General features: G+C 47.1%; 9 protein-coding genes, 1 long non-coding RNA gene and 5 pseudogenes across 25 annotated transcripts in view; 9 read left to right on the plus strand and 6 right to left on the minus strand.

The window, feature by feature from the left end:
• Nucleotides 1–7,080: 7,080 nt before the first annotated feature.
• On the plus strand, nt 7,081–9,843 carry LOC123039581 (uncharacterized; annotated as a pseudogene).
• Nucleotides 9,844–10,641: 798 nt separating this feature from the next.
• LOC123042577 (protein DETOXIFICATION 29-like) lies at nt 10,642–12,648 on the plus strand (annotated as a pseudogene).
• Nucleotides 12,649–13,267: 619 nt separating this feature from the next.
• Nucleotides 13,268–18,646, plus strand: LOC123047256 (uncharacterized). 16 transcript variants are annotated; one of them, XR_006422880.1, is made up of 10 exons: nt 13,272–13,665; nt 14,207–14,283; nt 14,371–14,497; nt 14,583–14,682; nt 14,788–14,944; nt 15,037–15,091; nt 15,243–15,372; nt 15,468–15,975; nt 17,863–17,976; nt 18,168–18,641. It is a non-coding gene; the product is annotated as an uncharacterized lncRNA (long non-coding RNA). The 16 variants fall into 16 exon arrangements; XR_006422879.1 differs by having other exon boundaries at nt 15,258–15,372; XR_006422883.1 differs by lacking the exon at nt 15,037–15,091 and having other exon boundaries at nt 15,258–15,372.
• Nucleotides 18,647–26,739: 8,093 nt separating this feature from the next.
• Nucleotides 26,740–32,236, plus strand: LOC123042578 (syn-copalyl diphosphate synthase, chloroplastic-like). The gene is made up of 14 exons (XM_044465008.1): nt 26,740–26,848; nt 27,092–27,174; nt 27,298–27,607; nt 27,706–27,889; nt 29,183–29,403; nt 29,496–29,616; nt 29,973–30,085; nt 30,229–30,467; nt 30,594–30,709; nt 30,944–31,042; nt 31,138–31,311; nt 31,458–31,545; nt 31,651–31,857; nt 31,966–32,236. The coding sequence occupies exons 1-14, from the start codon at nt 26,740–26,742 to the stop codon at nt 32,182–32,184; spliced, it is 2,283 nt and encodes a 760-aa protein (XP_044320943.1). The 3' UTR covers nt 32,185–32,236.
• A 4,349-nt stretch (nt 32,237–36,585) lies between these two features.
• Nucleotides 36,586–38,684, minus strand: LOC123042579 (uncharacterized). The gene is made up of 3 exons (XM_044465009.1): nt 38,538–38,684; nt 37,222–37,293; nt 36,586–36,924 (listed from the first exon to the last, which is right to left on the minus strand). The coding sequence occupies exons 1-3, from the start codon at nt 38,682–38,684 to the stop codon at nt 36,751–36,753; spliced, it is 393 nt and encodes a 130-aa protein (XP_044320944.1). The 3' UTR covers nt 36,586–36,750.
• LOC123039582 (pentatricopeptide repeat-containing protein At2g34400-like) lies at nt 38,442–49,465 on the plus strand (annotated as a pseudogene).
• Nucleotides 49,466–58,067: 8,602 nt separating this feature from the next.
• LOC123042580 (uncharacterized) lies at nt 58,068–58,643 on the minus strand. Its single transcript, XM_044465010.1, has one exon. The coding sequence runs from the start codon at nt 58,572–58,574 to the stop codon at nt 58,332–58,334; it is 243 nt and encodes an 80-aa protein (XP_044320945.1). The 5' UTR covers nt 58,575–58,643; the 3' UTR covers nt 58,068–58,331.
• Nucleotides 58,644–73,990: 15,347 nt separating this feature from the next.
• LOC123042581 (S-locus-specific glycoprotein S13-like) lies at nt 73,991–77,227 on the plus strand. The gene is made up of 2 exons (XM_044465011.1): nt 73,991–75,289; nt 76,947–77,227. The coding sequence occupies exons 1-2, from the start codon at nt 74,023–74,025 to the stop codon at nt 77,153–77,155; spliced, it is 1,476 nt and encodes a 491-aa protein (XP_044320946.1). The 5' UTR covers nt 73,991–74,022; the 3' UTR covers nt 77,156–77,227.
• Nucleotides 77,228–87,354: 10,127 nt separating this feature from the next.
• On the plus strand, nt 87,355–89,909 carry LOC123042582 (cysteine-rich receptor-like protein kinase 10). The gene is made up of 6 exons (XM_044465012.1): nt 87,355–87,400; nt 87,560–87,747; nt 87,847–88,057; nt 88,169–88,406; nt 89,207–89,360; nt 89,481–89,909. Exons 1-6 carry the CDS (start codon nt 87,385–87,387, stop codon nt 89,781–89,783), a joined length of 1,110 nt encoding a protein of 369 aa, XP_044320947.1. The 5' UTR covers nt 87,355–87,384; the 3' UTR covers nt 89,784–89,909.
• A 2,379-nt stretch (nt 89,910–92,288) lies between these two features.
• LOC123039583 (uncharacterized) lies at nt 92,289–96,255 on the minus strand. The gene is made up of 5 exons (XM_044462689.1): nt 96,229–96,255; nt 95,804–95,875; nt 93,278–93,349; nt 92,984–93,049; nt 92,289–92,405 (listed from the first exon to the last, which is right to left on the minus strand). Exons 1-5 carry the CDS (start codon nt 96,253–96,255, stop codon nt 92,289–92,291), a joined length of 354 nt encoding a protein of 117 aa, XP_044318624.1.
• A 57-nt stretch (nt 96,256–96,312) lies between these two features.
• On the plus strand, nt 96,313–206,804 carry LOC123039584 (pentatricopeptide repeat-containing protein At2g34400-like; annotated as a pseudogene).
• On the plus strand, nt 186,545–204,179 carry LOC123042583 (syn-copalyl diphosphate synthase, chloroplastic-like; annotated as a pseudogene).
• A 2,487-nt stretch (nt 206,805–209,291) lies between the features above and the next one.
• LOC123042584 (uncharacterized) lies at nt 209,292–209,814 on the minus strand. The gene has a single exon (XM_044465013.1). The coding sequence runs from the start codon at nt 209,727–209,729 to the stop codon at nt 209,478–209,480; it is 252 nt and encodes an 83-aa protein (XP_044320948.1). The 5' UTR covers nt 209,730–209,814; the 3' UTR covers nt 209,292–209,477.
• Nucleotides 209,815–248,404: 38,590 nt separating this feature from the next.
• Nucleotides 248,405–248,942, minus strand: LOC123042585 (uncharacterized). The gene has a single exon (XM_044465015.1). It carries the CDS (start codon nt 248,817–248,819, stop codon nt 248,577–248,579), a length of 243 nt encoding a protein of 80 aa, XP_044320950.1. The 5' UTR covers nt 248,820–248,942; the 3' UTR covers nt 248,405–248,576.
• A 34,559-nt stretch (nt 248,943–283,501) lies between these two features.
• LOC123042586 (cytochrome P450 709B2-like) overlaps nt 283,502–288,358 on the minus strand; it is a 10,267-nt gene continuing 5,410 nt past the window's right edge. The window contains exons 2-5 of the mRNA XM_044465016.1: nt 286,452–286,675; nt 284,715–284,965; nt 284,206–284,578; nt 283,502–284,102 (exon numbers count right to left, since the gene is read on the minus strand). Coding sequence (XP_044320951.1) covers nt 283,665–284,102; nt 284,206–284,578; nt 284,715–284,965; nt 286,452–286,675 — 1,286 coding nt within the window. The 3' untranslated portion in view covers nt 283,502–283,664. The remainder of the gene's footprint in view (nt 284,103–284,205; nt 284,579–284,714; nt 284,966–286,451; nt 286,676–288,358) is intronic.

The raw sequence follows: 288,358 nt of genomic DNA on the forward strand, positions 1-288,358 counted from the left end.
CTTTAGCACGATCTCTTAGTGAAAACAGAAATAACTTCAATTTAACAATATCATTATCCGTATCTTTCTAATTTTGCATATCACACAAATCAACAAAGTTGTTTAGATGGGTAGCAGCATCTGCAGTGGGAAGGTCGGTGAATTGATCTTTCATAACAAGATTCAGCAAAGCAGTATTGATTTCACAAGACTCAACATCATTAAGAGGAGCAATAGGAGTACTAAGGAAATCATTATTATTAGTATTGGAGAAATCACACAATTTGGTATTATCTTGCGCCATGGCAACAAGTGATCCAACACACAAGCAAACAGAAAAAGGCAAGCGAAAAAGAGAGGAGAAGATTGGGAAAGAGAGGGCAAATAAAACGGCGAGGGTGAAGTCGGGAAGAGGAAAACGAGAGGCAAATGGCAAATAATGTAAATGCAAGGGAGATGAGTTTGTGATTGGTACTTGGTATGTCTTGACTTGAGCGAAGACCTCCCGGGCAACGGCGCCAGATACAGAAATCCTTCTTGCTACGTCTTGAGCTTGCGTTGGTTTTCCTTGAAGAGGAAAGGGTGATGCAACAATAGTCACTACAGGAAATAGTTAATCTGCCGTCTGTGGATTACAGACGGCAAAGACGTAAATCCAGACGGCAAAGAGTTTGCCGTCAGGAAGTAGACGGCAAAGTCAGACGGCAAAGATAAATCGGCAAAGAATACTTTGCCGTCTGCTATTTTTTTTTGCATGACGGCAAAGATTTTGCCGTCAGTCTATACTCTTTGCCGTCAACTAGACCGTCCAGATGGCAAAGAAAAGTAACCTAACAGACTAACGACCCTAACGGACAACGTCAGTGTTTTGCCGTGAGCCAGATTACTTCTTTGCCGTTAGGCAGAAACATCACAGACGGCAAACTGTATTTTTTTATTAAAAAAATTAGATCAACAGTCTCGTCACCGCATGTCCACATCATCTCGTACAAAGCTCGCCGGAGCAGAGATTCTTGCCGCCCGCACGCGCCCAACAGCCAAGCTGTTCACCATGCCAACCTCACCGGAGAAGAGATGTTGGCCACGCCCGACCTCACCGGAGAAATGCCCCGCTGCCAGAGGGAGGCCACGCTGGATGGAGGCCATGCCGGAGTGAGGAGGCGCCGGAAGGAGGAGGTCGCGCTCGCGCTGCTTGCCGGAGTGAGGAGGCACCGGAGGGAGGAGCCCGCACCGCGCGGCCCCGCTTCTCACCGGAGTGAGGAGGCCGCGCCGCTCACCGGCCCGTGCCGCGCCGCCCGCGCTGCTCGTCGGTGTGAGGAGGCGATGGAGGGAGGAACCCACGCCACTCGCGTTGCTCGCCGGAGTGAGAAAGCCACGCTGCTCGCCGGAGTGAGGAAGCCGTCGTGCCGCCCACGCTGTTCACGCAGTCTGCGCCGTGCTGCTTGCCGGAGAGAGGAGACGCTGGAGCGAGGAGACGCCAGAGAGAGGAGGTCGTGCGAGGCCTCCGGCGTGGGGCGCTGGGGAACGGGCGGCGGCGCGAGGCCTCCAGCGTGGGGCGCTGGGGAACGGGCGGCGGCGCGAGGCCTCCGGCGTGGGGCGCTGGGGAACGGGCGGCGCAGTGAGGCAGGAGGCCGGCTGCGGCTTCCATGGCGGGGATGGGGGACGGGGCCGGATCGATGGAGGAGAGCGAACGGGGCCGGCTCGACGGGGATGGGGGACGGGGCCGGCTCGAGGGAGGAGAGAGGACGGTGGCTGGGTGCAGGGTGGCCGGCGGCGACCATGGCGGGGCTACTGATGAGTTACGTGAGAGAGAGAGATGCGTGAGACAGAGAACGTGGGGATAAGGGAGAGAGAACGTGGTGGGGTCGGCTCAGGGTGAGAGAACATGGGGGAGAGAGAGAGAACGTGTTTGGGGGCGTGGGCGAGAGATGCAGCGTGGGGTGTGGATCGTGCCACCTCATCGATCCGGGGGATCGATCAACGAGGTGTGTTTCTTCTTTGCCGTCAGCAGTTTTTTTACAGATGGCAAAGTACTTTGCCGTGTGCGGTTTTTATTACAGATGCCAAAGAGTGCTCTTTGCCGTCTGTAATAAAAACCGCACACGGCAAAGTTTTCTTTGCCGTCTGTAATAGAAACTGCATACGGCAAAGTTTTCTTTGCCGTCTATAATAGAAATCACAGACGGTAAAGTTTTCTTTGCCGTCAGTCATTCTTTGCCGTCTGTAACTGACGGCAAATGTGCTCTTTGCTGTCTACCCCGATGAAAAGCTGACGGCAAAGATGCTCACTAACGGCAAACTAGATGTTTCCTGTAGTGAGTAGCGTAAGTATTTCCCTCAGTTTTTGAGAACCAAGGTATCAATCGAGTAGGAGGCTCCTCAAAAGTCCCACGCACCTACACAAACAAACAAAGAACTCGCAACCAACGCAATAAAGGGGTTGTCAATCCCTTCACGGCCACTTGCGAAAATGAGATCTGATAGAGATAGTATGATAAGATAAATATATTTTTGGTATTTTATAATATAGATTGGAAAAGTAAAGATGCAAATAAAAGTAGATTGAAAGCTTATATGATAAAAGATAGACCCGGGGGCCATAGGTTCCACTAGTGGCTTCTCTCAAGATAGCATAAGTATTATGGTGGGTGAACAAATTATTGTCGATCAATTGATAGAAAAGCGAATAATTATGAGATTATCTAAACATGATCATGTATATAGGCATCACGTCCGCAACAAGTAGACCGACTCCTGCCTGCATCTACTACTATTACTCCACACATCAACCGCTATCCAGCATGCATCTAGAGTATTAAGTTCATAAGAACAGAGTAATGCATTAAGAAAGATGACATGATGTAGAGGGATAAACTCACGCAATATGATGTAAACCCCATCTTTTTATCCTCGATGGCAACAATACAATACGTGCCTTGCAACCCCTATTGTCATTGGGTAAGGACACCAGAAGATTGAACCCAAAGCTAAGCACTTCTCCCATGGCAAGAAAGATCAATCTAGTAGGCCAAACCAAACTGATAATTCGAAGAGACTTGCAAAGATAACTCAATCATACATAAAAGAATTCAGAGGAGATTCAAATATTTGTCATAGATAAACTTGATCATAAACCCACAATTCATCGGATCTCGACAAACACACCGCAAAAAGAGTTACATCAAATAGATCTCCACAAGAGAGGGGGAGAACATGGTATTGAGATCCAAAAAGAGAGAAGAAGCCATCTAGCTAATAACTATGGACCCGAAGGTCTGTGGTAAACTACTCACAACTCATCGGAGGGGCTATGGTGTTGATGTAGAAGCCCTCCGTGGTCGATTCCCCCTCCGGCGGAGCACCGACGAAGGCTCCAAGATGGGATCTCGCGGATACCGAAGGTTACGGTGGTGGAAATTGTTTTTCATTGGCTCCCTAGATGTTTTCGGGGTACGTGGGTATATATAGGAGGAAGAAGTAGGTCGGTGGCCGCCCGAGGGGCCCACGAGACAGGGGGGGCATGCCTTGTAGGGGTGGGTGCGCCCTCCACCCTCGTGGCCGCCTCGATCGCTTCTTGACTTGCACTCCAAGTCCTCTGGATCACGTTCATTCCAAAAATCACGCTCCCGAAGGTTTCATTCCGTTTGGACTCCGTTTGATATTCCTTTTCTTCGAAATACAGAAATAGGCAAAAAAACAGCAATACGGGCTGGGCCTCCGGTTAGTAGGTTAGTCCCAAAAATGATATAAATGTGTAAAATAAAGCACATAAACATCCAAAAGGGGTAATATAATAGCATGGAACAATAAAAAATTATCGATACGTTGGAGACGTATCACTCCTCAGAAATCCGGACGGGCGGCTGCTCGCCCGCGTGGCGCGAAATGTCGGGCACCTGTATGTCCTCCACCTGGCGCTGAGCAAGCCGGTGTGCCTGCTGGCAAGCGGCAACGACACGGCGTGGCTGTGGCACTCGCGCTACGGCCACCTGAACTTCAGGGGGCTGCGCGATCTCGCGCGTCTGGAGATGGCGAACGGCGTGCCCCTCGTCGACTGCGTCGATCAATACTGCGACGGATGCGCACTAGGCAAGCAGCACCAGCTCCTGTTCCCGCAGGCCTCGGCGTACCGTATGGAGCACGCGCTCGAGCTCGTCGACACGGACCTCTGTGGCCCGATCAAGCCGGCGACGACCGGAGGTAATCGGTTTTTCTTGCTGGTCATTGATGATCACTCACGTTACATGTGGCTGGAGGTGATCAAGTCCAAAGATGATCCCTTTCAACGTTTCAAGAAGATCAAGGCCGCAGCAGAGGCAGAGTCTGGACGCCGGCTCATGGCGTTCTAGTCTGATCGGGGCGACAAGTTCAACTCCACCGAATTCCGCCCGTACTATGAGGATGGAGGGATCAAGCACTGCACCACCGCGCCATACACGTCCCAGCAAAACGGCGTGGTTGAGTGGCGGAACCAGATCATGGTGGAGATGGTGCGGTGCCTGCTCAAGAGCATGGTCATGCCCGCCATGTTCTGGGGCGACGCGGTCAAGACCGCGGTGTACCTGCTCAACCGATCTCCCACGCGCAGCGTCGACGGGAAGACGCCGTACGAAGTGTGGCACAAGAAGAAGCCGGCGGTCCACCACCTACGCACCTTTGGGTGCGTTGCTCACGTCAAGCGGATCAGCCCAGGCATCGACAAATTGGTCGATCGCTCGACGTTGATGATGTTCATTGGGTATGCTATCGGAGCAAAGGCATACAGGGTGTTTGATTCGGCCACGAACAAGGTGCCCATCACGCACGATGTCATTTTTGAGGAACGGAGGAAGTGGACTGGACGCCGGCCCCAGGTGCTGCGGCGACTCCCACGGGCGAACACTTTGTGGTCGTCTACAACGACGACAAGAGTGTCGACGTGCAGCCCTCTTCGTCAAGCTCAGACACGTTGTCCTCAGCATCCTCTTCATCGAGCTCTTTCACACCGGCGAGATCCCCAGTTACGCCGGCAACACCAGCGCGCTCTCCAGCTCCTGACGACGACGGCTGGGCTACGCGGCCCAGTGACGACTCGGAGCGGCACGACCTCGACCATGCGCCAACGCGCTACCGCAAGATGACGCATGTCCTGGTAGTGGTGGAAGTGGCAAGGCAAGACCAAGTTGGCATCTGCCTCATCACTGCTGAAGAACCCGCTGGTGTAGATGAAACACTAGAGGGGGCGTGCTGGATGCGTGCCACGGACGCCGAGCTGGTGGCGATCCGCGAGAACAAGACGTGGGAGCTTGCCACGCTCCCACCCGGGAACCAAGCCATAGGGCTCAAATGGGTCTTCAAGGTCAAGAGGGATCCTGCCGGCAAGATTGTGAAGCACAAGGCGCTTCTGGTGGCGAAGGGCTACTCGCAGCGGCAAGGCGTGGACTACGACTAGGTATTCGCGCCGGTGGCTCGCATGGAAACAGTAAGGCTATTGCTGGCTTTGGCGGCACGGCAAGGGTGACAAGTCCACCACATGGATGTCAAGTCGGGTTTTTGAACGGCGATCTGATCGAGGAGGTGTACATGCACTAGCCGCCTGGTTTCGTCATCGCCGGCAAGGAAGGGAAGGTATTGCGTCTCCGGAAGGCGTTGTACGGCCTGAAACAGGCGCCCCGAGCGTGCTACACCAAACTTGACGCGTTGCTTGCGTCGCTCGGGTTCGAGCGCAGCCCCCTCGAGCATGCAGTGTACAGGAGGAGCACCAGCGGGGGGACACTGCTGGTCGGTGTGTACGTGAACGATCCGATCATCACCGGCGGCAGCATCCTCGACATGAAGGCATTCAAGGAGCAGATGTGCAGTGTGTTTGACATAAGCAATCTCGGCCTCCTGAGCTATTACCTTGGGATCGAGGTGCGGCAAAAGGATGGAGAGAACACTCTCTGTCAGAGCGCGTACGCCATGAAGATCCTCAATGCGGCCGGGATGAGGGAGTGCAACGCCAGTGACACCCCGATGCAGAATCGACCTCAGCAGTCCGAGACTAGTGCCGGTGACGTCGTGGATGCTACACGGTACAGAAGCTTCGTCGGCAACCTGCAATACCTTTGCAGCACTCGACCCGACATCACCTACACCGTCGGCATCGTCAGCAGGTACTTGGAGGTGCCTGCAGAATCGCACTAGAGTGCGGTGAAGCAGACACTGTCGGTGTTTTGGGAACGGGGGTCCCTAGACTTGCCTGCCTGCGGCGTGGCTCAAGCAGTGGCCCAGTACGCCCCGTCTACATCAACCCAAGCTCAAGACTCTCGCGAGGGTCCAAGCCTCGCGGGGCGGACGACGCAAGGCTTCCTCAGGGGCGGCCTCACCAGGAAGGCTCGCGAGGAGGCGGAGAGATCAAGGCAAGGAGTACGTCGCGAGGTGCTCGCGACGCAAGCCATGACGATCGAGACCAAGCGGGAGCCAGCCGGTGCAGTGTCCTCGTTTCCTCTTTGGTGCAAAGGGAGCAAGCGCAGGCGCGGAGTACCGAGGCATCAAGCAAAGGTTGCCATATCGGTGCAACGAGACCAAGACCAGCAGAGCGGTAGGACGGAGGTCACCGTGGAGCCCAAGACGGCATCATCACCAGTGCCTTTGGCAGTCGAAGATCAACTTTAGTCAGGATAACTTGTACTAGTTGTCTCCCTTCAAAATGGCCGTTGTTGGCTTCCTTCCCGCTCAATATTTGGGAAGAGGACCAGGGCCTCTATAAATAGAGATAGCCACCACAGTAGAAAGCATTGAGACCTCACCTAGAGCCAACAGAGACGGAGCCATTCCTTTCCAAGCACACCACCACAAGAACACCCCTCGCGAGGCTGTTCTTCCTCTGTACTATTCATCATCAGCCCAAGAGGCAATCCACCACCACACACTAGAGTAGGATATTACACCACAACGGTGGCCCAAACTAGTATAAATCTTGTGTCCCTCGTGTTGTTCATCGTGTAGCCTAGATTCGTGGCGAGGCTTTGGGGCGTGGATCGGTAGGGAGAGGATCTTCGAGCGCACCCCAGAGTTTGAACCTTAAGGGTTTTGCCGGAACCCGATATCCGACAGATACTCCGCTATGTCAGCGGGACTATGGAGTACGGTTGCTGCTACAAGCGGGGAGGAAGTTCAACGCCGGAGGTGATTGGCTATAGCGACAGTGATCACGCCGGCAACGTTGATGATCGCCGGAGCACGACTGGCGTGGTGTTCTTCCTCGACTCCAGTGCGATCACAAGGATTTCTCAGAAGCAGAAGGTCGTCGCCATCTCGTCTTGTGAGGCTGAGTACATGGCGGCGGCATTCACAGCATGTCAAGGCGTGTGGCTGTGCAGGCTCCTTGGTGAGCTCACCGGCGACGCGACACGACGGCGAGGCTGCGCGTCGACAACAAGTCGGCGATCGAGCTCAGCAAAAACCCAGTGCATCACGAAAGGAGTAAGCACATTGACATACGATATCACTTTATTCGTGAATGCATTGAGGACGGCAAGGTAGATGTCGACCATGTTGGCACTGACGGACAGCTTGCCGATGTTCTCACCAAGGCGCGGGCAGAATCAAGTTCATTAAGCTGCGACAGAAGCTCTGCATCGTGAAGGTGATCCCTGGCACAAGGATTAGAAGGTGAATTGTTGAGCTTTGTAATCCTTTGCCCCGCTAGGAAAGCTTTGCTTTGGTTTTTTCAGTTAGCAAATAAAACGGCTCTGTTGCGTGTGCATGTACGCGCAGAGACCGAGCTCATATTCAGTTAGTAGCTAGCTAGATTAGTGCGGCCGGGGTTTGCTCATGGGATGGCATGCAGCGCTGGACTCGGCACGCGGTCACCTCACGCACGATGGGCGATGTGGGATGGCATGTCCGGTAGGCTCGGCGGCGTGGAGGGTTTTTCGCTTTCTGTCACTGACAGTGGGCCCTGTCCATGCTGGCGTGCCCTGCAAGCACCGGATACACTTGCACGCCAGCGCAAGTTTGATGACCACAATCACGCATTTGACAAGTTCGTGCACCAAACTGACCGACACATGCAAGTTCTAGGACTCCTGTTGTATTCTGTAATCTATATACCACCTGATCATTTTAAATATATTTATATACTATATCGATTTGTGGCTGTATTTGCACGCCCGCGTAAGTTTGATGACCACAATCACGTATTTTACAAGTTTGTGCACCGAGCAGACCGTCACATGCAAGTTCTGAGACTCCCGATGTATTAATTATCTCTACCGTATATACTACTTTATCATTTTAAATATATTCATATACTATATCTAAGATTTTTCTTAAAAATGACCTATATGTTTGTTGGTTACCCATGACCAGCGAGATTTGGGCGACCTGTGCGTGAGGGGTTGAATGTCAATATGAGAGGTGGGACTTGTGGAGTGGCAAGGACGTCATAAAAAGTCATGTAGATGAGTGGTTAATTGAGAAGATGCTCGATTGGAGGCCGGTCCAATGGTGGTAAACACCGAAGATAAAGATGTCGAGGGTGGTGGAACGGTGGCTTGGTAGAGAGAGAGAGAGAGCGAGAGAGAGAGAGAGAATAAAGAGAGGTTTAGCGTTGATAGCTGAGAGAGTTCAAGGAAAATGAAATAAGTCAATCTTTATCACACACGTGTAACGGTAAAAGAGGAGTGGCTAGAGTGGATTGTTTTTCTAGGCAAACTTGTCTAGCGCGATCCACACACAGAGTATGTGAACCTTGTGGTGTGACGGAGTCACTACAACACGGTAGTTATTCAAAGATGTTAAAAAACGCCTCCAAAGTTTCATAGAACGAACATATAGATAACAAGGTGTTCCTTTAGAGCATCTCCAAAAGGCGCGCCCGCGTGGTAAAATTGCATTTTAGCGTGTGCCTCCCGGTTTCGTGCGCTCCAGCGGTGACGGGAAATTACCGCGCGCGGGAAGCCTTAGCGCGCGCGCGGGAGAAACCGGCAGCTGGCGCGGTAGATTTGGCGCGCCGCTTCGCGCACGCCTATAAATCTGGCGCTCGCCACGCGCTCAGCACACTGCCACGCGCCCTCCTCCTCACCACCTCGCCGCTCTTTCTCGATGCTTCGCCGCTTTCCCCGCCAGCACCGCGCCACCATGCCGCCGAGCCGCCGGGGTTCTTCGGGCTACCGCGGCGTCCGCGAGCGCCCCTCGGACTGGTACTCCGCCGAGATCCGGTCCGGCAACGTTCGGCTCGGCCTCGGCTCGTTCCGGAGCGCGCACGAGGCGGCCCGCGCGTACGACGCGGCGACGTGGGGCTTGGACATGCCCCGGTCGCAGATGAACTTCCGCGACGTCTTCACACGTGAGCAGGCGCAACACCTCGCCCCTCCGCCTCGTCTCGTCACCGACCAGGACCGTGCGGACCACGTGCGGCAGCAGCGCCACCTCCTCATCGCTGAGGAGGACGAGCGAGCCATGGCGGAGTGACGCCGTCGCCACCCGGAGGACGTCGTCGCTGAGAACGAGTTCTGAGCAGAGAGGACGGCAAGGTGCCGCGCGGAGCGTGCCGACAGGCGTCGGCGCAAAGCACTGGCGATATCGCAGTGCGATATCGTCGAGAACGGCGGGCAGTCGATCTTCTCCCCCAACGATCTGTGTTGGGAAGACATATGGCTCGATACCTCGGACAACACCATCAAGGATGATGATGGTGATGATGATGGCGGCTGGGAGTCACCGTAGTTTGTCTTGTTGCACCGTAGTTTTTTCTATCTAGTTGTACCGTAGTTCTATCTATCTATGCTTTCGAACGATGCAAAATTTCTTTGTATCCTTTTTTATCTATGCTATGAACTATGTATCGTTTTTTATCTATGCTAGAACTATGTATCGTTTTTATCTATGAAAAGTTAATTAATAAAATGTTGTAGCATGAGCGCGCGCTGCATTTTAGCGTGCCTGCTGAAGCTGCGCGCGCGCTGCATTTTAGCGCGGCCGCTGGAGCCACCGCTGCGCGCCGCGCCAAACCTGACAAAGGGTGCGCTGTCAAGCAAAACTTAGCACGCCGCGCGTTCGGGGCCTGTTGGAGATGCTCTTAAAACGCCAGAAAACCGCGACGGTGAATGACAATCTCATGGTTATCCCGAGTCGCCTGCCTAGATCTTTTGAGGCATCTTGCAGAAAACGTCGGGAAAAATCAAATGGACAGAGCCCACCTAGAACCAGGCACCCGTTTGACTGCACGTGGCGTGGGGAGGGATCAAACTCAAGAACTTCTGTGCAGATGAGTGGTTAATTGGGAAGACAGTCGATTGGAGGCCAGACCCAGCCACCAAAGAAGAAGATGTCGAGGGTGGTGGACCGGTGGCTTGGTCAAGTGGGAGAAAGGGAGAATCAAGAGAGGTTTTGGGTTGACCGTCGACAGAGTTAGAGGGGAAATGAAATACATTAATATTTACCGCACGCCTCGACAGCAGAAGAGGAGTGACTAGAATGGATTTTTTTTTCCACGCAAACTTTGTGCATTGCCTTCCACACACAGTATGTGCACCATCTGATGTCACGATATCTCGGTGTGTTCTGGGCTTCTGGCTAAAGCCCACGACGAGTCATGGACACGTTTGAATTTCACTCTTTCCCGCGCATGCATATGTTTCAACTACAAGCCACGCGCTAGCTGATGATGCTAGGGGGTTGCATTTGCAGGTTGGCATGGGCAGCGCGTTGGAGACGCTATGCGGGCAGGCGTTGGGCGCGGGGCAGGTGGACATGCTCGGCGTCTACATCCAGCGATCCTGGATCATTTGCGGCGCCACCGACTCGTGCCGACCTATGTCTTCACGGCGCCCATCCTGCTGGCGCTCCACCAGCCCACTGCCATCTCCGTCGTTGCCGGGCGGTACACGCGGTTGGCCGTCCCGCAGTTGTTCGCCTACGCCGCCAACTTCCCGCTGCAGAAGTTCTTCCAGGCGCAGAGCAAGGTCTGGGCCATGACCTTCATTTCCGGCGCGGGGCTCGCCCTCCACATTGTGCTCAACTACGTCTTCGTCACACGCCTTGGCCACGGCCTCTTCGGCGCCGCCATGATCGGGAATGTCACCTGGTGGATCATCATCGTTGCGCAGTTCGCCTACCTAGTCTCCGGTTACTTCCCAGAGGCGTGGAAGGGGTTCTCCGTGCTCGCCTTCAATAACCTGGCTGCCTTCGTCAAGTTGTCCCTTGCCTCCACCGTCATGCTCTGGTTGGTACATGTTTCAATTCTTAGCTTGCTATACGATTATAATTCAATCACCAAGCAGATTAATTTAAATTGTGTATATGCACGATGTGTTCTTATCTAGCTTGGAGCTGTGGTACTACAGTGCAGTGCTCATCCTTGTGGGTCTCCTCAAGAATGCTCAACTCCAGGTTGACGTCATGTCCATTTGGTAAGCAGTTTTTATCTGACGAACCTGCAACCTAACTATGCGCGCACAGACAATAGAGTTTGTCTTACGAAGATTAAACGGTATTCCATGTCTGACTTTTTTTTTACATCAACCCTTATGGTGGCAATAGGCTTCAATGGAGCAGTGAGTTACATAGATAACAGTTTGTCTAATTCGCATCTAGATGTTTTTTAAGGATGCCATATATAAGCTTCCACATATATATAATGCAGCAACAAGAAACAAAAAAACTTGGACAAAAAAAATATACCACAAAGAGAGTGGACATCAGCTTAGATGCATCTAGATGTGTCCTAGAAAGACCCGATAGATAATGCACGCAACAACATAAATAGTACTCCGCACAAGACTGCAACTGTATAAAAATAGATGTACAAAATTCATCCGTATTTTTGCTAATGCGAAAGCTCTCGAGATGCAGCGTTAGGGTGTCGAACGAGCTGGGCGCAAACAGGCCTAAGGCGGCCAAGTTCTCAATGATCATAGCGGTGTCGACGTCCGCCGCCATCGGGGCGGTCTTCCTGGCCGTGTTCCTCATCTGGAGGACCGAGCTGCCGCAGTTCTTCAGCGACAATGACAAGATGGTGCGGGGAGCTGCAAAGCTTGGCTACCTTCTTGCAGCATCCATCTTCCTCAACAACATCCAGCCTGTGCTTTCAGGCACGTACCACTGCGCCAATCAGTTACCAAATTAACCAGTGATCCCAATGATAATTGGAACATGTCGCTTTGAAGGTGTGGCGATAGGAGCAGGGTGGCAGAAGCTTGTGGCGTTCATAAACATTGTGTGCTACTACTTGTTTGGCATCCCACTGGGAGTCCTCTTTGGCTTCAAGCTAAAACTTGGTGCATTGGTAAGAGCAAAACCAATTGAACTTCAAATATTTATGGATACCTAATAAATTATTAGAACGGCCAATCTGATTCTAACCTGCTCTGAATATACAACAATGTATCTCTGCAGGGGATTTGGGTGGGCATGTCAATTGGCATGCTGCTGCAGACTGCTATACTGATCACAATTTGCTTCCGAGCCAAGTGGGAGAATCAGGTGTGCAGTACTACACTAATATCACTCGATCTTAGTATTTTTTTTCTATAGATAATGACTCGATCGTAGTTGAGCATATCTTTATTTTAAGAAATGTCTGGACCTTTTACGGTGCAGACTATGTTGGCCGAAGAGAGGATAAGGAAGTGGGGAGGAAGCAGCAGTGAAACATTGCCGGTGGCCGCAACAACGGCGACAAACGATATCATAGATCAATAACCAGATGGTTCCTTTTGATTGGTTGGTGGAGACGAAGGTGGCGCGCAGGAATAAGAGATGGCAGCTAGGCGATCGATCAGCGTGCGCAGGCATATATAGCTTAGGTAGCTGGGATGTGAACTCGAGCGTGTGTTTTTTTGTTTGCCCAAACAGTCGCCGCACTCAAAAAATAATACCCAAGCCTCTATTCCAGGCTACGTTTTTGCTTCATGGTTGTTCCACTTGTGTGAAAGTGACCCTTGGTAAGTTTGAACGTGACACGTGCTATTATTTTGGTAAATGGCTGTGTACAAAGGCCTTGTGTGTTCAGAAGTTTGATTCAAATTTTTTGAACTAGTGCGCGGCTTCTCTTGGTGCATTTCCTGGGGGATCTAGCAATTTTCCAGCGATTTTGTTGCTGGTCAACCGGCCGTTCTGTCGGGCGGTGGCCTCCATCTCTTGACTCACATGCATGCAGTCCGTGGTGGTTAGCTGTTTTTTTTTTCTTTTAATAATTGGATGTGTTGCCTTGACCTCTCTACCTCTCTCTCGAAGACTCCGCCGCCCACCGCCCACCGCCCGCCGCTTACCCCGCCGCCCACCGCCCACCGCCTGCCGCTTTGCCACCGCCCTAGCCCCCCAGCGCATCGCCCTATAAGAAGGGTCCCGGCCTCGCCTCTTCCAAAGGTATCATGGGCCGCCAGGGGGCTCCGCCGAGCCGCGATGAGGGGCCTCTCCGGGGGAGGAGCTGCGTTCCTGCATCAACCTCGATGTTCGAGGGATGGGGACGGTGAGGCAACTCGAAGAGCGGCGGCACACGCAGTGCGGGGGAGGCAGAGATGACCACAGCTGGTGTGCAGGGTAGATTTCGCCGGCCTCTTCCAGCTTTCCGTTTACTCAGATGCGACCGCTATGTGCTTCTTCGTCACTGCCGTCATCCTCTGCAGAGCCGAGCCGTCGGAAGTAGAGTCAAGCAGCTGGAGAGGCAGGCAAATCAAACCCGATGCTGCCGGCAACGTTGTCTACGCTGCTCTGAAGGTTAACCCCGATGTGCTTGATTCTTGAATCCTTCTTGATCCTGATGTTGTTATAAAATATCAATATGCATCTGTTGAGTTGAACATGAGTACCTGGTCACTTCATAGGGACATGATCAAATTTGTGTTGTATTTTCTTCTTCTTTCTGAAATAGACCAGCCTTGTGGCTGAACAAAATCTGTAGAACAAACTCCCTTCTATTAATTAGAGATAATCTAATGTCCTAAAATGCATTCTTTTTCTGTTGTCTCAACCTTCAAGCTAAGTTTAAGTAGATTCTACAACGGACACAGGCAGAACAAACTGCATCTTTAATGTTTTGCTGATTTTTGGACACTGGCAGAGGCAAGATATCACCATATTGATTGTGCTCCAGCATGCCGATATCAGAGAGAGCTATTAGTAATCACTTGCACCATATAGCTTTACAAAGAACAAAAGGCATTGTCAAAAACTCTCTAGAGTTGTAATATTGTCCGATTTGATTTGAAAATATAGCATAACATGTACAGACTAAACTGAGATCCATACCTCTATGTAGATCAGCTTGGCCCTGAAGAAATTATCTGAGTATGGTGTGGTTAAGCATGAAGATCTGTTCATCGCCTCCAAGCTATGGTCAGGCTTGATTTGTCATATTCAGTTTCATGTAACGTGCAAGAAAGATATGCTTCCTTCTCCTCACAAATATTCTGAACTTTGCAGGTTCTGTGATCATGCACCTGAAGACGTGCCAGAGGCAATTGTCGCCACCCTTGAAGAGCTTTTACAGCAACTTCTGTGTTGATCTTGTTCGACCACCTCCTCCTGTACTATCTTCTCCTCAATCGTGGTGATACTATATTTGGCTTGCTCTTCTTTTGGTGATACCATTCATCTTCTTGCAACTTCTCTAATGGATTAAATTGTTCTTTCAGACTTATACTAGGAATATTTTGATAGTCGTGAATCGATTTCGAAGACTTGCACTCCTCAATAACAACCACATGATGGGAATTTACAAAGGAGCAGAATTTGGTGAGCTGATCCCGCGTACAACTGTGTTTGCCTCCCCATCCAATATTTGTTTAAAATATTTTGCATAGTCATCATAAGAGAACACCCTATGTTTTTTCTGCACAGGCTTATGATCAATGATCGTATCAGCCAACCAACATTTGTAAGTCGAGAGAGTGGAGCTGGCAAGGCAGAAAGCACTAGAAGTCGTATGCAGTATCTTGCTTTTATGGGCGGTAAACCTCAAGCTGAGGGAACGTCAGTGCAACAACAAATTCTAGAGGTGTGTTCCTCTGTGGAACTTTGCACCCTTCTTTTGTTGGTAGAAGAAACACATTTGACATGAGTTTCTAACATGCTACTTATCTGACACAGTCAAATCCTGTGATCGAGGCATTTGGCAATGCAAAGTTAGGAATAATAATTCTAGGTAATGAACCTAAATGTGATGCATCCTCCTTTACTTCTTGGATATCTATTAATTAAGTTACACAACTTCACTATGTTTACTATCTTCAAAGGACTTTTACTCTACATCGTACCTTTCTTGATTCTGCAATCATTTTGGCAAATTTGTTGAGATTCGGTTTGACCAGAACGGGAAGATTTCCATCACGACTTATCTTTCTGGAAAGGTCACGTGTTTGTCAAATATCTAACCCAGAAAGGAACCACCACTGCTTATCCATGCTGTGTGCTGCACCACCAGAAGTAAGATCATGTTCAGTATATATGGTCTTCTTTTAAAGTTTTTTGGAACCACATTATTTGTGAACTACTACATTTTGTTCGCTAATGTCGTACAGGAATTGTCTACAACACTCACTAAGTCTGAAACATACCTATTCCGGACTGTAAAAACTGAAGATATTTGCGAAAACCTCAGGGCATTCACACATAAAGAGACAACTGCTACCAGCTGAAATATATCGTGTGACTTTCCTGGATAAACTTTGCTTCTGCATTCTGTAAAATAGGCTTAAACATACTCATCTCAAGGAAGATATAGTTTCTCATGCATTTCTCGCAAGTAAATTTGTGTTTCAGAGATATTAGATTTTCAAATTAAGATGAGTAGCAACTGTAAGATATAGGCAATCTTTCTGCCAATTAAGTTGTCGTTTCTGCTGATACAATGAGTTAAGCGTTTTGCATATATGGAGACGGAGAATATAACAATGAGCATTGGGTGGCCTACTAAAAGCAAAGAGAATTGCATAATCATATATGAAGAAGAACAGCTGATGGCAGAGAATTATGCAGAATGGGCAGTGATATATATGCAGGTGTATGCATCAAGTTCTACAATTTCAGGTTCTCCTAAGAAATATATATTGCCCCAGTACTTGAAAAAATAGTTATATGTATAGAACAAGACACTCTTGCTTTTGTGCTCTAGGCCATGGTCTGATCTACTATATTTTAACATTTTCTATAGTGTATTCTATGCGATGATGACATACAAGCAGTTGTTGTAAATAACAAATTACAATATATTGCTCCAGTACTTGAAAAAATAGTTATATGTAGCAATGTTATATGTATAGAACAAGACACTCTTGCTTTTGTGCTCTCGGCCATGGTCTGAGCTACTATATTTAAACATTTTCTATAGTGTATTCTCTGTGATGATGACATACAAGCAGTTGTTATAAATAACAAATTACAATAGATTGCCAGAATTCTGTACAAAGCCCACTTTATAGTGCACTGATTGTTTCTACTATCCTTGGTGATCTAGCACTGAAAATGTGATTTTTAATTGTCAGTTCTTCATTTCTGCTTCATATGGATATGTGTGTGCAGACTTGAGCATATAGTTTGAGATAAAATATGTTGAATCCAAGGAATAATGCATGCTTTGATCCAGTAGCGCCACCAACATCGTCTACGGTGACAATATATCACTCTAAACACGCACGGAAGAATTTGCGTTTGCTATGCAAATACTTCCTTATTCCTTCTCCCACATTTAGTTCAAAAGTTGAAAGAAGTCAGGATGGCATGTGCAATTTGGTGCTGTTGAATTTTCTTGCACATTAGACCAGAAATAAAAGTGGAATGATGTAGGTCAGAAATAAATGTTCTATTGTAGAAGTTCATTCCTGTTTGCCTAAGATGGACCACATATGGTATATGGTGACAATTAATGTACTTTTTGACAATACAACCTTATCAACACAGTTCTCTTACTGTGATTGAATAGACAACAGTTCTATTTATTGCTAGAAGAAAGAAACCACTTATTAACACCATTTATCGACGTGGCGCGGCGTGTCGCCGCGCGCGCGGCCGGTGAGGAGGATGGCCACGGCGCAGAATCGCCGCGCTCCTCTTCCTCCCTCTCACGCAGAAAAGAAAAAGGAGGACACGACGAGCGCCTCTCTGTCTCTCTCGCGCGGAAACGGAGATGGGAGGGGGAAGGGGCTGCCTTGCCGGTGCCGCCTTGGCTCGCCGCGCCGGCGATGGCGCGCGCACCGGGGCCGAGCGGGCGGGCGAGAGAGGAACGGACAAGCGAGAGAAGCGCTGGGGGCGGAATGGCGTTAGGGTTTCTGATGGATCGATCGGGTCAGAGTTTTGATATGGCGAAAACAGCACCAAACCGTCGGATTGAAATGGACGGTTGGGATACTAACCCTAATGCGTTGTGGGCCGCTGGGCCGAAAGAAAATGAGGCTGGCTGCGGCGGGAGGTAGCCACGCGCGCTAGGCCAAGCCCAGCAGCTGCGGGCGCCGCCGCGCAGCTAGGCCGCGGTAGGCCGAGGCCAGCAGCTTCGCGCGCCGGGCCAGCTGCATTTTTTTTATATATTTTTTGATATTTGTCCAGTTTTTGGGCAGATTTCAAATAAGTTTTTCTATTCAATATTTTTCAACGAAATTTTGTTTTAGAAGCATCTAAATTTTGTTTGGTTCCACATATGCTGATTCCTTTTCTTGTATGAGCGATTTCCTCAATTCCAATTCTGGTTGGTATGCTTTTGATCCTTTGTTAGAAGCATCTAAATTTTGTTTGGTTCCACATATGCTAATTCCTTTTCTTGTATGAGTGATTTCCTCAATTCCAATTCTGGTTGGTATGCTTTTCATCCTTTGTTAGAAGCATCTAAATTTTGTTTGGTTCCACATATGCTGATTCCTTTTCTTGTATGAGCGATTTCCTCAATTCCAATTCTGCTTGGTATGCTTTTGATTCTTTGTGTAGTTCCGGAAGGGTCTAAAATTCTTAATTGAAGATGAGAACGGAGAATATTCGCCAATCACAAGGAACATATTCTATGAAGAAATCGTTCGTCGTTTATAGTTCCGTTCTTACATGGTTAGTTCTTTCAAATTTGGTATTGCTTACTGATTTATGCTAGGTTTATTATAGATTTTACGAATTTATTTATTGGGTTAAAATGACATAAAATGTGGAAATGTGTTAATCTTCTAGGTGCATGGTTACATACTGCACTTCCTACCTACTGATAAATTAACATGTAAACTTTTCTATTGACCAATTTACAGCTTATGGTTCCTCATGTGCACAACGAAAACCAACCTTCGGCATTCAAGGAGTGCTTCGCTGTCGTAGATTCCAGCATGACACGTCTGATGCCGTGGGAGGAACCAGTGAAGCCTACGATTGCTAATGCCATCTTGGAGAATTACGCTGAATGGTTAGAGATGTCCAAGCGGACAGACGGAGAAGGGGTGTTAACAATTTGAAGCTTGCCGAAATTAAAATCGATGATGGTGCGGCATCAAGCAAGTCCAACAAGATTGCTTAGATGTTGTCGTTGCATCGAGGAGATAAGGTCGTATTTCGTAGTTTCCCATGTGTAAAAATATCTGTCTTTGTACTTCTATGTCATGTATGTTGGCTGTGATCTACTAACTGAGGTCATGTGTGTTTCCTTTTATGTGTTTGATTTTGTATTTATTTATTTTCGATTCATTTTACTTTTTTGCCGTTGAAAAAAAACACGTGCAGCCTTTAGCTATGTACAATTTGTGAAACACCAAGTTCTAATCCACCGCATATGCAAATGATTTACTGACTATTAAACAATTATTGGTTCACCTTGGTGTGCTATCTATCGGTCATGCTCGCCAAAAAGTATATAATCAAACGATTTACTGACTATTAAACAATTACTGGTTCACCTTGGTGTGCTATCTATCGGTCATGCTTTACAAAAAGTATATAACCGCCAAGGAAAACGATAATAGATCTATATTGCATAATACCTTTAACATATGACAAGGTCAACAAGCACAAAGAAGAAAAACAATGAAACCGGCAAGATGAGACTGCCCAAAGAAGGAATAAAAATAAAAATAAATGAAGGAGAACAATATGATATCTCCTTGGTAGCGCGGGTAGAACACTACCAACCATATCTGCCTCCAGTGGCGAAAGGCCAAAAAAATTGAAGGAGAGCAATATGATATTTCCTACGTAGCTCAGATAGAGCACTACCAAGCATATTTCCGGAGAGCCACCGCTCGGGCAGAAGCGTCATGGCGATCATCTAGGATCATTGCACACAGAAGCATAGAGAAGCCAAGCAATGCTGCTAGCAGCCCTGCTATGAGAACTAGGATCAACTCTAAGATCACGTCCTCCATTGGGGGCCTCCTCTCGATCTTTTGTCACCGGAGCAAGAAAAAAAAGGTGAAAATTAGGGAGAAGGAATGAGGGATGTTGTGGGGATGGAGAAAGAGAAAAGAGTCTGTGGTTATTTTTATAGCTCGAACTCGGTGCACGATGGGCGAAGTTCACCAGCACCACTCGCCGCTCGATCGCCGGTGTTCAGGAGGCGAATCTACGAGCAGTGCCGAAAAGGTGTCAGTCCGTGAGGTGAGTGCTCACTGCACCTAGCACGTCTTGCGCTATCGCGGTACTGCTCTAGATGCTCTACGTGCTACATGCGACGAGTGGGGGACTTGTGGGGAAGTTCGCGAGAGAGAAGTAGATGAGGGCTGGTGAAAACCTGTGCTTGACCCAATTCTTTTATGAATTTTGACATGTTTAATTGTTATAGGTATGTATCTTTCTGATTTATGAGTTGATCATCGGAGGGGGCGTTCCGTAGTAATAGGTTTTCCGGTGCTCGATCATCGGTGTTCAACAGGCGAACCTATGAGAAATGCAGCCAAGACGTCTCGCGCTACCGTGGTACTGCCTTAGATGCTCTATGCGTTAGACGCCACAAGTGGGGGATCTGCCGAAAGCGTGCCACAAAGAAGAGAGACCAGACACGAGAAAGAAGAAGCGACTGACAGTAAGTCTTGGGTCCACTCTATCAGCACAAAGGAGAGCTGCTCAATGGAGCGTAGCAACCAAAGATTTAGAATCTGAAAAAAAATCGCTCTTTAGTTACCCTGTGCGATTTCTGCAACCCAAGATTGCTCTCTAATTAACATATTACAAATGAAGTGAATGCACAAAATAAATCAGGATGTACAATATAAGCTGTAGAGGGGCGCGGCGTGCCGCCGCGCGAGGTTCGCTAGTATACGTACTATAAAGCTACATCTTGTGAGGCGCCTTTCTTCTCTCGCATTAATCCTTCCAGCCAACACAAGTAGTCAAGCTATGTACGTATGTACCGCATCCATGCATCATGCTCCTCTTTGCTAGATAGCTAGCTTACCATTGTAAAGTAAGTTGTGTGCCATTGTATCTTGCTTGCCTTTTCTAATGTAATTCCAGTGATTTACTACTGTATTTCTAATGTTATTGCAGAGTTATTTCCTGCTTCTTTTATAATGTATTCCCTACTGATGTTTCACTATTATTAGACTGCTTTAGCTCCGTATTTCATCTTGTCACTATAATTTCCTTGGTTTAGCTCTATATTTCTTCTTGTAAGTCCTTGTCGTTCTTTTTGGATGTCCTAATTTATTTCCTTTTGTATTTTGCAGGGATTGTGGCTTGATCATTTTCTTTAGTTGTAATACCTAGTTTAAGTATATTTCTCTTGGTAGTTTCCTTAGGCATTGTTCGCTCTAATATTTTTTTCTCTATATACATTTGAATTTGTGTACATGTGCTTCATTTATGTGACAAAGAATTAGAAAATAATCCTAACCTGAATTGGTTATGCTAATATGATTTGGGGTATTGCTTATATGTACTGTGGTCCTATTGAATGTGTGTATTGTCCTGTTTGCTTTTTGTTAGCTCATAAGTAGTGATTTTGTGGATTCTCTGTATTTAATGATTTTCAGTCTATTTTCTAAACATTAGTTTCAGTGTGAACTTCTTTATAATTTCAATTAAACTTCGCAGTAATTCGAACTTCAAATCACATGAATTTTTCATAGTGCCAAAGTTTCTGGAATACATGTTTTGGTTTCCTAGACTTTTTGTTGGAGCACTTTCACAGTTGATTCATAGCTTCCTGAGCATGTTTTCCACCTAACTTTCCTGAGCATGTGTTGTGACTATAGTTGTGAATACAGAAACTTGCAACTACATTTTTATTCCTATGACCATAGGCTTGTTGTTCCTAAACTTTGAGCCTTTGTTTCCTGCAACTACAATTCAGAAACTTTCAACTAGATTTTACAGTCTATGTAATCCATAGAGGTCATTCGTTTCATGTAGATGTTGACAGAAAGGGAGGGATCTGTTCGCATGCTTAGTTTAGGGTGAATGCAAAGTATAGGGGTTTACATGTGAATCATGTTCTTCTTCAGCCACCCATGATTTTCTTCAGGTTTTCTGTCCCGATCATGGAGTAAAATCGGCCTCGCAAGCTGATATGCTTGGTTCTCCTTTTGGTTGCTCGTTTGTCGGGGTTGGGAAAGAGGTGGTGAGGACCCATTAGTCCTTTTGATTGATTGATTTTTGTTGTGGGTCTGTTGAAAAGCGGGATAGGTAGGAACTAACAGAGCACATGGGGGGGACAGAGGAGACTTGTCCAGTTCTAGTTTTTTTTTTTTTTTTGAAGGGAATGTCCAGTTCTAGTTGGTCAAGAAATCTTACTGAAACCCAATTGGATTTCAGCCGGAAGTCAATTAGACAGTCCCCTTTCTTAAGTCAGTTTTTTCTATATTGGATCAAATCTGTAGAAAAATCCGCAAAGATCTAAAATTACAATTATATAATATAAAAATACTTTATTATAAATTTGGTTTTATAGTTCTAATATATTTTTATGGACTCGGCAAACTTAATGAAGTTTGACTTACGACGATCTAGAACCCTCAACTATTTTGAAACTGAGAAAATACCTAATAAATACGGTGGCCAAGCGCACATGGCTTGGAGTTGGATGCCCCGGTCAATCGACAGGAACCAAGCAGCGACAAAAGAGCCAGTACGGTGATCGACGGCGAAGCCATCTCTACACAGCTGCAGGTCATGTCGTGCTCCTAGTCCTAAGGCGTACTTTTAGTGTATGTTCTTTTGTAGTTTAGTACTCCCTTCATTCCACAATGTAGTGCACATATATTTTTCTAAAAGTCAAACTTTGTCAACTTTAACCAACACTAGTAGAAAAGAGGACTTTGGTCCAGGCCGGGTTAGCCCATTAGTCCCGGTTCAATCCAGAACCAGGACTAATGGGGGCATTAGTCCCGGTTCGTGAGCCCAGGGGGCCGACCGGGCCACGTGGGCCATTTGTCCCGGTTCGTCTGGACCTTTTAGTCCCGGTTGGTGCCAGGAACCGGGACTAAAGGGTGCGATGCCCATTAGTACCGGTTCGTGGCACGAACCGGGACTAAAGGTCCCATTTTCAAACTCTACCCCCCCCCCCCCATCGCCTTTTCAATTTTCAAAAAAATAAAAAAAAAATGATGAAAATGTCAAAAAAATAAAAGAAAATAAGTTTCCCATGTGATATGTGGTCTAGTTGTTGGGAAAATTAACAAATATGAATTTCGACTTTATTTGCAAAATCTCTCTAGAATTTAGTAAAATGGGCATAACTTTTGCATACTAACTCGGATAAAAAAGTTTTTTATATGAAAAATCATCTACTCGTAAAGTTACATCCAAATTTAACTGGGGGAACCCCGTCAAACGTTTTCAAAATCCTCAAAAGCCTAACAGAAAAAAAATTACGGGGCTTTTAAGATATAGAGTGGAAAAAATCGAAAAAAATCCAAACTGTGGTCAAACTAGAATATTAGTGTTACTAAATAATTATTTCAGTTATTTTGAAAGTTGGTCAAATCTGGTCAAACTGTGGTCAAACTAATTATTCAAGAAATATTAGTGTTACTAAATAATTATTGTTTTTAAAACAATAGTTTCAAACTAAAACAGTGAAATGTGTCCCTTCATGCTCAAGCAAAATTCCTGAGGGTTAATAGGATTGACATCTTACTATTGTTAGGAAAACAACAAGTGCAGACTTGGAAACGAGGGAGAATAGAACCCGAAAGTTAAGCGTGCTCAGGCTGGGGGAGTGGGAGGATGGGTGACCGCGCGGGAAGTTAGATGATTTGGAATGATGAGGGGTGTTTAGAGATTAGAGGATAAATTGAGCAGTGATGAGGGGTGGTGATTAGAGATTAGAGGTTAAAATAATCTAGAAATTTGAAAATAAAGAAATTTCAAAAAAAAAATCATAAAATTTACTTTAGTCCCGGTTGGGTGTTACCAACCGGGACTAAAGGTGGAGCTCCACGTGGCCACGGCCTTTAGTCCCGGTTCGAGTAAGAACCGGGACTAAAGGGGAGAGGCATTAGTAACGACCCTTTAGTCCCGGTTCAAAAACCGGGACTAAAGGGCCTTACCAACCGGGACAAAAGCCCCTCTTTCTACTAGTGCAAGTTTATAGAGAAAATGGTCTACATCTACACTATCAAAGACGTACATTATGAAAATATAACTCATGATGTATCCAATGATGTGCATTTGGTATTGTAGATGTACCTATTTTTCTCTACAAATATGGTCAAAGTTTGTAATGTTTGACTTTTAGAAAAATTTATAGGCACTACATTGTGAAAGGGAGGGAGTAGAACATAATAGCGGCTGCCGTTTTGTTTCCGAACTCGTTTTGCTAACTAAGTTGTACTCCCTCCATCCAGATTTATTAGGCCACCTCACATTTTGAACCAAAAATTGACCATACATTTATGTAATAAAATATCTCCTATATGTAGAAAACATGGTACTACATATCATTGAAAACTTCATTCCAACAGGAATCCAACAATTTATTCTTATGACATGTCATTTGTATTTGGCAAATCAAACATGTGGTCAAAATTTAACCGAAAATACAAAGAATCTAATAAACCTAATAAACCTGGACGGCAGTAGTAGGTAGGAGGTTTCACGTCGGCTTAGTTAACTGTAGTGGTCGTGTCGATCGCCCGTTCAATATATGTGTGGTCCAATCCAAGGATGCCGGCCGGTGGAGGATCACAGTTTAACTTCAATTTGTCCAGCTGCCTTGATTGGTTTAGCGACTAACCGATCATGAAAGGTTGGCAGCTACTGCGAATGACAGGCATGAAATGCATGGCTGCAATAGTTGGTCCGTGCGTCGATGGTATATGTCCTTTGCGCATCTCTGGGCGATGAATCCAGAAGTTTTTTAACCGCTAGCTACCGCGAAGAATATGACGTAACATGAACCCATATCGATCAAAGAGTTGCAATCGAATTCATTCTGTGCAACTCTTTTGGATGGTTGCGTCGAATACTAATCCACGGATGGTGTCGATGTGTCTATCATAGCATAGTCGTGTAGCGACGGTGTGACAAGGAATGCAAGCGGGGCGGGTTAGGGGAAACTGGCATAGTATATAATCCTCCCTCCGTCCCAAAATAAATGACTCAACTTTATACTAATTTTAGTATAAAGTCAGTATAAAATTAAGTCATTTATTTTGAAGCGAAGAGAGTACAAGATAGTGTGTGCACGCGCGTGTTTTGGATTGATACAAAATTACAAATATAGTGGTAAACTGGTAATTCTAGGGACACACTCACACACGTCGCCTAGAGAAGAGGCAGCTGCGTGAGTTATCTGTAGCTCAAAACGCATAACCATGCTCTTAACCTTGCTCTAAGCGACGCATGTGAGTGTGTCTCGGACGATACAATGGTAACTTCTCGGCTACAAGATACAATGTGGAGCCTCCTCTTCAAAAAGAGACGGTGGAGATATCCGCTTTCTGCCGGCAATGTCGTCAGTCCATCTCTTCTTCAGTGGCCTTAGGGTCATGGGGCGCGGTGGATCTCAGTCCTTGTTAATGCGAAGGTTTTGTTTTTATATGTTTCTTCAATTTTGTTAGGGTTAGTATTATTCTTAGGAAGGTGAGACGGCGGCAGCTTCCTGAAGTTAGAGTAAGGTTCTTCCCGCCCAGTCTCTGTTGTGGTGTCACATCTAGCATCATCGATGGGCGTGTGGTCTCCAGTGGATCTATCTTTGATGGATTTTCTCAAATCTGGTCGTCACTCATCTATGTTTGTGTGTTTTCAGTTTGGATTTTCAGTTTGGATCCTTGCCTATGGGACCATAGCACGACGACTTCCTGACTGTCTACTTTAAAAAAAAATTATCCGGCTCCAGCGTGGGATGAGCGATGATGGCGGCGCGACTTCGGCTCACTCTGGTGCTTGTAGTCGTTGATAGTTGGTCTACGACTTGGTAACTTTTATTATTATTCTGGTGTTCGTTCTGCTGACATGATTGAAAATGAATAGATCGAAAGTCTTTCCCGCAAGAAAAACATTGTAGTTTGTTGTTGTCTATAGACATATGTCGTGTCATCTAAAGCCTTCATGAAAAATACGCATATAATAGGTTGTCTCTTAGATTAGCTATTAGGTTTACTCTAAGCATTTAATATTTGCATGAGCAATGTAAAGGATTGGAAGAGAATTGCATGCGTACTATTTTTTCTTGATCCATGTGCTATAGCCAGGCTATACAATCCCGCTTCACTCTCTTTTCTCTTCTCGCTACTCTAAGTAGGATTTTTATGACATGGTAAGTCTTATATATAGCCTGTTGACTCGTCCATATTAGACTTGCTATAATAACACAACCAACTGTTGGCTATAAGATATGGCCATGTCATCTATAGTCAATTTAATAGGCAATATGTATATCAGTTAACTATAAAGAAGTGTTACTTTATTAACATATGACCCACGTCATTCTCACAAAGTTTGTTAAAGACAGTGCTACAAACTAATTCTTCTACAATCGGCTTCTCTTCTCTCTCTTCCCACTCAACCAAAATAAAATATTTAAAACATTATAGTCTGCTCACATCATCTTATTACACTTGCTCTTAGGAAAACACTGATTAGGGCCTCCAAACTATATTAGCATCAGCTCCTAGCCAGTGGACATTCTCAGAGCTGGTGGAGAACCATTACCATCCCTAGCTCGTTGCGGGCAATGGTTTTGAATGTCAGTAGACCAGGTGTGGTGTCATACTCGGTCCTTGTATGGACCCCTTCCGTCAATATATCTCCAGACGAGAAGCTACATCTTTTGGCATTTTCTGGATGCCCAAAGTTTACACGTAGGGTTGTTTTTATTTAGGAAAAAACCGATATATGTCCAGACGAGTAGCTACTTCTTTTGGCATTTTCTGGATGCCCAAAGTTTACACGTAGGATTTTTTTTATTTAGGAAAAAGGACGTTAGAAACCTGCTAGTGGAAAGCTACATACATATCTGAAACACACGTATGTATATGCAGTGTCATAAAAATAACCAAAAAGTAGATGCACAAAAATGATGAACTGGAATTGGAAATTTGTACAATAAAGTATACTGTTCATCACATGTAAATTTGCAATTCTAGACTGTGCATCCAAACTAGAATAGGAAATATTGTTCCCTTTGAATTCCAAGAGCCAATTACAAGAATATCCAAACACTAGAACTAGCATTGAAGATGCTGGGATATTTGGTATTGTTGTGTGTTCAATGCCAAGGCCTGGAATGTCTACATTCAAACGGAGCCTAAGTAAAAAAAATCTTAGCCGTCGCTCTCACTATACTTGTCTATCATCAAGTGCGATTTGTCACCTAGAGCCTTCCTGTATAAATAGTTAATGATGGGGTAAGGAGCAGCTCATTACTGGGCTAACATCCAAAAGGTTCGGAGGATGCTGATCTTTACCGCCGCGGGCTGGCATGTTCCAGTGCTCCACCGGCCGACAGCCAAGCCATGGCAACGGCTTTCCATGCACCTACTCTCTCAGCGTGGTCGATCTGGTAATCACTTGATCTATCAATCTCCTGACGTGAATGCAAGCATGCCGCGTTTAAGAAATACAGTACTAACTTGAGGGCTGCCGTAACAACTGTGGTTAGTATTTTTGGCTCTTCGCTGGAAAAAAAATTGGTTTGAAGCTTTTGGTGCCTCTTGAAGTAAATTAATTCCTTTTATGAATCTTGTCTCATACTTTGAAGTGGATGTAAATTTCATATGACTTGCATGACATGCCTGATATCTAGGGCTCGTCCTAAGTAGCAAATCCCCAGCATATCCAGAAGCAGAAGAGGGTGAATGGGAAGTTGATGAATACAGAAGACACCCGGTAAGCATATGCACATGTGAATTGACTCATTTTGAGCTGAATAATCATTTCTGCGCACAAGCTGACAAATGTACACATACTATATTCAACTCTGGTCAAAACCCAATATCGATCTTCCTAAAGGATCTAACAAGCAAGAAGCAACAGATGATCAACGCCATAAGGACGGCACTTCGGTCATTGGGGGATGATGAGACGTCGACAACTGTTTCAGCTTACGACACGGCATTGGTTGCACTTGTCAGGAACCTTGACGGAGAAGATAAACCGCAATTCCCCTCGTGCATCGACTGGATTGTACAAAATCAACTACCAGATGGTTCGTGGGGTGAACCTACTTTCTTTATGGTCCAAGAACGGATGATCACCACCCTGGCATGTGTAGTGGCTCTGAAGTCTTGGAACGTTGACAGCGACAACTTGTGTGAGAGAGGTAAATCGATGTTGGGTCTTTGTTTCGATCAAACTTGGTCTCCTTAACTACATGGTTTCTTCAAGCAGCTAATGTAGAGAGAACCATTTCCGCTGTAGGTGTGTTATTTATCCAAGAAAATATGAGCAGGTTGGTAGAAGACGAACAGGACTGGATGCCATGTGGCTTCGAGATTAAATTCCCAGCAATCCTACAGAAGGCCAAGGACCTGAATTTGGACATCCCTTATAATCACCATGTTCTTGAACAGATATATACCAAGAGAAATCTAAAGCTCTCTAAGTATGCATAGATACATAAACATCGGTTTATAGATTGAACTGAATAGTCTACATATAATTAAGCATTATCTGACTCGATCGAGGTCTTTTACAGTGCAATTTACTACTCTTATTGCCTAGTAGTATTAATTCATCTTAATCGTCCAATGTATGTTATTCTGGACAGTTCACCTCTGGGTATTTTTTGTAAGGATGATTTAGGATACGATTAGAGGATAATCTCACCCATAAAAGGTATTCCTCTTTTTCTTTCGAGTGAAAAAAGAGAGGAATCTCTCGACCTTCTCCATAGACACATCGTGTTTTCTAATACGTTTAAAACACATGTTGTTTTCTGCGGGTAAAGAAAACCCCGTGAAAATCAATGTTTTCGTAGAGAATCGGTTAATTAGCAGCAATCCAGCTAATTACATAATTGGATGATAGAATTAGCTTGTGAGAAACGCGCATTACCCTACCCCATTCGTATGCCCACGCCCGGGCCGCCTGAGTTCGTACCGTGTTATTTTGTACTGTATATCAAAATAGCTAGACCCCAATAATCTACTCGCTCCGATCCAAAATGTAAGACCAAAAATGATCTTACATTTTAGGATAGAGGAAGTATTTCTCCCAACATGCAAACATGCCACTTCATCATTTAAGATGTCTTTAAAAGGACCACCTCAACATACAATCATGCGTAAGAAAAGGCTACCTCAACATGCAAACATGCATGAGAGTTTCCATCTATTTTTGATATTTATAAAACAATTAAACACTATAAATTATATATATTCAGTTTCAGTTCACATATTATTATTTCCAAAAAAAATCATACACCCAATTCTCCTTGGAATATATTGCAAAATATCCGTGCAGCAATCGTGTGGGTATCATCTAGTTCCATATAATTTTGCGGGTGTTGTTCCAGGTATCATCTAGTTCCATATAATTTTGCGGGTGTTGTTCCCAGGCGGCGGCACCAGCATTTGTCCACAACTGTCCACAAACCCATAATTAAAACTAGTAATTCACACGGCCGCTTGCATCCCTAGGTCATATGAATCATAACTTGGACCATGGAGATCGTTATTTGGGTATATTTAGATAAGCTAAGCTGGACAAATATCAATCTCAATCTACCAAGCAATCTCTTTTTGTGTTTCATCCATCAAATGTGCCCTTTGACTGAGAAATGCTACTGCTTTGATTTCCTAGTATTGATCAATCAAAACCATCTAATCTATTGGCCTGGCACGGCTGATATTTGCATGTCCCTACCATAAAATACTCTCTCTGACTCAAATTGTAGGATACCTCTGGATGTGCTACACGCCATACCAACGACCCTACTTTACAGCTTGGAAGGATTGTTAGGCTTGCAATTGGACTGGGAAAAGCTACTCAAGTTGCGGTGTCTCGACGGCTCCTTCCATTCCTCACCTGCTGCAACAGCTGCTGCGCTCAGCTACACCGGCGACAAAGAATGTCTTGCGTTCCTGGACAGGCTCGTCAAAAAGTTCGACGGGGGAGGTAATTTGTTTCTGGGTAGGATGTGAGAGTCCCTTGCATTGGTTAGTACAGTATATACTAACATTGTCATTCAAATAAATTCCCATTTTCAGTGCCCTGTATGTACTCCTTGGATATTTTTGAGCAGTTATGGGTGGTCGATCGGCTGACGCGCCTAGGGATATCAAGGCACTTCACGAGTGAAATTGAGCAGTGCCTAGATTATATTTACAGGTAACACACATTTAATTGGAAATACATGGTGTCCTAAAATACATTCAATCAAGAGCTTCAAACTTACCAACCACTCCGGCACATACAAAACAAATTAATCTGGTCAAATCGTTAAAGTATCATCATATTCCATCATATATATGAGAAGGTCTCAACCTTCTTAAACTAAGAGAGGTCCGTGTATTAGGTTCTCCATACATAAGTAAAACATCTCCAAACTACTAAACTAGTGTAGTAAGAGCATATTGCAGAGTATGTACATAAGTAAAACATCTACAGACTACTAAACTAGTGTAGTAAGAGCGTTTGTTTGACACCTGTTTGAGAGGATCTATATATATACACACTTTGAACAGGCGTTGGACTCAAATGGGACTGGCTCATAACGCACACTGCCCAATCCCAGATATTGATGACACGGCCATGGGTTTCCGTCTCCTGCGTCAACATGGCTACGCCGTCACTCCATGTAAATACATAACTATTGCCGTGCATTCTAATGTAGATCAACCATGGTTTATAAGGTCAACATGTATCCGGAGTAGGGCTTATGCATGCATGACTACTATGTTGTGCTGGATCGATTTTGTCTAACGTGCATCCACAATGCAGGCGTGTTTAAGCACTTTGAGGACAAGAATGACGGCAAGTTCTTCTGCTTCCCATTGGAGACCAACGACGCATCTGTTAACCCAATGTACAACACTTACCGTGCTTCTCAGTTCATGTTCCCAGGAGATGACGATGTCCTGGCACGGGCCGGGCGCTATTGCCGTGCATTCCTCCAAGAAAGACAGGCCTCCAACAAACTGTATGACAAGTGGATCATCACCAAGGACCTGCCGGGCGAGGTAGTATATATGTGCAAACGTATTCAAGTTAATTATATATGCGTACGTCAATCCAGCTTGTACTTCTTAATTTACAAGAGAGTAAATGATGCAGTTTATGGTTGCCTCGTACTTCCAAAAAAACAGGTCGAGTACGTACTGAACTTCCCCTGGAAAGCAAGTTTGCCACGAATCGAATCAAGGATGTATCTGGATCAGTATGGAGGCAACACAGATGTTTGGATTGCCAACGTCCTCTACAGGTAATACTGTTGAAGTGTATATGTGGATTGCCTACCAAAAGTCCGAATTGATGGAAAAGGTAATCCACATATACACTTCAACAATAACCATCCTTTGTACTAGTATTGATGTATTACTATTATTCAGCTAACATGTGAAACTAGACCAATTCTTAATTGCCTCGTTTGGAAAAACAGAAATTTCTGGTAGCCATATATTTGTCACACCTTTGGTTCTGGCACCTACCTTTTCAGAATGAATCTTGTGAGCAACGATCTGTACCTTAAAATGGCAAAAGCTGATTTTAGAGAATATCAGAGACTCTTCCGACTTGAGTGGAATGGCCTCAGAAAGTAAGTCACGTACATTTTTGCAACCTCTCTCTTCTAAGGTTCAATTAATCAGCTCCTGGCATATGGAGTAGATTCTTACTCGAGAGTATGTGTAGGTGGTACTTCAGGAACCATCTGCAGAGGTATGGTGGGACACCAAAGAGCGTGCTGACGGCTTACTTCTTAGCTTCAGCAAACATCTTCGAATCTCGCCGAGCAGCAGAGCGTCTAGCATGGGCTCGCACGTGGGTGCTTACTGAGGCGGTGACCACTCACTTCAGACATACTGGGTATGAATGCAGCCTCATAGTTCTCCCTCTCTAGAATCTGATTTTAGTGATGGTCAATGTACCCTGATTTCCATCCAGAAACCAAAAAAGTAGAGGTTCGTACATGCCAGACTGATCAAAATAACATGTGTGTGCATGCATTGCAGGGGGACAAAGGACTCAACAAAGAATCTTGAAGAGCTTATCGACCTTGTTTCATTCGACAATGACTCTTCCAGCAGTCTTCGTGATGCTGTAAAATTCATCAAACCACTCCAGTTAGATACAGCTGTCTATAAGATGCTGAATTTTGTTACCAGATATGAAACATTGAACCTCTGTTTTCTTTGGCAACTGCAGTGGAAGCAGTGGCTCATGGCATGGACTGCAAAGGAGAGCCATGGATCAATTGAAGGAGATACAGCTCTGTTGTTGGTTCGAACAGTCGAGATATGCTCAGGAAGGCATGTTTCAGCCGAGCCAAAGCTGAACCTTTGGGAGTATTCCCAGCTCGAACAGCTCACCTCTTCCATCTGCCGCAAGCTTGCCACAAGAGTTGTTGCTCAGGTGCGTATATACATGCATTTGTGTGTCCAGAATACAGGTGTGTCCGATTTGAGTTGTATGTGATCTGTCAAACCATAACCAAATATTGTTCAATGATTAAATAAACAGAATGGGGAAATTATGGAGAACACAGACGACTTGGACCGGCAAGTGGACATGGAGATGCAAGAACTATCTTGGAGAATTCATCAGGGTTGCCATGGCATCAACAGAGACACCAGGCAGACATTTCTCCACGTGGTGAAAAGCTTCTACTACTCGGCTCATTGCTCACCTGAAACAGTTGATGGCCACATCGCAAAGGTCGTCTTCCAGGATGTTATTTAGGAATAATCCGCTTATGTCCTATTTATGTTCCTGTTATTGCAAGAAATAAATTTGTGCATGTGGAAACAAACGAGGCCTACTTGGAATTTCGATCTGAATGTGCCATTTCCAGATTCTCTAGGCTGAACTTTGTTTTTTAGAGTTTGGCTTATAAGATTATTATTGTTTTGAGGGATTAAAGCCTAGCTGGCAGATCCCTCAAACCAATAATCACTAAAAAACATTTCATCCCCTCAAAAGCCGCAGCTTCTCAGTATAGTCGGCCACCCATGCATTCTTTCTCTCGGCGCGTCAGCGCCGCCGCTGCCGTAGCTCCCATCCAGACCCCTGCACTGGAACTGTTCCACGCGTCCATCCCGCAGCCCGGCCGCCCTCTCCCGCCTTCTCCTCGCTCGCCGGTGCCAAAATCGGCCTTTTCACCGCCGATGAGCCCGTCGTCCTGTAGCTCCACCTGCTGGCCGCGGAGGTCCATTTTTGCCCGGAATCGAGCCAGCTGACCTTGGAGATAGCGTAGGAAGATCCACCTCAACTCCTACATAGTCGACGGCACTGGAACCGGCGAAGAACACCAAGATCGCCACCCCGTAGCCGCCCTGACATCCTAGCCACGTTTGTCGCCTCCACGCCCGGGAATCGCCTCTGCGGACTGCTAGCCAGCGTCGTAGGTGCCCTCCAGGATCTGAAGGGGGCGTGTGATGTGTCTCATGTTAGAAGTATAAACGTGTTAGTTAGAGATAAGGATATATAGAGATATATTTGGTTCAAACTAATAATGACTTGCCTTGTACTCCTATACTCTCCCCACACTGTACTCTATATATACCCCTACAAGGGTCTGACCAATACAACACAATTCAAAAGAAATGTTTAGTCGTCCTATAATTCCACGGTGTTTTAGAGCGGTTAGTCCAACGAGGTTGATTCTAGGTTTCTCCATCACTTCCGCAGTGCGCCTATTATGACCGGCATATTAGGGGTTTAGCCCAGTGGGTTGTGGCCCAATTTATCTTATCATTATTAGGGGCTTAGCCCAATTATCTTATCGTTATTAGGATCATTTGCTTAGGAGTCAAGTAAACCTCTCTTATATATAAGGAGAGGAGATGTATCAATCTAATCAAGCAAGAAGCAATCATTATTTGCTCGGCTTCCCGAAGGGAGCCGGGAGACCTAACCCTAGCCGCATCTTGCGCCGCCATCGCCTCTTCGTCATTCCGCCACGGCGCCCCGCCGCCGGCAGCCGCGATCGCATCTCCGTCAACCCTCCCCCTTCCCGTACAACCTACGCCCTAGACCCGGTAGGATCCTAGCTCCTACCAATTTGGTATCAGGTAGCTCAGTTCCGATCATGTCTGCACCACCACCCAACCCCCCGCTGCCTGTCACCACCGCGCCTCTGCCCGTCACCACCGCGCCGCTGCCTCTCTCCACCGCGCCGCTGCCTCTCCCCACCGTGCCGCTGGACTCCACCGCCGGCGCATCCACCGGCCAGACGCCGCCGCCCTCCACCGCGCCGCCCGTCGCCATCTACTCGCCGGCGAAGATGAACGGGGTCCTCAACGACCTCGTCACCGCCGTACAGGGCATACGCCTGTACCTGGCCGGGCCCTACGGGCAGCCGCCGCCCTTCCAGCCGGCCGCTGGGACTGGGCCAGCCGCCCTGCCGTGGTACGCGGCCACCACGGCGCCGATCGGGCCTCTACACCACCACTGGCCCGGTCCGCCGCCGCCCGCCGTCGCCCCCCACTGGCCGCTGTGGCTGGCTCCGGCGATCCCCGCGCCCCCGACGCCTCCCGGGTCCGGGCAGCCGCAGCCCCAGTTGCCGGCTCCACCACCACCCACTGCCGCACCTCAATGGCCACAATGGCCGGCCCTGGCCCTCACCGCAACCCCAACGCCTCCCGGGTCCGGGCATCCGCAGCCCCAGCTGCCGGCCCCATCGCCGCCCGCTGCCGTGCCTCAATGGCCACAGTGGCCGTCCCCCGCCCTCGCTGCGCCCCCATGCCACCCGGGTCCGTACCGCCGCAGCTGCCGGCCCCGCCCCCGCCCAGCACGGGGCCCGGGTCATCCACGCAGGGAGGCGTACCGATCCAGCAAGTGCGCTTTTCCACCGTCACTGTCCCCAATACCGGCCTGGCTGACCGGATCATCGCTGCCACCCGTCTACACGTCAACTGGAGACCCGCCGACACCCACTCTGCAGTTCGGCGATCCCTCCGGCTCGGCGGGGCACCCCACGGGCCGCGGCCATGCTGACTGGGCGCCCCAATCCTTGCCGCTTCGCACCTCCAAGCGAGTCGGCCACGGCGCTCCGACTTAGACACCGCCGCGGTTTTCCAAACTGGACTTCGCCACTTATGACGACACAGAGGACCCTCTCAACTGGCTCAACCAGTGCGAGCAGTTCTTTTGCGGGCAGCGCACCCTCGCCTCGGAGCGTACCTGGCTCGCCTCTGACCACCTCTGCGGCGCGACACAGACCTGGTACTACGCCCTCGAGCAGGACGAGGGCAGCATGCCCCCTTGGGAGCGCTTCCGCGAGCTCTGTCTCCTTCGTTTTCAGCCACCGATCCGCGGGAGCCGCCTAACAGAGCTAGGCCGCCTTCCCTTCACCTCCATGGTTCAGGACTTCGCCGACCATTTTCAGGCCCTGGCATGCCACGCGTCGGGCGTGACGGCGCAGCAGCGGGCCGACCTCTTCGTCGGTGGACTTCCGGATCACATCCGCGTGGACGTGGAGCTTCGGGGACCCTAGGATCTCAAGACGGCCATGTACTACGCCCGCGCGTTCGAGCGCCGCGCGGTGGCCATCCAGCAGAAATCACCATCCCGGGCCGCTGGGTCGCTACCCTAGCCGGATGTTCCCGCGAAGGGTCGGCTTGCTCAGGCTTCCGCGGCACCCCTCGCCGCGACCGCGGCGTGCCCGTTCCGCCGGCTCACCTCGGCCGAGCTGCTCGAGCGTCGCCGCCAAGGGTTGTGCTTGAACTGCGACGAGCCCTACACGCCCGGCCACGTCTGCGCGCGACTCTTCTACCTGGAGATTGCAGACTACATTCCGGAGGACACCGTCGCCGCCGACCTGTCCGCCCCAGCTGTCGCGAAGGTGTTTGACGCTGGTTGATCACCTAGAGGAGTTCAGCAAGCGCTTCCCCACCTTACAGCTCGAGAACGAGCTGTTTGTGCAGGCGGGGAGAAGTGTTATGACCGGCATATTAATTAGGGGTTTAGCCCAGTGGGTTGTCGCCCAAGTTATCTTATCATTATTAGGGACTTAGCCCAATTATCTAATTGTTATTAGGATCGTTTGCTTAGAAGTCAAGTAAACCTCTCTTATATATATAAGGAGAGGAGATGTATCAATCTAATTAAGCAAGAAGCAATCTTTATTTGCCCGGCTTCCCGAAGGGAGCCGGGAGACCTAATCCTAGCCTCCTCTTGCGCCGCCGTCGCCTCTTCGTCATCGCGCCACGGTGCCCCATCGCCGGCAGCCGCGATCGCATCTCCGTCAACCCTCCCCCTTCTCGTATAACCTACGCCCTAGATCCGGTAGGATCCTAGCTCCTACTAGCGCCGCCCTAGAGGAGATTAATCTCTCTCCTCAGGACACGACATCTGATCGATCAAAGATTAGATCGGTTCTAGATCAAACTCCACAGGCTTCTAGGTTTTGAGTTTTCCAGATCCATCCACTAGATTGGTCCAATTAGCCACCAAATAATTTCGATTGACCCCATTGTTCGGCGATGGAAATCCAGCAAAAGTCATGCTTTGAATGGCAGCTAGACACCGACGACTTGCAGCGGACGACTTCAAGGAGCTCACACTTCAATCATCAGCATAAACAACAACTACGGAAGGGGAATACAATAGATCTGCTAAAATGCGAAAAGGGGAAGCCCTGTCCCCAAGGATCCAGATGCTCCCAAGATTGAAATGCTTGGTACTCAAAGGCTGCCCGGAGCTAAGAGCTCTCCCATGACAGCTTGGACATGAGGCAACTAGCTTGAAATCGCTCCATTTAAGAGGAGCAAGGTGCTTGAGCGTATTGGAGGGCCTCCCATTCCTCTCTCAGGTGCTTGTAGTCGCTGGATGTGACATCCCCGAGAGGGTCTCAACCTTCTTAAACTAAGAGAGCTCCGTGTATCAGGTTCTCCAAACTTAAACTTAAACTTGAAGTATGGTGAGGGGTTGCGTTTGCCGCAGCTCTGGCTGGATGCAGGACATCTCCGCCCTGTGGATACCAGGGCTTCAAGTCCAAGAGCAACACAGGGCACATCTACATGTGGCCTAGAGAGTTAGAAGACACCCACAAGGTACGAGTATTGGATAGACATTTAATTTTCTTATTTGGTCTGCGTCCTGCCTTGGTCAATCGTGCATCTAGTGCTCTGCTCTGCCTATTTTCACCATTTTCTTACATAACTAACATTTCATGTCCCTCAGGTTGTGTTAAATTTGTCTACTTTCTATTACTAGCATAAGCATGTGGACAGCCTGCCTTTGATAAAGTTGGCAGGGAACATGGACACAAGGCCAAGTGTGAGACCTTAGAGTTACACATCAGAATTAGATGGCTGCTCCATCAAGTAGACTCCAAGTAAAATCATTGTTCGCCAGCTCTATTTTGTCTGCCTTGACAACAACACTTAGTTGAAGAGGTGCAAAGCTCCGATCAGGGCCATAGAAATGAGGAAAGTAGTTACAACCATCAGCTGCCTCATAAATCAAGCCATCTGCAATCTACGATATACAAGAATAGTAAATTGTATATGGAATGTCTTTGCATCAATAGGTGGCAATTTATGCATGTGTCCTAACACCCAAATAGATAAGTACAGTAAAACATACTCCCTCCGTCCCAAAATAAGTGTTTAGTACAAAGTTGTACTAAACTTGAGACACTTATTTTGGGATAGATGGAGTAGTAAATATAGATTTAAAGATAGATAATTAAACATACAAAAATTTGGGAATTTCCTCAATAGCTACAATAACATGATGGGAGAAGAAATAAAATGGATGTTTAAAAATCATTACCTTGGCAGTGTTAACTTGTAGCAGGTATAGATCATTTTGCCTGCGGAAATAATTCTTTAGCGTCATCTTCACCTACACCAAGTCAAAGATTAAATAAACTTGGCTTTTGAGAAGGACCAACGCACATATACGCAAGAAAAAAAGGATGAATGCATGCGATTCATATTTTCTGAAAAAAGGAAAGATTCCAGATCAAGTCATACCAACGAAATAAGGGATGATATGCACAATTAAAATTTTGATATAGTCTCCTGGAACAGGCATAACACTGATTCAATTGAAGATGGTACAGTAGGAGTCAGTGCTCAAGAAACAGATATTACAACAACTGAACATGTGCGACAGTTCAAGAAAGTGAATGGGAATATAATGTATCATGTGAATAAGTAAAAAACGCCTCAAAACTAGTGTAGTAAGAGCATATTGCAGACTATGTGCATAAACATGTCTGTCCCTTTTCGCGAAAACACAGCTTAAGAACGCATCATTTTCATCATTAATTTCTCAATACAAGAAATTTGTTGAATTTGGTTTTCATTTGGTATAATATGTTGTGATATGTGCATTGATCTACATTTCGTTCCATGAATCATTCTTCAATAGCTTGCTAGTGTATTACAACTTACTCAGTAGTACCAACCTAACAAACTAACTAAAAGATTCAGTCAGAACAGCCATCTTGTATTGATTATTGGGCATCATCAGAGCAACAAAATCCATAGCCATGCGCCCATGCCTAAGTCCGAATCAAGCAATACAGGGAAGAAATCTACTGCCAAATCAGATAGAATCTACTCCCTCCGTTCCCAAATATAATTCTTTTAAGAGATCCCAACAAGTGACTACATATGGAGCAAAATGAGTGAATCTACACTCTAAAATATGTCTAGATACATGTGTATGTTGTAGTCCATTTGAAATGTGTAAGGGCATGTACAATGGTGCTATCTTAGGAGTGCCACCTAGGATAATTGATGAGGTGGAGGAGAGATAACTCATAAGAAAAGGCTTGCCTTCTCTTATTTAAGAGAAGACAAAAGATGATCTCTTAGCATAATTTGTCTCACCATGTTTTAAGGAATGACAAGTTATTGAAGATAAGGCTAAGATATAACCCATTGTAGACATACTTTTTTGTCATCTCTAAATTACATGCAAGCCATAAGATAAGACCGCCTTATCAACCATTGTACATGCCCTAAAAAGACTTATATTTAGGAATGGAGGGTGTATGCTATAATCTGACAAACCGAGAGATCTGGAGCAAGGGAGATAGGTCGGAAGAGATCGAAGAGATTGTGTTTAGTCGGGGGTACCTGACCGAGGCCGCTGAGGTGGAAGCAGCCAGTGGAGCAGTCGAGGTCGCCGCCGAGCGTCTCGCCGGTGCCCTGAAGCTCCGCCCACTCATCCCTCGTGTTGATTTGGTATACGAAAGCTGGTGGCAGCGGCGGCGGCGTTGCCATTGCGGTGGCCCCCCTAAGAACTGTGTTGTCGAAAGTGAAATGAGGAATACCAAAGGAACCTTACCAGCGATGGATTCCTCCGCGGCCGCGCCGTCGTTCTCCTCCTCCTCCGACTACGCCGTGCTCCTGCTCAACTCCCACCGCGCCGTCTTTCTCCGTCAACATCCCCCTGCGCTTCTTCGCCGCCTCCAACTCTCCCTCCTAATGCTCTGCTCCGCGCTCCGCCCCGGTGCCTACACCTACACTCTCCCTTTGCTCCTCCTAGCCGCAGCCCGGTGCCTGGCGCCCACCTTCGCCGTCTCTGCGCACGCGCTCCTGCAGAAGCTGGGGCTGCAGAGCCACGACCACACCGACCATTCCCTCATCACCATGTACTCCAACCTCGGCTGTCCCCGCGCCGATCGCAAGGTGTTCGATAGAATTCCCTAACGGGACGTTGTCTCTTGGAACTCCATCATAAAAGCATAGTATGAGCGGGCGGGGATTATTGGGGAACGTAGTAATATCAAAAAAATTCCTACGCACACGCAAGATCATGGTGATGGCATAGCAACAAGAGGGGAGAGTGTTCGTCCACGTACCCTCGTAGACCGTAAGCGGAAGCGTTTAGCACAACGCGGTTGATGTAGTCGTACGTCTTCACGATCTGACCGATCCAAGCACCGAACGTATGGGGCCTCCGAGTTCAGCACACGTTCAGCTCGATGACGATCCCCGGACTCCGATCCAGCAAAGTGTCGGGGATGAGTTCTGTCAGCACGACGGTGTGGTGACGACGATGATGCTCTACCGGCGCAGGGCTTCGCCTAAACTCCGCGACGATATGACCGAGGTGGAATATGGTGGAGGGGGGAACCGCACACGGCTAAGAAACGATCCGTAGATCAACTTGTGTGTTCTAGGGTGCCCCCCTGCCCCCATATATAAAGAAGCAAGGGAGGGGGTGGCCGGCCTAGGAGGAGGCGCACCAAGGAGGAGTCCCACTCCCACCGGGAGTAGGATTCCCCCCTTCCAAGTAGTAGGAGTAGGAGTCAAGGAAAGGGGGAAGAGAAGAGAAGGAAGGAGGGGGCGCAGCCCCTCCCCCTAGTCCAATTCGGACTAGGCCTTGGGGGGGCGCCCAACCTCTCCTCTCTCTTTCCCCTAAAGCCCAATAAGGCCCATATACTCCCCGGCGAATTCCCGTAACTCTCCGGTACTCCGAAAAATACCCGAATCACTCGGATCCTTTCCGAACTCCGAATATAGTCGTCCAATATATCGATCTTTATGTCTCGACCATTTCGAGACTCCTCGTCATGTCCCTGATCTCATCTGGGACTCCGAACTCCTTCGGTACATCAAAACTCATAAACTCATAATATAACTGTCATCGAAACCTTAAGCGTGCGGACCCTACGGGTTCGAGAACTATGTAGACATGACCTAGAACTATTCTTGGTCAATAACCAATAGCGGAACCTGGATGCCCATATTGGCTCCTACATATTATACGAAGATCTTTATCGGTCAAACCGCATAACAACATACTTTGTTCCCTTTGTCATCGGTATGTTACTTGCCCGAGATTCGATCGTCGGTATCCAATACCTAGTTCAATCTCGTTACCGGCAAGTCTCTTTACTCGTTACGTAATGCATCATTCCATAACTAACTCATTAGCTACATTGCTTGCAAGGCTTATAGTGATGTGCATTACCGAGAGGGCCCAGAGATACCTCTCCGACAATCGGAGTGACAAAACCTAATCTCGAAATACACCAACCCAACATGTACCTTCGGAGACACCTGTAGTACTCGTTTATAATCACCCAGTTATGTTGTGACGTTTGGTAGCACCCAAAGTGTTCCTCCGACGGGAGTTGCATAATCTCATAGTTACAGGAACGTGTATAAGTCATGAAGAAAGCAATAGCAATATACTAAACGATCAAGTGCTAGGATAACGGAATGGGTCATGTCAATCACATCATTCTCCTAATGATGTGATCCTGTTAATCAAATGACAACACATGTCTATGGTTAGGAAACATAACCATCTTTGATTAATGAGCTAGTCAAATAGAGGCATACTAGTGACGTTATGTTTGTCTATGTATTCACACATGTATCATGTTTCCGGTTAATACAATTCTAGCATGAATAATAAACATTTATCATGAAATAAGGAAATAAATAATAACTTTATTATTGCCTCTAGGGCATATTTCCTTCAGTCTCCCACTTGCACTAGAGTCAATAATCTAGTTCACATCGCCATGTGATTTAATACCAATATTCATATCTGTATATGATTAACACATATAGTTCACATCTTCATGTGACCAACACCCAAAGGGTTTACTAGAGTCAATAATCTAGTTCACATCGCTATGTGATTAACACCCAAAGAGTACTAAGGTATGATCATGTTTTGCTCGTGAGAGAAGTTTAGTCGAAGGGTCTGTCACATTTAGAGCCGTATGTATTTTGCAAATATTCTATGTCTACAATGCTCTGCACGGAGCTACTCGAGCTAATTGCTCCCACTTTCAATATGTATCCAGATTGAGACTTAGAGTCATCTGGATTGGTGTAAAAGCTTGCACCGATGTAACTCTTTACGACGGGCTCTTTTATCACCTTCATAATCGAGAAATAATTCCTTAGTCCTTACTAAGGATATTCTTGACCAATGTCCAATGATCTACTCCTAGATCACTATTGTATTCCCTTACCAAATACAGAACAAGGTATACAATAGGTCTGGTACATAGCATAGCATAATTTTTAGAACCTATGACTGAGGCATAGGGAATGACTTTCATTCTCTTTTCTATTTTCTGCTGTGGTCGGGATTTGAGTCTTACTCAATTTCATACCTTTGCAACACAGGCAAGAACTCTTTCTTTGACTGTTCCATTTTGAACTACTTCAAAATCTTGTCAAGGTATGTACTCATTGAAAATCTTATCAAGTGTCTTGATCTATCTCAATAGATCTTGATGCTCAATATGTAAGTAGCTTTGTCGAAGTCTTTCTTTGAAAAAACTCCTTTCAAACACTCCATTATGCTTTGTAGAATAATTCTATATTATGTCCGATCAACAATATGTCATTCACATATACTTATCAGAAATGTTGTAGTGCTCCCACTCACTTTCTTGTAAATACAGGCTTCACCGCAAGTCTGTATAAAACTATATGCTTTGATCAACTTATCAAAGCGTATATTCCAACTCTGAGATGCTTGCACCAGTCCATAGATGGATCGCTGGATCTTGCACATTTTGTTAGCACCTTTAGGATTGACAAAACCTTCTGGTTGTATCATATATAACTCTTCTTTAATAAATCCATGAAGGAATGTAGTTTTGACATCCATTTTCCAAATTTCATAAAATGTGGCAATTGCTAACATGATTCGGACAGACTTTTAAGCATCGATACGAGTGAGAAAATCTCATTGTATTCAACACCTTGAACTTTGTCAAAAACCTTTTTCGACAAGTCTAGCTTTGTAGATAGTAACACTACTATCAGCGTCCATCTTCCTCTTGAAGATCCATTTATTTTCTATGGCTTGACGATCATTGGGCAAGTCCATCAAAGTCCACACTTTGTTCTCATACATGGATCCTATCTCAGATTTCATGGCCTCCAGCCATTTTGCGGAATCTGGGCTCATCATCGCTTCCTCATAGTTCGTAGGTTTATCATGGTCTAGTAACATGACTATCAGAACAGGATTACCGTACCACTCTGGTGCGGACCGTACTCTGGAAGACCTACGAGGTTCTGTAGTAACTTGATCTGAAGTTTCATGATCATCATCATTAGCTTCCTCACTAATTGGTGTAGGAATCACTGGAACTGATTTCAGTGATGAACTATTTTCCAATTCGGGAGAAGGTACAGTTACCTCATCAAGTTCTACTTTCCTCCCACTCACTTCTTTCGAGAGAAACTCCTTCTCTAGAAAGGATCCATTTTTAGCAACGAATATCTTGCCTTCGGATCTGTGATAGAAGGTGTACCCAACAATTTCCTTTGGGTATTCTATGAAGACGCACTTCTCCGATTTGGGTTTGAGCTTATCAGGATGAAACTTTTTCACATAAGCATCGTAGCCCCAAACTTTAAGAAACGACAACTTGGGTTTCTTGCTAAACCACAGTTCATATGGTGTCGTCTCAACGGATTTAGATGGTGCCCTTTTAACGTGAATGCAGCTGTCTCTAATGCATAACCCCAAAACAATAGTGGTAAATCAGTAAGAGACATCATAGATCGCACCATATCCAATAAAGTGCGGTTACGATGTTTGGACACACCATAACGTTGTGGTGTTCCAGGTGGCGTGAGCTGTGAAACTATTCCACATAGTTTTAATTGAAGACCAAACTCGTAACTCAAATATTCGTCTCTGCGATCAGATCGCTGAAATTTTATTTTCTTGTTACGATAATTTTTCCACTTCACTCCGAAATTCTTTGAACCTTTCAACTATTTCAGACTTATGTTTCATCAAGTAGATATCCCCATATCTGCTCAATTCATCTTGTGAAGGTCAGAAAATAATGATACTTGCCACAAGCATCAACACTCATTGGATCGCATACATCGGTATGTATTATTTCCAATAAGTCAGTAGCTTGTTCCATTGTTCCGGAGAACGGAGTTTTAGTCATCTTCCCCAAAAGGCACGGTTCGCAAGCATCAAATGATTCATAACCAAGTGATTCCAAAAATCCATCTTTATGGAGTTTCTTCATGCGCTTTACACCGATATGACCCAAACGGCAGTGCCACAAATAAATTGCACTATCATTATTAACTTTGCATCTTTTGGCATCAATATTATGAATATGTGTATCACTACGATCGAGATCCAACAAACTATTTTCATTGGGTGTATAACCATCGAAGGTCTTATTCATATAAACAGAATAACAATTATTCTTTAACTTCAAATGAATAATGGTATGGCAATAAACATGATCTTATCATATTTACGCTCAACGCAAACACCAAATAACATTTATTTAGGTTTAACACTAATCTCGAAAATATAGGGAGTATGCGATGATGATAATATCAATCTTGGAACTACTTCCAACACTCATCGTCACTTCCCCTTCAACTAGTCTTAGTTTATTCTGTAACTCCTGTTTCGAGTTACTAATCTTAGCAACCGAACAAGTATCAAATACTCAGGGGATACTATAAACACTAGTAAGGCACACATCAATAACCTGTATATCAAATATACCCTTGTTCACTTTGCCATCCTTCTTATCCACCAAATATTCAGGGCATTTCCGCTTCCAGTGACCATTTCCTTTGCAGTGTAAGCACTAAGTTTCAGGCTTTCGTCCAGGTTTGGTCTTCTTCACGGGAGTGACTACTTGTTTGCCATTATACTTGAAGTTTCCCTTTCTTTCCCTTTGCCCTTTTCTTGAAACTAGTGGTCTTGTCAATCATCAACACTTGATGCTCTTTCTTGATTTCTACCTTCGTCGATTTCAACATCATGAAGAGCTCGGGAATCGTTTTCGTCATCCCTTGCATACTATAGTTCATCATGAAGTTCTAGTAAGTTAGTGATGGTGACTAGAGAATTCTGTCAATCACTATCTTATCTAGAAGATTAACTCCCACTTGATTCAAGCGATTGAAGTACCCAGACAATCTGAGCACATGCTCACTAGTTGAGCGATTCTCCTCCATCTTTTAGCTATAGAACTTGTTAGAGACTTCATATCTCTCAACTCAGGTATTTGCTGCAAATATTAACTTCAACTCCTGGAACATCTCATATGGTCCATGACGTTCAAAACGTCTTTGAAGTCCCAATTCTAAGCCGTTAAGCATGGTGCACTAAACTATCAAGTAGTCATCATATTGAGCTAGCCAAACGTTCATAACATCTGCATCTGCTCCTGCAATAGGTTTGTCACCTAGCGGTGCATCAAGGACATAATTCTTCTGCGCAGCAATGAGGATAAACCTCAGATCACGGATCCAATCCGCATCATTGCTACTAACATCTTTCAACATAGTTTTCTCTAGGAACATATCAAAATAAACATATGAAAGCAACAACGCGAGCTATTGATCTACAACATAATTTGCAAAATTCTACCAGGACTAAGTTCATGATAAATTTAAGTTCAATTAATCATATTACTTAAGAACTCCCACTTAGACAGACATCTCTCTAATCCTCTAAGTGATTACATGATCCATATCAACTAAACCATGTCCCATCATCACGTGAGATGGAGTAGTTTCAACGGTGAACATCAAGATGTTGATCATATCTACTATATGATTCACGCTCGACCTTTCGATCTCCGTGTTCCGAGGCCATATCTGTTATATGCTAGGCTCGTCAAGTTTAACCTGAGTATTCCGCGTGTGCAACTGTTTTGCACCCGTTGTATTTCAACGTAGAGCCTATCACACCCGATCATCACGTGGTGTCTCAGCACGAAGAACTTTCGCAACGGTGCATACTCAGGGAGAACACTTCTTGATAATTTTAGTGAGAGATCATCTTAAAATGCTACCGTCAATCAAAGCAAGATAGGATGCATAAAGGATAAACATCACATGCAATTAATATAAGTGATATGATATGGCCATCATCATCTTGTGCTTGTGATCTCCATCTCCGAAGCACCATCGTGATCACCATCATCACCGGCGCGATACTTTGATCTCCATCGTAGCATCGTTGTCGATTACGCCATCTATTGCTTCTACGACTATCGCTACCGCTTAGTGATAAAGTAAAGCAATTACAGGGCGTTTGTATTTCATACAATAAAGCGACAACCATATGGCTCCTGCCAGTTGCCGATAACTTCGGTTACAAAACATGATCATCTCATACAATAAAATATAGCATCACGTCTTGGCCATATCACATCACAACATGCCCTGCAAAAACAAGTTAGACGTCTTCTACTTTGTTGTTGCAAGTTTTACGTGGCTGCTACGGGCTGAGCAAGAATCGTTCTTACCTACGCATCAAAACCACAACGATAGTTTGTCAAGTTGGTGTTGTTTTAACCTTCGCAAGGACCGGGCGTAGACACACTCGATTCAGCTAAAGTGAGAGAGACAGACACCTGCCAGCCACCTTTAAGCACGAGTGCTCGTAACGGTGAAACCAGTCTCGCGTAAGCGTACGCGTAATGTCGGTCCGGGCCGCTTCATCTCACAATACCGCCGAACCAAAGTATGACATGCTGGTAAGCAGTATGACTTGTATCGTCCATAACTCACTTGTGTTCTACTCGTGCATATAACATCAACGCATAAAACCTGGCTCTGATACCACTGTTGGGGAACGTAGTAATTTCAAAAAAATTCCTACGCACACGCAAGATCATGGTGATGGCATAGCAATGAGAGGGGAGAGTGTTCGTCCACGTACCCTCGTAGACCGTAAGCGGAAGCGTTTAGCACAACGCGGTTGATGTAGTCGTACGTCTTCACGATCCGACCGATCCAAGCACCGAACTTACGGGGCCTCCGAGTTCAGCACACGTTCAGCTCGATGACGATCCCCGGACTCCGATCCAGCAAAGTGTCGGGGATGAGTTCCGTCAGCACGACGGTGTGGTGACGACGATGATGCTCTACCGGCGCAGGGCTTCACCTAAACTCCGCGACGATATGACCGAGGTGGAATATGGTGGAGGGGGGAACCGCACACGGCTAAGGAACGATCCGTAGATCAACTTGTGTGTTCTAGGGTGCCCCCCTGCCCCCGTATATAAAGGAGCAAGGGAGGGGGTGGCCGGCCTAGGAGGAGGCGCACCAAGGAGGAGTCCTACTCCCACCGGGAGTAGGATTCCCCCCTTCCAAGTAGTAGGAGTAGGAGTCAAGGAAAGGGGGAAGAGAAGAGAAGGAAGGAGGGGGCGCAGCCCCTCCCCCTAGTCCAATTCGGACTAGGCCTTGGGGGGGGGGGCGCCCAACCTCTCCTCTCTCTTTCCCCTAAAGCCCAATAAGGCCCATATACTCCCTGGCGAATTCCCGTAACTCTCCGGTACTCCGAAAAATACCCGAATCACTCGGAACCTTTCCGAACTCCGAATATAGTCGTCCAATATATCGATCTTTACGTCTCGACCATTTCGAGACTCGTCGTCATGTCCCCGATCTCATCCGGGACTCCGAACTCCTTCGGTACATCAAAACTCATAAACTCATAATATAACTGTCATCGAAACCTTAAGCGTGCGGACCCTACGGGTTCGAGAACTATGTAGACATGACCTCGAACTATTCTTGGTCAATAACCAATAGCGGAACCTGGATGCCCATATTGGCTCCTACATATTCTACGAATCTCTTTATCGGTCAAACCGCATAACAACATACTTTGTTCCCTTTGTCATCGGTATGTTACTTGCCCGAGAATCGATCGTCGGTATCCAATACCTAGTTCAATCTCGTTACCGGCAAGTCTCTTTACTCGTTAGGTAATGCATCATTCTGTAACTAACTCATTAGCTACATTGCTTGCAAGGCTTATAGTGATGTGCATTACCGAGAGGGCCCTGAGATACCTCTCCGACAATCGGAGTGACAAAACCTAATCTCGAAATATGCCAACCCAACATGTACCTTCGGAGACACCTGTAGTACTCGTTTATAATTACCCAGTTATGTTGTGACGTTTGGTAGCACCCAAAGTGTTCCTCCGGTAAACGGGAGTTGCATAATCTCATAGTTACAGGAACGTGTATAAGTCATGAAGAAAGCAATAGCAATATACTAAATGATCAAGTGCTAGGCTAACGGAATGGGTCATGTCAATCACATCATTCTCCTAATGGTGTCATCCCGTTAATCAAATGACAACACATGTCTATGGTTAAGAAACATAACTATCTTTGATTAATGAGCTAGTCAAGTAGAGGCATACTACTGACGTTATGTTTGTCTATGTATTCACACATGTATCATGTTTCCGGTTAATACAATTCTAGCATGAATAATAAACATTTATCATGAAATAAGGAAATAAATAATAACTTTATTATTGCCTCTAGGGCATATTTCCTTCAGGGATGACAGTGACGTGGCGCAGATGTTTCATGCAATGGTTGCCGAGCGTGCGGTGGCACCCAACGCGGTGCCGGTGGCGGTCATGCCTGCGGCGTGCAGGGATGCTGGAGCCTTGGTGCTTGGTAGGTGGTTGGAGGACTAGGTGAAATGTGCGGGCATTGAGGTGGGATCACTCGTCGGCTCAGCTCTCATTGGGATCTATGGGAAGTGCGGGGAGGTGGTGGAGGCTCAAAGAGTTTTCAATGGCATCGTTGAAAAGTATAGCGCTTGGAATACCATGATCACCAGGCAAGCATTGATAGATCCACTTCGATTCTCATTTCGAAATACCCTCTGATGACTGTAAGTAATCTTTCTTATCTGGCCTGATCATTTGTGTATGGTGTGTATGATGATGCAGCCATGCAGGTACGTGCAGTACGGCATGTCAAAGGAAGCCATTTCCTTGTTTGACAGCATGCGACAGGCAGTGGCGCGTCCAGATAAGATAACCCTGGTTGGGGTGCTCTCAGTCCATGCTGCAGTTGGCGCTCTGGAGCTAGGCACTGAACTCAACAGCTATGCCTCGAAAAGAGGCTTGCATATCAATGTCTACAATGGGACTGCTTTGGTGGATATGCATTCGAAGTGTGGAAATCTCACTAGAGCCATACAAGTGTTTGGGAAATTGCCGTGCAAGAATGAAGCATCATGGAACGCCTTAATTTGTGGTCTTTCCTTTAACGGGCGAGGCCCTGAAGCTAGCTATTCGGCAGTTTGAATAACTGATGAGGAATGAGGAAGGCCCCCTGACGGACGATATCACTTTCATAGGAGTGCTTTCTGCTTGTGTGCACGCAGGGTTGCTGAAAGACGACCTGCGTTGGTTCAATTCCTTGACATCTGAGTTCCAAATAGTTCCCAAGGTCGAGCACTACTCCTGCATGGTTGATTTATTGGCACGTGCCGGACATTTGGAAGAAGCATGGGATTTCACCGAGAAGATCCCTAGTAAGGCAGACGCGGTGATGTTGGGGGGCTTTCTTGCCGCTTGTCAGAAATGCAAAAATGTTGAGGTCGGTGCTAGGTTCATCAACATGATCATGCTACTGGAGCCCTCAAACTTGTGGAACTGCATGGTTTCATCCAAGATATATGCAAGCTCAAATAGATTTGACGAATCTGCATGGATGAGAGGGCTGATGAGAGAGTGGTGTCAGCAAAATTCCAGGTTGCAACTGGATTGAGGTTAGCGGCAGACTTCTTGAATTCAATGCAGGGGAGAACCACAGCACGGCACGGAGGATATGTGCCAACTCCTCGACATTCTCGTTGATGAGATGAGACTGGAGGGATATGTTCCAAATCTTGATCTGGTTTTTTCAACACAACCAGATGCAGGTCAACTTCAGTGTTGCAGTCTTACTGAAATTTGCTTTCTGGGTTGGTATTCATGTCAAGGAGACAGACATGCCTGAAAGGAAGGAGGTGGGTGACTGTTGTTTTTTCTCAGAAGAGCAGAAACATCACCTGAAATGCTGAATATAAATGCTGTGGATGTCCAAGATGGAACATTCCTTTGCATTTTTTTTGAGGACGCAAAGCTTGTAGGAGCCCGTCGAGACGAAGACGAAGGCACTTGTTCTCACAAACCAACCATGCACGCGGTCGTTGGGATGAGATCGCCGGAAGCAGCACACTAAGAGGAACAGAATTTTCAATACATGCCAAACCATCTCAGGCACAACACAAAGACATATACTCCCTCCGTTCCTAAATATTTGTCTTTCTAGATATTTCAAATGACTACTACATACAGATGTATGTAGATATATTTTAGAGTGTAGATTCATTCATTTTGCTCCGTATGTAGTCACTTGTTGAAATGCCTAGAAAGACAAGTATTTAGGAACGGAGGGAGTACATGCTATCAAATTTACACCTAACATGACATGATCATCTGTAGTCCATGACCAGCAAGACTGGGTGTCAAGGACTGATCGTCGCTGAACACGCATTGCTATCAAAAATTGCGTCAGCTTTTGCCATCTTTTTGGCACATGCATGACATGAAAGTTTTAGCCTTTGCCTCTGGTTGTAGTGCTTCTTGCTGGGAAGGATCACACCAAAACAAATACAAGTCAGTTTGAGCACAAGATCATGTAAGTATGAAGCATCCATACTTAAAATATATACTTGTGGGCAAATCGAATGAATTTGCATCAGCGATACATTGATAGCAGGAACAAATATCTGGTCAAGTTAATTATAAACCTCTGAAAAGAGACATCACAACTGGCAGCCGACAGGGCATGCAGTAGTTTGGTGGGACTGGGATCAGGTGACTTGCCCACAGGCAGTCACCACGTAACATGCGGCCACCAATCCAGCATTCATTCTACATCCAATGGACAGCATTGATTCAACGGAAAATCAGCCAACACTTGGCCGTTATTAGCGTGGAGACGCTCACATTTGTAGTTTTATTATGTACATGCAACAAGCTATGCACTAAGTGCTCTGCAAATTGCTAATACATTTAGAATAATTACTTGTAGTAATTAAGAATATATTTTAATAGCAACAACTAGACTGAACGTATGCATGCTCTATTCTTAACGAGTTTCATATGTTACATCTAAACCACATGATTTTAACAAGTTCACCCGCGCGCCGCCACGTGGCCACCACCAAGCGCCCTTCAGGGGCAGCCCCGCCGCCGTGAGGGACGCCGCCCCACGGGCAGCAGGCGCCAGCCACCGGCGGAACTCCGCCGCGCGCCACCGGCCGCCGTGAGATCGCCATCGGCCGCCGCGAGATCTGCGCAAGAACGACGAGGACGCCCCGCCGCCACCTTCCCGGGGACCACGCGGGCTTCGCCGGTGTCCCCTTCGGCGGCGGCGAAGCGGCGGGGAGGAGCGGGGAGGGGCGGCTGGCGGCAACGATAGGGTTTCCCCCGTGCGCCAGAGGCGACGCGCCTCTGTAGACATTACTAAAAGGACCAGATGCATGTTCGGACTTTTGGATTGCCTAGCCCTTTCAAATTCTGTCAACGAAGTGTATATGTGGATTGCCTAGTTCTTTCCATCGGTTCAGAATTTTGGTTGCGTTGTCTAATGCTTGAAGTTTAACATAGTCTAAGGTCTTGAGTTCAAGTCCTAGCTTTTGCAATTTATCCAAAAATTATTGTTGCCGCCTCTATGTCCACGTATAGGCCTCTTGACGAATCATACCTCCGAGTCTTTTCACACCTATTAGTGGTGGAACTGACAATGGAAAAAGACACAAGAAGATGGAAGTTCGAAGGGTTGGAAGATCTCTTAGTCTCTCACTGCTAAGGCAGCTTGTAGTGATCAAATTGGAACGAGCAGCTCCTTGTACTACTGTCTCATTGCTAACATGCAAAAAAATATCTCACATATGAATCGCATTCAGAAGATGCTGATAATATTGAGAAGATCATTCAGCATAATCTCTCAACACACCCTGGAATATCTAATTATTTTTTCTCGAATACGCACGAGTGTGCGTACTATATTATAAAGAAGGGATCGGGATAAAGAGCCCGTCCACGTTAGTGTTACAGGTTACATACGCTGAACACTAACACCACCCTCCACCTAACTCTCCTATGGCTATCTACGCTCCCCTGTCCACTCCTCCACCTCTGTAAAGAAGGCGTCTGTGTCTCCTCGTAGTATGCCCGCTTGCTTCCATACACGGCCCTCTCGGACGACTGCTTGTATGATCCTGTTTTTCGAGGGTGCAGCTCCGTCAAAGACAATCGAGTTGCGGTGCTTCCATATCTGCCATAGTCCTAGAATGATGATTGCGTTGGCATCCCGCTCGGCCGGACTTCTTCCTCCCTTGTCTTGGCACCATGCCCCGAGGCTATCACTCGCAGAGGGTATCCATTCCGGCTTGCGCAAGGGATGGCAGATCGCTGTCCATACTTCCCGCGCAACGACACACTGAAGTAGAATGTGGTTTATGCTCTCATCATCTTGGCTGCACAAAGGGCAGGACTCTTGATGATCCAGTCCACGGCTTGCTAGCCGATCGGAAGTCCAGCACCTGTTCTGGATTGCGAGCCACGTGAAGAAACGGCATGGCGCCGGTGCCCTTGATTGCCATGTGAATTCAGCCGTGGGGGCGACCTGCCTCCCCCAGAATTTGGCCGCATAGGCGCTCCGCGCTGAATAGCATCTGCTAGCCTCCCATGTCCAAGAAATGGCATCATTTTGTGCGGGATCCAGCTCGACTCGTTGAATCATCATCCACAACTGTAGGTACTCATGCAGCGATTCAACAGTGACCTCCGGGCTCACCTGGGCGATCCAGTTGTCGTTCAGAAGTGCCTGGGCGACGGTGCATGTTCCTCTAGTTTTCCTCCTGACTCGCCCATAGGTCCAAGGTGCGATCTCTTCGATCCTGTGGCCTTCAAGCCATCTATCCTCCCAAAAGAGTGCCGAATTTCCATCCCCTAGGGTCCAGCGAGCAGCCGCGTTGAAGATTTGTGTTGAGGCTTTTGGCACCCTGATGTCAAACTCTGCCCACGGCCTTGTTCCATCCGCTCGTTGCAACCATGGCCATCTTGCTTGCACCGCCTTGTTCATCCATCCTAGGTTGGGGATGCCTAGTCCACCTGCCCACTTCGGGGCGCAAACCGAGTCCCAAGCTACCGCGCATCTGCCACCAGAGGAGTTCGCCTCTGCGCACCAGAGAAAGCTGCGGCATATTCTGTTCATTACTGAGATTGTCTTCTGCGGGAGGTCGAGTGCCATCATCGCATGTAGCGGTATCGCACACAGCACGGCTTGTACAAGGAGCATTCTTCCACTCTTTGGCATCTTCGTAGCTTTCCACTTTGGCAACGCCATGGCAAGTTGATCCACAAGGCCTGATAGCTGAGCATGTGACTGCTTTCTGAGGGTGAGCGGCAATCCAAGATACTTGCACGGGAAGGTACCTCGCGGGCACCCAAGTGCCTGTTCCACATTCTCCAAAGTCTCGGCAGAGCATCGTATAGGGTAGACCGCACTTTTGGCCAAATTAACACGGAGGCCCGATGCCTCACCAAACAGAGCAAGCAGGGATGCGCAGGTGCTCAAATCCCGCTCATTTGTCTTGAGGAAGATCATGACATCGTCAGCGAACATCGAGAGGCGGTGGTGCATACCGGTTCTTGCCAAGGGAGCCAGCAAGCCCCTAGCGGTCGCGAGCTCAAACATGCGGTGTAGGGGCTCCATGATAAGGATGAAGAGCATTGGGGATAATGGTGCACCTTGCCGTAATCCCCTGGTGTTGTGGATTGGTCTACCCGGCGTACCGTTGATCATGATCCTAGTTGATGAGCTTGCCAGTAGTCCACAGATCCATGTGATCCAACGTTCCCCAAACCCTGCCTTGCACAGCACTTCCAGTAGGAAAGGCCAATGGACCGAGTCAAAGCCTTAGATATATCCAGCTTTAGCATGATGGCCGGGTCCCGCAGGGCGTGAAGCCTCCTTGTTGTGCATTGGACGAGCATAAAGTTGTCGTGGATCGAACGTCCCCGCACGAACGCGCTCTGGTGGTTTCCCACAATGGAGGGAAGGTCCACGGCCAGCCACGCGGCCAGAGTCTTGTCGAAGATTTTGATCACGCTATGAACCAAGCTCATCGGTCAAAAATCGCGGATGTCCACAGCACCATCCTTCTTGGGCAGCAGGGAAACAATTGCCTTGTTAATTACATGCAGCCCTCTCGTGTCACCTTGATGGAAAGCGTGAAGAGCTCTCATTAGATCCTCCTTGATTATATGCCAGCAAGTTGCAATGAATCGGCCCGTGAAGCCATCAGGGCCCGGCGCCTTGTCCATAGGCATGTTTTTCACGATCTTCTCCACCTCTTCCATGGTGAAAGGCAGCTCAAGGTGCGACAGATCCACGGTGGGCAAGTTTAGCGGGTCCAGATCAATGGTGTGTGCCCTTCCAAGGGTACCAGCGAATAAGTTCGCGTAGTAGTCATCCACCTCCGAAGCAATCTCCTAGTGCGTGCTGACCGTGGTGTCTCCGCTACGGATCGTCGTGATCATGTTCCTTCTTTGCCGGTGGCAAGCATGTTGATGAAAGAAGCTTGTGTTTGCATCGCCCTCCCGGAGGGAGAGGATTCTGGATCTTTGCCGCGCAATTGATCGCTCCAGAGAGCAAAGGCCGAGCAACTTCAGTTTCAGTGTTCTTCGCAAATCCCTCTCCTGCGGTGATAGATCTCTTATATCCATTGCTTTGTCCAAACGTGTAATTATTTCCATGGCGATGCCAATCTGCAGCTTGATGTTTCCTATCCAGCGGTCGCTCCACTTCTTCAGTCCTTTTGCCGTGGCGCGCAGCTTGAGATCCAGCGTGACATATGGGTTCTCCTCTCTGGGAACGGAGGTCCACAACTCCTCCACCTTTTGCATAAAACCCTCCGCTCTTGTCCAGAACGCCTCAAACTTGAACCTTTTACCCATGCGCAGGTCCGCCTCCAAGTCCAGCAAGAGGGGACAGTGGTCCGAAATTGAGGAGCCCAGGGCAGTGAGCTGACATGTCGGGTATAGGTCCTCCCAAGGAGACGTGGTGAAAACTCGGTCAATATTTTCCATTGTCGAATGCGCCCGTTCGTTGGACCAAGTGTACCTCCGGCCATTCAAGTAAACCTCCTTGAGCTCAAGATTGTTGAGCTTTACACGGAAGCGTGCCATCATCCGCCTGTTCACCAACGTGTTGTTTTTGTCCTCCGGGCTAACCAGCAAGTTGAAATCTCCCATCACAGCCCATGGCCCAGCGATCAGCTCACGTATATCCACCAATTCCTGCATGAACTCCACCTTTTCATGGTCATGTTGTGGGCCGTAGACCCCAGTCATCCACCATTGCGCCCCTCCCGCGTGCGTGACTAGCGCGGTGAGGGCGTTCATCGTGTAGTGCGGGTTGGACAGTTTAACCATGTTTGCATCCCAAGCTAAAAGGATGCCTCCCCTCGTTCCTATCGCGGGCAAGTAATAGAAGTTGTCCATTTTATTCCCAAGGCAGTGGGCCACCACCTCTGCCGATACATGTTCCATTTTAGTCTCTTGGAGACAGACAATGCTTGGTGCGACCGAGAGAACCACCTGAGATATTGCACTCTGACGTGCCGGGGTGTTAAGGCCCCTCACGTTCCACACTAGGGTCTTTAGGGATGGCGTACACATTTTGCAAGCCTACCAAGGGGACCACCAGCACCAACCCTAAAGCCGGTCCTTCACCACCAACTTCACGTCCCCAAGCGGCAGCGCCGAGGCCTCCCATCCGAACAAGGCCAGGATTGCCTTGATGTGGCCCTCCGAGAGTGGCTGGTCAAATAATTGAGCATATGCGTCGAGCGCCTCGTCGGTGATGATCTCAGCTTCGTTTGCTAGGCATAGCTTCCGGATCAGCACTCCTTGCTGTTTTGTTGCTGTCGAGCCTCGCCCAACGCCCCTGGAGATTCTGGCACTCCTCCGAGGGTTGGAGACGGGCATTCTCTGCTGCCTAGTACGCCGCTGTGAAGCTGCATGAGGCATGGCCGGTGGGGTCGACAAAACTGGCGCAACGGCCTTCCTCAACTAGGCGCAAAAAGCATCCACTTGGTTAACTGGGCTCGCTCGAAGCGACGTGCATGGGCTACCCAGCCTGCATGGCGATCCACCATCCCTGGGTGGACAGGTGGGAGCATCTCGATCGCTAGAGAGGGAGACGCAAAACATGCTCCCCACCGGTCCGCATTGTTGGGGGGCCCCACCTGAGCTAACTCCTGTGCATCCACTGCATGGTAGCGCGTCCTCGAAAGCCGCATCCACCCAATCGCCCTCTCGTGCCATTTTGTCATTGTCCGGATCCAACAAATGGTCGCTGGCCCTCTCAGAGCATGCATGCACATGCCCCACCCTCGGGTCAAATCCCGCGGTCTCGATTAAAGCGCAGTCGATGGACCCCACATGTATCTGCCTGTTGCTGCGTCTTGTAGCCATATCCGTCCCGGCCCGCCTCGGATCCCCCCTCCCCCACAAGGTCGTTGGTCAAAAGAATGGCAGGACTGTCCTTTCCTGGCTAGCGCTGGTTCCACCTGCTCAGGTAGACAGATGTCGGGGAGCCCAGGCCATCCACGGAGACGCAGCCGTCTGCCTCGGGCGCCTCCCCGTTTGAACCGCAGGACGAAGCCGCGCAGGGTGCTGGAGCACGCGCGTCCATCACACTGCGGGCCAGGGGGGCCAACTGTAAAGCCGGGCGGGTGGGAGGGGCCACCTGCAAAGCAGGGTCTTGGATGCAAGCGGCCTCGTCAGAGGGCCCACCTTTGCTGCCGGCCCCACCGACGAGCGCCCGGCTCGCAGCACCACCTCCACGCCCCTGGGCAACCCTTCTCTGCATCGGCGCCGGCTCCGGCCCCGGCGCCTTCGTGGATCCTTGCGACTCACCGGACTCTTCCTGCCCCGGCCGCGTCGCGCCGCCAAGATGGTCCTGTGCGCGGTCATCCTCGTTCGACGGCGGGGAGGGTGGCGGCGCGGGGGGGGGGGGCGCCCCCTCCACTAGGGCCGACACGCACCAGCGGCGCAAGCTTGACGATCTGAACAGGGTACCAAAGCGCCTCCGGTGCCCCATCCACCAGCACTGGTTCCGGCACGTAGAGCCTGCGGCGAGCCTGAATTCTTGAAGGATCGGTCGTCTTGAGCCAAACGTGGAACCCGGACATGTCGAACCTCCGCGCCGTGCGCTCGTCCACCTGAACAACGAAGCCGAGGCCACGCAGGACGGCCTCAGCGGCCCGGCGCGTCCATGCGTGCGCCGGCACACCCACCAGCTTGAGCGGCACCAGAAACGGCAAGCTAGCTCCTGAAGCCTGCGCCTGCCGCGTCCACGGTCGCAGGGCCAAGGAGAATCCTTGCCCCGGAGCCTGCCCACGGTCCACCATGATCTGCCAGATCATCTGATGCTTCCACAGGACAAGGAAATCCTCGGGGTGGAAGGGACGAATGGACATGTCGTTTGGCCCGATGCCGAACTCGGCGTGAAGCGCCTCGGCCGCCGTGGCCAAGTCCATGCGCGGCCTCGTACCCGTGACGGTCACCACGACCGCGCGGGAAAGCTCCGCCTCCATGCGTCGCAGATCCTCCGAGTCTTCCAGGTAACAGTCCTCCACCTGTTCCACGGGCGGCGCTACGGACGCCGAGTCCACCACAGCGCGGTCGAACGGGATGGCAAACTCCGGCCCCAGCACGCTCGCCATGGAAGACGACTGCGCCACCTCGCTCCACGGGCGCGGCAAGCGAACAGTGCCTGGGGGAGGCGGCCCCGGCGGCGGCGGCGGTGGAACTGCAACGCGGCTTGGAGCAGAAGCGGGTAAGCTTGCCTGACCCCGCGCCTGACCAGGGGGCGAAGCCTGCGCCGGCGAGCTCGACAGAACCCGCGCCTGTCCAGGAGAAGCGCCCCGCCCAGGCGGCGAGCGCCCCACCACCGGCGGGGAACGCCGGGAGGGGGTCAGGCACTCCCGCGCGATGTGCCCCTCCCCTCCACAACGGACGCATCTGGTCTTGTTCCAGCACTCCGCAGAGATATGACCCTCGTCTCCACAGTTGTAGCAGCAGCCGTGCAGCTCCGGCGGGATGTTGGATCTGGGTGGCCTCAGCGTGGGCAAGGTGAAGCCTTGGCGCCGCTGCTGCGCCGGCGGGGACGGAGGCCGGTGTGTGGGACTCCGAGGCCGCCTGCCGGTCTTGGTCTGCCACCCCAGCCTAGTCGCCACAGGGGGGCGGGAGGGGCCAGCACCCGGGGCCTGGCATATCGGACCGAAGCGCGTGCCCAGCACCTCCGGCCCGGGGACGACGGCGAGGGAGCGGATCTGCGGCCTAGGCGGCGGGGGAGCGGGCGACGGGCTCGGGGAGGAGGAAGAGCCGGCAGAGAGTGAGACCATGGACGCCATACGGGAGCGCCGGGGTGGGCGTCGGCCCCGGAGCGGAAGCCGACGAGGTTTGGTGTCCGCTGGGGCCGGAGTGGCCGCCGGCGCGCAGGGAGAGGGGGAGGCGCTCAGTGGAGAGGCGCGCAGGACTCCCTCTAATTCCGAATATCTAATTATTAATGGATCCTTTAGCCGGATGTATTCCACATGGCTTGGAAACATCCACGTGTCTTCAGTTGTATACTTGAAACACAGACTGCAATTCATGCGTGCATCTCCCACCAATCGGGCAGCTGCCCAACCTTGAGATACCTGGAAATTCACGGAGTAACAGAGCTTACCATGACCGGACCCGAATTTGTGCGGAGCTGGGATATTCTTAGTGCCAGTAGCATCTTGAATCGGTGACTATGATGTGAACAATCAATTGTTCAAAGAATGGATCAAGATAAAACTGTTCCAATCAACAAATACTTCAGGGGCAAACGAAAGAATGAAGGTATATAATATTTGGGAGTATATCCTACACAATATGTCCGTTTCCCTCTAACAATCCTGTACAAGTATTTTGTAGCAAAACGGACCAGAGACCATCTACCACTGAACGTATATCCTACAAGTATTATGGATCCCATCACTATTTTCAACCAATTCCGATTCTAAGAAAACGCTGCATCAGTTCCCGGCCTCATTCGTGCCGCCGCTCGGGGCGGACGGCGGCGTCGGGGCCCTCGGCAGCATGGCGAGCAGAAGCGGCGCGTACTTGTCGACGACGGCCTGGTCCTTCACTTCGCTGGACAGGTCACCGGCCGGCAGGAGCAGACGCCCCGCGGAGGCTTCTCGCAGGCTGACGAGCAGGAGAACCAGCACGAGGCAAGTGGCCACGCGGCTGCTTCGAGCGCTGGAAGAAGAAGACATTAATTGTTTCGCGAGCGACGACGAAGAGAGGGAACCTGGCGCTGGGTGTGAGCTGAGGCCTGAGCAACGAGAGGTCTTTTTGTGTTTCTCTGCGTTGGGTGTGGAGCTATATATATTGTGATGAGAGTTTGAGGTGAGTGTTGGGTGGAAGGGGTCAAAGGCGGAGGCTGAGGTGGAAGGGTCTGCGAATGTTCTCATCATTCTTTTTGTGTTGACTGGTTAGAAGAACAGAGGATGACTCTGCTTCTTCCGCTCCTCTAGTCAGGGGCTGCGTTCATTCCAGCCCACGCCAACGTGGAAAGATGGTTGTTTCACAGTCGGTCTATTGGTTAGAGCATCTCTAACAGACGCGCAACACGCGGCGCGTTAAAAATGAGAATACCGTGCTGGAAGAGTCAAATTTTGCACGCGGCGGTGCGCTGGCTCCAGCGGCCGCCGCAAAATAAAACGCGCCCGAGTCGCTCCAGCAGGCGCGCAATATTTCATTTTTTTTCTTGAGACGATTGCATACATAGCATACAAATATGAAGATAGTTCGGCACATAGCCTGCTTCTATGATACAAAATGCGTAAGGCTTTTTCAACGATATATAGTTCTACTTCGTCCACATAGCCTACTTCTACGATACAAAATAAAACTAAAAACTACTACTACTCGTCATTTTTCGACTGGGACTCTGCCTCGGTGATGTCCTCCTCCGACGTCTGAGCATAGGCGTCAAGAAACCGCTCGTGGCGGGAGTCCCAGGACGACGCATCTCCTAGCGCCATGTTGTATTTAGCGACCGCCTTCCGCGTTCGCTTGTCCTCGCGATAGGCGGCTTGCTCCTTCCTTCTCTCCTCCCTCTCCGCCCTTCTCTCCGCGAAGAACTGTTCCTCGTTGATGATGTCTTGCGGGAAGCGTTGCCTCCGCAGCGCCATGGCTTCCTCGTCCATCTCGGCCAGGCTAAGACGACGCTCCCGCCTCCGCAGCGCCATGGCTTCCTCGTCCATCTCGGCCAGGCTAAGACGACGCTCCCGCCTCCGCAGCGCCATGGCTTCCTCGTCCATCTCGGCCAGGCTAAGACAACGCTCCCGCCTCCGGTGTTTGCGCCGATCCTCATCAGTGTTAAGCCGCGGGAAAGGCACCAACTCCTGTGCCCGCTCCCGCGTCGACACGCCGGTGAAGTTCATGTACCAACGGGACCGCCGGAGGCGCCACGTCGCAACGTCGTACGCGCGGGCGTCATCCTGGGCGGTGTCGAAGGTTCCGAGGCCGAGGCGCACGCCGCCGCCCGACTGAATCAATGCGGAATAGGTGCCGGACGGACACACGCGGACGCAACAGTAGCCCGAACCTCGCCGGCGGCGAGGCGGCATGGTGGCGCGGTGGTGGCGTGTCGGCGGCGAGGAGAGAAAGCAGTAGAGGGAGCGAGAGAGAGCGGCAGAGAGCGATGCAATTTTATAGGCGTGCCGGACGCGGTGCGCCAAATCTAGCGCGCGAGCTGCCGCCTTTTCCCGCGCGCACGCAATCGTTTCCCGCGCGTGCTAGTTTGTCGCCAGTGCTGGAGCGCGTGAAACCGGGCCGCGCGCTAAAAAGACAATTTACCGTGCACGCATCTTTTAACGCGGCTGTTGGAGATGCTCTTAGGCATTCAACGTACGTACCTAACTTGTTTGTCTCGTGCGTAGCTAGATAGGCCTATAGGAGGCGAAAATTGCTTTTGGAGGCCGAACTCCATAGAGGCTTCCATCTGCAATGTTCAAAATTCATATTTTTACGTTTCAGAAAATTCAGAAAAAAGAACCTAGATATACACGCCGGTAAATTTTTGGATGAAATAACTGAAATGAGGGTTATGCAGAAAAAAAATTGAGGCTTTTCAGCACATGATACTATTCGTCCTTAAAGTCCTTGAATTTAATTTTTTGTACAAGACGCATTTTAAGGTGTTTCATCATAGATTTTCACACACATATACATTTCATCCTTGTATATTTGCATATATTTTTAGTTTATTTTACATCAAAAAAGTTTGAATTTTGATTTTCTAGAAAAAAATCGGCTCTATGGAGCCTGGTCACCAAAACGCCCCGCTCATCGGGAGGACGCTAGGTAGTTTAGACTCGAGCCTAATTATTGCTAGTAGGCAGCGATGGACACTACTGCAGGACTGCAGGTGCAACAGGGAAAAAATGTGGAAACAGCCGGCCAGTGGAAGCGGGTATGGGCATGGACTCGCGACCGCGACTTGAGTGTGTGCCGAGGGTCGTTGGACGCGTTCCTTCCATGCTCCTTCCGAGTGACTGAGTCTGATGGAGCTGGTGGAAAACGCGGCTCCGCTGAGCTTCCCTACGTGCAGCCCATTAAACGCACCGCGTACGTACGTACGTCGGTCAGGCGACGGTGCGAGCCAGGCGGACAAGTTCACACTCAACTGAAGCTGCATCGTATGGGACAGTGCAAGAACCGGGACGAACTCCTACCAAATGAACCCATAAAAGCAATTCAAGAGGAATTGACGGGATTCTTTGTTGAGCACGTCATATCTACAGGCGACGAATATCATCGGGATTTGCAATGCGATTTTGGTAATTAGATATTAGGGATTATAAGATATGTTATATTGTATTTATGCATGAGCGTGTACTATATGTAGTAGTGTCGGATAGATATACAAAAATTTGTTGTTCGACCAAGCAGGGAGAAAGAGATGTCATGTCTCTCTATATCATGATGATGTTGTGTAATGGTTCCTTCATTGCCATATGTAGTAGCTAGGTCGAGTTGAATGGAAAACATAAAATAAAAATGAAACCCTAAATATAAAAGAATTGAAGGATAGTTACAAAAATAAAAGGGGGAAACATAATATGAAAACACCTAAACCCTCCAAAACCCCTAAACCCCTCCTTAAAAAGACAAAAAGCAAAGCGCCTGCACCCAATGTTGAGGATATAGCTTATCGTTAGCCTCTCGGTCAGCTCGGGATTAGAGATTAATCGGGAATCAGCCGATTAATTAATTTTATCGGTCGACTATTAAGCGGCCATTTTTTGCAAATCTCAGGTTCCCAATGATGGGCGAATAAGCCGCGGCGACGGTGCCGGGCGTGTCGAGCGCGGGTATGGGCGCGCGCTGGACTCGCCGGGCGCGTCGGGTCCGGGCGGTAGGGCGTGCGTGTGTGCGTGCGTTGGGTGCACGGGCGTGTCCGTGCACCAGGGTGTGTAGGTGTGCGTCTGTTGGCGAGTCTAGATGGCCTGGTAAGGCGCGAGCCGTTGGAGCTGGCCGTGTGACGCGGGCGTCGGGCGCGGTCAGTGCGCGGAGAGCGCGGGAAAGATCAGGGGCGAGTGGAGGCGTGGGTGCGTGCCCGGTGCGCCGGCTCGGGGTATAAAGCCACCTGATGGCGTTGTAACAGATTGACACGGTCGAGTTCGTGCTCGAGGGAGTAAAAGGGGGCGTTCGTGCGCCGGAAAACCACCAGTGTCCACCGTGTTCTCTGAACCTTTCTGAACTTCTTCCTCTTCTCCAGTGAGCAGAGCAACGGCGAGGGAGAGCGAGCAGAGGGCGAGGGAGAGGAGGGCTGCGGCAAGGGAGGCGCAGCGCCAACAATTGGCATCTGAGCCAGTCTTCGATCAAGTCGCGCAGGCGATGTCCATCATACCGTACGGTGGCGGTTCGGGCGGCGCGGTGGCGCATCCAGCTCCAGTGCTCACCGGGGACAACTACGTCACCTAGGCCATCAAGGTGGAGGCCGACCTGGACGCCGCAGGTCTGTGGGAGGCGGTGGTGCCTCCAGAGGACGCGGCGTCGGCGGTGATCCACTAGTAGAAAAAGGGTCAAACGTGCAGCACATTAGTGTCGGTTTGTATTAGAGCCGGCACTAATGTATACATTAGTGCCGGTTCCAACGGCTAGCCGGGCCGCTCTCATTAGTACCGGTTCGTGGCTAACCTTTAGCACCGGTTCGTGCCACGAACCGGTACTAATGAGGATGGTGGCAGGATGTTGTCAGTCTGGGCCCCCTCCAGCACCTTTAGTACCGGTTCGTGCCACGAACCGGTATTATAGGTAGACGTACATAAACCCTTCGTCCACCCGAGTCACTCTGTTCTTCCCCTTTCCCCTCACTTCTCCTCTGTTCTTCCCCTTTCCCCTCGAGCTCCTCACAAATTTTGCCCAAAATTTGTCATGATTTGAAGGCCCCCATCCATTCAAATGATCACAAAGGTTAGCAACTTTGTCCTTTCATCTCTCATTGCTAGATTAGCTCTTGCAATGCTTTATATAGTTGCTAATTTGTGAGTTTAGTAATTTGGGAGGAAATATATATATGTGCTAGTATTTGATTTATATGCAATTTGAGGTCAAAAATAACACTTAGTTTGCATATGTAGGTGTGCTTTACTTAGTGCCTTCTAAATCTCCGTCGTAACCATCGTCGATCGCCCGCACTGTCCCGTCACCGGCACCACCTTGTGGTGAGCCTCTTGTTCATGTAATTTTATATAAAAAATTGATGTTTGTGTGATTTGGATATATAGTTAATCATGTAATAATTATCTTACCCGTACGTTGTTTGTTATACATAGTGCCATGGTTTTGATATCCGTCCCCGTCGGCCCTCGTCCTTGTTATGATTCGGATGTGGTATATTCTTTTTTAAAACTATTAGTTGCATTTTGTGTTTATGACAAATTATGCCCATCAAGTTGACATAGATATTTTTATCTAGGAGGTATGTGATCCGGAAATTCCAACCGACCCTATTATCGAGAGGTTAAATTTAGTTGAAAGAGAAAACGAGTACTTGAAAGAAAAATTGAAAAGAATTGAGGGGGAGAAGATGGAATTGGAGTTGCATGTTGCCGATGTCGTCGATGATCACAAGATCAAGATGGAGAGAATGCGCTTGAAGAATAGAAAGATTAGAAAATATGCCATCGATAGTGAGGCTTGGTATCATTATGCTGTTGGATCAATTGTTACCTTAGTTGCGATCTTGATCGCATTTGTTGTTGCATTTAAATGCTTTAGCTAGAGAGTTATTTGTTTGTTGCATTTAAGTGTTGTATGAACTTTATGTATGAACTTGTATTAATTTGGTCTATTCGGTGTTGTGTAATGAAGATGAGCCGGCAATGGATGTACGATGACCGATGCTCTCCCCAGTTCGTTGAGGGTGTGCATACTTTTCTGCTTGCGGCTGAGGCAAACAAGCGGGTGGATGGTTTTATGCCTTGTCCATGTGGTGTCTGTAAGAATGGTCATAATTACTCTACGTCAAGAACCATTCACGTCCACCTTTTTAAGTCCGGTTTCATGCCCCACTATAATGTTTGGACCAAGCACGGAGAAAGAGGGGTTATGATGGAAGACAATGAAGAAGAAGAGGACGACGACAGCTATCCTGGCCATGGGTTCCCTGAATACGATGATACAACAATGGGGGAAGAAGCTGAGCCGGTAATGCGGGAAGAAGCTGAGCCGGCAATGCGGGAAGAAGCTGAAGAAGAGGCATCAGATGAGCCCGTTGATGATCTAGGTCGGGCCATTGCCGATGCAAAGAGAAACTACGCAAGTGATTTGGAGAAGAAGAAGTTGCAGCGCATGTTAGAGGATCACAAAAAATTGTTGGCTCCGTATATGGATGAACACAAGAATTTGCTACGCTCCAAACACCCGGAGCGGTCTGATGAGTGGATTACACGTGAACAAACCAGGAGTTTCGCCAACTGGTTGCAGACACGTACCATGCATGACACCTCTATTGAAGATGACCTGTACTTGCTGTCCCAGTTACCATCTTCGAATATAATGACTTTCAAAGGGTACGAGATAAATGGTAATACATTTTACACGATTGCCCAAGATAAGAAGAGCACCAACCAAAACAGTGGTGTCCGCTTTGATGCAGAAACCAAGACGGAAAAGGAAACATATTATGGTTATATACAGGACATATGGGAACTTGACTATCGACGTGGTTTAAAGGTCCCTTTGTTTCGGTGCAAATGGGTCAATATGACACGAGGTGGGGTAACGGAAGACCCGCAGTACGGAATGACAACAGTGGATCTCAACAATCTTGCGTATGCAGACGAACCATTCGTCCTAGCCAATGATGTGGCATAGGTTTTCTATGTGAAGGACATGTCTACCAAGCCAAGAAAAAGAAAAGATAAGGAAGCGAATGCATCGTACGATGAACCAAAGCGGCACATAGTTCTTTCTGGAAAGAGAAACATCGTGGGAGTGGATGTCAAGACAGACAAGTCAGAAGATTATGAAAAGTTTGATGAAATTGCTCCATTCACAGTGAATATTGACCCAAGCATCCCGTTAAATGATGAAGATTTTCCATGGTTACGGCGCAAAGGGACACACGCGAAGAAAAAGTTTCACACCCAAAGATCTGGGATGTGACCGGCTTCACTATCATCACTTTCTTCTGTGTTTCACACCCAGGAGGGAATGTCTGTAATAGTTAGGGTAGTTATGTGTTTTGGCATTTGAAACGCGAAGAAATTTTATGTGCAAACAAATTCTTTTCATGCATTTACTGATTTTTTCCAGCTAAATGACCCTGAAATTGAAAAGCAATTCAAATGAACTCAGAAAAGGTTGAAAGTTGGCGTGGTATCATAATTTCATACAAATAGCATGTGCAAGAAAGTAGAGAGGGTTACGGCAAAAACTGGATGCACTTCGTGTACAAAATGGACAATCACATTTGAAGTATCAGGGTTTCCAACGAAAACTGAACTGTTACAAAGGCATTTCATTTTTTAAATAACCTAAGCATTACTAAATTGAATATAATGATAAAACACACTAATATTGAACATAAGAAAAAAGAATCACTGAAAAAACTTTTTTCAAAGTTAAGTTATTCACAAACTAGTGATTCACACAAATTTCAAATAATTCAAAATTTAAACTATTCAAATTTGGAATCTACCGGCACTAACAGAAAGTTTGTAATTTTTTGTACCTAAAGCAAAAATATTCACAAAGAAACTCTAAATACAGCAAAAAACAACTCAAAAATAAATAAAACAAAAAAAAATTAAGAAAAAAAAATTAAGAAAAAAAAGCCCGCCAACTGGGCCAAAGCAGCCTGCATACGACTAGCGACACAACCTTTCATCGGGCCAGGATGCAGGCCCGCAAAGGCCCAGTTGGCCCACAAGGCGAGGAGGACAGGTAGGCCCAGTAGGCCTGATTAGAGAGGAGCTCGAGAGAGCTACCGCACTGGGGCTTATAAACTAGTGCGGTAGCCCCTCGACTAGCGAGGTGGGACTAAACTTCTCCACCGCACCTGCGCCAGCGCACCCCCTTTAGTACCGGGTCGTGGCACAAACCGGTACTAAAGGGGGGGCCTTTAGTACCGGTTTGTGCCACCACCCGGTACTAAAGGGGGTCGCTTCCCGCCGCTTGGCCTGGCCAAAACAGACCTTTAGTACCGGTTGGTGGCTCCAACCGGTACTAAAGGTGCCTTCTATATAAGAAAATACTTCGAAATTTCGTCAGTTTCTCATCTCCCTCTGCTTCTTCTCCTCTGCACCGTCGCCCGCCGCCCCGGCCCGTCGCCGCCCCCGTCGCCGCCCCGGCCCCGTCGTCGCCACCCTGTCGCCGCCCCGTCCCCGTCGTCGCCGCCCCGTCGCCGCCCCCGTCGCCGCCCCTGCCCGTACGGCCCCGTCCCCGTCGTCGCCGCCCCGTCGTCGCCGCACCCGTCGCCGTCCCCGTCGCCGCGCGCCCCCCGTCGCCTCTCCCCTAGCCGGCCAGTGAGCGCGCACACACACACACATACATTTTTAGTTATAGATTTTTCTGTTTTTAAGAAATTGTTAGACATTTTTCTGTTTTTTAGAAATAGTTAGAAATGTTAGAATTGTTAGATTTGTTAGAAATGTTTGAAATTGTAGAAATTTTTCTGTTTTTTAGTTATAGAAATATATAGTTATAAAAAAGTTAGAATTGTTAGAAATTTTCTGTTTTCTAGTTATAGAAATAGTTATAAAAATGTTAGTTATATATATAGAAATGTTATAATTTTTTTCTGTTTTTTAGTTATAGAAATATTAGAAATGTTATAGAAATGTTAGTTATATATAGCATTGTTAGAAATGTTATAGAAATGTTAGTTATATAGAAATGTTAGAAATTTTAGTTATCAAAATCCAATCATTAAAAAAATGTTACTTTTTGCGGGCATATAGCTAGTATTTGTTCTCGACGATGCCCGGCCCGCATCCTCGCCGTCGATCCGTCCGCGACGACGTCCAGCCGACCCATGTCCGGGACTGGGCTCTGCCGGGCTGGCACTGGGAGGTGCTGCTTGGAGGGGCGCGCCGCTTGACGAGGAACCCGGCCGCGGGTCCAGTCGTCGACCCTGATCTCGTTTCGTGGCGTTCGCGTGGGCCAGTTTCGGTGTGGAGGGACCCGGCCCCGCCGGAGGTGGTACGTCGCCGTGTCAGGGAGGAGGACGAGCACGTCCATCGCTACATGGTTGCGTTAGAGGGCGGCAGGTTCTCCAATACGTGGCAGTATCTTCGGGGATCTCACTTCAGCTATGATCCTGTGAGGGTTCCTTCTCTTTGGGTGTCCACTGCCCGCGCCGGAGGAACCGCGAGTGTCCTAGATTCTTCTGTAGTATTCGATCTTTATTAGCTAATAGCCAGTGATGTACTATTCAATATTATATATTATTTGAGACGATGTATTCAAGATTATATCTATTATTCTGGACGATGTATTCGAGATTATATCTATTATTCGATATTTGAATACTAAATTGTTTTATATTTCTTTTGGATTAGTTAAACAAAAGCTATGGCAGACAATACCGACAGAGAGGGACAACAGACCATGTTCGATATGATACGCGGGGCAGATGATAATCAAAATGAAGAAGATTATGACGGCTCTGAATTTCTAAACAACACCGGAGAGGGTGATATGATATTCGATCACGACGAAGTCATGAATGATTATGACGATGACGAAGAACATGATCCTGAAACAACAAACACCGACGAGGTATATATATTTATATAAGCAGGCATCTGGTGATCATCACATGTTTTAAATGACTTGAAGATATATTAACGAATCGATCTTTGTTCTTTCAGCCATCCGGATCGAGCAAATCTTCAGACAAAAGGACGAAATGAGGCCCGAAAAAAAAGTTGAAGCCGGGCGTAAAGTACAATATCGAGGCATGCGGCCCTACTGGCAAACCATTAGCGCCTAAGAAGATTGCGGACAAGTTCGTTCGTCAGTGCGGAGTTCTTGTGAAGGACCAACTCCCGATCAAACTTCAAGAATGGAGAGCGCCAGCAAAGCCACGTCCAGATGTTACTTATGTCGACAAGAATCAAAAAGATCTGCTTTGGGATACTCTCATGGAACATTTCACCCTACCAGATCATTTCACAGAAGCAGATGTGCAGAAAGTCAAAGAGGCTGCTCTTAAGATGATGGCGACTGCATTCAAGAACTACAAGAATGGTGAATGGAACAAGTACGTCAACGGAGGAAGGAAGACTCCAGTATTCAAGGGAACACTGGAGAACCAACGTGATCATTGGGCCGATTTCGTGAAATTCAAGGATTCGGAATTAGCTAAGGAACGGTCGAGAATAAACAAGAAGAATGCCGAAAAAAGGATAAGTTCCATAAGCTAGGGCCAGGTGGCTATGCGGTGGCAATGCCTAAGTGGGATAAGTCTGAGAAAGAGATGGAGGATGCAGGTGTCACTCCGGCTACTAAGAGCTGGCCCCCCAGGGTCAGGACTTGGTTCTATGCGCATGGGGGGGAGTTGGACCGGGAGACAGGCAATGTTTCGACGAGGGCAAGTCTGAAGGGAGCCGACAATGCAATACTTGTTGCAATAGAAGAGGCACGAACGGGGGTGTTCCAGCCCAACAGAGAGAACGACGAGCTTACGCGTGCCCTGGGAAATCCTGAACACCCGGGAAGAACACGAGGCAAGGGCGCTCTGCCGTGGTATGAGGGGTTTTCAGACTGGAACAACGACTACAGAACCCGTGCGAGAAAGAAGATTGCGGAGGAGAAGAAGAGGAAGATGGAGGAGGAGCAGAGGAAGCGGGACTATGAACGCCTTCAAGGCCTAGAAGCAAGTCAAGCGGAATTGGCAGTCAAATTCCAGCGGCAGCAGGAGCAGATCGACTCACTTACCCATCAAAGAGGGTCTCAGCAGCTGCAGCAGCTAGCGGATGATCCAGCATTGGATAGCACCGGCCCATCCATGCCGAGAAGCAGCGTGGGTTCCGTCCCGAACGACCCAATGCTGGGTAGATACCCCGTGGATGACATCACGGAGAACACTAACTGCGAGCTACACGTCAAAATGAAGAACATATCCATGAAGGTGGCGGACGGCTGTGGTCGTGTCGTGGCAACCTTCCATTGCAACCCGATTCCAGCGGGCTATGGTCGTGTCGTGGTTGATGAGGTGGTGGACCCACCATATTCGGGGCTACAGCTTGACATTGCTGGAGGTGACGGCGAGCTCTTTCTCGGAGAGGCCAAACATCGTATCATCCTATGGAAAAAGGATTGCATCATCTTTCCAAGGCCACCGACACCGCGTCACCCGAGTCCTCGTCGAAGTCCGCCACCGAGTCAGCAGACTCCCGCTCCTCCAAGTCCGGCAAAGTGTCAGGACAATCCTCCTCCTCCAAGTCCGGCAAAGTGTCAGGACAATCCTCCTCCTCCAAGTCCGCCACAGCGTCAGACGTCCACTCCTCCTCCAAGTCCGGCACAACCTCAGGCCACTCCTCCTCGTCCAACTCAGTCCCGTCAGCCGTCTCTGCCGCCTCAGCAATCGCAGAAGAGACACCACGCAGCTCTGGTGTGTAGCCGTACGAGTCGAGGTAGTACAGGAAGTACAGGCGGAGGCAAGCGGTATAAATATGGTCCAAGCCTCAAGGCTCTTCCGCAAAGGTCTTATGACAGGTCCGAGGAGGAAATCACAGCCATATCGAAGGCCGAGGTGGAAGCCCATTTTGCACCGAAACCGCCACCGACGCCAAGGGAGAAAGTGCCTGAGGAAACGATTGACCACTTCATTCGTATGGCTCAACCACCAGCTTCCAAGCCTGTTGACACAGACTATGAGCGCCACATAAGGAAGTTAAATCGAGCACGTCTACAAAGGGAGGCGAGCACGTCTACATCGGGATCGAGCAAACAAGAAGCAGCTGCCAAAAAATGCGGGAAAACCATTCCCCAGCTGGGAGAACAGGCGGCGCAATCGATCCCCTCGCTTGTTGTGCCAACAACAGGTGACAGTACGCGCCCCCAATATTATTGTGGGCAAATAGTGCATGTTCCTGAGGTGGGCAATGTGGTAATAACGGAGGAGCATATAATGCAGGCTGAAGTTCTCAACATCACTGTTGGACAACTCCTCGACATCGAGCCCATGCCTTTGCTTAGAGATGATGAAGTAAAACGGAAATATGTCCGGGGCCAACCTTTGGTCGCGCCAGACAAGGTCAAGAACCTCCCAACGAGAATGTATGAATTGCATCAATGGTACATGAACATTACGAAGATTTCAGATCGAGTGTCCCTCATGGTGAATGTCAAGAATGACCATTACTACCATGAAAAATCTGGGTCCGTTGAGTATTTAAAACTGTTTCAGTTATACAATAAGGAAGCACTTGACAAATCTATCGTCAGTTGCTATTGTCTGTAAGTGATTTCTTTCTATAATTTAAGTCTCAAACTAGCTGTAGTGATCCTTTTGAGATCAATCATTACCTGTAATTATCCTCTCTATATTCTTTTCTGTGGTATTATGCAGGATGAAGATATATGAAATGAGAAAAGGTGGACGCTATGGCATTGGGTTCATTGACCCAAACACCGTTAATGAATTCACATGGAAGATAAGTGAACGTCTTGCAAAGGAAGTAGATGACAGCATGCTAGAGTTCTTGAAGCGCCTCAAATACAATGAAGATATACTACTTCCTTACCACTTTGGGTGAGTCACACTGTCTTGTACTACAAATTCTCTGTTTTTGCCTACTAGCTAGCTACATGTTTTTGCTAACATATGCCCGCTTAATTAAAACATGTAAACATGTGTGCATGTAGATTTCACTGGGTCTTGTGTATCATTAAAGTTGACGCCGGAACAGTTGAAGTACTGGACTCACTAGTCTCAAAAAACACTGACTTTAACATCTTGTATGGGATAGTCAACAGGTAATTTCAATCATTATTAACTATATATCTCGGCCTATTTAGTTCGTCATTTCATGATATGAACTATTTAATAACCCCTTTATTCATTTTCTTTGTCAGCGGGCAGGGCTTGGGCAAGATTCATCAGCGTCACGCCCGGCGAATGGAAACAAAAGCTTGAATGGTTTCGACCCAAGGTAAGTAATTAAGTAGTGCTAGCTAGCTAGCTAGCTGCCATCTCTTTAATTATCATGCTTGATTAATTTTTATCTGATCAAATTCCATTCTCATAAAGGCCCTGAAGCAGGCGCAGGGTACTGATCTGTGTGCATTCTGCGTTTGCGAGAACATTCGCATGATGGCGTCCGAAAGGAGCAGATCTCAAAGACAGCAATGGGTACGCTTGTCAGAACACTATTCACAATTTTTACACCATTATCGATATCTAGCTAGTCACACAACTAATACACATGCATATTGATCTCCTTCTTAACAGTTCAAAGAGGTGCGGGAGAAGCTCATAGAAACGGAGCGCGTAGAAGCACTTCAAGAGGAAATAGCGGGATTTTTGCTCGACCAGGTCATAAATCCGAATGGAGAATTCTATTACCCGCTACCGCCCCAATGAAAACCACTTTCAGTTGTCATCGTGCTCCGAAGGCACCAATTAGACTGGCTCTGAAGGCAACATTCATATGTAGGAGAAATTGTATATATCTATACATGTGTGTATGTGTGAATTAATTAATATGGTGGTTTAATTTGTGAGACATTGATGTGATATATATATGCATGATTGGTTCTACTAGAAATTTTATATATATATATATATATATATATATATATATATATATATATATGCATAACGTGTACAATGTGTAGTATCGTAAAATACCAGCAAACAAAAAAGAATTAAAATGGAAACACAAAATTAAATGAAAAAGAAATCATAAAACTAAAAACCCTCCAAACCTTATAGTACCGGTTGGTCTTACAAACCGGTACTAAAGGGCTCCAGGTCCCCGGAGCTGGCTCGTGCCACGTGGTTGCCCTTTAGCACCGGTTCGTGCTGAACCGGTACTAAAGGGGGGGCCTTTAGTGACCACTAATTAGTGCCGGTTATGTAACCGGCACTATAGGGCCTTACGAACCGGTGCTAATGCCCGGTTCTGCACTAGTGATCGCGAAGAAGGATAAGCCGGTGAGGGCTTATCTTCTCCGGGCGCTCGGCGACGACCTCCTTCTGCAGGTGGCCGCGAAGAAGACCGCGGCGGAGATCTGGAGCAGCTTGAAGGCCCGGTACGTCGGAGCGGATCGTGTGCGCGCGGCGCGGCTGGGCACGCTGCGCGGGGTGTGGGAGCTGCTGCGCATGGCGAGCGACGAGACGCTGGACGCGTTCGCCGGGAAAATCTGCGGCATGGCGACGCGTTTCACCGGGCTCGGGGCGACGCTCAACGATGCGGCGAAGGTGAAGAAGCTCCTGGACTGCGTCCCGGACCGGCTGTACGCGGCGGTCGCTGGAATGGAGCAGTTTTGCGACTTGGGCACGCTGCTCTTCGAGGACGCGCTCGGACGCCTGAAGGCGTTCGACGAGCGGCTCCGGCGACGCGGGCAGGTAAGCGGCGAACGGGCGGACGGCGAGCAGCTCATGTACACCGCGGCACAGTGGCGTGCGCGCGAACGGCGTCGGGGCGGTGCACGCGGAGAGGACGACGACGATGGCACAGGGAGCACGGCGTCGGGCGGCGGGGACAACCGTCGCGGCAAGTGCTACAAGTGCGGCGTCCGAGGGCACTTCAAGCGAGAGTGCCCCCTGCTGCGGAAGGAGCCGGCCGCGGGGCGTGCGCTGATGGTGGACGCCGACGTCGAGGACGCCGGGCTGCTCTGAGCCGCGGCTTAGGGCGTGAATGATGGGCGAATAAGCCGCGGCGACGGTGCCGGGCGTGTCGAGCGCGGGTATGGGCGCGCGCTGGACTCGCCGGGCGCGTAGGGTCCGGGCGGTAGGGCGTGCGTGTGTGCGTGCACCAGAGTGTGTAGGTGTGCGTCTGTTGGCGAGTCTAGGTGGCCTGGTAAGGCGCGAGCCGTTGGAGCTGGCCGTGTGACGCGGGCGTCGAGCGCGGTCAGTGCGCGGAGAGCGCGGGAAAGATCAAGGGCGAGTGGAGGCGTGGGTGCGTGCCCGGTGCGCCGGCTCGGGGTATAAAGCCACCTGATGGCGTTGTAACAGATTGACACGGTCGAGTTCGTGATCGAGGGTGTAAAAGGGGGCGTTCGTGCACCGGAAAACCACCAGTGTCCACCGTGTTCTCTGAACCTTTCTGAACTTTTTCCTCTTCTCCAGTGAGCAGAGCGACGGCGAGGGAGAGTGAGCAGAGGGCGAGGGAGAGGAGGGCAGCGGCAAGGGAGGCGCAGCGCCAACACCCAACAATAAAATATGTTATATTCAACACCAAAACACTATTGGACAGAAGTGTTACGTGATTCCTAGCCTTTGAATCCTCTTATAATGACAAACAAAATAGGACAATAATACATATTGCAAAACAAGGTCCACAAAACACAAATGAACATAGTTTTTGCAAACATAATGTTAGAAATAGGCCTGATTTATCGGTAGATTCCTGATAAATTGCTTGTGAGAGTGATAAATCTGCCCAAATGATAAACGGTGAAGATAAGGCATAATCTTATCGGTCACCTCATGAGTAGCGATAAATCGGACAATAAATCGCTGAATCGGAAGATTTCTTAAACAGCGCCTGCAGCTGTAGATGCGTGGCTGCCTTTTTAGTCCCGGTCAGGACTAAAGGGGCTCCTGGGCATTAGTCCCGATCGTTTAGTCCCGGTTGTTGGACCGGGACTAAAGGCCCTTTGAAACCGGGATTAATACCCTGTTTTCTATTAGTGCATAGACGGACACGTGGCCCTGCCGTTAATGCCTGGCTGCCGTCATATATAAACCGTGTGTCTCGTTGGCCCTCGGCATACATAAGTCCACCTTGAAACGGCATGTATTGCTCAGACAAGGTGGACTTCACGAACCCGTCGATGTCCGAATTGCAACTTGAGCACGGCAGAGAAACAGCGAGAGGCCGTGGTCGCTCCGCCGCGGAAGACAAACGGTGCCGTTGGGCTCACGCACATGTAATGTCAGGTGTTTGCTATAATGGGACACCATGGTCTCCTAATTGCAAATGCAAAGGGAGATCTTTTGCCACATTTCGCTCAGCCAGTAACGCAACAAGTATGACATCTCTGCCAGCCATCTTCATCCTCCTGCTCCTGGTTTGTTCCTGCAACTCCGATGACCACCTAACACCCACACAGCCACTCTCACCCGACGACGAGCTCATCTCAAGCAACGGCGTCTTCGCCCTCGGCTTCTTCTCCCTGCAAAGCTCCATCGCCAACACATATTTAGGCATATGGTACCACAACATCTCAGAGCGAACATATGTGTGGGTGGCCAATCGCGACAACCCGATCACGAGCAGTTTGTCTGGGAAGCTGGTTGTGACCAACACCTCTGACCTCGTCTTGTCAGATTCCAACGGCCGTATCCTCTGGACGACCAGGACGAAGACGGACAACATCACCACCGAGTCAGGTGACATACCCACGGCGGTGCTGCTCGACACCGGCAACTTCGTCCTCCTGTCGCCGAAGGGAACGGATATATGGCGGAGCTACGATGACCCGACCGACACCGTCCTCCCGGGCTTCAAGCTGTGGACGAACTACAAGACCCACGTAGCAGTGCGCATCGTGGCCTGGAAGAGCTCCCATGACCCGTCGACCGGGGAATTCGTCCTCAGCGGCGACCCCAGCACGGGCCTCCAGATCCTCACCTGGCGTGGGAAGAGCCTCTACTGGCGCAGCGGGGTGTGGAACGGCGCCACGGCCTCCGGCCTCACCAATTCCTTCTGGTCCCAGGTCATCGACGACGGAGAGGTGATCTACTCCACGTACAACACGGCCGACGGCTCGCCGATCAGATCGCACTGGAAGCTGGATTACACGGGCGACGTGGTGTTCAGGGTCTGGATCGATGGGTCGTCGTCGTGGAAGCCCCTGTTCAAGCGCCCGGGCAACGGGTGCCTCCACTACGGCTCGTGCGGGCCGTTCGGCTACTGCGACATCACGGGTGCCGTCTGGGAGTGCAGATGCCTCGACGGGTTCGAGCCGGCCCACGGCTTCAGCGTCAACTCCTCCAAAGGGTGCGTGAGGAAGGAGGCGCTGAGATGTGGCGGCGACGACCACTTCCTGACCTTGCCGGGGATGAAGGTGCCCGACAAGTTCGTGTACCTGAGGAACAGGAGCTTCGAGGAGTGCGCCGCCGAGTGCGGCCGCAACTGCTCGTGCACGGCATACGCCTACGCCAACTTGAGCAGTATCCTCGCGACGGGTAACCAGTCGAGGTGCTTGGTCTGGAAAGGGGAGCTTGTCGACTCGGAGAAGGCCGGCGACGATATTAGTGGTGACAACTTATACGTCCGGCTCGCCGGCTCTGCTGGTATGTGCAAGCTGTTCAAGTTCAATAGTCTCTTTCTTTCTTTCTTCCATTTTTATTTTGTTTTATTATGTGACCGACTATCCATCAATTGCCTGAAAAATGATTGGGCATCAGTCAACTCGGCCTTCTCCTTACTTTAGAGCATCTTCAACAGGCGCGCAGCGCGCTAAAAATGAAAATACCGCGCCTGGTGAGCCAGGTTTTGCGCGTGGCGGTGCGCTGGCTCCAGCGGCCGCCGCAAAATAAAGCGCGCCCGAGCTGCTCCAGCAGGCGCGCTATATTTCATTTTTTTTTTCTTTAGACGACTGCATACATAGCATACAAATAAGATAGTTCGACACATAGCCTACTTCTACGTTAGAAAATGCGTACATCTAGGCTTCTTCAACGATATATAGTTCTACTTCGTCCACATAGCCTACTTCTACGATACAAAATAAAACTAAAAACTACTACTACTCGTTCTCCGACTCGGACTCTGCCTCGGTGATGTCCTCCTCCGACGTCTGAGCATAGGCGTCAAGGAACCGCTCATCGCAGGAGTCCCAGGAAGACGCATCTCCTAGCGCTATGTTGTATTTAGCGACCGCCTTCTGCGTTCGCTTGTCCTCGCGATAGGCGGCTCGCTCCTTCCTTCCCTCCTCCCGCCCTCCTCTCGGCGAAGAACTGTTCCTCGTTTATGATGTCTTGCGGGAAGCGTTGCCTCCACAGCGTCATGGCTTCCTCGTCCATCTCGGCCAGGCTAAGACGGCGCTCCTGCCTTTGGTGTTTGCGACGATCCTCATCAGTGTTAAGCCGCGGGAAAGGCGCCAACTCCTGTGCCCGCTCCCGCATTGCCACGTCGGTGAAGTTCATGTCCCAACGGGACCGCCGAAGGAGCCACGCCGGAGCGTCGTACGCGCGGGCGCCATCCTGGGCGGTGTCGAAAGTTCCGAGGCCGAGGCGCACGCCGCCGCCCGACTGAATCGAGGCGGAATAGGTGCCGGACGGACTTAGGCGGACGCCGCGGTAGCCCGAACCTCCCCGGCGGTGAGGCGACATGGTGGCGCGGTGGTGGCATGTCGGCGGCGAGGAGAGAAAGCAGTGGAGGGAGAGAGAAAGAGCGGCAGAGCGTGCTGCAATTTTATAGGCGCGCGACAAATCTAGCGCGCGAGCTGCCGCCTTTTCCCGCGCGCGCTAGTTTGCCGCCACCGCTGGAGTGCGCGAAACCGGGCCGCGCGTGCTAAAAAGTCAATTTACCGCGCGTGCGTCTTTTAGCGCAGCTGTTGGAGATGCTCTTAGCCAACGGGTTTTCTCCTTCCTCCCGATCTGCGCGATCCAGCACCGGCCGAACCGCCTGACATGACCCGCGGCCAGCGGCGCTCCCATGTGGTTTCCGCAGATGTAGATAATCTTGTTGATTAACACCCACTTTCCATACCCTGCAATTCAGAGGCGATCACCTCTGGTCTTTCTACCAGCGACCCCGCGCCTTGTTACCGCTCGTTGCGGCACCCTCGTCCTCGCCCCGGAGCTCTGCTCCTCCCTTTCTTCTTCAACGAAAATCAACTGACGCAAGTTGCATTTTTAGGCAACTTACGTATAGCGAACACATCCTTTTATTTACCTACAGTGACATTGCACTATTGCAGTACTCCTCTCACCATTTTCTTCACAGGAGACAATTCCGAAGAAAACAACAAGAACAATAGCTTCACGGGAGACAATTCCGCAGAAAACAACAAGAACAATAGAGGTGTCCCTGTGGTATTGAAGATTGTACTCCCGGTTATATCATGCCTCACTGGTGGAAAAAAGGCCTTTGGTCGCGGTTCGCAACTGCCATTAGTCGCGGTTGCGCAACCGCGACCAAATAAGCGCGACTAAAGCCCCCCACCTTTAGTCGCGGCTGCTTAAGAACCGCGACTAACGGCCCGTCCACGTGGGCGCCAGGCGGCCGTCGGGGCGGAGGACCTTTAGTCGCGGTTCTTCTGGCCAACCGCGACTAAAGGCCACCATAGGTTTAGGGTTTTAGCCCCCCCCCTAAACCTGTTTTCTGTTTAATTTGTATTGTTTTATTTCTTTTGTGCTTTATTTTAATTTTGAAGGAGTTTCATATATTCTACGGTACTACATACATGCATATGAATGTACAATTTCAAATAAATTTGAAATTAGAACCAAAAAGAATTCAAGAGGAATATACAATATATATTCAATATCATCGGATGACCATATACAATTTTGAACAAGTTTCCATACATGATTTAATGCATATAAAGTTCTACGTCCTCGTAATAGTGTTCTCCTTTAGGATGGAGGACTTCCCTGCTGAACCATCCAGCTAGTTCCTCTTGAAGTGGTCGGAAGCGAGCTTCTGGACTAAGCATCCACCGGAGGTTATTCCTCTGAGCATTGGTATCACTCGGAACCCGCTCAGAGGTGTATCTCCGGATCATCTCACAGACATAGTATCCACATAGATTGGTCTCCGGTGGCTGAATATCCCCAGCATTCTTAGCCTTTGACCTTTTGAATTCTAGCTCTTTTTTGAATTCACCGACCTTTGTATCTACGAACCGTCTCCAAACCCTACGAGGCAAAGAAAATTAAATGAACAAGAGAGTTATTAGTTACTTGATATTAGGAAATGAACGAAATAGGCCGATCGATATAGAGCGCAAATGAATGAAAATAATTACTTCTGCAGCATTCTTCTCATGCCGCCCCAAAGCTTTGGATCCATATTCACAGAGTCGTGGACGAGACATTCTGAGGTGTTAACTTTAATTACTAGCAGAATCCAGGGAAACCTGCGGACACGATACATGCACAGTACGTCATGCATAACTCATCGATTAGCCGGCCACATACCATGCATGGAGTAAACAAAAGAGAATGTGCTCAAGACAGAAACACTCACCCAAAATGGTAAGGAAATAGAATATCACTTTTGAGTTCCTGCTTTGTAAGAAACTGCCACAGGTCTGCCTCCACGTCGGCGGGGTGACGCTCCAACACATGTCCATTAACGATGTGTGGGTCAATGAACCCAACATCATGGATGTTCCTTACTCTGCATTCCTTAATCTTCATTCTGCATGTATAATAGCGGACACAACAATATAGTTAGGACATATATATAGTGCAGGCAATATGAACGAGATGGGGTAGAAATTAATAAATCACTTACAGAACGTAGCAACTGATGATAGATTTATCGAGCTCGCGCAGATTGAAAAGCTGGAACAATTCACTCAGTTCAATTTGTACATAGTAATGTTTGAAGTGATGCTCATGTCTAACTTCCGCATAAATATATTCTTTGGCGTTTTTATTTTTTATGTAACCCTTGTACCATTTCAGCAGACCTTTCATTTGTGGAGGTAGATCCTTTTCCTGCGCAGGCTCGACGAGAGGCCCATTCTTGACATATGTAATTACTACCTCCTTCACTGGCGCCTCATCAAGGCCTAACAGTTCACGAAGAGTAATACCTAAGTTGGCCGCTTGTTCTCTGGCACTCGTTACAGTCAATCCCTGTGCTGCCGCAGCTTGTATGATCTCGGGGGCATCCGGACAGAAGGGTTCCACTATAAGCGGGGCAATCGATTGTTTACTTTGTTCCCCGAGCTGGGCAACTTGTTTCCCGCTTTTTTTACTTTCGGCCTTCTCCCGCTCTTTGTTCTCCTTGAACATGAGTGCCTGCCTGCGAAGTTCACGTGCATAGTCGTTAGGCAGATTCTTCACGGCTTGGGACGGTGTGCTCAAAAATGACTTAGCCCACTTCTTTTGCTCATCAGAAAATACTGGCTTGGGCTCGGGCTCTCTTTTCTTCTTGCAGTCCGCCTTCCATTTCTCCAAATCAGCAGCCGCGGCCGCGTCGACTTCCTCGGCACTACGTTCCCAAGGCCTTGTGGGGAGAGGCTTCAGTGATGGCTCCGGTACCTTTGTGGTCTTAGGTACATAAGGGTCCGGGTTAATAATCCAGGACTGCTTCTGCTTCTTTGCCGGAGGTGGATTGGGGGGCGGCGTCTGATCACCCGCCGGACGAGGACTGGGGGGCGGCGGCTGATCACCCGCCGGACGTTGTGGACTGGGGGGCGGCGTCGGCTGACGTGACGGAGGTGTAGGTGAACCGCCACCACCACCACCACCACCACCACCGCCACCGCCACCACCACCACCGTAGGGGGGTGGACTTGTTGTCCTTGGCGCCTCGCCTGGAAACTTGATAAACTTCTTTTGCCATAGAATGAAATGGCGCTTGACATCTCCAAGTCTTTTCTCCCCTTCAGGTGTAGCAATGTCAATCTCCAGGTCCTCAAACCCTTGGACTATGTCCTCCACCGTGACACGAGCATAGCCATCTTGAATGGGGTTGTTGTGGTGGAGTGCTCCAGGTAAACATGGTAAAGCACTGCCGATGGCTACCTTCATGGACATGTTCCCGATAGGATAATACAGATGACATTCTTTCATCTCCTTTATATCGTCCACGGGGTAGCGAGGAGGCTCCGGTGAAGTAATTTCGACCACCAGAGGCTCCGGTGCAGTAATTTCGACCACCAGAGGCTCCGGTGCAGTAATTTCGATCGTCGGTGCATCTGCACCAGCCGGTGGGGCCTCCGTGGAAGCCACGCTGCTTCTCCGCTGCTGGCTTCCGAGATCCGCTGGATGATCTTCATGCTGCACCCGAGCTGCATCTCTTTCGGCTACTAGTACACTCATGGTTTTCTTCATCACATCCATTTCCGATGCCAACCGCGCCACAACATCTGCTTCCCGATCCATCTTTCTCTTACGGCTTCTGTAACCGTACGGGTCATCGTTCTGGGGGAACCCTATTTTCCACGGAATGTGCCCCATGCCTCGTACACGTCCTCCGTGTTCAGGATTCCCGAGGGCTTTTGTCAGCGCGTCGTTCTCTCTGTTGAACTTGATCTTCCCTGTTGAGCATCCCTCATTGCGTTAATAAGGGCTTGGGTGGGTTTAATTAATTTGCCCCGGTAAACACACTCCCCTGTCTCCGGGTTCAGCGTTCCCCCATGCCCGTACCACCAGCTTTTGGCCCTTGGGTCCCATCCCTCCGTACCTGGACGGATTCCTCGCGCCCTCAGCTCGTTCTCCATCTTCTCCAACCTAGGCACCCAAATGCGATACCCTCCTGGCCCCATAACATGATTGTACTCCTCCTTAGCCGCATTTTCCTTATTTTTTTTTCGATATTTGAATGAACTGCTCCGATTTCTTTTGCTTCACAAATTCTGGCCAATCATGTTTCAGTTTCTCATATTGTCCTTTGAAATCCGGAGTCTTGTTCTGCTTGACAAAGTCATGGGCTAGATTTTGCTTGAATTTCCGGAATGCGTCGGCCATCTTATGAAGAGCGAACTGTTTGACTAGCCTCCTCCTCTCCTTGTTTTCCTCAATCTTGTTACCCTCCTCATTGAATTTGTTGTATTCCGGAGGTAGAACGAAATGTTCCATAAGCTTCTTGAAGCAATCTTTTTTTGTTCTCTTATCGACAAAAGTGAAACCATCAATTCGTGCCTTCTTTGGCTCATTCCACTCCTGGACGGTGATCGAGACGTTGTCTCTAACAATGGCTCCGCATTGGCTGACAAACTTGGTGGCGTTCTTGCGGGGCTCCAGCGGCCTGCCGGTTGCACTGTCGACAACCTCGATGGTGCATGTTTCTCCTTGTTTCATCGTCTTGGTTGCGCCACGCTTTGACGACGTACTCGATTGTTTCGACGATCCGGCCGAGGGCTAAAATAAGAAAGAGTCGCGCGCGTTAGTACACACATATTTATTCAAATCAGTTAGTTTGTATCACCAGAGGCTCAATGTATATATATACCTCGGCGCCGGAGGTGGTTGCTACTTCCATTTGAAGATCGTCGTTTATCGACGTTTGTTCGGCATCATCTTGCTGACGGCGCCCTTCATCTTCACCGTCAAGGTTCAGATAAGAAGAGATATCATCTTCTTCTTCTCCGGTCGGCACATATAGAATATCGCCGTTTATGATGCCGAACATATGTGCTTCACCGTCCGGATCATAGTTGTCCATAATCGGGTCAGCTCTATCGTCCGCCATTATGTCAGTCCTGAAAACATGTAGTAAAAACAAATTAATTAAGTGAAGAAGGGGGGCGGTGGCGGTGGCGGTGGCGAAAGGGCGGTGGCAAAAGGAGGGGGCGAGGAAGGGGTGGGAGAGGGTGTCGCGGTAGAGCGCGAGACGGGGCGGCAGACGACGGCGTCACGGAGAGGGAGGCGAGGACAACACACATGTATAACCCTCGCCGCCCCCTCTCGATCCCAAAAAAAAACACCGCGCGCATCGCCGCCCCCCTCGCCGCCCCCTCGCCGCCCCCTCCATTTTATTTTTTTGTTTTTCTTTGGCCGGTTTTCTGTTGTTTTTTGTTTTTTCACTTTATATGTATTTTTTGATTTTATTTCTCTTTCAAATTTCGTCAAATTTTCTTATAAAATTCTAAATTTTTTGAACTTCCCTTAAATTGACAAACTATTTCAAGCTGTGAACTTTTTCCGATTCCAGACACTTCTTTTTCCAAAACACGTGAACTTTTTTTCAAAATCCTGAACTTTTTTTAAAAAATCGATGTACATTTCGAAAGAAAATCAAATTTATGTCAAACTTGATGAACTTTTATTTCCAAAATTTATGATCTTTTTTCATGGCTGATCAACTTTTCAAATTTGTGAACATTTTTAAAATTGAAGAACTTTTTTTGTAATTCCTGAACCATTTTTAAAAATTGAAGAATTGTTTTTCATTCTGTGAACTTTTTTGAAAAATTGATGAACTTTTTATAATTTGGTAACTTTTCTTCAAAATTGATGAACCTTTTTCCAAAATCGTTATATTTCTTCAAATTTGTGAACCTTTTCATTCTGTGAACTTTTCCAAAATTTGTGAACTTTTTCCAAAAATTGATGAACATGCTGGGGGCGGCGAGGGAGGCCGGTCGGCGGCGTTGAGGGCGGGCGAGCGAGGCGGCAATACCGAGGCCGGCCGGCGGCGCGCGCGCGGTGGGCGAGGGCAACGGCGGGCGGCGTCGAGGGCGAGGGCGACGGCGGGCGGCGTCGAGGGCGAGGGCGACGGCGGGCGGCGTCGAGGGCGCGGCAGAGACGAGGCGAGAATCGGAGAAGACGAGAATCGGAGCCTTGTATTTATAGCCCCCCCACCTTTAGTCGCGGTTGGCGACGCGACCCGCGACTAAAGGCATCCTTTAGTCGCGGGTCGCCTGCCCAACCGCGACTAAAGGGTTTTTGGCGGGTTTTTTGCGTTCCCGCGCCCCCCCTTTAGTCGTCGCGGTTGGGGAGGCGACCCGCGACTAAAGGTAACCTTTAGTCGCGGTTGGTCTGGCCAACCGCGACTAAAGGCCGCCGCAGGTTTAGGGTTTTAGCCCCCCCCCCTCCCCAAACCTGTTTTCTGTTTAATTTGTATTGTTTTCTTTTTAATTTGTATTGTTTTCTGTTTAATTTGTATTGTTTTATTTCTTTTGTGCTTTATTTTAATTTTGAAGGAGTTTCACATATTCTACGGTACTACATACTTTGCGCCTCGAACTACCCTTGTCCACCGGGCTACCGCGTCCCCACCGGCTGGAGCCTAAGCGCCGGCGGCGTGCCGGTCCCTCCCGTCCCTCAGGGTACTGCGCGCCGGGCGGCCATCACGAACCACTACTACCTCGACCTCACGCCGGAGCAGCGGATGAATCCCCGCTGGCATATATCCCGATAACCAGCATACTTGGGACGCCTTCTTCATCAATCGGCGTGAGAGGGCGCTCGCCAGGTATGAGGAGGACGGTCTGCCTCCTGGGAACTTCCACGAGGCCGGCCGTCGGCTATGGTGGTATGGCCGGACTCTGCAGAGCGTCATGGACTACATCACGGCCGGCGATATTCCCCGCCTGCGCTACCCTCAGTTCGAGCCACGAGCGCCGCCCGACGACAGCGACGACAGCAGCGACGACAGCAGCGACGACGACGGCGGCAACTTAGAAGGCGACGACTACCAGTACAACGACAGTATGACTAAATCACTCCAAATTTCATGTATCATCAGTGGTATCTCGAATCATTCGAAAATGGACACCAAACACATCACGGGTAATATAATTCACATGATCCATTCAACAAAGTTTGGTACAATAAATTATTACACATCATTTCTTCCCTTGTGTCCCTGCTTGCTTACGATTGTGCTGTATCCATGGAGCATCCTCATCATTTAACTTAATGCTTGGGTCGGTGTTCACTTTGAAGGGCGGAATTTCAGCAAACATATTATAATCTTCTGACATGTCTGTCTTGTCCTCCACTCCCATGATGCTTCTTTTCCCTGAAAGAACAATGTGGCGCTTTGGATCATCGCATGATGTACTGATCGCTTTCTTATCTTTCCGTTTCCTCGGTTTGCTACTCATGTCCTTCACATAGAAAACCTGAGCGACATCTTTCGCTAGGACGAATGGTTCGTCAAGGTAACCAAGATTGTTGAAATCCACCATTGTCATTCCGTATTGCTGGTCCACCTTTACCCCACCTCCTGTTAGCTTGAACCATTTGCACCGGAACAAAGGGACCTTAAAGGAGGGTCCATAGTCAAGTTCCCATATCTCCTCTATGTAACCATAATATGTGACCTCTTGCCCATTCTCGGTTGCTGCATCAAAGCGGACACCACTGTTTTGGTTGGTGCTCTTTTTATCTTGGGCGATCGTGTAAAATGTATTCCCATTTATCTCGTACCCTTGGAAAGTCGTTATAGTCGAAGATGGTGTCTTGGCCAACATGTACAGCTGATCTACAACATCATTGTCATTCATTAAATGTTTTCTCAACCAACTGCCGAAAGTCTCCATGTGGGCCTTCCTAATCCAGGATTCAGGCTTCCCCGGGTTGTCAGAACGTAAAATATTCTTGTGTTTCTCAAAGTATGGAGCCACCAAGCTGGAATTGGTCAGTACAGTGTGGTGTGCTTCAGTCAGAGAATGGCCGTCCATACATATCGTTGATTTCCTTCCGATCGTGCCTTTTCCACTTAGTCTCCCCTCGTGCCGCGATCGAGGAAGACCAATCGGCTTAAGGTCAGGAACAAAGTCAACACAAAACTCAATTACCTCCTCATTTCCATAGCCCTTGGCGATGCTTCCTTCTGGCCTAGCACGGTTACGAACATATTTCTTTAATACTCCCATGTACCTCTCGAAGGGGAACATATTGTGTAGAAATACAGGACCGAGAACGAAAATCTCTTCGACTAGGTGAACCAGGAGGTGCGTCATAATATTGAAGAAGGATGGCGGGAACACCAACTCGAAACTGACAAGACATTGGATCACATCGTTCTGTAACCGTGGTAGAACTTCTGGATTGATTACCTTCTGAGAGATTGCATTGAGGAATGCACATAGCTTCACAATGGCTACTCGAACATTTTCCGGCAGGAGCCCCCTCAAAGCAATCGGAAGCAATTGCGTCATAATCACGTGGCAGTCGTGAGACTTCAGGTTTTGGAACTTTTTCTCCGCCATGTTTATTATTCCCTTTATATTGGACGAGAATCCAGACGGGACCTTCATACTGCTCAGGCATTCAAAAAAGATGACCTTCTCTTCTTTGGTCAGAGCGTAGCTGGCACGACCTTAAAACCATTCCGGATGCCGGTCATTAGGGTCTTTCAAACGTTGCTGGTCCTGCCGTGCTTCCTTTGTATCATTTGTCTTCCCATACACGCCCAAGAAGCTTAGGAGGTTCACGCAAATATTCTTCGTAACATGCATCACGTCGATTGCAGAGCGGACATCTAGGACTTTCCAATATTCTAGCTCCCAGAATATAGATTTCTTCTTCCACATGGCTGCGTGCCCGTCAGCTCCCTTCGGAACTGATTGTCCGCCAGGACCCTTTCCAAAGATGACTTTCAAATCCTTGACCATATCAAATACCTCAGCACCAGTGCGTTCCGCAGGCTTCGGCCGGTGATCTGCCTTGCCGTTGTAATGCTTACTTTTCTTTCTTACTGGATGAATTTTCGGAAGAAATCGATGATGCCCAAGGTACACGTTCTTCTTACAATTTGGCAAATGTACACTTTCAGTCTCATGTAAGCAGTGCGTGCATGCATTGTATCCCTTATTTGACAGTCCCGAAAGGTTACTAAGAGCAGGCCAATCGTTGATGGTTACGAAAAGCAACGCTCGTAGGTCAAATTCCTCTTGTTTGTGCTCATCCCACACACGGACACCACCCCACAGCTATAAAAGTTCATCAACTAATGGCCTTAGGTACACATCGATGTCGTTGCCGGGTTGCTTCGGACCTTGGATGAGCACTGGCATCATAATGAACTTCCGCTTCATGCACAACCAAGGAGGAAGGTTGTAGATGCATAGAGTCACGGGCCAGGTGCTATGGCTGGAGCTCTGCTCGCCAAAAGGATTCATGCCATCCGTACTTAGAGCAAATCTTATGTTCCTTGCGTCAGCTGCAAAATCTTTGAACCATCTGTCGATCTTTCTCCATTGCGTTCCATCTGCGGTGTGTCTCAACTCCCCGTCCGACTTACGGTCCTCTTTGTGCCATCACAACAACTTGGCATGCTCTTTGTTCCTGAACAGACGTTTCAACCGTGGTATTATAGGAGCATACCACATCACCTTGGCGGGAACCCTCTTCCTGGGTTTCTGGCCCTCAACATCGTCACCAGGGTCATCGCCTCTGATCTTATAACGCAATGCAGTGCATACCGGGCATTCATTCAAATTATCGTATTCACCGCGGTAGAGGATGCAGTCGTTGATGCATGCATGTATCTTCAGAACCTCTAAACCTAGAGGGCATACAACCTTCTTTGCTTCGTACGTACTGGCGGGCAACTCGTTATCCTTTGGAAACATATTCTTCAACATTTTCAGCAAGTTTTCAAATGCCGAGTCAGCTACACCTGCCTCTGCCTTCCATTTCAGCAAATCCAGTGTGCAGCCCAGCTTTTTCAGACCATCATCGCATCCGGGGTACAGCGCCTTTCTGTGATCCTCTAACATGCGATCCAAATTCTCCCTCTCCTTTTCAGTTTCGCAGCGTCTCCGTGCATCAGCAATGGTCCGACCAAGATCATCAACGGGATCATCACGTGCCTCTTCTTCACCTTCCCCTTCACCTTCAGCATCCTCCATGAAAGTATCACCGAAATGAGCAAGATAGCTTTCATCGATGAAATCATCCCCTTCTTCATCTTCTTCCATTATAACCCCTCTTTCTCCATGCTTGGTCCAAAAATTATAGCTTGGCATGAAACCGTGCCGAAGCAGATGCATGTGAACATCTCTTGAGGAAGAGTAACCCTTCTGATTCTTACAGATAACACATGGACAGATAACAAAACCCCCCTGCTTGTTCGCATTAGCCACTACGAGGAAATCTTTCAAACCCGTAGTGAACTCGCCGGAGAGTCGGTTACCGTACATCCATTGCCGATTCATCTGCATTATTATAATATAAAATATATAATTAACCATCATGCATTTGTTAAACTAACTAGCTACAAACAATATAAATTAAACAATGAACTACACACATGCATATTTTATCAATGACACATCAAAGGTTCATCAAGTTGCTAACCGCGATCGAGGAGTGTGGCTCCAACACTTCATGTCATGTTTGTTTCATGCTCTTGGGGCATTTCATCAAACACCTTATGTGCATAAGAGGAACCAAAAACAAACCTACACCCACTTGTGAAGAGAATGGCTCCAAATGGCTAAGTGTTGGCTGCTGGATGGGTATATATAGGGGAGGGGCTTTAGTTGCGGTTGGCCTGGCAAACCGTGACTAAAGGTGCCCGAAGGCCTTTAGTCGCGGTTGTCCTGGCCAACCGCGACTAAAGACCCTCACGTGCGCCAGCTGGCCACCGAGCGCCCTGGGCCCAGGCCTTTGGTCGCGGTTCACCTCCAGAACCGCAACTAAAGGTCCCATTAGTCGCGGTTCCTACAGCTTCGCGACTTATGGGGCTGGACGGAAGCCTGTTTTTCCACCAGTGCCTGCTGATACTCACATGCTTGTATCTTTTATGTATGTGCAAGCTACGAGGTAAATCAAGAGATAATGCCTACCTTTGATATGCTTCTCGTTGTTTTTATGTTTTTCTCAGCACCTTGTATCTGATCGGCAGTTTGGGACTTGATTAATTTAATAAAGTTGGGCATGATGCCTTACGTTTAAAAAGTTTGCACTCCTATATTTCTGTAGGCATACAACGAAACAAGGAACCCCTGCGAAGATCGGACCTGCTGCAGGTACACCTGAGCACTTCGCAAGAAGTTTGGGATCCAAGTTTGGAATTTCAGTGCATATTGTTAAAAGACATTGACACTGCAACGAATAGTTTCCATGACACCAACGTGCTTGGAAAAGGAGGTTTTGGAAAAGTTTATAAGGTTGCATATAAAACCTTTACCTTGGTAATTAATTAAGAATGGTACAACAAACCCGTATAATTTCACCTGATTAATTCAGTAATGATGAAAAACATGCAGGGAACATTGCATGATGGCAAGGAAGTTGCGGTTAAAAGGCTTAGCAAGGGATCTGAGCAGGGGGTAGAGCATTTTAGAAACGAAGTTGTTCTTATTGCCAAGTTGCAGCACAAGAATCTTGTTAGACTCCTTGGCTATTTTATTCATGAGGATGAGAAGTTGCTTATTTACGAATACATGCCCAACAAAAGTCTAGACAAATTTCTTTTTGGTACGTCCCAGACACATACTATAGAAGCTAAATTTGGATTTACCAAACAAGCCTACTTGAATGATGGCTCCCTAGATGATTTATGGTTGTATACATCTTTGCTCTTGGCAGATAATACAAGAAAATCTATGCTTGATTGGCAAAGAAGGTTCAGCATAATCAAAGGGGTAGCTAGAGGACTACTATATCTCCACCAAGATTCGAGAATGACAATAATTCACAGAGACCTCAAACCAAGCAACATTCTGCTGGACATGGAGATGAACCCGAAAATATCAGATTTTGGAATGGCAAGGATCTTTGGAGGCAGCGAGCAACAAGAAAGTACCAAACGAGTTGTTGGGACATAGTAAGCAACTTTTCAGTAGCACTTGATCTCAAAATTGTCCTTACAAAAAGTCTATTTTGAACTTGACCCAATAATTTTGTTTGGTCTGGCTTGAATCTAAACTACGGAACCATGCCACATGAAAAGTGGTTTTTGTTTTTCTGGTCTATCAAATGAATGTGAAACAATTTATTGTTTTATTTATTTATGAAATGATACATGTAAAAATGAATCCAAAAATTATGTTTTGTGCAAAGATAGCAAGGACATTCATTATCATTGTGTTTTATGGAACACAAATGATCATTTTAGTTGATGATTTTTGCTCTTACTTTATAGCATTCTCCACACATGTGATTCATTTCCATTATGGGGAACATTAAAATACAAAACTACCTATCAAATTTTAATCTGGTTATTTGGGTACTTTTGCACATTTGAAGATATCAATTTTTTGAAGCAATTTGTAACCATGTGGATTATGATCGGGAACCTGTGAAAATCCATCCAAATCTCATGTATAAAGAAACAAGAGGAATCCTTACATGTGGTAAATGATCATATTTTATGGGATTTTACAGGTTATAATATGATAGCATTTTCTTCATCTACTGATTTTGTTATAGAGTCCAACGGCATGAAAGCATTATCCAAAATCAAGTGAAACAGTTTTTAGAAAGGTTGGTGTATAACATAGATGTTGCATAATACAAGGTTTAAGTTGGATCAAGTGCCATGATGGATTTGTTTCCTGTTTAGCTATATGCTTGAAATAACCAAAACTACATATACTTTGCTGAATTGTAAAATGATTCGAGCAGTGGTTACATGTCACCTGAATATGCGATGGAGGGTATCTTTTCGGTGAAGTCCGACACCTATAGCTTTGGTATTTTGCTGCTGGAGATTGTGAGCGGATTAAAGATCAGCTCACCTCATCATCTTGTAATGGATTTCCGAAACGTCATAGCATGTGTAAGTGTTATTACTCAATACTTCAAATTCTTTTCTGATTTAAACGCTTCAAATTCTGACAACTCAAGCATCTATAATATGGTACCAGACATAAGCACAAACTTCATTGTGATGTTTCAGGCGTGGAATTTGTGGAAAGATGGAAAAGCAAGGGATTTCCTGGACTCGACGGTCACAGAAAACTATTCCCTTGATGAAGTGTCGAAATGCATCCACGTCGGACTCCTATGTGTCCAGGACGGCTCCAGTGCTAGGCCACACATGTCATCGGTCGTATCCATGCTGGACAGTGAAGCCATGCCACGTGTAATGCCGAAGCAACCTATGTATTTCGCACAGCTAAATTACGAAGTCGAGGAAGGGCGAGAAGGCTTGGAAAACTCCGTCAATGGCGCAAGCTTTACGACACTAGAAGGCCGCTGACTGACTTGTGTAGGATCTTAGTTTGATAGTTTAGCAGACGTATAATTTATTTAGATATCTAAATACATTTACCTTCTTGTAAGCTGCTCCTCCATCATAAACAACCTGAAGGAGACATTAAGCATGTCGTGAATAGTGTAATGGTAAGGATTAATTTGGAAAACATAATAGTTATGCTACTATCATGGAATTACAAAATAGTTGTGTCCAACTTAAATCACGAGCCCAGATGGAAGTTTACTTGGAACTAAGATCCGAAGTACTGTATCTTAACAACTCATAGGTGTATGAGTAACATAGTAATGTTGCACATATACAAAGCATGTCCGCTAAGATAACAGAAATATGAAATAAATACAACTCTCTTGACATGCTTACCTTCAGTATTGTTAATGTGGAAGAAAACTATGGAAAAGCATCTAATTTATACGCCTTTTAAGATAAAAAAAACTTGGTTTTTTAGAAAGAAATATCATGTCAAAAAATGAAAGCACAATTTTTTATATATATTCTAGAATACAATTGGAGAGTAATGGAGACAAGAAGTACTCCATCCTTTTGATTTTAGAAGCCCCCTCGAGAAAATCAGATATTTTGCTAATACAAGTGTCCTTTTAGGGTGTATAGATAATAAAAAGGATTGAACTATTAATGATTCTATTGATATGGGTTTTTTTATGAGGGGCATCGTGAACCCAAAAGGAGGGAGTAAAATTAAGAGCCTACTATATGAGCAATTGACTGATCCTCTTTCACACATCAATAGAGAGAGTCGACTTTGGGCGATATCATGGTCCTCCTCACCCCCGCTGCCTGTTGTAGCCTCCTCTTCCTTTGAATAAGTCTCCCCTGCTCCGTTCCCGCTCCAGTGATGCCTCTGTCGGTGTTGTCAGGGAGCGTGTGGGAATAGTAGTGGTCGGATTCCAATACCGGCGGGTCGTCATCCTCAGTCGACGGTGATGCTCTACGTTTGTGAGTTCTCCCTTGAATATATGAAAGGTTTTTTCTATTTTTGATTGGAATATATTGTAATGGGTATAAATTTCAAATGATTATATATTTGGTGCCACATACATTGAGAAAATATGCCCTTAAATAAGAGATTATATGGTTGGTGACCACATATAGTAAAAAAATGACATTTGAATAAGTGAGGCTTGATTTTATTTTTTCGGGGTGAGACATGTTGATCCTTGAGATGTGATAATTCAAATTATTTGTATCAAGTTGGAATAGTGAATTGTGCAGTTCACATCAAGTTACATCTACTACGATGACTACACCATCGACCATGACTTCATCATCATGATCGGCTACCTTTGACATCGACAATAGACATCTATAGCTACTCATCATCAACCGCTCCAGTAAACAACGTTCACGTTGTAACTAGCGCCCACGTCACTCCCGCTATGACGGCAGGAGGGAAGACAGGAGTGACACCAGAAAGGGACGACATGCACCGCCCTAGGTGACGGACCATGCATCAAATACGTGGTAAATGACGATGAAGTTAAGAATACAACATAACCAAAAGACTTCAAATTCGGTCGCAATTGTCCACTTTACTCCCATTACAATTGAGGGCAGATATTAGCAAGGTTGTCAAAATTGTGATTCTGTTGTACGATTCTACGACTTTACGATCCAAACAAACCCCTTTGATTCTATGATTTTAGTTCATAGAATCTACGTTTCGACGATCCTGATAGTTAAGATTCTATGATTTGCAATCCTAACATGGGAGCTCCGATCTGATTGAAAGTACTTCCTTAGATGTTAGAAGCATAAATATGTTAGGAAGAGATAAGGAGAGGTAGAGATAGATTTGCTGGGAGGAATGGTAAGCATCAACACCAACAACAACTATGGAAGGGGAAAATGATGGATCTTCTGAGATGAAAAAGGGGAAGCCCTGTCCCCAAAGAAAGCTTGCCCCCAGCTAAGAGCTCTCCCCATGACAGCTTGGACATGAGGCAACCATTTTGAAATCGCTCCATTTAAGCGGAGCAAGGTGCATGATGCTTGAAGGTATTGGAGGACCTCCCATTCCTCGCTTAGATGCTTGTAATCGGTCGATCTGACGTCCTCGATGAATCCTTTTCTCCAAACTTAAACTTAAACTTGAAGTTTGGTGAGGGGTTGTGTTTCCAGCAGCTCTGGCTGGATGCATGTACACATGGCCTCGAGAGTGAAAGGACACTTAATTAGATAGCAACGGAGACACAAGGTACGAACATTGGTTAGACATTTAATTTCTTATTTGGCATGTGTCCTGCATTGTTCAATGGTGCATCTAGTGCTTTGCTCCACCTATGTGCATTGTTTTCTTACATAACTACCATTTCATGGCCCTCAGGTTGAAATTAAAATTGTGTAGTTCCTATTTCTAGCATAAGCATGTGGATAGTCTGTCTTTGATAAATTTGGCAGGGAACTTACAAAACAATTATGTAAACAAGGGCCAAGAGTGAGTGAGAGCTTACAGTTACACATCAGAATTAATTAGATGGCCGCTCCAAGTAGACTGCAAGTAAAATCATTGTTTGCCAGCACTATTTTGTCTGCCTTGACAACAACACTTAGTTGATGGGGTGCAAAGATGCGACCAGGACCATAGATCTACGTTGCACGGATACTTGGATACGTATCGGATACGCGATACGGGGATATGCCCGATACGCTAATTTTCTGAAAACATGGATACGGCGATACGTTTATATGTAGATATTACATATATTAATTATTAAAAATATTGAAAACAAAATAGAGCTTCTAGGTCAAAGCATGCCTCAATAGGATTATTCCTTTTGTTTTCTTGCACTTGGTCCACTTTCATTAATTAGCAGTGGGATTTTCCCGGGTTTGTTGTTCCAATTAGTGCATCGATTCTCTCTTGCTCACCTTTCAATTGAACAAGAACATTGACAGTCATATTTTGGCATGAACTCACACCCATGTTGGGTATCTTCAAAAGGTGTGCCTTTACTATTGAGGGGATTTCACGTCAAACCAGGGGTTTCGGGTATCCAAACAGTATCGTAGAAGTATCCTAGGAGTATCAAATATTATTTTCTTTTTTTAAAATCGAAAAACCGAGGGATACTTACGGGATACGTATCGGGTTGTATCAGGGCAGTATCCGAGTATCGGAGCAGTATCCAGCTGGATACGCGCGCTTTCTGAAGTATCCGCGCAACGTAGCCATAGATATGAGGAAAGTAGTTACAACCATCAGCTGCCTCATAAATTAAGCCATCTGCAATCTAAGATACACAAGAATAGTAAATGGTACATGTAATGTCTTCGCACTAATAGGTGGCAGTATATGCATGTGCCCTAACACATGTAAAGAAGTAATACACATAACACTTAAACGTAGTACATATAGATTTAAAGATAGATAATTAGACATACAAAATTTTGGAAATTTCCACAATAGCCACAATAAACTGATGGGAGAAGAAATAAAACGAATGTTTGAAGATTAATACCTTGGAAGTGTCAGTTTGTAGCAAGTATAGATCATTTTGCGCACGGAAATAATTCTTTAGCGTCATCTTGACCTACACAAAGTCAAGGATTAAATGAACTTCGTTTTTGAGAAGGACTAACATATACACACAGACAACAGGAAAATGGATGAATGCATATGATTCATACTTTCTAAAAAAAAACAAAGAAAAGGTTCCAGATCAAGTCACACCATTGAAATAACACGGGTGATATATCATATAGTCTCCTGGAACAGCTATAACAATGGTTCTTCTGAAGCTTGTACAATAGAAGTCAGTGATCATTAGATATCATGATGCCTGAACGTGTGTCACAGTTCAAGAAAGTCAACTGGGATATCATGTGTCATGTATTAAATAAGTAAATCATCTCCAAATTAGTGTAGTAAGAGCATATTGGAGAATATCTGCATAAACATGTTTGTCCCTTTTCATAAAAGCACGGCCTAAGAACGCATCGTTTGCGCGTCGCCTCGCCTGAGGCGACCCGGGGGCAAACCCTAATCCCCTCCGCGCCTCCCCCTCCCTCTCCCCTCCCTCCGCCGCCGCCTGAGGTGCTCGCCGGCCCGGCCGCGCGGCACCCATGAAGGTGGCGGCGGGGATCTGGTGGCTTCGCCTTCGCGGAGGGCCACGGCGTCCGGGGCGGCGGCTCCGATGGGAGATGTCCGGCGTGGCCAGTGCGGCGGGCTGCGCCGGCGGGTGCTGGCGGGCTACCTCCCTGGCCGTGCGGTCGGCGGGGGGGTGGCGGGCGATGGCGAGGCGGCGCCCCCGCGTGGGTCGTCCTGCGCTCCTGGAGAAGCTCCATTCCCGCCCGTGATCTGCTCCGATCTGCGCCCTGCTCCAGCCCCTGGTGGCTTCGGTCGCTGTCTTGGGGGTCTGGACGGACGGATCTGGTGGTTGGGCGTGATTCCGGGGGAAACCCATGGCCGGCGCGGCGGCCTCACCAAAGGCGACGTCTTCGGCGTCGTGGTCCTTCCTGGAGGCTTTGGTGTGGTTCTCCCCTCCCACTTCTCCCTCGAGCACAGGTGAAAACCTGCCCTCCCCTTGCATGGTCGATGGCGGCATCCGGTGCCGTGATCCTTCTTGAAGGCGTCTTCCGGGGATTGCTCATGTGGGGTGGAGATGCTGGTGGCGTGGTGACGGTTGGCCTTCTCCATGGATCTTCGCCTTCGTCCGATGACTTGCGGTTGTGAGCCGTTTCGCTTAGCACTAATGTACTTGCCGTGGTGGAGCGGTACTTCATCTCACTCATTGATGGCGGCGAGGATCGGCGGCATGGTGCTGTGGAGGTTCGCCGTTCGATGCGCGGAGATGGACTCGCGCAGGAGGAGGTTGCTGTCTGGCGTCATGGTGACGCCGATGGCTGAGTGGCCAGACAAGGTAGAAACCTCACTATGATCTGAAGATGGACCTGCGGAAGATGGTGGCGACGACACACGAGTGCGTCTGACCGGATTGTGCCCCAGACCCGGTATGTGGCTCGGCTGGGGATTCCGAATATGTTTCGGTTTCCGGCTTTTGATGTTAGGCTTAGGTGAGTGGTTTGGGTAGTGGCCCAGCTAGCACCCCTTCATCATTTTGGGTAGGAGTAGTGGCATGTGTTGCCAAGATGGTGGATTCAGACTTATTGTTGTAATACTTTGTAAGGTCCTCGAGAATAATTAATAATATGGCCGTATGCATCTCCCGGATGCAGAGGCCGGGGGTCATCCCTCTTTTCTAAAAAAAAAAAGAACGCATCGTTTTCAAATTAAATTTCTTAATAGAAGAAATTCCGAATTTGATTTCCTTTTGGTATATTATATGCTATAATGACAATGTTCTTTTTAATAGCAATGATATAGATCTCGTTCCATAAATCATTCTTCAATAGGCATAACACTGATTAAATTGAAGCTGGTACAAATGTCAGTACTCAACAGATATTACAACACGAGAACATGTGTGATCATGTATCATGTAATTAAGTACATCCCCCCGCAAAAAATGTAATTAAGTAGACTACGAATCATTACATTTTCAGTAGCATTGATCTACATTATGAATCATTACATTTTCAGTAGCATTGATCTACATCTCGTTCCATAAATCATTCTTCAACTGCTTGATAGTGTATCCCGGATCATTACAAACTTACTCGGCAGTACCAGCGTAGTAAACTGAAAGATTCAGTCACAACAGCCATCAAGTATTGGACATAATCAGAGCAATAAGCCCCAAACCTTGACCCGGCTAAGAACCCCAAGTTCTGCCGACACCCAGGCCAGGTAATCAAGGCGCACCATCAACAGGAGAAGACGGGTTCGCAGTTCAAAATCAACAAAAGCAACGAAACCATACGGGAAATGGCCCCAAGTCCAAATCAAGCAGTACAGGAAGAAATCTACTGACAGATCGGACAGAACACCATCTACATCCGTAGCGGAGTACACATCTGACGAACCGAGAGATCTGAAGAGGAAGCGGATATATAACTATATATAAGACGGAAGGAATCCGGGGTACCTGGGCGAGGTCGCTGAGGTGGAAGCAGCCAGTAGAGCGGTCGAGGTCGCCGCCGAGGGTGCCGCCGATGCGCTGATCCGGTACACGAACACACAGGCGGCAGCGGCGGCGTTGTCATTGCGGTTGCCCGTTAAGAGCAAGTACAATAGAGCTGAGTCAGCTGGCTATAAGAAATAAACTAGTATATTCTTGCTTAGTTGGAGGAAAGAGAAGAAGAGAGAGAAGGTAAGCGGGCTTTGGTGAAGAGCCAGCTCTAGCATGTGCTCCTAGACATTTTGTGAGAGTGAAAGGTCGGTCATATAATAAAAAAGTAGTACACTCTTCTAATCAACTATTGTACATATTGGCTATAAGATGAGCTATAGATGACATGGCGATGGCTTATAGCCAGCAGTTGGCTATACTATTAACCATGCTCTAAAAACTGTGTTGTCCAAAGTGAAAATAAGCATCGTAGACAAGTGGGCCTAAAATAAGCTGAAGCCGAGGACTACCAAACGTCACCGGCGATGCCCACGGTTTCCTCCACGGCCGCGCCCGGTGCCACGCGCCTGCCTTCCCGTCTCTGCGCACGTGCCTGCCTTCAGAAGCTGGGGTTGCAGAGCCACGACCACACCGTCCATCTCCTTGATCACCATGTACTCCAACCTTAGCTGTCCTCGCGCCGACCGCAAGATGTTCGACGGAATTCCCCAACGGGAACTCAGCATAAAAGCGTAGTATGAGCAGGCGGGGATGACAGTGACGTGCCACAGATGTTCTGTGCAATGGTTGCCGAGCGTGTGGTGGCACCCAACGTGGTGACCGTGGCATCGTCCTTGCTTGCGGTATGCAGGGATGCAGGAGACTTGGTTCTTGGTTGGCGTGGTTGGAGGACCGGGTGAAATCTGTGGGCATTGAGGTGGGATCCTCGTCGGCTCATCACTTATTTGGATGTATGAGAAGTGCTGAGAGATGTCGGAGGCTCGGAGAGTGTTCGATGGCATAGTTGACAGGATACCGTCGCTTGGAATGCTATGATCACCGGGTAAGTATCTATGGATTCACTTCGGTTCACATTTCGAAATACTCTCTGATGAATGTAAGTAATCTTATTCTGCCTGATCATTTGTGTATGGTGTGTATGATGATGCAGGTACGCGCAGAATGGCGGGTCAAAGGAAGTCATTCCCTTATTTCACAGCATGCGGCAAGCTGGGACACATCCGGCACTAGTAGAAAAGGGGGCAATGGTCCAGGCCGGTCCAGCCCATTAGTCCCGGTTCAATCCAGAACCGGGACCAATGCGGGCATCGGACCCGGTTCATGAGCCCCGGGGGCCGGCCGGGTCACGTGGGCCATTGGTCCCGGTTCGTCTGGACCTTTTGGTCCCGGTTGGTGGGATGAACCGGGACCAATGGGCCTCGCTCCTGGCCCATCACCATTGGTCCCGGTTCGTGGCACGAACCGGGACCAAAGGCAACCCTTTAGTCCCGGTTCACGCGACCAACCGGGACCAATGGTGGTGCCTATATATACTCCCTCGCGCAAGAGCAGAGCACACTGCTCTGTTTTTTCTGGCCGAGGGGGAGTGAGCTTGGTGGTGCTCTAGCTCACATCATATGCACACAAGGTGTTCGATGGAATGCCCGAGCCACACTACTTAAGGTTTCTCCTCTCCAAGCTTGACCGCCAAGCTTCATTTTCCTCCATATTTGTCTAGATTTAGCGGTCCGTCACGCCCCGTCCCCGTCTTCAACGTCGTCGATCACCCGCACCGATCTCATTGCCGGCACCACCGTGGTGAGCCTCTTATTCTTATCTTCTTTCCGAAAGGAAAAATATTCTTATTTGTATGTTTAGATAGATATATACTTGTATAATTTTCTTACTTTTATTATTGCATCTTATATAGTGCGATGGTTTTGGTATCCGCCCCCGTCGGCCCTCGTCCTGTCTATGATTCGGATGTGGTATATATTATCTTTTCATAACTATTGGTTCATTTATTGTTTATGACAATTATGCCGACCAACGTGACATAGATTTTATTCATCTAGGAGGTTGTTGAACCGGAAATTCCAACCGACCCTATTGTCGAGAGGTTAAATTTAGTTGAAGAAGAAAACAATTTGTTGAAGGAAAAAAATAGAAAAATTGAGGAGGAGAAGATGATATTGGAGTTGCATGTTGCGGATGTCGTCGATGATCACAAGATCAAGATGGATGCAATACGCTTGAAGATTAGAAAGATTAGAAAATATGCCACTCATACCGAGGCTTGGTATCATTATGCCGTTGGATCAGTTGTTACATTGGTTGCGATTATGATCGCATTTGTTTTCGCATTGAAATGTTTTACATAGTTTCAGTGTATGGTTTAATTAATTTAGATGCTCTGCAGAGCTTTATGTTGTTAGATGAGAACTATGTATGTACTTTGGTTTTAATGTGATGATGAACTTCTATTAATTTGGTCACTTAATTAAGTATCTATTCATGATGTTCTCTAATGATTTTTGACACACTTAATTATATATAATGCACATAGATGAACCGGCAATGGATGTACGGTTCAAGACACACCTCCGAGTACATTAAGGGCGTGCATAATTTTCTCGAAGTGGCTGAGGCAAACAAGCAGAATGGTTTTATGTGGTGTCCATGCCCTATATGTGGGAATACGAAGTCTTACTCTGACCGGAAAATCCTCCACACCCACCTGCTTTACAAGGGTTTCATGCCACACTATAATGTTTGGACGAGGCACGGAGAAATAGGGGTTATGATGGAAGACGGCGAAGAAGAAGAGTACGATGACAACTATGTGCCCCCTGAATACGGTGATGCTCCAGAAGATCAAGAGGAACCAGACGATGTGCACGATGATGCTGCAACGGGAGAAGCTGCTGAAGATCAAGAGGAACCAGACGATGTGCCCGATGATGATGATCTCCGCCGGGTCATTGTCGATGCAAGGACGCAATGCGAAAGTCAAAAGGAGAAGCTGAAATTCGATCACATGCTAGAGGACCACAAAAAAGGGTTGTACCCCAATTGCGAAGATGGCAACACAAAGCTCAGTACCGTACTGGAATTGCTGCAGTGGAAGGCAGAGAATGTTGTGCCTGATAAAGAATTTGAGAAGCTACTTAAAATATTGAAGAAGAAGCTTCCAAAGGATAACGAATTGCCCGACAGTACATACGCAGCAAAGAAGGTCGTATGCCCTCTAGGATTGGAGGTGCAGAAGATACATGCATGCCCTAATGACTGCATCCTCTACCGCGGTGCGTACAAGGATCTGAACGCATGCCCGATATGCGGTGCATTACGGTATAAGATCAGACGAGATGACCCTGGTGATGTTGACGGCGAGCCCCCCAGGAAGAGGGTTCCTGCGAAGGTGATGTGGTATGCTCCTATAATACCACGGTTGAAACGTCTGTTCAGAAACGGAGATCATGCCAAGTTGATGCGATGGCACAGTGAGGACCGTAAGAAAGACGGGAAGTTGAGAGCACCCGCTGACGGGTCGCAGTGGAGAAAAATCGAGAGAAAGTACTGGGATGAGTTTGCAAGTGAGCCAAGGAACGTATGGTTTGCTTTAAGCGCGGATGGCATTAATCCTTTCGGGGAGCAGAGCAACAATCACAGCACCTGGCCCGTGACTCTATGTATGTATAACCTTCCTCCTTGGATGTGCATGAAGCGGAAGTTCATTATGATGCCAGTTCTCATCCAAGGCCCTAAGCAACCCGGCAATGACATTGATGTGTACCTAAGGCCATTAGTTGAAGAACTTTTACAGCTGTGGAATGGAAACGGTGTACGTACGTGGCATGAGCACAAACAGGAGGAATTTAACCTAAAGGCGTTGCTGTTCGTGACCATCAACGATTGGCCCGCTCTCAGTAACCTTTCAGGACAGACAAACAAGGGATACCACGCATGCACGCACTGTTTACTTGACACCGATAGTATATACCTGGCAAGCTGCAGGAAGAATGTGTACCTGGGCCATCGTCGATTTCTTCCGACCAACCATCAATGTCGAAAGAAAGGCAAGCATTTCAAAGGCGAGGCAGATCACCGGAAGAAGCCCGCCATGCGTACCGGTGATCACGTACTTGCTATGGTCAATGATTTACACGTAATCTTTGGAAAGGGTCCCGGCGGACTAGCTGTTCCGAGTGACGCTGAGGGACACGCACCCATGTGGAAGAAGAAATCTATATTTTGGGACCTACCCTACTGGAAAGACCTAGAGGTCCGCTCTTCGATCGACGTGATGCACGTGACGAAGAACCTAGAGTGACGAAGGACCTACCCTGCTAGGCTTCTTGGGCGTGTATGGGAAGACAAAAGATACAGCTGAGGCACGAGAGGACCTGCAACGTTTGCACGAAAAAGACGGCATGCCTCCAAAGCAGTATGAAGGTCCTGCCAGCTATGCTCTTACCAAAGAAGAGAAGGAAATCTTTTTTGAATGCCTGCTTAGTATGAAGGTCCCGACTGGCTTCTCGTCAAATATAAAAGGAATAATAAATATGGCAGAGAAAAAGTTTCAGAACCTAAAGTCTCATGACTGCCACGTGATTATGACGCAACTGCTTCCGGTTGCATTGAGGGGGCTTCTACCGAAAAACGTCCGATTAGCCATTGTGAAGCTATGTGCATTCCTCAATGCAATATCTCAGAAGGTGATCGATCCAGAAACCATACCAAGGCTAAGGAGTGATGTGGTGCAATGTCTTGTCAGTTTCGAGCTGGTGTTCCCACCATCCTTCTTCAATATCATGACGCACGTTCTAGTTCATCTAGTTGACGAGATTGTCATTCTGGGCCCCGTATTTCTACACAATATGTACCCCTTTGAGAGGTTCATGGGAGTCCTAAAGAAATATGTTCGTAACCGCGCTAGGCCAGAAGGAAGCATCTCCATGGGCCATCAAACAGAGGATGTCATCGGGTTTTGTGTTGACTTCATTCCTGGCCTTAAGAAGATAGGTCTCCCTAAATCGCGGTATGAGGGGAGACTGACTGGAAAAGGCACGCTTGGAAAGGACTCAATAATATGCAGGGACGGATATTCTTGGTCTCAAGCCCACTACACAGTTCTACAGAACTCTACCTTGGTGACCCCATATGTCGATGAACACAAGAACAGTCTGTGCTTCAAACACCCGGAGCAGTGCGACGACTGGATTACATGTGAACACATCAGGACTTTCAGCAGTTGGTTGGAAGCACGTATGAGAGGTGACAACACTGTTTGTGAGGAGCTGTACTTGTTATCCAGGGGACCATCTTTGACTGTATTGATTTGGAAAGGATACGAGATAAATGGGAATACATTTTACACGATTGACCAAGATCTCAAGAGCACCAACCAAAACAGCGGTGTCCGCTTTGATGCAACAACCGAGAGGGGAAAGGACACATATTATGGTTACATAGTGGACATATGGGAACTTGACTACGGACATGATTTTAAGGTCCCTTTGTTTAAGTGCAAATGGGTCAATCTGTCAGGAGGCGGGGTACAGGTAGACCCACAGTACGGAATGACAAAAGTGGATCTGAAAAATCTTGGGTACACTGACGAACCGTTCGTCCTAGCCAATGATGTGGCACAGGTTATCTATGTGAAGGACATGTCCGGTAGACCGAGAAAGAGAAAAGATAAGGAAGCAAATACATCATACGATGAGCCAAAGCGCCACATAGTTCTTTCAGGAAAAAGGGACATCGTGGGAGTGGAGGACAAGACAGACATGTCTGAAGATTATGAAAAGTTTCATGAAATTCCTCCCTTTAAAGTCAAGGCTGACCCCAGCATCTTGATAAACGATGAAGATTATCCATGGTTACGGCGCAATAAGCAAATGACACAAGCGAAGAAAAAGTGAAGACTTTCTCCCGCAACTATTATGATGATATATACCATGCCAACTTTGTAACTGACGAGTATGATACCATTGTTCGTTTTGTACATGCACATGCTATGTGTGGGTCAATTTATGATACCATGCCAACTTTCAACTTTTTCAGAGTTCATTTGAAATGCTTTAATGTCTTATGGTTCGGCCCTCGTAATAATTAAAAATAGCAACAATAAGTATTTTGTTGTAAGTAGAAACAAAATAAAATAAATAAAGCAAGAAAGAAAACAAAAAAAAAGTGTTTTCAAATTTGAAAAGTAATGGCACTAACAGAAAGTTTATAATTTTCCTAAAACCAAAAGCAAAAAGAATTAAAAAATAAAGCAAAAAACAAAAGAAAATAAATAATGCAGAAAACAAAACAAAAAAACAACAATAAGTATTTTTTTGTAAGTAGAAACAAAATAAAATAAATAAAGCAAGAAAGAAAAAAAAAGTGTTTTCAAATTTGAAAAGTAATGGCACTAACAGAAAGTTTATAATTTTCCTAAAACTAAAAGAAAAAAGAATTAAAAAATAAAGCAAAAAACAAAAGAAAATAAATAATGCAGAAAACAAAACAAAAAAATAACAATAAGTATTTTTTTGTAAGTAGAAACAAAATAAAATAAATAAAGCAAGAAAGAAAACAAAAAAAAAGTGTTTTCAAATTTGAAAAGTAATGGCACTAACAGAAAGTTTATAATTTTCCTAAAACTAAAAGCAAAAAGAATTAAAAAATAAAGCAAAAAACAAAAGAAAATAAATAATGCAGAAAACAAAACAAAAAACAACAATAAGTATTTTGTTGTAAGTAGAAACAAAATAAAATAAATAAAGCAAGAAAGAAAACAAAAAAAATTGTTTTCAAATTTGAAAAGTAATGGCACTAACAGAAAGTTTATAATTTTCCTAAAACTAGAAGCAAAAAGAATTAAAAAATAGAGTAAAAAACAAAAGAAAATAAATAATGCGGAAAACAAAACAAAAAAACAACAATAAGTATTTTGTTGTAAGTAGAAACAAAATAAAATAAATAAAACAATAAGTGCCACCTACTGGGCCCCCCCACAGCCTGAATACGACTTGTATCCCTAATTTGGGCCAGGATTCAGGCCCGCAGAAGGCCCAGAAGGCCCAACAGGCAAAGAAGTAGCAAGTAGGCCCATAAGCCTGCAGTAGGAAGGAGTTCAAGAGGGGACCAGCAGTGGGGCTTATAAACCACTGCGCTCCCCTCTCAACTAGCGAGGTGGGACTAAACTTTGGCCCCGATGCGGGCAGCGCAGGGGCCTTTGGTCCCGGTTGGTGGCACCAACCGGGACTAAAGGGGGGGCTTTAGTCCCGGTTGGAGCCACCAACCAGGACCAAAGGCCGCAGCTTCCCGCCCTTTGAGCTGCCGAAAAAGAGGCCTTTAGTCCCGGTTGATGGCTCCAACCGGGACTAAAGGGGGCATTAGTCCCGGTTGTTGCCACCAACCGTGACCAATGCTCCTTGTATATAAGTAGCACTTTGCAGTTTTGCAGTTCATCGCCACATTGGCCCCCCCCCAACGACGTCGAACGCATCGACGCCGCCAGGCTGCCCCGACGCCCCCACCGTCGCCGTCTCCGTCGCCGTCGCCCGCGCCCGTCTCGTCGCCGTCCTCCCCGAGCCCGCGCTCGCCGTCGTCGCCGCCAGGCTCTGCCGCGTCGCCGCCAGGCTCCGCCGCGTCGCCGCTGCCCGCGCGCCCCCGCGCCCCGCGCCCCGCGCCCTGTCGCCGTCGCCGTCGTCGTCGCCCGCCCCCGCGCGCCGCCACCGCTGTGAGCCGCCGCGCCGCACCGGCTCTTTTTTTCTTTCATTTTTATTAGTTTTATTTTTTTGTTCAATGTATATATATATATATGTGTGTGTATGTATATATGTGGCTATATATATATGCGGCTCTGTTTTTTTCATTTTTATTAGTTTAGTTTTTTTGTTTATATATATATATATATATAATGTATATGTGTATGTATGTGGCTATGTGTATGTAATGTTTAAAAATTGTTCAGATTATGTTTTTGTTGATATATGTATTTATTGTTCATATGTGTATTAATGTTTTCATATATGCAAAAGATAGATTTTTAGAAAAGTTCGGTTTTTTTTCTGTTCATAGATTTTTTTGTTGATATTAATTATTGTAGAATATGCAAATGTTTGTATATTCATATGAACAATGCATTAGGCAAAACCTTTGTTTTTTTTCGAAATTTTCTATTTGAACATTTTTTTTAAAACAAGCAATACTAAAAGAATGAGAGGAAAAAGGAAAATAAGAAGAGGAAGAAAGGAGAAAAAGAGGAGAGGAAGAAGAGGAGAAATAAATAAGAAGAGGAAAAAAGAAGAAAAAGAAGAGGAGAAGAAGAAAGGAATAGAGGAGAAAGGAGAAATTCTATTTTTTCTTCTTCTCCTCTATTCCTTTCTTCTTCTCCTCTTTTTTTTCTTCTTTTACTTCTTCTTCTTCTTCCTTCTTCCTTCTTCCTCTTTTCTTCCTTTTCCTTAATTATTTTCCTTTCTCGAGGGAGAAGAAGAAAAAGAAGAGGAGAAGAAGAAAGAAAGGAAAGGAGAAAGAAGAAACTTCAACACGAGGGGGTGGTACCGATACCCCCTCCCCGATAACATTATTTTCCCATGTATATGTATGTCGCGTCATTGTCGATATAACCCCCTCTAGATACAACTGCAGCACCCCCTCGGCCCTCTCGCTCGACCAAAACTCTCGAGGACACCCAAACCCTAGAGAGAAAACGATGTTGCAGGTCTCCTACGTACCCCCTCCCGCCGCGCTCCTACCCGACAAATTAACTCTGTCGAGGCCACCCAAATTTATCAAGTTAAAAGAGCGTTATCGTCGAGGCCACCCCAAACCCTTGAAGCTTTGTGTCGAGGCGACCCCAAACCCTAGAGAAGCAGCGTCGAGGCCACTAACATGATTCCTTATTGTGATTAGCTAGCTAGTTCTACGTTTGCCAGTATGTACCATGTTTGAATAATAATTGACATGTTGTCAATATTTGCAGAAACTATGGAGCACTCCCGAGACGAAGAAACAGAAGCGATGTTGGGGGGAAATAATCGCAAATGGAAGTGATGATGTTGCGTCATTTCTCATCGACACCGTTGGTCAGATGGATGAAGAAGAGGGCTATGATTATGATGGCTTCGACCCATTAATGCCGGTACAAGAGGAGGACTATGTTCATGATGGCTCCGGTGACACAATGGAGGTACAAGACGAAGGAGACCGTGCCGAGCCGAGTTACCGAACCGAGTCCGGCCAGGTATATATATATATTAGTTAAGCCCGTGCTGACAAGTTAATTGATGCATCCATTGTTTTGGTATATGTACACATATTAAGTACTGTCGTCTTTCTTCCTTATAATTTCTAGCCCTCCGGATCGAGCACAACTTCGGTAAGGAGACGAGGCCCGAAGAAAAATTTGAGCTCGGATGAAAAGTTTGAGATCATAGAAATCGCGCCCGACGGCGAACCGATTGAACCCATCCGGACAAACAAGGCATTTTCTGCTCAGTGCGGGGTTCTTGTTAGGGACAGGATCCCGATGAGCATCCAGCAATGGTATAAGCCTGCTAAGGATGAAGACGCTGAGGTGTCTTATGTCAATGATATGCAGAAAGAAGATCTTTGGAATGAGCTGAAGGCAAATTTCACCCTACCGCCAGAGGAGGATCCGGAGAAGCCAATTAAAGAGCAATTAATCAAGTCTTGTGCTCTTAAGAAGATGGCTGGCCTAATGAGGAGGTGGAGGAAAGAGCTGAACCAGTTTGTCAAGAAAAAAGAGACACCAGAATTCATCGGCAAATATGAGAAGATCAAAGATCACTGGCCCGCATTTGTGGCCCACAAGACATCAGAAAAGAGTAAGAAGATGTCGGAGACAAACAAGAAAAATGCTGCGAAGAAGAAACTTCACCATCGCACGGGGTCAGGTGGCTACCTCAAAGCCCGGCCTAAGTGGTCCAAGGTTGAGCATGATCTACTTGAAAAAGGGATCGAACCAGAGACAATGCGCTGGCCAGACAGTTGCCGGACTTGGTTCTTCGGGGCTGGCGGAACCTTGGACCCTGTAACAGGGCAGTGTCAGTGGACGGACGAGCAACTGCAAACACCAGTCAAGAAACTTCGACACTATATCGATGTAGTGCAGCGAGGGACGTTCCTTCCAAACAGGGAGAAGGGCGAGCTCACAATGGCCCTTGGGAATCCCGAGCACCCTGGACGGACACGAGGCACGCCAGGCTCCCTTCCGTGGAAGGTTGGTTTTCCGGACGCAGGGGGTTACAAAACCCACGAGAGGAGGAAGAAACTGGAGCAGGACCAAATGCAGGCGCTGCTTGGAAGGGTAATGGGGCTAGAGGATCGAGAAGAGGAACGAGAAGCAGCAGATCGCAACAAACGACATGCCGAAGCTTCCCCCGAAGCTACCCCGCCATCTCAGCGGAGAAGCAGTGTTGCTTCCACCGAGCTGCTTCAGCCGGAGCATGTCTTGACGGCTCCTGCCAGCTATCCCGTGGATGGTATCACGGAGTCTCAAAATTGCCACATTATGGCGCGATGCATGAATTTGAAGGTCAAGGCGGCTGTTGGCCAAGTTTTATCCTAGTGGACCCGGCACAACTTATCACTGCCAGCCGATTCCAGAAGGATTTGCTAAGGTGATGGTTGATGAAATAACGGAGGGATTTGAGGACCTCGCGCTTGAGCACCCTACCGGTGAAGGGGAGACTAGGCTGGGTTCTGCTCTGAAGACTCCATGCCTATGGCGGAAGGAGCTCATCGACCTTCTGAACTGGACGCCTCCGCCTCCTCCTCCTCCTCTGGCGATTCAGGGCACTCCGCCTCCTCCACCGCCTCCTCCTCCGGCGAGTGACGATCAGGGCACGCGTGGTGGCACTCCGCCTCCTTCTCCGGCGCGTGGCGGCACTCCGCCTCCTCCTTCTCCGCCTCGCCAGCAAGGGCGGAAGAGACCCGCGGCCGCCCCGGCTGCTCCGACGCGTCGTAGTCCTTCTCCTCCGCCTCGTAAGCAAGGACGAAAGAAGACAGACGCCGCAGCCGCTCCGTCTGCTCCGGCGTCTAGCAGCACAAGAAGAGAGAGGCAATACAGATACGGTCCACCTCTAAAGCCTCTAGAGAAGTTACCGTACGAGAGTAGCAAGGAGGAAACCGATACGATCGTGCAGACCCACGTGAAGGAGTTCTTTGAAGGGGTGAAAGCAAAGATACATCCACCTCCGGAGGAGAAGGTCGATCCGGTGAAAGCAAAGCGCACTCTCGATGCCCTGAGGAAACCACCAAAGTCTCCGCCGAGAACCAACTATGAGCGCATTACTGAACAGACATATCTCCAAGCCAAGCGGTCGGGAACTACTGTCAGTGATAAAAGGTCAAAAGAACAACGAGCAAAGGGGAAAAAAATTGCCCAGCTCGGCGAACAAGCACAGCAATCGTGCCCCCCGCTCAATGTGTCTAATCCTCCGGGGACGGTGGCCGGTTATGGCAATCTTGGAGATTACCTGCCTGACGATGCACTTCCTGATTTCATGGAGGTGGACTTATTCAGATACGAGTACGGGAAGCCTCTCGTCAAAGATGAAAAGTCTCTGACAACAATGATGCGAAGATTCCATAGATGGTACATGAAAACCTGCAGAGAGTCTGAGGGGACGAACACTTTGTATCTGAAAATTAAAGAGGAGCACGACCTCGTTTCAAATGATCTGTTGTCTATTCCATTTGAGGAGTTCATCGAGTTCTTCAATCAAAAGGCCCTCGATAAATTAATGGTCTTTTGCTACTGCCTGTAAGTACTATTTCTGTCATTAGTCTGTATATATAGCTCGGCTCTTTCATTGCATGTATTTATAATTAATTATCCTCAATATATTATGCAGATTGAAGATCATCGAGTGCAAAAAAATGAAATCTATGATATTGGGTTCATTAACACAAATATCATAGATGTTTTTCTGGTTAAAAAGCGCGCCGAAGAGGACGAGAACAACTTGCTACAATCATTGATCAAAAATCAAAACAAAGATACCATACTCTTTCCTTACCACGGCCCGTGAGTGTTACTGTCGTGTGCATATTCGGTTTTCCTTATTACTCGAGCGAGGTTAATGTAATTGATGAGTTATGCATGCGTGCAGGTTCTACTATATTCTTCTGGAGATTAAGCTTGAGCGTGGACTAGTAACCGTCTTAGACTCCAGATGGAAAGATCCCAGCAGCTATGCGGACATGACTGAAATGCTCAGCAAGTAAGTTCAATCGATCATTATCGCACCATATCGGCAACTTTTTGTTCATTTCCTAATATCTCAAGTAATAAAAAATATTTTCTTTGTCTTGCAGGGTTTGGAAACAGTTCACCGCACAAGCTCCGGGACTGCCGAAGGAGCTGCGATATACATACCCGAATGTAAGTACTACTGGCGCGCATCTCCCGTTGATTCTATAGCTATACTTTCATCAATGCCATTTATATAATGCTTCATTATCAGTTTGATTGACCTCTATTTCTCGTAAAGTGCTTGTGGCAGGAGGAAGGGAATGATTTCTGTGGATACTACGTGTGCGAGTTCATCCACAACGCGACTTTGAAAAACAAGCGGGGCTACTCTAGAAGACAATATGAAGTGCGTAAGCAATAATATTCACAATTTCATTTTATTACACCATCATTTCTGTTGAGTTTCATTCATATATATGTATTAATTAACCCCCTTCTTCAAATTAATTAGACGTGGCAGATGCGGGATGAACTCCTACCACCAGATCGCATTAAAGCAATTCAAGAGGAATTGGCGGGATTCTTTCTTGAACACGTCATCAGTAAAGCCGGAGAATACCATGTGGAACTTGAATTCAAATGCTAGTGGTTTGTAATTAAGAGATCTTATATAGATTGTACATGTATGTAGCCAGTAAAACTTGTTGTTCGACCAATCTCTCGGAGAAGGAGAGGTCGACCGATCACTTCTCTCGGTATGCATGACGAACTTCTGTACTGAATGGTTCTCTCGATCACTTATGTATATATACTACGTGGCGTCGAGTAAGCACGGACATAAGAGAGGACACTTCTCTCTATTAATTAGCTAGCTAACACAATATACGAAACACCTAAATTAACCCCCCAAAACCCCCCAACCCCCCTCCTTTCAAAAAAAAACAAAAACCCTAGCCACTGGAATGCAGACACGTGGATGCCTTTTGGTCCCGGTTGGAGCCACCAACCGGGACCAAAGGCCCCCTGACTGGGCTCGGCGCACAGGGCCACGTGGAGGCACATTGGTCCCGGTTCATGTTTGAATCGGGACTAATGGGTTGAGGTATTAGTAACGACCAATTAGTCCCGGTTCCCGAATCGGGACTAAAGGCCCTTACTAACCGGGACTGATTGGTGGTTTTCTACTAGTGCGGAGAAGATAACCTTGGTAGGGGTGCTCATGTCCTGTGCTGCAGTTGGAGCCCAGGAGCTAGGCACTGAACTTGACAGCTATGCCTGGCAAAGAGGCTTCTACAACAATATCTACGCTGGGACTGCTTTGTGGATATGTACTCAAAGTGTGGAGATCTTATCAGAGCCGTACAGGTGTTTGGGAAATTGCCATGCAAGAATGAGCTTCATGGGGCTGTTTGGTTCCTAGCCACACCTTGCCACACTTTGCCACACCTAACCTTAAGCAAGTTTGACCAAGTTAGGTAGGTCTTTGGTTCTAACCACACCTAAGGTAAGGATTTTTTTATGAGCAGTGAGCCCCACATATCATACAAAAAGTGTGACAAGATTTCCTTAGGCAAGCTAAAGTGTGGCTAACAAATTGAGCAACTCAACTAAGGCAAGTGTGGCAAGTGTGGCAAAAATCATGTGGCAAAGATAGTCACAACCCAAACAGCCCCGGAATGCATTGATTTGCGGTCTTGCCTTCAATGGCCGAGGCCGTGAAGCTATTCAGCACTTTGAACTGATGAGGTATGACGAAGGGCTCCGGCCGGACGACGTCACTTTCATAGGAGTACTTTCTGCTTGTGTGCATGCAGGGCTGCTGAAAGACGGCCAGCGTTGGTTCAATTCCTGACATCTGAACTCCAATCGTTCCAAAGATCGAGATCTACTCCTGCATGGTTGATTTGATGGCACATGCCGGACAATTAGAAGAAGCATGTGATTTCATTAAGAAGATCCCTGGCAAGGCAGAGGCGGTGAAGTTGGGGGCTTTGCTCAAACGAAAGAGTGAAGGTATAATTTTTGGGGTATATCCTACACTATATCTATACGACTTTGCTAGACGTACGAAGTTTTACAGGGGTTTTACAGGTTGCTTAACATTGATTGGCCGTGGATTGATTAAGACGTACGGGCCCACCGGTGGAAATCAGGTGGGGGAGGTGGGGAGGCAATTAGAAGAGCGCCCAGTTCTCAACCTGTATAAAAACGTACAATGTGCCTGTACGTGTAGCATTTTTGATATCTATATGCTCGTTTCCCACTCTTAACAATCCTGTGCATGTTTTGTACTGTTCTGTACATGTTTTGTACTGCTAAACTATATGTTCATTTCCCACTATCAATCCTGTACGAGTATCTTGTACTGCAAAACAATATGTCCATACCATCTACCAAGGTATGGCTAACGATTTCTAGAGATCTATAGATCAATCCTAGCGGCAAGCCCAGCGCTTGCTCAATCAGTTCCCGGCCTCATTCGTGCCACCGCTGGGGGCCGAAGCCGGCGCCGGGCCCCTCGGCGGCATGGTGAGCAGGAGCGGCGCGTACTTGTCAACGATTGCCTGGTCCTTCACATCGCCGGCCGGCCGCAGCGGACGCGTAGCAGAGGCTTCTCGCAGACTGACGACCAGGAGAATCAGCATGAGGCACGAGGCAGGCGGAGCCAGATCCAAAGCCCCCGTCGCCCTGTCCCCCGTGCCACTCCCGCGAGCGGCCCGGGCGGAATCCTAGATCGCCGCCGCCGCCGCTCCCCTTTCTCGCCTTCCTTCTCCCTCGCCGCGGGACGCCGCTAGGGAAAGCCCGCGCGTGCGTCGGCGGCGGCGGGGCTCCCTCACCCATCGCGAGGCTCCTGGGCGGGGCGGGACGGCCGGCCCTCGCGGCAGCGCTCGGCTCGGTGGCAGGTCGGGCTGCCGGCGGATCTGGGCAGGGCTCCCCTGCTTGAAGGCGGCGGCGTGGTCTGCGCGGGGCGCCGAGCGCGCGGGCTCCTCCTCATTCCAATCTGATGGCGCCGCGGTGGCGTCGGCGCTCGGGCGTGTGGCGGGGTCCGCGAGGGTGGTCGGCGCGCGTCTTCCTCCCCGATCTGATGGCTCCACGGTGGCGCCAGTGCTCGGGCGGTTGGCTTCGGCAAGCGGTGGCGGGCGCTGGGCTCTCGACGGCGCTCCGGCGTGTGCAGGCGGCGGTGGTCCCTATGCGCGGTCGGCGGCTCCACCTCTGACCCGGATGGCGCGAGGGATGGCAGCGGCCTGGCGTGGCCGGCGAACTGGATGCAGTGGTGCCGGCGGCTCGCTGATATGCCGGTACTCTAGGGTCTGCCTGGTGGTACTGGTGGTGACGGCGGCCCGGGCACGAAAGTTGGATCCCTTCGAGCTGATCTGGGTGAAAACTTGCCTTCAGCTCCTGCTTAGGCCGGGGGTGGCGGCGCTATCTGCGTCATTTTCTTCTTGAAGGCATCGCCGTGGAGAAGTTCAAGGCCACTCTCTGCTACCTCCAGGGGAAACCCCAGATCGGATGATCGGATGACGGCGGCGCTCTGGTGTCGTTCCTCTCTTGGGGGCGTCATTCTTGGAAGTACACACGTGATCGAGGGACCAGAGGACGGATTCTTTGGTGGAGCGGTGCTTCATCCTACACACTGATGGCGACGGATCTTGACGGCGTGGCGCAGTGCAGATTCAGAGTTCGCTGTGGGAGGATGGACTCGCACAGGAGGATGACGATGTCGGGCGTCGTGGTGGCGTCGATGGCAGAGAGACCTGATACGGTACATGCAATAGTACAACCCTGAAGATGGACTGGTGGCAGGTGGCTGCGGCAGCCTCATACCCGGCAGGCGTCCTGGTTGAGGACTGCGCCGGATTGGTAGGTGCCCCATACCCGGCAGGCGTCCTGGTTGGGACCTCAGGTCTTAGATGTTTAGGTTTGGATGCAATGTCTGTTTGGTATTAGGCCCAGACTATCTGCGCCCCTTCATCGATTGGATAGGTGTAGCGACAGTTGTTGCTTAGAAGGTGGCTTTAGTATTGCTGGTGTATGGCTTTGTACGGTCTTGTGAGAATAATTAAGAAAGTGACCGTATGCATCGCCCAGATGTAGAGGTCGGGAGTCATCCTCCTTTTCTAAAAAAAAGGCGACTGCTCTGGTCGCTGGGGGAAGAAGAAGCCATTGTTGGCGAGCGAGCAACGACGAGGAGAGGATCGATGCAGTGAGCTGAGGCCTGAGCAAGGAGAGATCTTTCCTGGAGAAGAAAGGGAGATGGTCTGCTTTTTGTGTTTATCTGTGTTGGGCGTGGAGAAGAAAGAAAGAGTCCAATTATTTTCATTAGTCAACATATTATTCAATAGTATTTCAGCTTCGTCGACTGTTCTTTCCCAGAAAACACAACCAACATAACTATCCAAGTAGTCCTTGGAAGCATCGGTTAGTCCATTATAAAAGATATCAAGTATTTCATTTTTCTTAAGAGGATGATCAAGCAAAGCGTTAAGTAACCGGAGAAGCCTCCCCCAAGCTTGTGGGAGACTCTCTTCTTTGATTTGCACAAAATTATATATTTCCCGCAAGGCAGCTTGTTTCTTATGAGCAGGGAAATATTTAGCAGAGAAGTAATAAATCATATCCTGGGGACTACGCACACAACCAGGAGCAAGAGAATTATACCAGGTCTTAGCATCACCCTTTAATGAGATTGGAAATATCTTAAGGATATATAAATAGCGAGACTTCTCATCATTAGTAAACAAGGTGGCTATATCATTCAATTTGGTAAGATGTGCCACAACAGTTTCAGATTCAAGGCCATAAAAAGGATCAGAATCAACTAAAATAATAATATCAGGATCAACAGAGAATTCCTAATCTTTATCAGTAACACAGATAGGTGAAGTAGCAAAAGCAGGATCGGGTTTCATTCTAGCATTAACAGACTGCTGCTTCCATTTAGCTAATAATTTCTTAAGATCATTTCTATCATTGCAAGCAAGAATTTCCATAGGAGCTGTTTCATGCATAACATAACCCTTAGGAACAACAGGTAATACATAGCCATTGGGGGGACCTTCATCATCACTATCATCAGTAATAGGATCTTCAGTAATTTCATCCCCCCTAAATCTAGCAAGTTGTTCATCTAGAAATTCACCTAATGGCGAAGTAGTATCACGCACAGAAGTAGTTTCATCATGCATAGCAGAAGTGGCATCATCAATAACATGCGACATATCAGAATTCATAGCAGTAGCAGGTTTAGGTGTCGCAAGCTTACTAATAACGGAAGGAGAATCTAGTGCAGAGCTAGATGGTAGTTCCTTACCTCCCCTCGTAGTTGAGGGCAAAATAGTAGTTCGGTCGTCTTTCAAGTTCTTCATAGTGATCAACAGATATAAATCCCAAGTGACTCAGTGAATAGAGCTATGGTCCCCGGCAACGGTGCTAGAAATTAGTCTTGATAACCCATAAGTATAGGGGATCGCAACACCTTTCGAGGGTAGATTATTCAACCCAAATTTATTGTCGACACAAGGGGAGCCAAAGAATATTCTTGAGTATTGGCAGTTGAGTTGTCAATTCGACCACAATTGGATAACTTAGTATCTGCAGCAAAGTGTTTAGTAGCAAAAGTGGTATGATAATAATGGTAACGGTAGCAAAAGTAAAGATAAATGTTTTGGGGTTTTTGTAGTAGTTGTAACAGTAGCAACGGAAAAGTAAATAAGCGAAGAACAATATGTGAAAAGCTCGTAGGAAATGGATCAATGATGGATAATTATGCCGGATGCGATTCCTCATGCAATAGTTATAACATAGGGTGATATAGGACCAGCTCCAATTCATCAATGTAATGTAGGCATGTATTCCGTAAATAGTCATACGTGCTTATGGACAAGAACTTGCATGACATCTTTTGTCCTACCCTCCCGTGTTCAGCGGGGTCCTTACGGAAACTAAGGAATATTAAGGCCTCCTTTTAATAGAGAACCGGAACAAAGCGTTAGCACATAGTGAATACATGAACTCCTCAAACTACGGTCATCACCGAGAAGTATCCCAATTATTGTCACTTTGGGGTTGTCGGATCATAACACATAATAGTTGACTATAGACTTGCAAGATAGGATCAAGAACACACATATATTCATGAAAACATAATAGGTTCGGATCTGAAATCATGGCACTCGGGCCCTAGTGACAAGCATTAAGCATAGCAAAGTCATACCAACATCAATCTCAGAACATAGTGGATACTAGGGATCAAACCCTAACAAAACTAACTTGATTACATGGTAAATCTCATCCAACCCATCACCGTCCAGGAAGCCTACGATGGAATTACTCATGCACGGCGGTGAACATCATGAAATTGGTGATGGAGGATGGTTGATGATGACGACGGCGATGAATCCCCCTCTCCGGAGCCCCGAACGGACTCCAGATCAGCCCTCCCGAGAGAGATTGGGGCTTGGTGGCGGCTTCGTGTCATGAAATGCGATGAAACTTTTTCCTTGATTTTTTCTCCCTGAGACGGTATATATGGAGTTGGAGTTGAGGTCGGGAGGTGTCCAGGGGGCCCACGAGATAGGAGGGCGCGCCCCGGGCCTGTCTCATGGACAGCCCGTGGGCCCCCTGGCCTTGATTCTTTCGCCAAAAATTCTTATTAATTCTGAAAAGTGCCTCCGTGGATTTCCAGGACATTCCGAGAACTTTTCTTTTCTACACATAAAACAACATCATGGCAGTTCTGCTGAAAACAACGTCAATCCGGGTTAGTTTCATTTCAAATCATGCAAGTTAGAGTCCAAAACAAGGGCAAAAGTATTTGGAAAAGTAGATACGTTGGAGACGTATCAACTCCCCCAAGCTTAAACCTTTGCTTGTCCTCAAGGAATTCAGTTGATAAACTGAAAGTGATAAAGAAAAACTTTTACAAACTCTGTTTGCTCTTGTTGTTGTAACATGAAAAGCCAGCATTCAAGTTTCAGCAAATATTATGAACTAACCATACTCATATTAACACATAGGTCTCATAATTACTCACATCAATAACATAATCTGCTAGCGAGCCATAATAATAAAACTCGGATGACAACACTTTCTCAAAATAATCATAACATGATATAACAAAATGGTATCTCGCTAGCCCTTTCTGAGACCGCAAAACATAAATGCAAAGCACCTTTAAAGATCAAGGACTGACTAAACATTGTAATTCATGGTAAAAGAGATCCAGTCAAGTCATACCCAATATAAAATCAATAATAATAAATGCAAATGACAGTGTGCTCTCCAGCGGGTGCTTTTAATAAGAAGGATGATGACTCAACATAAAAGTAAATAGATAGGCCCTTCACAGAGGGAAGCAGGGATTTGTAGAGGTGCCAGAGCTCGATTTTAAAATAGAGATTGAATAATATTTTGAGCGGCATACTTTTGCTGTCAACGCTACAACTATGAGATGGCTGTATCTTCCATACTACATGCATTATAGGCAGTTCCCAAACAGAATGGTAAAGGTTTATACTCCCCAAACCACCAACAAGCATCAATCCATGGCTTGCTCGAAACAACGAGTGCCTCCAACATACAACAGCCCTGGGGGAGTTTTGTTTAATTATTTTGATTTGCTTTGATCGTTTTGGATCATGGGACTGGGCATCCCGGCCGGTTACCGCCCTTTCTCGTGAATGAGGAGCGGAGTCCACTCCTCTTGAGAATAACCCACCTAGCATGGAAGATATAGGCAGCCCTAGTTGAAACATGATCTGCTCGAGCATACAAAACAGAATTTCATTTGAAGGTTTAGGGTTTGGCACATACAAATTTACTTGGAACGGCAGGTAAATACCGCATATAGGTAGGCATAGTGGACTCATATGGAACAACTTTGGGGTTTAAGGAGTTTGGATGCACAAGCAGTATTCCCGCTTAGTACAGGTGAAGGCTAGCAAAAGACTGGGAAGCGATCAACTGAGAGAGCGACAACAGTCGTAAACATGCATTAAAATTAATTCACATCAAGTACAAGCATGAGTAGGATATAATCTACCATGAACATAAATATCATGAAGGCTATGTTGATTTGATTCAACTACATGCGTGAACATGTGCCAAGTCGAGTCACTTAATACATTCAAAGGAGGATACCATCCCATCATACCACATCATAATCATTCTAATAGCATGTTGGCATGCAAGGTAAACCATTATAACTCATAGCTAATCAAGCATGGCACAAATAACTGTAATCTCTAAATGTCATTGCAAATATGTTTACTTCATAATAACTGACTCAGGAACGATGAATCATCATATTTACAAAAACAAGAGAGGTCGAGTTCATACCATCTTTTCTCATCCCAATAAGTCCATCATATATCATCATTATTGCCTTTCACTTGCACGACCGAACGATGTGTATAATAATAAGAGTGCACGTGCATTGGACTAAGCTGGAATCTGTAAGCATTCAACTCAAGAGAGAAGACAAGTAATATGGGCTCTAAGTTAAATAAACAATCATGCATATAAGAGCCACTAAGCATTTTCAATATGGTCTTCTCGACCCACAAAGGAAAGAAAAGAAAATAAAACTATTTACACGGGAAAGCTCCCAATAAGTAAAAGAAGAACGAGAAATCTTTTTGGGTTTTCATTTTTTAATTTCTACTACAAGCAAGGAAATTGAACTAACTAATTTTTTTGGTTTTTCTTAAGGTTTAACAAACACACAAAAAGAAAACTAGAAAAAGAAATTTAAACTAGCATGGATACACTAGTGCAGAACCGGGCAATAGCACCGGTTCGTAAGGCCCTTTGGTGCCATTCCATAACCAGCACTAAAGTGTGGGCACTAAAGCCCCCCCCCTTTAGTACCGGTTCAACACGAACCGGTGCTAAAGGGCAACCACGTGGCACGAGCCAGCTCCGGGGGCCTGGAGCCGTTTAGTACCGGTTGGTAAGACCAACCGGTACTATAAGGTTTGGGTTTTTTTTAGTTTTATGATTTCTTTTTCATTTAATTTTGTGTTTCCATTTTAATTCTTTTTTTTTGCTGGTATTTTACGATACTACAGATTGTACACGTTATATATATATATATATATATATATATATATATATATATATAGAATTTCTAGTGGAACCAATCATGCATATATATATCATCAATGTCTCACAAACTACCATATTAATTAATTCACACATACACACATGTATATCTATATACAATTTCTCCTACATATGCATGTTGCCTTCAGAGCCAGTGGCATTAGCCTAATTGGTGCCTTCGGAGCACGATGACAATTGGAAGTGGTTTTCATGGGGGCGGTAGCGGGTAATAGTATTCTCCCTTCGGATTTATGACCTGGTCGAGCAAAAATCCTGCTATTTCCTCTTGAAGTGCTTCTACGCGCTCCGTTTCTAGGAGCTTCTCCCGCACCTCTTTGAACTGTTAAGAAGGAGATCAATATGCATGTGTATTAGTTGTGTGACCAGATATCGATAATGGTGTAAAAATTGTGAATAGTGTTTTGACAAGCGTACACATTCCTGTCTTTGAGATCTGCTCCTTTCGGACGCCATCATGCGAATGTTCTCGCAAACGCAGAATGCACACAGATCAGTCCCCTGCGCCTGCTTCAGGGCCTTTACGAGAATGGAATTTGATTAGATAATAATTAATCAAGCATGATAATTAAAGAGATGGCAGCTAGCTAGCTAGCTAGTACTACTTAATTACTTACCTTGGGTCGAAACCATTTAAGCTTTTTTTCCCATTTGCCTTCTGTGATGCTGATGAACCTTGCCCTAGCCCTGCCCGCCAACAAAGAAAATGAATAAAGGGGTTATTAAATAGTTCATATCATGAAATGACGAACTAAATAGGCCGAGATATATAGTTAATAATGATTGAAATTACCTGTTGACTATCCCAAACAATATGTTATAGTCAGTATTTGCTTTAGGTATTGAGTCCAGTATTTCAACTGTTCCGGCGTCAACTTTAATGATACACAAGATCCAGTGAAATCTGCATGCACACACGTTTGCATGTCTTAATTAAGCGGGCATATGTAAGCAAAAACATGTAGCTAGCTAGTAGGCAAAAATAGAGAATTTGTAGTACAAGACAGTGTGACTCACTGGAAGTTGTAAGGAAGTAGTATATCTTCATTGTATTTGAGGCGCTTCAAGAACTCTAGCATGTTGTCCTCTACGTCCTTTTCATGATGTGGATTTAATAGCCATGTGTATTCATTAACGGTGTTTGGGTCAATGAACCCAATGCCAAAGCATCCACCTTTTCTCATTTCATATATCTTCATCCTGCATAATACCACAGAAAAGAATATAGTGAGGATAATTACAGGTAATGATTGATCAAAAGGATCACTACAGCTAGCTTGAGACTTAAATTACAGAAAGAAATCACTTACAGACAATAGCAACGGACGATAGATTTGTCGAGTGCGTCTTGATTGTATAACTGAAACAGTTCAGAATACTCAACGGACAGAACTTTCTCATGGAAGTAATGCTCCTCCTTGACATTCACCATGAGGGACTCTCGATTAGAAATCTTGGTAATGTTCATGTACCATTGATGCAATTCATACATTCTCGTTGGGGGGTTCTTGACCTTGTCTGGCTCGACCAAAGGTTGGCCCCAGACATATTTCCGTTTTATTTCATCCTCTGTAAGCACAGGCATGGGCTCGATCTCGAGGAGTTGTCCAACAGTGATGTTGAGAACTTCAGCCTGCATTATATGGTCCTTGGTTATTACCACATTACCCACCTCGGGAACGTAAACTGTTTGCCCACAATAATATTGGGCGCGCGTACTGTCACGTGTTGTTGGCACAACAAGCGAGGGGATCGATTGCGCCGCCTATTCTCCCAGCTGGGGAATGGTTTTCCCGCATTTTTTGACAGCTGCTTGTTGTTTGCTCGATCCCGAGCTTGCCTCCTTACGTAGACGTGCTCGATTTAACTTCCTGATGTGGTGCTCATAGTCTGTGTCAACAGGCTTGGGAGCTGGTGGTTGAGCCATATGAATGAAGTGGTCAATCGTTTCCTCAGGCACTTTCTCCCTTGGCGGCGGTGGCGGTTTCGGTGCAAAATGGGCTTCCACCTCGGCCTTCGATATGGCTGCGTTTTCCTCCTCGGACTTGTCATAAGGCCTCTGCGGAAGAGGCGTGAGGCTTGGACCATATTTATATCGCTTGCCTCCGCCAGTACTACCCCGACTCATACCGCTACGCACCATAGCTGCGGGGTGTCTCTTCTGCGATTGCTGAGGCAGCGGAGACGGCTGACGGGGCTAAGTTGGACGAGCAGGAGTGGCCTGAAGCTGTGTCGGACATGGAGGAGGAGTGGCCTGAGGTTGTGCCGGACTTGGAGGAGGAGTGGACGTCTGACGCTGTGGCGGACTTGGAGGAGGAGGAGTGGCCTAACACTTCGCCGGACTTGGAGGAGGAGTGGCCTGACACTTTGCCGGACTTGGTGGACTTGCAGGAGCGGGAGGCTGCTAACTCGGTGGCGGACTTCGACGAGGAGTCGGCTGACGCGGTGTTGGTGGCCTTCGAAAGATGATGCTATCATTTTTCCATAGGATGATACGATGTTTGGCCTCTCCGAGAAAGTGCTCGTCGTCAACTCCAGGCATGTCAAACTGTAACTCCGAATATGGTGGGTCCACCACCTCATCAACCAAGACACGAGCATAGCCCGCTGGAATCGGGTTGCAATGGAAGGTTGCCTCGGGGGAATTTGTAAAAGCAACGGTGTCCGCCACCTTCATGGATATGTTCTTCATTTTGACGTGTAGCTCGCAGTTAGTGTTCTCCGTGATGTCATCCACGGGGTATCTACCCAGCATTGCGTCGTCCGAGGCGGAACCCACGCTGCTTCTCGGCATGGATGGGGCGATGGTATCCAATGCTGGATCATCCGCTAGCTGCTGCAGCTGCTGAGACCCCCTTTGCTGGGTAAGTGAGTCGATCTGCTCCTGCTGCCGCTGGAATTTGACTGCCAATTCCGCTTGACTTGCTTCTAGGCCTTGAAGGCGTTCATAGTCCCGCTTCCTCTGTTCCTCCTCCTCTTCCTCTTCTTCTCCTCCGCAATCTTCTTTCTCGCACGGGTTCTGTAGTCAGTGTTCCAGTCTGAAAACCCCTCATACCATGGAATAGCGCCCTTGCCTCGTGTTCTTCCAGGGTGTTCAGGATTTCCCAGGGCACGCGTAAGCTCGTCGTTCTCTCTGTTGGGCTGGAACACCCCCGATCGTGCCTCTTCTATTGCAACAAGTATCGCATTGTCAGCTCCCTTCAGACTTGCCTTCGTCGAAACATTGCCTGTCTTCGGGTCCAACTCCCCCCCCCCCATGCGCATAGAACCAAGTCCTGCACCTGGGGGGCAGCTCTTAGTAACCGGATTGACACCTGCATCCTCCATCTCTTTCTCAGACTTATCCCACTTAGGCATTGCCACCGCATAGCCACCTGGCCCCAGCTTATGGAACTTATCCTTTTTTCGGCATTCTTCTTGTTTATTCTCGACCGTTCCTTAGCTAATTCCGAATACTTGAATTTCACGAAATCGTCCCAATGAGCACGTTGGTTCTCTAGTGTTCCCTCGAATACTGGAGTCTTCCTTCCTCCCTTGACGTACTTGTCCCATTCATGATTCTTGTTGTTCTTGAATGCAACCGCCATCTTCCTAAGAGCAGCGTCCTTGACTTTCTGCACATCTGCTTCTGTGAAATGATCTGGTAGGGTGAAATGTTTCATGAGAGTATCCCAAAGCAGATCTTTTTGTTTCTTGTCGACAAAGTAACATCTGGACGTGGCTTTGCTGGCTCTCTCCATTCTTGAAGTTTGATCAGGAGTTGGTCCTTCACAAGAACTCCGCACTGACGAACGAACTTTTCCGCAATCTTCTTAGGCGCTAATGGTTCGCCATTAGGTCTGACTGCCTCGATATTGTACTTTACACCCTCCTTCAACTTTTTGTTCGGGCCTCGTTTCGTCCTTTTGCCTGAAGATTTGCTCGATCCGGATGGCTGAAAGAACAAAGATCGATTCGTTAATATATCTTCAAGTCATTTAAAACATGTGATGATCACCAGATGCCTGCTTATATAAATATATATACCTCGCCGGTCTTTGTTGTTTCAGGATCAACATGTTCTTCGTCATCGTCATAATTGTAGTTCATGACTTCATCAATTCGGTCGTCGCGATCGAATATCATATCACCCTCTCCGGTGTTGTTTAGAAATTCGGAGCCGTCATAATCTTCTTCATTCTGATCATCATCTGGCCCGCGTATCATATCGAACATGGTCTATTCTCCCTCTCTATCGGTATTGTCTGCCATAGCTTTTATTTAACTAATCCAAAAGAAATATAAAACAATTTAGTATTCAAATTACATCGTCTCGAATAATAGATATAATCTCGAATACATCGTCTAGAATAATAGATATAATCTCGAATACATCGTCTCGAATAATATATAATATTGAATAGTACATCACTGGCTAGGTGGCTAATTAAAGATAGAATACTACAGAAGAATCTAGGACACTCGCGGTTCCTGCGGCGCGGGCGGTGGACACCCAAAGAGAAGGAACCCTCACAGGATCATAGCTGAAGTGAGATCCCTGAAGAAACTACCAGGTATTGGAGAACCTGCCGCCCTCTAACGCAACCATGTAGCGATGGACGTGCTCGTCCTCCTCCCTGACACGGCGACGTACCACCTCCGGCGGGGCCGGGTCCCTCCGCACCGAAACTGGCCCACGCGAACGCCACCAAACGAGATCAGGGTCAACGACGGGACCCGGGGCCGGGTTCCTCATCAAGTGGCGCGCCCCTCCAGGAAGCACCTCCCAGTGCCAGCCCGGCGGAGCCCAGTCCCGGACATGGGTCAGCCGGACGTCATCGCGGACGAGTCGATGGCGAGGATGCGGGCCGGGCATCGTCAAGAACAAATACTAGCTATATGCCTGCAAAAAGTAACATTTTTTTAATGATTGGATTTTGATAACTAAAATTTCTAACATTTCTATATAACACTAATTATGCTATCATTGCATATGTGAAAAATCTATATACTATTTCATACTAATTAAGCATCTAACACTAAAAACAGAAAACACAACTTCTATACATCCATTAAAAAACTGAAAAACAACATTATATAAAAAATTTCCATACTAATTATATCCATCTAACATGCATTCATACATATATAATAGTGAAAAAATAATAATCTAAATAATTTAAACTAATTAAACATACAAAATACGTATATACTAATATATACATGCATTAATTCATACATATGTACGTGTGTGTGTGTGTGTGTGTTCATCATGCTTGTGTGTGTGTGTATGGGCTCGGGGAGGGGCGGCGCCCATGGTGGCCGCCGGGGGCGAGGGAGAGGGGTTAGAGGGGGAGAGCTCACAGCGGGGCGACGGCAACGGCGAGGCGACGGCCGGGGCGGTGACGGGCCGGGGCGTGACGCGGGGGCGGCGACGCGGGGACGGCGCGACGGGGACGGGCCCGGGGCGGCGACGGAGATGAGGGCGGCGACGGGGACGGGGGCGGCGACGGCGACGGCGTCGATCGATCGGGGCGCACGGGCGGTGCTTCAATGGGGAAACAAAGGAAGAAACAGGGAGAGAATGAAATTTTCGTAAGTGTTGTATATATAGAAGGCACCTTTAGTACCGGTTGGAGCCACCAACCGGTACTAAAGGCCTGTTTTGGCCAGGCCAAGCGGCGGGAACCGCACCCCCTTTAGTACCGGTTGGTGGCTCCAACCGGTACTAAAGGCCCCCCTTTAGTACCGGTTGGTGCCACGACCCGGTACTAAAGGGGGTGCGCTGGCGCAGGTGCGATGCGGCAAGTTTAGTCCCACCTCGCTAGCCGAGGGGCGACCACACTGGTTTATAAACCCCCTTGCGGTCGCTCTCTCGAGCTCCTCTCCAAAGCAGGCCTACTGGGCCTACGTGTTCTTTGTGTCCCTGTGAGCCCACTTGGCCTTTCCGGGCCTGCATCCTGGCCCAATAACAGGTTGGGTTTCCAGTCGTATGCAGGCCGCTCTGGCCTAGTAGGCGGGCTTTTTTTTTGCTTTATTTATTTTGTGTTGTTTTTTTGTGTATTTAGAGTTTCTTTGTGAATATTTTTGCTTTAGGTACAAAAAATTACAAACTTTCTGTTAGTGCCCGTAGTTTTCAAATTTGAATAGTTTAAATTTTGAATTATTTGAAATTAGTGTGAATCACTAGTTTGTGAATAACTTAACTTTAAAAATCAGTAAAGGCATGAAAGAATTTGTTTGCACATAAAATTTCTTCGCGTTTCAAATGCCAAAACACATAACTACCCTAACTATTACAGAGATTCCCCTCTGGGTGTGAAACACAGAAGAAAGTGATGATAGTGAAGCCGATCACATCCCAGATCTTTGGGTGTGAAACTTTTTCTTCGCGTGTGTCCCTTTGCGCCGTAACCATGGAAAATATTCATCATTTAATGGGATGCTCGGGTCAATATTCACTGTGAATGGAGCAATTTCATCAAACTTTTCATAATCTTCTGACTTGTCTGTCTTGTCATCCACTCCCACGATGTTTCTCTTCCTAGAAAGAACTATGTGCCGCTTTAGCTCATCGTACGATACATTCGCTTCCTTATCTTTTCTTTTTCTTGGCTTGGCAGACATGTCCTTCACATAGAAAACCTGTGCCACATCATTGGCTAGGACGAATGGTTCGTCTGCATATGCAAGATTGTTGAGATCCACTGTTGTCATTCCGTACTGCGGGTCTTCCGTTACCCCGCCTCGTGTCATATTGACCCATTTGCACCGAAACAAAGGGACCTTTAAACCACATCGATAGTCAAGTTCCCATATGTCCTGTATATAACCATAATATGTTTCCTTTCCCGTCTTGGTTTCTGCATCAAAGCGGACACCACTGTTTTGGTTGGTTCTCTTCTTATCTTGGGCGATCGTGTAAAATGTATTACCATTTATCTCGTACCCTTTGAAAGTCATTATATTCGAAGATGGTAACTGGGACAGCAAGTACAGGTCATCTTCAATAGAGGTGTCATGCATGGTACGTGTCTGCAACCATCTGGCAAAACTCCTGGTTTGTTCACGTGTAATCCAGTCATCAGGCCGCTCCGGGTGTTTGGAGCGTAGCAAATTCTTATATTCATCCATATACGGAGCCACCAAGGAGGAATTCTGTAGAACTGTGTAGTGTGCTTCAGTGAGAGAATGTCCGTCCATACATATTATTTGTTCCCCTCCTAGCGTGCCTTTTCCATCCAGTCTGCCCTTATGCCGCGATTCAGGAACACCAATCGGCTTAAGGTCAGGAATAAAGTCAATACAAAACTCAATGACCTCCTCATTTCGATGGCCCTTGGAGATGCTTCCTTCTGGCCTAGCACGGTTATAAACATATTTCTTTAACACTCCCATGAACCTCTCAAAGGGGAACATATTGTGTAGAAATACAGGACCCAAAACGTTAATCTCTTCGCATAGGTGAACTAGGACGTGCGTCATGATGTTGAAGAAGGATGGTGGGAACACCAACTCGAAACTGACAAGACATTGCAACAAATCATTCTGTAACCTTGGTATGATTTCTGGATCGATTACCTTCTGAGAGATTGCATTGAGAAATGCACATAGCTTCACAATGGCTAATCGAACGTTTTCCGGTAGAAGCCCCCTCAATGCAACCGGAAGCAGTTGCGTCATAATCACGTGGCAGTCATGAGACTTTAGGTTCTGGAACTTTTTCTCTGCCATGTTTATTATTCCCTTTATATTCGACGAGAAGCCAGACGGTACCTTAATACTGAGCAGGCATTCAAAGAAGATTTCCTTCTCTTCTTTGGTAAGAGCGTAGCTAACATGACCCTGATGTATGCCGTCTTCTCCGTGCATACGTTGCTGGTCCTCCCGTGCCTCAGGTGTATCTTTTGTCCTCCCATACACGCCCAAGAAGCCAAGCAGGGTCACGCAAAGATTCTTCGTCACGTGCATCACGTCGATTGCGGAGCGGACCTCTAGGTCTTTCCAATATGGCAGGCCCCAAAATATAGATTTCTTCTTCCACATGGGTGCACGTCCGTCAGCGTCCTTCGGAACAGGTTGTCCGCCAGGACCCTTTCCAAATATCACCTTCAAATCCTTGACCATATCATGTACATCAGCACCAGTACGGTGGCGAGCCTTCGTCCGGTGATCCGCCTCACCTTTGAAATTCTTGCCTTTCTTTCTTACGGGATGCCTGCTCGGAAGAAATTGACGATGTCCATGGTACACATTCTTCTTACAACTATTCAAATACATACTGTCGGTATCATCCAAACAGTGCGTGCATCCGTGGTATCCCTTGTTTGTCTGTCCTGAAAGGTTACTGAGAGCAGGCCAATCATTGATGGTCACGAACAGCAACGCCTTTAGGTCAAATTCTTCCCCCATGTGCTCATCCCACGCACGTACACCTGTTCCATTCCACACTTGTAAGAGTTCTTCAACTAATGGCCTTAGGTACACATCAATGTCGTTGCCGGGTTGCTTAGGGCCTTGGATGAGCACTGGCATCATAATGAACTTCCGCTTCATGCACAACCAAGGAGGAAGGTTATACAAACATAGAGTCACAGGCCAGGTGCTATGGTTGCTGCTCTGCTCCCCAAAAGGATTAATGCCATCTGCGCTTAGACCAAACCATACGCTCCTTGCGTCATCTGCAAACTCCTTCCCATACTTTCTTTCGATTTTTCTCCACTGCGACCCGTCAGCGGGTACTCTCAACTTTCCGTCTTTCTTACGGTCTTCTCTGTGCCATCGCATCGCCTTGGCATGCTCTTTGTTTTGGAACAAACGTTTCAACCGTGGTATTATAGGAGAATACCACATCACCTTGGCAGGAATCTTCTTCCTGGGGCGCTCGCCCTCGACATCACCAGGCTCATCGCGGCTGATCTTATAGCGCAATGCACCACATACCGGGCAAGCGTTCAAATCCTCGTACTCACCGCGGTAGAGGATGCAATCATTAGGGCATGCATGTACCTTCTGCACCTCTAACCCTAGAGGGCAGACAGCCTTCTTTGCTTCATACGTACTCTCGGGCAATTCGTTGTCCTTTGGAAGCATATCCTTTATCATTACCAGCAACTTTCCAAATCCCTTGTCAGATACACCATTCTCTGCCTTCCATTGCAGAAATTCTAGTGTGGTGCCCAGCTTTTTCTTGTCACCTACGCAATTCGGGTACAACAATTTTTTGTGATCCTCTAACATACGCTGCAACTTCTTCTTCTCCAAATCACTTGCGCAATTTCTCTTTACATCGGCAATGGCCTGACCTAGATCATCAACGGGCTCATCTGATGCCTCTTCTTCGGCTTCTTCCCGCATTGCCGGCTCAACTTCTTCCTGCATTACCGGCTCAGCTTCTTCCCCCATTGTTGTATCATCGTATTCAGGGAACCCATGGCCAGGATAGCTGTCGTCGTCCTCTTCTTCTTCATTGTCTTCCATCATAACCCCTCTTTCTCCGTGCTTGGTCCAAACATTATAGTGGGGCGTGAAACCGGACTCAAACAGGTGGACGTGAATGGTTCTTGACGTAGAATAATTGTGACCATTCTTACAGTCAGCACATGGACAAGGCATAAAACCATCCGCCCGCTTGTTTGCCTCAGCAGCAAGTAGAAAAGTATGCACGCCCTCAACGAACCGGGGAGAGCATCGGTCATCGTACATCCATTGCCGGCTCTTCTTCATTACACAACACCGAATAGACCAAATTAATACAAGTTCATACATAAAGTTCATACAACACTTAAATGCAACAAACAAATAACTCTCTAGCTAAAGCATTTAAATGCAACAACAAATGCGATCAAGATCGCAACTAAGGTAACAATTGATCCAATAGCATAATGATACCAAGCCTCACTATCGATGGCATATTTTCTAATCTTTCTAATCTTCAAGCGCATTTTCTCCATCTTGATCTTGTGATCATCGACGACATCGGCAACATGCAACTCCAATTCCATCTTCTCCCCTCAATTCTTTTCAATTTTTCTTTCAAGTGCTCGTTTTCTCTTTCAACTAAATTTAACCTCTCGACAATAGGGTCGGTTGGAATTTCCGGTTCACATACCTCCTAGATAAAAATATCTATGTCAACTTGATGGGCATAATTTGTCATAAACACGAAATGCAACAAATAGTTTTAAAAGAGAATATACCACATCCGAATCATAACAAGGACGAGGGCCGACGGGGACGGATATCAAAACCATGGCACTGTGTATAACAAACAACATACGGGTAAGATAATTATATGAGTAACTACATATCCAAATCACACAAACATCAATTTTTTATATAAAATTTCATGAACAAGAGGCTCACCACAAGGTGGTGCCGGCGACAGGACGGTGGGGCGATCGACGGTGGTTACGACGGAGATTTAGAAGGCACTAAGTAAACCACACCTACATATGCAAACTAAGTGTTATTTTGACCTCAAATTGCATATAAATCAAATACTACCACATATAATTCCTCCCAAATTACTAAAACCCACAATTAATCACTATATAAACCAATGCAAGAGCTAATCTAGCAATGAGAGATGAAAGGACAAAGTTGCTAACCTTGGTGATCATTTGAATGGATGGGGGCCTGCAAATCTTGACAAATTTGGGGCAAATTTTGTGATGAACTTGAGAGGAAGAAGGGAAGAACAGAGGAGAGGGAGAGGGGAAAGGGGGAAGAACAGAGTGCGGGTGGACGAAGGGTTTATATAGGACAACCTTTAGTACCGGTTCGTGCCACGAACCGGTACTAAAGGTGCTGGAAGGGCCCCACTATGACAACATCCTGCCACCACTTTCTTTAGTACCGGTTCGTGGCACGAACCGGTGCTAAAGGTTCGCCACGAACCGGTACTAAAGAGCTCCTCCCGCCTAGCCGTTGGAACCGGCACTAATGGACACATTAGTGTCGGTTCTGTTACAAACCGGGACTAATGTGTCTCACATTTGACCCTTTTTCTACTAGTGATAATACAATGAAAGAGTATGAGCACCGACGACTAGTGTGTGAACATGAATGTAAAGTCGGTGAGAAATATGTACTCCCCCAAGCTTAGGCTTTTGGCCTAAGTTGGTCTAATACCAGTGACTGCCTGGCTGATATCCATAAGTGAAACTGGGGTAGTGCTGAGATGCAGAGGCGACCGCCTCCTGAACAGCACTGTGTTGGCGAGCTGCCTCCATTCCCCTCTCATATTCAGTGGCTTCTTTCCTGGTGACAACATATCTTCCTTTTGTCTGATAATCAAAAAGGTATGGAGTAGGAAGAGTAACAGGGACGACGTTGCCTCTGTTATAGGTTAGTCGATAATGGAGGAATTGTTCATTCCTCTCAAGAAAAAGATGGTCAAACATAGCTTCTTTATCCAAATAAATAGGAGGTACAATCATGCCCCCCTCTCGTGGAGCTATATTAAGAAAATTAGACACACAGGTTGCATAAATTCCTCCAAAAAAATCTCCCCTTCTATTATTATTAAGCAACCTACGTGCAACTATTGCCCCAAGTTATAACCTCTATAACATGACACAGCAATCTTGAAGACACAAAGATTAGGGGCAGACATGTGACATACTTCATCCTTACCGCTAATGTAGCACCCCGGATTCGATGCTCCAGGTGTCTGCCAGTTATTCGTCGTTGTTGCCATGTCATTTGCTTGCGTGTTGCACTTTGCCATGTCATCATCTGCATTTCATATCATGTCATCATGTGCATTTCATTTTGCATACGTGTTCGTCTCATGCATCCGAGCATTTTCCCCGTTGTCCGTTTTGCAATCCGGCACTTCTATGTCCTCCGGCGTCCCCTTTTGTCTCTCGTTGTGAGCGGGTGTTAAACTTTTTCAGAATGGACCGAGGTTTGTCAAGCGGTCTTGGTATAGCACCGGTAGACCGCCTGTCAAGTTTCGTGCCATTTGGAGGTCGTTTGATACTCCAACGGTTAACCGGGTAACCGCGAAGGCCTCTTTTGTTTGCAGCCCAACACACCCTCCAAAGTGGCCCAAAACCCAGCAAACTCCTCTCCATGTTCTCCGCCGTTCGATCACGATTGCGTGCCCGAAAACCGCACCTCATTTGGACTCTCCTAGCTCCCTCCACCTATAAAAACGTCTTCCCCTCTCCATTTTCGGATCATTTCCCCCGAAACCCTAGCCCCCCTCCTCTCCGCGCCACCGGACACGTCCGGTCCGGCCGGACACGTCCGTGCCGCCGCGCCCAGCCAACCGGAGCGCGCCACGTGAGCCCCGCGCCTCCCTCTCTCTCTCCTCCCGCCGCCGCGGCCCGCGGGGCCCGAAGCGGGCCCGTGCGAGCCTGCGCGCCGCCGCCGCCGGCCCGCCTGCCTGATCCCGCACGCCGCCCCGAGTCGCCGCCGGCGCTCGCCCGCGCCGCCCGGCCGCCTCCGGGCCCAGAGCCGCCGCCGCCGCCCTCGCGTCCCGGCCGCGCCGCCGGTCGCCGCCGCCTCCGGCCGGCGCGCTCGGCCCCGTCCCCGCGCCCGGCCCTGCCGCGGTCGCCGCGCCGCCCCGGTTGCCCTTCGGCCGCCGCTCCGCTGCAGGAGCTCGCTGGAGCGCCTCCCCGCCGCCGGCCATCGCTCCCGGCCGCCCCGCGCCTCCTCCGGCTACCCTGCGCCGCCCAGCTCCTCTTCGGCCGCCATCCCCGTCGTCTCCGGCAGTTCTCCGGCCGCCTCGAAGTCCGATCCAGATCCAGATCCATTTCGGAGGATGACTCCGATTTCCCTGTCCCGAAAATATTGCATTATCATGTCATGTTCATCGCATCACATCTCTGCATCCGTAGCTCCGTTTTGTGCATGTAATATGTCAAATTGTATGAGTAATTCATTTCATTCCATTGCATCATTTTCATTTGAGCTCATCTTGATGCCCGAAATGCTGTTGGAAGAGTGCATGTTGATGTTAATCTGCTGAAACTGTTATAACTTGCTCATTTGTCATTTTTGCCATGATTGATGTGTGCATCCTATGAGGTTGATGTCTACATGTATGTTGATCTATGCTATGCCATCTTTCCAGTGGTGACAACCATGTATTTTTGTGACTTGTGTAGTGACTGCATTGAGCTTGTTAAGTAGTGTACTTGCTGTTACTGTTTTGCTTGGCAGATTCTGTCATATTTTGTTGCTATGTAAACATGCTTCTACTAGTCATTGTGTGCATAATATGGAGATGCTCTATAAACATTTTTTGATCTACATGTCTTGATCTATCCATTCATGCCCTTTGTTGCAATTATAGCCTGCTGGAACATGTTGTTATCTTGCTCCAAAGTTGCTTGAAAATGTTGCTGTCAGCCTGTTAACATTAAGTTTAATGTTTCCATGATTGTTTCGTAGTGATCCATGCATCCTATGAACTTGTTCTTGCCATGCTTAGCTTCACAAACATGTCTTCTTACTGTTGGTTTCCTTGCCATGCCATGTATTGCTTTGTGGTGAGTGGTTCAAGCTCACGAACATGCCTACTTATTGTTGTTCCTGCCATGTTTGAATCTGTAATATAACTTGCCATGTTTACATGAGTGCCATCTTATCTTCTGATCCTTTTTGGCTCATGGTCAGTAAGGGACTTTTGATCTATGCAATTAGTAGTATCATGCCATGCCTTTGTTTGCCATGATATGTTCCTGTAACATGTCGTTTGATAGCTCTAAACATTGCAACCTGATGTTATTTCTGCTAAAGTCTGAAACTGTTATTATTTGCAATCCTCCCATGTGTTTTGGAGCATGTTCTAGTCTTTTCTGGAGATAGCTCAGTGTTCATGTTTTGTTATGCTTTACCAGTACTTCATGCCCATGCCTTTTGTTATTATGTTGGGGTGCTGTAGCTTATTGTTTTGATGCTTGCAATATGCCTAGTTGCTGTTTTGGACAGATTGTTGCTATGACTTGTATAGAGTGTATGTGTTGCACCGTTGCTCCGTTTTGAGTTTGCTCTATATGAAACTTGCTTGATTTTGCATGTAGCTTCATATTATCATGTTGCATCCTTGTTTTGAGGTGTTTGCTTGATGATTGTTTGCATTTTGCATCAATGCCATGCTTAACTTGTTTTGCTCATATCTTCTAGGCCGTAGCTCCGAATCTAATGAACTTTATATGTAACTTGACTGGAATTTCGTGTAGATCATCTTGGTGCATCTTAACTTGCTGTTTAACAACTTGAACATAAGGTTTATTCAGATCTGGACCAATTTCGAAATTTGCATATGAGGACTTACCGGAATTGTTATATGTTGTTCCCGGCCTCATTTAAACTTGCCTTGATGCGTTGTTCTTGTTTGCATCATCTTTTGCCATGAGTAGTTTCATGTAGCTTGGTCATGCATCATGCTTGTTGTGCATCATGCCTTATTCATGTGTGGTGTGTTTACCTATGTTGTGTGCTTCTTCTCGATAGTTCCCGTTTCGTTGCGATCGTGAGGATGCGTTCGTCTACATGTGGTTCGTCTTCGTGGCTTCATCTTCTTCATGGATTCGTTCTTCTTCCTTGCGGGATTTCAGGCAAGATGACCGCTACCCTGGATCTCACTACTATCATTGCTATGCTAGTTGTTTCGTTCTATTGCTATGCTGCGCTACCTATCACCTGTTTATCAAGCCTCCCAAATTGCCATGAACCTCTAACCTTTGACACCATTCCTAGCAAACCGTTGTTTGGCTATGTTACCGCTTTGCTCAGCCCCTCTTATAGCGTTGCTAGTTGCAGGTGAAGTTGAAGATTGCTCCATGGTGGACAAGGTTATGTTGGGATATCACAATATCTCTTATATTATTAATGCATCTATATATTTGGTAAAGGGTGGAAGGCTTGGCCTTATGCCTGGTGTTTTGTTCCACTCTTGCCGCCCTAGTTTCCATCATACCGGTATTATGTTCCCGGATTTTGCGTTCCTAACGCGGTCGGGTGATTTATGGGACCCCCCTGACAGTTTGCTTTGAATAAAACTTGTCCAGCAAGGCCCAACCTTGGTTTTACCATTTGCCTCACCACCACCTATACCCTTCCCTTGGGTCGGCCAACCCGAGGGTCATCTTTATTTTAGCCCCCCCGGGCCAGCTCTTGTCTAAGTGTTGGTCCGAACTGAGCTGCCTGCGGGGCCACCTCGGGGAAACTCCAAGTCTGGTTTTACTCGTAGCTAGTCTCATCCGGTGTTGCCCTGAGAACGAGATATGCGCAGCTCCTATCGGGATTGTCAGTGCATCGGGCGGCTTTGCTGGTCTTGTTTTACCATTGTCGAAATGTCTTGTAAACCGGGATTCCGAGACTGATCGGGTCTTCCCGGGAGAAGGTCTATTCCTTCATTGATCGCGAGAGCTTGTCATGGGCTAAGTTGGGACACCCCTGCAGGGTTTAAACTTTCGAGAGCCGTGCCCGCGGTTATGTGGCAGATGGGAATTTGTTAATGTCCGGTTGTAGATAACTTGACACCAGATCCGAATTAAAACGCATCAACCGCGTGTGTAGCCGTGATGGTCTCTTCTCGGCGGAGTCCGGGAAGTGAACACGGTCTTTGGGTTATGTTTGACGTAAGTAGGAGTTCAGGATCACCTCTTGATCATTGCTAGCTTCACGACCGTTCCTTTGTTTCTCTTCTCGCTCTCATTTGCGTATGTTAGCCACCATATATGCTTAGTTGCTGCTGCAACCTCACCACTTTACCCCTTCCTTTCCCATTGAGCTTTGCTAGTCTTGATACCCATGGTAATGGGATTGCTGAGTCCTCGTGGCTCACAGATTACTACAACAACAGTTGCAAGAACAGGTTATGCGATGGTCATGACGCGAGAGCGATGTTTGCTTGGTTGGAGTTCTTCTTCTGCTTCTTCTTCGATCAGGGGATAGGTTCCAGGTCGGTAGCCTGGGCTAGCAGGGTGGACATTGTTTGAGTTTCTGTTTATGATTCATCCGTAGTCGGATGTTGTTCTTGTATGTTGTATTATTGTATTCATGTGACATTGTATGTATCGGATGTATCCCCACTATTATGTAATGTTGATGTAATGATATCCACCTTGCAAAAGCATCTTCAAGATGCGCTTCTATCCTTGGTGGGACCTTCGAGTTCCTTTAGGATAGGGTCGCATCTTGGGCGTGACAAGTTGGTATCAGAGCCTCGACCGACCCTAGGAGCCCCCTTGATTGATCGTGTAGTTTGGCCGTTGTTGAGTCTAGAAGAAAACTTTTTCTGAGTCTAGTTATATCGGAGAGTAGGAATTCTTTTTACTCCTCAGCCCCTTCGTCGCTCTGGTGAGGAATCTTGACGTAGGTGTTTTGAACTATTCCTCTTCCCATTCAAATTTTTCTTTAGGTTCACGCAGTTGGTTTTCCGATCGTTGTTCCCCAGCTCTTTTATCCGGTGCATTTCTCGTCAAGTCGACTCGAGCCTCTTCATCTTTGCCAAGATCAATCCTCAGCTCTTTTCGATCGATGTTGTTTCTCTGTCCGAAGTTCTCCTTGTTTTTCTTTCCCACCCGCCCTCCTTTTTTTCTTCTCGGAGTCGGAGCCTGTAATCGAGTATCCATCATACTCGTGCGAATCCTTTGCATTCTTTCAACCGGTGTTTTCTCTTCAAGTTATTCGTCGATTCTCCCCTCTAGTTGACTTTGTTTTCCCGCCCTCCCACTCTCTTATTCCCGGAGCCTGAGTCTCTTTCGAGCATTAATTTCATTCATGCGGAACCCCTTCAGTCTTTCATCAATTGTTTCAACCGGTGAATTATCGCCTCGTTTGTCATTCTTCATCCTTTCTTTTTCCGGTGCACTTAATTCAAGTATTCGGTGTTGATCATATTCTTTCCCTCAGCTCAAATATTTCCCTTTGATCGTTTGTCTCTCGCCATTTAATCATCCCGGAGTTCGGAAGATATCTCAGGAGATTCGTCTGTGTTCCAATTAATTTGAGGGTGTCACCTCATTCAAATATTTCAATTGCTCCGGTGCGTCATCTATCTGTTCAACATCCTTTCCAACGGTGTTATCTCTTCAGTGGGCCCTAACCCACAGGTCTTTTCCCAGGATCTTACCTGACTCTTCTAATTCCCCCGGAGTCATTCATAATTCTTTCCAAGTGTGACGTAAGAATGAATTTCATCAGTCACATGCCTTTTCCAAGATCGATTTCAAATCATTTTCATTGTTGGCTCAACCTCTTTGTTTTTCATTCTCCCGGAGTACCTCAGTAATTTTGGTGCTTTTTCTCGTCGTCATTTGAAGACCAAAGAAGAAGATTTCTGTTAAATCTTGTCCGTTCTCCCGGAGATTCGCGGTGCTAGCTCGATGTTATCCTATCAAATTGTTTCAAGTCATACAAATTCTTTTCATCCATCTGGAGTATGTCAGAAGTTGTTTTCCATTTCTTTTCACCGGAGGCCATCATTCCAGTTATCGTTCTCTATTTATCCCGGTGCTTCGTTCAAGTATTCTTTAATCAGCCTGTTATCTCTTCATTCTTTTGCATCTAAATTCCCTCTAGCATATTGGTTCTTTTAATTCTTCCCGGTGATTCATACTCTTTCATCAGTCTTTTCCGAATTCTTACGGTGGTTCGTTCAAGATTCTTTTCCTTGTTTATCATTTAAATCCATTCATTCTTTTCTATCCCACCGGCGGTTCTTGTAGACCTTCTCAAGTTTGCGATATGTCATTTCTCAATCCTTTTCAAGAGGAATAAGTTGCATGCAAAAATCCATTGCTTGTCATCAATTTAATTTGATGAGGGATAAGCATACAATAAATCTTATTCTTATTTCATCCAAGTGATTAATCCTTTTTCTTCGGAGTTTGTTCTTGAGGAATAAATTCTAGTCCCAAGTGTTTCATCTTTTATTTTCTGGGTTCAATTTTTCCACGGCCATTTCGTCGGATCCTCCATCTAAATCATCGCAAGGCTCATCTAATTCTATCATCCTTCAATTTTATCTTGTCGTCCTTTTTGTACCGGAGTTCTTCAGGGTGGTTCTTCATGATTCAATTCATTTTTCAAGAGTTCATCAAGATTTTGTTGGAGAAATTCAAGTATCTTTTCTTCTCCGTTCTTTTCATTCAACTCTTTCAATTCTTTCCGGAGGTTTTGTGTCATGTCTTCATCAAGTATCATTCCATCCTCTCTAGTTCGTGTTCTATTCCTCCTTGTTTCAGTCGGAGTGCTGCCTAAATTCTTTCAGTCTTATTCGTTTCTTTTCTCATTCTAACCACTCCGGTTAGAACGAGTCGTTTCATAGTCTATCTGATTTCGTGAGCTTTCGATTCTCGCCATTCTCACCGTTCCTCTCTTCTTCTCGAATGCTCTCGATTCTTTGCTTCTTCTCTTGAATTCTTCTTTTACCTCATCCCTTTTCCCTTCCGTCTCGGTCCTAAGATCTCGGGACGAGATCTCTTGTTAGTGGAGGAGTGTTGTAACGCCCCGGATTTGATGCTCCAGGTGTCTGCCAGTTATTCGTTGTTGTTGCCATGTCATTTGCTTGCGTGTTGCACTTTGCCATGTCATCATCTGCATTTCATATCATGTCATCATGTGCATTTCATTTTGCATACGCGTTCGTCTCATGCATCCGAGCATTTTCCCCGTTGTCCATTTTGCAATCCGGCACTTCTATGTCCTCCGGCGTCCCCTTTTGTCTCTCGTTGTGAGCGGGTGTTAAACTTTCTCGGAATGGACCGAGGTTTCTCAAGCGGTCTTGGTATAGCACCGGTAGACCGCCTGTCAAGTTTCGTGCCATTTGGAGGTCGTTTGATACTCCAACGGTTAACCGGGTAACCGCGAAGGCCTCTTTTGTTTGCAGCCCAACACCCCCTCCAAAGTGGCCCAAAACCCAGCAAACTCCTCTCCATGTTCTCCGCCGTTCGATCACGATCGCGTGGCCGAAAACCGCACCTCATTTGGACTCTGCTAGCTCCCTCCACCTATAAAAACGTCTTCCCCTCTCCATTTTCGGATCATTTCCCCCGAAACCCTAGCCCCGCTCCTCTCCGCGCCGCCGGATACGTCTGGTCCGGCCGGACACGTCCGCGCCATCTACCAATAAAGAGAGAAAAGTAATGTATAGAAGGAAAATGAATGCTCCCTATGGTAGCTTGTGTTATGTCCCTAGATTCTCCCACAGTAATACTAGCAAGAAAATCTCTAACTTCAGATTTGGGAGGATCATTAATATTACCCCACTGCGGGAGTTTGCAAGCAGTTGTGAAATCCTCTAAATCCATGGTATAAGATGTACCATAAATATCAAACATAACACTAGGAGAATTACGCGAAGACATATATTCGAACCTCCGCACAAAGGAATCAGTCAATTGATAATATTGAGGACACTTATCTTGTAAGAAGTCCTCAAGCTCAGCATTACGCACATATGCGTCAAATTCCCCCTTGAAGCCTGCTTCAACCATAAAATCATCGGATGGCCACTCGCAAGCCCGTACATTTGCGTCCCTTGGCAAATTAACATCTTGTTCACGTATAGCAATTCTTGGCCCTTTCTTTGCCGAGGAACCACCTTGGTACATTCTTCTAAGCATATTTATTTTTCTAAAAATTTCTGAAATTTTAGTAACTTCAAAATAAAAGTGAATAAAATTGAACAAGATTGATAGCAACTACTCCTACAAGTGCCTAGAGCCTATATCATGCATTGGAATTGCTTGGGACCTCAAAAATTTAACATGCAAGATCAAGAACATGGTCACCTATGCAGCAAAAATTTGCAATGAATAAAGCACTAGAACAAAAAATAATTGGACCAATGGAGGAGTCACATACCAAGCAACAATCTCCCAAAGCAGTTTTGCGAATGGAGCTTTGAGCTAAGAGATCGAAAATCGCAGCAAAACGAGCTAGAACTCGGGCTTGAGCTGGATGGGGATTTTTTTGGGGTAGAAGATGAAGTGTGTGGGTGATGGCATAAGTGGAGGGGGGGCCACCAGAGGCCCACGAGACAGGGGGCGCGCCCTACAGGGGGGGCGCCCTCCTCTCTCGTGGCATGGTGCTTGCCCCTCCTGTAGTGTTTTCAGTGCCTAAAATCCTCAAATATTCCAGAAAAAATCATACTAAATTTGCAGGGCATTTGGAGCACTTTTATTTTCGGACTATTTTTTTAATGCACGGATAATTCAGAAAACAGACGGATAGTGCTATTTTTGCTTTATTTATCCTAAATAACAGAAAGCAAAAAGAGGGTATAGAAGGTTGTGCCTTCTAGTTTCATCCATCTCGTGATCATCAAAATGAACCCACTAACAAGGCTGATCAAGTCTTGTTAACAAACTCATTCCGAATAACACGGAACCGGAGAAATTTCGAATGACACTAAGTTACCTCAACGGGGATATGAAAATCCCCAACAATAAGAATATCATACTTTTACTTGACAGTAGGGAGAGGAAATTCAGAACCTCCAAAAATGATAGTTGGAACTTTTTCAATAGAATTGATACTATGGACTTGAGATTGTTTTCTCAGAAAGTGTACCGTATGCTCATTACCATTAACATGAAAACTGACATTGCCTTTGTTGCAATCAATAACAGCCCCTGCAGTATTAAGAAAAGGTCTACCAAGGATAATAGACATACTATCGTCCTCAGGAATATCAAGAATAACAAAGTCCGTTAAGATAGTGACATTTGCAACCACAACAGGCACATCCTCACAAATACTGACAGGTATAGCAGTTGATTTATCGGTCATTTGCAAATATATTTCAGTAGGTGTCAAGTTAATCAATTCAAGTCTACGATATAAAGAGAGAGGCATAACACTAACACCGGCTCCAAGATCACATAAAGCAGTTCTAACATAATTTCTTTTAATAGAGCATGATATAGTTGGTACACCCGGATCTCCAAGTTTCTTTGGTATTCCACCCTTAAAAGTGTAATTAGCAAGCATGGTGGAAATTCCAGCTTCTGGTATCTTTCTTTTATTTTTGATGATATCCTTCATATACTTAGCATAAGGATTTACTTTAAGCATATCTGTTAAGCGCATACGTAAGAAAATAGGTCTAATCATTTCAGCAAAGCGCTCAAAATCCTCATCATCCTTTGACTTGGATGGTTTAGGAGGAAAGGGCATGGGTTTTTGAACCCATGGTTCTCTTTCTTTACCGTGCTTCCTAGCAACAAAATCTCTCTTATCATAACGTTGATTCTTTGATTGTGGGTTATCAAGATCAACAGCAGGTTCAATTTCTACATCATTGTCTTTGCTAGGTTGAGCATCAACATGAACATTATCATTAACATTATCACTAGGTTCATGTTCATCACCTGATTGTGTTTCAGCATCTAAAATATAAATATCATTGGGATTCTCAGGTGTGTCTATAGTAGGTTCACTAGAAGCATGCAAAGTTCTATCGTTTTTCTTTTTCTTCTTTTTAGAAGAACTAGGTGCCTCTAAATTATTTCTCTGAGAATCTTTCTCAATTCTCTTAGGGTGGCCTTCAGGATACCAAGGTTCCCGAGTCATTCTACCAGTTCTAGTAGCCACTCTAACAGCAAAGTCATTTTTATTATTTAATTCATCAAGCAAATCATTTTGAGCTTTAAGTACTTGCTCAGCTTGAGTAGCAACCATAGAAGCATATTTGCTAACGCGGTGGAGTTCATCTTTAACTCTAGCCAGATTGTCACTTACGCGTCCTATCTCAAAAGCATTATTCTTTTACTCTCTACCAACATAAGCCTTAAAAATTTCTTGTCTAGCCATAAAGTCATCAAATTCATCTAAGCATGGGCTATGAAATTTAGTAGAGGGTACTTCAACTTTATCATATCTATAGAGAGAATTTACCTTTACTACCTGTGTCGGGTTATCAAGACAATGTGGTTCTTCAGGCGGTAAATTAAGACCATGTATTTCTTCAATAGGAGGTAAATTCTTAACATCTTCAGCTTTAATACCTTTTTCTTTCATTGATTTCTTTGCATCTTGCATATCTTCAGGACTGAGAAATAAAACATCTCTCTTCTTTGGAGTGGGTTTAGGAATAGGCTCAGGATTTGGCTCAATTGGTTCAGGAATTACTTCAGGAATTGGCTCAGGAAGAGTCCAATTATTTTCATTAGTCAACATATTATTCAATAGTATTTCAGCTTCGTCGACTGTTCTTTCCCTGAAAACACAACCAGCGCAACTATCCAAGTAGTCCTTGGAAGCATCGGTTAGTCCATTATAAAAGATATCAAGTATTTCATTTTTCTTAAGAGGATGATCAGGCAAAGCATTAAGTAACCGGAGAAGCCTCCCCCAAGCTTGTGGGAGACTCTCTTCTTTGATTTGCACAAAATTATATATTTCCCGCAAGGCAGCTTGTTTCTTATGAGCAGGGAAATATTTAGGAGAGAAGTAATAAATCATATCCTGGAGACTACGCACACAACCAGGAGAAAGAGAATTATACCAGGTCTTAGCATCACCCTTTAATGAGAACAGAAATATCTTAAGGATATATAAATAGCGAGACTTCTCATCATTAGTAAACAGGGTGGCTATATCATTCAACTTGGTAAGATGTGCAACAACAGTTTCAGATTCAAGGCCATAAAAAGGATCAGATTCAACTAAAGTAATAATATCAGGATCAACAGTGAATTCCTAATCCTTATCAGTAACACAGATAAGTGAAGTAGCAAAAGCAGGATCAGGTTTCATTCTAGCATTAAGAGACTGCTGCTTCCATTTAGCTAATAATTTCTTAAGATCATTTCTATCATTGCAAGCAAGAATTTCCATAGCAGCTGTTTCATGCATAACATAACCCTTAGGAACAACAGGTAATACATAATCATTGGGGGGACCTTCATCATCACTATCATCAGTAATAGGATCTTCAGTAATTTCATCCCCCCTAAATCTAGCAAGTTGTTCATCTAGAAATTCACCTAATGGCAAAGTAGTATCACGCACAGAAGTAGTGTCATCATGCATAGCAGAAGTGGCATCATCAATAACATGCGACATATCAGAATTCATAGCAGTAGCAGGTTTAGGTGTCGCAAGCTTACTAATAACGGAAGGAGAATCTAGTGCAGAGCTAGATGGCAGTTCCTTACCTCCCCTCGTAGTTGATGGCAAAATAGTAGTTCGGTCGTCTTTCAAGTTCTTGATAGTCATCAAAAGATATAAATCCCAAGTGACTCAGGGAATAGAGCTATGGTCCCCGGCAACGGCGCCAGAAATTAGTCTTGATAACCCACAAGTATAGGGCATCGCAACAGCTTTCGAGGGTAGAGTATTCAACCCAAATTTATTGATTCGACACAAGGGGAGCCAAAGAATATTCTTGAGTATTGGCAGTTGAGTTGTCAATTCAACCACACCTGGACAACTTAGTATCTGCAGCAAAGTGTTTAGTAGCAAAAGTGGTATGATAATAATGGTAACGGTAGCAAAAGTAAAGATAAATGTTTTTGGGTTTTTGTAGTAGCTGTAACAGTAGCAACGGAAAAGTAAATGAGCGAAGAACAATATATGAAAAGCTCGTAGGCAATGGATCAGTGATGGATAATTATGCCGGATGCGATTCCTCATGCAATAGTTATAACATAGGGTGATATAGAACTAGCTATAATTCATCAATGTAATGTAGGCATGTTTCCGTAAATAGTCATACGTGCTTATGGAAAAGAACTTGTATGACATCTTTTGTCCTACCCTCCCGTGGCAGCGGGGTCCTTACGGAAACTAAGGGATATTAAGGCCTCCTTTTAATAGAGAACCGGAACAAAGCATTATCACATAGTGAATACATGAACTCCTCAAACTACGGTCATCACCGAGAAGTATCCCGATTATTGTCACTTCAGGGCTGTCGGATCATAACACATAATAGGTGACTATAGACTTGCAGGATAGGATCAAGAACACACATATATTCATGAAAACATAATAGGTTCAGATCTGAAATTATGGCACTCGGGCCCTAGTGACAAGCATTAAGCATAGCAAAGTCATAGCAACATCAATCTCAGAACATAGTGGATACTAGGGATAGAACCCTAACAATACTAACTTGATTACATGGTAAATCTCATCCAACCCATCACCGTCCAGCAAGCCTACGATGGAATTACTCACGCACGGTAGTGAGCATCATGAAATTGGTGATGGAAGATGGTTGGTGATGACGACGGTGACGAATCCCCCTCTCCGGAGCCCCAAACGGACTCCAGATCAGCCCTCCTGAGAGAGATTAGGGCTTGGCGGCGGCTCCGTGCTGTGAAACGCGATGAAACTTTCTCCTTGATTTTTTCTCCCCGAGACGGTATATATGGAGTTGGAGTTGAGGTCGGAAGGTGTCCAGGGGGCCCACGAGATAGGAGGGCGCGCCCTAGGAGGGGCGCGCCCCCCTGTCTTGTGGACAGCCCGTGGGCCCCCTGACCTTGATTCTTTCGTCAAAAATTCTTATTAATTCTGAAAAGTGCCTCCGTGGATTTCCAGGACATTCCGAGAACTTTTCTTTTCTACACATAAAACAACATCATGGCAGTTCTACTAAAAACAGCGTCAGTCCGGGTTAGTTTCATTCAAATCATGCAAGTTCAGTCCAAAACAAGGGCAACAGTGTTTGGAAAAGTACATACGTTGGAGACATATCAGCGCCCCCGACCAGGGCGAGGGTCAAGCGCCCATCGAGCCGTTGGGCTTGATCGGGAGGAGATCAACCTAACATTCTCCCCCTTGATCTCAACTTTACTTTTAACCTTATACTTTCTATTTTATTTGTTTCATCACATATTGGTACATAGAGCATGTTTCATCGTCACAGCTCAATTGCCGATAGAATCATTCAGCTACACCATACGTTTTGTTCAGAAACAAATTCTGTTCCGTTTGGGCCTATCCAGGAATCATAAGGCTTTCCCTTAAACCCATGCCGGCTAAGTGTTCCTTGAACACATTGGGTGGTAAGCCTTTCGTTAGCGGATCCCCAAGCATATCTTTTGTCTTTATATGCTCGAGACTTGTAGTTTGATCCTGGATTTTATCTTTCACAACATAATACTTTATCTCTATTGTTTTGGCAGCATTACTCGACTTGTTGTGAGCGTAAAATACCACGGGCTGATTGTCGTAGTACATCTTTAGTGGTTTGTGAATACAATCTACCACTTTCAAGTCGGGTACAAATTTCTTTAGCCATATCGCCTGCCCCATGGCTTCGAAGCATGCTATGAATTCTGCATACATCGTGGATGATGCAACTATCGACTATTTGGAGCTTTTCCACAAAATAGCTCCCCCAGTGAGGGTGAATACGTATCCTGACGTGGATTTTCTATCATCTTTGTCCCCCGCAAAATATGTGTCTGAATACCCTTTTATCTCTAGGGAATCACTTCTTCTGTATATTAGCATGTAGCCTTCGTGCCTTGCGCATAACGCAATGCTTTCTTTACCATCTTCGAGTGCTCTATGCCTGTATTTTCTGGATATCTACCGAGTACCCCGGTGATAAAAGCTAAGTCAGGACGAGTGCACACTTGTGCATACTGTAAGCTGCCAACTGCCAAAGCATATGGTACTCCTTTCATTTGGAATTTCCCAAAACTATCGCCCTTAAGTATAGGAGCAAGTGTGGCTTTACTTGCATGCATATTATACTTTTTAAGAACTTTTCTAAATATGCTTTCTGCGATAGTCCTAAGATTCCATTGTTTCTATCTCGGTGAATTTCTATGCCCAAAACATAGGATGCTTCACCAAGATCTGTTATGTCAAAATTTGAGGATAAGAACTTCTTTTTTTCTTGTAGTAGACTAACATCACTGCTAGCAAGCATAATGTCATCCACATACAAGATTAGGAAAATATATTTCCCAATTTTAAACTTTGCATAAATGGAGTTATTCTCAATATTTTCTTTAAATCCAAAACTTTTAATCATTTGATTAAACTTTAAATACCACTGCCTAGAGGCTTGCTTTAATCCATAAATGGATTTCTTTAGGCGGCATCCCATATTTTCCTTGCCTTTCATGATAACACCCTTGGGCTGTTTCATGTAGACATTTTCCTTTAGATCTCCATTGAGAAATGTCGTCTTTACATCCATTTGATGTAACTCTAAATCAAAATTAGCAACTAATGCCATTATGATTCTGAAGGAATCCTTACATGAGACCGGAGAAAATGTCTCTTTGTAATCTATCCCTTCTCTTTGTGTAAATCCTTTTGCCACGAGTCATGCTTTATACTTTTCCACATTCCCTTTAGAGTCATACTTAATTTTGTAGACCCATTTGCAGCCTACCGTTTTGGCTCCTTTAGGAATTTCCTCTAAGTCCCAAACATCTTTGGAACTCATTGATTTCATCTCGTCTTCCATTGCCTTCATCCACATCGACGAATGAGGGCTTCTCATGGCTTCTTCATATGAGGTGGGATCTTTTTGCATATGAACCATTTCTGTGTTATAAACTTTAAAGTCAGTAGAAATAGCTGACTTCCTTGGTCTTGTAGACCTTCTAAGGGCCTCAGTTTCTGGCACATTCTATGCCTCAACTTCTGGCACTTCTTCTAAAATTTGTTGTTGAACCTCCCTTTCATGCTCAACAATGGGTTCAGTCAGCTCCTGACGGACAGGTTCCGGGTTTGCCCCCATAGTTGTCATGGGTGGAGTTGCAACTGGTAGTGAGAAAAATGGCTCCTGGATCATCAGATTAGGTGCATGCACCCTCTTCTCCTCAAGATCAATTTTCTGAGTTACCAAGCTCCCCCTCATCATTTCGTCCTGTAAGAAGACTGCATGTCTCATTTCTACAAACTTTGTGTATCTATCCGGGCAGTAGAAACGAAAACCCTTTGATCTGTCTGGATAGCCAATGAAGTGGCAACTCAGTGTTTTGGGATCTAATTTTCCAATGTTTGGATTAAACATTTTGGCCTCAGCAGGGCACCCCCACACCCTGAAGTGTTGTAGGGATGGTACCCTTCCTGTCCATAGCTCATATGGTGTTTTGGGCACCGACTTGCTTGGTACTCTATTGAGAATGTGAATGGCGGTTTTAAGCGCCTCCATCCATAATCCCAATGGCAAGTTGGAATAACTCATCATGTTGCGCACCATATCCATAAGTGTACGGTTACGCATTTCAGCTACTCCATTTTGCTGAGGCTCGCCCGGCATTGAATACTGGGCTACAATGCCAGTCTCCTGCAAGAACTTTGCAAAAGGTCCAGGGACTTGGCCATATGGAGTGTGCCGACCGTAGTACTCTCCCCCACGATCGGACCTGACTATCTTTATTCTTTTATCATGTTGATTTTCAACTTCAGCTTTGAATATTTTAAATGTATCCAATGCTTCAGATCTTTCTTTGATTGGATAAATATATCCATAGCGAGAGTAATCATCTGTGATTGTTATGAACGAGTCATATCCATCCACACTTTTCACCGCAAATGGTCCACAAATGTTAGTGTGGATGATTTCTAGTGTGCCTGTGCTATGGATTGCACCTTTTTGATTTGTTGTATATACTTTCCTTTAATGCAATCTATGCATTGTTCTAAGTTTGAGAATTCTAACGGAGGAAGAATTTCACTCTTGACTAATCCTTCTATTCTCCCCTTGGAAATATGGCCCAAGCGACAGTGCCATAATTTCGATGAGACGAATGTTCTCATTATTTCTTTTGTTCTTTATTAGACGCGGAAACATGTTATTTCACATTGCATACAGAATAAACTTTTTCATGAAGTGATAACAAATAAAGCTCATCGTGTAGTAAAGCATCACCCACATAAGCATTATTTAACCATATGGCACACTTGCCATGTCCAAAATAACATTCATAATTATCTTTGTCCAAACAAGAAACACTAATCAAGTTTATATGACATGATGGAACAAATAAAACATCTCTAAGTAGAAGATTGAATCCGCCAGCTAACCCCAAGGAGATGTCACCGATAGCTTCAACTTCTGCTTCAACTCAGTGCCACTTCAATGCGTCTTTCGCTTCTTAGCGTAGTTCGCGTCGAATGGAATCCCTGTAAAGAATTTGCAACATGAACAGTTGCTCCTGATCAATCCACCAAGTGGATTTTGAAAACTGTGTATACAAGGATTCATTTACAAATGAAACTATATTGTTACCTCTTTTTGCCATGACTGACTTCAGCCAAGCAGCACAGTCTTTCTTGTAATGCCCTTTCTGCTTGAAGTGGAGACAAGTGTCTTTGTCCACTGAGAAAGGCTGTTGCTGATGCTGATGTTGATAGGGGACTTTTCCATTCTTTGAAGGAGAACTTTTGTTGTTTTGATTGTAGTTCTTTTTCTTTTAGTCCTTCACATAGTTGAGTGAACCACCATGTGCGGCTTTGAGTCTGTCCTCTTCTTGGACACACATTGCTATTGTCTTTTCAATGTCCCATGTTCCAGGTGACATATTATAGTTTACAACAAAAGTTTCAAACTCCTTTGGCAGTGAAGCCATGACCAGGTGGACCAGGAGCTTTGGTTTGATCTCCAGATCCTCGTCCATGGGCTTTAGCTTTGCTTCCATATTGCTCATCCTCAGGATGTGCTCTATTATTCCATGACTACCACCCATGTAGCGATGTGTAACCAGTTGCTCTAACACTTGGGTGGCATATATCTTTGAAGAGCCAGTGAACTGGCTCTTTATCTTTGTAAGCAACTCCCCTGCGGAAGTGCACTCTGCAATGGAGCCCACAATGGTGCTCTCGATTGTATTCTTTATAAATGCCATGCACTTTTTGTTTGCATTGACCCACTTTTGGTTATCTATGAGGTAGGACTGCTCCAAAAGAGCATAGTCCCCCTTCTTTTTAGCCCATGCAGCATCATCATCAGTGGCCTGTCTTACTGGCTCTGTGGGTCTGACCGGCTGTGGTTTCACCACAACCCAGTCAAGATCAGCACAAACAAATGCCAGTTCAACTTTCTTCTTCCACTCAGTGTGGTTGTCACCTCTGAGTGTCGGAACTTCTTTTAGACAAATAATCAAGTGAAAGGCTCCTGAAATCACAATTTAAGTGACATCAGTATAACAATCATATGCAATAATCTACCGTTGGTCAAATTAAACATACAATTGTCTATGCAATTAAATCTATATTACCGTTGGGCAAAAGATTAGAAATAAATGCACCTTTAAATTTCAATAATAAAACATGATCATGTTATTAATAACGTTGGTCATAAAAAATAACATAATCATATCATTTCAATAATTACTTTAACATGCTCTTAAAAACATAATTCTATCTAAACTTTTATTTTCTTTTAAAGAGCACTAATAATTATTTACGCAGCGGCAAAACATGAATAAAAATTCACGAACTTTTTTAGTTCTACAGAAACTTCTACTTTGATTAAATAAAAGATTCATGAACTTTATTATTTTCTCAGTAAAATTCATGAACATTTCTTTTTCTGAAAATTTTCTATTTGGATTTTCAGAAACAATTTCTGTTTACTTTTCCATTTTCTAAACAAAAATTTTCGTTGGAAAAATAATTTGTATAGAAAGACTATTAAATCTACCTAAAGAATCTGGACAAAACTATTAAAAAACAAAAAACACGCAGCTTCAGCCGGTCTCGGCCTGGTGCGGGAGCCTGCTCCTCCGCGTGCTCGCGCGAGCTGGCCTCGCCTCGGCCTGCAGCCCAAGCGCGCGTGGGCTGCGCCCGCACCGCCGTTGTTGGCCCGTGCCACTTTTCGGCCCAAAAGCCCACAGGGGTTAGGGTTTCGATCCGAGCCGTTCGTGGAGATCCGACGGCCGACCGTGCGCATCGCTGGAATAAAACCAGTGCCGACCCGTTCCTCCCGAACCCTAGCCCCATTCTCGATCTCTCTCTGTTCCTCTTGCGCGCCGCTCGGCTTCTCCGCCTCTTGCTCCACGGCGGCGGTTTCTCTGGCGCCCGGCTCACCGGCGACGGCGGCCAGCGCCACCGCGCCGCTGTGCGCGACCCTGCCCTTTTCCCCCTCTTTTCCTTTGACAGCGAGCGCGAGAGAGAGACTCTGCCAAGCCCTCTCCCCCTTGCCGCTCGGGCGTCTCTGCGCCCGCCGGCCACGCCGGCCGCCGGCGATGGCGCGAGCTCTGCTCTGCTCCTTTGTGCGATACAACGGCGCCTCCCCCGTCCCCCTTGCCGGTGTGCGCGAGCTCCCGAAGGAGAGCACGCCGCCGTCAAGCGGTTTGGTGGTGGTGCCCTTTGCCCCTTGCGGGGTAGTGTTCTTCGTCCCGGATCCTCGGCGTGCCGATGCGATTCGGGATTGAGAGGAACGGCGCGGCCGGAGCGGCGGCACAACTTTGCTTTGAGATGTCTTTTCCCTTCTAGGGTTCTTTTGGGGAGGGACTTTTTTCTTTCTCTGTTTTCTTTTTTTTACCAAAAATCTTCTAGCCCGATCTGGCTACCTGATACCATTGATAGACCTTAGATCGGAGTAGGCTAGTAGATCCGGTAACCTACCTTCTCCTGGTGTGGATGAGCTCGATCCAGCGCCTGCCATGGTGAAGTGATGACGGCGGCGACGTGGACAGAGATGGCGGTGGTGGTGTGCTTCCCGTGAGCTCCGCGCTTACCCTAGATCGGTAGGGAGTGTTCGGTGGGGTTTGTGGCAGCGTTCAACCTCGTGAGTCGTGCCCCGACCCCCACCTTTGATATATAGCGCGGGTCACAGGGGCCCACCAACCATGGTTTGGTTGGGGGCCCCCGATCAGGGTGCGGGTCAAGGGCCCATCGAGCCATTCAGCTCGATCGGGAGGAGATCAACCTAACAATTTGGACTAGTTGAGAGCAGGTGGCTGCCTTCATTTGAGTCGGCACCAACCTGGAAAAGATCGGTTGTTCCACAGCGGGATCCATATACACCTGTACCGGTGGATGTTTGATTTTTTTATGAAAGCAACTCATCCATATTTATTTATACTGCGGTTATTTGGTGGGCCTTTCACGGTGTGATTCTTTGTTATCCGCTAATCAATCCATATTTATGTGGAATTTTTTTTACGTCAATGGTTGCATGTTCTATATTCGTGCTATAGTTTAACATGATGGCGCTTTTTCTGGGTGATGGGAGTCTGGGAGGGGTTGATGTGTTTTTATAGGCCGGTTACTACTGATTGATTTGAAAAAAATAGTTGGCCCGATCAAAATGGTAAACCAAAATTCAAAATTCAATACCTCAATCGAATGAAAAAGTTTTAAAATTAGGTAACATAGAGAATTAAAATAATTAAATGGGGGGGGGGGGCAAGTTTAAATTGAAGCCTTAGCTAATTGTGAAGATTTAAAAATTAGGAAGCTTAATGTATTATATAAAATATTGAATGAGAGAGTTTTGAGATATTGTTGACCCGGCCAAAATTTGGTGACCAAATTTCAGTTGGAGACTTCAATTGATTGTGACGCCTCTAATCCTAGAGAGCTTAGTGATACAGTATACACTACTTTATCATTTTTAATATGTTCATATGCTAATATCAAAGATTTGTTTTAAATAACCTACATGTTTGTTGGTTGCCCAGGAGCACAGGGAGTGCGTGAGGGTTGTATGTCAATATGAGAGGTTGGGTCCTGTGGGGTGGCAACAACGTCGTAAAAATTATGACGTGTAGATGAGTAGTTAATTGAGAAGATGCTCGATTGGAGGCCGATCCAATGGCGGTGGCCACCCAAGATGAAGATGTCGATGGTGGTGGACCAGTGGGGTGGTCAAGAGGAGAAAGGGAGAAGCAAGAGAGGTTTAGGGTTGACCGTCGAGAGAAATAAAAAGGAAATGAAATACAATAATCTTTACCGCACGCCTCCAACGGCCAAGTTTGTGATGCATTGCTAGTGAAAACAGTATCTTCTAGTCGTCCATGAGGGAAATACCTTGCCTTCAAGACGCGCCCGCAAAGACATTCCGGGTTAACCAAAATACGCCAAGCTTGCCGAGCCAACATTGCTTGGTTGAGTAGTCTGAAGTCCTTGAATCCCATACCCCCAGCTGACTTGGGCTTCAACAGCGAGTCCCAAGATTTCCAGTGCGTTTTTCCCTTGCCTCTATATGCGTCCCACCAAAAGCTACGGATCATCTGCCCAAGATCATCACAGGTGCTTCTAGGGAATTTAACAAGCTCATTAGAAAGGTGGGCAGGGCCTGTGTAACCGCCTTAATAAGCACCCCACGTACTGCTGGGGACATCAATTCCCCCCACTGAATAATTCTCTTGGTCATTTGGCTGCTGAAGATTGTGTAGTTTCCCTTTGGAAAAGCGGCCACTAGGCGTTGGGAAGCCAAGGTATTTTTCCTCAAAGCTCATATTCATCACGTCCAATTGATGCATGACCTCCTGTTTGTTAGCTTGTGAGCACTTGGGTCCGAACAATATATAACACTTGGCTGGATTTATGAGCTGGCCAGTAGCTCTAGCATATGTACCGAATGCTTCTTTGACTTGAGCAGCCTCCTCTCCATTAGCACGAAAGAATAGCAGGGTGTTGTCCGCGAACAGGAGGTGTGACATACCCGGGGCTTGGGCGCACACCCGGAGTGGAGTGAGGCATTTAGCCGCAATCGCCTGTTTTAGAACAGCATCAAAACCGTCAGTGACAAAAAGGAATAAGAAAGATGAAAGAGGGTCTCCCTGCCGTAGTCCACAAGACGGTGCGAATGAATCCAAGAGTGTTGCATTGACTTTCACGCTATATCTCACCGAGGTGACACACCTCATTATCCAATCCACCCATCGGTGAGAGAAACCCATCTGTTGCATCACTCGCTCCAAGAAAACCCAATCTACTCGATCATAAGCCTTGGACAGGTCCAGTTTGTAGGCGCAGAAGTTGTGCTCCGGATCCTTCTCCTGTTTGATCGCATGAAAACACTCAAAAGGACTAAAGCATTATCTGTAATTAATCTGCCCAGTACAAAGGGCTTTGCTCCGGGGATACCAGCTCATCCAGAATAGGCCTCGGTCTATTGACCAGGCATTTGGCTATCACCTTATATATGACATTACAGAGACTGATAGGCCGAAAATCAGTGAGGCGAGACGGTGAGTCAGTCTTGGGTATCAAAACAATAACTGTATTGTTAACCCCTTCTGGCATGACTCCAGAGGCAAAAAACAATGCAACCACATTAATTATGTCATCCTTCATCACCGCCCAATGCCACTGGAAGAATCTCACGAGGAACCCATCCGGCCCCGGCGCCTTCAGAGGCCCTATCTGGAACATTGCGTTAGAAATCTCCTCATTAGTAAATTCCTTGCATAAATTATTGTTCATCTCCGCGGACACCTTGGGCTGTATAAGCTATAACACATCATGCAGATCCAACGTTGGGTCAGCTTTGAACAAATTGTGAAATAATTGTTTACCATCTATAACATAGTAGCCTGGTCGGTATGCATAGCACCCGTCTCATCTGCCAGCCCTCGGATTTTATTCTTTCTCGCTCGCCAAACTGCCTTCCTATGAAACATCTTGGTGTTACGGTCCCCCTCCTTTAACCAATCAATTCATGATCTTTGAAGCCATAACATTTCTTCCCTGTATAACAACTCATTCATCTTGTCCATCTCGTCTTATTTTTTGCTCAGTCTGCATCATATTGGTTAGTTCGTCTAACCTAGTACGTACTTCTCTAGTTCTCGTGTTACATTGCCAAAAGTTTTATTACTGCAAGTGTGTAGATCAGCCATAACAGTAGCAAGGGCCTCCCTTACATCTCCCAGATTCCTCTTCGTACCTTTGCTTGACCAAGAGTTAGCGATAATGGCCTCGAGCGCCGGCGACCTCTCCCACATCAACTCGTATGGGCGGCTGCTGCGAGGCCGCATGTCCTGTTCCAACGAGAACTTGAGGAGCAGCGGGCTGTGATCCGACGCCGGCGACACAAGGTGTGCCACTGCAGCTTGCATGAACTTGTCTCTCTAGGCGTTGGACGCCATCGCTCTGTCCAGCCGAACTTGAACGTTCGCCCAGCCGCTCCGCCTATTATCATATGTGAAGGGGTGACCTGAAAAAACAAGATCAGTTAGGCCACAAGCTTCAAGTGCATCCCGAAAATTAATCATTTGGCCCGGAGGTCTCGGAGTTTCCGACTGATGCTCAAAATCCCATGTAGCCTCATTGAAATCACTGATAATCGCCCATGGCAGTGTACTCTGAGCATGTAGTCCTTTGAGCTTCAGGTCTGCATTTGTTTATGGCGAACCGAGAGTAGAGAATAGGATGCCCGCACCGTGCGGACTCTGCTGGCCTCGGGTCTCTGCCTGGCCAAATGCACACGCATGGCTAATACACGATCAGAGAGATCCACATCCACATACATTTTTTCCAGAGCTGTTGTGTTCACCAAAGCCATCACGAGCATCAACCCGGACTGGTAGCTCTCGTGTTTGCTGCTGCTGTTGGCTTCCCTTCCCTCTACGCCTCTCTCTCGGCTGTCCAAGAACTTCACAAGGAGCATTACTAGGAGTGAATTGCAGAAAACCACCACATTTGGGGCTTCACTTGCAGAAAACCACCGGGTCACTAATTTTTTTAAAAAATAACCGCGGATTCGGTAAACTTGTTGCAAATAGCACTAATCGGGTGATTTGCTGCGTTTGATCACTTTCTGACAAGTGGGGCTGGGCTGTAAGGAGCTGACTTGGCAAAAACATTTACATACACCTCCTTAGATCTAAAAACAAAAAAGCAATCGCCCCCCTCGCCCCTCCTCCCGACCTGTCTCCGACCTTGACCAGCTCGACCTCGACTTCTGTCCCTCGCCGGAGTGGCTCCTCGCCGGATTTGGTGTCTGGCTTCTGCCCCTCGTCGCGGCAGGCGCCACCTGCGCCACGCGCGCGCCCACCGCCAACCGCCACCACACTGCCCTGCCTTCCCCTTGGCCTCACCCTCGGCCCAGCTCGTCGCAACGCCGCTGCCGCATGCCTTCGCTGCCCAGTCGCCCTCTCCTCCGCCTGCGCCGCGCCGGCGCCCCGTCGCTGCCCTGGTTGCGTCGCCCGCACCCGAGCACGGTCCCTCGTCACCCAGCTCATCGCCTCGTCCCCAACCTCAACCAGGAGCTCGGAGCTGAGGTGAGCGCGCAGCCGGCGAGCAGGAGCTCGACGGCGAGGTGCGCGCGGGACTGGCCAGCCACCTGGGGCAAGGTCGCCTAGGCGTGCGCGTGGGGGACTGGCTGGCGGCGGTGTGGGTATGTGTGCCTGTGCGTGGCGGGGCTACGGGCCGCCGCGGAATCTGGCGCTGTCGACATGGCCGTGGTTGCAAGCGGTTGGGCCAGGCAGAGGCGAGGTGCGGGTCGTCCGGGAGGAGAAGGAAAAAGGGAGGAGGAAGGGATGGTAGGCGGGGCAGCAGTGGTCGCCGATGTGTTGTCGGCGGCGATGAGGTCGCCGGAGTGGCTCCTCGCCGGATTTGGTGTCTGGTTTCGCCGGCGCCGCCTGGGAGGAGGCAGAGGACGGGGGGTGAAAGGGGGCGCTGATTGCTTTTTAAATTTTCTAATAAGGGTGCATTTGTGAAATTCAGGGGTTGTATGCATTTTTTTGCCAAGTCAGCTCCTTACAACCCGGGCCCATTTGTCAGAAAGTGATCAAATGCAGCAAATCGCCCGATTAGTGCTATTTGCAACAAGTTTACCGAATCCGCGGTGATTTTGGCAAAAAATTAGTGACCCGGTGGTTTTCTGCAAGTGAAGCCCCAAATGTGGTGGTTTTCTGCAATTCACTCGTTTAGCCCCCGTCTTGCTGCAGGCTGTGTTCCGGGCGCCACAAACGCTGATCTATTCTCAAACTTCCTGTACGGGGAGCACCACAACCCTTCATCATATGCTCGGGTCGGAACACCCAGTCTTTTCTTCTCGCATTGGTTGTCATCGTGGCCTATGAATCCACACCAGAAGCAGTAATGGGGCACCCTCTCGTACCGGAGTGGGTAGAATACTTGTTTCACCGGGTCCTTGACGATGGTGATCTTAGTCTGGAGCCGACGGCCAAGCGGCAGGTCGACCCGGATACGCAAGAACTCGCCAACCCTGCTGTCATCAGCCTCCGCATCCACCTCCATGATGGTACCCAACAAGCCTACCAGAAATTCGCCATATGCAATAGTCTGTTTTCCCCACGGGACATTGTAAACACGGACCCAGATCGGAACCGAGTTCAGTTCTGCCTCAGAGGGCTGTTCTCCATCCTTGAACGGGCCAACGATGAGTGTGTTTCCCTTAAAGATCCAAGGTCCTCCTCGTGCCACAAAGTTGTAATCTCCCTCGGAGAAGAAGGTCACCGCATACCAATTGTGCTTAATCCTTGCAGTATTGAGGCCTGTTCGCACCTTCCAGACCTCGCTGAAGTGTTCTGTCATGTCGTCAACATTTGGTCGCCCAATGCTGACATATCGGCCAAGCAGTCTCCATCGCGGCGGCGCCGCCATTGGCTCCACCACTGGTTCCTCTTCCACCACAACATCTTCATCTAGGTGCACCTCGCCATCTATACTGACCTCCGGACCATCCAGTCCCACGCTTTCCCTCTCATCCCAGTTGCTGGTGTGATCAAACTCCTCCGCTGGCTTGATCTGACCCCTGTTTACCTGCGCAGCCACCATCACATCGCCACCGAGTGACTTTGGGTGGGTAGGGGCCTCATTGGCTCCCCCTTTTTCACCCCATCACTAGCGGACGACATCGACGGAGGGCGTGTGAGTGCTGCAGAGGACGCTTCAGGATCGAAGAGCGGATTGTTGAAGGACGCGATCTTGGTAGGTAGATTGCGGCGGACTGGAGGACTTATAGGATCCCCGCCCACCTCAGTTCCCTTGCCGCCCACGGCCAAAGACGAGTCCTCCTTCCTTCCGAGACGTATCGTAGACGACTTAGACTCCCTCCGTGATCCGGAGGACGATCTTGCACGTAGACTCATGGTGGGATTGCTTAGACTAGGACGAGGGAGAGGGAGTCGCCCATGGCGGCGGAAACCCTAATTCTCTGGTTCGGGCGGAAACCCTAATTCTCTGGTTCGCTCGAGTGTGTCGTTTGTTATAGTCTGTTCAGTTATTTACTCGCGGAAAGAGCACGCAGTGTTGATCTGCTCGTATTATCATTATGATTGATCTTCAGGGCAAGGAGTTGTACACATATTCCCGACAAATGCTCACACATGCATTCTCCATCTTTTATAAATTGCAGGAAGTGGTAAATGATAAAATTTGGACGGATGCCTACAGGTACGTGATGGCTTAAAAGCTGATTGCCTTCCGCCGAGACGCAAGTACGTGGCCGAGCTAAGCACCGTTCCGGGGTTCTGTAGCAGATCGGTCCAGCCGGCCGGATACACACCTACGTACGCAGTTTGTAGTATCTCTAGCACATGCCGTAAATGTTTCTTTTTAGGCATTAAAGGCTAGCTAGCAGATCCCGAAAAGATACCTTGTCTGTAAAAAAATATAAGAGCGTTTAAATCATTGTCTGTATGCAGACGTAGTAGCTTTTTATCACCCAAAATGGAGTCGTCCTAACTAAATTTAGTCCAAAGCCGCAGCTTCCCCATATAGCCAGCCACCAATTATTCCTCTCGGCACCGACCCTCTGCCTGTCGTCGCCCCCGTCCATCCCCCTGCATCAGAATATTTTTATTTTTTCGTGAGAAAAAGTTCGTTGAAACCTATTAACATGGGATCTAATTTCGAAGATCTCGAGACACGAAATCCAATGGTGAAAATGGTTCAGGATTTATACATACGGTTGAAGATGTAAAACATTCTGAAAAAACAAATCTATGAAAAAAAAAGGTGCGACAAGTGACGCGCATGCTTGTGCACGCACCACTTGCCAGCACCTAAGAAGGTGCAATTAACATTTGCAAGGCGTACCCCTTAGTGTTTGCCCTATGTCCGGCTCAACACGAGAGAGAAGGATGCCTTGGTTCAAGCAGCTGCCGTGGTGGGCCGGCCCACCTCGGTATAGACCTTCATCGTTTTATAATTTTACTTTTGGTTGTATTTCAAAATATTCTGAAATATAACTATTATAAAAATCACTTTATATACAAAAGTTGAAAAATGTTAATCATGCATTAATAAATGTTAAATGTGCATAGAATTTGTTTTCCGTGTATAATTTTTTTACAAAGTGTGGGAAAAAAGAAGAAATGAATAAAAATAAACTTTTGATTCTTTTTAAGTGTTAATCGTGCATTAATTTTTTTAAATCTATATGTTTATAGAAAAAACTATTTTCGATGTAAATGTAAAATGTTTCTCGAAAAAGTAGACATAAAAAATATAAGTTTTTAAAATGTTGATCATGTATTTGGACAATGATAAATGTGTAGATAAAAATGTTCCTGGTGTATGTAAAAAATGTACAATGCGTATGGAAAAAGTTGACATAAAAATATATGTTCTAAAAAATGAGGACATACACATTTATTTGGAAAAAAATATATTTGAAAAATGTTGAACGTGTATAAATTTTTTTTTACTCCAGACAAATTTTTTAGAATGTATATGAAAAAGTGGACAACAAAACATGTTGAAGAAAAATGTTCATCATGTATTCATAACATGCTAAAGATGCCAAAAACACTTAGACATAAAAATTTATTTGAGAAAAATATATTTAATGTTTAACTTTTTTGTTACTATATATGAAAAATGCACAATGTATATAAATAAGTAGGCATCAAGACTTATATTTTTAAAAATCTTGACTATTTATACAATAAATGTTAAACATGTATAGAAAAATGTTTCCAACATATATATAAAAAAGTGGACATGTGTTGGAAAAAATTAAAAGACAAGAAAGAAAGAAAAAAAAGGGAGGAAAGAAAGATAAAATAAAAGATAAAATAGGAAAACAAAAAAAATCCAAAAAAACTCGATGTGGAACCGTGCAATATAGTGAAAACCAGATAAAACCAATGAATCCGGAATAAAAACACAACAAAAATAAAAGAAAGAAAAAACATAACAAAACATGAAAGAAACAAAAGAAAACCAAAGGAAGAAAGGAAGAAACATAATGAAAAACTGGAAGAACCAATGAAAAACTGGAAAACCCAATATGGAACAGTCAAATACAACCAAAACCAATGTAAACGATTGAAAACCATAAAGATATGAAAACCAGACTACTCCAACCATTATAAAAAACAAGAAAAAACCCACTTAACACGGACCTACAGCAACCGAAATGAATGAAAAGGAAAACGTACGATCCATCGACCCCTAATGAGGCAGCCCATATGCATGACGTTGCGGGCGAGGGGGGCTACCATGTCGCGTCACGCGAGATATAGGTCCCCCACTTGGTCTATGCTAGCTGAGCCTGCTGGGCCGCGCCACACACCCTTGGCATGTGGTCGCCTCACTGATAGAAAAAGAGGCTTCCGTCCAGCCCCATTAGTCGCGAAACTGTAGGAACCGCGACTAATGAAGTCTTTAGTCGCGGTTCGGCAGATGAACCGCGACCAAATGCCTGGGCCCAGGGCGCTCACGGGCTTTAGTCGCGGTTGGCCAGGCCAACCGCGACTAAAGGTGCCCAAAGGCCTTTAGTCGCGGTTGGCCAGGCCAACCGCGACTAAAGCTCCTCCCTTTTAGTCCCGGTTTGTGGCACGAACCGGAACTAATGGGGTTGAGACCTTTAGTCCCGGTTCGTGCCACGAACCGGTACTAAAGGTCCCATTTTCAAACTCTAACCCCCCCCCCCCCCCCGGATCGCCTTTTCAGTTTAAAAAAAAATAAAAGAAAATAATGGAATGTCAAAAAAATAAAAGAAAAGAAGTTTCTCATGTGATATGTGGTCTAGTTGTTGGGAAGATTTGCAAATGTGAATTTTGACTTTATTTGCAAAATCTCTCTGAAATTTGTAAAAATGGGCATAACTTTTGCATACTAACTCGGATGAAAAAGTTTTTTATATGAAAAATCATCTACTCGAAAAGTTACATCCAAATTTAACCGGGGGAACCCCGTTAAACATTTTCAAAATCCTCAAAAACCTAATAGAAAAAAAGTTACGGGGCTTGTAAGATCTAGAGTGGAAAAAATTGAAAAATATTCAAACAGTGGGCAAACTATGGTCAAACAATGGTCAAACTAATTATTCTAGAATATTAGTGTTACTAAATAATTATTTTAGTTATTTCAATTTTGGTCAAATCTGGTCAAACTGTGGTCAACTGTGGTCAAACTATGGTCAAACAATGGTCAAACTAATTATTCAAGAAATATTAGTGTTACTAAATAATTATTGTTTTTTAAAACAATAGTTTCAAACTCAAACAGTGAAATGTGTCACTTCATGCTCAAGCAAAATTCCTGAAGGTTAATAGGATTGACATCTTATTATTGTCAGGAAAACAACAAGTGCAGACTTGGAGCGTGGGAGAATAGAACCCGGAAGTTAAGCGTGCTTGGGCTGGAGTAGTGAGAGGGATGGGTGACCGGTTGGGAAGTTAGATGATTTGGAATGATGAGGGGTGATAAAAGAATAAATTGAGAAGTGATGAGGGGTGGTGATTAGAGACTAGAGGTTAAAATAATTCAGAAATTTGAAAAAAAAATTCAATTTTTTTTTTTCAAAAACCTGTGGCGGCCTTTAGTCGCGGTTAGCCACAAGAACCGCGACTAAAGGTCCTCCGCCCCGAAGGCCACCTGGCGCCCACGTGGACGGGCCTTTAGTCGCGGTTCTTAAGCAACCGCGACTAAAGGGGGGGGCCTTTAGTCGCGCCCGTCCGGTCGCGGTTGCGCAACCGCGACTAATGGCAGTTGCGAACCGCGACCAAAGGCCCTTTTTCCACCAGTGCCTCAAACCCCATATGGGCTTCGGTCGCGCGGGATAGCACAACTCTAGAACTCTCCGAGCCGCAAACCAACCTGTGGTCTGGTGGTTAGGTGGACAGTGGTATCCCCAGTCCGTCAGAGTCTTGGTGTTCGCATTTATACTGAATTTATTTTAGAATTTCCAGTGATGCATGTTCAATGGGAGAAGGTGTTTCCGTATGCGTGTATATATGAGCGCTTGCGTTTGTAGTGTGTTAAAAAAAGAACTCTCGCAGCCTTGCCTCAGCTGCATGCCCTAGAACACTTCGAGCAATTCTGCATGCGATGCCGCTTGTACATAACAATCGAGATCGGATGTCATCGAGGGCCTTGCTCATGCCACCGAGTGCAACTGATCGCTTCTCTGATGCCGAGCAATATCTTCTCGCATCGATCTGCTCTTTGTGGAACTTTGCTTTTCATCCGCACCTTAACCCTCGTCTTCCTCTGGATCCACAACCCGCAACATCTGAACAACATAGCTCATGATATAACTTGTCAAAATAATTCGCTGTCATCATTGGTCCATCAAGGACAATCAGTCACAGAAGTACGAGCAATGACACTGATCTTTAACGAGGTTTACCAATATGACTAAATCCCAGGCATGATCACGGGCACATCTTCCATGTATCAAATCACATGATATAAATCAACGAGAAGCCCTCCCAGGCCGCACCGCTCCGACCACCGCCGCATGGAGGCCTGAGCCTCCCTTTCATGTTCTCTATCTTAGCCTACTAAATCTTGTCTATTTGGCTACCCCCGCGATGTCCTTATATAATAGGTCTGGGTTATACCACTAGTAGAAAACAAGGCTTTGGTCCAGGCCGGGCCAGCCCATTAGTCCCGGTTCAGTCATGAACCGGGACCCATAGGGGTATAGGTTCCGGTTCGTGAGTCCAAGGGGCCGGCCGGGCCTCGTGGGGCATTGGTCCCGGTTTGTCTGCCCCCTTTGGTCCCGGTTCCAGACACGAACCGGGACCAATGGGCCTCGCTCCTGGCCCACAACCATTGGTCTCGGTTCGTGGCTGCAACCGGGACAAAAGGGTGTCCTTTAGACCCGGTTCCAGCCCGGTTCCAGCCAGGAACCGGGACCAATGAGATGCCTATATATACCCCCTTGCCCGCGAGCAGAGCACTCCACTGCTCTGTTTTTCAGGCTGCCCGTTGGAGAGCTTTGTGCTGCTTTAGCTCACCTCCTATGCACATGAGGTGTTCGATGAAATGCCCGAGCCACACTTAAGCTTTCTCCTCTTGAAGCTCCTTGTCGAAACTCCATTTTCCTCGAGATTTGTCTAGGTTTGGCGGTCCGTCTTGTCCCGTCCCTGTCCTCGCCCGTGCCGATCTCGTCGCCGGCACCACCGTGGTGAGCCTCTTGATCTTATCTTCTTTCTAAAAGAAAAATGTTCTTACTTGTATGATTTAAATAGATACTTGTGTAGTTTTCTTACTTATTATTGTTTGTTATTATATAGTGCGATGGTTTTGGTATCCGCCTCCGTCGGCCCTCGTCCTGTCTATGATTCGGATGTGGTATATATATTATCTTTTATAACTATTAGTTTCATTTGGTGCTTATAACAATTATGCGGAGCAACGTGACATAGATTTTTTTATCTAGGAGGTATATGAACCGGAAATTCCAACCGACCCTATTGTCGAGAGGTTAAATTTAGTTGAAGAAAAAAACAATTACTTGAAGGAAAAATTAAAAAAAAAATTGAGGAGGAGAATATGATATTGGAGTTGCATGCTGCCGATGTCGTCGATGATCACAAGATCAAGATGGATGCAATGCGCTTGAAGATTAGAAAGATTAAAAAATATGCCATTCATACCGAGGCTTGGTATCATTATGCCATGGGATCAATTGTTACCTTGGTTGCGGTTATGATCGCATTTGTTGTTGCATTAAGATGTACTTTGGTTTCAATGTATGGTTTACATAGTTTTACATAGTTTCAATGTATGGTTTAATTAGATGCTCTGAAGAGCTATATGTTGTTCAATGAGAACTATCTATATATTTTGGTTTTAATGTGATGATGAACTTTTATTAATTTGGTCACTTATCTATTCATGATGTACGCAGATGAACCGGCAATGGATGTACGGTAATAGACGCACCTCCGAGTACATTAAGTGCGTGAATAATTTTCTCGCAGTGGCTGAGGCAACGGATGTACGATAACAGACGCACCTCCGAGTACACTAAGTATGTACGGTGGACGAATTCAGATTCGAGTACGGGAGGCCTCTCGTCAAACCTGATCATCCTCGTCTAGCAACGATGATGCGAAGACTCCATGACTGGTACATGGAAAGATACAGACAGTCTGGGAGGCATACTTTGAAGATGAGAATTAAAGAGGAGCACGACCTCATTGGAATGGATATTTTGAATATTGAATTTGACGAGTTATTCCAGTTATACAATCAAAAGGCCCTTGACAAAACACTCGTGACTGGCTACTGTTTGTAAGTACTAGTACTTCTGTAATTAAGTCTCTATATATAGCCCAACTCTTTCATTGCATGTATATATAATTACCTCTTATGCAGGTTGAAGATCGTCGAATGCAGGAAAGCAAATATCTATGACATTGGGTTCATTAACCCAAATATCATACATGAATGGACGGTCAAACACAATGTCGAAGAGATCGAGGACAACTTGCTACAGTCGTTGATTAAAAATCGAAACAAAGATAAAAAACTCTTTCCTTACAACTTTCAGTGAGTGTTACTGTCTTGTGCATATCCGGTTTTCCTTACTCGAGGTTAATTATAGTAATGTAATTGATGAGTTATGCATGCGTGTGCAACTTTCACTTTATTTTGCTAGAGATTAAGCTTGAAACTGGAATAGTAAATGTCTTGGACTCTAGAAGAAAAAGTCCCGAGGAGTATGCGAACATGACGGATATGCTCCAGAGGTAAGTTTAATCGATCAATATCGCACCATATCGTCAACTTTGTTCATTTTATGATATCAAGTAATTTTTCTCTTTGTCTGGCAGGGTTTGGAAACAATTCACCGCCATTGCTCCGGCAATTTCGAAGGAGCTGCGATTTACACACCCGAAAGTAAGTACTACTAGCTAGTTCCGCGCATCTCCCATTGATTCTAACTAGTTTTATCAAAACCATTAAGCATGCTTGATTATCAGTTTGATTGAACTCTATTTCCCATAAAGGTCTTCTGACAGGAAGCCGGGAATGCTTTTTGTGCATACTGCGGTTGCGAGTTCATCTACAACTCAACAAAATCTAAGCGGGGGGCTACTCTAAAAAAGATTTTGATGTACGTAAGTAATAATATTCACAATTTTATTTTATTATCATCATTTGTGTTGAGTTTCATTCATATACATGTATTGACCCACTTCTCTAAATTAGATGTGGGAGATGCGGCATGAACTCCCACCACATGATCGCATACGAGCAATTCAAGAGGAATTGCCGGGATTCTTTCTTGACCAGGTCATAAATAAAGACGGAGAATTCCATGTGAAAGTTCAAATAGACCTTAGATGTTAGTGCTTGTAAGAGATCTTATATTGTATATATGTAGTTAGTAGTGTCGGATAGATATACGGAAACTTGTTGTTCGACCAATCTCGCGGAGAAAGAGAGGTCGATCACTTCTCTTTGTATATGTTCATCATGATGATCTTGTGTACTTAATGGTTTCTCATTTGCTTACTACCTAGCGTTCCCAGTTCTCTCTATACGTATGGTAGCTAGCGTCGACCAAGCACGGAGATAAGAGATGTCACTTCTCTCTAGCTATTAGCTAGCTAACACAATATATAAAATCCCTAAATATTAACCCTCCAAAACCCCCTAACCCCCCCCCCCCCCCCTAAAAAAACAAAAACCCCAACTCCTGAGCTACTGACGCGTAGATGTCATTTGGTCCCGATTGGTGTTACCAACCGGGACTAAAGGCCCTCCAGCCTGGGCTCACTGTAATGGCCACATGGAGCACTATCTGTCCCGGTTCGTAAGCGAACCGGGACTAAAGGTGTTAGGCTTTAGTCTCGACTATTAGTCCCGGTTCCAGAACCGGGGCTAATGGGCCTCTGAAACCGGGACAAATGACCCATTTTCTACTAGTGTACGTGTTTGACTTGAGCACCTAACACTTTGCTAATTACAACTCCAAATATAGCACAACATGTACACACATATTCGATAACAGTTGCTTCGTTTGCACATCTAATATCCAAAGTGAACAATCTCTAGCCAATGAAGCAATGTAGGCAAGAGAAGTCGCCAAAATGAATCCGTAACTTCAGGGAAATGATTGGCTCTATGGAACGGGCTCGAGGTCCGGCCCCAAACCCACCAGTTGTCAACGGATTGCTCAAACTGCCCTTGCGGCAAGAGCGGGTCACCGCGTGCCGTACAAAGGAAGTGGCTTTTCACAAGCATGAAACTGTCGATTCAAAACTGATATGGACAAAAAAAAAATCTTTTTTTCACGAATATGCAAAGATTACATATCATTGCATTGATAGAATGGGGTGAAAATATAGAGAGATGTGCCTACATTGGCCAAGCGTACACAATGTTAGAATAAATCTGAGGCATACCGTTGATCATCTGAGGACCAAGCAATCACACGAGCACGACACCGAGATTTGTTAACGAGGTTCACTGATATGGCTACATCCCCGGGGCTTGACTATGGGCGCTCCTCCCCATGACACCGCTACAATATCGCACCCGGTCGCCCTGGACACCGGCACATGCCGCCGGCTTCCCCTGCGTTCCGGTCCTATTATGTTGGCATAGGTTACATCGTGTGTCTACCCCCGCTATATAAGAGAGGCCTAGGATACAAGTGTCCTACTTGGACACGACTCCACATCCTATGTAAACACAATACAACTCATAGTCCAACTGTAACCTACCTTGCACAGTATATTCGACACAACTCTAACAAACTCCACCTTGACGAATATTCTCCACCACCTTGAATTTGTCAATGTGCTCCACCGGCACTTGTAGTCCCTCCTTTTCTTGACCACAGTCAACACTCAAGCAAAATTAAGTTCCTTGTCACTCTAGGTTGTGCTCGACCTGCGTGAAAATGAACAACTCATATATTGGGTGTCACACATAAGAGTTACCTGAACTCAACATCATCGCTCTTCCTTGACCGTGTCTGAAACTTGAAGAAATTTCACCATTGCTTACAGTCATCCCGAGTCAAATTCGCAGTTGTCTCACCACATGTATGACCACCAGAGCCCTGGTCCGTCTCCATGCACCGTGCGTACCGCACGCCTCGCCGCTATTAGCACGTCGAGCCTCCGCTGTCCCGGTCGAGTCTCAAGGGTCGCGAAACCACACCACTCAACCCTCACTACAGAGTACCACCGATCATCATCGACCGATGACGAGTTTCACACTTCCATCAGACCACTGGGCTCCAGTCCGAATTGCATGTCACTCGCTTTTCCTGCTGAATAGGCTTCGACTCTCTGTCGACTTACGCCGTAGCCCCTCAATCCAGCTCCACCTTCAACATGACTCCATGGTAGATGATCAGTCCACCCTCGCGCCCCGTTGACTCCAAGCTCTCATGTGCACCGTCTTGAATCAACCCCGCGTCATAGTCTTGTCGAAGCCACACAAGCCCTCGGGGCCTGCGCCACGTGTTTCCACGCCCAGAATTTGGTCACCATCAGCATCACGTTCCTATGTCGCTGCCGCCGATCCCGCACCATCTTCTGTACTAACCGACTTGCGTCGATCCCGTCAGACTGTCTAGTCCGACCCAGCCGAACTTGTTCGACTGCAACCATGCTCCACCTTGCACCATGACGGCTCATACATCTGTGCATGTCTTGGACGCCATGTGTATGCATGATCCTGCTCAGCACGCTCCAGACTCGTCAAATCCTCAAGTGCGACTGCCATCCATACATAAACTGTGTACCAAACAAAAGGAGACCAGAAGATAAAGTCCCATGTAGCCTTCCTGTGTGCACGTACGAGAGGAGATCAATGCCGCTAGTCAAACGCAATCCATCACACATTCACACGTAGCTTCTGGACATATCTTTCTTTCCCTTTTTGATGCAATCACGGTCTGATTCTGGTCCTTGTGCTATTTTTTTCTCAAACAAATCTCACGGCCTTGGCTCCCGTATCGTGTGTATCAGCAGCAGCACCTCACACGTATGGACCCCACCAGGCCTTGCACAAAACCTCCACCTCGTTACTGCACAATGGCCTAGTCCATCATGCACGCAACCAGCTAGCCCCACCTGGGCCAGCTTGACATGCCCTAGACTGCCAACGAGCCTGCTCGGCTTCGGCTACCTGCGACCCAGCGTCCGACTTGGTCCGCACCGCTCCGATCAATCTGATAGCTACCGCTGGACCTCACGCCAGCTGCACCAACGCGCCCAACGAGGCTGCTTCTAGGCGCCGCACTGAACGATATGCCTGCCGCTTGCTTGATTCAACGTCGTCGGCTCCGCTTCCGATTGCTTTTCCAAAACCCCGACTCCGAACAGATATCGTTGCCACCGTTCCGATCCGTCGATCGGTTTCAAACTCCACAACAATGATCTCTCGGCTTCGCTTCCTCTAGATCAACGGCCGTCACGCTCCCAACAACCTAGTTCATCATACCACTTGTTAGAATAAATCCGAGGCATACCGTCGATCATCCGAGGACCAAGCAATCACACGAGCACGACACCGAGATTTGTTAACGAGGTTCACCGATACGGCTACATCCCCGAGGTCCTCCCCATGACACCGCTACAATACCGCACCCGGTCGCCCTGGACACCGGCACATGCCGCCGGCTTCCCCTACGTTCCGGTGCTATTATGTTGGCATAGGTTACATCGTGTGTCTACCTCCGCTATATAAGAGAAGCTTAGGATACAAGTGTCCTACTTGGACACGACTCCACATCCTATGTAAACACAATACAACTCATAGTCCAACTGTAACCTACCTTGTACACTATATTCGACACAACTCTAACACACAAGCCGACGCGGGCACAAGTGGCCGGAGCAGTTAGGGAAGGAGCTGCTCGTCCCGCATTACATAGCGCTAAAGCCTATATCTCAGGTATCAAGTTTGCCAAGCCGTTGGCGCCGGCGCTAACCCATAGGCGAGCGTCTTCTCGAATGGATTGAAGTAGACTTGTGACCGAGGGTTGTCACTAGTCGCTGGACAAAAAAGATCTGATTGTTTAATTAAAATAAAGCATTGTGATGGTTCTCGTGGATGATTTTGCCCATCAAAGACATGATGTCTGTGGTGACTGGTGTCTATGTATGTGAGTTTTTGCGTCTACGCTGTGTTAAAAAAATGATATAATTTTATGGTTGTGTACTTGCGTGGTTTGCTGTCGAGAACAGAACATACCTCCGTACGTTGTTGGTTAGTGGCTCCTTTCCGTTTCGCGTCGCGGCAGGGCAGGCGGCTCCACGGCTGGTAGGCCGCCATAGAGAAGAAGCGGATGTACATCACCGGCCATGTTGACGGCAGTACGTTTGTTTTCTTGCTTGCCAGCAGTACATGCATGAACCCACGACTTCTTGCTGAAACGATGAAGACAGGTCCTGAGGCCAACTCCAATACACGATCTCAAATGAACGTTCGTTTGGTCCGTTTTTCGTTCGTTTGGGGGTGGCTATAGGTCATGTCCGTCCGAATTAGTGGATGCGCTGGCCACAATTCGGCTGCGTCTCGTCCGTTCGAGAAAATACAAAAAATTGAAATTAAACTGTCAATTGTTGCACGTCCGAAATAGTGTTATTACAACCCAATCAAAAATAAAAATAATATCAAATAGTATTATTACAATCTAACAAAAATATGTTTGCACGAAAAGAAATTAAACCAATAGATGCATCTATTGGTTGCCAATGTTAGTCCACATGTGCTCAATCAAGTCATCTTGAACCTAGATATATGAGTATGCCAGTTACGCAATTTCTGTTGAAACTGGACAAACTGTTCAAAAATTGCAGAAGGTGCATGCTCAGACTCAAACATTTTCACCCTAGAAATTAAACCCTTTGTCGTAGATGCTATCATCGCGCTCATCCTCCACGATCACCCTGGAAATCAAATCCGCCGAACACCTTGCGGTCGTGCTGGCCGGAGTAGGTGGTATCCTGCTCCCCTCGCGGGCAACGACGGCCGACCGGAGTAGGTGGTGCTGGAAGGAGCCATGCGGCAACGAACAGCTGGTCGGAGGAGGTCTGGGACGATGGGCGACGCTGGTTGGCGTATCTCTCTCTCCGACCAGCGACGAAGGAGAACCCAACCAAATGCTTTTCGAAAAGCCAGTGCGGAGATAGCTATGGCATGGCGTAGTGCTTCCACGGCCTTTGTGGAAGACGGCGTGGCTGGGGAGTGTGGCGGCGGCGGCAATTCCGGGCGGCGGAGGGAGGTAAAGAAAGAGAGGGAAGGGGGGAGGGGCCAGTGTCCCCGACGGACGGGTCAGGGCAGGACAAGGGTATGCGCTGCTCGCGTCGGCGTGTGTTCGTTCAGTCGCAAATTCGGTCCAAAGTTAAGCCGGAAATGGGTCGAAAGCGAACAGAAAACGAACGCCGGTTCGTTTGTTGTGATGCGTTGGAAGACGGAAGAATTGCTTTGTTGATTTACCCCAAACGAACGTAGACGGACAGGGTCGTGTGTTGGAGTTCGGCTCGAAGGTCCAATCGACGAATAAGACCCGAGCATCGTGACCCGGCGACAAGTTCACGCGTCCATGTCTGCCGCGGCACGCAGAGTGGCATTCTGCATGTCATTCGGTGGACGTCCGTCCGGCAGTTCTGACGTTGCTGCAGTCATGCGTGCAGGCCAGCGATCCACGTCCACAGTATAGTACTTGGACTTTACCCGGAATATTGAACGCGATCCATTGACACTATTGCAGTATAGTACTACACTGTTGGACTGGTGGAAGCTGGTCCAGGAGAGGAGCCAGACTGCTCGGTCGGTGACCTATCCATTTCTTCCGAACCAACCGGCCGCCTCGTACGGCCTCTATTTGTCCTTGTCCGGGCATAAGGGCATCTCCAACGGCGATCCATAATAATTATCGTATATCCGCCCATAAATAGAGGATCAGTCTGTGCACGCGGATGCGGGAAGATGTCATCTAACACTAGCCGCATACATTTTTACAATAACTCGAACTAATCAGACGAACTTCGTGCAAATGCGGCCGGATTTCATATAAACATGACATATTACATATAGAAATGCCGGTTTTCATATAAACATGACCCATTTTAGTACATCTACATCAACTAAGCGGTGCTAGTCCGGCTCTGAAGGTATAATAATACCTAATCTAAATCGCCGCCCGCGGATCCCTCTGTCTTCCTCATGTCCGACAGCCCGATCACCGAACTGACGGGAGCCCCGGAGGTATATGCTTCAGTGCAAAGGACGACCGCTTTCCCACCACTCATCGGAGTAGAACCCCCGGCTGATGCTTCAGCAGGAGGGGAACGCGGCGCCTCCGCTTCCACGGAGCCCATGTGGGATCGATGGAGGTCCTCGTAAGTGAAGAACCGAGAAAAACACCGATTGTGCACGTTGGCGTCACCTCGGCGGGAGCTTTCATGGGACCCAATCGGCGACGGACTCCCGTGTTCTAATTCTCCTCGTTGATGGCGGCAGGCGCAGAGGCGCCGGCCATCATATCGGCGCTCTCCGCGCACCCGGCTTCTGTCTCTGCCTACATGTCGCAGTCGCAGGCACGGGAGGACGGTCACAGGCACGGGCAACGTGGTCGTAGTCACGAGCACCACGATACAACGCGGCGGCGTCGATGGCAGCGATGACGCCGAGCCGCCGTCCTCCCCGCCATGTTGGCATAGAGCAACTCGCCATTCCTCATTTAGTGGCCCTGGAGTGGCGTGTTGTAGAACCACACGGCGGCTTGGGCGGCAACTTCTCCGTTGGGTCAAGCGAGGGAGGTGGAGCAGCGAGCAGCCTCGCTCGTATCCGACCGGCTCGGCGGGCCAGCCAGTCATCTTGTATGTCGGCTCTTCGGAAGCCATCAGAAGAGTGTTGAAGGAGGAGATGGGGGAGCAGCGGAGGGCTGTGATTCTTGCCCGACGTATGGCATCGTTTAAATAGAGGACGGACGGGAGGAGCTCGGCTGGCATTGCGGTTAATGCCTGCCCGCTCATGAGCGAACGTGTGGCCAGAGTAGCTTTCTTGGCTTCCACGCGGTTTTAATGGAGGCGTATGAATGCGACGAGGAGGCATGCTGAGCCGGGCGTGCAAAGGGCGGCGCCCATGGCCGGCGAGCCGCCTCAGTGGCGGAGGCAGCGAGAGGTCGCGTCCGCCCTGAGCCTTCTTCAATGCAGAACGACGCGTTCTATAATGCGGCATGAATACGGACAACTAGCGCCGGACGGGATGCGCGAGCCGGGGGGTAGGGCTTTTCTGGTGGGCCAAGTTGGCCAAAAGCAGGTGTGGAATCGGTCCGGACTCCCGCAAACCTCGCCCACTTTTGTCTCTAGTTTGCGAAAGAAGTCATGTCCGGACCGTGCCACAGACCAAAAAGGTCAATGTTGGATGGCTTCCGCGGTCCGAACAGAGCGGTCCGGACGGTTGCGGGAGCTTTACACGTCCGTCTTGGAGATGCCCTATGTGAAACTCCTCATATTCAGTTCATATATAGTGAAAATATGAGATGGACCGGACGCATTCGCCATGTCAGACCAGTCCACGGTTGCCCGTACCAACCCCATCCCTGTCCCCGTGAAAACCCTATCCGAACAAAGCATAATCTCTACTCGCTCACTCTTCGATCCGCTCTCCGTCGCCTCCTCTCCCTATCGACCCCTCTCCCCTCTCTATCCCCACCTTTCATCATGCCAAGCATCGGCAGCGCATCTAGCTGCAAGGACGGCCCCGTCGATTTCGACGCCCTCATCCCTGGGGCGGAGGAGGACGACAACGAGGACCTTGCCTTCTGCATCGCATTGCAGAAGTCACGGGTGGACATGGGCGGTAGCTCGAGCTCCGCTCCGTCCCATCCCACCCGGTGATGCGGCACAGACCAAAAGAGGGTGTGGGATCGGTCCGGACTCCCGCAAACCGCCCACACTTTTGTCTCCAGTTTGCGGCAGAAATCGCGCCGGGTGTTGGTGCCTTGCAGCAGCTACCTTGGTAAGAGGGAGTGGCGGCACATGTGTTCTGCATTATTGGTGGTGCTCCTTGAACATGGAGTCGCGATTTTTAGGGTGAAAGCTCAATGTCTGGCCTTCATTGGTTGTGCCTGGCAATAGCCTTGCTGAAGGCATTGGTTTGTGAACTCGGACTCTCTCCATGTCAAAACTCAAGATATTCCATCGGGCGACGAAAACGAGTGTGCATTGTTTCCTTCTTAGATGTGTCTTTTTTGCAGAATCTCTTTTGTGGTTGGCGTGTTGCCTTCGGTGGTGGTCAAAGTCTTGTTGTTGCGAGTGTTTCATCACCGCGACGAGGGCTTTGTTTTCTCTTTCTCTCTTTTTTATTTTTTCTTGGTTGTGTGCATTTTTGATGATCTTCTGACATCTTGTTGGTGCAGAGACCGGATGCGATTGGTATTTTCGTGATATTAATATGTTTCTTTTATATTAAACTAGTACAAATGCCTGTGCTTTGCAACGGGCGATTAAATTAATAGAGCTCGGTCCTTGTGTCATTCACAACATTTATTATATTCAATTTTGATGAACCTCGGTAAACAGGCGTTCTTGAATATCACTTTTCAGAAAAGCCCTCCCTAACATTGTTGGCCAGGATGTATTTTAGCTCCGCACTTTCATCCGATGACAAAGTAGTGGTGCCCGGAATGGCCTTTCAATTGTTTTTTTAATTGTTCAGAATAACACTGATTTTTTTGTAATTTTATGACTAACAATTTCATTGTAACTTTTTTGAACTGTTTGGGCTTGGACCGGACATAAGGACTTGGTGTACACGACACACACACTATCAGAAAAAGATGTGAATATTTCTCAAAAAAAAAGATGAGAATAATAAGATTTAATAACGACTTGAGATGACGAGAATATTAATATGTAATAATTCCAACTTACTTTTCATGATAGTTTGTAAAAACTTAAAAATATTTGAACCTCTGTTAAATCCCGGCGAAAAAATCTCTAATTGCTGAAAATAAAATTGTTTTTGTTTGAGTATCATAAAATAGGGGAAAAAGGAGATAAATACACTCAAGAGACAGCCCCGACCCATCTTTCGTTAAGCCCACTAAGTAGCCCAACGCCAACTTCTTCTCGCAAAAAATATATAAAAATGCCAGCCTCTTCCATTGCTCTCTCCTCCTTCTCGATGGAGAACAACGGCGGCAGCACGCTTCTGCTCACTCTCTCCTCGCACTGTCTCCCGATGCGCCTGGGAGCCACCTGCTCGCGGCCGACTCGCTCTCCTCTGCCTCAGCTCGTTGTCCTCCTGCCGTCGCTCAGTGGCGAGACCACCACGACGCCGCTTGCTCTCCTCCCGCTGACCTCCTTTCCTCCCAGATCTCTGCAGAGCACCTCCTCCTTGACGACATCGCGTGTGCGCCGCCGCCGCTTCACACATCAGCGCCGACACCTTGTTGTCGTCTCGGGGAGCCTCCCAACAACCTCCGCTGGCCTCTCCATTCTCCCCCGCTCCTGGTTGCCCTCCGCCTCACCCTGCTTCCGTCATGCCGCCTCCGCGCCAGCAAGTCCCGACACCGGCGAGCCACTTCCCTTTGGGTGATGCGGTGCTCCCTCGTCTGCGTCTGTGGCGGGTCGGCTGGTGCTGGGATTAGGCGTGCACTGTGGCCTCGGCTACAATTTTTGACTGGTTAGTCTTGTTTCCGCTCAGGTCTCTTGCGGCATTTGAGTAGAATTCACTTCTGAGTAGTTAATCTTACTCAGAAACATATACACTTCATTTAGATCCAGATCCATTTAGATACCTCCCAATCTTCATTGTGTTATGTGGCATTTTTTTACTTGCACCTGATACTAACAATATTGGGTTGGCATGGTAGTATCGTTAGGATTTTTTTGCTTAAATGTGTTAGTGAGCACTTAATCCACATAGTTTTCTATCTATGATGGACTGAAACCTGAAGCTGAAATATTTTGGCAGGTAGTTAATTGTAAGGGCGATCTTGCACAGTTCTACCTGATGTACTTCATAGTCCATTCTTTCCAGATGAATACCATCTACAGACATTGGAAACATTGTTGAACGCCTTTCCCCAGCTACAGGTTTGCAAATTCACCTTTTCTAGCTTGCTTCCCTGCTGTAATTTCCCAGTTTATGCTGTTCCATGCAGATAATTGCATAACTGAGGTTAATTCTGTCAATCAAAGACTCAACTTGCAAGTGATCCTCATGCCTTTGATCGATTTGGTTGGTTTGCCTGATGTTTATTATCTAGAAAGCTAAAGTGTTATTTACTCCTGTGCTTCACCACTTAAAGAAAGCATTAACATATAGGTTCAGGTGCACTTTTTTATCTTCACCTGATTGAAAATTATCATGTTAGCTAAGGGACTTTTGAGGGCAAAGCACACTATTATATAGTTATGGTGTGTTATTTTATTCTGGTGCCATAATTTGATGATGAACCTATACTTTCGTAAATTCAGGGTATAACATGGTAAATTATCATGTTTTCTTTTTCTGAAGGGCGGTTATCAAAGTTATCAAAATCGTCTACAATGGTCAATTTAGTGATGCCATCAATTTTCTGCAATAACAACAAAATTTAAGTTAAGCCTCCAATTTTGAAATCATCTAACTATATTGAAAAGCTAATTACAGTCTGCATAAGCTACTGGATTTTTGGATTTCCAACACGATACGGGCATAGAACTATGTATATAAGTAACCAGCAAGCTGAGTCTGATCAAACTATCGACATCACTGTCCGGTATTGCATATTCTGCCTACCAATGTACAGTATACATGCATGTATCTCTAACGCATAGCACTATAATTCAGGACCTTTAATCTTTGTCCTGGAAGATATGTTGCTTGGCATGGGCTGCAATTATAATAATAAAAAAATCATATGCATGCATGAATCTCTAATTGGTATGCCCTCGTATTCAGGACAGACAGAGCACGGTCTGGCTGTCGGGACGCCGGCGAACATGAACCTGGGCTTGCGGCGGATGCCAAGACGAGCCATAGAGTTGCACGAGCGAGCACAGAGCGAAGGGAGGTGCAGAAGAGCAGCTCTAGGAGGCGGAGTGGTGGAGCGGTGACGGCTACGCGTTTCGGTGTTGGTGGTGGTGCTGGGGCGAGGAGCGGTAATGGCTCCGCTCGCTGATGGTGGTGGTGCTGGGGTGAGGCAGGGCGGCAAGAAAAACACACAGTGGCCAAGCGTCACGGCGGCGGGCGGGCACGGGGGAAGACATATTTGAAGCAATCAAGTGCAGGTCGACAAAGAACCAAAAACCCTGATTTCAACCCTTTGTACACATACCTCAAGCGTAGAATCGGCCGACGAATTTCCGGTGAACTGTGGAGCGCTGTCGGACACCAGCTTGTTTTCCGTCGAAGTCTGAGGAGGCGACATTGGACAGTCTTCCGGCAAAGTAGGCGGAGATGACATTGGACAGATTTTTGTCGGACGGTATCTTGTTTTCCGGCGAAGTCGGCAGAGGCGACAGTGGGCAGACTACCGACGAAGGTGGACAGATTTTGTCGGACGACGGCTTACTTTCCCGCAAAATCAGCGAAGGTGACTCGCGATTGCGATGCAATTTACGTGGATTGCCGATCGAGCCTTTAATATGTTATAGGAGTCAATTTTGTGTGAAATCCTGGTCGGGATACTCGTGGCTCCGTATTGGAGTTGGACACCCGTGACTCCGTATTGGAGTTGTTCTTGTACGCGCACAAGTAAAGGCAAATAATATGGCAATGCTTGTGCTGGTTGGCGTACGTAACCAATATTAGCCCAATAGTCCAAATAAATGTGAAAGGACGGGCGATCCAACCGAACGTGATATATCCCGCCGTACGTGTGATCAAAATTAACGGAAAAAAAAATCTAATGCGGGACGAAACCAAGAATATCACCTCCGAATAGTAGGTATAGAAAAGTATTTGTTCTTTTTTCGTTTGCAAACACCTGAACGACAACGTTTTGATGGTCTGTGTATTCGTTCGTAGAATTTTTTTTGAACATCAGTACAGACACAAGCGCTCATATACACGCGCATACACTCATCCCTATGAACGCACACACGCACACCCTACCCCTATGAGCACCTCCGAAAGACTGAGCCGGCATATCATCTTGAGATTTACGAAGTCACCGTAGGTGCCTCGTCGTCGACGGGAACGTCTCCTCCCAATTGAATGCGCATGGTCGAAAATCCTGAAATAAATTCAGGAATAAATGCGAGCACCAGGATTTGAACCCTGATGGGCTGGGGATACCATAGTCCCTCTAACCATCCAACTACAGGTTGGTTCGCAGAATTGATAAGCCATATTGGACAGAGCCCGCGAACACTAGGGTAGATGGCCCAAAATTCTTTTCCTCCCCGCTCGGGTAGTGAAATTCCCCATCCCTGAAAACGTCAAATGGGACAGCTAGTGCGGAAAAGACGAGAAGCGGCACCAAGGGAAGTTCGCAGCAGCACAAACGAGTCCCCGTCTCCTGCCGTCCTTCTCCTTCTCTCCTGTCTACGACAAGCCTCCGGTATCCTGGCCTTCTCCTACCCTCTTCAATGTGGTACTCCTCCTGCCCATCCCCATTGCCGATCGTGTCTGCTGGTCGTCCCACCCCCACCCCATGGATGATCCTTCGTTCTTTTGCCTCTCCAACCCCAATGGGGTAGCCAGCCCAATGTGCAAGAGCGGTCCAATAATAGAAATGTTCGTATAATTTTGTTTATTTACTGAACTTTATTCAATAAAGTATATGTAGGTCATGTGGAAATTCCAGGGTGGTCCACGATGCCCACCCCTAGCTATGCCCCTGCCCATGCCGTCCATGTTTGATGTGCTGCCCCACTGTAACGTGAGACCACGAGTGGCGTGTGGCTGGGCCCGAACTGTTTGAGAATGGACCATCGACAGGGATCGTTCCACATCTTGTTAGACAAATCATTGCATGCGACAATGACTTAAAAGTTAGAAACCATAGAGAATCAACGGCACAACTAAATTTGGAATAGATGCTATGATATCATTCCATGACTTTTAGGTTGGAGAGTTTGGCAAGCTTCCCTGTGTACATCAGGTACTAATGACGCCTTGGATTAGTACTGTAGTTTTGGTCTCTTTGTCTAGAGTGGGCATTTATACCGTCGATATATTAGCTCTATTACAAGGAATAATACACATGATTCTCAGTGAGTTGACGTTGGGAAGTGACTTGGGGACTCTTCCGGTGAGCTTATTGGCATAACAATCCAAGCTGACCAAATTCCTTAGCTTGCGTCCTTTCCTGCCTATTGAGATGTTAATCATCCCTTAAATTTGCAAGTTGTCCGGCTGGGATTGGCACGTCCTGCATGCTCTTGTCATTAACGCAAAACTTTGACTGATGAGCCGGATGAGTTTCGTTGGAAGCAGGCCTCGGATAGAGTCTTCTCAGCGAGTACTGCTTACAAGTTGTTTTTCCTGGGCCGTGAGTTCTTGCCTGATGCTGCTGAACTTTGTACTTCGTGGGCGCCACTGGAGATCATAATCTTCATATGGCTAGTGCTTGACAATTGCCTTTGGACTGCTGATCGTCTCGCCAGGCGGCAACTCGAGCATCCCGAGTGTTGTGTTTTGTGTTGCCAGGAGGAGGAAGATTTAAATCACATGCTCCTTCACTAGAGAGATTTGGTACAGCGTTCTCCTGCCTTGTCGTCTCCATAGGTTTACGCCGACCCCGGAGGCTAAAATTCAGGACTGGTGGCCGGCTATGAACAATGCAATTTCTGGTGGAAGACGTAGGAAGATGAACACTCTGTTTGCCTTGTGTTACGCTGCATCTGGCTGGAATGAAACAACCGTGTTTTTGACAAGGTAGCAACTATGCCTTACGTGGTTACACGACGCATAAATGAAGAATTCAAACTGTGGATGCGAGCTAAGATAGGTGGGATAGCGAGAGATGTAACTTAATCTTTGTTTCTCTACGGACTGCACTGACTTTCAGTGCCATTGTAATATACTGTAAAACTCCTCCCATCTTAATACAGAAAGCGCACAAGCCTTTTGCGTGTGCTTGAATTTTTTTTAATGCAAAGCTTAGTTAAATGGTTTTCTTAACAGGCGGTATGCCGTGGCCGGCCTAGCCGTTTGGAACGATATCGGTGAGGGTGCCGGATTGTAGTAGTACTGTTGTAGTAAGAAGCTGGCCATGGCCATGTGCCTCCGCTGCTGCTGACTCGAGGATTGATATGTCGGCGAGCATCTACCCCTCTCCTACAGCCGTTGATGCACCCTATGGGGTACCGGATAATGGACACTTTGTCCATCTGCCAGACCATCGTCTTTCCAAGTGTATACATTTTACAGTCAAACCCGTAGGTTTATACGGAACATGCACGGATCTACGCATCTACTCTGGTTTGTAATATGTTATAGTTTGTATGGGGGGTCGTAAACATGTTATAATCTGCTATGGTCTGTAGTCTGTTCCCCATGTTTTTGGACAACTAAAAATGCCCTCGCAAATACGAGGGGGTCAACTTTAGATTGTCGATAGTGCCTAGAAATTAATCCTATGCTTTCATGGATATTGATATTGTACGATATGAAATAGTTAATTCTTTTTTTTTGCGAGGTGAAATAGTTAATTCTATAACCACCGCGAATAAAATATCACATTTGTAGGCAACGTCTAAAATAAGATCAGCATGTAGTGTCATCTTCAATCGTAAATGTACTATATCTATGGCTAAGTTTGTTGTTTGGGATGCGATGTAAACATTTAAATAAGGGATTGTTGGTGTAAGATGCAAACTATAGAGTCTTATGTTTGCAAATAATGGTGTGAGTTTAGCAGAGGTGAGACGGTCTTTATGTGATCATTCGATGGTATTATAAAATAAATGATATTAATGGAGTGAGTAAGGAATGATTTATTTACGGAAGTAGGACACATAAACACTGAAAATATCCATTTAAATTTCCTTTTTCTAGGTCTTTCCGTCCCTCAGTTACATTCTTTGTTCTGAAACATATGACATTTTAAACATGGATACTATCTCTGTGGCACAATTTTTTTTGAATTATCATGTATATCAATACGCTTCTAAAATTAAGAAAATAATAAAATAAAGAAAAAACAATGTATTATTTTGTTTTGAGCAGCTTCATCGATATATTTATATATTCAGAGACATTAAAATAAAAAAAAACCAAACGTGCATATTTTGTTTAAATCTCTCCTAGCTGTCCCCTTATTTTAGTGTTTTACAATCTCACTTATGTGTATTTTCTATAACACGACTACACAAGATAAGACAACATAATTCTAGAATCTAATCAATATTATTGATTTACTGTGTGATTGCAGTGAGACCTCCTTTCATATTGACACAAAAGGGTGTTTGATTGCATCATTTAAGACATATGAACCCATCCGCCATATTATTTTTTTCAAAAATTTTAGATACCAAATTATTTTTCCGTTCAAATTCGACAGTGTACTCTGAGTACCACTGTCCACCTAACCATCCAACCACAGGTTGATTTGCATATTAATATTTCTATAGTATAGTATCATTTTTCTCCCCTTGCAAGCGCACGTGTAATTGCTCACCACCGATCCCGACCTTCCATGCACATCTCGTGTTTGATCTCTTTTGTTCCACGCAGGATATGCAAATAGGTCCTCCCATCAACCGAATGTCCAATTGAAGACTCCAAATACAGTTCCCCTTTTGGCACATTAACGCTGTAACTGCTAGCTATTATCTCTAAGAATAGTTGATGTGCAAGTACGTAAACATATTTACCAGATGCATGATCTAAGCAGAAAAGAAAAGATACTGTGATGTCTAGGATTCTTTCCTTTGACTAGTAAATGCGTACGTGCAATGCACATTGATATTTGAGAGAAAATTAATTGCACATTAATATTAGGTAATCTATTAATTATGATTTAATTACATGGATAGTGTAGATGCCGATATTTGATACGATATTAATTGCACGCTAAACATGTTGAGCGCTCGCCATTGGAGCAATGTGGGTTGTTGGATTGACATAGTTTGACGATCGAGATTTTTTGGATTTGGCCATTTGGGTCTTTTTATATTGGTATAGATATAGATGAATGATGAAATTTATAAAAAAAAAATGGATTTATTTTACGAGTTCTCTCTCTCGCAAGAGTCGTACGTGCAGTCTTGAGTGGAAATTTTGATTAGATAATTTTTAAAACTGTTTATATTTGATTTTATCGTGTACTATAATTAGTTATATTGTTGTCTTTCAGCTAGTCTTGTATTGTCATTCTTTTTTTTTTTGGTATTGTCATTCATCTGTAAGTGCAGCACAGTTTCTACTTTAAAATCTATATATATGTTTTGTCCCTGGAGCAAACAATTATTTTCGGATATTGACTAGTACAAAGAAGTGAAGTTTGGATACTGAGCTAACAGTTGATTGGTTCATGTAACATTTAGTTCTCTACGATGATATTTATCAACACGTAGTAATTTAAGTTTGTGTGGCCAGAAATGAGAAAGTATGTGCATGCGCACTATGCTGCAATCTGTGTTTCTAAAAAAAAAATCAAAATTTAAATTTAAGCTGCCAGCCACTGATACCAAGTTAACCCCTTTCAGATACATGAAAACGGTCCAATATCTTATGCCTAACAACCTAAAATATTTGCATGACTATACTTAATCGTGTTGCACCTGATCATGTATGAGTTTGTGAGGTGTATACAACTATGCATTTTTTTTCCATTTTGGCAGAAGTATGACGCGTGCGTACATCTGCTTTCCAAATTATATGATACTCGTTTCTTTCCCCGAATAGTCGGAAATCTGTAGTATGTTATAGTTTGTATGGGAGTGGTAAACTTGTTGTAACTGCTATAGCCTGTAATCTGTTTCCCGTGTTTTTAGACAATTACTGTTTTTTTACCATTTAGATTATTGGAATGTAATTTTATTGTTTAATAGTAGATAATCTTGCAAATACCTGCATATGATATGCATATTTGATTCCCAGACTTGTAAAATAAAGTATATTGTTCATGCACATATAAATTTACAATTACACTCCGTTCATCCAAACTCGAATCGGAAATTTTGCTCCCCTTGAATTGCAAGTGCCAAATATGAACAGAAAATCTTTTCACTTACAAATTAAAACTACACCTATGTGCTATCGCTTAAAAACGGAACAGTCGGAAGTTAGTCCATCCCATATACATATATTTATTGAATAGAAAATTGATGGGTTAATTATCCTTTTGCCCTTAGTGGTGTCCATCTGCTCAGTTTTGCCCTCAGATGCAAATTGTGCTCAGTTTTGCCCCTAGTCCGTGCGCACCGACTCGTTCTGTGAACTCTGCCGTCTCCGTCAGGTCAACCTTTTGACTCGGCCCTTACGGGTGGGACCAGGCGGCAGAAATGGCCAATTTTATTCAGAGAGCCGTTGAGCCGTTGCACGCGTGGCTTGTGGGACCCAGCAAAGAGCCGTTGAGCAGAGAGCCGTTGGCGGGTGTGCTATATAAGCGAGCGACAGCGGTGGTGACCACGGCGACAGAGAGCACGACGGTGACCATGGCGAGAGAGAGAGCACGGCGGCGGGAAGCTAGCAGTGGAGGGCGCGGCGGCGGGAAGCTAGCAGTGGAGGGCGCGGCGGCGTTGAGATTCCTTTCGGCCCCGAGCTCCATGTCTTCCTCAAGCTCCCGCGCCACCTCGCGGATGCAGAGCCGGGCGCGTGTGGACATGCCTGTCTTCGTCTGTCCGCGGTGCCGGGCGGGCGTTGATCGAAGGGTTTCTCATACACCGAGGAACCAGAATCGTCCGTTCTACGTGTGCAGCGAGAATGGGGTAAGAATCGGGGCAATTGCACCATTTTCGTCGTCGGGATGTTTGAGCAATGGGTTGATCTGTTTGGTGTTCATGCAGGTGACATGCTTCTTTCTTTGGGTCGATGCTCTGGCCAAGACTCTGATGAATGAACTGCAAGAAGAGCATGAAGAATGGTTGAGCATGCTGCCACGAACGGCAGTGGCCACACCACGAGCTCCGGAAGAAGAGATGGATGGCAAAGCACGCACTGACAGAGAGCTAGCTATTGAGCTTAGGATGTTGCAGAAGAAGGTTAGGAAGCTTGAAGATCAAGCACTACCAATACCCATTTGCAAATACTTTTGGGCATTTGTAGGTATGGTAATCGCACTGGTTGTAATGTTGAAAATGTATGGAAAGGCATGAATTATGAAGGAATTTGTAATCTTGAAATTGTTTGAGAAATTCACCTAGTTTAAATGTTGGTTAAAGTTGTTTAAATGTTGAAACAAAAAGAGAAGAAGTGACCAACATTTAAATATGTTGGAAAAAAAAGAGAAGAAATTAGGAATTCATAAACTTTTGATCAATGAAATGCAGCTCTCTGCTCTGCCTTTCTGTCCAAAAAAAAGGTTGCTCTTGGGCCAAATTCAGAGCGTAGAGCCAAGTGCAGGCTAGACTAATGGGCCAACTGCATCCAATTAGGCCCATTCAGGGGTTTTCTTGCGTATTTTTCTGTTTTCTTTTCTGATTTAATTTAGGCAGTAAATCATAATGCTGAAACTTTTTGTGGAAGCTAATTGAATTATTTGGAGCCAAACAATTAAGGTTAGAAATTTTTTGGAGCTGTTAATTAATCCAATTCAAATACACCGTGATTTAAATCAAAGACCAAAATGTCATGGAAAATGTGCCTCAGCTCTGGTAGAGGTTTACGCCAGGTGCCAAAATAAATGAACATTTTTAAGGGCATTACATTGAGAAAAACATAATATGTCTAAAAAAATGAAGGGTGGAAAATGCACAAAAAATTGGTGCGGCTGGGGACTCGAACCCAGGACCGCGTGGGTTTGTGGTGTTTAGGGCTGCGCTGGTAACCGCTAGGACAAATGGCAAGACTTTGACATGGGTAGGGAAGGAAGTTATACATAGTGAGACTGTGATTTTTTTTTAAAAAAAATAGCGAGACCGTGAATGTTTGCACACGCGTGAGAGTGGTTTTCCTTTGTTTTGCACTTAAATTTTGGAGGGTTGGAAGGTTGAAAATGTATGTTGCACTACCACATGATTTTGGTCAGAGTGGCACTTGGTTTAGGGTTAGAGTGGCACTTGGTTTAGGATTTAAAGGGAATAAATTTGCATGTTAGTTCATGACTTTTTGTTTGAATGAAACAGAGGGCTTCTCACCCCCTCCAAAAACCACAAGTTCTCGAACTTCATGACTTGTTTAGGGAAGAAATGATAAGTTTGGGCACGGACATTTTTTAACACACATAATAAGATGGAACACACCGTACCATTACAATAACTTAGATAAGTTTTAGATAAGTTCACGGACAGTTCACGGACACATGACGAAACATGACACGACACGACACGACACGACATAGAAAAGCAACAAAATAAAAAACCAAACATGACGAGCTTGACTCCGGGCTTGAACATCTTCATCTTGACCTCCTTCTTCCATCTTGGCCGCGCGCGCCCCTTCAACACCGTCTTCATCTTCACGCCTCCTCCTCGTCATCATAGGGAAGGGAGTGCATCTGGCCTGGAGCGGGGAAGATGCGCTCGTAGTTGGTGTAGATGTTGTAGATGGTGAAGAAGATGGCCTCGCAGCCGCACCAAAAGACTTGGCCGAGGAGCTCGCGCGCCTCAAATGGGTTGGTGAAGGTGACCGTGAGCAGTAGGAGGATGCCGCCGCGGTCACGAACCTCATTGAGGGTGAACATCCTCGGCGAGCCCCGTGGGAAGTGGGCATAGCCGGCTCGGAGGAAGGCGCGGGTGAGTTCGACGGGACCCCTCCACCTTGACATAGCCCACACACGGAGCTCCCTCTCCACGAGCACGCCCGGTGGGTAGCGCAGCTCCGGCACCACAGGCGGACGGCTGAAGGTCGGCCCGTTGAACTGCATCTTCTTCACTTGGTCTCGCTTGGGGAGGGTCGGTCGCTTGGGTGTTTGAGGTTGGAGAGGATCGGATCTGGCTTGTGGGTGGGAGAGGAAGAGAGGCACCCCATTTATAGGCCTGTGGGTGGGAGAGGAAGAGAGAAAGGATGAGAACGGTGCGTGTGTGAATCCGAACGCGTGTGTGTATCCGTTACGTTTTGCACACTTAAATGTTTGCACGAAAATGATGCATCTTTGACCAGGCAGTGCATTTGAATCGCTGCCCTGAACCACTGCCGCCCTGAACCACCTAGCTCGCCTCGCTAGCCTAGCTCGCCTAGCGCGCCTCGCTCGCATGCATGCACGTCCCCGCCTCCCACGCATGCGCAAACCCACGTAGCCGCCTCCATGCATGCAAGGCCTGGAAAGGCTGAGACGGGCTATTTACTGCGGACTCAGGCCCAGATAACGCGACGGACCAACGGTCCATCCAGCGCGCCCGATATTTGTTAAAAAACAATCTCCCAGCCAATCAGATTGCATCTCGCGGATCGCCCCCCCTCCTCCCGCAGATTCCTTCTAGAAGGGTTAGATCGACGGCCCTTGATCGCCGCTAGGGTTAGATGAACGGTCCTTATTCAGTGCTAGGGTTAGAGGGGTTTGGGAGGGGTTTGGAGCAGTCAAAGCTATGTTTGACCAGATTTCAAATGAGCATAATAAATTAAATAAAAATCAGAAAAATGAAAAACCTGCGCACATAGTCTTCTTATGTCATATACTAACGATTTAAGTTGATAAACAAGCTTTACATACATTTAAATGATAAATTCATGTGTATTGTATGATATCTCGAGTATCTCAAACTCTCTTGTATGAAGTGAAGAGATGTGTTTTGGGGAAATGAACATGAAAATTTCAAAAAACTCACCACAGCTTCATTTTGGAGTGACTAAGAAGGATCCAGGCTTAATTTTTCATTTTGATGTTTTACACTTGTTTAAATCTTGGTCAAAGTTAAGTTTGACCAGAATTCAAATGAGCAAAACAAATTTAAAAAAAATCAAAAAATGGAAAAACCAGCGCACATAGTCTGTACATATAGAATATATGTGTAGGAAAGTTATTTGGCTGATTTAGATAAGGTCGAAAAAAACCTTGCTTAGAAATGAGGCCGTTTACCCTACCTTTGGACCCCTCTTTTTAGCACATTTTTCATGAAAATTTCAAAAACCTCACCACAACTTCATTTTGGATTGACTAAGAAGTATCCAGGCTTAGTTTTTCATTTTTGATGTTTTAGACTTGTTTAAATCTTGGTCAAAGTTAGGTTTGACCAGAATTTAAATGAGAAAAACAAAATTCAAAAAAATCAAAAAAAGGAAAAACAATGTTCTTATTCAAACATCATCCAACAGATATTTAAACATCATGTCAAACATACTTCTAACATAGGTCCAACATCATCCAACAGAAATACAACATGTCAAGTGATAAATGTTTCATAATACAACATCATTCCTTATTCATAATGTTTCATAATTGTTCATAGATAGCGTTGGGGCTTCTGTCTGTTCCTTGAGCTTCTTGCCATCACTTTGCTCCTCGTGCACCTTGTGCTCATTGTTTCTTCTCTTCTTCTCTTGGTTGTCGGTACCTTGCGCGTCTTCTTCCAACCTACCATAGAGCTGTGCAAAACATAAACGGTAATGAGATCGTGTCAAGTGATAGATGTACCATAGTATTTGACCCTTGCAAAATTTACATACCTAGCAGAACTCACAACAACAGAAGGTTGGTCACCATTTGGAGCCTCACTTGGATCACCATGATCACCATTTAGAGCCTCACTTGGATCACCATTTGGAGCCTCACTTGAATCATTATTTGGAGGATATTTTGGATCATCGTCAAAATCATGCGGCTGTTGACCATCATCATTTGGAACCTCGTCAAAATCCTCATCTGATGCAACCGGCTGTTGACCATCATTTTCATCATCTGTTGAGGCAACCGGCTGCTGACCAACATTTTCATTGAAGCCTTCATCGAAACTCTCTCCGAACGCTGGATCTACTGTGTTATCACAATACTTACCAAAATGACCAGACCCACCACACCTTGTGCACCTACGCTTCCTCGCTCCAAGTCCAGCTCCTTCGCTGCGAGGTCTGATTCGACTCTTCCTTGGTCTACCTGCTGCTCTCTTCAGAACTGGAGCGCAAAGCTTGAATCCAGGGTCCACCATGTCCCATTGTTGTTTTCCCTCCATAGCAGACAAGGCATAAGCATATGTGGCTTTGAACCTTGCAACAGAGTAGTAATCATGCACATAATGTTGTATGTTTCCTGCTGGACCTGGGAGAGAAGTGATGAAAAACAAGGCATGAATGCATGGCAACCCAGTTATCTGCCATTGCCTACAACTGCAAGTTCTAGCTTCTAAATCCACTGGATATCTCCATTCCCTCTTCTCTTTATCCAAATATGATATCTCTGCTGTGGTACCCGAGCAAAGCGTCATGTTCATTTCCAAGCCTATTGTCTTTTGCTTCAGTTCATTCATCACGGCAGGGATGATAATGTGGCCCATGAATTTTGCCTCGGCTATTCCTGCACGATAATAAAATTTCTGCATGTATTCTATCCTTATCCTGTCAAGCAAATCCACCACATAATGACCCTTTAGTTTCCAGATAGTTGAGTTGAAAGACTCTGCTAGATTATTATGCACATAGTCAACTTTGCTCACTTCACTGAATTGGCTTCTGGCCCATAACTTGGAGTGGTGTGTTTCCAAGTATTCTTTCACTTTGGGATTCATGTATAACTGCCTCAAGTGGTAGTTGTGCTTCTTCACACTGCATGTCAAAGATGCTGGCCATAAATTGTCGGTATACACCTTTCCTTTAAATTTCTTCATGAAATTTGCAGCAAGGTGACGCATGCATTCCCTATGCTCTACTCCAGGGAACACATTGTCCACGGCCACTTCTAAACCTTTGCAGGCATCTGTATGAATGACCAACCCATTGGGATGTGCAATAGCCCGGCGGAGATTATGCAAAAACCAAGTCCAGCTCTCCTCAGACTCTGTCTCCAGCACACCATAGGCAACTGGAAATACAAAACTATGTGCATCAACTGCACAAGCTGCTACTAACTGTCCTTTAAACCTCCCTATGAGAAAAGTGGCATCAATAGCTAAATAAGGCCTGCAGCCTGCCAAAAAACCCCGGCGACAAGCCTCAAAGCAGACAAAAACCCTTCTAAAGCATTCCTTGGTCTTTGTCACTCCCCTGAATGTGTACTCCACGGTGTGGTGATCAATATCTACAATACTACCTGGGCTTGTCCTCTCCACTTCACCTTTGAATGAATACAACAATTGAAAACTTTCCTGCCAGTTACCATAAATAGAATCCATAGCATGTTGTTTACCATTGAATAACCTCATGTATGGTAAATCTATCTTGAACTTATCTTTGATGTTCTTCTGCAATTCCTTTGGACCCACTTGCTGGTTTTCTTTCACCCACTTTTTACTTCTTCTGCCACCCATCTTGACTTGGCTCTACTGATTGTATCCTTCCTAAGGGTTGATTCCTGGCATGTGTGCTTAAAAGGGTTCACTTTGACCTGAACATTAGTGCTATTCCGCATTTTAGATGCAAGCAGCCTCCATGGACAACCCTCAGTCGGACAGTGCACTCTGTAATGTACTTGATCGCTCTTGTCAACTTTGAAAGTACGTTCTACCTTGATGCAGTATGTCACAAGTGCATTTCTACACTCATTCATGGATGCAGAAACTGTACCTTCTTCCATTTGAGGGTTCAAAGGGTCCCATTCAACAGCTGCAAGGTCTTCGTCCTCACCCATCGCGTCATCATCCACACGGACTGCATTGTGAGCCTCATCTTGGTTTTCAGTCCGAGGTGCCCGTCGTAAATTCCGAATAACATCAGAATATAGCTTCTCTTCATCAACCCCAGAATTGTAGCCATCAGGCTCCACTTCAAGGGGGACCCTACTGCTGTTGCCCACACTTGTCGAGCCACCACGTCGCTGTGCACCAACTGAACTGTTCTGGCTAGAGATGCCATTACGACGACTTGGTTCTCCCCGAGATGTTGCACCCGCCATCCTAGGTCCAAATGCCTGCTCAAGCACATCAACTTGCAGCCTCACATGAAAATTATCTTTCTCTTTATGCCTAACAAACATGGTAGCTAGCTCTTCATCATTACTAACTGTCACCCAATTCTTTTCCCCATCATAGTATTTGTATACCACTTCATCAAGCAAACCCCAAGGATATTGGCTACAAATTACCTCCCCAAATTGTCTGAAACTCCAATTACTAGCCATTGGCAACCGATAATCAAAACCACCTTGGTATTTCTTCTTATCCTTTGCATCGAACATGTACCGGTCCCTTCTAATGTGCACCATGAAAGCAAACCGCAACTCCATCCTAACCGGCGAAAAACAGAGACGCAATCAGCACACTAATTGGGCAAACCTACTCGAATCGAGTGTTCAAATGCACAACTAAGCTCAATCTAAACAAGAAGCGAGACTTACCCCTCGGGAACCCAGTCGTGGACGCGGCGGATCTCCGGCCCGATGCCTGCCTCGCCAAATACTCCGGGGTCGCCGCTGCTCACCATTTCGCCCTAGGGTTCTTCCTCCTAGTTCAAATAGCTCCAGCAGCCCCCCACCTTTGAGCGCTCCGGCCGGGCGCACGGAATGAGGCCGCGCCGCGGATCGAGCAGGTGGCGGGCGCCCCACCCGTGGCGTCGCAGGAAGGTGGTGGGCGTCACAGGTAGCCGTGGAGCGTAGGCGCAGGGAGGTAGTGGCGGAGCAGGCCGTGCAGCTGGTGGCGGGGCAGGTGCTGGCCGCGGCGCAGGTGGCGGCGGCGGCGGCGCAGGACAGCCGGCCGGGCGGATGGGTGTGAGCTACAAATGATTTGGGGATTTAGTTGCACGGGCCTACATGTCAGCTCCGGACCCACGTCCACGCGGTCCCACGTGTAAGCTCCGGACCCACAACTACTAACGCCGGCGGACGGAATGGACTCAAATATGGCCGTTTGGCCTCGTCGTAGTTGTTGTGCTCGGACTAGGGGCAAAACTGAGGACAATTCGCATCTAAGGGCAAAACTGAGCAGATGGACACCACTAAGGGCAAAAGGATAATTAACCCAAAATTGATAGTTCTATGGTTGTGGGGTAAAAAAATACAAGAACAATATCAAACACAATAACTGGCATTGAAGCTCAATATGATAGTTCTGTGATATTTGGTAGTTTTGCCAGTTCAATGACAAGGCCTTGAATGTCTACATTCAAACGGAGCCTATAATTAAAAGAATTCTCAGCCGTCGCTCTCACTACTACTTCTCTATTATAAGTGTGATTGGTCACCTAGAGCTTTCCTGTATAAATACTTGGAAGCAGCTCATCACCGAGCCAACATCTAAAAGGTTCGGATGATGCTGAACGTTACCGCTGCAGGCTGGCATGTTCCAGTGCTCGACCGCCGATAGCCAAGCCATGGCGACGGCTTTCCCTGCACCTACACTCTCAGCGTCGACGATCTGGTAATCATGATCAATCTATCTCCTGACGTGATAAATCACTTGAGCGCTGCCGTAACTGTAGTTAATTATTGTTTTTGGCTCATGTTCGCCTGAAAAAATGTTTGGATTGAAGCTTTTGTTGCCTCGTAAAATAAATAATTTCCTTCTACGGATCTTCTCTCCTCTCCTACTGCATCTAATAGTGATAATGTGCTTGAGATCATAATACGTGGTGGGTATTGATTTCATATAACTTGCATGTTCTTTTCCACATGACATCTCTGATATCTAGGGTTCATGCTAAGTAACAAATCCCCATCATATTTGGAGTCAAACGAGCGTGAATGGAAAGTGGATGAATCCAGACGATACACGGTGAGCATATATACATGCATATAGATTAACTTATTTTGAGAAGAATGATCACTACAACACACAACCTGACGAATGTACATATACTATATTGAACACTGATCAAAACCCAATATCAACCTTCCTAAAGGACGAACGAAGCAAGAAGCAACAGATGATCAGTGCCATAAGGATGGCACTGGGGTCATTGGGTGATGATGAGACGTCAATGAATGTTTCAGCCTACGACACGGCATTGGTCTCCCTTGTGCAGAACATTGACGGGAATGATAAACCGCAATTCCCCTCATGTATCGACTGGATTATACAAAATCAACTACCAGATGGTTCGTGGGGCGACCCTGATTACTTTATGGTCCAAGATCGGATGATCAACACCCTGGCTTGTGTAGTAGCAGTGAAGTCTTGGAATATTGACAGTGACGACTTGTGTGACAGAGGTAAACCGACCACTGGGTTTTTTCGTTTTGGTCAATCTCGGTATCCTTACCTACAGGCTTTCTTCAAATGTCTAATGTAGACAAAACCATTTATGTTGTAGGTGTGTTATTTATCCAAGAAAATATGAGCAGGTTGGTAGAAGAGGAACAAGACTGGATGCCATGTGGCTTCGAGATTAACTTCCCAGCAATCCTAGAGAAGGCAAAGGACCTGGATTTGGACATCCCTTATAATCACCCTGTTCTTGAAGAGATATATGCCAAGAGAAATCTAAAGCTCTCTAAGTATGCATAGATACATAAACCTTGATTTATAGATTGAACTGAATAGTCTACATATAATTAAGCATCATCTGACTCGAGGTCTTCTACAGTGCAATTTACTACTCCCTCCATCCGGAAATACTGTCATCAAAATGAATAAAAGGGGATGTATCTAGACGTATATTAGTTTTAGATACATCTCTTTTTATCCATTTTGATGACAAGTATTTACGGACGGAGGGAGTAGTCTATTGTCTAGTACTATTATTAAGTCCTCTTAATCATCAATTGTATGAGAATTCTGGACAATTCGCCTGTGGGTATTTTTCATAAGGATAATTTAGGCCAGGATTTGGATAATCTCTCCCACAAAAGATATTCCTCCGGCGGAAAAAGAGAGGAATCTCCTTTTCTTTCGAGAGAAAAAAGAGAGGAATCTCTCAACCTTCTCCATAGACAGTAAACACATCGTGTTTTTGTATAGATTTAAAACACTTGTTGTTTTCTGCGGGTAAAGAAAATCCCCGTGAAAAATCAGTGTTTTCATACAAATCGGTTAATTAGCAACAATCCTACTAATTATGTCATTGGACGATAGAATTAGCCTGCAAGAATCGTGCGTTCCTGACCCCGTTCGCACGCCTCCCGCCCCTGGGCCGCCTGAGTTTGTACCGTGTTATCTTCATATCAAAATAGCTAGCCCCTACTAACAAATTTCTCTTAACATGCAAGAATGCCACCTCATCATTCAACACGTCTCGAAAAGGACCACCTCAACATGCAATCATTCATAAGAAAAAGCTACCTCAACATGCAAACATTCAGGAAAATTTCCATCTATTTTGATATTTATAGTGTACAGCAATCAAACACTAAAAATTATATGTATTTCCAGTTTTACACATTATTATTTCAAATATCTGTTTCCCATAATACACCCAATTCTTACTGAAATATATTGCAAAACATTCCTGCATCAACGCGTGGGTATCTTCTAGTTCCATATAATTTTGCATGTGTGTTCTCCAATTTGCTAGCGATGCACTTTAGTTTTTTTACAAGGCCACGAGCACGGTATCAGCATGTCAACAACTGTCCGCAAACACATAATTAAAACTAGTAATAGTAATTTTGGCTGCGTGGACGGATGCGGATTGCACAGACATGTCCGCCTGCATCCGTAGGACGTACGAATCATAATTTGTACCATGGATATTGTTATTTGGGTATATGCTTAGATGAAGCTAAGCTGGACAAATACCAATCTGCCAAACAATCACTTTTTGTTTTTCATCTAGTATCAAATTTGCCCTTTGACTGTCTACTGCTTTGATTTCCTAGTATTGATCAATCTAAACCATCTAATCTATTGGCTAGCTAGGCACGGCCAATATTTGCATGTCCCTACCGTAAAAAGACTCTCTTCGACTCAAATTGTAGGATACCTCTGGATGTGCTACACGCCATACCAACGACCCTACTTTACAGCATGGAAGGAATGGTAGACTTGCAGTTGGATTGGGAAAAGCTACTCAAGTTGCGGTGTCTGGACGGCTCCTTCCATTCCTCGCCTGCTGCAACAGCTGCTGCCCTCAGCTACACCGGCGACAAAGAACACTAGTAGAAAACCACCCATTAGTCCCGGTTCGTAAGGGTCTTTAGTCCCGGTTCGGGAACCGGGACTAATGGGTCGTTACTAATACCTCAACCCATTAGTCCTGGTTCAAACAAGAACCGGGACCAATGTGCCTCCACGTGGCCCTGTGCGCCGAGCCCAATCAGGGGGCCTTTGGTCCCGGTTGGTGGCTTCAACCGGGACCAAAAGGCATCCACGTGTCTGCATTCCAGTGGCTGGGTTTTTTTTTTGAAAGGAGGGGGGTTGGGGGTTTTGGGGGGTTAATTTAGGTGTTTCGTATATTGTGTTAGCTAGCTAATTAATAGAGAGAAGTGTCCTCTCTTATGTCCGTGCTTGGTCGACGCTACGTAGTATATATACATAAGTGATCGAGAGAACCATGCATTCAGTACAGAAGTTCGTCATGCATACCGAGAGAAGTGATCGATCGACCTCTCCTTCTCCAAGAGATTGGTCGAACAACAAGTTTTACTGGCTACATACATGTACAATCTATATAAGATCTCTTAATTACAAACCACTAGCATTTGAAATGAAGTTCCACATGGTATTCTCCGGCTTTACTGATGACGTGTTCAAGAAAGAATCCCGCCAACTCCTCTTGAATTGCTTTCATGCGATCTGGTGGTAGGAGTTCATCCCGCATCTGCCACGTCTAATTAATTTGAAGAAGGGGGTTAATTAATACATATATATGAATGAAACTCAACAGAAATGATGGTGTAATAAAATGAAATTGTGAATATTATTGCTTACGCACTTCATATTGTCTTCTAGAGTAGCCCCGCTTGTTTTTCAAAGTCGCGTTGTGGATGAACTCGCACACGTAGTATCCACAGAAATCATTCCCTTCCTCCTGCCACAAGCACTTTACGAGAAATAGAGGTCAATCAAACTGATAATGAAGCATTATATAAATGGCATTGATGAAAGTATAGCTATAGAATCAACGGGAGATGCGCGCCAGTAGTACTTACTTTCGGGTATACATATTGCAGCTCCTTCGGCAGTCCCGGAGCTTGTGCGGTGAACTGTTTCCAAACCCTGCAAGACAAAGAAAATAATAATTATTACTTGAGATATCAGGAAATGAACAAAAAGTTACCGATATGGTGCGATAATGATCGATTGAACTTACTTGCTGAGCATTTCAGTCATGTCCGCATAGGTGCTGGGATCTTTCCGTCTGGAGTCTAAGACGGTTACTAGTCCACGCTCAAGCTTAATCTCCAGAAGAATATAGTGGTACCTGCACACGCATGCATAACTCATCAGTTACATTAACCTCGCTCGAGTAATAAGGGAAACCGAATATGCACACGACAGTAACACTCACGGGCCGTTGTAAGGAAAGAGTATGGTATCTTTGTTTTGATTTTTGATTAACTATTGTAGCAAGTTGTCCTCGGCCTCTTCGACGTTCTTTTCAACCAGAAATACATCTATGATATTTGTGTTAATGAACCCAATATCATAGATTTCATTTTTTTTTGCACTCGACGATCTTCAATCTGCATAATATATTGAGGATAATTAATTATAAATACATGCAATGAAAGAGCCGAGCTATATATACAGACTAATGACAGAAATAGTACTTACAGGCAGTAGCAAAAGACCATTAATTTATCGAGGGCCTTTTGATTGAAGAACTCGAAGAACTCCTCAAATGGAATAGCCAACACATCATTTGAAACGAGGTCGTGCTCCTCTTTAATTTTCAGATACAAAGTGTTCGTCCCCTCAGACTCTCTGCAGGTTTTCATGTACCAACTATGAAATCTTCGCATCATTGTTGTCAGAGACTTTTCATCTTTGACGAGAGGCTTCCCGTACTCGTATCTGAATAAGTCCACCTCCATGAAATCAGGAAGTACATCGTCAGGCAGGTAATCTTCAAGATTGCCATAACTGGCCACCGTCCCCGGAGGATTAGACACATTGAGCGGGGGGCACAATTGCTGTGCTTGTTCACCGAGTTGGGCAATTTTTTTCCCCTTTGCTCGTTGTTTTTTTGACCTTTTATCACTGACAGTAGTTCCCGACCGCTTGGCTTGGAGATATGTCTGTTCAGTAATGCGCTCATAGTTGGTTCTCGGCGGAGACTTTGGTGGTTTCCTCAGGGCATCGAGAGTGCGCTTTGCTTTCACCGGATCTACCTTCTCCTCCAGAGGTGGATGTATCTTTGCTTTAACCCCTTCAAAGAACTCCTTCACTTGGGTCTGCACGATCGTATCATTTTCCTCCTTGGTCCTCTCGTACGGTAACTTCTCTACAGGCTTTAGAGGTGGACCGTATCTGTATTGCCTCTCTCTTCTTGTGCTGCTAGACGCCGGAGCAGACGGAGCGGCTGCGGCATCTGTCTTCTTTCGTGCTTGCTTACGAGGCGGAGGAGAAGGACTACGACGCGTCGGAGCAGCCGGGGCGGCGGCGAGTCTCTTCCGCCCTTGCTGGCGAGGCGGAGAAGGAGGAGGCGGAGTGCCGCCACGCGCCGGAGAAGGAGGCGGAGTGCCGCCACGCGTGCCCTGGTCGTCACTCGCCGGAGGAGGAGGCGGTGGAAGAGGTGGAGTGCCGCCACGCGTGCCCTGATCGTCACTCGCCGGAGGAGGAGGCGGTGGAGGAGGCGGAGTGCCCTGACTCGCCGGAGGAGGAGGAGGAGGCGGAGGCGTCCAGTTCAGAAGGTCGATGAGCTCCTTCCGCCATAGGCATGGAGTCTTCAGAGCAGAACCCAGCCTAGTCTCCCCTTCACCGGTAGGGTGCTCAAGCGCGAGGTCGTCAAATCCCTCCGTTAGTTCATCCACCATCACCTTAGCAAATCCTTCTGGAATCGGCTGGCAGTGATAAGTTGTGCCGGGTCCACTAGGATAAACTTGGCCAACAGCCGCCTTGACCTTCAAATTCATGCATCGCGCCATAATGTGGCAGTTTTGAGACTCCGTGATACCATCCACGGGATAGCTGGCAGGAGCCGTCAAGACATGCTCCGGCTGAAGCAGCTCGGTGGAAGCAACGCTGCTTCTCCGCTCAGATGGCGGGGTAGCTTCGGGGGAAGCTTCGGCATGTCGTTTGTTGCGATCTGCTGCTTCTCGTTCCTCTTCTCGATCCTCTAGCCCCATTACCCTTCCAAGCAGCGCCTGCATTTGGTCCTGCTCCACTTTCTTCCTCCTCTCGTGGGTTTTGTAACCCCCTGCGTCCGGAAAACCAACCTTCCACGGAAGGGAGCCTGGCGTGCCTCGTGTCCGTCCAGGGTGCTCGGGATTCCCCAAGGGCCATTGTGAGCTCGTCCTTCTCCCTGTTTGGAAGGAACGTCCCTCGCTGCGCTGCATCGATATAGTGTCGAAGGTTCTTGACTGGTGTTTGCAGTTGCTCGTCCGTCCACTGACACTGCCCTGTTACAGGGTCCAAGGTTCCGCCAGCCCCGAAGAACCAAGTCCGGCAACGGTCTGGCCAGCGCATTGTCTCTAGTTCGATCCCTTTTTCAAGCAGATCATGCTCAGCCTTGGACCACTTAGGCCGGGCTTTGAGGTAGCCACCTGACCCCGTGCGATGGTGAAGCTTCTTCTTCGCAGCATTTTTCTTGTTTGTCTCCGACATCTTCTTACTCTTTTCCGATGTCTTGTGGGCCACAAATGCGGGCCAGTAATCTTTGATCTTCTCATATTTGCCGATGAATTCTGGTGTCTCTTTTTTCTTGACAAACTGGTTCAACTCTTTCCTCCACCTCCTCATTAGGCCTGCCATCTATTTAAGAGCACAAGACTTGATTAATTGCTCTTGAACTGGCTTCTCCGGATCCTCCTCTGGCGGTAGGGTGAAATTTGCCTTCAGCTCATTCCAAAGATCTTCTTTCTGCATATCATTGACATAAGACACCTCAGCGTCTTCATCCTTAGCAGGCTTATACCATTGCTGGATGCTGATCGGGATCCTGTCCCTAACAAGAACCCCGCACTGAGCAGAAAATTCCTTCTTTGTCCGGATGGGTTCAATCGGTTCGCCGTCGGGCGCGATTTCTATGATCTCAAACTTTTCATCCGAGCTCAACTTTTTCTTTGGGCCTTGTCTCCTTACCGAAGTTGTGCTCGATCCGGAGGGCTAGAAATTATAAGGAGGAAAGACGACAGTAATTAATATGTGTACATATACCAAAACAATGGATCCATCAATTAACTTGTCAGCACGGGCTTAACTAATATATATATACCTGGCCGGACTCGGTTCGGTGACCGGAGCATTCAGCACGGTCTCCTTCGTCTTGTACCTCCATTGTGTCACCGGAGCCATCATGAACATAGTCCTCCTCTTGTACCGGCATTAATGGGTCGAAGCCATCATAATCATAGCCCTCTTCTTCATCCAGCTGACCAACGGTGTCGATGAGAAATGACGCAACATCATCACTTCCATTTGCGATTATTTCCCCCAACATCGCTTCTGTTTCTTCGTCTCGGGAGTGCTCCATAGTTTCTGCAAATATTGACAACATGTCAATTATTATTCAAACATGGTACATAGTGGCAAACGTAGAACTAGCTAGCTAATCACAATAAGGAATCATGTTAGTGGCCTCGACGCTGCTTCTCTAGGGTTTGGGGTCGCCTCGACACAAAGCTTCAAGGGTTTGGGGTGGCCTCGATGATAACGCTCTTTTAACTTGATAAATTTGGGTGGCCTCGAGAGAGTATAATTTGTCGGGTAGGGGCGTGGCGGGAGGGGGTACGTAGGAGACCTGCAACATCGTTTTCTCTCTAGGGTTTGGGTGTCCTCGAGAGTTTTGGTCGAGCGAGAGGGCCGAGGGGGGTGCTGCAGTTGTATCTAGAGGGGGTTATATCGACAACGACGCGACATACATATACATGGGAAAATAATGTTATCGGGGAGGGGGTATCGGTACCACCCCCTCGTGTTGAAGTTTCTTCTTTCTCCTTTCCTTTCTTTCTTCTTCTCCTATTCTTTTTCTTCTTCTCCCTCGAGAAAGGAAAATAATTAAGGAAAAGGAAGAAAAGAGGAAGAAGGAAGAAGGAAGAAGAAGAAGAAGTAAAAGAAGAAAAAAAAGAGGAGAAGAAGAAAGGATTAGAGGAGAAGAAGAAAAAAAAAATTCTTCTTTCTCCTCTATTCCTTTCTTCTTCTCCTCTTCTTTTTCTTCTTTTTTCCTCTTCTTATTTATTTCTCCTCTTCTTCCTCTCCTCTTTTTCTCCTTTCTTCCTCTTCTTATTTTCCTTTTTCCTCTCATTCTTTTAGCATTGCTTGTTTTAAAAAAAATGTTCAAATAGAAAATTTCGAAAAAAACAAAGGTTTTGCCTAATGCATTGTTCATATGAATATACAAACATTTGCATATTGTACAATAATTAATATCAACAAAAAAAATCTATGAACAAAAAAAAACCTAACTTTTCTAAAAATCTATCTTTTGCATATATGAAAACATTAATACACATATGAACAATAAATACATATATCAACAAAAACATAGTCTGAACAATTTTTAAACATTACATACACATAGCCACATACATACACATATACACATATGAACAATAAATACATATATCAACAAAAACATAATCTGAACAAAAAAACTAAATTAATAAAAATGAAAAAAAAACAGAGCCGGTGCGGCGCGGCGGCTCACAGCGGTGGCGGCGCGCGGGGGCGGGCGACGGCGACGGGGCAGGGGCTCGGGGCGCGGGGCGCGGGGGCGGGCGGCGGCGACGGCGGAGCCTGGCGGCGATGACGGCGGGCACGGGCTCGGGGAGGACGGCGACGACGACGGGCGCGGGCGACGGCGACGGCGACGGCGGGGCCGGCGGGCGGCGTCTGGGCAGCCTGGCGGCGTCGATGTGTTCGGCGTCATCGGGGGGGCAACTGGTGGCGATGAACTCTGCAAAACTGCGAAGTGCTACTTATATACAAGGAGCATTGGTCCCGGTTGGTGGCACCAACCGGGACTAATGCCCCCTTTAGTCCCGGTTGGTGCCACCAACCGGGACCAAAGGCCTCTTTTTCGGCAGCCCAAAGGGCGGGAAGCTGCGGCCTTTGGTCCCGGTTGGTGGCACCAACCGGGACTAAAGCCACCCCCTTTAGTCCCGGTTGGTGCCACCAACCGGGACCAAAGGCCCCTGTGCTGCCCGCATCGGGGCCAAAGTTTAGTCCCACCTCGCTAGTTGAGAGGGGAGCGCAGTGGTTTATAAGCCCCACTGCCGCTCCCCTCTTGAACTCCTCTCTACTGCAGGCTTATGGGCCTACTTGCTAATGCTTTGCCCGATGGGCCTTCTGGGCCTTCTGCGGGCCTGAATCCTGGCCCAAATTAGGGATTCAAGTTGTATTCAGGCCATGGGGCCCAGTAGGTGGCACTTTTTTTTGTTTTTTGTTTTCTTTACTTATTGTTGCTATTTTTTTTTCCATTTTTTGTTTTGTTTTCTGCATTATTTATTTTCCTTTGTTTTTTGCTTTATTTTTTAATTCTTTTTGCTTCTAGTTTTAGGAAAATTATAAACTTTCTGTTAGTGCCATTACTTTTCAAATTTGAAAACACTTTTTTTTGTTTTCTTTTTTGCTTTATTTATTTTATTTTGTTTCTACTTACAACAAAATACTTATTGTTCTTTTTTTGTTTTGTTTTCTGCATTATTTATTTTCTTTTGTTTTTTGCTTTATTTTTTAATTCTTTTTGCTTTTAGTTTTACGAAAATTATAAACTTTCTGTTAGTGCCATTACTTTTCAAATTTGAAAACACTTTTTTTTTGTTTTCTTTCTTGCTTTATTTATTTTATTTTGTTTCTACTTACAACAAAATACTTATTGTTGCTATTTTTAATTATTACGAGGGCCGAACCATAAGACATTAAAGCATTTCAAATGAACTCTGAAAAAGTTGAAAGTTGGCATGGTATCATAAATTGACCCACACATAGCATGTGCATGTACAAAACGAACAATGGTATCATACTCGTCAGTTACAAAGTTGGCATGGTATCATCATAATAGTTGCGGGAGAAAGTCTTCACTTTTTCTTCGCTTGTGTCATTTGCTTATTGCGCCGTAACCATGGATAATCTTCATCGTTTATCAGGATGCTAGGGTCAGCCTTGACTTTAAAGGGAGGAATTTCATGAAACTTTTCATAACCTTCAGACATGTCTGTCTTGTCCTCCACTCCCACGATGTCCCTTTTTCCTGAAAGAACTATGTGGCGCTTTGGCTCATCGTATGATGTATTTGCTTCCTTATCTTTTCTCTTTCTCGGTCTACTGGACATGTCCTTCACATAGATAACCTGTGCCACATCATTGGCTAGGATGAACGGTTCGTCAGTGTACCCAAGATTTTTCAGATCCACTGTTGTCATTCCGTAATGTGGGTCTACCTGTATCCCGCCTCCTGACTGATTGACCCATTTGCACTTAAACAAAGGGACCTTAAAATCATGTCCGTAGTCAAGTTCCCATATGTCCACTATGTAACCATAATATGTGTCTTTTCCCCTCTCGGTTGTTGCATCAAAGCGGACACCGCTATTTTGGTTGGTGCTCTTTTGATCTTGGTCAATCGTGTAAAATGTATTCCCATTTATCTCGTATCCTTTCCAAATCAATACAGTCAAAGATGGTCCCCTGGATAACAAGTACAGCTCATCAGAAACAGTGTTGTCACCTCTGATACGTGCTTCCAACCAACTGCTGAAAGTCCTGATGTGTTCACATGTAATCCAGTCATCGCACTGCTCCAGGTGTTTGAAGCGCAGACTGTTCTTGTGTTCATCGACATACGGGGTCACCAAGGTAGAGTTCTGTAGAACTGTGTAGTGGGCTTGAGACCAAGAATATCCGTCCCTGCATATTATTGAGTCCTTTCCAAGCGTGCCTTTTCCAGTCAGTCTCCCCTCATACCGCGATTTAGGGAGACCTATCTTCTTAAGGCCAGGAATGAAGTCAACACAAAACCCGATGACATCCTCTGTTTGATGGCCCATGGAGATGCTTCCTTCTGGCCTAGCGCGGTTACGGACATATTTCTTTAGGACTCCCATGAACCTCTCAAAGGGGTACATATTATGTAGAAATACGGGGCCCAGAATGACAATCTCGTCAACTAGATGAACTAGAACGTGCGTCATGATATTGAAGAAGGATGGTGGGAACACCAGCTCGAAACTGACAAGACATTGCACCACATCACTCCTTAGCCTTGGTACGATTTCTGGATCGATCACCTTCTGAGATATTGCATTGAGGAATGCACATAGCTTCACAATGGCTAATCGGATGTTTTCCGGTAGAAGCCCCCTCAATGCAACAGGAAGCAGTTGCGTCATAATCACGTGGCAGTCATGAGACTTTAGGTTCTGAAACTTTTTCTCTGCCATATTTATTATTTCTTTTATATTCGACGAGAAGCCAGTCGGGACCTTCATACTAAGCAGGCATTCAAAGAAGATTTCCTTCTCTTCTTTGGTAAGAGCATAGCTGGCAGGACCTTCATATTGCTTTGGAGGTATGCCGTCTTTTTCGTGCAAATGTTGCAGGTCCTCCCGTGCCTTAGCTGTATCTTTTGTCATCCCATACACGCCCAAGAAGCCTAGCAGGTTCACGCAAAGGTTCTTCGTCACGTGCATCACGTCGATCGAAGAGCGGACCTCTAGGTCTTTCCAGTAGGGTAGGTCCCAAAATATAGATTTCTTCTTCCACATGGGTGCGTGTCCCTCAGCGTCACTCGGAACAGCTAGTCCACGGGACCCTTTCCAAAGATTACGTGTAAATCATTGACCATAGCAAGTACGTGATCACCGCTACGCATGGCGGGCTTCTTCCGGTGATCTGCCTCGCCTTTGAAATGCTTGCCTTTCTTTCGACATTGATGGTTGGTCGGAAAAAATTGACGATGGCCCAGGTACACATTCTTCCTGCAGCTTGCCAGGTATATACTATCGGTGTCAAGTAAACAGTGCGTGCATGTGTGGTATCCCTTGTTTGTCTGTCCTGAAAGGTTACTGAGAGCGGGCCAATCGTTGATGGTCATGAACAGCAACGCCTTTAGGTTAAATTCCTCCTGTTTGTGCTCATCCCACATACGTACACCGTTTCCATTCCACAGCTGTAAAAGTTCTTCAACTAATGGCCTTAAGTACACATCAATGTCATTGCCTGGTTGCTTAGGGCCTTGGATGAGAACTGGCATCATAATGAACTTCCGCTTCATGCACATCCAAGGAGGAAGGTTATACATACATAGAGTCACGGGCCAGGTGCTGTGATTGCTGCTCTGCTCCCCGAAAGGATTAATGCCATCCGCGCTTAAAGCTCACTTGCAAACTCATCCCAGTACTTTCTCTCGATTTTTCTCCACTGCGACCCGTCAGCGGGTGCTCTCAACTTCCCGTCTTTCTTACGGTCCTCACTGTGCCATCGCATCAACTTGGCATGCTCTCTGTTTCTGAACAGACGTTTCAACCGTGGTATTATAGGAGCATACCACATCACCTTCGCAGGAACCCTCTTCCTGGGGGGCTCGCCGTCAACATCACCAGGGTCATCTCGTCTGATCTTATATCGTAATGCACCGCATACCGGGCATGCGTTCAGATCCTTGTACGCACCGCGGTAGAGGATGCAGTCATTAGGGTATGCATGTATCTTCTGCACCTCCAATCCTAGAGGGCATACGACCTTCTTTGCTGCGTATGTACTGTCGGGCAATTCGTTATCCTTTGGAAGCTTCTTCTTCGATATTTTAAGTAGCTTCTCAAATTAGGCACAACATTCTCTGCCTTCCACTGCAGCAATTCCAGTACGGTACCGAGCTTTGTGTTGCCATCTTCGCAATTGGGGTACAACCCTTTTTTGTGGTCCTCTAGCATGCGATCGAACTTCAGCTTCTCCTTTTGACTTTCGCATTGCGTCCTTGCATCGACAATGACCCGGCGGAGATCATCATCATCGGGCACATCGTCTGGTTCCTCTTGATCTTCAGCAGCTTCGCCCGTTGCAGCATCATCGTGCACATCGTCTGGTTCCTCTTGATCTTCTGGAGCATCACCGTATTCAGGGGGCACATAGTTCTCATCGTACTCTTCTTCTTCGCCGTCTTCCATCATAACCCCTATTTCTCCGTGCCTCGTCCAAATATTATAGTGTGGCATGAAACCCTTGTAAAGCAGGTGGGTGTGGAGGATTTTCCGGTCAGAGTAAGACTTCGTATTCCCACATATAGGGCATGGACAACACATAAAACCATTCTGCTTGTTTGCCTCAGCCACTTCGAGAAAATTATGCACGCCCTTAATGTACTCGGAGGTGTGTCTTGAACCGTACATCCATTGCCGGTTCATCTGTGTGCATTATATATAATTAAGTGTGTCAAAAATCATTACAGAACGTGATGAATTAGATAATTAAGTGACCAAATTAATAGAAGTTCATCATCACATTAAAACCAAAGTACATACATAGTTCTCATCTAACAACATAAAGCTCTGCAGAGCATCTAAATTAATTAAACCATACACTGAAACTATGTAAAACATTTCAATGCGAAAACAAATGCGATCATAATCGCAACCAATGTAACAACTGATCCAACGGCATAATGATACCAAGCCTCGGTATGAATGGCATATTTTCTAATCTTTCTAATCTTCAAGCGCATTGCATCCATCTTGATCTTGTGATCATCGACGACATCCGCAACATGCAACTCCAATATCATCTTCTCCTCCTCAATTTTTCTAATTTTTTCCTTTAACAAATTGTTTTCTTCTTCAACTAAATTTAACCTCTCGACAATAGGGTCGGTTGGAATTTCCGGTTCAACAACCTCCTAGATGAATAAAATCTATGTCACGTTGGTCGGCATAATTGTCATAAACAATAAATGAACCAATAGTTATGAAAAGATAATATATACCACATCCGAATCATAGACAGGACGAGGGCCGACGGGGGCGGATACCAAAACCATCGCACTATATAAGATGCAATAATAAAAGTAAGAAAATTATACAAGTATATATCTATCTAAACATACAAATAAGAATATTTTTCCTTTCAGAAAGAAGATAAGAACAAGAGGCTCACCACGGTGGTGCCGGCGATGAGATCGGTGCGGGTGATCGACGACGTTGAAGACGGGGACGGGGCGTGACGGACCGCTAAACCTAGACAAATATGGAGGAAAATGGAGGTTGGCGGTCGAGCTTGGAGAGGAGAAACCCTAAGTAGTGTGGCTCGGGCATTCCATCGAACACCTTGTGTGCATAGGAGGTGAGCTAGAGCACCACCAAGCCCTCTCCCCCTCGGCCAGAAAAAACAGAGCAGTGTGCTCTGCTCTTGCGAGAGGTGGGTATATATAGGCACCACCATTGGTCCCGGTTGGTGGCACCAACCGGGACTAAAGGTTTGCCTTCGGTCCCGGTTCAAGCCACCAACCGGGACCAATTGTTGTGGGCTAGGAGTGCGGCCCATTGGTCCCGGTTCGTCCCACCAACCGGGACCAATAGGTCCAGACGAACCGGGACCAATGGCCCACGTGGCCCGCCGGCCCCGGGGGCTCACGAACCGGGTCCGATGCCCCCATTGGTCCCGGTTCTGGATTGAACCGGGACTAATGGGCTGGATCGGCCTGGACCATTGCCCCCTTTTCTACTAGTGGAATGCCTTGCGTTCCTAGACAGGCTCGTCAAAAAGTTCGGCGGGGGAGGTAATTTGGTTTTTGGGTAGGATGTGGAAGTCCCTTGCATTGGTTAATACAGTACATACTAACATTGTCAGTCAAATAAATTCCCCTTTTCAGTGCCCTGTATGTACTCGTTGGATATTTTTGAGCAGTTATGGGTGGTCGACCGGCTGATGCGTCTAGGGATATCAAGGCACTTCACAAGTGAAATTGAGCAGTCCCTAGATTATATTTACAGGTAACACAAACTTAATTGGAAATAGATGATGTCCTAAAATACAGTCACTCAAGAGCTTCAAACTTACCAACCACTCTGGCACATACAAAACAATTTTGTCTGATCGAACCATTAAAGAATCATCATATTCCATCATAAATATATATTCATATATAAATTCTGTTTACAAACATAATCATATGGAAGTAGTAGTCAAAGTAGAATGACGTGGATTGCTAAAACAGAAATGAAATTTTATTTTTTGAACAAAGGGAACGCGTTTGAAACGCGCATTGCCCCGAAGTTATGAGTTAGACTTTAACATTGTCTCACATATTCATAACCATTATTACTCGTACCTATATGTAGCACAATTATATTTGAAAACTTATATTATGAATATATTATTATTAATCCAGCTGTACTATTTTCACCAAACAACAAATCTAAATACTATTTTTCTAATAGAGAAGTTTTGTTTTCACAAAGACTAACAGTGGACTAATTTGAGATGGGCATTTGTTTAACACCTGTTTGAGAGGAGCTATATATATACACTTTGAACAGGCGTTGGACTCAAAAGGGACTGGCTCATAACGCGCACTGCCCTACCCTGGATATTGATGACACGGCCATGGGTTTCCGTCTCCTCCGTCAACATGGCTACGACGTCACTCCATGTAAATATATAACTATTGCTGTGCATCCTAATGTAGATCAACCACAATTTATAAGGTCAACATGTATCCGGAGTAGCACTTATGCATGCATGACTACTATGTGTGCTGAATCGGTTTTACCTAACGTGCATCTACAATGCAGGCGTGTTTAACCACTTTGAGGACAAAAAGGACGGCAAGTTCTTCTGCTTCCCATTGGAGACCAACGATGCATCTGTCACCCCAATGTACAACACTTACCGTGCTTCACAGTTCATGTTCCCAGGTGACGATGATGTCCTGGCACGGGCTGGGCGCTATTGTCGTGCATTTCTCCATGAAAGACAAGCCTCCAACAAACTGTATGACAAGTGGATCATCACCAAGGACCTGCCAGGCGAGGTAGTTTGTGCCAATATATTGAAGTTAATTATATATGCGTCTACTTCCCTTAGTTCACAAGACAGTAGTGATGAATTTTATGCTGCCTTGTACTTCAAAAAAACAGGTCGAGTACGCCCTGAACTTCCCCTGGAAAGCAAGTTTGCCACGAATAGAAACAAGGATGTATCTGGATCAGTATGGAGGCAACACGGATGTTTGGATTGCTAACGTCCTCTACAGGTAATAATCATCCTATGTAGTAGTAGTATTCAGCTAACATGCATGTGAAACTAGACCAGTTCTTAATTGCCTTGCTTGAAAAAATAGAAACTTCTGGTAGCTATATAGTTGTCACACCCTTGGTTCTGGCACTTCACTTTTCAGAATGAATCTTGTGAGCAACGACCTGTACCTTGAAATGGCAAAAGCTGACTTCAGAGAATATCAAAGACTCTTCCGACTTGAGTGGAATGGCCTCAGAAAGTAAGTCACATACATTCTTACAACCTTCCTATTCTCAGGTTTGATTAATTTGCGCTCCTAGCATATGACACCTACTGTCCTACTCCCTTCATTCCAAAATAGTAATTGATAGGATTTTTCTAAGTCAATCTTTCTAAAGTTTGACCAAGTTTATAGGAAAATCTGCGACTATCCACAATATGAAAAATTATTTCATAATGAATCGATTGAAGTGAATTTGGTCTGTGGGTGTTCATATGTTTTTATATAGACTAGGTCAACTTAATAAAATTTGACTTAGGACAATGCTAGAACTTCAATTATTTTGGAATGGAGTGAGTAGATTCTTACTTGAGAGTATGTGCAGGTGGTATTTGAGGAACCATCTGCAGAAGTATGGTGGAACATCAAAGAGCGCGCTCACGGCTTACTTCTTAGCTTCAGCAAACATCTTCGAATCTGGCCGAGCAGCAGAGCGTCTAGCATGGGCTCGCACGTGGGTGCTTGCCAAGGCGGTGACCTCTCACTTCAGACATACTGGGTATGAATGCAGCTTCATAGTTTTGACTCTCCTGGGTCTGGTTTTAGTGATGATCAGTGTAAAGTTTTCTTACCAAGGGGATATCATCTGATTTCCTTCAAGAAACCGAAAAAGTAGAGATTCATACCAGCCTGCCGGAATGATCAAAGTAACATTTGTGTGCACGCATTGCAGGGGCACAAAGGATTCAACAAAGAATCTTGAAGAACTTGTCGACATTGTTTCATTCCACGACGACTCTTCCGGCAGTCTTCGCGACGCTGTAAAATTCATCAGACAACTCCACTTAGATACAACTGACGATAAGATGCTGATTTTTTTTTACCAGATATGAAACAGCGAACCTCTATTTTGTTTGGCAACTGCAGTGGAAGCAGTGGCTCATGGCATGGACTGCAAAGGAGAGCCATGGATTAATTGAAGGAGATACAGCTGTGTTGTTGGTTCGCACAGTCCAGATCTGCTCAGGAAGGCATGTTTCAGCCGAGCAGAAACTGAACCTTTGGGAGTATTCCCAGCTCGAACAACTCACCTCTTCCATCTGCCGCAAACTTGCCACAAGAGTTCCCGCTCAGGTGCGTATGTACATGCATTCTATGTCCTGAATACATGTACACCCGTTTGAGTTGAATGTGATCTGTCAAACCATAACAAAATATTCTTCAATTATAATAAAGCAGAATGGGGAAAATATGGAGAATACAGAAAACTTAGACCGGCAAGTGGACATGGAGATGCAAGACCTATCTTGGAGAATTCATCAGGGTTGCCATGGCATCAACAGACACACCAGGCAGACATTTCTCCACGTGGTGAAAAGCTTCTACTACTCGGCTCATTGCTCACTTGAAACAGTTGATAGTCATATAGCAAAGGTCGTCTTCCAGGATGTCATTTAGGAAGAATCCCCTGCTGTCCTATTTATGTACCTGTTATTGCAGAAATAAATTTGTGCATGTGGAAACAAACTGGGCCTACTCGGAATTTTGATCCGAATAGGGCATTTCCAGATTCTCTCAGATGAAATTTGCCTTTTAGAGTTTGGCTTATAAGAGCATTCTCTAGCAAATGCCCTAAAAGTTAAATTTTTTTTGAGGGATTAAAGCCTAGCTAGAAGATCCCTCAAGCCAATAATCCCTAAAAAATAATAATGGATTTTCACCCCCACCCCCCACCCCCCAAGCCGCAGCTTCTCAGTATAGTCGGCCACCCATGCATTCTTCTTCTCGGCATGCCCCTGCCATAGCCCCCATGCAGACCCCTGCGCCGGAACTGCTCCACCCGATCATCCTGCAGCCCCGCCGCCCTCTCCCGCCTTCCCCTTGCTCACCGATGACAAAATCGTCTTTTTCACAGCCAACGAGCCCGCTGTCCTGCAGCTCCGCCTGATGGCCGCGGAGGTTCGTTTTTGCCTGGAATTGCATCAGCTGACCTTGGAGATGGCGCAAGAAGGTCCACCTCAACTCCTAGACAGCCGAAGGCGCCGGAACCGGCGAAGAACACAACAACCGCCACCCCGTAGCCGCCCCGATATCCTTGCCGTGTTTGTTGCGTCCACGCCTGGGAATCGCCTCCGCGGACTGCTAGCCAGTGTCGTGGGTGCCCTATGGGATCTGAATGGGGTGTGGCGATGTGTCTGCTGTTAGAAGTATAAACGTGTTAGTTAGAGATAAGGAGAGATAGAGATATATTTGGTTCAACTAACAATGACTTGCCTTGTAGTCCCATCCTCTCCCCACTGTTAAGCTTCATGCACTAGCCAACACGACCAAAAGTACGAACTGATGAAAATGGCTAGACAATCCACATATACACTTCAACACCCCCTCTCATGCGTGACGCGGGAAGTCAACACGTGGATAAATTCAGAGGTATGATTCAAGAGGCCTATACGTGGACACAAAGGGGAACAACAATTTTTGGATAAACTGCGAAAGCCAGGAGTTGAACTCAAGACCTTAGCTATGAAAGTCCGAGCTGATGGAAAGGGCTAGGCAATTCACATATACACTTCAATAATGTTGAAGTATAATGTCCGGCCCTCTCCGATAGCTTGAGCTTTTGGGTGAACTAGTTGGTGCGTGCAGTTCTACACCCACATTGTACTCTATATATACCCCTACAAGGGTCGGAACAATACAACACAATACAACAGAATTGTGTAGCCACCTACAATTCTACATGATATTAGAGCGGTTAGTCCAATGAGGTTGATTCTAGGTTTCTCCACCACTTCTGTAGCACGCCGCCCTACGGGAGATTAATCTCTCTCCTCGGGGCACGACATCCGGTCGATCAAAGATTAGATCGATTCTAGATCAAACTCCATAGGCTTCAAGTTTTTGAGTTTTTCAGACCCATCCACTAGATTGGTCCAATTAGCCACCAAATAATTTTGATTGGCCTATTGTTTGGCGAGGGAAATCCAGCAAAAATCATGTTTTGAATGGCAGCAAGACACCGACGACTTGCAGCGGACGACTTCAAGGAGTGCACGCTTCAATGGTCAGCACCAACAACAGCTACGAAAAGGGGAAGATGATGAATCTGCTGAGATGCGAAAAGGGGAAGCCCTGTCCCCAATGATCCAGATGCTCCCAAGATTGAAATGCTTGGTACTCAAAGGCTGCCCGCAGCTAAGAGCTCTCCCATGACAGCTTGGACATGAGGCAACTAGCTTGAAATCGCTCCATTTAAGAGGAACAAGGTGCTTGAGCGTATTGGAGGACCTCCCATTCCTCTCTCAGGTGCTTGTAGTCACTGGATGTGACATCCTCGAGAGGGCACTACTAGGAAGGCCTCCGGACGGACGATATCACTTTCATAGGAGTGCTTTCTGCTTGTGTGCACGCAGGGTTGCTGAAAGACGGCCGGCGTTGGTTCAATTCCTTGACATCTGAGTTCCAAATAGTTCCCAAGGTCGAGCACTACTCCTGCATGGTTGATTTATTGGCACGTGCCGGACATTTGGGATTTCACCGAGAAGATCCCTGGTAAGGCAGACGCGGTGATGTTGGGGGGCTTTCTTGCCGCTTGTCAGAAATGCAAAAATGTTGAGGTCGGTGCTAGGTTCATCAACATGATCATGCTACTGGAGCCCTCAAACTTGTGGAACTGCATGGTTTCATCCAAGATATATGCAAGCTCAAATAGATTTGACGAATCTGCATGGATGAGAGGGCTGATGAGAGAGTGGTGTCAGCAAAATTCCAGGTTGCAGCTGGATTGAGGTTAGCGGCAGAGTTCTTGAATTCAATGCAGGGGAGAACCACAGCACGGCACGGAGGATATGTGCCAATTCCTCGACATTCTCGTTGATGAGATGAGACTGGAGGGATATGTTCCAAATCTTGATCTGGTTTTTTCAACACAACCAGATGCAGGTCAACTTCAGTATTGCAGTCTTACTGAAATTTGCTTTCTGGGTTGGTATTCATGTCAAGGAGACTGACATGCCTGAAAGGAAGGAGGTGGGTGACTGTTGTTTTTTCTCAGAAGAGCAGAAACATCACCTGAAATGCTGAATATAAATGTTGTGGATGTCCAAGATGGAACATTCCTTTGCATTCGTCCTCTATGACTGGATACCAAGATCGAACCAGGTCTATTTTGAATCACCCATCAACAAAGATCTTTAAATTATGGCAACATGCTTACTTGCTTCAGCTGCTGGCTGAGCATAAGGACTCTGGCCTAAAAGAGAAATGAATTGGCACCTGCCTAATGTTGGAATTTTGGGGATAATAGGATTCCAGGTGGAGTGGAGATGGGATCCAAAGGAGCTACATTCGCTCCAAGTCAGGATTCTAGTACTCCCTTTGGTCCATATTAATTGTTTATTTAAACTGAGGCCAAAGATTTGCCTCATTCAATAATTAAGAGAGGAGAATAGTTTGAAATACATCACACTGGCTCCACGTCGTAGCCCATCAGAGATAGAAAAAACATCACCAACACCAACTTAGAAAAAAGAATGACTACCTCACGGCATAATAGTACTCAGGTGCCTCGCCCCTGCCGTGCTCCAAAGCCTTGCCTCGTCCTGGATGAGCTTTACAATGTAGAAGAGGGGTGTCGATTTATTAAGGAACACTCTAGCATTTCTCTCATTCCAAATAACACAAGAGACCAACATTGTTAGGGAAGCCATAGCCTTCCGATTTGCAGTATTGGGCTTCGACATATTGGTCCGCCAACTCTTCGTGTTGTGCTCCGTCGCCCATCTATTGATCTCGAGTGAACCTAGGCCCAACCACTCTTTGACCATCCTCCAAGCTGTCATCATGTACCGACACTTGTAGAAAAGGTGGGAGGAGGTTTCATTGGCTCGCTTGTAAAGGGTGCAAAGTCCACAATTTTCGCAGCCCCTTATTTCCAACCTGTCGGCCATTCAGTTTCTATTTTGCACTGCCAACCAAGAGAAGAACTTAACTTTGGGAGGGCCCCAAACCTTCCAGATGGTCTTGTTCATGGTAGTCGACGTGGACCCAAAGAATTGGGCCCTGTAAGCGGAAGCAGCCGAGTATTCTCTATTCTTCTCAAATTTCCAAGATATTTCGTCATCAACATCCTCCAGGAGGGTGATCTGCTCAAGCCTGATCCATAGGTTAACAAACTCAATAATATGGGTTATAGTGAGGTTGGTGGACGTGTTGATCTTGCCCACCCAGGCAAGGTCTCGAAGCGCATCTCGCACCACCCATCTTTTCCGCATAGATGCAACGAAGATGAGGGGGGGGGGGGAGGGGGGCGATATCCTTCGCCTTTTTCCCTTGCAGCCATGGGGCCTCCTAGAATGGCGTTTTGGCCCCATTACCGACTGAAATGACAGTGGAAGCGTAGAAAAGGTCCATGTCCACATTGTTGGATGGGTTCCCGAGGCCCACCCACAGCTTGGTGGGATCCTTCCATTCCAACGAAGGCCATCGCAGACGGAGAGGCCTCGCAAATTTACCCAAATGGAGGATATCGAGCCCACCAAGGTGAGTAGGGTGGTAGACGGTTTCCCAATTGACTTTGCATTTTGCCTCGGTTGTTTTCTCTCCGGCTAACCATAGGAAGGCATGCTCAATCTTGTTAACACTTTGCAAAACACTTGGGTGGTTCACTAGCGGTGTGATGTGGTAGATGACTTGGGAAGTGAGCACCGACTTCACCAGAGCCGAACGTCCGACCATGGTAATGTTTTTCCTTGCCAGGGAGGCAGCTTTGTAGCAACCTTGTTGTCAAGATGTTGGAAGTCCACCCTCTTGAGTTTCCAGATGGAGAGGGGCAGCACAAGGTACTTCATTGGGAAGGACGTCCGTGCGGCAGGGATGCTATGGAGAATGTCATCAAGGTCTAACTGGCCACAACGGATGGCGACCACCGAGCTCTTCTGGAAGTTGGTGGTCAACCCGGTGGTCTCGCCGAATGATTTAAGAATGATAGCAAGATTGTGGACATCCTCCTTTGTCGGTGTGACGAAGATCGCAGCGTCGTCGGTGTATAGTGAAGTACGAACAACCGGGTGCCTCCCTCTAATCTTGCGCAAAAGGTTGTGTCTAGTAGCTGTATCCAGAACCCCTTGAAGTGGATCAATTTCCAGGACGAAGAGCAGGGGGGAAAGGGGGTCCTCCTGTCGAAGCCCCTGGCCATGGAATATGGGAGGCCCGGCAACTCCATTCAGAAGAACGCACGAAGAGGAAGTGCAGAGCAAGACCGCCACCCAATCCTGGAAGCGGTTCTAAAAACCCAGCCGACGCAGCTGCGTGGTGAGCACAAAGCGAACTATTCCTTCACCTTTTTCCCACTGAGTTAGGTCAATTCGTCATGTAAGAATGGCGGCGTTAATGTTTTTTTTCCTTGATATTCTGTGTAGATTGTAAACTTATCTTTGAAAGTTGTTGCAGAGGCCAGGAGCTGGGATATTCTTACTGTGAGTATCATCTTGCATCGGTGAGTATGAACAATCAATTCTTCAGAGAATGGATCGCGACAGAACTCTTTCAATCAACAAATACTTCAAGGGATAAACGAAAGAATGAAGGTATAATTTTGGAGTAGTATCCTACATTTTCCCACTCTAACAATCCTGTACAACTATCTTTTACTGCAAAGCAGAACAAACTATCAGCCAGTGAGCATATGTATGCTGAACGATTTCTCTTGTAGAGATCGATCCATCTATCCTACTGGAAAACCCTGCGGTTGCTTCATCAGTTCCTGGCCTCGTTCGTGCCGCCGCTCGGGGCGGACGGCGGAGTCGGGGCCCTCGGCAGCATGGCGAGCAGAAGCGGCGTGTACTTGTCGACGACCGCCTGGTCCTTCTCCTTCACCTCGCTGGACACGTCGCCGGCCGGCCGGAGCGGGCGCGCGGCGGAGGCTTCTCGCAGGCTGACGACCAGGAGAAGCAGCACGAGGCATGTGGCCACGCGGCTGCTTCGAGCGCTGGAAGAAGAGGAAGCCATTAATTGTTTCGCGAGCGACGGCGGGGAGAGTATCGATGGAGGGAACTTTGCAGTAAGCTGAGGCCTGAGCTGCTGAGCAAGGAGAGATGTTTCTTGGAGAAGAAAGGGAGAAGGTCTGCTGCTCATATATAGTGATGGGAGCTGGAGGTGAGTGTTGAGTGGAAGGGGTCAAACGGGGAGGCTGAGATGGAAGAAGCCCGGAATGTTCTCATCATTCCTTGTGTGTTGACTTGGTTGAGGAACAGAGGACGACTCTGCTTCTTCTGCTCTGCTCTGGTGGAAATTTAGACCAATTGAGCGCAGGGGCTGCGTTCATCTGGGTTGGCGCCAACGTGGAAAAGATGGGTGGGATCCATATAAACTTGTGCAAGTAGCTGTTAATCTTTTGATGAAAGCAACTCATCCCCCTCAAACGGACCGTGTGCGCCGGTGGAGGCGACGGCGCGTGCTAGCCTGCTCATCTAGGCTGCCGCGTGAACACGACATATCTCATCTTGTTGACTCGGTGCTCGTACTCCCCACTCAAGCTGTGTCGTCCCGAAAAGAAGGATGATCCTAGAAATGGGGGAGCACTGGCGAAGTCGTACATAGCCCCGGATGCCCACGCCCCGAGAAGTAGCTCGAACCAACATCTTCGATCCAACAAGGCGCACCGTTGAGCATGGGGACGCGGTAGTAGGACCCTGTCCCATGCCAAATGACCATTTGAAGATTCCAGCTACAGTTAAGGCTCAAAGAAAAGTCTCCAGTGGATGGGCCATTCTGGTCCTTCCAAGCAACATGGCGCCCGACTACACGGTCCTCCTCTCGCTCAACAAGAACCTCATATCCGGGAAAACTTTACCATACAGTTGAGCTATTTTGGAATTGGAGGACCAAATTCCCCATGTCACGTAGGCGTAGTACTGCAGCAACTCCCGTGGTGCTGATGTTATTCATCTTTGCTGCCCAATGAGTGCGACCTCGGGTATCAGACAACACAAGGTCGGGATTGTTGGTGATTGCAAGCATGGGAGATGAAGTGGCAGCGATTGGGTTGTCACGATTGGCAGTCCACATTACTGTGAAGCTCGTGTTGGAGGTTGCTGGGGAGAAGAAGCTGAGCGTGAAGTCCCCACCTTTGGAGACAAGCGTACGTCGGGGGAGAGTGGCTTTCCATGTGTGAGCTGGTCATCGGATTTGGAGGATGACCATAGGATCAAAATTGGAATGTATGAACATAGGGGCATGACTGGCTGCCTTCACCACGCATAACTTTGACTACGACGGCCTCCCGCCGGCCGCCGCCAGCTAGAACAGTGACCTCCAAGTGAAGCCCCAACCTCCACCGCAGACAAGTATATAACGCCGCCACCTTCATCTTGGAGGCGGAGCTAGATTCTCCGCGGGGTTAACCGATCCGATCGAGGTAGAATCAAACCATGTAAGATGTTTAGAGATGCTTGTAAGCTTTGGTGGATATGCACTCGAAGTGTGGAAATCTCACCAGAGCCATACAAGCGATTGGGAAGTTGACGTGCAAGAATGAAGCCTCATGGAACGCCTTGATTTGTGATCTTGCCTTTAATGGGTGAGGCCATGAAGCTATTTCACAGTTTGAACTGATAAGAAATGAGGAAGGGCTCTGGCGGGATGACATCCCTTTCATAGGAGTACTTTCTGTTTGTGTGCATACAGGGTTGCCTACAGATGTCCAGCGTTGGTTCAATTCCCTGACATCTGAGTTCCAAATCGTTCCCAAGGTCGAGCATTACTCCAGCATTGTTGATTTATTGGCACGTGCCGGACACTTGGAAGAAGCATGGGATTTCGTCGAGAAGATCCCTGGTAAGGCATATGCGGTGATGTTGTGGGCATTGCTTGCCGCTTGTCAAAAATGCAAAAATGTTGAGGTCGGTGCTAGGGTCAGCAACAGGATCATGTTGTTGGAGCCCTCAAACTTGTGGAACTACATGGTTTCATCCAAGCACTTTTGCTTCGGCACACACCCCCTAAACACATTAACGGCTTAGATCTCTCTATACCCCTTCATAATAAAGGGTAGGATGGTCTTTTCATCGGCGCCGATACGCAGACTGCGTACGTATACGCGGCACCCTTAGCTTTTTCTCATTTTCTTTCTAAAAGACAAAAATAATGCAGGCAACGTGAATCAAACTCAATACCTCTTGGTCTAAGGAGAACCACACTAACCAATTAGGACATCCTAATGCTTGTGCCCATTAACTTCTTTTTCTGCTTGTCTTCTTCTTCATTTCTCGGCTGGGCACTTTCTGCTTGTGCCTATTAACTTCGGTGCTAATGGCTCTCCCGATCCATTTCATGTCAGTTCCGCCTCTCCCAGTCTGGGCCATCAAAATAATCAATATGAGATGCCGTGGTTTCATTTGGAAGGGAGATGTGGCTATAAGTGGAGGACACTGCTTGCTGCCGTGGGCTCAGGTCTGTGGACCCAAGGATTGTCGGGGGCTAGGGGTACTTAGTCTCAGGTGGTTCGGTTGGGCTCTGCGATGCAGGTGGCCATGGATGAAATGGGACGAAAATCCCAGGCCGTGGCACTCTCTGCCTGACACCACGAAGAAAGCAGTTTCAGCAATGTTCAATGCGGCCTCTGCGATCTTACTCGGTGATGGGGCGTCTGCAAGGTTCTGGACAGATAACTGGCTCCCGGGAGGTCGTTCTATCGCAGCAACATCACCTGCTGTCATGGAATTGTCACGTCAGATGTCCTCGTGAAAGGACTTAGTTGTGGAGCCATCGCAACTAGGAAGCTTGAAGGGGTTAATTGGGACAAAGGACACGAGAGGTTTATACTAGTTCGGCCCCTTACGGTGAAGGTAAGGCCTACGTCTAGTTGGGTTGATATTGATGTTTCGATGACCAGGGAGTGAGATACGCTATGCCCGGCTCTCGATGAGTTGCTTCTTGCCCTAAACTGCCGGCGGGTCGTCCCCTTATATACACGGGTTGACACCCTGCGGCCTACAGAGTCCCGGCCGGCTTATAAACAGTGTCCGGCTCGGTGACTAGTTAAATCTACCTTATGATACAACTCATGCCATTATGGCGGTTTACTATGACGGGCCTTAAGTCGCCTGTGGGCCTTAAACCTTTTACTGAACCGCCATCTTCATGCTTGGTCTTGGGCTTCTTTCTGGTGAGTCTTCTTTGCGTAACCCGGCCCCTCCTGGGCGGCTTACACAAATAGTTATATCCCCAACATTAGGCCCCAGATTGATTTGAACCTGTTCATGTCAATCTTAAAATACTTTAAGAAATAAATCTTCAACCTTCTGCCTGTACAAAAGGTTTTCTTTAACCCGCCATGACGTCATCTTTCGGATCTGCGTTAACCCGTCGTGACGTCATGTTTAATTAAATTCCTTCTTTATTCCACCGTATCCTCCAACGGATCTTTTGCCTTTACTGACCCTTCCGAAAACCGAGGCGTCAGGGCCGGTGGATAATAATGTTTATCTCCTCGTTTCTTGTGCCGTCTCAGACAGCCCTTCCTTATAAATAAGCACGACCTAGATCTTTCCCATTCTCCCCCTTCGGTCGTCTTCTTCCTCTCACTGTCCCTCTGCCGCTCGAGCTCCGCCGCCGCCGCCGCCGCAGATCTCCTCATCCTCACCAACTCAGGCCGCTGCATCAACCTGATTTGACCAGAGAAACGCGTCGTGCCTCCGCAGCAAACTGCACCTATAAGTTTCCTCTTGTTCCTCAGATCCGCGTTAGGACCTTCAAGCTCTTTGGTGTTCTTCGCTGTTCGTCAGGGCCCCTCGTAGATTTCATTACCACCACCGTTTTTTTGATCTTGAAGATGGTATAAACCTGATGCGGTAGTTATTTCGCACCCATTTCGAACACAAATAGATCCCTTTCCATCGTACATAGGTCCAGTTCGAACCCTTGAGCTTCATCTGTGCCAGTTCTAGGTCTAGAAACTTTTCTTTTCAGTACAGTTTTTTGATATAAAATAATAGCGGAAACTTGTGAAACCAGTTTGTCTCACCCGGAAATAAAAAACTGCCTCTGTCAAATATGTTTAACCATGACTGTCCATGTGGCCGGTTTAAGTAAATGACAATGATCTGTCAACCTTGCTTGCTTCTCCCAGTTTTAAGAATATTTTAATTGCTCTTGATATCCGTAGCGGCTTAAATATCACTGCGTAGTTGCCCATATATCATTAGGCCCCTTCTTAAGCCGCCATCTTGAATAGATTTAAACTGTTTTCTTCCGGGTTAAATTTGAACCGGAACTTCTTATTTTGACATAGGCTTCAATTTACGTCATGGCTCCTAAGGCAACCAAAGCTCCTGTGACCTGTAACTGGGTCCCATCCACAGTCACAAGAAGTAAACTGTCTGAATTTGTGAAGTCTGGTCATTTGCCTAAGAAGGAGGTCATGTCTTAGCGTGCCCCTAACCCGTCTGAAGAGAAGCCTCAACCCAAAGAAGGGGAGGTGATAGTTTTTACGGATCACATGAGCCGGGGATTTGCTCCTCCCGGTTCAAAATTCTTCAGGGATGTTTTGAATTTCTTTGACCTTAGACCTCAAGACATTGGACCCAATTCCGTGTCAAATATTTGCAACTTCCAAGTCTTCTGCGAGGTGTACCTGGGAGAGGAGCCCAATCTGCCTTTGTTCAGAGAGCTTTTCTACATAAACTGGCAGAATGAACGTGCCAACGGGCCCAGTCTCGAACTTGGCGGCATCTCAATTCAGCGGCAGAGAGACTGCCTTTTCCCTTATGTTGAACTGCCGAGTCATCCGAAAGATTGGAATCAGACGTGGTTCTATTGTCAGGATACTTCTCCGGCTGACGAGAGCCCTCTGCCCGGCTTCCGCACTCTGCGCCTTGAGTCCAACCATCCGCTGGCGGATAAAGTGACTGCTATTGAGCATCTGCCTCTCGCTCCCACCATTAAGAAAATCAAAGCTCTTTTGGGAAACATCTTAAACGGCATCGACCTGGTCCGAGTCTGGGTCACTTGGCGAGTACTTCCATTAAGCCGCCGTCCGCTTAATGTGTACTTAATCAGGGGAAAAGGATGATCCACTGCGTCATAGCCCTGACGACTTACCAGATAATGTGGTGGAGGCTACGACCTAATCGCTGCTGAAAGAGGGCACAGTGACTAGTAATGCCTTCGGATTACTTCCCTTCTGCAAGAAGAACCCGGCCCCCGTAGTGAGTTATCAACCTCAATAAATACTCTTTGCTATGTTACACCTTATTTTTACTCATAATCTCTTATCTTTTTCCATAGGCTGATGACAACTTCTGGAAGGTCAAGTATGACCATGAGGCTGCCAAGCAAGCCAGGACAGCCAAGAAAACCGAAAGGAAAGCCGCCAAAATGGGAACTTCAAAGAAGAAGAAGCCAAGCGCTTCAGATTTACTCAAATTGGATGACACTTCTGAAGATGACGAAGAGGTAATCCTTAATTCTCTTAACTCCTTTGTCATTATTTTATTGACATTCTATCTTTTCAGGAGGATACGGGGAACGGCCAAGCAGTTGACGAAGAGGTAACTATAATCTCCTCCGACTCAGAGCCTTTGCCAAGGCAAAAAATCCGAAGGGTGACCCGAAAAGTAAGATTTTCACATCCTCTATCTTATCAAGATCCTCAATTTCTTTTGAAGCAACAACAACTTGAAAGCCGGAGGCAGACCCGGACTAGCAAGGATGCAGAACTCTCCTTCGGCTTACCAGACGTAACTAGGAAGCGCCGGACTGAGGTTATCTTCGATTTACGTTCCGTTTTACCTTGGCGGGTTTAATTCACCAACCTATCAATTCATCTGACTCCAATTATCAGGATACCTCTCCTTCCTCCGGCGAGTCTATGCAATCTAACATGCCGGCCTTCAAAACTGCCCCCGGGTAATGTAACTTTGTTTACCTTACGCTTTACCTTACCTATGCTTTTGTATTCATCCTTCTACCTTTGTTGACAGCATGCAAGTAAAGCCCAGTAAGAGGGCAAAGAAGAATAAGCCGTCCCAAGCCCCGGTCGTGACTGAACCGGCGCTTGACATGTCTGCTCCTGACAGTTCCACCCATCAGCCGTCGCCTGAACCGGCCTCTGACATTCCGGTGCCAACCTCTGACCCGCCGGCCGAAGATACTCTCAACAGCTCCGATAACCCGGAAGCTCCTAGCCCGGTCAAAACAAATGACCCGAAAGTTGAGATTCTGAAAAGTCAGTTTGTTGAGCCAGGGCGGCCCACTGTCCTTGCCAAATGCACTGCTAAGGAGGAACTCATCGAACGCCGGAAGGCCAAGCTGGACATTACTGACTATACTCACTTAAGCATTGGAGATATAGTCTCTGGCTATCTTAATCAAGTGCATAACAGTCGTGACCTGGAAATTGACATGGTGAAGCAGATACAAAAAAATCTGAGGTATGCCTTTATGCCTCTTTTCTGAATCATACTTACCGTATCAGCCCCCATGTCTATTGCTTATGAATAAATATGATATAGACTTAGAAAACTGCTTACCACTGTTTTGTCCGGTTTAGAAGAAGAAAAGTAACCCAGTTGTAACATAATACCTTGAACTTGCGATACACATTAGCCCCCAAGTGTCAAGTATCTTTACTTGTAAAGTGCTTGGGATTTAATATGCATGACCCGGCATTGTAGGTTAAAAATTCTTCATCATACATTAGCCCCCAAGTGTCAAGTATCTTTATTTGTAAAGTGCTTGGGGCTTAATGTTATCTTACCATGATTCTTACTATAACCCGGTATCAATGCAGGCCACCATAAGTCAATTTGAATCAGAGATTGCTGATTGAAGAGCCGTCTGACAGCTCAAGAACTTGAAACTCAAAAGGCCAACTCCAAATTTGAATTCAACGTCTCTGAACAAGAGAAGTTGAAGAAGAATTTTGAGTCAGAGAAGAAAATCTGGGCTGATGAGAAGGCTTCACTGGTGACCTGGGCCGAGACGGCAAAGGCGTCACTTGCAGAAGCAACAACCAAGCTGTCCGACTTAAACTGCCAGATATCTCAAATGGTCTCAGCCATCTTCGGTAAGTTACTGTACATAACCTCAAAACATTGTAATCCTTCCTTTGATGACTATTGTAATCGTTATCTCCGGCTCACTTTATGTTTGTGAACACAGGCCCCAGGAGCACCAACCTCAAGCAGAACATGCTGATCAAACTTAAGGCGGTTTACACTCTAGTGGAGCAACTGTACACCGAGTCACAACGTGCTTTGGCCGTTGTAGCTTTATCAAATAATACCCCCCACCTTCTGCAAGACGTGCTGAAGTGCCTCGCTGTGCTACCTCAGAAGATCCAAGATTTAAGGCGGGCGTCCTCAAGAGCCGGGGTCGTAGCCGCGTTGAGCCGGGTAAAGGCATGGATTCCATAACTAGACCCGGCCGACCTCGCCCTTGGATACCCGAGTCTGAAGGAGGATGGTACCGTATCGGATGATCAGGATTTCACCGCCTGCGTCAAAGACATACGTCCCGTGGCTACCCTCATTGGGAACGATACTGACCTTACCAAGTATTCGTCAGGCTATGACAGTGAGAACCAGAGAATTCCAACACCTCCATATGATCAAGTTAGCCTGATCCCTCCAACTCGTAAGCATACCTTTGCCCCTAAAGTGGACCCGGCCGGTTTAATAGATGATGAAGCTGAGTTTGAAGCCTTGAGTGGCATTGATTGGGCCTCATCAACCTTCCAGGACAAAGCAACCGACGGAGAGGCGGAGAAGGATAACCCGGAATCTTCAAGCCCGCCGAAGGAGTGAACCGCTAGGCGTTTTTATGACTTTGCAAAAAACAATGCTTCATTTATTCAGACTCGGGGAGTCTTTTAATAGGGTAGAAAAACATCTCAATTTTTGTCATGCCTTCGCGCATGTTTATGGTGCTTAATACTTTCGTAAGCCGCCATCGCTATATATTTCCAGCTTATGTTGATCGTTTATTTCCTTGATGTTAAATTTTCTTGCCTTATCCTACATATAAACAATCAAAAATTTCCCTTGGCAGTTTATCGCATCGGGGGTTACATAAGGTATTGATAACCCAGAGGCAAACCCAAAACATCATATATATGCACATTTATGACTATATTTATTAAACATAATCACAATACCATACCTGCGATCCCTTTGGTAATCTCGACTGCTTATATGACCTTCACCATGTGGTTAAATTCTACTCCTAAAAGTCGAACATGTAATATTCACCTGGCTTTTAACAACCTGGGGTGACCAATATTAAGCCAAAAAAACAAAAAACCATCTTACAGTGCTTTCAAAAAGGTCTCAAGATAGTCAAATAATTATACTTATGAAATATAATGGATAATAAACAATATTCAAAGGCTTCTGATTCGAATACAATCAGAAAACCGCTCCAAAGGGGTTAAGCTAAGATTCGGATACGATCATATAGCCCCCAGTGGCTTTGGCGATGCCGATCAAGTGGGTATCGACAGTTGTGTTCTCTTTGGTTCGAATACGACCTATGTTTGAACAGGAAGCCCCCAAGTGACCATAAGAGTTGTTTAATGACGCTGATTCAAATACGATCCATGTCAGACCCAAAGGGATTAAGCTATGATTCAAATATGATCAAGAAGCCCCCAAGTGGGTTTGGCAGTATGTCGATTAAGTGGGTATCGACAGCTATGTGCTCTTTGGTTCGAATATGACCTATGCTTGAACAGGAAGCCCCCAATTGATCATGGCTAGATTCAGATATGATCATAAGCCGGACCAAAAGGAAAGCCGGATTCAGGATGATCCGCTCCCTGTTGGGTGTTTTCACCACCTGGTAAAGAATACATATACACTGTTGAGGATAAAAAGGACAGAGGTCCTGCTTTATTGCTTTATATATATACACTTGTCAAAATATATACATCTTGAGAGCCGGTAACTTAAGTATAGTAAGGACGGAGATGAGCAATATTCCGTGGCCGGCGGGTCTCCTCGTCCGACTTACGTGAGTCTTTGTGCTCTCGAACATCGATGAGGTAGTATGACACGTTGTGCAGATTCTTGCTGACCACAAATGGTCCTTCCCAAGGTGGGGATAGCTTGTGCATGTCAGACTGATCCTGGATGAGCCGGAGCACTAAGTCACCTTCCTGAAAGGTTCTGCTCCTAACCCGGCGGTTGTGATAATGGTGCAGGTCTTGCTGATAAATCGCCGAGCGGGCTATTGCCAAGTCTCGCTCCTCATCCAACAAGTCAAGCGCGTCCTGACGGGCTTTTTCGTTGTTAGCCTCAACGTAAGGCATCACTCGAGGTGAATCGTGCCGGATGTCACTTGGCAGGACTGCCTCTGCACCATATACCATGAAGAAAGGTGTATAGCCTGTAGACCTGTTAGGCGTAGTGTTGATGCTCCACAACACAGAAGGTAACTCCTCCACCCAACAACCCGGAGTTCACTGTAAGATGACAAAGAGCCGGGGCATGATCCCCTACAGGATCTCTTGATTAGCTCTTTCTGCTTGACCATTGGATTGAGGATGAGCAACAGCCGAAACATCAAGCCGGATATGTTCTCGTTGACAGACTCTTCCATAGCACCCTTGGAGAGATTAGTGCTGAGGGAGTCCTAGACTAGGGGTGTCCGGATAACCGAACTATCACCATCGGCTGGACTCCAAGACTATGAAGATAGAAGATTGAAGACTCCGTCCCGTGTCCGGATGGGACTTTCCTTGGCGTGGAAGGCAAGCTTGGCGATACGGATATGTAGATCTCCTACCATTGTAACCGACTCTATGTAACCCTAGCCCTCTCCGGTGTCTATATAAACCGGAGGGTTTTAGTCCGCAGGACAGAGAACAATCATACCATAGGCTAGCTTCTAGGGTTTAGCCTCCTTGATCTCGTGGTAGATCTACTCTTGTACTACCCATATCATGAATATTAATCAAGCAGGAGTAGGGTTTTACCTCCATCAAGAGGGCCTGAACCTGGGTAAAAACATTGTGTCCCTTGTCTCCTGTTACCATCCGCCTAGACGCATAGTTCGGGACCCCCTACCCGAGATGCGCCGGTTTTGACACCGACATTGGTGCTTTCATTGAGAGTTCCTCTGTGCCGTCGCAATCAGGAAGGATGCCTCGTCCCGTCTTTAAAGACGGTGCCATTGCCAAAGGAGCTTTGGCCACCGGCCAAACTATCCGGCTAGGTGGTTTTCTTATGACTGCCTGTTCGGCCGCCGCGCCGACAATGACCTCTCGGGTCATCAAAAGCGATCTTCACGTCAACTCGGAACTCGCCGAGCAGCTAGGTCCGATGGAGCTCTCTTCCATAAACGAGCTTTTGGACCGCATCGCCGCCCTGGGAGTCGCTACAGACTATGATCAGATTGGGCCTAAAACCAATCTGAGAGAGATCAACTCTCCCCAGGCTACCTACCACGTTGCTGTGGTGGAGGAACAACACGGCGACTCCTCTTCTACATTAAGGACGAGCTATGTCCGAATTCCCGACCCCTCCATGCCCGATTCCCTCGGAGGGACGGACGTCAATCAAGCACTTTACCTAAAGTCAGGCAGTAGGCCAGATTCGTTGGACAACATCCAGCAATCCAAGCTTCCAAGTTCGGAAACTTTTCGGCCCTTGAGTCTTAGATTGGGCGGGGTTCCAAATTTAATTCCACCCGCCCACCCAAACACAAGCGATCTATCTCGAATCCGGCAAGAGCCCGCTGAAACAGTACATCATTACTAGGCCAGATTCCTCCTGGTTATGGACATGATAAAGGACTGCCGTGAGGAAAGCGCAATTTCAATTTTCTGCAGCAATTGCACAGACAAGGGAATCATGAACGCCATAAGTCGTCGTGAAATTACACGCTTCACTGACTTGGCATCCATAGTATGAAAGTACTATGCGATGGAGAGTGCTTGGAAAACCGAAACCAAATTTTGGGACAATCCGGCTCCGAACACAACCCTAATCCGAAATAAAAGGGTGCATCATATTCAGGCACCTAGGTTAAAAACCAGAAAGCAAAAACCCCCTTAAAGGGCACGGAACCGTACTGGAGGGATGGCTCAGCGGACCCTGTAAAATCCATAGTACAGAGGACGCCACTCCAACACATAGCCTTCGAGCATGTTGGATACTACGGCAGGTGGCCAAAAGTGGCGAAGAGCTTCTAGCCCCAGAGAACCAGCCCAGCAGTACCAGTACGGTATTAACAGTCTTTGAGACTTTCGCATCAAATAATATGCGGAAACGAACACTCCGCAGCCTCGCCGAAGTCTACCAAGTAGCAACAATAAATCCATGGAGCGACACGGCTATTACCTTCAACGCCAGTGACGAACCTAAATTCCGAACAACCCGAGCACCAGCCGCATTGGTCCTCAGTCCAATAGTGGACTGCTTTTGCCGTATTAAGGTACTCCTGGATGGCGGCAGCGGATTGAACCTCATCTACGAGGAAACCCTTCGAAAAATGGAAATAGACTGGAGCCGCATTGAGCGAAGCAGCACAACTGAGGGAGTCCTGGACTAGGGGGTGTCCGGATAGCCGGACTATCATCGTCAGCCGGACTCCAAGACTATGAAGATACAAGATTGAAGACTTCGTCCCGTGTCCGGATGGGACTTTCCTTGGCGTGGAAGGCAAGCTTAGGCGATACGGATGTGTAGATCTCCTACCATTGTAACCGACTCTGTGTAACCCTAGCCCTCTCCGGTGTCTATATAAACTGGAGGGTTTTAGTCCGTAGGACACACAACCATTACAACAATCATACCATAGGCTAGCTTCTAGGGTTTAGCCTCCTTGATCTCGTGGTAGATCCACTCTTGTAATACCCATATCATCAATATCAATCAAGGAGGAGTAGGGTTTTACCTCCATTGAGAGGGCCCGAACCTGGGTAAAAACATCGTGTCCCTTGTCTCCTGTTACCATCCACCTAGACGCACAGTTTGGGACACCCTACCCGAGATCCGCCGGTTTTGACACCGACATTGGTGCTTTCATTGAGAGCTCCTCTGTGCCATCACCGATAGGAAGGATGCCTCTTCCAGTCTTCAAAGACGGTATCTTCGCCAAAGGAGCCTTGGCCGCCGGCCAAACTATCCGGCTGGGTGGTTTTCTCATGACCGCCTGTTCGGCCACCGCTTCGACGATGACCTCTCGGGTCATCAAAAGCAATCTTCACGTCAACTCAGAATTCGCCGAGCAGTTGGATCCAATAGAGCTCTCGTCCGTAAACGAGCTCTTGGATTGCATCGCCGCCCTGGAAGTCACTACAGACTACAATCAGATTGGGCTTAAAACTGATCTGAGAGAGATTAACTCTCCCCAGGTTACCCACCACGCTGCGGTGGTAGAGGAACAACGCGGCGACTCTTCTCCTGTATTGAAAACTAGTCATGTCCGGGCTTCCGAACCCTCCATGTCGGATTCCCGCGGGGGAGGGCGGACTTCAATCAAGCACTGAACCTAAAGTCAGGCAATGGACCGGACTCGTTGGACAACATCCAACAATCCAAGCTTCCAAATTCGAAAACTTCTCGGCCCTTGAGCCTCAAGATGGGTAGGATTCTGGACTCAATTCCACCCACCCACCCAGACATATGCGATCTATCTCAAATCCGGCAAGAGCCCGCTGAAATAGTACATCATTACTGGGCCAGATTCCTCCTGGTTATGGACAGGATAAAGGACTGCCGAAAGGAAAACTCAATTTCAATTTTCTGCAATAATTGCACGGACGAGGGAATCTTGAACGCCGTCAGTCGCCGTGAAATTACACGCTTCGCCGACCTGGCGTCCATAGTACGAAAGAACTGTGCGATGGAGAGTTTCTGGAAAACTGAAATTAAGTTTTGGGACAATCCGGCCCCGAATACAACCCTAGTCCGTAACAAAAGGGTGAATCACACTCAGGCACCAGGTACAAAAACCAAAAAGCAAAATCTCCATAAAGGGCACGGAACCGTACTGGAGGGATGGCTCAGCGGACCCTGTAAAATTCATAGTACAGAAGGCGCCACCCCAACACATAGCCTTCGAGCATGTTGGATATTGCGGCAGGTGGCCAAAAGTGGCGAGGAGCTTCTAGCCCCGGAAAACCACTCCAACAGTACCAGTACGGTGTCAACAGTCTTCGAGACTTTCGCATCAAATAATATGCGAAAACGAACAATCCGCAGCCTCGCCGAAGTCTACCAAGTAGCAACAACAAATCCATGGAGCGACACGGCCATTACCTTCAACGCCAGCGACGAACCTAAATTTCGAACAGCCCGAGCACCAGCCGCATTGGTCCTCAGTCCAATAGTGGACGGCTTTCGTCTTACCAAGGTACTCATGGATGGCGGCAGTGGACTAAACCTCATCTACGAGGAAACTCTTCAAAAAAAATGAAAGTAGATTGGAGCCGCATTGAGCGAAGCAGCACAACCTTTAGAGGAATAATCCCTAGCCGGGAAGCGCGGTGCACAGGAAAAATCACACTTGATGTGGTGTTCGGCTCGCCGGACAATTACAGGTCCGAAGAGGTCACGTTCCAAGTGGCCCTATTCAGCAGCGGATATCACGCTATATTAGGACGAGAGGCATTCACAATTTTTCAAGCCATACCCCATTACGGGTACATGAAGCTTAAGATGCCTGGGCCCGGCGGAATAATCACTCTCGCTAGTGATCCGGACATAGCACTCCGCGCCGAAAACAAGACAGCCGCATTAGCCCTGGAGGCACTATCTGAAGCCCTACGGCAGAAGAACTCACTGCGCTGCGCTCTACGGTGAATAGGGACGATGTGATACTCGATAAGAGATCCAAGTCCACCTCCTTTAAACCAGCGGATGAAATAGTCAAATTCCAGGTCCATCCAACAGACCCAACAAAGACGGCCTCCATCGAGGCATAGTTGAACCCTGACGTAGATGCCGCACTGCGAGAATTCCTTCGGGAAAATTGGGACATCTTTTCCTGGCACCCTTCAGATATGCCAGCAATCCCACGCAGATTGGCAGAACACAGCCTAAACATCCTAAAAGGATTCAAGCCAGTCAAACAGGCTCTTCGGCGATTTTCTGAACCCAAAAGACAGGCAATGGGAGAAGAGCTAGCCAAACTACTGGAAGCCGGATTCATCAGAGACATCAAACATCCGGACTGGCTAGCAAACCTGGTAATAGTACAAAGAAGGAGAAATCCTGGCGCCTATGCGTAGATTTTAAAGACCTCAACAAGGCCTGCCAAAGGATCCCTTCCCCCTTCCCCGCATCGACCAAATAATCGATGCTACTGCAGGGAACGATTCATTGTGCTTCCTTGACGCATGCTCTGGCTACCATCAAATCAAGATGGCAGAAGCGGACCAAGCCACAACGGCATTCATTACTCCATATGGACCATTCTGCTTCAACATGATGCCCTTTGGACTCAAAAACACCGGCGCAACATATCAGCGCATGATTCAGACATGTCTGGCTACCCAGATCGGCAAACCAGTAGAGGCATACGTAGACGACGTAGTCGTTAAAACCAAACACGTCGAGACTCTAGTAGACGATTTGAGGCTCACATTCGACAACCTCCGAGCATATGACATCAAGCTGAATCCGGAAAAATGCGTTTTCGGCGTACCAGCCCGAAAGCTCCTGGGCTTCATTGTATCCGGTAGAGGAATTGAAGCAAACCCAGCCAAGATCTGAGCTCTGTCACAGCTGGATATTCCAAAAGACCTCAAACAAATACAAAAATTGGCCGGATGCATGGCGGCTCTAAGCCGCTTTATCTCCCGTTTGGGAGAAAAGGCATTGCCCCTCTATTGCCTCCTCAGGCGCACCGAACACTTCGAGTGGACGGATGCTGTCACTGCCGGACTCGAAGAAATAAAAGCCATATTGGCAACAAATCCGGTCCTGGCTGCGCCTAACCTGGACGAACCAATGTTGTTATACATCGCGGCACCACATCAAGTTGTAAGCGCGTTACTCGTCGTCGAACGAGAAATAGAAGGGCATAAATTCCCTCTTCGAAAACGAGTGTATTACGTATCCACTGTCTTAACTCCTTGCAAGTCCCTTTACCCGCACTATCAAAAGATAGCGTATGCAGTGTTCATGGCATCCCAGAAGCTCCGACACTACTTTCAAGAGTGTTCGATAACGGTGGCCTCCGAAGTGCCCCTCAACGACATTACAAACAACCGCGACGTGACGGGCAGGATTGCAAAATGGGCCATTGAGATCTTACCATTTGATATAACTTACAAACCTAGGCGAGCTATAAAGTCGCATGTCTTGGCTGACTTTGTCGCTCAATGGACTGAAGCCGAACTCCCTAAAGAGTACGGCGCATACTCCAATTGGATTATGCACTTAGACGGCTCCAAAATGTTGGCCGGCTTGGGGGCTGGCGTCGTATTGACGTCCCCAACCGGGGACACAGTCCAATATGTACTTCAGATAATGTACATGGACTCCAATACTGCAGCCGAATACGAGGCCCTCCTACATGGCCTCCGGATGGCAATCTCCATGGGCATTCAACGCCTAGAGGTGCGCGGGGATTCAAACCTGGCAATATCCCAAGTAAATGGATACTTTGACGCCAAGGATCCGAAAAAGGCAGCTTATCATAACGTTGTCCTAAAAATGTCAGCTCGGTTCAAAGGACTTGAATTCCACCACGTAGCCCGGGATAATAACCAAGCAGCCGACGTATTGGCACGCATCAGCGCGAAACGCGACGCTGTCCCTCCAAACATCTTCCTGGAGCGGCTCTTTAAGCCATCCGTACTAAGGGAAGAGGAGTCCGGAAATAACAACCCGGAAGCAGCCGCACCACCCAACACAGAACAATCTGACATAATCGGCGACTCAGCCGATGAAATAACACCTTCAGCCCACGAAATAATGGCAGTAATCGCCCCGTGGACAAAGCCATCCTAGCCTACTTACTTAGGCAGGAACTCCCCGAAGACCAAAATGAGGCCCGCTGCATAGTTCGGCGATCTAAAGCCTACAAGGTCCACGAGGGAGAACTCTATAAGAAAAGCACAACCGGAGTCCTTCAAAGGTGTATCTCCGAAGAGGAAGGGCGAAACCTTCTGGCTGAAATTCATGTCGGACTAGGCGGACACCACGCCGCAGCTTGGGCCCTTGTAGGCAAGGCATTCCGTACAGGATTTTATTGGCCGACGGCCCGGGCAGATGCTCAGGACTTAGTCCAAAGATGTGTCGGTTGTCAGCTCTTTGCTAATCAGAGCCATATGCCACCCACCACCCTCAATACTATACCCATCACCTGGTCGTTCGCGGTCTGGGGGCTTGACATGGTTGGACCCCTTAAAGGGGGAATCCACAAGCAAAAGTACCTATTGGTCATGGTGGACAAATTCACCAAATGGATAGAGGCCAAGCCAGTTAAAACGGCAGAGTCCGGACCAGTGATAGACTTCATATTCGGGGTAGTACACCATTATGGCGTCCCCCATAGCATCATTACCGATAACGGCACGAACTTCACAGCCGACGAGGTTAAATCATGGTGCAAAAATATGGGCATTAAGCTCGACTACGCTTCAGTCTATCATCCTCAAACCAATGGTCAAGTGGAACGAGCAAATGGTCTAATAATGAGCGGCATCAAACCCAGACTAGTGCGGTCCCTTACGGAATCTAACACGCACTGGGTAGAGGAGCTTGACTCCGTACTCTGGGGGCTGCGGACAACGCCCAACCGTACTACCGGATTCACACCATTTTTATGGTATACGGCGCAAAGGCAGTTTTGCCCTGCGACATAATTCATGACTCACCTCGAGTGCGCATGTACGAAGAAAGAGAAGCCGAGCTGGATCGGCAGGACAGCTTGGACGCATTGGAGGAAGAACGCGATGTCGTCAAGGCTCGTTCCGCATTCTATCAGCAGCAGGCTCGAAGATATCAAAACAGAGAAGTATGGGCCAAAACTTACAATGTTGGCGAACTAGTTCTACGCCTGCCGGACAAGAAAAAGGACAAGCTCAAGCCCAAATAGGAGGGCCCCTTCATTATCGATCAAGTCCTGACCGGCGGAGCGTACCGTCTGCGAAATGCATCGGACGACCGACTCGAGCCGAACCCATGGAACGCAGCCCGCCTCCGAAGATTCTACGCCTAGCGCCGGACTAAGAGTTCTTCTCCTTCCCCCGTCCAAATTTTTACACTTCAACTGTCTTTCGTTTCTCTCTTTTCTCTCACCCTTTTCATAAAAGCCCTTAAAGGCCTACTTGCGCATTGTTCGCACACACTTGATGTGCTATCCGCACTCATTATACCTGGGGGCTTCTTTACCAGAAGCTTACTTATAAGGGCTTCATGCCCAGCACATGTGTCAAACTTCCACATGTACCTTTTATTCACCATTATATGCATTGATATGACTTAAGTTTTGGCCAAGCTGGGTTGCCTGGCTCCTGTGCTTACCCCTACGTTCCCGATTGTTCGGCTAGGAGGTAAAGGGAGCACCTCTGCGATTGTTACTGCTGGGTCAGCCGGATGTGTACCTCAGACTGGGTGAAGCCGAAAGCTAGCGTTCTTAAGGGAATATTCGGTCGGTGACTTGAAAGATGATTTTTTTACCTATTTATTTATCTGCCCCCAGATGTTTTCCTGCTCTTTTCGCAGTCCGGACATGCACTTTAGGGCATGCCTCCCAGGGAAAGGAACCCTTAACGGAACTATTCTCCCTGGAAGATGTTTCTTACTAACCATGTAATATAACATAACTAGTTGGGCACTTGTCTGATAAAGCACTAATGACACCTACGCCTGGTCTCCATGCATGCCCCGGTTGTTTCTTAACCGAGAAGGTATTCGGACACACTCCGCACTCTAGGGTCCCGAGGTTGAAGCGAAAAGGTCGGCAAAGACAAACGATCTACAATCCGGCTAGAAGGCATTTTACATGTCATTTTAAATACATTGTCAAATTGACTGACTGTACTCATCCTCAATCCCGTCTAACTGGCTGTCTAATTTACAGCCCCGTTGGGAATATTTAGTGGCCAACTCTACTTGGCCGTACACTAAGCTCACAGGGATCTCCTTCCCATCGGGCCCCATAGGTCCGACCTCGGCCATGTGGTTGGGATCCGCCTTCTTGTATCGCGTCTTCACCATGGCCCAGGCCTCCCTGGCACCTTGGCGGCAGGCCGATACCTTCCATAAATGGAAGCGCTGCCGCGCTCCCTGAAGCTTCTCCGCAAGCTCTCCAAGGCCCTCGGGTAGGGAGAGGGACAGCCATAAAGCCTGGACGACGCCGCTCATCGCCTGCCGAACTCGTTCGAGCAGTTGCACCAGCTCGGGAAGTTGATCACCCGTTGATACGGGCATCTCCTCCGCAGGGCGACCTGTGAGCTCACCTACAGACATATTTCTGTCAATTGACTTCCTCGCCGAACTCTTATTTTCAAAGAAGTTCGCACAAGCACTTACTATAGATGCCGCGACGAAGCCGCTGATTCTCCTTCACGGAGCCAAACAGCTCGGCCCGAACACCTTCCATCTCCTCTCCAAGCTGGGCGTGGGCATCCTGGAGTTTGTTCCTTTCCTGTTGCACCTTCGTCAGCACCCTCTCGCCGGCCTTCAGCTGGCGCAGTAGTTGTTGCTTGTCCGGATCCAGTCCGGCAACATCTGCAATATCATTGTCAGACTTACACGCGCGCCGCACACCTCTTATCTTTTTGAAAAAGTGTGTTACCAGGAGGGGTCTCTGTGTTTCCTCCTGTGGCAGCGAGTGCGGCCTCAAGTTGGGCCTTGCCCTCTTGTAGCTCCTGGGACAATTGGGTATTCTTCTTTGTAAGATCCTGCATATCAAATGATCCTTAAATCAGTTACTCCAACTACTTTAAGTCTCGGGGGCTACTGGCATACACAACTATTAAAATCTCTTACCCGTATGTCTTTTACATACTGCTCCGTGGCTCTGGTCAAACCATCTTGAGCAGCACGGAGGTGCGCGTCCCCCGCGTTAAAGGCATTCAACGCCTCAGGGGAGAAGCCGCGTCACGAAAAACTGTCCGGCGACGCCTATGGTTCATGGCGCTCTCCACCTCAGACTTGGTGGCGGATAGTCTGTCGGCATCCTCCGTTGGAGGAGTATCCGGCTCGCGCCTTGCGCTCGCCTCCCCCTCCAGACCAGGTGTTGGAGCCTGGCTGGCAGAGGCTTGGTTGGTAACCTCTCCGCCCGCAGTCCGGCGAGCACTCTTTCTCCTGCAAAAGCCATGAGCATTCAAACACCTCCTAGGAACTTTGTCCTAAATGATGGTCGCGAGATATACCATTGCGGTGACGTTTCGATTCGCACCGCACCCCTCTTCCGCCTGCGGGGCCGGACGGACCCCTGTGGGTCAGCCGCCGCGGGTTCGGCTTCCCGCCTTGAAGGTACCTCCTGCGAGACACCATTGTATACGGTGGTCAGAAATGCGCAAGGACGAAATAATGGTGTCAGGACTTCGGTCACAATCACCTGGAGAGCCGGAGATAGGCCGGGGTAGTCAGCCGTAATGGCGACTAGAGCATTATCCATGCTGAGCTGGTGAAACACCCCGTCAATTAGCTCCACCTTTATGTCAGGATCCTCTTCATAGGACGGATCAAGGGATCTTTCTGGATCCTCGGGCTGTGGGGCCGGACTATGTATGCTCTCCACAGTCCGGCGCAGTTCCTGCGTCAAAACCATAAAGTAAGGTACTTAACTTTGAAAGCGCGGGTCGGATAAATGAACATCCACTTACCCAGCTCCGAGGGTTGTTCATGGAGAACCCATTCAATGGGCTCGTCTGGAGGAAGTCCTCCTTCTCCCCGTTGTACAGGCCGGACAGAATCTTCACCAGATCTTCGGCCGATCCGGGCCCTTAGCGGCCATGACGAGTGGCATCATTCTCCCCGTTGAAATCCCACATGGGGTGGCCCCTGTATTGCAGCGGCTGCACCCCCCGCATAATGCATGTGGCCATGACTCCAATCATGGTCAGTCTGGAATGGGCCAGTAACCTTATCCGGCCCATCAAATAATGGAAGCTCTTGTCTTCCTCCATCTGAGGGCTCCGCGGGCGCCAACTCAGGCGTTTCTTCAGAGGAGCATTGCTGAACTCCGGGAGGCCGATCCGAACAGGGTCCGGCAGTGGAGCGTCTTCTACATAAAACCATTCTGAAGGCCAGTCTTCGGACGCCTTCTTAGGGGTTCCGGATGGATATCCGGTCCCGGCGATGCGCCATATTTCAGCACCGCCCACTTGATATATTGACCCCTCGTGAGAGCGGGGTACGAGGCAGAATAGCCTCTTCCACAGCGCAAAGTGGGGCTCGATGCCCAGTAATAGCTCGCAAAGAGCTACGAAACCCGCGATATGCAGAATAGAGGCGGTCGTGAGGTGATGGAGCTGGAGTCCGTAGAGCTCCAGAAGCCCGCGGAGGAACGGATATACAGGAAATCCAAGCCCCCTTATCAGATAGGGGACGAAACATACCCGCTCCCCTTTGTTGGGACTAGGGGTGGCCTCTGCTTGCTTCCCACCTTTGTAGGTGGCCAGCCCGGCTCGAACCGGGACCATAAAGGCAGGAGGAAGGTATCCCTCCGCTTGGAGCGTCACCAGCTCGTTGTGCGGGACAGAACATCTCCTCCAATCTCCTGGCAGAGGGCTGGGAGCGCGAGAAGAGGAGCTGCGTCGACGGTCCATGATGGAATGGATTTTTGGTCAGAAGCGCTCTCTTGTAGGCAGATTGTTTGCGCAGCTAGGGGGTAAAACATAAAAGATACCCTGGCTTTTCGCATTCATGCGACGCGTGGAAGAAGGCCATTATTGGGCGTGGAAGCCAAGGAGCGCAGCATTTACAAAAGAGCCGGAGACTATCCAGCAAGCACATGGAATTTGAAGGAGAACCCGCCATGCAACGCCGAAGACTATATATGCGCTGGACTCGACGTCATTGAAGCCTGGTTCCGGGGCTACTGAGGGAGTCCTGGACTAGGGGGTGTCCGGATAGCCGGACTATCATCGTCAGCCGGACTCCAAGACTATGAAGATACAAGATTGAAGACTTCGTCCCGTGTCCGGATAGGACTTTCCTTGGCGTGGAAGGCAAGCTTAGGCGATACGGATATGCAGATCTCCTACCATTGTAACCGACTCTGTGTAACCCTAGCCCTCTCCGGTGTCTATATAAACTGGAGGGTTTTAGTTCATAGGACACACAACCATTACAACAATCATACCATAGGCTAGCTTCTAGGGTTTAGCCTCCTTGATCTCGTGGTAGATCCACTCTTGTAATACCCATATCATCAATATCAATCAAGCAGGAGTAGGGTTTTACCTCCATCAAGAGGGCCCGAACCTGGGTAAAAACATCGTGTCCCTTGTCTCCTGTTACCATCCCCCTAGACGCACAGTTCGGGACCCCCTACCCGAGATCCGCCGGTTTTGACACCGACAACAACCTTTAGAGGAATAATCCCTAGTCGGGAAGCACGCTGCACAGGAAAAATTACACTAGATGTGGTGTTCGGCTCGCCGGACAATTACAGGTCCGAGGAGGTCATGTTCCAAGTGGCCCCGTTCAGTAGCGGATATCACGCTTTATTATGGCGAGAGGCATTCGCCATTTTTCAAGCTATACCCCATTACGGGTACATGAAGCTCAAAATGCCCGGGCCCAACGGAATCATCACTCTTGTCAGTGATCCGGACATAGCACTCCGCGCCGAAAATAAGACAGCCGCACTAGCCCTAGAGGCACTATCCGAAGCCCTAGCGGCCGAGGAACTCACTGTGTTGCACTCCACGGTGAACAGGGACGACGTGATACTCGATAAGAGATCCAAGTCCACCTCTTTTAAGCCAACGGACGAAATAGTCAAATTCCAAGTCCATCCAACGGACCCCACAAAGACGGCCTCCATTGGGGCACAATTAAACCCTGATGTAGATGCCACACTATGAGAATTCCTTCGGGAAAATTGGGACATCTTTGCCTGGCACCCTTCAGACATGACAGGAATCCCATGCAGGTTGGCAGAGCACAACCTTAATATCCTAAAAGGATTCAAGCCAGTCAAACAGGCTCTTCGGCGATTTTTCGAACCCAAAAGACAGGTAATGGGAGAGGAGCTAGCCAAACTATTAGAAGCCGGATTCATCAGAGACATAAAACATCCGGACTGGCTAGCAAACTTGGTAATGGTACCAAAGAAGGACAAATCCTGGCGCCTGTGTGTCCATTTCAAGGACCTTAACAAGGCTTGTCCAAAGGATCCTTTCCCCCTTCCCCGCATCGATCAACTTATAGATGCTACCGCAGGGCACGATTCATTGTGCTTCCTCGACGCATACTCCGGCTACCATCAAATCAAGATGGCGGAGCTAGACCAAGCCGCAACGGCATTCATTACTCCATACGGACCATTCTGCTTCAACACAATGCCCTTCGGGCTCAAAAACGCCGGCGCAACATATCAGCGCATGATTCAGACATGTCTGGCAACCCAGATCGGCAAAACAGTGGAGGCATACGTAGACGATGTAGTCGTCAAGTCTAAACACGTCGAAACTCTAGTAGACGATTTGAGGCTCACATTTGACAACCTCCGAGCATATGACATTAAGCTCAACCCGAAAAAATGCGTTTTCGGCGTACCAGCCGGAAAGCTCTTGGGCTTCATTGTATCCGGTAGAGGAATTGAAGCAAACCCAGCCAAGATCCGAGCTCTGTCACAATTGGATATCCCAAAAGACCTCAAGCAAACACAAAAATTGACTGGATGCGTGGCGGCTCTAAGCCGCTTCATCTCCCGCTTGGGAGAAAAGGCATTACCCCTTTATCGCCTCCTCCGGCGCACCGAACACTTCGAATGGACGGATGCCGCCACGGCCGGACTCGAAGAAATAAAGGCCATATTGGCAACAAATCCGGTCCTGGCTGCGCCTAACCTGGACGAACCAATGTTGTTATACATCGCGGCACCACATCAAGTTGTAAGCGCGGTGCTCGTCGTCGAACGAGAAATGGAAGGACACAAATTCTCTCTTCAAAAACAAGTGTACTACGTATCCACTGTCCTAACTCCATGCAAGTCCCGGTATCAACATTATCAAAAGATAGCGTACGCAGTGTTCATGGCATCCCGGAAGCTGCGACACTACTTTCAAGAGTGTTCGATAACAGTAGCCTCCGAAGTACCTCTTAATGACATTATAAACAACCGCGACGCGACGGGCAGGATTGCAAAATGGGCCATCGAGCTCCTACCATTCGACATAACCTACAAACCACGGCGAGCCATGAAGTCGCAAGTTTTTGCCGACTTCATCGCTGAATGGACCGAAGCCTAACTCCCTAAAGAGTACGACGCATCCTCCAATTGGATCATGCACTTCGACGGCTCCAAAATGTTGGTCGGTCTGGGCGCTGGCGTCGTTCTGATGTCCCCAACTAGAGACACAGTCCAATACGTACTCCAGATAATGTACACGGACTCCAACAATGCAGCCGAATACGAGGCCCTTCTACATGGTCTCCGGATGGCAATCTCCATGGGCATTCAACGCCTAGAGGTCCGCGGGGATTCAAACCTTGCAATATCCAAAATAAATGGAGACTTTGACGCCAAGGATCCGAAAATGGCAGCCTACCGTAACGCCGTCTTAAAAATGTCAGCTCGGTTCGAAGGACTCGAATTCCACCCTATAGCTCGGGATAATAACCAGGCGGCTGACGTGTTGGCACGCATCGGCGCAAAGCACGACGCCGTCCCTCCCAACATCTTCCTGGAGCGGCTTTTCAAGCCATCCGTATTATGGGAAGGGGAGTCCGGAAACAACAACCCGGAACCAACCGCACCACCCAACATCGAACACTCTGACACAATCGATGGCTCTGCCAATGAAATAACACATTCAGCCCACGAAATAATGGCAGTCATTGCCCTGTGGACGGAACCATTCCTAGCCTACTTAAACAGGCAGGAACTTCCCGAAGACCAAAATGAGGCCCGCTGCATAGTACGGTGATCTAAAGCCTACAAGGTCCATGAGGGAGAGCTTTATAAGAAAAGCACAACCGGAGTCCTTCAAAGGTGCATCTCCAAAGAGGAAGGGCGAAATCTTCTGGCTGAAATTCATGCCGAACTTGGCGGGCACCACGCCGCAGCCCGGGCCCTTGTAGGCAAGGCCTTCCATACAGGATTTTATTGGCCGACGGCCCGGGCAGACGCTCAGGACTTAGTCCAATGATGCGTCGGTTGCCAGCTCTTCGCTAATCAGAGCCACATGCCACCCACCGCCCTCAAAACTATACCCATCACCTGGCCGTTCGCGGTCTGGGGGCTTGACATGGTTGGACCCCTTAAAGGGGGAACCCACAAGCAAAAATACCTATTGGTCATGGTAGACAAATTCACCAAATGGATAGAGGCCAAGCCAGTTAAGACGGCCGAATCCGGACCCGTGATAGACTTCATATCAGGGGTAGTACACCGTTATGGTGTCCCACATAGCATCATCACTGAAAATGACACAAACTTCACGGCCGACGAGGTTAAACTTTGGTGCAAAAACATGGGCATCAAGATCGACTACGCTTCAGTCTATCACCCTCAAACTAACGGTCAAGTCGAGCGTGCAAATGGTCTAATCATGAGCGGCATTAAACCCAGACTAGTGCGGTCCCTCAAGGAATCCAACACGCACTGGGTAGAGGAGCTCGACTCCGTACTCTGGGGGCTGCGGACCACGCCGAATCGCACTACCGGATTCACACCATTTTTCATGGTGTACGGCGCAGAGGCAGTTTTGCCCTGCGACATAATTCATGACTCACCTCACGTGCATATGTACGAAGAAAGAGAAGCCAAGCTGGATCGGCAAGACAGTTTGGACGCCTTAGAGGAGGAGCGCGACGTGGCAAAGACTCGTTTCGAATTCTATCAACAGCAGGCTCGAAGATATCAAAGCAGAGAAGTACGGGCCAAAACTTACAATGTTGGGGAACTAGTTGTACGCCTGCCGGACAAGAAAAAGGACAGACTCAAGCCCAAATGGGAAGGTCCCTTCATCATCAACCAAGTCCTGACCGGCGGAGCGTACCGTCTGCGAAATGCATCGGACGACCGACTCGAGCCGAACCCATGGAATGCAGCCCGCCCCCGAAGATTCTACGCCTAGCGCCGGACTAAGAGTTCTTCTCCTTCCCCCGTCCAAATTTTTACACTTCAGCTGTCTTTCGTTTCTCTCTTTTCTCTCACCCTTTTCATAAAATCCCTTAAAGGCCTACTTGCGCATTGTTCGCACACACTTGATGTGCTATCCACACTCATTATACCTGGGGGCTTCTTTACCAGAAGCTTACTTATAAGGGCTTCATGCCCAGCACATGTGTCAAACTTCCACATGTACCTTTTATTCACCATTATATGCATCGATATGACTTAAGTTTTGGCCAAGCTGGGTTGCCTGGCTCCTGTGCTTACCCCTACGTTCCCGATTGTTCGGCTAGGAGGTAAAGGGAGCACCTCTGCGATTGTTACTGCTGGGTCAGCCGGATGTGTACCTCAGACTGGGTGAAGCCGAAAGCTAGCGTTCTTAAGGGAATATTCGGTCGGTGACTGGAAAGATGATTTTTTTACCTATTTATTTATCTGCCCCCAGATGTTTTCCTGCTCTTTTTGCAGTCCGGACATGCACTTTAGGGCATGCCTCCCAGGGAAAGGAACCCCTAACGGAACTATTCTCCCTGGAAGATGTTTCTTACTAACCATGTAATATAACATAACTAGTTGGGCACTTGTCTGATAAAGCACTAATGACCCCAACACCTGGTCTCCATGCATGCCCCGGTTTTTACATAACCATGAGGGTATTCGGACACACTCCGGACTATCGGGTCCTGAGGTTGAAGCGAAAAGGTCCGCAAAGAAAAACGATCTACAATCCGGCTAGAAGGCATCTTACATGTCATTTCAAATTACATAGTCAAATTGACTGATTGTATTCCTCTTCAATACCATCTAACAGGCTGTCTAGTTTACAGTCCCGCTAGGAATACTTTGCGGCCAACTCTACTTGGCCGTACATTAAGCTCACAGGGATCTCCTTCCCATAGGGCCCCACAGGTCCGACCTCGGCCATGTGGTTTGGATAGGCCTTCGTGTACCTCGTCTTCACCATGGCCCAGGCCTCCCTGGCACCTTGACGGCAGGCTGATATCTTCCATAGACGGAAGCGCCGCCGTGCTCCCTGAAGCTTCTCCACAAGCTCTCCAAGACCCTCGGGTAGGGAGACGGACGGCCATAAGGCCTGGGCGATGCCGCTCATCACCTGCCGAACTCGTTTGTGCAGTTGCAACAGCTCGGGAAGTTGGTCACCCGTTGAACCGGGCATCTCCTCTGCAGGACGGCCCGTGAGCATACCTACAGACATATTCTGGTTAATCGACTTCCTCGTCGAACTCTTGTTTTCAAAGGTTCATTCAAGCACTTACTATAAATGCCGCGACGAAGCCGCAGATTCTCCTTCACGGAGTAAGACAGCTGGACCCGAACATCTTTTAGTTCCTCGCCCAGCTGAGTGTTGGCATCTTGGAGGTTATTTTTCTCCTGCCGCACCCTTGTGAGCATCTTCTCGCCGGCCTTTAGCTGGCGTAGCAGCTGCTGCCTGTCCGGATCTAGTCCGGCACCATCTGCAATATTAAACGGACTTATACACACGCCGCACTTCACAAACTACTTATCTTTCGTAGTATGTGTTACCAGAGAGGGTCTCTGTGGCTCCCCCTGCGGCGGATAGTGCGGCCTCAAGTTGGGCCTTGCACTCTTGCAGCTCCTGGGACAGGTGGGTATTCATCTCCGTAAGATCCTGCATAACAAATGATCCTTAAATCAGTTATCCTAACTATTTTAAGTCTCGGGGGCTACTGGCATATATAACTGTCAAAATTACTCACCCGTATGTCTTTTACATACTGCTCAGTGGCTCTGGCTAGACCATCTTGAGCAGCACAGAGGTGTGCATCTCTCGAATTGAAGGCATTTAACGCCTCCGGGGAGAAGCATGCATCACGAAGAATTGTCCGACGGCGCCTGTGATTCATGGCGCTCTCCACCTCAGATCTGGTGGCGGACAACCTGTCGGTGTACTCCGTTGGAGGAGCACCCGACGCGCGCCCTGCGTTTGCCTCCCCCTCCGGACCTGGCGTTGGGGCCTGGCCGACGGAGGTTTGATTGGCAATCTCCCCGGACACAGTCCGGCGAGCCTCTTTCTCCTAAAAAAACCACGAGCATTAATATGCCTTCCAGGAACCTTTTTCTGAAACATGGTGGCGAGCCATACCGTTGCGGCGACGTCTCGATCCTTGCCGCACTTCTCTTCCGCCAGCTGGGCCGAGCTGCCCCTTGTTGGCCAGCTGCCGCGGGTTCGGCTTCCCGCCCCGGAGGCACCTCCTGCGGAACACCATTGGTATACGGTGGTCAGAAATAAGCATGGATAAGTAATGGTATCAGGACTCTGGTCACAGTTACTTGGGGAACCGGAGATATGCCGGGGTAGTCGGCCGTAATGGCAACCAAAGCATTGTCAATGCTAAGTTGGTGGAACACTCCATCAATCAGCTCCACCTTTATGTCCGGATCGTCTTCGGAGGCTGGATCGAGGGATCGTTTCGGATCCTCGGGTTGTGGAGCCGGGCTGTGTATATTCTCTACGGCCCGGCGCAGTTCCTGCGTCAAAATCACAAAGTGAGACACTCAACTTTGGAATATGGATCGGATAGACAAGCGTCCGCTTACCCAGCTCCGAGGGTTGTTCATCGAAAATCCATTTAATGGAGTCGCACGGAGGAAGTCCTCCTTCTCCCCTTTGTACAGGCCGGACAGGATCTTCACCAGATCATCTACCGATCCCGGCCCCTTGCAGCCATGGCGGGTGGCATCATCCTCCCCATTGAAATCCCACATGGGGTGGCCCCTGTATTGGAGCGGCTGCACCCCTCGCATGATGCATGTGGCCATGACTCCAATCATGGTTAATCCGGAATGAGCCAATAACCTTATTCGGCCCATCAGATATTGAATGTCCCCATCATTCTCCCGTTGAGGGCTCCGCGGGCGCCAACTCAGGCGTTTCCGCAGAGGAGCGTTGCTGAACTCCGGGAGGCCGATCCAAACTGGGTCCGGTAGTGGGGCGTCTTCCATGTAAAACCATTCCGAAGGCCAGTCTTCGGACGCCTTCTTCAGGGTTCCGGATAGATATCCGGTCCCGGCGATGCGCCATATTTCGGCTCCGCCCACTTGATATATCAACCCCTCGTGAGAACGGGGCACGAGGCAGAACAATCTCTTCCACAGCGCAAAATGGGCCTCGATGCCCAAGAACAGCTCGCAAAGGGCTACAAAGCCCGCGATGTGCAGGATGGAGGCAGGCGTGAGGTGGTGAAGTTGGAGTCCATAGAACTCCAGGAGCCGCCGGAGAAACGGATGTATGGGAAATCCGAGTCCTCTTATTAGATAAGGGACGAAGCATACGCGCTCTCCTTTGGAGGGATTGGGGACGCTCTCCGCCTGTTTTCCGCCCTTGTAGGTGGCAAGTCCGGCTCGAACCGGCATCATAAAGGCCGGGGGAAGAAATCCCTCGGCTTGGAGCGTCACCAGCTCACTATGCGGGACCGAGCATCTCCCCCTATCTCCTGGCTGAGGGCTGGGAGCGCGAGAGGAGGAGCTGCGTCGACTGTCCATGATGGAATGGATTTTTGGTCAGAGGCGCTCCGATGAATGCTCGCGGAAGGAGGATGGTGTGATTCGGATCTGGATCCTCGCCTCTCTTTATAGGCAGCTCACTCGCGCAGCTAGAGGGTAGAATATAAAAATACCCTAGCTTTTCGCATTCGTACGACATGTGGAAGATGGCCATTATTGGACGCGGAAGCCAAGGAGCGCAGCATTTATAAGAAGCCGGACACCATTTGGCGAGTACATGGAATTTGGAGAAGAACCCGCCTTGCAATGCCGAAGACGATATGCGAGCCGGACTCATTGACATTGAAGCCTGGTTGGGGGCTACTGAGGGAGTCCTGGACTAGGGGGTGTCCGGATAACCGAACTATCACCGTCGGCCGGACTCCAAGACTATGAAGATACAAGATTGAAGACTTCGTCCCGTGTCCGGATGGGACTTTCCTTGGCGTGGAAGGCAAGCTTGGCGATACGGATATGTAGATCTCCTACCATTGTAACCGACTCTGTGTAACCCTAGCCCTCTCCGGTGTCTATATAAACCGGAGGGTTTTAGTCCGTAGGACAGAGAACAATCATACCATAGGCTAGCTTCTAGGGTTTAGCCTCCTTGATCTCGTGGTAGATCTACTCTTGTACTACCCATATCATCAATATTAATCAAGCAGGAGTAGGGTTTTACCTCCATCGAGAGGGCCCGAACCTGGGTAAAAACATCATGTCCCTTGTCTCCTGTTACCATCCGCCTAGATGCACAGTTCGGGACCCCCTACCCGAGATCCGCTGGATTTGACACCGACAAGTGCCATTATCAGTTATAATGTTGTGTGGAAAACCAAAACGAAAGATCACCTTTTTCATGAACTGAACCGCCGTGGCTGCATCACACTTACTGACTGGCTCTGCCTCAACCCACTTTGTAAACTTATCCACTACCACCAGGAGGTGTGTCTTTTTATCCTTAGACCTCTTGAAAGACCCAACCATGTCAAGCCCCCAGACTGCAAACGGCCAAGTAATTGGAATCATACTCAACTCTTGAGCTGGCACATGAGCTCGTCGTGAGAACTTTTGACATCCGTCACATTTACTGACCAGATCCTCCGCGTCAGCATGAGCCGTCAGCCAATAGAAACCATGACGGAAAGCCTTGGCCACAAGAGATTTTGACCCGGCATGATGGCCACAATCCCCTTCATGGATCTCACGAAGTATCTCTTGGCCCTCCGCAGGTGATACACAACGTTGAAAAACGCCCAGTGACGCTTCGGTGATGTAACTTGTCATGAACAATCGTCATAGATTTGGATCGCCTGACGATTTATCTTGCCAAGGTCTCATCCTCAGGCAACTCTCCCCGGGTCATATAGGCCAAATATGGCACTGTCCAATCCGGGATGACGTGAAGAGCTGCCACCAGCTGTGCTTCCGGGTCTGGCACTGCTAATTCTTCCTCTATAGGTACCTTGACAGAAGGATTATGCAAAACATCGAGGAAGGTGTTAGGAGGCACCGGCTTACGTTGAGATCCCGGCCGGCTTAAAGCATCAGCCGCCTCATTCTTCCTTCGATCAATGTGCTCCACTTTATAGCCTTTGAAGTGCCCAGCCACAACATCTACTTCACGACAATAAGCCGCCATAAGAGGATCCTTGGAGTCCCACTTGCCTGATACCTGTTGGGCCACGAGATCTGAATCGCCCAAGCACCTTACCCGGCTCAAGTTCATCTCTTTAGCTATCCGGAGACCATGGAGTAAGGCCTCGTACTCAGCTGCATTGTTAGTGCAAGGAAACATAAGCCGAAGCACATAACAAAATTTGTCACCTTGAGGGGGAAGTTAAAACAACTCCAGCCCCCGAGCCTTCTAACTGCCTGGACCCGTCAAAGTGAATAGTCCAATATGTGTTATCTGGCTTCTCCTCAGGTGTCTGCAACTCTGTCCAATCATTGATAAAGTCCACCAAAGCCTGAGACTTAATAGCAGTACGTGGCATATATTTCAAACCATGAGGCCCAAGCTCAATAGCCCACTTGGTGACCCGTCCTGTGCCCTCCCTATTCTGGATGATGTCTCCCAAGGGGGCAGAACTTACCACAGTTATAGGATGACTTTGAAAGTACTGCTTCAACTTCCGGTTTGACATAAACACTCCATAAACAAGTTTATGCCAATGTGGATACCTTTGTTTAGACTCAATGAGCACCTCACTGATATAATAAACCGGCCGTTGAACCGGATGCTCCTTGCCGGCTTCCTTACGCTCCACCACGATCGCAACACTGACGACTCATGAATTAGCAGCCACATATAATAGCAACGGCTCTTTATCAATGGGAGCCGCAAGGACGGGTGGCTCTGACAACTGTCTCTTCAAATCTTCAAACGCAGCATCAGCAGCGTCACTCCAGACAAAAGTGTCTGTCTTCATCATCATCTGATATAGCAGTAGGGACTTCTCACCCAACCGGCTTATGAACCGGCTTAAAGCAGCAACACGACCCGCTAGTCGCTGAACATCATTGATGCACGCCAGTTTAGCCAGAGAGGTTATCGCCTTGATCTTCTCTGGATTAGCTTCAATGCCTCTGTTTGAGACCAGAAAACCCAAGAGCTTGCCTGCAGGTACACCAAACACACACTTGGCCGGGTTAAGCATCATCTTATAAACCCGGAGATTATCAAAGGTCACTTTCCAGTCAGATATCAAGGTTTCCTTCTCTCTGGATTTCACCATGATGTCATCCACATAAGCATGAACATTACGCCCGATTTGATCGTGTAGATAGTTCTGCACACATCGCTGATAAGTCGCCTGAGCACTCTCGAGCCCAAACGACATAGATACATAACAGAAGGCTCCAAACGGAGTGATGAAAGCCGTCTTCTCCTAGTCCTTAACTGCCATTTTGATCTGATGATAACCAGAGTAAGCATCCAAGAAGCTCAAACATTCACAACCAGCCGTAGCATCAATGATTTGATCAATACGGGGGAGAGCAAAGGGATCAGCCGGACAAGCCTTGTTTAAGTTCGTGTAATCCACACACATCCCCCAGGTGCTGTTCTTTTTAAGCACAAGCACCGGGTTAGCCAACCACTCTGGGTGAAAAACTTCAACAATGAACCCGGCCGGTAAGAGCCAAGCAACTTCCTCTCCAATAGCTTTCCGTCTCTCTTCGTTAAACCGTCAAAGAAATTGCCTGACCGGCTTATACTTCGGATCAATATTGAGAGTGTGCTCAGCGAGTTCCCTCGCTACACCCGGCATGTCAGAAGGTTTCCATGCAAAGATGTCCCGGTTCTCACGAATGAACTCGATGAGCACGCTTTCCTATTTAGGATCCAAATTGGTACTGATGCTGAATTGCTTAGAAGAGTCGCCTGGGGTAAAGTCAACAAGCTTCGTCTCAGCGGCCGATTTAATTAAACTTCAACGCTAGGTCATGCTCTATGGTTGGCTTCTTCAGGGAGGTCATATCCGCCGGGTCAACATTGTCTTCATAAAATTTGAGCTCTTCCGCTGCACAGGCAGACTCAGCATAAGCCGCGTCGCCTTCTTCACACTCCAAGGCTACCTTTCGACTCCCCTGCACAGTGATGGTGCCCTTGTGACCCGACATCTTGAGCTGCAAATAAACGTAAAATGGCTGTGCCGTGAACTTAGCATAAGCCGGCCGCCCAAACAGAGCATGATATGGGCTCCTGATTTTGACCACTTCAAACGTCAATTTCTCAGCCCTGAAATCATATTCATCTCCAAAGGCCACTTCCAGTTCAATCTTGCCAACTGGGTAAGCCGACTTACCAGGAACCACTCCATGGAAAACAGTGTTGGATGTCCTCAAATTCTTATCAGTCAACCCCATGCGTCGAAAGGTCTCATAATAGAGGATATTGATGCTGCTACCTCCGTCCATGAGTACCTTAGTGAATTTGTATCCACCAACCTGAGGCGTTACCACCAAGGCTAACTGACCCGGATTATCAACCCGTGGAGGGTGATCTTCTCTGCTCCATACAATGGGCTGTTTTGACCACCTCAAATAACGAGGAACTGCCGGCTAAACAGAATTCACGGCCCTCTTATGAACCTTCTGGTCACGTTTGCATAAGCTAGTGGTGAACACGTGATACTGCCCACTATTCAACTGCTTTGGATGGCTTTGATAACCCGACTGCTGTTGTTGTTGCTCTCCTTGACCAGACTGCTGTTGATTATACCCACCTTGATGTCCCTGAAAGCCGGAATTTGAACCGCCGCCCGGGCCATGAAAACCACCAGCTCCTGAATCGCCGTCGAACCCAGAATTGTCCCCAAACGCGTTTGAATTCTTAAAAGCCTTCATGATCGTGCAATCCTTCCATAAGTGGGTGGCGGGTCGTTCTCGGGTGCCATGTCTCGGGCAAGGCTCATTGAGCAACTGCTCAAGAGATGGGCCTGACCCGCCAGATCGAGGGGGCGGCTTGCCCTTACGTCTCTGATTGTTACCTTGTGCATTAGCGTTGGCCACAAACTCCGATTTACCATCCACTTTACGCTTATTGCCACCTTGATTCATTGGGTTATGTTGCTGACCCTTTCCATTGTCGTTCTTCTTTCCCTTCCCTGTCTTTTCCTCATCAGACGCGGGATCCTTGGTACTATCAGAGTCGGCATACTTGACTAAAGCCGCCATCAGCGTACCCATATCGTTGCAGTCACGCTTAAGGCGCCCCAGTTTCTGCCTCAGCGGCTCAAAGCGGCAATTCTTCTCCAACATGTGGACTGCAGAGCCGGCATGCATCTTGTCAGATGAATGTATTATCTCCTTGACCCGGTGTACCCAATGAGTCGTGGATTCACCCTCCTCCTGCTTACAATTTGTCAATTCCACAATCGACATAGATTTCTTACAGGTGTCTTTGAAGTTCTGGATGAAACGGGCCTTTAACTCGGCCCATGAACCAATGGAATTGGGTGGCAAACCTTTTAACCAAGATTGGGCCGTTCCATCTAACATCATGGTGAAGTACTTAGCCATTGCTGCGTCGCTGACCTCCAACAGCTCCATGGCCATCTCATAACTTTTGATCCACGCTCCGGGCTGTATGTCGGCCATGTAATTTGGCACCTTTCAAGGTCCCTTGAAGTCCTTGGATAGGCGCACATTACGCAGAGCTGGTACCAAACAAGGAACACCGCTGGTTCTAGTGGCTACTCCCGTCTCAACGGAAGTCGTCGGATACTCTGGAAAATCTTGATGAGCCGTCTGTTGAGCCGCTAGCTGAGCCGCCCGCTCGTTCTCCTGACGTACTCGGTCCTGCACCGGATTATAGCCACCAAGCTGGTTACGGCGCTGGGCATTGCTTGACAAAGCTTCAGACTCCATGTGCCTGCTGTAACTCGGACTCCGGTTTTGACGAGGCCGTGCTAACCAAGGAGGAGGAGTTGAATGAATCATGTCCCGGCTGTAAGAATAAGTCTCTTGCTGAGCCAGGGCCGTCTGGAGAAGTTCTCTGACCCTCCGGGTCTCCACCGCTGTCGGGTCATCACCGTCCACGGGGAGAGCCGCCAAGCGCGCCGATGCTGCGATTAAGTTCTCCATGGGGTTGGAAAAGTGACCCAGTGGTATCGGCACGTAACGGGGCAGAGCCATACTCCCATGAGGAGGTGCCATCTCCCGAGGCTGAGTCGGTCCTCCTGTTCCGGCTGTCATAAACTGATTTGCATCTGGCGGGTTACTTGGACCGGCTCCGGGTGTAGCGAAAAGATTCCAAGGATCATAAACCGGAGGTAAACGCGACTGGGATTTCTGATGTCTCCTCCTCATCACCTCGTTGGACGTGTTTAGGCTCATCGTGAGCTGGTAGGCTTCTGACTGTAACCGCTGCGCCCGTGCATCTAGAGCCGCCCGCTCTGCGGCTAACCTAGTGTCCTCAGCTGCCAAGACCTCCTTGGCCCGAGCTATCTCCTCACGCACCCGCGCCACCTCCGCGTCATGCTCATCTTTATTTGCGGGAATAACCGTGGCGGTTAACAGGGTCGTAAGCTTGTCCATGAGATCTATCAGCACCCGAGCCGGCGGGCGCACAGGGCCTCCTGCCCCGGCTGCCCCCGTCCCGGATGTTATTGCTGTAGCGGCTGTAGAATTTTGGCCGGGTTGAGTCCAGCCATGAAGACTCCTGCCCATCTTGGTGGCTCACAGGGGTCCAGAATACTAGTGCCATCGGAACAGCCCCCAAGCACGCCGTCTTGCACTTGGTATAGCGAATCTGTTGAACCGGCGGACGAATCACCGTCCGAGAGGACGGCCGTCTCACCACCATCTTCAGATCCTTCAGAAAGTTCCTCTCCGTGGACGCAGCCCACGAAGGCACGCTTCATGACGGGTTGAACTCGAGCCTTTCTCGCACGCTGAGTCGTCTCGACAAGGTCGGTGCAGTTGTCCGGCTCAGGGCCCGGTTCACCAATCCGGCCCCTGAAGACGTGGATTCCACCGAAGGGGACCTGGTACCCGTACTCAATTGAGCCGGCGTCGGGGCCCCAGCCTTCGTCGTCGATGTAGATCTTGCCACGACGACTCTTGGTCATCCGGCCTACTACGTATCCCTTGAGCCCTTCGAAGTTGCCCTTCAAGAACTCAAATCCACCATGCGCTGGCCCCATGGTGGGCGCCAACTGTCGTGGAATTGTCACGTCAGATGTCCTCGTGAAAGGACTTAGTTGTGGAGCCATCGCAACTAGGAAGCTTGAAGGGGTTAATTGGAACAAAGGACACGAGAGGTTTATACTAGTTCGGCCCCTTACGGTGAAGGTAAGGCCTACGTCTAGTTGGGTTGATATTGATGTTTCGATGACCAGGGAGCGAGATACGCTATGCCCGGCTCTCGATGAGTTGCTTCTTTCCCTAAACCTGCGTTGTTCTCTTTTGTCAAACTCCGGCTGCTCAGTCCGGGAGGCTCTCCATAATCAATCTTGGATCAGGGATATCTCGGGCGGAATCTCGGTGCAAGCTCTAGCGCAGTATCTATCAGTTTGGGACCTAACCTCCGATACAAGTCTAACACCAGGTGTGAGGGATCAGGCCCGCTGGAAGCTTACTAAGGGGCAAGAGTTCTCGGTCGGCAGTGCGTAGTACAAGATGATGTTCATGCCCAATATTCATTTTGCTTGCAACAAGCCAATCTGGAGATCCAAAGCACCACCACGATGCAAATTCTTTATGTGGTTGGTCGTCCGTGGCAAGTGTCTGATGGCCGATAATCTGGAACGAAGAGGTTGGCCTGCAAACACATCTTGCTCCCTTTGTCTGTCAGCACCGGAGGACTGTACACACCTATTCGTTTACTGCTGTTTCACCCAGCACCTCTGGTGTCTGTTCAGGTCTTCGATTGGGGCAAATTTTACTATACCGGATGACTCTGACGATTGCACGGAGGAGTGGTGGCTGGGCGCGAGAGCAGGCATTCCCAAACCAATGCGTGGGAACTTCGACACTATTACAATTCTGTTCCACTAGAGGCTGTGGAAAGAGAGGAACTCCAGAGTTTTTGACCAAGTGGCGAGCAGTGCTGAAAGAGTCCTGGACTTGATACGGGAAGACATAGCAGTAAGGCGCTCAGCAGGCTGCATAACGGACCTTGGTTCCTAGCGAATCATTGGCATTTGTACCGTGTTGTAATCGTTGTATTGTGGGGTTTGTCAGACTCTGGTTTCCAGATCTAGTTCGCCTAGACTGCTAACCGCGCTGTGCTTCTTCTTCCTTTCTAATAAAGATCGGCCAAGGGCCCTTCGACATTTCTCGGCTGGGCTGACCCATTATTGGACCAGTCTTTTTCACACTATTTCCTTTGAATTTTTTATTTTTATTTTATGTTTCCTTTTTCTTTTTCAAAAAATGATCAGACTTATAAATTTTGTCCAAAATTTTTAGAAAATGTTTTTTATTTTGAAATTTTGTTCATAAAGTACAAATATTCGCATTTTAAAAGAATAGTACAGATATGTAAAAAAAAATTACGTTTAAATAGAATAATGCTCACATCAATATAACTGAAGTTCTGAATATCTATTAAGTAGAAAATTTGTTCGTTCAAACAAAATAATTCATTTAAATAGAAAAATGCTCACATAAAAAATCAAACACATTTAAATTTCTAAACATCTATTAAATAGAAAAGGAAAAACTAAAATTTCTGAACATTCCTTCAAAATTGATGAACTTTATTCAAATCGGCAAATATTTGGCCGGCCCAACAGACACTCAATGGAAGCGAGGTTGTCGCCCGGTTGGGGAAGGCCTAAGCGTATTTTTTTCTATTCTATTTTTTAGTTTTTCTTTTCTTTTTTGGTTAAATTTTTTTTTTTGAATTTTATTATTCATTTTAAAACCTGTTTTAAAATTTGTACTATTTTTGTAATACAAATACATTATTGTTTTCTAATATCTTTTACAAATTATAAAAGTTCTGGAATTTCAAAAATGTTCCCACTTTTGAATTTTTTTGTCCCAAAAATTAATAAATGGTGTGTTTTAAAGATGTTGTTAAATTTTTAAAAAGTACGTGGTTTACAATTTCTGTACGACATCAACATTTGGGAATTGAAAAAAGGTGCAGGCAGAATTGGGCCCCGTGAGCGGAAGCAGCTGAGTATTCTCCATTCTTCTCAAATTTCCAAGATATTTCGTCATCAACATCCTCCAGGAGGGTGATTTGTTCAAGCCTGATCCATATGTTAACAAACTCAATAATATGGGTTATCGTGAGGTTGGTGGACGTGTTGATTTGGCCCACCCAGGTGAGGTCCCGAAGCGCATCTCGCACCACCCATCTTTTCCGCATAGATGCAACGAAGATGAGGGGAGGGGGGCGATATCCTTCGGCCTTTTCCCTTGCAGCCATGGGGCCTCCCAGAACGGCGTTTTGGCCCCATTACCGATTGAAATGACAGTGGAAGCGTATAAAAGGTCCATGTCGACATTGTTGGACGGGTTCCCGAGGCCCACCCACAGCTTGGTGTGATCCTTCCATTCCAACAAAGGCCATCGCAGATGGAGAGGACTCGCAAATTTACCCAAATGGAGGATACCGAGCCCACCAAGGTGAGTAGGGTGGCAGACGGTTTCCCAATTGACTTTGCATTTTGCCCCGGTTGTTTTCTCTCTGGCTGACCCTAGGAAGGCACGTTCAATCATGTTAACACTTTGCAGAACACTTGGGTGGATCACTAGCATTGTGATGTGGTAGATGACTTGGGAAGTGAGCACCGACTTCACCAGAGCCGAACGTCTGACCATGGTAATGTTTTTCCTTGCCAGGGAGGCAGCTTTGTAGCAACCTTGTCGTCAAGATGTTGGAAGTCCACCCTCTTGAGTTTCCAGATGGAGAGGGGCAGCACAAGGTACTTCATTGGGAAGGACGTCCGTGCGGCACGGATGCTATGTAGAATGTCATCCAGGTCTAACTGGCCACAGCGGATGGCGACCACGGAGCTCTTCTGGAAGTTGCTGGTCAACCCGGTGGTGTCGCCGAATGATTTAAGAATGATAGCAAGGTTGTGGACATCCTCCTTTGTCGGTGTGACGAAGATCACAGTGTCGTCGGCGTATAGTGAAGTACGAACAACCGGGTGCCTCGCTCTAATCTTGCGCAAAAGGTTGTGTCTAGTAGCCCTTGAAGTGGATTAATTGCCAGGACGAAGAGCAGGAGGGAAAGGGGGTCCCCCTGTCGAAGCCCCTGGCCAGGGAATATGGGAGGCCCGGCAACTCCATTCAGAAGAACGCACGAAGAGGAAGTGCAGAGGTCAAGAGCTGGGATATTTTTATTTTGAGTATCATCTTGCATCGGTGACTATGAACAATCAGTTCTTCAAAGAATGGATCACGACAGAACTCTTTCAATCAACAAGTACTTGAAGGGACAAATGAAAGAATGAAGGTATAATGTTTGGGGTATATCCCTACAATATATGTCTGTTTCCCACTCTAACAATCCTGTACAAGTTTTTGTACTGCAAGACGGAGCAAACCATCAACCACTGAGCATCACTATTGCTGAGCATACGTATGCCTAACGATTTCTGTGCTATAGATCGATCAGTTCCTGGCCTCGTTCGTGCCACCGCTCGGGGCGGACAGCGGAGTCGGGGCCCTCGGCAGCATGGCGAGCAGAAGCGGCCCGTACTTGTCGAGGACCGCCTGGTCCTTCACCTCGCTGGACACGTCGCCGGCCGGCCGGAGCGGGCGCGCGGCGGAGGCTTCTCGCAGGCTGACGAGCAGGAGAACCAGCACGAGGCATGTGGCCACTCGGCAGCCTCGGGCGCTGGAAGAAGAAGCCATTAGCTGTTTCTCGAGCGACGACGGGGAGAGGACCGATGTAATTAAGGAGCTTTTCAGTGAGCTGAGGCCTGAGCTGCTGAGGAGCGAGAGATCTTTCTTTGAGAAGAAAGGGAGATGGTCTGCGTGTTGTGTTTATCTGTGCTCTCTGTTGGGTGTGGAGCTGCTCGTATATAGTGATGGGAGTTTGAGGTGAGTGTTGGGTGGAAGGGGTCTAGTCAAACGAGGAGGCTGAGGTGGAAGGGGCTGGGAATCTTCTCACAGTAGAGGATGACTCTGTCTCTTCTGCTCTGGTGGAAAGTTAGACCAGTTGAGAGCAGGGGCTGGGTTCATTTCAGCGGGCGCCAACGTGAAAAATATGGGCATGTGCAAGAAAGTAGAGAGAGTTACGGCAAAAACTGGATGCACTTCGTGTACAAAACGGACAATCTCTTTCAAAGTATCAGGGTTTCATACGGAAACTCGTCTGTTACAAGGAAATTTTATTTTTTGAATTTATTTAAACTTCATAGTTTTTCTGTGTTCAAAATGCACCATTCAAAGTCACATCATCAATTTTCAATCCTTTCTGACTTCATTTGTTATTTTTCATGTATTTACTGATTATTTTGAGCTATAAAACCATGAAATTGAAAAGCATTTGAAATAAACTCTGGAAAGGTTGAAAGTTGGCATGGTATCATTATTTCACCCACATAGCATGTGCAAGAAAAGAAAGAGGGTTACGGCAAAAGCTGGATGCACTTTGTGTACAAAACGAACAATCTCTTTCGAAGTATCCTGGTTTCATACGCAAACTCGTCTGTTACAAAGGGATTTCATTTTTGAACTTATTTGAACTCCATAGTTTTTCTGTGTTTAAAATGCACCATTCAAAGCCACATCATCAATATTCAACCATTTCTGACTTCATTTGTTATTTTTCATGCATTTACTGATTATTTTGAGCTATAAGTTCATGAAATTGAAAAGCATTTGAAATGAACTCTGAAAAGGTTGAAAGTTGACATGGTATCATTATTTCACCCACATAGCATGTGCAATAAAGTAGAGAGGGTTACAGCAAAAACTGGATGCACTTCGTGTACAAAACAGACAATCTCTTTCGAAGTATCAGGGTTTCATATGGAAACTCGTCTGTTACAAAGAGATTTCATTTTTTTAAACTTATTTGAACTCCATAGTTTTTCTGTGTTCAAAATGCACCATTCAAAGCCACATCATCAATTTTCAACCCCCTCATGAATAGATAAGTGACCAAATTAATAGAAGTTCATCATCACATTAAAACCAAAGTACATACATAGTTCTCATTGAACAACATATAGCTCTCCAGAGCATCTAATTAAACCATACATTGAAGTTATGTAAAAAAATTCAATGCAACAACAAATGCGATCATAATCGCAACCAAGGTAACAATTGATCCAACTGCATAATGATACCAAGCCTCGGTATGAATGGCATATTTTCTAATCTTTCTAATCTTCAACCGCATTGCATCCATCTTGATCTTGTGATCATCGACGACATCCGCAACATGCAACTCCAATATCATCTCCTCCTCCTCAATTTTTCTTATTTTTTCCTTCAAGTAATTATTTTCTTCTTCGACTAAATTTAACCTCTCGACAATAGGGTCGGTTGGAATTTCCGGTTCAACCACCTCCTAGATAAATAAAATCTATTTCACGTTGGTCGGCATAATTGTCATAAAGAATAAATGAACCAAACAGTTATCAAAAGATAATATATACCACATCCGAATCATAGACAGGACGAGGGCCGACGGGGGCGGATATCAAAACCATCGCACTATATAATAACAAGGAATAATAAAAGTAAGAAAATTAGACAAGTATCTATCTGAAGTAAGATTTTTTTTCTTTCAGAAAGAAGATAATAACAAGAGGCTCACCACGGTGGTGCCGGCGACGAGATCGGCACGGACGATCGACGGTGGTGAAGACGGGGATGGGATGTGACGGACCGCTAAATCTAGACAAATCTCGGGGAAAATGGAGCTCGAAGGTCGAGCTTCAAGAGGAGAAAGATTAACTAGTGTGGCTCGGACATTTCATCGAACACATCATGTGCATAGGAGGTGAGCTAGAGCACCCAAATGCCCTTCCCTCGCCGGCCAGAAAAAACAGAGCACTATGGAGTGCTCTGCTGTGGCAATGGGGTATATATAGGCAACTCATTTGTCCCGGTTCATGGTAGAAACCGGGACAAAAGCCCGGCATTCTGTCCCGGTTCAAGCCACGAACCAAGACCAATGGTTGTGTGCCAGGAGCGAGGACCATTGGTCCCGGTTCGTGCCTAGAACCGGGACAAATGGATCCAGACGAACCGGGTCTAATGCCCACAAGGCCCCGGCCGGCCCCCTGGGCTCATGAACCGGGACTAATGCCCCCAATGGGTCCCAGTTCATGAAGAACCGGGACTAATGGGCTGGCCAGGCCCGAACCAAAGCTCTGTTTTCTACTAGTGAAGGAAGCCGAGGGCGCCGCTGTCCAAGCCCCCCGGCATGAGCAACGCTGACTGGAAGGCGGATGTGGAGCGCCGGGAGGCCGTCACCGCCGATAGGCGCCACAGGGCCAAGAAGGCCAGGGAGAGAGCGGCGCACGCGGCGGCTACGGCGGCGGCTGACCATGCGGAGCGCGCCGCAGCCGAACAAGCCAAGGCGGCAAGCGCGGCTATGATGAATCCACCCGGTGGGCACGGCCTGGAGCCAGCAAAGCGTCGGCTCTCCGGCCGGGTTCTCGTCGTCGCCGCACCCATGGAGCACGTCGTCGCCGGGCTATGCCGATGGCGACGCCCACGGCCGCCGGACTATGCAGCCTCACCGACGCCACCTCTCCGCCGTGCCCTCTACTCGCAAGCCTCCTCCTCGCAGCATCTTGGCGACGCCGACGCGACGGAGGCCGATATGGAAGACATCATCGTCGCCGGCTAGGCTGCCGCCGCCGCCTCCCCCGGGTTCACTACCCAAGATGGCTCGATTGACCTCGGCGACATGGATGACCTGCTGGACTACGACGAGGAAGAGCCGGAGAAGGAGGAAGAAGAGGAGGAGGAGCCGGCGCCGACAAGGAAAGGCAAGAAGAAGAAGAAGACGGCGGCCAAGATCGGCGAGCCGCACATCAAGTGGGTGTCCAAGGAAGAGGAGTGCCTCGCTGAAGCGTGGAAGGTCATCTGCCTTGACCCGGTCACCAGCACGAACCAGAGCATCAAGACGTATTGGGCCCGCGTCAAGGCCGAGTTCGACGAGCGCAAGCTCGTCGACCCCTACTTCAAAGGCCTCCACATAAAGCGTGGGTTGAAGGCTGTCAGGACCCTGACTCAATGCCACATCGATCTAGCATGTAACACTTCATATCACTTTGCGGCCTCACGCTCGGTATCCCCACGGGTGTCGCCTTACCTTTGCCTGGGACCGTTTGCGCCTTTTGGCACACGTATATGATAGTGTCGCTAGCATCCATATGATAAGGAGCCCGGGCTGACATGGCTAGTCGTAAACCCAAAGTGGCACAAACTTACAGGGACAGGCATCCATGACCCAGCATCGAACGTGTCGGTCATCAGCGAGTGAATCCAGGCTGTAGCACTGGGCTAACAGGAATCCGGTGAACCGGGCTGTAGCGGGCTAACAGGACTCCGGTATTCATCGCGTGACATTTCCCCGAAGGGACAGACACAGGAACGAAGAAGGACACATGCCGGCCAGCCTGAGTGTTCCGGAGCAGTAGCACGCTACCATGGCTCAGTGGAAGCACTAGGAGACATTTCCCGGTAAGAGAGGCTACTAAGGATAAACAACTAGATAGTCAGATCCCACACATAGCAATACACATTACACGTACGCATAACATGCAAGTATGTGCTGTACAACATGGCGTCACAGCATAACTCAACAACTCATATAGATAAAGGCTTAGAAGAGCCATCATAGCATTAATTGCAAACAGGGGTCACAAGACCCATCATACAGACCATACAAGCAACAAGCGGAAGCATTACATGTCTGAGTACAGACATCTACAAATGAAAAAGGCTGAAGAGCTTGACTATCTACAACATTCGATTAAGATCATAGCTGAGGTACAAGCTACTCGTCGAAGTCCACGAGAACACTAGTAAGACCGAAGTCTCCGCTGCAAAAACATAAATAAAGCAACATGAGTACAAAGGTACTCAGCAAGACTTACATCAGATCCTATCATACATGCATTTGTATCAAGAGGGTAATGTGGGGTTTAGTTGCAACAAGCCAGCTTTGACTTTGTGGCTATCCTGTTCTACGACTACCAGAGCTTCTTTGAGGTGATATGGCGCACACGAGTCCACTAATCACCACACAATACGCTACTATGGATTCATCCCCGTCTCCCTACGAGAAGGCCATCCATAGCACTCACACTTGTCTTGAGCATTTTATAGTATCCACTTCAAGTTGTCTGTGTACCATGTAAGCATCCAAGAAGTCCATATCCGTAGACCCGGCTATTCGAATAGATCATGTTAACCCTGCAGGGGTGTACTTCTTCACACACGCTCTCGCCACTTACCGCCATGTACACATCATGTATCTCGGCAACCTTCAAGCGGAAGCCTGGCGAGGGTGTCGGCCACGACCTGACTAACCACACAAAACTCTAGCCCAGGTTTATCGCCTATTCGGGTTCCATCCGCAAGGAGATCCGGCCGGGGTGTCGCTCACGGCCCCAAACGATGTGTGCAGGGTTCCCGAGCCCACCATCCGGGTGCCACTCGGTACACCAGGCCACGTGTGCCTAGTCTGTCCCAAGCCCACCCTGCCGGGTGCCACTTGGTAGAAAATAGCACTACCTACAAACACCAGAAACTAGTTGCGACTCCTGGACAGAGATCAAGTTGGTTAATAAGTCGAGAGGGGCCGAGTTACCGGAACCCAATGTGTGGTAGTATCGAGTCATTGGACAACATACATAGAACTCAGTGCTTAAGGACGGTTCCAGTGAGACAACCCACCATGTACTCCTACATGGCCTCTCACCGCTACCTTTACCAAATCGTGTTCACACACTTCACTCTCAGCATCAGAACATATCGTAACACTCCAATTCATTCCCAATGAATCAGACCTGACACAACTCTAAGCAATAGCAGGCATAGCATGGTAGGAACACAACATGGCTCAATCAACTCCTACACATGCTAGTGGGTTTCAACTATTTACTGTGGCAATGACAGGTCATGCAGAGGAATGGGTTCAACTACCGCAACACAAAGTAGCAGATGAATCGTTGTTGTCCTAATGCAATAACTGAGAGCAGGAGCGAGAGAGTAGGATTGTATAACAATGAACAAGGGGGGTTTGCTTGCCTGGTAGATCAACAGAGGGGGCACTGCTCCTCAGACAGGTACTCTGGAACACTCTCCGGAGCAAGACCTATCAAGAAGGAACGGTGTCGGCAATCAATACTCAAGCATATGCAACAATATGATGCATGATCATGGCATGAATATGTGATGTTGTTTGGGCTAATGCATCTAGAAATCATTTGGTTGAAGTTCATTTGAACCAAGAGTTGAAATGCAACTCCAAATTAAGCTCTTATATATGCCATTTATATGATTTCACTTATACAGTAGGTATAAGTTGGTTTGTCATGCACGAAACTAGTACAGATGGAAAGGTTGCATTTTTCTGATAATTTTTCATATATAAATTATTTCAATCTGAGCTACGGTTGAATTTCTACGATTTTTTGAAGTTTAAATCATTTTCTGGAATTTCCTGATTTAATTTAAATCCAGAAAATGGATAACTGCGTCAGCCTGACGTCAGCGTGACGTCAGCGAGTCAACGGCCAGGTCCAGGTCAACCCTGACAAGTGGGACCCATACGTCAGTGTCATGGTTAATTAACGGGGTTAATTAATTGTCAAGCTAATCTTAAACGAAAAATTAGCAGGGCCGGGCCCCACATGTCCGTGTCACGGGGGGGGGGGGGGTTAGTTAGCGGGGTTGACCAGGTCAATCCCGCCGGCGTTTAGCCGCCGGCGACCACGAGGCTCGGCGGAGTCCCCGCTGGAGGCCACGAGAGCGGCGGCTGGGGGCACCAGGAGGTCGCCCGCGCTCCCGCGCATCCAGGGGAGCCAGCGAGAGGCGGCGGAGGTGGCGGAGCTCACCGGAGCGGAGCTCGGGGCGGTGGCCGGAGTTCGGCCAGGTGCGCGTAGGGTGCTATGTGTCACGGGGGAGGCTGCGAGTGGGTCCGCGCGACTCGCCGGACTGCACTGAGTGCAACGGCGAGCTCGTCTGCGAGCTGCAGCGGCTGTGGCCACGACGACGAGGAGCTGCGGCGGCGATGGCTTCGGTCATGGTGGAAATGATGGCTACGACACGGAAACGAGAGGGAGAAGAGAGGGGAAACGTGGAGATGCTCACGGCGGACTCGACGGGCTTGTCGGCGAGCTCGAGGACGCGCTGAAGACGGCGGGGCGGCGAAGACGATCTCCGGCGACCGGAGATGAAGACGGCGGCGATGGCGACTCTCCAGGGCCTCCCGAGGCGCGTGGCTTGACCGAGAGGTAGCCGGCGATGTGGCGGAGCTTCTGGGCGCAGCGGCAGGGCGAGGGGTGGCCGGTGGCCACGACAACGGCGTGCGGCGGCGACGGTGGCGTTCGGCCGTGCGCGTGAGAGAGAGACGGAGGAGGGGATGAGGGCGAGGGAGAGTGCGAGAGAGGTCGGGGGCTACGTGGCAACGCTGCAGGGAGTCGCGGAGCAAGCAAGGAGGCAGGAGGTGGCCGGGCGCGTGGCCGCGTGCGGTGAGCGCGTGCTCGGCGTCCTCCTGGCACGTTGGAGACGACGACTGGCAGTGCCAGTTGGCTGGGCCGGCCTGTTAGGTCGCTGGGCTGCACAGTGCCCGGCTGCACAGGAAGGTAAGTGCAGGTGGGTTTCTTCCCTTTTTTTCTATTTTTGTTTTCTGTAATTTGTTTTGATTTAGTTTTAAACACTAAATCATTTTATTTACTTATGCCAATTTTTGTAGGAACTAGTGGCATTATTCCAGAGCTCCTCAACAAATGGCATAATTTTTCGACATATAATATATATATATAACATTTATATATCCAATGCAAATAATTATGCATTAATTCCAAATGGCCAAAATAAATACTTGTGAGCTCCTAAAAATATTGTTTTGATTTTTTATCTCTGTCCAATATTTTCATGGAGCAACATGAGCATTTTCTTGGACACTTTTGGAGCAATTTTTTTATTTGGGTCATTTCTAGAAATTATTTTGAGGGTTTCACAAATCCTCATTTCAAATTTAAATGGAATTTAAACATGATGCACAAATGACTAGCTAGTCTAGGTCATACCAGAACTAGGGATGTGACAACTCGCCCCCACTTGAAAGAATCTCGTCCCGAGATTCAGGGGTCGACGAAAAGAAAGCGGGGTACTCCAGTCGAAGACGATCTTCTCGCTCCCAGGTAGCTTCTCCCTCGGAATGATGAGACCACTGAACCTTGAGGAACTTGATGTTATGACGTCGAGTGACACGCTCTGCCTGATCAAGAATGCGAACTGGATACTCTCGATATGTGAGGTTATCTTGGAGATCAAGCGTTTCATGGTCCACTCCGTGGATAGGATCCGAGAAGCAACGCCTGAGTTGAGAGACATGGAAGACATCATGAACTCGAGAAAGATGTGGGGGTAGTTCCAACTGGTAGGCAACCTCTCCTCGTTTAGCGAGAATGCGAAAAGGACCAATGTAACGAGGAGCCAACTTGCCCTTGATACCGAAACAATGGGTACCCTTCAAAGGAGTAACCCGAAGGTAAGCTTTGTCGCCAATTTCATAAGTCATATCCTTATGATGACGATCATACTGGCTCTTTTGATGAGACTGGGCTGTTTTCAAATTCTCACGAATGATGCGAACTTGCTCTTCTGCCTCCTGGATCATGTCTGGTCCAAAGAATTGTCTTTCACCGGTTTCTGACCAGTTCAAAGGTGTTCGACATCTTCGTCCATAGAGAATCTCAAAAGGAGCTTTCTTGAGACTAGATTGATAGCTATTGTTATAAGCAAACTCGGCGAAAGGAAGACATTTCTCCCAATCCATACCGAATGAGATAACGCAAGCTCTAAGCATGTCTTCGAGAATTTGATTGACCCTTTCCACTTGACCACTCGATTGAGGGTGGAAAGCGGTACTGAAGGAAAGATGGGTTCCCATGGCAGTTTGGAAACTCTCCCAGAAATGAGAAGTGAAAAGACTACCACGGTCTGAATTGATCTCTAGTGGAACACCATGAAGTGATACTATTCAAGAAATATATAAGTCAGCGAGCTGACTAGCGGTGATACTCTCTCGAACAGGAAGGAAGTGAGCCACTTTGGAAAGTTGATCAACGACTACGAAGATAGCGTTATTCCCTTTCTTGGTCCTGGGAAAGCCGGTGATCAAGTCCATACCAAATTTATCCCATTTCCATTCAGGAATAGCTAAAGGCTGAAGGGTGCCAGCGGGCCTTTGATGCTCTGCCTTAACGCGATGACAAACGTCACAATTAGCAACGAAGTCGGCGATTTCTCTCTTCATCCTAGTCCACCAGAACCTCTGGCGTAGGTCCTGATACATCTTGGTACTACCGGGATGAATTGTGAGAGGAGATTCATGCGCCTCCTTAAGAATCAATTGTTGCATCTGCTGACTCTTGGGAACCACCAAGCGGTTCCCAAAGTAAACAACACCTCGTTCATCCATAGAGAAACAACCAGCTACTCCCTTGGAGATATTTTTCTTGATTTGGGAGATTCCCGTATCATGCTTCTGGACTTCTATGATACGATCCGCCACCAAAGTAGAAAGGAATCCATGAGGAGCAATGTGAAGATTAAGCTTACAGAATTCCTCATGGAGAAGTGGTTGGCCTTGCTGCAACATGAGATTGTTGCAATAGGATTTACGACTTAGCGCATCAGCCATGACATTGGCTTTGCCTGGAGTGTAGGTAATCCCTAAGTCGTAATCTGAGATCAACTCCAACCAACGTCTTTGCCTAAGGTTCAAATCTGGTTGGGTGAAGATATACTTGAGACTCTGGTGATCGGTGTAGATCTCGCAACGTTTACCAAGAAGATAATGTCGCCAGGTCTTGAGTGCATAGACTACGGCTGCAAGCTCTAGATCATGTGTAGGATAATTCTCCTCATCTGGATGCAACTGTCGAGATGCATAGGCAATCACATGACGATCCTGCATAAGAATGCAACCTAGTCCCTGTCGTGAGGCGTCGCAATAGATAACAAAGTCCTTTAGTGAAATCCGGTGGCACAAGTATGGGAGCAGAAGTCAGGCGTCTTTTCAGTTCCTGAAAACTGTACTCACACTGTGGGGACCACTCAAACTTTTTATCTTTCTTGAGAAGTTCCGTGAGGGGTTTGGCTACTTTGGAGAAGTTTTCAACAAAGCGGCGACAATAGCTGGCTAGACCAAGGAAACTCCTAACTTGTTTAACGGTTTCAGGTGGAGTCCAATCAAGAACGGCCTTAACTCTCTCGGGATTGACAGCAATGCCCTTACCAGAGATTACATGACCTAGGTAGGTCACTTCTAGCAACCAAAATTCACACTTGGAGAACTTGGCATAAAGGCGGTGCTCTCTGAGTTTTTCTAGCACAAGTCTAAGATGTTCGGCATGCTCTTCCTCGTTCTTCGAGTAAATAAGAATATCATCGAGGTAAACCACGACGAATTTATCTAAGTACTCCATGAAGATCGAGTTCATCAAGCGGGAGAATGTAGCTGGAGCGTTGGTTAGACCAAAGGACATGACGGTGTACTCGTACTGACCATAACGAGTGACAAAGGCTGTCTTGGGGATGTCCCCGTTTCTGATCTTGATTTGGTGGTAGCCTAACCTCAAATCCATCTTGGAGAAGACTGAGGATCCAGCGAGCTGATCATACAGATCGTTGATCTTGGGGAGCGGATATTTGTTCTTTATCGTGACCAAATTAACGGGACGATAATCTACAACCATCCGGTACGTACCATCCTTCTTCTTGACAAAGAGGACGGGACAAGCCCAAGGAGAAGAACTAGGACGGATGAAACCCTTTTGCAAGGACTCATCAAGTTGTTTCTTAAGCTCGGCTAGTTCTAAGGGTGCCATCTTGTAAGGTCTCCTAGAAATTGGAGCGGTTCCTAGGATAAGATCTATGACGAACTCTACATCTCTGTCAGGTGGAACACCTGGCAGTTCCTCTGGAAAGACATCCGGAAAGTCACGAACTACCGGGATATCTTCAAGGTCTGGAAGAGGGCTGGCATTAAGTGAATAGAGCTGACGCTTTGCAACTCTGGTGGAGACAGTGACTATCTTGCCAGATGGGTGTGTAAGCTGAACAGATCTGGTGTAACAATCAATCTTGGCATGATGAGCTGCCATCCGGTCCATACCCAAGATGATGTTAATATCTGAGGACTTGAGGGCTACAAGTGATGCGAGGAATACAAGTCTATCAACAAGGATTTCATTACCATAGCTGATTCTAGTGGTTTGCCATCTAGACCCTGGGGTTTGGATTTCAAGTGGTGTTGGCATATCACAAAATGACATGTCGTGCAAACGAGCATAGCCTTCAGAAATGAAAGAATGAGATGCTCCGATATCGAACAGAACCGATGCTGGATGACAATTGACAAGGAGTGTACCAAGAACGACATCCGGATCATCATGAGCGTCTTTAGCTGAGACGTGATGCACATGTCCATGTTCAGTGGGGGCTGACTTGACAATGATCATCTTGCGTGATGGCTTACCACGACCAACAGACTTCTCAGGCGGGGGTGGTGCATATCTGGCCTGAGAGCAGTCACGTGCATAGTGTCCTGGCTTCCCGCATGTGAAGCAAGTCCCTGAAGTTGGACGTGGACCCGCACTAACAAGCGGTCTACCAGTAGGCCTGGGTGGAACATGCGACTGAGCTGGGGGAGGCACCACATAGGATGGCCTCGGTGAATATCCGGGAGGAAGAGCGGAGTTCGGAACCCAAATCCGGCGCTTCTGAGAACTGGAGCCGGAAGAAGATCCCAAATCACGGGTGTGCTTACGAGACTCCTCGTAAGTGAGCTGAGCTGTCTCTGCATTAATGGCCTTGTTCACAAGAGCTTGGAATGTATCACAATGATGCAAGTGGAGATCACAACGCAACTTGGGGTTGAGACCCTTCTGGAACCTAGCCTGCTTCTTGGCGTCCGTGGACACCTCTTCTGAAGCATAGCGGGCAAGATTCTCAAACTCTCTACTGTAAGCATCAACAGCCATCTTACTTTGGGTGAAGCTACAGAACTCTTCTCTCTTGCGATCAAGGAGGGCCTGGGGAATGTGATGCTCGCGAAAAGCCTCAATGAAATCCCTCCAAGTAGGAATCTGGCCAGCTGGAAGCATAGCCTCATAGTTCTGCCACCAAATACTAGCAGGACCTTCCAGGTGGTATGTGGCATAGGTGACCTTGTCATCTTCAGCTACGTTCGCGGAACGCAGCTTATGAGTGATGCTACGGAGCCAGTCATCTGCATCGAGTGGCTCGATGGAATGATGAAAGGTAGGTGGGTGCAAGCGAATAAAGTCATGAATGGTCACAGATCCTTTGAACTGATGTGCGGTGTTCTCCTCGATACGTGCCAACAAGCGGTTTGACTCACGCTTGTTCCTCTCCATCTCTAACATGAACTCTGTCAACGAAGGCTGGTTGGGAGGATCCTCATCCCTACCATCTCCGTGGTTCTGGCTACGAGCAACAGAACTTCGCTTAGCTGATGACATCCTGAGAAATGAAACAAAGGACGGAATCAGCATCAACTATAGGCTACAGAATGTAGGACAAGGAAATTAGTATCTCTCGAACTCCTAGGGCAACTCCGGCAGCATAACGGCAGTAAAATGCTCAGAATGAGACATCCTGCTAAAATGGGGTAATAACATACTCAACATCATCACTCTAGGTTCTGAGATAGTACTAAACAGGCTACACTGGAGGTACCCGAAAACTGGAGTATGACTCTGATCAACCAATCCTATGGGACTACGGAGTAGTAACACGTGATCCTGATAGACGGAAGAGAAGCCTAGTTCCTTAACCCCGCGGGAAAGATAGGATGACTCAGATCAGAAGGCCATGAGGTATAAGGAGTAAAAAGAGCCTTACGTTCCTTCCCACAATCAATTCCCTTACATAACTAAAGAATTTCTAGACTCAACTTCGACCAGTTTGGCTTGGTAATCCTACAGGCAGTCAGGCTCTGATACCAAAGCTGTCAGGACCCCAACTCAATGCCACACCGATCTAGCATGTAACACTTCATATCACTTTGCGGCCTCACGCTCGGTATCCCCACGGGTGTCGCCTTACCTTTGCCCGGGACCGTTTGCGCCTTTTGGCACACGTATATGATAGTGTCGCTAGCATCCATATGATAAGGAAACCCGGGCTGACATGGCTAGTCATAAACCCAAAGTGGCACAAACTTACAGGGACAGGCATCCATGACCCAGCATCGAACGTGTCGGTCATCAGCGAGTGAATCCAGGCTGTAGCACTGGGCTAACAGGACTCCGGTGAACCGGGCTGTAGCGGGCTAACAAGACTCCGGTATTCATCGCGTGACATTTTCCCGAAGGGACAGACACAGGAACGAAGAAGGACACATGCCGGCCAGCCTGAGTGTTCCGGAGCAGTAGCACGCTACCATGGCTCAGTGGAAGCACTAGGAGACATTTCCCGGTAAGAGAGGCTACTAAGGATAAACAACTAGATAGTCAGATCCCACACATAGCAATACACATTACACGTACGCATAACATGCAAGTATGTGCTGTACAACATGGCATCACAGCATAACTCAACAACTCATATAGATAAAGGCTCAGAAGAGCCGTCATAGCATTAATTGCAAACAGGGGTCACAAGACCCATCATACAGAGCATACAAGCAACAAGCGGAAGCATTACATGTCTGGGTACAGATATCTACAAATGAAAAAGGCTGAAGAGCTTGACTATCTACAACATTCGATTAAGATCGTAGCTGAGGTACAAGCTACTCGTCGAAGTCCACGAGAACACTAGTAAGACCGAAGTCTCCGCTGCAAAAACATAAATAAAGCAACATGAGTACAAAGGTACTCAGCAAGACTTATATCAGATCCTATCATACATGCATTTGTATCAAGAGGGTAATGTGGGGTTTAGTTGCAGCAAGCCAGCTTTGACTCTGTGGCTATCCTGTTCTACGACTACCAGAGCTTCTTTGAGGTGATATGGCGCACACGAGTCCACTAATCACCACACAATACGCTACTATGGATTCATCCCCGTCTCCCTACGAGAAGGCCATCCATAGCACTCACACTTGTCTTGAGCATTTTATAGTATCCACTTCAAGTTGTCTATGTACCATGTAAGCATCCAAGAAGTCCATATCCGCGGACCCGGCTATTCGAATAGATCATGTTAACCCTGCAGGGGTGTACTTCTTCACACACGCTCTCGCCACTTACCGCCATGTACACGTCATGTATCTCGGCAACCTTCAAGCGGAAGCCTGGCGAGGGTGTCGGCCACGACCTGACTAACCACACAAGACTCTAGCCCAGGTTTATCGCCTATTCGGGTTCCATCCGCAAGGAGATCCGGCCGGGGTGTCGCTCACGGCCCCAAACGATGTGTGCAGGGTTCCCGAGCCCACCATCCGGGTGCCACTCGGTACACCAGGCCACGTGTGCCTAGTCTGTCCCAAGCCCACCCTGCCGGGTGCCACTTGGTAGAAAAATAGCACTACCTACAAACACCAGAAACTAGTTGCGACTCCTGGACAGAGATCAAGTTGGTTAATAAGTCGAGAGGGGCCGAGTTACCGGAACCCAATGTGTGGTAGTATCGAGTCATTGGACAACATACATAGAACTCAGTGCTTAAGGACGGTTCCAGTGAGACAACCCACCATGTACTCCTACATGGCCTCTCACCGCTACCTTTACCAAATCGTGTTCACACACTTCACTCTCAGCATCAGAACATATCGTAACACTCCAATTCATTCCCAATGAATCAGACCTGACACAACTCTAAGCAATAGCAGGCATAGCATGGTAGGAACACAACATGGCTCAATCAACTCCTACACATGCTAGTGGGTTTCAACTATTTACTGTGGCAATGACAGGTCATGCAGAGGAATGGGTTCAACTACCGCAGCACAAAGTAGCAGATGAATTGTTGTTGTCCTAATGCAATAACTGAGAGCATGAGCGAGAGAGTAGGATTGTATTAGAATGAACATGGGGTTTAGTTGAACGGTGTCGACAATCAATACTCAAGCATATGCAACAATATGATGCATGATCATGGCATGAATATGTGATGTTGTTTGGGCTAATGCATCTAGAAATCATTTGGTTGAAGTTCATTTGAACCAAGAGTTCAAATGCAACTCCAAATTAAGCTCTTATATATGCCATTTATATGATTTCACTTATACAGTAGGTATAAGTTGGTTTGTCATGCATGAAACTAGTACAGATGGAAAGGTTGCATTTTTCTGATAATTTTTCATATATAAATTATTTCAATCTGAGCTACGGTTGAATTTCTACGATTTTTTGAAGTTTAAATCATTTTCTGGAATTTCCTGATTTAATTTAAATCCAGAAAATGGATAACTGCGTCGGCCTGACGTCAGTGTGACATCAGCGAGTCAACGGCCAGGTCCAGGTCAACCCTGACAAGTGGGACCCATACGCCAGTGTCATGGTTAATTAACGGGGTTAATTAATTGTCAAGCTAATCTTAAACGAAAAATTAGCAGGGCCGGGCCCCACATGTCCATGTCACAGGGGGGGGGGGTTAGTTAGCGGGGTTGACCCAGTCAATCCCGCTGGCGTTTAGCTGCCGGCGACCATGGGGCTCGGCGGAGTCCCCGCTGGAGGCCACGAGAGCGGCGGCTGGGGGCACCAGGAGGTCGCCCGCGCTCCCGCGCATCCAGGGGAGCCAGCGAGAGGCGGCGGAGGTGGCGGAGCTCACCGGAGCGGAGCTCGAGGCGGCGGCCGGAGTTCGGCCAGGTGCGCGCAGGGTGCTGTGGGTCACGGGGGAGGCTGCGAGCGGGTCCGCGCGACTCACCGGAGTGCACTGAGTGCAACGGCGAGCTCGTCTGCGAGCTGCAGCGGTTGTGGCCACGACGACGAGGAGCTGCGGCGGCGATGGCTTCGGTCATGGTGGAAACGACGGCTACGACACGAAAACGAGAGGGAGAAGAGAGGGGAAACGTGGAGATGCTCACGGCGGACTCGACGGGCTTGTCGGCGAGCTCGGGGACGCTGAAGACGGCGGGGCGGCGAAGACGATCTCCGGCGACCGGAGATGAAGACGGCGGCGATGGCGACTCTCCAGGGCCTCCCGAGGCGCGTGGCTTGACGAAGAGGTAGCCGGCGATGTGGCGGAGCTTCTGGGCGCAGCGGCAGGGCGAGGGGTGGCCGGTGGCCACGACAACGGCGTGCGGCAGCGACGGTGGCGTTCGGCCATGCGCGTGAGAGAGAGACGGAGGAGGGGATGAGGGCGAGGGAGAGTGCGAGAGAGGTCGGGGGCTACGTGGCGACGCTGCAGGGAGTCGCGGAGCAAGCAGGGAGGCAGGAGGTGGCCGGGCGCGTGGCCGCGTGCGGTGAGCGCGTGCTCGGCGTCCTCCTGGCACGGTGGAGACGACGAATGGCAGTGCCAGTTGGCTGGGCCGGCCTGTTAGGTCACTGGGCTGCACAGTGCCCGGCTGCACATGGAGGTAAGTGCAGGTGGGTTTCTTCCCTTTTTTTCTATTTTTGTTTTCTGTAATTTGTTTTGATTTAGTTTTAAACACTAAATCATTTTATTTACTTATGCCAATTTTTGTAGGAACTAGTGGCATTATTCCAGAGCTCCTCAACAAATGGCATAATTTTTGGACATATAATATATATATAACATTTATATATCCAATGCAAATAATTATGCATTAATTCCAAATGGCCAAAATAAATACTTGTGAGCTCCTAAAAATATTGTTTTGATTTTTTATCTCTGTCCAATATTTTCATGGAGCAACATGAGCATTTTCTTGGACCCTTTTGGAGCAATTTTTTTATTTGGGTCATTTTCAGAAATGATTCTGAGGGTTTGACAAATCCTCATTTCAAATTTAAATAGAATTTAAACATGATGCACAAATGACTAGCTAGTCTAGGTCATACCAGAACTAGGGATGTGACAAAGGCGATGGCGAACCATTGGGGGCTCATTCAAACGGCGTGCAACAAATGGCGTGGGATCGTCGAGGAGGTCGCGGCTCGCCCGAATAGCGGCACCAGCATCAAGGATCAGGTATAGCACGCTGTCCTTGCTATTGCTTTTCGCCGTGTGCCAGGAGCCCGGGCGCGCGCTAGCGCCGACTGATGTTCTTTTCCTCGGCGCAGCTGCTACGCATGTTCGCCATGTTCCGCAATGACAACAGCGACGTAGAGTTCAAGTACCTCCACGTCTTCAAGCAGATCGACAAGTGCGAGAAGTGGGCGGGCGTCCGGCGCACCCTCGCCAAGGCCAAAGAAACGTACAAGCCGGACAAGCCGACCCCGGGCGCGTCCGACGGCCACCCGGACGGCAACAAAGGGGCCAAGAAGGCGAAACACGCCGAGTCGGCTGCCGCCCGCGTGCAAGAGTCCATCGAGCACTGCCTCGCCGACGCCAAGACCAGGGCCGCCCAGCGAGAAGAGAAAACTGAGGCGAGGTGGGCTGTTTTGATGACGAACTGCGCCGTCAAACTTGACTTGTTCCAGACCAACGTCACCGCGAATCTCAAAGCTCAAGACGCCAAGAAGAGGAACAACGACCTCGCCTTCTTGATGGGCGGCGCTGACATGCTCCAGAGTGGCGACGAGAAGCTCAAGGCGTGGTTCTTGGCCGAACGAGGCCTCATCCTGAACCAGATATCGGCGACGACGTCGGCGCCGCCACCCAGCCCGACTGACGATGCCTCCGCGACGCCCAACCCCACTGACGATACCTCCGCCGTGCCCAGCAGCACAAAAGCCGCGCCGACTCCTCCCAGCCCGCGTACGCCGACGACGACGCCGGAGGTTGAGCTCGACGTTTGATGCATTCCTTCCGCGTCCTTCCTTTTTTATACACCAAACTACTGCGTATCGTTTCATTTGATCGCCGAACTGTGACACCGAATCGCCGAACTATTGCGATGATCGCCGGATTGTAGTTTTTTTGAGCGGGAACGATCGAGTTTGAATATGGGGTGCCTTGGGGGGTGGCACCTGAGGGCGTAGCTGGGGAGAAACGAACCCCAGGGCCAATCTAGCGCCGGTTCGCCCCAGGCCGCTCTTTTTCGGCGCCCTCGGGGGCCGAACGGCTGGAGATGCTCTTAATGGGTGAGGCCATGAAGCTATTTGGCAGTTTGAAATTATGAGAAATGAGGAAGGGCTCTGGCTGGATGACATCACTTTCATAGGAGTACTTTCTGTTTGTGTGCATACAGGGTTGCCTACAGATGTCCATCGTTAGTTCAATTCCCAGACATCTGAGTTCCAAATCGTTCCCAAGGTCGAGCACTACTCCAGCATGGTTGATTTATTGGCACGTGCCGGACACTTGGAAGAAGCATGTGATTTCGTCGAGAAGGTCCCTGGTAAGGCAGATGCGGTGATGTTGTGGGCTTTGCTTGCCGCTTGTCAGAAATTCAAAAATTGAGGTCGGTGTTAGGGTCATCAACAAGGTCAGCTGCCCCTCAAAATCGTGAAACTACGTGCTTTCATCCAAGATATATGCAAGCTCAGATAGATTTGGTGAATCTGCACGGATGAGAGGGCTAATGAGAGAGAGAGAGAGAGAGAGAGTGGTGTCAGCAAAATTCCAGGTTGCAGCTGGATTGAGGTTAGCGGTAGAGTTCTTGAGTTCTATACAGGGGAGAACCACAGCGGCGTGGAGGATATGTATCGACTCCTCGACATGCTTGTTGATGAGATGAGACTGGAGGGATATGCTCCAAATCTTGATCTGGTTTTTTAACACAAAGACAAATGCAGATCAACTCTAGTATTGCAGCCTTATTGAAATCTGCTCTCTGGAGTGGAGAACGACGATTTAAGAGGGGCCTATGGAGAATGTGGTATTCATGTCAAGGAGCCTGTCATGCGTGAAAGACAGGAGGCAGCTGTTGTTTTTTCTCAGAGGAGCCTGTCATGCGTGAAAGACAGGAGGCAGCTGTTGTTTTTTCTCAGAGGAGTAGAAACATCAGCTGAAATGCTGAATATAAATGTCGGGTGTCCAAGATGGGACATTGCTTTGCATTCCTCCTGTATGGCTGGATACCATGATCGAACCAGGTATATTTTGAATCGCCTATCAACGGAGATATTTGAATCATGGTGGCATGCTTACTTGCTTAGTAAAGATTTGGCTGCTTCAGCTGCTGGCTGAGCATAAGGACTCTGGCCTAAAAGAAAAGTGAATTGGCACCTGCCTAATGTTGGAATTTTGGCGATAATAAGATTCCAGGTGGAGTGGAGTTGGGATCCAGAAGTGCTACGTTCGCTCCAAGTCAGTGTTCTAGTACTCCTCTGATCTATATTAATTGTCACTGATCAGTGACAATTACTATGGATCAGAGGGAGTACTAGAATTTTCTTTTGGGTAAATTCTTCAGGTCAGAATGGCGGCTTTACTGTTTTTCCCCCCTTGATATTCTGTGTAGATTGTAAACTTATCTTTGAAAGCTGCTGCGGAGGCCAGGAGCTGGGATATTCTTACTATGAGTATCATCTTGAATCGGTGAGTATGAACAATCAATTCTTCAAAGAATGGATCACTACAGAACTCTTTCAATCAACAAGTACTTCAAGGGACAAACGAAAGAATGAAGGTATAATTTTGGGGTATATCCTAGTATCCTACACAATATGTCCTTTTCCTACTGTAACTGTCCTGTATAACTATCTTGTACTACTAAACAGAGCAAACCATCAACCACTCAGCATAACGATTTCTCTTGTAGAGATCGATCATCCATTCTAGTGGAAAACCTTGCGGGTGCTTCATCAGTTCCTGGCCTCGTTCGTGCCACCGCTCGGGGCGGAAGGCGGAGTCGGGGCCCTCGGCAGCATGGCGAGCAGAAGCGGCGCGTACTTGTCGAGGACCGCCTGGTCCTTCACCTCGCTGGACACGTCGCCGGCCGGCCGGAGCGGCCGCGCGGCTGAGGCTTCTCGCATGCTGACGAGCAGGAGAACCAGCACGAGGCATGTGGCCACGCGGCTGCCTCGGGCGCTGGAAGAAGAAGAAGCCATTAGTTGTTTCGCGACCGACGACGGGGAGAGGATCGATGTAGGGAACTTGCAGTGAGCTGAGGCCTGAGCAAGGAGAGATCTTTCTTGGAGAAGAAAGGGAGATGGTCTGCTTTTTGTGTTTATCTGTGTTGGGTGTGGAGCTGCTCATATATATAGTGATGGGAGTTTGAGGCGAGTGTTGGGTGGAAGGGGTCTAGTCAAACGAGGAGGCTGAGGTGGAAGGGGCTGGGAATCTTCTCAGAGCAGAGGATGACTCTGCCTCTTCTGCTCTGGTGGAAATTCAGACCAGTTGAGAGCAGGGGCTGCGTTCATTTCAGCGGGCGCCAACGTGAAAAAGATGGGCGGGATCCATATAAACTTGTGCAAGTAGCTGCTTATCTTTTGATGAAAGCAACTCATCCTCCTCTCTTAATTGATGACACGCATGCTTATACGTATCCTAGAGAGAAAAAGATGAAAGCAACTCATCCGGTCCATTAATTAGTTGAGCTTTGGTTAAGTATATTCAGCGTATGTACCTAATCGTTTGTCTTGTGCATAGCTAGGCGTTCGGGAGGACACTAGGTAGTTTAGACTCGAGAATAATTATGGCAGCGTAGGCAGCGTTGGACGCTACTGTAGCAGGGGTGCGGCTGCAACAGGAAAACATGCATGTGGAAACGGGCGGGCGGCTGACTGAAGAGAAGGGTCGGTCGGTGGTATGGTATGGGCGCGGACCGGCGACCGCGACTGGGACTTGAGTGAGTGGCGATCGAGGGTCGTTGGACGCGTTCCTTCCATGCTCCCTCCGAGTGACCGAGCGAGTCTGATGGAGCAGGTGGAAAACGCGGCTCCGCTGCGCTCCCGTACGTGGGTGGCGCACCGCGCATTTCGTCAAACGCACCGCGTGCGTGCGTACGTACGCCGGTGGAGGCGACGGTGCGTGCCAGCCTGCTCATCTAGGCTGCCACCAAGTGAACACGCCATCTCTCATGTTGTTGACTCGGTGCTCGCACTCTCCACTCAAGCTGCGTCGTCCCGAAAAGAGAGATGATCCTAGAAATGGGGGAGCACTGGCGAAGTCGTACATAGCCCCGGATGCCCGTGCCTTGAGAAGCAGCTCGAACCAACACGGCAACCAAGGTCTCCAATCTGACACGGGGAGGCTGTGCGCGACCAAGACATCACCTTCAAGAAAGGGAATGACGTTGTCGACATCCGATCTGTAGAACCTGAACTATTGTTTCCCTCGGTGCTTGAAGAGGGGTATCGATAAAAGCCATGACAGAGCCCTCAAGATGCGGACGGCACAGCAGGTGTCGCCGCTGCCAGCATCGGCAAGCTGAGTTGGGGTTTCGCCATGTCTTGAGTCTGACCAATCCCAAAGCCGCCGAATCAAGTTCCGGAGATGAGGAGGTCAGGTCGCCAGCCGAAACCACCACTGCTACAAGGGAAGGCGCGCCCGCTGTCGGCCACACAAGCTATGAATCACATAATGAGAGTGGTCTCCTCTTTCTCCATCCTTCGTGCGGCCAACCTCCATTGGCTTAACACTACATGTTGTACCCCTGTTGACGAAGGATGGGGCCGAAGATATCTCTGAGTACCACCCCATTGCAGCCATGACATTGCTAAGATCCGCCTAGCTCCCCAGATGCACAAAGCATGTTTCCAATGCACAAAGCGTCTTCACCAAGACAAGGAGTATCAACGACAACTTCATGTATGTGCGGAATGTTGCGCGGCGCATCCACTTGAGGAAATCGCCGTCCCTTCTTTTAAAGCTTGATATACGGAAGGCGCTTGACTCGATCAAATAGGAGTACATATCGACCTCCCCCAACGGAGGGGCTTCCCGACTATGTCCTGGAATTGGATTTCCGCCCTCCAATGCACTTCGTTCTCCCACGTTCTGTTGAAAGGAGTGGCCGACAGACCCATCTCTCATGGCCCGAGGCTTAGGCAGGGGGATCCTCTCTCCCCCTTTTTTGTCATTGCCATTGACCCGCTGCATAAGATTCTCGAGCTGGCACTGATGAAAGGTTTGTTCCACAAGATTCGTGGCCGGGGTGTGGTTTTGAAGACCCTCGCCCCTCTATGCGGACTACAAGTTGGTTTTCATGGCTCCCATCAAAAGTGACATCCACAACCTTGCCACATCTTGCATCTCGTCGATGATGTCACTGGTGAAAGGATCGATATGGTTGACTAGAAAGGCCGGGGGGTGAATAGGCAACTACCATTTTTAGCTTTTCTTCACAAATTAGGTTAAGCAACAAATAGGTTGTCTAGATGTGCAACTAGGTGAGCAACCTATATGATGCAACCAACAACAACAAGAGCAAAGAAGAGATACAACACAACAATAGCCTGCACAAAGTAAAGGGGAAGAGATAACCACAAGTGGAGCCGGTGGAGACGAGGATGTGTTACCGAAGTTCCTTCCCTTTGGGGAAGTACGTCTCTGTTGGAGCGGTGTGGAGGCACAATGCTCCCGAAAAAGCCACTAGGGCCATCGTATTCTCCTCACACCCTCACACAATGCGAGATGTTGTGATTCCACTAGTGGGGCCCTTGAAGGCGGCGACCAAACCTTTATAGACAAGGTTGGGGCAATCTCCACAACTTGATTTGAGGATCCCAACGATACCACGGAGCTTCACCACAATGAAATGTGGATCCGAGGTGACCTCAACCATCTAGGATGCTCAAACACCCAAGAATAACAAGATCCGCAAGGGATTAGTGGGGGGAATCAAATTTCTCTTGGTGAAAGTGTAGATCCGGGCCTTATCAACCAGTCCCTAGAAAATCAACAAGTTTGATTGGCTAGGGAGAGAGATCGGGCGAAAATGAGCTTTGGATCAACAATGGAGTTTGGGAAGGGAAAAGATAGTCTTCTTGCCCCTTTATATAGTGGGGGAAAGAATCCACCCATTACCCCACTCTCAGCCCGTGCACTGCGGTACTATCGCACCACGTCGCGGTACTACCTCAAGAGGTCGTGGTACTACCGCTGCCTGGTGCGGTACTACCGCACGCACGGTAGTGACCAGAGGAAGGACTACTGCACGAGGCAACATGCGGTAGAACCGCCGGAGAGGTACTACCACAGGGTAGTTTCCAACGGCCACAGGAGGCACACGGAAGTAATAAATTACTTCCGTGTCTACCTCCGCTGAAGATGAGACTGTGCAGAAATCCGGGACGGTAGTACCGGACGCAATTTTGCGGTACTACTGCTCGAGAGCGGTAGTAAAAAACTTCATCTGCAATTACTACTGTAGGCGCACACAATGGGTGCTGGCGACAACGGTACTACCGCTCCCTTGAGCGGTACTAACGCTAGCCACTGAAAACTAGCACCTTGCTGCCTTCAATATGCACAGACATGGAAAATGGACTAGAGCTCCAATGAAGCGAAGGAAAGGTGGTGCAAAAGAACATATGTGTACGTGTTGATTCCACCCTAACCTTTCCGAAGCGGACCCCCTCTTAATAGTACGGCTTTCCTACGACTCAAATCCACCGAAAAGAAATGTAGAAAGCAACTATCTTCGATAGACTCCGAGGGGCACCAAATCATCTTGTGCCTAGACATAAGATATCTGAAATGCTCAATGCACACGATTAGTCCGCAAAAGCATTGTCATCAGTCACCAAAACTACTTAGCGAGAAATATGCCCTTACAATCTCCCCCTTTTTGGTGGATTGATGACAATACAGGATTTGCACATGAGGAAATGTATTTAACAAAAGCAAACCCAAAGTCTATAAAATATAGATTGGCTCCCCCTAAATGTGTGCATTCTTTAGATATGATTTGGACTGCAAAGCACACAAACTAGGATCAACACTCCCCCTAGATTTTATAGACAAGGCATTCCTTGCGATAAACTAAATGGCACTAAGCATGGAAGCAAGGCATAGCATGTGAGCATGAAGATAGGGGCACATAACAAAAAGATTCACATGCTACTTAACATATTGGACAATAATGAGATAAGAGTGATAGCATATGTCTCCCACCATATGATAGAATAAGTCTCCTGGTCTGACACACAAATAAAACCAACCAAAGCAACGACGAAGGTTTAACGAAAGCAAGGAGACAACAAAAATGACATCACTCGCAAATCCTATACTCTCTCCCCCTTTGGCAATGAGACACCAAAAAGGCAGAGAGGACACCTAAGACACAGGTGGTAGCTCCCACTGCAGAGAGATCATCCATCGAACTCCTCCTCATCAGAGTCAACCCACTAAAAGTTCTTCTTCTTCATCCAAGGAGCTTCAGGTGTAATGTTCTTCTCAGACCCACTCGAGATGGTCTCGCCAAGCTTATTCAGAATCAGCTTGTCATGCTGACGACTCTCCTTCTGAGCAACATGTGATGGACTAGACCCAACCGTAAGCTTAGCATCTGATCATTTAAGTTATTAGCTATAGCTTTCTTCATGTCAAGTATCTATTTCTTCGACCATGAGATCATGCAACTCCCGGATAGCGGAAGAATACCTTGTGTGCTATCAAACATCACTTTGTAACTGGCTGATCATACAGGTGCTCTACAGGTATCTCCGATGGTGTCTGTTTTCAGATTTATATATGGAAAGTTGTTTTCAGGGTTCCAGAAAAAGTTTCAATTTTTTCGGTATTGTACCGGGAAGCTTCCAGAAGCTTCCGGAAACTTCTAGAGGAGTCCAAAAGTCCACCAAGGGCTCCACCGCATCCCAAAGGTGAGCATGGGCTGAGGGAGGCGCCCTGGTCTTATTGGGCCAGGCGCACACAAGTCCCTCAAGGCCCATGCAGTTGGGAAAGGTGAAAAGTTCACTTTTGTATGGAAGGGAAGGAGGAGGACTAGGATTCCACCTCCTCCCCTCTTAGCTGAGCCCTAGGTTTGGAGGGGTTGTTCCCCACGCCCCTCCACCTATGTATAGAGCGGAGGGGGCGCCTCAGGAGGACACACAAAGCCCCTGGCGCCCCTCTCTCTCTTGTTACTCCGTAGTTCCACAGCCTTGTCCCGGCGACGCATAGCGAAGCGTTGTCGGTGCTCCACCACCACCATCACCACCACGTCATCGTGTTGGTTGTGATCCCATCTACTTCTCCTCTTCCTCTGCTGGATCAAGGAGGAGACATCATCGAGCCGCACGTGTGCTAAACTCGGAGGTGCCATCCGTTCAACACTAGATCGGTTGGATCATGATCGGATCGCGAAGAGTACGACTACATCAACCGCTTTATATACGCTTCCACTTAGAGATCTACAATGGTTTGTAGATACTCTCCCCCTCTCGTAGCTATGCATCTCCATGGATAGATCTTGCGTGTGCATAGAATTTTTTTGTTTTCCATGCAACGTTCTCCAACATGGATGGTGGAGGAGATCGTCCTTGCCTCTAAGGCCCAGTTGTCGCTAGTTGGCCACCTCCTATACCAGCTCCGCGATACGGGTCTGCAGCTGGTGCGCAACCTTTGGCCGACCGCGACATTGCCCAACACTGTCACCCGGCTGGCCTGGTGGCTGGCAATAGCTCCGGACCGCGTCAATGCATGGAGGTCCTCCGCGCCTCTGGCTAGCATGAAGTTGACGCTGAGCTTCGTCCTCTCCTGGTATCCAGAGGTGAGCTTGGACGAGCTGGCTAGCCGGTGGGCTGGTGTGGGTGCGGATCTGGAGCCGCTCTTGGAGGCGATCGGCGCTCAAGTCAGCGACATTGCCTCCTATGCCGCCGTCGACATGTTCTTCAAGGAGCGGGCGAAGACTGGGAGGGAGGTGCCAAAGGACTCCTACGGCCTGCCCCTGGATGGCAATGAGGAGGCCAGCGACAAGGATACCGGCTCGAACTTCGGCCCCAGCGACGGTGTGGATGCCACGACCTCGACGGATGCCGCGACAGAAGCCCCCGAGGCCGCCCGATCGACGGCTGTAGAGACTGAAGCACCCGAGGCCGCCCAGCCGGAAGTCCACGTGCCGCATAGGAGTTATGTGCTTCTGTTTTTTTGCTTGAAATGTAGTGTTAGCTTGCAAGTCCACCCACTGGGGGTGTAGAAGACTGTAATTAACCTTTTGGCCTATACCTTAGGACGCCGATAACGCCCATAAGTGTGGGCGTTAAAGGGTCTGGCCATACACCATGTGTGGTGTGAGCAGGAGGCAGCCCACATGTGTTGTGTGTGGGCGGACATTAGAATTGCCCACACATATGGACGCGGCTACTTCATGCCACACACCCAACAAGTACTACTCATCTCCACCCCGCGCGTGTGGCACGAAGCAAAAATGTCCACACGTCCTAACGCAGCTACGTTACGTACTCGCGTGATGACGATTTATTTGCCATCCTGGTTGGCAGATGTAGTTATCCGGGATGGCAAGTGTAGTTGTGAAAGCATGGCAACTCTATCTGTTTCGATTAACTATAGTTGCCATGTCTAATTTATGATAGTTGCCGCGTGTAATCAAACCGTAGTTGCCGTGTGTGATTAACTACTTGCCACACATGGTCAAACAGTAGTTGCCATGTGTGTTTACCTAGTTGCCATGTGTGGTCCAACCATAGTCACTACTAGGGAAAAGCATATACACAGATTCTTACCAGCAGCGCTCCTCAAAATACCACGCTACTGCTATTTAGCAGCAGCGCGTTTCACCAAAACGCACTGCTGACAGGAAAATAGCAGTAGCGCGTCCACCACAAACCGCGCTACTGCTATAGAAGTTAGCAGCGGCGTGCTTCTAGGAAAACCGCTACTGCTAAGATTAGCCCACAAGTTTAGTCCCACCTCGCACCGTGAACAGGGTGTTTACCACCTTAAATATGTTATTTTTGAAACTACCACAAGCAGTTGGTCTTCACTGAACTCTATGTGTAAAATTTGTGGCCGCAATATGAGTCCTCTCCGGTTCCTACCGGAGGGGACTCATATTGACAATTCAGATTGTACACAAAAAGATCATCGATGGCCAATGTATTTTTGCATTGACGTATTTTTTGTATAGTTACACTTAGCAGTAGCGGTTTATATGCAAAGCGCTACTGCTATTCAGATTAGTTGTAGCGCGTTTTGGCAAACGCGCTACAACTATCCCTACCTTATCCCCACGCACACGACCGGCCCTCACTCACACTCTCACTCTCGCCCGCGTGCCGATAACCGTCGTCGTGCGTCGTCGCCGCCGCCGCCGCCTTCGTCCGTCCGCCGCCGAGGTATTCCCCTCCTTCCGTCCCTCCTCCCTCCGCCTGCGGCCGCCCCTCCCTCCTCCGCCGCCGCCCTCCTCCCTCCGCCTGCGGCCGCCTCTCCTCCCTCCTCCGTCGACAGCCCTCCTCCTACCACCCACGACCTCGCCGCCCTAGCTACCTCTCCGTCGCCCCCACCCCCTGCCACTAGTTAGTACTAGATTTAGTAGTAGTAGATGTTAATTTAGGGTTCATAGCTAGTACTAGATGTTGCTTAGTTAGTACTAGATTTTTAGTAGTAGTAGTTGTAGTTGAACTACTTTAGTTGTAGTTGAACTAGTTTAGTAAGTAAATTAATAAACTAGTTGAATTAATAGAACTAATGTATTTTTAGTAAGATAATTAATATAACTAATTGAACTACTTTATTTTTAGAAAGAACTAGTTTTTTTCTATTGATAGTAAGTTTATATTTAGTAAGAACTAGTTGAATTAATAAAACTAGTTAAACATGTCATATTTGTTGTTATTTTTTAGTTTAAGCAATTATTCGGGATGTATTAGTGATAACTTATATGGTTTCAGGTGACCACCGTCGTCCCCATCACCGACCCCCTCCGACATCCCCGCCGTCGTCCCAGTCACCGACCCCCTCCGACATCGAGGTGAGACCAGCCAAATATCCTTGTATATCTTGTGTTGTTGCTCAAATAGGATATGTGGTTACCCAAGTGGCCGTTCATGTTCAGTTTACATCTCCGAGTGGCCTATGTTTTGTTGGAGTGTTGATTAATTTCCGTTCCGGCAAATTTCAGGCGCTCGATATGTCCTTTTTTAGCAAAGGTCATACCGGATTTTTTCGTGAATTCTGGCATGACTTGTGCTAGAATATGTACAAGTTTAATCTTTGAATTATGAATGTAGGAAATGTCGTACTCGGACGACGACAGTCTCCCGGGGAAGTGTAGCTGGTGCCACGACGATCGAGGTATGTGCGACAGGTTCGTTCGGCTGGACGAAGATCGGCGCTTCAGCATTAAGCTCGAGGAGACCTTCGATTGTGAAACGGTACGCAACAACGACAAGTGTTTTTTTCGTAATTAAGCATGACTTCAACTATTTTAACGTCTAATTTTCATATTTTACAATTCGACTAGCTTATCACATGCCATGCAAGACGCTATGTCTTGGAGAGGATGGGTTTTGAAGACCATGAAAATTTCGAAACAAAGCAACTACACCTAAGGACCCATCATGATATGGATTTTAAAGTAAATATGTGCAATGCTCAGAGCGTAACCCATTTTGGTTGCCAAAATTGGGAAGCACTTTGCAAAACATATGGTTTTTATGAGGGTATGATTGTCACCATGGATCTTGGTGATCCTGACATCGAGCAAGACAATATGGACATTTGGGTCCTTGTTGATACGCTTCCGATTGTACCGTTATGTGAGTTTCTCAAACATAGTTATTAACTAATTTATATTATTTGTTTCAAAATAGTTGATAGCTTATTTCCATTGATAGCTTGTTTTGATTCTTCAAAGACTGTGCGGAAGATGGTAGATAAAACCCACTACACCGATGGCACCGAATTAACGTATAAGGAGAAAAATCATCTGATTGCATTTTGTACTCTTCTTGAGAATTACAATAACTATTATCGAACTTCTCCAAATTATGGTGAATACGTGCCACTAGTGCATGTGTTGAACCACGGTAACTTCTCTGGAGATACCCTGGTAAGATTTTTTACTATTACGACATCCATGCATCTTTTGCATACTTCTAAAACTAGTACATCATTGCTAACTACGAAGTTATTATTATGTTTTTCAACAGAAACTCCCGATGGATTGTGTGCCTCATCTGATGTCTCTGCATGGTCGCCTCTCAGTTCTGAACATACTGCCAGGTAAATTTATGGACATTCGCAAGAAGGTTCTTGGAAGTAACATTCAGCGGAAGGCAAGAATTGGAGACAGGCTAATATCCATTCTCCATAATGGAGAGTCAGGGGCTATCTTGTTTTGCTATTTTACCTTAAAAAATGTAGTAGGTCTTAATCGAATGTAATAGGTCCTATGAGGTACAATATGTTTATTATGTGGTAATGTGTTAGAGTTGATAATGAGGAGTACTTGTGATTACGACTAGTGACCAATTTGCTATGTGATGTCATTGATGAAAACGATGATCTTGAGGAGGTGTTATATGACAATGATGTATTATGATGATAAGTTGTTAATGATATGATGATGATGATATTATTATATAATTGGTTGAAAGAACCGCGGATTAGTTTCAAGTGGATGGACTTCCACTTGAAACTAGTCCACGGTTCTTTCACCCCATAATGTAATAACTCATTATGATGGAAAACAATCTCTAAATTCCTGTTGTATAAAAACTTGTGTAAAGGTGTATGAATACAACATGAAATAAAAAAGAAATAAAATACTAAATAATAGTAGTAGCGCGGGAAAGGAGAAGCGCTACTACTAATTACCAGTAGCGCTGTTCTGAAGAAGCGCTACTACTAAGTCAATTTAGCAGTAGCGTGGGTCTAGGCACGCTATTGCTAAGCATTAGCTGTAGCGCCTTATTAGTAGCGCTCCTGCCCGCGCTACTGATAGGCCTAAAACCCGCGCTGCTGCTAGGCTTTTCCCTAGTAGTGAGTTGCCATGTATAGTTAATCACAGTTGTCATGTGTGTTTATCTGGTTGTCACGTACACGCAACTGCAGTTGCCATCTAGCAAAAGAATCACAGTTGCCATGTTTGTTTACCTAGTTACCATGTTCGTGTAGCTGCAGTTGCCATCCACAACGTAGGAGTGTCGTGTGGGCGAAAATCAGTTCACCCACACGCGCATGGACTAGGTGGTGGCTGTGTAGGCAGAAACTAGTTCGCCCACACAGCGCAGCTGGCAACAGCGTGATGCGGGGCGTGTGGGCAAACTCTCCAACGCCCATACACCAGCCCCGTCCTACGTGGCACACCAAATCCACCTTTTCGTGTCAAGACTCGTGCAAAAGACAATCAACGACCATCCAGGCGTGTGGGCGAGTAGGAGAACGCCCATACGTATGGGCGTTAGTGTTTTCGTTATCTTATCCAAATTTCTATTGTGCATTCTAAATATACTAAACCTGGCTAGCTTTCTTTTACCTGGTTTTTTTGACTTTTTTATCAGTTTAAATCAGACCAATGGACTTGTAACACGGTAATTTGTGGGGGGTATGGCTGGGTACGGTTGTTGGTTCATCCAACGATTTAGTAGGAGATTTGGCACATTCCTTTTGTAGCGTCGGTTTGTGCATGCGCTGTATAAATTTGATTTGACTACATATCCTCCCTTCTTAAATGCAGGTCTTTTTAGAGATTTTACTATAAACTACATATGAATGTATATAGACATATTTTAGAATGTAGATTCATTCATTTTATTTCGTATGTAGTTCATAGTGGAATCTTTAAAAAGACTTATATTTAAGAATGGTGGAAGTACATGATTTGGCGGTCTCCTTTTAGAGCTTTACATGCGGCCCTGGTGCTACCGGTTGTGATCTGCATGCATGCGCGTGGCGTTTGACCGGTGATCCTGGTCGGTTAGAATTGGCATGCATGGGCCATGTTTTGTGGTAAATTTTTATGGCTTTCCTTTCCGTCCATTTCGGATGCGGCGCCCGCCTACAATGGCCTTCTCTGGAAGCCTCTCTGTCTCTGTTAGATGCGGCTACCGCCTCTGACGGTACGTCTAGAAGTCTTCCGTTCGATCACTCCACTGCCCTACGCGGCTATAAGAATCATCTTTGCCGTGTGTTTTCCCAATCCTGATTGTGCCCACGTCCGTTCCCCCACCTCGTTGGCAGCCCTCGCTGGAGCCCCACTAATGGGCCTCATGCCTCTCCTTCCACCGGCATCGGCCCTCCTTTGTCCGCTCCGTCGAGGTGGGGTCACACCAATGAGAAGGCGTACGGGATACGAATGGAGGCCACAACAAGCAGTCCACGGACTGCCAAAAAAAATTGAGGGCGGCCGCCGTCACCGTCGCGCCGGAGGGCGCCGGCTGCTACGTCCTCGCCTCGCGTAGCGACCGCCATATGCGAGAGGGTCGGCTGCAACATCGTCGCCATAATCCACCCTCGCCGTAGCCGTCGCATTGGCTGCTCCAAGCACGTCAGAATTCAGGAAGGCCGCAGGGGCATCGTGTCCATCCACCATATCCTCCCCGGTGTTGTTCAGCCGGTGGGACTACGAGCCGCAGTTCCGGGAGCTTCGGCGGCAGCACGAGAGGTACATAATTTGAGTGGATACGCAAATACCTACTCCCGCGGCCTACTCGACAACCCATCGGCGATGCTTTGGTCAGCCTGCTCCGACTGCTAGACAGCCGTTGTGATGGACATGGGCGAGCCGCTGGTCCACTTCTTTGAATCTTGTCAATGATCGAACGAACTTACAGATATGAACTGAGTGTCATTTGATGAGTAAGATCGAACAAGGGAGAGGGATATGGAAAGGATGAAGTAATGAAAGACTGGTTCGTGCGCGACATGGTCACCGTTGGTTTCCGATCCCCGGTCGGCCACCCGTCCAAGTGGTTCCCTCCCTGTCGCCGCATATGCTCAGCTCCGGAAGCCGCTTGCCATCCATCTTTGTTTGCTATTAGCTGTGTTAATTAGATGAAATGACAAAGGGGAATTGGACGCCGCCGGCTGTTGTCGCGTGCACGATTCGTGCACTGGAAGAGGAGGATATTAAGAGCAGAAGACAAGCAAAGGCGACGACTTTAGATGCGTGACCTTGCACTCACTGTCTTGCATTCGTTCTCCCAGTGGCGATGTCTCTGGGCGATACACCATGGGTGACGACTCTGATCAGGGATGTCCGTACATGGTGTTCGATGGCCAGCGCACCTCTGTTCTATTCAGTTTCAGGTTTGGTCGTGTTAACGTTCTACATGATGAGGATGGAATTAGTGCATGCTTGCTATAATAATAGATGTATAATCATTATGGTTGGATTCTAGATTGATGTGCTTTGGACTGATGACCCAATGTGCCTATTTGAACAGAATTCATAGTTGGACACAACAAGCATACACGGAAACACCAAGACGCATTCTTGAACTAATTATTTTCCTTCTTCACGTATTAGTAACTTCTCTATTCCCACGAGGGATTCCTTCTTCTCCTCCTTTTTTTCTTTAGATTTTTCTTGGATTTACCAGCGAATTTTATGAGATTGCCATCTGAATTATGTGGTACGCTCCTTGGTCGACATACTGTTTTATCCTGCGATTTGTTTTTTATTTTATCAAACTACCTTTTACCTGTTTGTCTCCGGTTTGACCGTTGATATGGTGCATGCATTGACCGGGCACGAGTTTTGGAGTGGTGTGATTACCTGCATGGCGGTCGATGTGGCTACATGCATGCAAGTGATTAGCGTAGATGTTTTTCCTATTATTTTTCTTTAGATTGAGATATTTTTTAATCGTTTTATATGTGGGTGGCTTCTTTTCTTTAATCTTTTTTATTTAAGTACCTCTCCATGCATATTAATAGTCTTTTCTTCGAAAGTCACCTTCTCAGCCCAAGCTCATTTGAACTTGAGTGAACAATAAAATAAACAACATTTATAAAAACTGAATATTTTTTGTGACAAGCATTGACAAATGCTATCAATAATCTGGGCATAAGCTTTAAACAATGTTAGATAGAGCGTATGCATGTACTCCCTTCGTTCCTAATATATGACCTTTTAGAGATTTCGATGCGGACTACAACTGACTACGTATTATAAGCTTACCGAACCGACTATACCCGCAGCTTGTGATGAAGAATCAGATGTTGGTACATAAAGTCTTCAACGGGAACATATATATAGACACACACACAACTACATCTGTAAATTTGAACCCGTCACTTGATGATATACAAGATACAATTCCAAAGTAAGGCGCAGATAAATTACCCTATACTCTAGCATAGTAGCACCAAATGTTTTGACACTCTTGTGTTGTAGAACTACTTGAGAACCATGAAAAACAATTGTGCCATGGGACATGACGTAAGCTTAAAAGAACTATGTGCACTGCAAGAACCGAAGATTTGTTTCACTCTTACTGTAGCAATACTCTTCACAGTAAAGTAGTGCCGATATTGTCATCTGAACAATTTTTGGAGAATAACTTCTTTACTGTCAAAGTATAGTACTGTCGTGCAACATAATAAATCATTTGAGAGACCAACAAATTAGAAGATCCTCGAGCTGAACTGAAACTGCTACTCTGTTTTGAGTTCCCATTTGTGAAGTAGGCTGTACAAAAAATTGTACTTGCATTTTTTTTTGCATGCGCATTAGTTGTTTGTGATAATTCATGTGAGGGGAAATCAAATTCCTGGTCATTACTCTCTTAGGTACTCTGACTTTTCTTATTAGCTGTTCATGGTTTTCACTGCAAAATCATGTTTTTTGGTGAGAAATTTATATTTAACATGGAGTGAGGCTTTGTAAACCAAACACTCCCAGGTTAGTATATATAATCGTCTAAAAGCCCAGTCTTACTGCTAATTGCAGTTAGCCTCTTTATTAGTGAAATGATTTATCCTTTTTCAGTTGGATATGTGATCAAGACTAAGGTGTTTGGTGATCTGTATTAGTTATACATGCAATAATTATTGGTAAGGATATTTATTTGTACTTCCATATCAATCAGTCTATTGAGGTTTAACCTTTCTAAATCTAAGTAGAACTTCTATAAAAAGTGCATAATTTGCATCAAGCAAAGCCTGATTATGTCCAAGTGTTGCGTCCAAGTGCTCCTGATACTCTGGCCTCTTTATCTTGAAATTACAATTTTGAGGTTTTCCAGCAGCTATGGTCAGTAGTGGATGTGTGTGAACACTAGTGGATTGGTGAAAGATAAGAAAAGCTACAAAACATCCAACACCCTAAACTTTCACTAGAGTAGAAAATTCGAGAGAAGAGGTTGCTATAAATGTACTAATCCTGCAGGAGGTTATACAAGGATGATCTAATCCAGCGAAAACCGCTTGCAACTTCTTATTGCAGTACGTTTGTATCTCCGTATACAGCCCACTATGTAGGATGAGTTGTATATGGTTTCAATAAGTAGTTCATATCAGGATGTGCCAATGTAAATCCTTCTGTTTATGCCCATGCATTTGCATGGTTGTATAATAAATCTACTTCTTTGTCATCTTCAACCTTTTTTATGTATTGTTATGCTTCTCTTTAATTGATAGCGAATGGATATTTATTACGCTAATGGTTGGACCATAGTCTCCATAGTCGCGACTTACTGACGGGCATGGCGTGTCGCCGCGCGGGCTAAGCTAGTATGTGTTTATTGCCAACTATCGGCTCGCTCTTTTCCTTAGTCCCTTAGCTGTTTTTCAAGTCCGCCCCCGGCCTCTTTTGGCTTTTGGTCCAGCCAATCAGACAGCCGGGATGTGGTCTATAGCTGTAGCAAGGAATGGGCCGCAAGGGTGGGAGCACAGTACTTTAGACTTTAGGAGTCAGGTTCAAGCGAGCGGGCAGTGAGCCGGCTGGACGGTAGGCGGCACGGCCAGCTGAAGTTCAGCCGGCGGAAGCGGGGACGGCCCCGCCAAAGGCGCAACCAGATTATCCGAGCCGAACGCCACCGACCTTTTGCTCTTTTCACCCGGACAGCCGAGTTGCGATTTGTTCTGGAGACAAAGAGTGGGCCTTTGGTGCGGTACACACTACTAAGACGGCTCCAGAAAAGGAGAGCACGGGCTAGCTGGTGGGATCATATTGGCCCGAGCTGGTCGGGAGAAGCTGGGAGGACTAGTTCAGTTGAGAGAATAGGCAGGCAAACACCCATCGATATGGCATGCCAGCTGGACCAAACAATTGGGACCCATGGTAAGAACGCAAAAGATTTCAAAGATGGTAAATTGTGGCAATAGTTTTACTTAATGAGGTAAAATTGATGAAATCCTGCTAAATGGGGTAATTAATGTCAAAATGTCAAAATAGGGGGTAAAACCGGAATTCAGTCTAGTTGTTATATGGTGGGTGCAATTTACACTTTAAAATAAATATTAAATAGATGACTCTTGAACATGACCAAGAGTACTAATATCAGTTTACTCCTTTGTTTCCTTTATTTCTCAGTCATATACATTCACTACATATATATATACTGTGTATCTTCTTTCGGGTACATACACTGTGTATCATCGAGTACAACCCAGGTTCATCCATTCTTGGAGGTATGGCGACATTAAAAATTAAATACTAGTCTAATTGCACTTATCCAGTGGCCTTAAAAATATCGGAAGACCAAACTTAGGTTTAAGAGTAAACATATCGACTGGTGCATGCACATAATCAGGGGAAAGGGTGAATGAGAACTTCTGGAGCATCAGGGCCAATGTCGACTTCGCTTCCAACATAGCAAAGTTCTGACCGATGCAAGACCTTGGACCGATTGAAAAGGCTAGCAGGCCATGTGGAACCTTTGCTGCCCCCGTGATCCCATTCTTAAATCTCAAGGGATTGAATTCATCTGCGTCGTCACCCCAAACCTCCTTGTCCCTATGCATAACTGGAATAGGTATCACAATTGATATGCCTTTGGGCAGTTTTATTGATCCCACTGTCATATCGGTCACGGCCTTCCTTTGCATGAAAAGAGCAGGCGGGTAGAGCCTCAAGGTCTCTAAGAGCACCATTGCCATCTGCAATATATATAGCTTGTTGCACTACTAGTTAGCTACGGGTTCTAAGATGATCATAGAAGGACAAAATTGTAGTAAGAATGTACAGCTATATGTTTCTTGCCTCTTTCAATTTGTTGAGCGCATTGGGGTTAGGAGATTCCCTCCCAAATTCCTTGAAGACTTCCTTTCGAAGCTTTTCTTGCCATTCTGGGTATATGCACAACAAATACACAGACCATGTGAGTAGTTGAGATGTCGTGTCATGACCAGCGAAGAAGAACTGCTTGCACTCATGTATGATCTCGTCCATGCTCAAGCTGAGATCCACTTGCTTCCCTCCTTGCTTGGTTTCAATGCAAGAGTCAAGCATGACACCTAGTAGATCATTTCCGTATTCACTAGTTGCTAATCGTGGTTGTATGATTTGTGTGAGTAGGCTCTTAAGCTCCCTTTCGAGCATCCATCTACGTTGATTCCTTTCAGTAGGAAGATATCTGAATCAAGAAACAAAAACATTGAAGAGGCATAAGGACAACTATGTATGAAAACTGTTTAAAATAGAACTAAGATTATGGAAAACTGAGGTGCGCTTATTTACAAGGTATAAATTCAAGCATGGTGAGATTTTACTTGAATCCTGGTATCAGCACGTCGAGGAAAGCTTCCATAGTGATCCTCAATAGGTCAATTTGAGCCTGGAACACTTTATTTCCTAATTCATAACTGCTTCCAAAGATGGCATGGGATATATTATGAACTGTTAGCTGGCTGAAAAATTTACTGATATGTAATTGTTTTTCTCCATTCTCGTTTCGAGATGCTTGATGTTCCAACTCCTTAACCATGGTTTCAGCAAAATCCAGCATTGTTTTTGTCATCATCTGCAATGAATACCAACTAGAGGTCAATTTCTTATAACAGCCTAGCATGCTTCCTATTTCTACGGTCCTTACATCTTACTACTAATTGGAGGCCCCAACGAAGTCTCGATGTTAATCCTAACCATACACATCAGACCAGAAAGATAAATCCTAGATATTATCACAAAATCATAAACTTCCGGCCATCCATTTGGTAGTCCACAACAAACATGGGTACTCAACCTAAATGTAGACATCTAAATAACCCACATCTGCCTTTATGAAAGATAATCTAAAGTAACCCTCTAAATTTGTATATAAATTGCCCCCTTCGTCATTACAACCAATAATCTACATAACCCATTAAGTTTGCATGTAAAGTACCCCCATCTTTTTATATTAAAAATAAAATAAAAATATCCCTTATTTAAATTACCAGCATCTTCTAATATATGAAAAATGAATAAGCACAAATTACGGCCATATATGTTCCTAAAGTACCCATTCAATCACTATTAATATGTAAACACTAAATCCAAATAAACATATATATTTTCTGTCTTCATATGCAGACCAAGTAAACACGCATGCATGCACAACAGTACATACTTCGATAGCTTGGCATTCATAAATAATGTTCCTTTAGCAATTCTTGTACTAATGACACCATTATATTAACACCCCATGAAACGAAATTATGTAAAAAAAAATACTTTCATTAAATTCACACATTATGACGGAAATATTATAAAAATGTACAATGACAGTTTAATTAAACCACCCTATTTTCTATAAAATAATAAAATAATATTACACATATAATTACTAGGTAGACAAAATCCAATATGTTCAGTGGTTGTGGTGTGGGTTGAAATGACTGCTTATGCCACTGTAATTAAGAGTGCAGTCTTGGACATAGCGCCCATCTCTTAACAAAATAGAAAAAAGAATTATCCAGAGGTACAATAAGATTTAGAGTTTTAACTTAACATGTGGATCGAAAACACAAGCAACTAATAAAGTAATAATAGAAAGCTAAAATCTGGATTCATACTATGTCACAACACATGGCCTACAACGAGAGTTTACATAACTGAGCTAATGTTTCAAGTACACACATATTGTAGTACCATGTAGGTAAGATACAATAGAGGGGGGGGGGGGGTTATGAATATAAGTGTTAAAAATATATAGTAATTCATAAATTTAGCACAACATGATGTACATTATTAAATACCTAACGGTAATCATGTTAATTAATGAATAGAGGGATACAGACCGAGCGAAAGAGCATGCAATGATAAGAAATATTGATTAATTATATTGCAGATACTACTTTATCTATGAATCTGCAATAGTTATGTCTCCTAAGATTTGTACCCTGTGTAGGAGAACAGGTTGATGGAGCAGTGAAGTTTGATTCGAGTTGTGCCCTTTTTTGCCTTGTTGCTAAGGCAAATGCAAGTTTTTAGCATGACACAACAAATATAATAGATCTAGGCATTACCTTTAGCTTATCAATGGTGAAAACAGGGTTGATTATCCTGCGATGGCGCACCCAATCTGCGCCTTCCATAAACCCGAGTTTGTTACCAACCAAAGCCAGGAAATTAGGGTGTACATCGTTCTTCACGAAATGTCCGGACTTGCTTGAAAGAATTTGTCTTGCCAATTCATAATTAAATACGCATATTCGGGCCTGCGCCCCATGCCAATATAGAAATGGGTCTCCTGCAAAGCATTCAAAAGACGTAGTTTGTGTCACATATTGTTTTAGAATATAACTAAGAAAAAAAAATGCCTAACAAGTTACTGTGTGGTAAACCTCTCTCTGCCTGTCTCAATAAACTATCATCTATAAGTCCTTGTATTTCTCCAAAAATGATTTATGACTTCCCTTGTTGTTGCCTTCTGTGTTGCACTACAGCGCGACAGGTGTGCTGAACAATCTTCCAACCAACATTCAAAATTTTAAAAAGGTCTTTGTTGAAATCTTCATAGGAAATTTATGTACTCCCTCCATCCAAATATAGAGGGCCAAATACATTATTCAAGGTTGCCTTTATCCATTGATAAAAAATAATAATATATGAGATGCATATTATGTCAATTAAAAAGTCCTTTCACATATGAATTTGACGGATGTTTTATCCCATGGTCAAAGTTCAGCTCAAAAAACGTATTATGCCCTATATATTTGAACGGAGGGAGTATTAGTTATAGCAAAGGTGCATCTCAGGTGCAAACGAACTTAAAGTCAAAGCTTACAGAAATTTAGTAGACATCTTATTTTAGGTTTCTCATAAACTCGCTAGTTGTAGGTGACTTTATATTTTAGGTTTCAAGACCAAATTAGAGGAAGTTTGTGAGATACCGAAATTATACAACTGCACTTTTATTTGTTCGGTGGTGCTATGACCTGGAATTTTAAATTTGTATTTTTTATGGTACATGGTGGCATAAGTACAAGTTATTACTTTTGACAAAAAAAATTGAAGCTAATTTTAAAAACTTATAAGGTACGTGCTAATTTTCCTGAAGGTGTTTGTTGGGTGTATGTTTTCATGCGTGGCGCAAGGCCCATGACCCGCCTGATGGAGGCAGAAAAAAAAGAGCTACATCTCGCTTACTGCAAGATGGAAGGAGCACTTGCCTTCAGCGCTCATTAAACGGGCCGGCTCAACAGCAGTTCTACGCCTTCTTTTGGGAACCTTCTACCTACGGTGAAGACATCTTTCTAAATACTTGTACGACATCTTTCTGAATACGCGATGATCTTTTCTAAAATACGTTGATTTTTTTTAAGATACAAGCCGACCATTTTTGAAATACATGAAAGACATTTTTAATAGATGACGATCATTTTTAGAAGACATGATCAATATTTTTGTATTACACGATGAACATCTTAAAATTACACTATGCATATTTTTGAAAATACAGTATGAAATGCACGATCAATGTTTTAGAAAAACATGATGAACATCTTTTAATACACGGTGAACAAATTTTAAATAAACGATGAACACTTTTGACACACAATGAGCAGTTTTTAGCACACGTACAAGATTTTTTTTTAGATATACGAGAACTTTTTTCATATCCGCAAATAGTTTTTCTGGTACACGTGTATTTTACCTAAAAGTAGAGAAAACCTAAATGAAGTGTAAAGAAAACCAGGAGAGAAGAAAAAAATGAAGCGGTCTCTCCTCTTGCAAATTTCAGGCGAATTTTATTATCTCAATATGGAGCATCGAGAGGATGCAAGCAAAATGAGCATACACCCGGCCTCTGCATATGGGAAGCACACTGTCAACATCAACACACACCCACGACACACACCGGCAAATAGCAAAGTCATATAGACTAAAGTATAGATAGGCGAGCAAAAAAAGGCCCAAAGCGACCAATAAT

The sequence above is a fragment of the Triticum aestivum genome, chromosome 2B (assembly GCF_018294505.1).
Source record: "Triticum aestivum cultivar Chinese Spring chromosome 2B, IWGSC CS RefSeq v2.1, whole genome shotgun sequence".
NCBI lineage: Eukaryota > Viridiplantae > Streptophyta > Magnoliopsida > Poales > Poaceae > Triticum > Triticum aestivum.

Excerpts from the sequence above, each read along its gene's own strand:
- LOC123039583 (XM_044462689.1), bottom strand. The coding sequence starts at position 96,255 with ATGCTTATTTTCACTTTGGACAACACA. Across the intron at positions 93,350-95,803 it reads ACCTCAGCGACCTCGCCCAG|GTCAAGATGACGCTAAAGAA; the intron begins GTACCCCGGATT and ends GACTTTGTGTAG. Across the intron at positions 92,406-92,983 it reads TTCCTCATATCTATGGCTAC|ATCTATGGTCCTGGTCGCAT; the intron begins GTTGCGCGGATA and ends CGTGCAACGTAG.
- LOC123042580 (XM_044465010.1), bottom strand. The coding sequence starts at position 58,574 with ATGTCTTCTTCTTCCAGCGCTCGAAGCAGCCGCGTGGCCACTTGCCTC.
- LOC123042582 (XM_044465012.1), top strand. Across the intron at positions 87,748-87,846 it reads GTTTTGGAAAAGTTTATAAG|GGAACATTGCATGATGGCAA; the intron begins GTTGCATATAAA and ends AAAAACATGCAG. Across the intron at positions 89,361-89,480 it reads TCCGAAACGTCATAGCATGT|GCGTGGAATTTGTGGAAAGA; the intron begins GTAAGTGTTATT and ends GTGATGTTTCAG.
- LOC123042584 (XM_044465013.1), bottom strand. The coding sequence starts at position 209,729 with ATGGCTTCCTCTTCTTCCAGCGCTCGAAGCAGCCGCGTGGCCACATGC.
- LOC123042579 (XM_044465009.1), bottom strand. The coding sequence starts at position 38,684 with ATGGCAACGCCGCCGCCGCTGCCACCAGCTTTCGTATACCAAATCAAC. Across the intron at positions 37,294-38,537 it reads ACCTCAGCGGCCTCGGTCAG|GTGAAGATGACGCTAAAGAA; the intron begins GTACCCCCGACT and ends GACTTGGTGTAG. Across the intron at positions 36,925-37,221 it reads TACAAGTTAACACTGCCAAG|ATTGCAGATGGCTTGATTTA; the intron begins GTAATGATTTTT and ends TGTATATCGTAG.
- LOC123042581 (XM_044465011.1), top strand. The coding sequence starts at position 74,023 with ATGACATCTCTGCCAGCCATCTTCATCCTCCTGCTCCTGGTTTGTTCC. Across the intron at positions 75,290-76,946 it reads CCGGCTCGCCGGCTCTGCTG|GAGACAATTCCGAAGAAAAC; the intron begins GTATGTGCAAGC and ends TTTTCTTCACAG.
- LOC123042578 (XM_044465008.1), top strand. The coding sequence starts at position 26,740 with ATGCTGATCTTTACCGCCGCGGGCTGGCATGTTCCAGTGCTCCACCGG. Across the intron at positions 30,468-30,593 it reads CCAAGGACCTGCCGGGCGAG|GTCGAGTACGTACTGAACTT; the intron begins GTAGTATATATG and ends CCAAAAAAACAG. Across the intron at positions 31,858-31,965 it reads CCACAAGAGTTGTTGCTCAG|AATGGGGAAATTATGGAGAA; the intron begins GTGCGTATATAC and ends TTAAATAAACAG.
- LOC123042585 (XM_044465015.1), bottom strand. The coding sequence starts at position 248,819 with ATGGCTTCTTCTTCCAGCGCCCGAGGCTGCCGAGTGGCCACATGCCTC.